This window comes from Mus caroli, unplaced genomic scaffold (assembly GCF_978045245.1).
Source record: "Mus caroli unplaced genomic scaffold, Mus_caroli_1 scaffold_1, whole genome shotgun sequence".
Classification (NCBI taxonomy): Eukaryota; Metazoa; Chordata; class Mammalia; order Rodentia; family Muridae; genus Mus; species Mus caroli.
The window spans coordinates 82390084-82633904 of NW_028227256.1; the positions used below are offsets into that span (position 1 = coordinate 82390084).

The 243821-nt window shown below is 44.9% G+C and overlaps 5 protein-coding genes and 1 non-coding gene across 13 annotated transcripts; 4 read left to right on the forward strand and 2 right to left on the reverse strand.

The window, feature by feature from the left end:
- Positions 1 to 28147: 28147 nt before the first annotated feature.
- Gpr55 (G protein-coupled receptor 55) lies at positions 28148 to 29331 on the reverse strand. The gene has a single exon (XM_021169433.2). It carries the CDS (start codon positions 29299 to 29301, stop codon positions 28318 to 28320), a length of 984 nt encoding a protein of 327 aa, XP_021025092.1. The 5' UTR covers positions 29302 to 29331; the 3' UTR covers positions 28148 to 28317.
- Positions 29332 to 101698: 72367 nt separating this feature from the next.
- Spata3 (spermatogenesis associated 3) lies at positions 101699 to 113590 on the forward strand. Of its 7 annotated transcripts, none has more exons than XM_021162362.3 (4): positions 101699 to 102494; positions 108053 to 108227; positions 110111 to 110254; positions 113189 to 113585. In XM_021162362.3, exons 1-3 carry the CDS (start codon positions 101699 to 101701, stop codon positions 110214 to 110216), a joined length of 1077 nt encoding a protein of 358 aa, XP_021018021.2. In that variant the 3' UTR covers positions 110217 to 110254; positions 113189 to 113585. The 7 variants fall into 7 exon arrangements, with proteins under 7 accessions (XP_021018021.2, XP_021018012.2, XP_021018039.2 ...); XM_021162353.2 differs by lacking the exon at positions 113189 to 113585 and adding an exon at positions 112815 to 112873; XM_021162389.3 differs by lacking the exons at positions 101699 to 102494; positions 113189 to 113585 and adding exons at positions 105636 to 106064; positions 112815 to 112873.
- Positions 113591 to 131453: 17863 nt separating this feature from the next.
- On the forward strand, positions 131454 to 140693 carry CUNH2orf72 (chromosome unknown C2orf72 homolog). Of its 2 annotated transcripts, none has more exons than XM_021159962.2 (3): positions 131454 to 132107; positions 134158 to 134271; positions 138180 to 140693. In XM_021159962.2, the coding sequence occupies exons 1-3, from the start codon at positions 131498 to 131500 to the stop codon at positions 138317 to 138319; spliced, it is 864 nt and encodes a 287-aa protein (XP_021015621.1). In that variant the 5' UTR covers positions 131454 to 131497; the 3' UTR covers positions 138320 to 140693. The 2 variants fall into 2 exon arrangements, with proteins under 2 accessions (XP_021015621.1, XP_021015629.1); XM_021159970.2 differs by having other exon boundaries at positions 131455 to 132107; positions 134161 to 134271.
- Positions 140694 to 150050: 9357 nt separating this feature from the next.
- Psmd1 (proteasome 26S subunit, non-ATPase 1) lies at positions 150051 to 228895 on the forward strand. Its single transcript, XM_021166195.3, has 25 exons — positions 150051 to 150243; positions 156126 to 156169; positions 157156 to 157229; positions 157369 to 157538; positions 168504 to 168709; positions 170085 to 170228; positions 171295 to 171521; positions 175108 to 175168; positions 176202 to 176330; positions 178186 to 178274; positions 179005 to 179083; positions 179547 to 179720; positions 181778 to 181889; positions 182962 to 183158; positions 184477 to 184572; positions 186272 to 186336; positions 205489 to 205603; positions 207446 to 207562; positions 215482 to 215584; positions 217180 to 217349; positions 219699 to 219791; positions 221695 to 221781; positions 222620 to 222766; positions 226373 to 226526; positions 228677 to 228895. The coding sequence occupies exons 1-24, from the start codon at positions 150228 to 150230 to the stop codon at positions 226517 to 226519; spliced, it is 2862 nt and encodes a 953-aa protein (XP_021021854.1). The 5' UTR covers positions 150051 to 150227; the 3' UTR covers positions 226520 to 226526; positions 228677 to 228895.
- On the forward strand, positions 180281 to 180402 carry LOC115032517 (small nucleolar RNA SNORA26). The gene has a single exon (XR_003838173.1). It is a non-coding gene; the product is annotated as a small nucleolar RNA SNORA26 (small nucleolar RNA).
- Htr2b (5-hydroxytryptamine receptor 2B) lies at positions 189898 to 199807 on the reverse strand. Its single transcript, XM_085839068.1, is given in 4 exon segments — positions 189898 to 189973; positions 189975 to 190857; positions 193065 to 193265; positions 199459 to 199807. Coding segments are annotated over 4 exon segments (1509 nt in total).
- Positions 228896 to 243821: the final 14926 nt, after the last annotated feature.

Consider the following 243821-nt stretch of genomic DNA (forward strand, 5'->3'; position numbering starts at 1 on the left):
GACAATCCTTGATATATTTTGCCAAGGCGTTGAGAGCAAAAGAGTTTTTTCATGATGAGTTTAAATTCATCTCCCTAAAGACCAGGAGAGAGTATGGGGTGACTGCTGCATCTCAGATTCCCTTTCCCATAAGACTGCTTGTATTCTTCAGCCTGTCTTATGGGCTGTTTTGCTTTCTCATTAGCTGGTGGGCATTCTTAATATAGTTTGTGCCATTTTATATTCTGTCATCAATGGGCGGCTTAATCTCTTACCCCAGTTTGTGGTTTGTCGCTTGCCTTCCTTGCGGTCTCATCTATGAATAGAAATGATTCACCCTACTGCAGTCAGAGTTATCCATATTCTACTTAAACTTGTTACATCTTATTTCAGAAATCCATTCCCAAATTAACAGACATAATCCTACTGTTTGCTTTTGAGCATTTGAGTTCTGTATTTTATTTTATTTTTCTATGTATACAGGCATTTATGTACTTTATAGGTACATGGAGAGGCCAGAGATTAATGTCAACTGTGTCCCTGAATCACTTTCTGTGTTGTTATTGTGGTGGTGGTGATGGTGATGATGATGTGGGGCTGGCTCCAATTTTCAATGTAGCTGAGGATGACCTTGGATTTTGGCTCCTCCTGCCTTTATCTCTCAAGAGTTGGGATTACAGGTATCCATGCCTGGTTTACATCGTGCTGGGGATTGAACCCTGAGCTTTGCACATGGTGGACAACCACCTGATAAATGAGCTACATCCTCAGCCCTCTACCTTATTATTTTCTATTTATTTATTTATTTGGAGACAGGATTTCTTTTATTTTTAAGATTTATTTATTTATTATATGTAAGTACGCTGTAGCTGTCTTCAGACACTCCAGAAAAGGGCATCAGATCTCGTTACGGGTGGTTGTGAGCCACCATGTGGTTGCTGGGATTTGAACTCAGGACCTTCGGAAGAGCAGTCAGTGCTCTTACGTGCTGAGCCATCTCTCCATTTAAACCCTGAAGCTTGTCAGTTCAGATAGAGTAGCTTGGCCAGTAATCCCCAGAGATACTCCTGTCTTTGCCTCCCTAGCAGTGGAGTTACAGACAGGTACCACCATGCCCAGATTTTAATGTGGATGCAGGGATCGAACTCATGTCCTCACGCTCACTCAGCAATCATTCTACTGACTGTGCCCTCTCGGCAGCTCCACATTTTATAGCTCTTTAACTCTCTGGATGGACTGGAGAGATGGCTCAGCTGTTGGGAGTGCTTGCTGCTCTTTCAGAGGACCTGAGTTCAGATCCCAGCACCCACATCAGGTGGCTCACAACCTTCTGTAACTGTGGTCCAAGGGGGTCTTAAGCTCACCTCTGGCCTCTGCAGGCATCCACACACCTAGCATACTCAGACGCAGAACCCTACATGTAAACAGAAACAAATATTTAAAAGTATATATATATATATATATATATATATATATATATATATATATATGTCCACCCCCTGGAATTTATTCTTTGGTGTGGTACACAGGGATAAGTGTACATTCTGAGTTTTCCTCTGTTTTGTTTCTTTCCCCACAGAGCTACAGTCATGTCTTCATGGGTCAAGTCTCCATATGCATACGATCCATTCTGGAACTTTCTACTCTGGGTCTATCATTTGAGCTATGAGCTGTTCTGAGAACAAGTCTGGCTTTCTGCTGGGGTGAGCTCCCTGTATTGATTTTCTCTAGCACCCCAGTGCCTTTTTGTGACACTTTTATCTTCATATACATTTAAAAATGAAAGATCAATTTCAAGATTTCTCCATTTCTCTAGTGGGCTTGTATTAAATCTATAGCTCTACCAAGGGAGAGTTGAAATTGTGATTTCATTATCAACAGGCCACTTAATTTTTAATTTTTTGGCTTTCTATATTTTTCCAGAATAGTTTCCGGCTTTCCCATGTGGAGTTCTAACAAAGCTTTCATTTAGTAGCTTGATTCCTAAGTTTTTTACATTTATTATTATTAATATATATAAATTATTGTTATGGTTTATAAAATGTAATCTGCATTATAGTATTGACCCAGCAAGCATATGTCTGTCTGTCTGTTTTCCTCTTTCTTTCTTTCTTTCTCTCTCTCTCTCTCTCCCCCTCTCTCCCTCTCTCTCCCCCTCTCCCTCTCTCTCTCTCTCTCTCTTTCTTTCTTTCTTTCTTTCTTTCTTTCCTTCTCTCTCCTTCCTTCCTTCCTTCCTTCCTTCCTTCCTTCCTTCCTTCCTTCCTTCCTTCTTTTTGGTTTTTAGAGATAGGATTTCTCTATATAGGCCTGGCTGTCCTGGCTCTCACTCTGTAGACCAGGCTGGCCTCAGAGATCTTCCTGCCTCTGCCTCCTGAGTGCTGAGATTAAAGGTGTGCCACCACCAGTTGCCTGTGTTTCTTAGTCTAAGAAATATATGCCATTCTCTTGATTATGAATAAATTTTGTTTTCATTTCTCTTTTGGGCAGTTTATTTCACTGTGGAGTTGAAGATCAAATTCTTGTGCTTGCTAGGCAAACACTCTCATGTTAAATCACACCTTCAGCTCTGAGATATATATCTTTCTCCTAAGCCTGACACACCAACAGAGGCTCAGGCACCGTGGTAACAGCCCCAAGAACAAGGCTCTTGACTTTAAAGGTACTTACCTTGGGTCTAATTTTTCAGATGTTAGAAGAATGTTCTTTTTTTCCCAAAGTGTTTTTGGATTTTGTTCTTTTGAAAATCAGTGACTAGCAATGAGTTATTTTTATCAATTTCTTTTCTGTATCAATTTATTGACTTACTCTGTTGACTCCCATATGAATCATTGATTTGGCCATTGTGCGTCTGGATGCTTCTGAACTATTCCATTCCATTTCCGGTGCTTTCTTTAGGAGCTGTGGCTATGAGTGCATTAGTGCCCCTGGTATATAATATTCTCTTCTCATAGAGTCCTTGTTGGGGTTCTGGGTTGAGGTTTGGCAGGTCTCATAGGCTGAGTTGGGGGAATTGGTTTTATGATTCTTTGCCAGGAGGGAAAAACAAACCAACCAACCACTGTCCCCTCACATATGTACAAACCCTTCTTGACCAGCCCTGGCACTAAAGGAACAATCCGACAGCATAAAATTCTCAAATGTGATGCCTTTGTTTGACCCAAAAATTTCACAGCTGGGAAACTTCATTGCATCCTATGGCTGTCACCTGACAAGCATATGCAAACAGACACACAAGAAGAGCATTTACTGTTGCAATGACAAGAGAATGAAAACAGCCCCTCGTTTAGAAATGAGGTTTTCACAAAAGGTATGTTTTGTTCCTATACAAAGAGGTAGACTTAATCTCTGCTGATTTCTCCAGAATTGGTAATTAGGACAAAGTGCTGGCAGGTGTGTGTGCCTGTGTCCGCGTATGTCTCCCATTTGTGAATTTTAAGATGGGCACCTGCTGTTTCTGAATGGGTGCTGAAAGCCTCAGTGACCTCTGGAGAACAGAGCTGACAGCAAGTTGTAGTACTCTCTATCTTTCCACGCCTTGTTATAATTTCATGCTTGTCTCTGTACACCTGCCCCTGGACTGGAGGAAGCCTGCTGGCAGAGATGCCCTCCCTTTCAACCAACTCAAACTTCACTATATTTCCCTCTGGCCCTTGAATTCTGCCACTGTCCCAGAAAGGAAGCCTTGCATTCAGCCCAGGTTTGCCCAAAAGAATAGAGCAGTTGGAAATGTTAAGTTGACATAAATAGGAGGCTGCTGTAACCTCAAGTAAGTGTTACCTTGGAAACCAGAGCCTGGGTGGTCTCCATGGAAACCATTCTCAGCCTTCAGCCTGAAGGAGTTACCACCCACTGGTGCTGGAGTCTTGCTTATCAGAGACCTCAGATCCTTGACAAATTCTTAGGAAATAATGGTAGCATAGTCCCTGCCCACCCTAAGATTGCCTGTTGTAGACACCACCTGTCTTCTGCCTGGGATGAAATAGCCTCCTTTGAGGCCATAATACTCTCACAGAGAAGCATAGCACAAACACAAGAGACCATCCAAGCCAGCGTTTGTGCTGTTCCCTGGGTGAGAAGAGACTCCATATTTGGAAGTCCAGGGTTTACTCTAAATCCCAGGTGTGGTTGAACAGTTAGTTGTATTGGGCTAATACTCCCTCTGAGCTCAATTTGCCCATCTATGAAATGGAGGCTTTAGACTAAGTTATTCTGAAGGTCATTTCCAGCTTTAATAACATTATTTGCACATGCCCTGACCTTCCCAGGAAGGAGAGATCAAACAGCAACTAGAGAAGGCTTCCTGGGGTCCCCCTGAGCTCTAAAGCTTTAGGGGAAGACTGCCCCCAGGAGGCAGGGGTGAGGACTTAGATAGGGATGGGGGAGGAGAGGAGTGAGCCCTCCGGGACCAGACAATAGAGGGCACAGAAACATAGCACGTCCTAGGACCCTCCAATGCAGAAGTCCCCAAGGATGGACTTGGAGACTGAAAGGGAGGTTGAGTCCAGGGCTAAGAGTCAGAAGGGTGAAGCTGGGTGTGGTGGCGCACGCCTTTAATCCCAGCCCTTGGGAGGCAGAGGCAGGTGGATTTCTGAGTTCGAGGCCAGCCTAGTCTACAAAGTGAGTTCCAGGACAGCCAGAGCTACACAGAGAAACCCTGTCTCAAAAAAAAAAAAAAAAAAAAAAAATCCCAAAAAACAAAACAAAAAAAACAATAAACAAAACAAAACTCAGAAGGGTGGACATAGACAATAATACCCTAGGCTCTTCGCTGCCCCTGCTGTCCACGACATCCCTCCATTCCTGGGGCATTAGCCACAGACTCCAGCCACCTGGGAAGGCTGGAGCTAAGGTAAGATTGGCAGCTCCAGTCTCCCATCTGGGAGACAAAGGATCTAGCCTGTCACCAGAAGCTAAACTGTCCCATCTTGATCCTTAGGAGCCAGGGCTCTGAGGAAGAAAGTGGCAATGACATAGGGAGTGGGAAGCTGGGAGCAGGAGAACATCCCTTCAGAGTCTTGGCACGGTGTGTGCTTCTCAACACCCCTGAGTTTCCAGCACTGCTCTTCATACTTCCCCCAGGCGTCATATGAGGAACACACTTTCCTCCCTCCCTTCCTTCCTTTCTTCCATATTTTGGGTATCTCACTCCGTAGCCCTGGCTAACCTGGAACTTGGTGCCATCCTTTTGTCTCAGCTTCCCAAGTGCTGGCATTACAAGTGTGAACCACTGTGCCCAGTAAGTGAGTAAGTGCTGAAGCCCAGCTTCACCACTTCTCTGACATCTGTTGGATAAAGCAGTTTGGGACCCATTCAAGAAGGTAGGACATAAGCTCTGGGGTTTTTTGTTTTTGTTTGTTTGTTTGTTTGTTTTTCAGGGGAGTAACACCATGTGTGTACTGACAGAGGCCAAACATCTAGACCGTCTTTAGATAATTGAACAATTTGTGAGCTCCCTCTAAGTCTCAGTTTCCCTTTGTGTTAACCAGGGATGGTAAAATAGCTATCCATATCTAGGGATTCATATCCATATTCTGGATTCATATCCAGAAATCCCAAATAGTTCCCCCAAAAGCCCAAGTTAAATTTGCCATATATAAAGCCTTCTGCTGAGGGGACATCCCCTGTCCTCAAACTCTCTCCAGCACTGATCTGAGCTTGTTCACTTAAAGTGCTTGCACTCACTTACTGGGCCAAGGTCACCTGATTATGGCCCCGAGGAATTGAATCAGGCCAGGCTGAAGGGGTCACAGCACACCTGAGGCTGTGACAATTTTATTGAGAGCCCATCAGACTTTTTATATCTTCATCAGAGACAGACTATGATGGCAGCTGCCAGGATCAGTACTGTTGTAGTTACTTGGATACAATGATGTCTGCAAGCTATACAGTGTACACAAGATTAATGTCTAAGACCAACTGACCTATCAATATCAAAGCCTCTATGCTTCCTTGACTTCCAAGGAAACATATAGGGAAACACAAAGAGGCCTAGAGCTTCACCGCCTGAGGAAGTGCATTGATCTCTCAGGAACTGGCAGGCACACTGTGCCCCAGGGGCCACAGATTCTTATCAGAAAAACCTATGACACATGACTGTCCCGAGGCAGCCAGGCCAGGCCAACTTTATGGTTTCCTGCAGACTATCTCAGGTTTCCTTTATATATGATAAAGTGAGGACTGTGTAAAACCAGGCTGGGGGCCCTGTCCTAAGCTATTCCATGCTATATACAATAACGTTGCTTGGTTTCTGTTAACTTGATGCAAACCTAGAAACATCTGGAAAGAGGGGATCTTCATCAAACGCTTCCAAAGGACTGACTTGTAGGCAAGTCTGCAGGGCATTTTCTTGATTAAAGATTGATGTGAGGGGTGAGGCAGCTCATTGTGGGCCGTGCCACCCCTGGGCTGGTGGTCCTGGGTTGTATAAGAAAGCAAAGTGAGCAAGCCATAGGGAGCAAACCAATAAACAGTGTTTCTCCGAAGCCTCTGCTTCAGGTGGTACCTTCAGGTTCCTTCCTTGTGGTAGTTTGAATAAGAAAGGCCCCTACTGGCTCTCAGTTTTGAAAACTTAGTCACTGGGGAGTGGCACTATTTGAAAGGATTAGAAGGATTTAGGAGGTGTGGCCATGTTGGAGAAAGTGTGTCACTTGCAGGAGGGGGAGAGCACTTTGAGGTTTCAAAAAGCCCATCCTGAGCCCAGAGTCTCTTTCTTTCTGCTGCCTACAGATCTAGATGTAGAACACCCAGCTCCTTCTCTAGCACTATGCCTGACTGTGTGCTACTTCTCCAGCACTATGCCTGACTGTGTGCTGCTATGAGCCCTGCCATGATAATGGATTAAACCTTTGAAAATATAAGCCAGCCTCAGTTAATGCTTTGCTTTACCAGAGCTGCCATGATCGTGGTGTCTCTTCACAGCAAGAGAACACTGACTAAGACCTGCCTTGAATCCTCCCCGGACTTCCCTTCATGGTGGGCTAGACTATAGCTGTAAGCTGAAATAAGCCCTGCCCCCCAAGTTGTGCTTGGTTGTAGTGTTTATCACAGCAGTAGGAACCCTAACAAAACGGGATTTTCAGACCATGCCTTGTCCATTTTACAGGCAGCAGCATGACATTCTGTTTGGAGATGGAAGACAGCTGATCCTGGTGTGCATGTGAATAGCATCCACTGTCTGGCACCACTCATGCAGCACAAACTGATAAATGACTCATTCCTGGGACTGGAGAAAAGAGGCCCCCTATAAATAACTTGGGGTCTTTATAAATATATTGTGACTTTAGTGGCACATGGGCATATTAAAGCCATATTTTAAAAACCAAATTCAGGAGCTTATGGGGCACAGGAGACAAATGAAAAGCCCCTCATCCAGGCCCCTGCAAAGATTTAGTCACCTGACCTGAGATGATCCCCAGTCACCTGACCACCTGGTGTGTCATCTAACCACCTGGTGTATATATCAATAGATTGTCAGTCAGAGAACTCCTGTCTTTGGGGCTTTGGCTTCAGCTCGGTTTAGTCCCTGCCAGTGACACTATCTACTCAAAGGCCATCTGCCTATCCTCTTCCTCTGTTTGTCCACATGGACCGTGATGTCCACTCATCTCATTCATTTGTCTGGACTCAGGCCTGCCCCTTTGCCTCTGTGCCGGACTCAACTCTCCGGCTGCACTCGGGGGCAGCAAGCACACCGCACACCACCATCTCCATGGGCTTCTGCAGAGACCGCCTGGCTGGTTTATTTCACTCCCACAGACTCTTACATTCCAATCCATTTCTACACTTTTTGTTTGTTTACTTGTTTGTTTGTTTTGTTTTTCGAGACAGGGTTTCTCTGTACAGCCCTGGTTATCCTGGAACTCACTTTGTAGACCAGGCTGGCCTCGAACTCAGAACTCTGCCTGCCTCTGCCTCCCAAGTGCTGGGACTAAAGGCGTGCGCCACCACCACCTGGCTCCTATCTATTTCTAAACTCTGCCTACTCGGGCTTCTTTAAAACTCCACTTCTCTAACCCCTTCTAGCCATTCGGAAGGAAGGAAGGAAGAAAGGAAGGAAGGAAGGAAGAGAGATAATAGATAGATAGATAAATAGATAGATAGATAGATAGATAGATAGATAGATAGATAGATAGATTAGATAGAGGTTACAAGAATGTATGGCAAGTCTCACCCACAGCTAGGAAGAACTCAGTGGTCTGAACACCCCCAGCATTCAGAAGTTAGCAAAAAAAGGTAGCTCACCACCATTCCTTTGAGCATCTGCCTCTGCCATGTCCTCTGTTTGTTCTCCTCCTCATGACTAAAGAACCCCAACATCCCCTAAGCCTGTCTCCTTTTGTGATTCATCCTGGGCACACAAAATCACTCATGGCTCCAGCCTTGGCTTCTCGAGTGGCTTTGGGGGTCACTAGTTCCCCACACTTTCATCACGGCAAGGGACATGGGTGTCTGTACTCTTGCCGCTGGCTCTCACTAGCCATTTATTGTTGTAAATCTATTGCTGACTTCTGGGGTAACTCCAGCGGGCTTTGCCTTTTAGAAAATTCAGCTGGGCAGGAAAGCAGGATAAAGAAGTGTAGCGTCCCAGGCTTTAAGGATAGATGCCATGCTACCCCACCCCCATCGCTGCACCCATCCCAGCCTGGAACCAGCAAACACTGGTTTATTATGCTCTGCAGCGCCTGCGCAGGCCTACCGCCAATTCTGCAAGCTGCCCAGCTCAACTCACAATGCAGTCTCTGCAGGAAGCAGGGGGAAGAACTGACTGGTCCCAAAGGCATCTTCAGGGCTCATAGGAATGAGGCATTCAGTGGTGGCTACAAGCCATCTGGTGGAGCCCTGTGTGGCTTGGGAAAGTGGGCAGCGTCTAACCTATCTGGGACGCAAACATCCTTTCTTTCTATTTCAATAAGAGATGAGAAACGTGATTGTTTATCTGTTCTCAGTGTACAGAGGATGGGGGACAGGACAGGCCATGAAAGGAAGAGGACATCCTGGCTCCTTGCCACCCCATGTTGGCACCCACCACTCAGGTTCATCCAGACCTTTTCTGCCTTAGGTAACCTCTGTCTGTGCAAGCAATACTGCCCATGGAGGCTACCCAGCTGGCTCCAGAGACCTCCCAGTAGGGTAAGAGCTCCTTAGGCCAGTTTACTGTTACCAAGGAAACCATCCCCCAAGGCTCCAGGGCTGAAATGTGCTGGACAGAGACGATGCCTAGGGCACCTTTGGACTGTCTCCAACTTGGTCTTGTAGCTGTTGTTGTTGGTAATAAAACTCACATTTACCCAAATGGGATCAAACACAGGGTGGAAAGAAAAGCATTTCAGTGGCTCCAGCCAAGTCCTGGAACTTCCATGGTCCCATGCTGCAGCGAGAGACTCTGGATCCGATGTCCTGGCTCAGGAGGGCTGTGTTCCACTGGTTCTGCATGTGTGCATGGTAGGCATTTGCAGAGCTGCTCCTGTCCCTTTTTGGAGAATAAGTGCACAGCAGGCAACATGCCCCACGCTATGAACCCTCATGGAAAAGGAGGCAGGGAGCCAAGCAGATGCCCCAATGCCTAACTCTGCATGGAGAGGGCATTGACATGGCTTCTAAGCTGCTTTGAGAAATAAATTCCTTTCCAAGGCATTCTGCTCCTGGGCTGCAGGACTGCAGATCCAGATGGAATGAAACACAGAAAGGAAGGAGAGGAGGCCAGTCAGTGTGGCACTACTGTGGGCTCAGAACAAAATGCACGGCACATCACCTCTGCCCTCTTAGAGCTCATAGACCTGGTGACATGCTGATCGCCTGGACTCTGTGACCTTTTTGTCTGGCAGATTTGGATGGAGATCAAGGTGTAAAACGCAGGTAGACAGCACTGCAGATCACAAGCTCTAACTGTCAGGCAGTGTGTCAGGTGCACTAACGTGATAAATCCAGGGCATAGTGAGAGGAGTCATGTCTGGATGACCTGTGTTAACACAGGGACCTGTGTTAAATGCCACCCCATGCCATCAGGGTCATATTGTCACAGTTTTAAGATACTCTTGTATGATTCATCTTGGGTTCCTTGTTGACCAGACAATGGTCTCATCAGACTACAGAAGAAACACACCCCTATGCAGGTGAATGACAATAGCTCTACAAACTGCCCCCAAGACAGCTGCCTTCTCTCCCAGCCTTGAGGCTATGCATGAACCAGAGCTCCTTGGATTTCAGGACTTCCCAAATGCCGCAGAGAGAGGAAGGCTGGGATCTGCCCAGGACACAAAATGCTGAGCCGGCTGCTCACCTTGCGGCCTTGCGGCCTCTGACCAGACCCTTCCTTTGCAGCCTTCACCTGGGGCTAATGGACCCTGCCTCTTGGGTGTTGCTCTGTGGCCCATCTGCTCATCACCCTCTCCAAAAAATCCAAAGTATGCAGTCCTAGTTGTTTGGAATCCTACTGACCACCACATCCTAGACACTGTTTGAGAATTTCTGTACAGGCCAGAAAACAGGAGACGGCTGGTACCATTTCTGTTCAACTCTATTAAATGTTTTTTGAACAGATCTTACAGATCCTTCCCTAAGTCTGTAGATAAAAACTAAAGGCTTTCTTGAGGAAGGTGCTAGAGCTTGTGTAACTGAGCCACAAACCTTTTGCACCTTACAGACCACTCTAGACCCTCTCACTTATAGAGAGAGGTCACTGCTGAGACTGAAACCAGACTTGCCGCCACACCTAGCACTCCCTGGCATTAGTTCTCAGCTGGGTAGCCCTTACCTCTGGGGCTTTGCTGGATATATGAGAATAGGATGCTGCATTCATCCACGTACCACCACCAAGTCCAGGAAATGGGCAGTCTAATGGGGGAATCAAGGTGGGACAGATGCCACGGTAGATTCTTCTCTATCCTCCCAAAGGACTGGGCTGAGAAATGGTAACCTGTCAGAGGATGATTCTGTGAGCCAGAGCAACCAGAGCTGTCTGTCACCAAGCCAGGACCAGCTCCCTAACAGTCTATAGAAGTGGCTGCACCTCTTCCCCAGCTGGACTCTGTTACTCCTTCTGAGTGGCCTGAGCCATTCCTCCTGACAAAGAGGAACGGTATCCTTGTCTTGACATTCTTTCCAAGGAACTCAAAATGGTCTACTCGGGTTTCCCTCTGGACCTCTTCTCCCTTTCCACAGGATCTTGTTGGCCATAGTCAGCATCCCTTGGTCCCCTCTGAGATAAGCACGTGACTCAGCCTACTCGGTCATGAATGGTCCTCTGGTTACAGATTATGACTCAGGAGTATCATGCAAATAATCTTAGAGCTTCTGGGATTGACCCCCCTTCCCATCTGGACAGGCTCATCCACATCTAGTCAAGAGCAAGCTGGAACCCTGCTTCCCAGTGCTTTTACACATCATCATCTCAATCCAGAGAGACCTTGGCTTCTTTCCTTAGTGGGGAAAGGGAATAGTGATGGTGGAGATAACAGGATCTAGGTTCTCGACCTTCCTAATGCTGCAACCACTTAATACAGGTCCTCATGTTGTGGTGATCCCACCACCACCACCACCACCATAAAATTATTTTCATTACTACTTCATAACTGTTATTTTGGCTACTGTTATGAACTGTAATGTAAATATCTGTGTTTCTTGATGGTCTAGGTGACCCGGGTTTGACTCCCCCCTGAAAGGGGTTGAGAACCACTCTACAATCACCCAGGAGTCAAACTTTGGGCATGGCCAAGAGGGAGTTTCTAGACTGACTAATTAAGGTGGGATGACTTAGCCTGCATGTGGGCAGCACCATTGCAAAGGCTGGGGTTGTGCATTGGATGAAGAGGGTAAGAGAAGGTGAGCCGAAGCATCTATCTCTCTGCTTCCTGACAGCTGCTGCCAAACCTTCTCCTCCTTGGTGAACTAACTCTACCCTCAATCTGGGAGGGAAAATAAACCCTTCATTCCCTCAGTTGCATTTGCCCAATATTTTGTGGTTATTTTGTTTCAGCAGTAAGAGAAGTAACACACTTATCACCAGACTCCCAGCACAGCAGGTCCCCCACCCCCTCCACGCCCTTGCAATTGCCATGTACAGTACCATTCTCTTGTGCAGTGGTTAGAAGTGGTCATTATTGGGTAGCCAGTTACACATATATCTGTTCTGCCTCGTAACCTAGGGTGGATCAATTGACCAAATAGGGCAGACAGATGTTCCTACACAGAGAGAGGCCAGAATCCACCCTGAGGTGACAATGCCATCTGTTCGTTTTTGCCTATGACTTTCCAGGCTCTTAGGTGCTATACTCTGCCTGCTGAGGAACCTCTCTGCTCCAGCCGACAGGGACAATTGGTGTTAATGTTTAAATGTGAAGTATCCCCTGCAGGCTCATGTGGTTTTTGAATATTTGGTTCCCAGCTAGTGGTATCATTATAAGAAGTTATAAAAACCTCTAGAATGTAGGACCCAGCTGGCTGATGAGGCCACAAGGACAGGCTTCGAGGATTATAGCCCTTCTGGATAAAACTCCTTCTTCTTCTTCTTCTTCTTCTTCTTCTTCTTCTTCTTCTTCTTCTTCTTCTTCTTCTTCTTCTTCTTCTTCTTCTTCTTCTTCTTCTTCTCCTTCTTCTTCCTCCCCTTCCTCCCCTTCCTTCCTCCCCTTCCTCCCCTTCCTTCCTCCCCTTCCTTCCTCCCCTTCCTTCCTCCCCTTCCTCCCCTTCCTCCCCTTCCTCCCTTTCCTCCCCTTCCTCTCCTTCTCCTTCTTCCTCCTCTTCCTCTTCCTCCTCCTTCTTTGTCTTTTTCATCTTCTTCTTTGCTTGTATGTAGGCACAGCTGGTCTGTATCTTACTATGTAAACTAGACTTGACCTTGAACTCACAGAGCTGCCTACTTCTGCCTCCCAAGTGCAGGAATTAAATGCATGTGCCACTCAGCTTGATCCATGGAAATATAAAGAAGCTGAATGCTTCATGCTCCCTACCATGTCCTGGCCACAGACAGGAACTGATTCTAACACTATACGGTATGATTACCCCACCATAAAGGACTGTATCTTCTTTGACCACGAGCCACTTCTATCTCAGCAACCAGAAATGCAACTAAGAGATTGGCTGTGTTCAGTGGGCAGAGTTATGAGATAAGTGCTACCATGGACGATCCCCCTTCCAAAGTGAAGGCACAGACTGTATAGATTCCACCAAGGTCCAGCTCCATAGCCAGACAACATGGATTATTTAGCTCCTACTACGTGTCAAGTGTTCTGTGAAGTTCTGAACCTCCAGGGTCTCTGCCTGTAAAAACTTTTCAGTTGGAAGATCCTTTCAAAGAGCCAGAATATAATCATTTGAGATGTTGTGAAGCTCACAGTAGGTTGAAACCCCCTAAATCTATTGTTGTTGCCTCTAAGGCAACCACACACAGCGTGGATAGTTGTGGCCGTGTACCAATATGGCTTTATGGGCAATGGCTTAGAGCAGAGTTGGAAACACACAAACAAGACCTCAGGATACCGGTCAGGTCCCTGCTGAAGCTCAGTAGGTGGCCTTGTGGTATTTTATATGACCCCAGCTTCCCTGATCTGTGGTAGCTGGTCGACCCAACAATTGACATTAGTGGATAAACCGGCAGAGACAACGGCAGCTGACCAGAACAGCGTCTGAAGGGCTGGAAGGGCCTGGAGCACCGGGAGCTTTTCTGGAGCCTTTTAGCCTTTCCATCCCTAGTCCACTTTCCAGGTCCCATGAGGCCCCGCCCAGGGAGGTTTGGCTATGGCCCCAGACAGCCTTACCTTGGAACAGGGTGTCCTGTTTTCTCTCTTCCCATATATAGTTGGCCTTCTGTATTTATAGTTGCCATATCTGAGGAGCCAGTCAATAGGACTGAAAATATCCGGGGAAATGCATTTGTAAAGAACACCTGCAGAAGTTTTTCTTGCCATTGTTCCCAACTGGGCACAAGCTGTTTATTTAACATTTATATGGTATCATGTCATCTTAAGTAACATAAAGATGATTTAAAGTATATGGGGGGGTGAGCTCAGCAGATAATGGTGCTTGCCACACACGCCTGGGGACTTGAGTTTGGTTCTCAGAACCAATGGGAAGGTAGAAGAAGAAAACTGACTCTACAAAGCTGTCTGTCCTGTGACCTCCACACGTATGTGGTGGCATGAACACACATTCACTTCATATATATACAATACTACTACTAATAATAATAATAATACCCTTAGAGTATGTGGCACGTGAAAATAGGTCCTATACAAATACCATGTTAATTCCTGTAAGAGAGTGGAACCTCCATTGTTCTGAGTGATGACCATACATCCTCACAGGAAAAAAAATATTTCCTTTCTTTCTTGTTTAAAACAATCATTTCCAGCAAACTTGTTAAGTTATACGGCTATCACCACCATCAGTCTCTGTCCAAAACCTGCTTTTATCCAAGAAATGTGGGTGAGGGTTTCCTGTCACCAAAACTGCTCAAGCACCCCACTACCCTGTGGGAAGAGTACCAGAAGCACACAGGATGGGCCCCCAGAGAGACCCAGGGATGGTGACATGGGAGAATCCCCTGGGAACTGTGAGAGGAACATCTCCTTCATTTCTTAGCCCTTTAAGTGACAGTGGCCAGGTGCTCACATCTGGGTCAGGAACCCTCTGCAGTAGACATGTATGGATGAAACCTTCCCTCAGTGCTACCCACCAAACCCTTACATGCACACAGCAGCATCCCTGGTCCTTCCCACCCAGCTATGGACCACTGGCCTGCTTTTGATGTCTGTGTCCAGGACCTTCAAATCCTTTTGTATTTCACTGAGTCCCCACCACAGGAAGGGGACAGATCTGTACTTGTCCCCAAGGCAGTCGGTAACATCTCAGAGTTATCAGCCAAGTAGATTCCTATCGCAGGGTTTCTAAGGCATTGAGATGAAATTGTCATGAAGGGCTGATACCTGTCATTCTGGGGTTTTGTGGACGAGGCCTGGCCCTACAGCTGGCCTCTCCTCTGCTCTGTTTCTCTAGTAGGAGAAAACTCTTACCCATGCCCTATGGCCCCAGCTCTTTCCTTTTTTTCCGTAGCCATTCTCACCGTCGAAATGTCATTTCATCTTTAATTAACAGTGGGATTCCTTGTTGCCTGCAAGAGGATCCAGTTGGAGCTAAATCAAGTAACTAGGGGCTCCTCCTGGGGGCTTGGAGCAGCTTGCAGTTGCAAAGCAGTTGCTAGGCAACCAGTACTGCTTGCTGCCTCTGCCTTGGGGTGTTTCCAACAGCCTTAGGCCTCCCTCAGCCTCTTTCTTGGCAGAAAGCATCCAAACGCACAGTGTGGGGTGAGGGTCCCTAGCTTTGGGCCTTTATGTCCTGCACAGACCGGGAGGAGGGACATTATCCTAGATACTGTCTCTGGAAGATGCCATACAATTATGGTTTGAATATAAAATTCCCTACAGGATCTGGGGAGCACTTGGTCCTCATCTGGTAAAGCTGTTTGGAGAAGGCTCTGGAATGTTTAAGAGGTAGGCCCTAGTCAGAGGAACTAGGTCACTGAAGGGAAACACCAAGGTTCTAGTCTCTAGTTACATTTTTACTTCCTGTCTGCCAAGAGGGAAACAGCTTCCTCCACACCTGTCCCAGCCAGTACTGTGATGTACTGCCGCACAGAGTCAAGCCACCATGAAATGAACCTCTAAGTGTTTCTGCTCTGTTGGACGGGCATCCTGGGACTCGGAAGCCCAGGAACCACACAGCTCTGAGGGGAGAATGCATCCCAGTGGAAGGGCATCCTGAGACACAGGAGCTCGGGAACCACACATCTCTGAGAGAGAGAAAGCCTCTTCAGCAGAGGTGTTGCAGCTCCCCCGGGAGAGTATCCCAGCTGAGCTGAGGCCTCAGCCCAGCTCTATCTTTGCTTCTTCTTTTCTCTTCAGAGCTTCTTTTCTTCTTGTCCTCTTCTGATGAGAGAGTCACAGCAGGCAGAAAATCTCATGAACGAGATTTATTGAAAGGTCCAGGGTGTGGAGGGATGAATCCAGGGATGGCTGCCTTCTCTGCTCTCAGAAGTGGGCAGCCGGAAATTGGATAAAGGGCAGGCCTTCTCTAGGATTTCTTAAGGGGCAGAGCTTTTCAGGGCAGAGATTTCCAGACTGAGGATTGGTGGGATTTCAAGCCCCTAGTTTGGGAAACTCAGAGATGGATGGGTTTTCCTGTTTAGGGATTGGTGGAGTTTTGTGCTCAGGGATTGGTGGGTTTTTGTGGGAAGCTCAGGGACTGGTAGGTCTTTCTGCATCAGGCCCATGACTTAGTGTGGGAAGTCCTTCCCGGCTGCAGCTGGTTTTGCTGAGGCACCATCCTCTGTGGGGCTGCTTGAGGGAGGCTGGAGAGGAGGTGCTGCCACTGTGGACAGCTCCTGTGAGAGATGCAGACTGAGGAGATGCAGTGGGTGGTGCCGCCATTTTAGACAGCTCCAGTGAGACATTTTACTGCTGCAGCCATAGGCTTGGGTGGAAGGAGGGGCCTGCAGCTGCTTTGAGGGCTTTTGTGCTGCTCCACATAGGGACCGCAGAGTCCACTAAAACTGTGAGCTGAAGGAAACCCTTCCTACCTCGGGTTTCTCACAGGTATCTGCTCACAGTGGTAAAATCCTGACTAAAATCCATACACACTCTATCATCACATCCATCTCTCATTAGAAGAATATGGATTTGCCTCACCTGCTCAGACCTGAGCTCTTCTAGATACCAGGACAAATACAAGACATGTCCAGCACTAAGTAATGAGGCTGCTCTTACTTGATCATTAGGAAGATGAGTGCTGGCCTAGGGAGACGGCTCAGCAGCTAAGAGCACTTGCTACTCTTGCAGCAGAAGATCCAGGCGTGGTCCCCAGCTCCCACAGGGTGGATAACAACCATCTGTTAGCTCCAGTTCCAGGGAATCTGATGCCTCTTCTGGCCCCCATGGAACACCACACACTCGTGGTGGTACACAGTCATACATGCAGGCAAAACACTCATTCACAAAAACAAAAATACATTTTTTTTTTTTAGAGAAGATGAATACACACAATACTCTTTCCAAATGAGAAGATCTAACTGGACTACACAAATTATTAGGGAAGTGCAGGCAATTGTTTAGATGTCTTGTGGACAAGAGAATGTACTGGCCCTTAAAGAAATATTTTAATTCCAGAGACAGTAACTAATACACAAAGTTGGAAATGTGACTGTCTTCCAGTATCACTTTGTGCTGTTTTGTTTTGAGACAGATTATCAGGCTGGCTTGCAACTTGTAGCGATCCTCTTGTTGCACCTCCAGAGCAACAAGATTACAGGTGAGGACCACCATGCCTGGTTTATTCTCACATTTGTGGAATGCTTTCATTGATTTTTTTTTTTTTTTTTTTTTTTTTTTTTTTTTTTGCGATGGGGTTTCAAGTAAACGAAACTGCCCTGAACTCACTATGTAGCCAAGGATGCCCTTGAACTTCTGACCCTCCTGTCTCTGCCTCACCAGTGCTGGAATTACAGGTATGTGCCACCAAACCTTGTTCATAAAACACTGTTGGGGGGGGGAGGGGTGTTTGTCTATGTATATGGAAGCACATGTGTGTGCAGGTGTACACATATACAATGCACATGTGAATATCAGAGGACAACCTTGTGTATGGGTCCTAAGGTACCTATCACTTTGTGTTTGAAACAGGACCTCATTGGTCCAGAGTTTTGTCAAATATATGAATATGTACACACACACACACACAATCTCAACTTGTCACTAGTAACTTGACATCTGTCTCTTTATTATTCTGAGGCACTGTTTGAGTCAGCAGTGGCTTCCATGGCTTCCCCCTCAGCTCTGGGAGAGAGATGTAGCCCCCCTGCCTTGGGTCCCCATGTAGCAATGGCACTATCAGCCACAGAGCCCTCTCCAATGCTGTTGGGGGGGGGTTAGAGGTGTTATTTTAACCTTAAGAAAACTGTGATCAGCCGGGCGTGGTGGCGCACGCCTTTAATCCCAGCACTCGGGAGGCAGAGGCAGGCGGATTTCTGAGTTCGAGGCCAGCCTGGTCTACAGAGTGAGTTCCAGGACAGCCAGGGCTACACAGAGAAACCCTGTCTCGAAAAACCACAAAAAAAAAAAAAAAAAAAAAAAAAAAAACTGTGATCATCCTGGTAATGGGTGCATATGGGTCTATGTCTACCCACTCCTACTGTGACGGCTGCCCACACACAGAAGTGAGAGATTTGGGACAAGACCCATTCCCTGTTGTCATCTGTAGGTTCTATTGCCAGGATCTGGGAGCTGAGCCTCCCATGCCTTCTGGTTGGAAGTGAGGCCTGGAGCTGTTGCTTGGCAGCCAACCTGTGCCAGGCATGCACAGCTGAGAGGAGCCTGCAAGACCTCGAGAGAGATGATGAGCAGCTACCATTTCTAGCTTGGGAAGCAGGCCTGTTCTGTGCGCTGGCTGCCTTGAGAGGCACGCATCATGGTGCTATTAAGGATTGAGTTTATGACTCCTGGGGTACTCAATGTGCCTTTCAGTTCCCTCGAACCTGAGGCACCCTCTCATGGTGTCCCTTAGAGGTAAATGAAGCATACATACAGAACTTGGCTGAACATTTAATCTTAGACATTACTCTTTTTTTTTTTTTTTTTTTTTTTTGGTTTTTCGAGACAGGGTTTCTCTGTATAGCCCTGGCTGTCCTGGAACTCACTTTGTAGACCAGGCTGGCCTCGAACTCAGAAATCCGCCTGCCTCTGCCTCCCGAGTGCTGGGATTAAAGGCGTGCGCCACCACGCCCGGCTGACATTACTCTTGTATGCACTATCAGGCTTGGGTGCCATCCTTATAGCCTATCATGAGGAGCATGTAAAATGTCTCACTGCTTGAAATAAACTTGTCTCAGTCTTAGCCCTGCTGAGGTCCTTCCAACCGGCCTGAGTCATTTATTCCCACTGCCTATATCAGAAGACACTGGCTCGGTCCACAGGCGCTGGCACTTACGGCTCTGCAGCACAGAAGAGTTAAATAAGGTGAACTAGATGAGAAAAGTATCCAAACCAGGTCCGGGTTAGGTTATGTTGACCTCTGTTGGGGTGCAGAGTAGCTAGCTGGGGTAGCTCAGGGCCTCTGGGGACACCCAAGAGGATCTTGGGTAGAGACACTGGACGAGGGCACAGAGACCTGGTATGCACCTACATTCATTCAGCAATCAACATAGATCATTTAGCTCTCTCTCGCTCTCTCTCTGTGTGTGTGTGTGTGTGTCTGTCTGTCTGTCCTCAGTGGCATCAACTGGGTGCCCTCTGACTCACTACAGCTCTGACACTACTCTGAGGTAACATCAGATACCATAGGCTGAGGACTAGGTCCCCCAAAACTCTTTACCTCCTTCAGCCACCAGCCCTGGCTGTCCCATCTAAGCTTCCAACTCCAGAGTTCTAAACTGGGGTCCTTCCAACTCATTCCTCAAGTTCAAATAATTTGTTAGAGAAGGGCTCAGAAAAAAATAGGAGTTTACAGATTTCACATAAGATACTACAAAAGGTACCACAGAACAGATGAAAAAATTCTCAAGATAAAGTTGGAAGGTAGGAGTGCAGGGCTGCTGTGCCCTTTCTCGGCACCTGGTCCTCAGGGACCAGAAGAGGACAAGGCATGCCCAGGCCCTGCCCTCCAGGGTGGGGGGTGGGGGGCTATGGAGGCTTCCTTACAAAAGCATGATTGATTAACTCATTGATCACTGGTGATTAGCCCGGCCCTCAGCCCTTACTTGCCAGAAGTTTGAGAATGGCTCTGAGAGACCCAGCTCTTCACTTCTGTTCAGGGTTCCTTCTGAGCAGCCCCGCCACAGAAGCCACCTGGATCTGTCCACCATCACTCATCTCATTAGTATGCATGTACAGCTCACCACTATCCTGAGTCCGGGGATTTTAGGAATTACTTGGCAGGAATTGGGCTGGAGAGTGCTGAGATATTTCACAGTATCACTTTGGAAAATGCTGGCGATGTTCAAGTGTCTACGAGCCTCACTGTTCTCCAAGGTCCTGCCTGAGGCATGCCAAGTTTCCAGTCTCAACTCCACCAGCTTTATGGAGTCATCCCTTCATCAGGTCTCTGCACAAAAGACCTTGAGATAACACTCCACGTTCCTCATCCCCACAAGCCCTAAGGGAGAAACTGGCTAATTATGTTTCTCACCCAAAGTCAAAGAAATCTGCCTCCCCTCCCCTGTGTCTGACCCCATGTGGCAAAAGGACATTTTTCCTTCTATCATCTGGACCTTCGCCTGAACAAACTGACAAAGACAAACAAAACCGAAGAAAAAGCATACAGATCTGTGAATGTGCAAACACGGAAAAACCAGAGCACAGAAAGTCACAAGTGCGTGGCCACCTACCAGCTCAGTGGGGTACAAAAAAAGGCACACCCCACTCCTGTTGGGGAGGAGAGAGTGTAGACAATTTTGAGATGACTCATATGTGACTTTTAGGGGGAACCTAATGAGCGTTGAGTGTATACAACAGCCCAGGACAGAGTCTCACGGGCCATAAAGTAGACAGTGGTTTGTAAATGATTCTCTGTGGGACCAGAAGAGGACAAGGCATGTGACAAGTCTATTCTGCCACTTGAATAGATAATAAAAAGCACAAGGTCAGAGGGACTTGAGCTTTGGGAGTGTGGGCGAGTGTAAGACACCCCCCCTCCCCACCAGCCTCTCATAACTTTGGTCTTTGGAGTTCTGTTTCCTGGGCTCTAACACTCCGGATTCTTTCTCACCGGAAGGACAAATAACAAGGCTAAAGCTGGAGAATTTAGTGCAGACAGGATATGGGAAAGGGCTCTAATGAATAACAATGTAACATGCATCCGGGTTGCACTGGTTGCTGAGGACTCTTCCCACCTCCCCCAACCCTAGCCCCACCCCATGCCATCCCTGCAAATCTCCCCGATGCTGTCCTCTGGAGTTTGATTATTTCAGCTGCAGCCTAGCTCGGGAAGAGCACAGTCTCTCACTGGTGCAGCCCGCTTGTTAAACTGCTGAGGGATGGGGGCTTTTTCCACAGTCTTCTGTTCTTGGGTTTTCCTTTGAATGACCTCTTTGCTTCTGGTTTCCATGGAAACAGCCCTAGGAGCAAGGACAGCTGTGAGTCAAGACCCTCATCAGGAGGGACCCTCTCCTAAAAACAGGTTGACAGAGTGCAGGAGGACAAGAACAGAAGGGCTGAGGGAAGGGAACAGTGAAGGAGGAAGGACTGAAGGAGGGAATCTTCTGGAAGGGAGAAACTCTGAATTCACAGCTGGGCCAAAGGCAGAGTCTGCAGGGAGTGGGAGGGCCTTGGAGGGACTCTGGAGGATGACGGTTAGGGCCCCCAGGAGCTTCCATGGCAGGTCAGATAAGGACATCCTTGGAAGGTGGAATTGATGACATCAGCTCCTAGGAGGAGACAAAGACATAAATATCATGAATAACCATGACAAGGTAGGGAGTGTGACCTGTTCACTGGCCTAGATTGTAAAACTCCTCACCTTATTCGTATTGCCAAAATTCATTGCTTGGGCCCTTACATGTTTTTCAGACAGGAAGATAGTCCCCAAATTATTCAAAATCCCCAGGGTCCTCCTAGTCAAAAGAGTCCAATGGAAAAGTCAGCTTTGCTTGCTGACCCCTGAGGAAGGACAAACGACTTCTCTATGCTGTCATCCTCGAGGCTCCAGCCTGGATCTCTTCAGGGGAGAGGGACACTAGACCATAATATACAACAAGAGGGGCTGCTGGCTTCAGACCAGAACCCCACAGTCCCATTGCTCACACTGCAGACCCCAGAACCCCTGTGGATACCTACTGCAGCTAAGTGTTGCTGGCAAGTGAGAGGGGCTCTTTGAAGAAGCACAGGGCAGGCAAGCTGAGACCCACCGGCCACAGCAGCTTCTCCTTCATCTTTTAAAGTACCAGAGCACTGTGTCCTCCTGCTTAAGCTGCTGATGTAATTCTCCTATTAAGTTTAGAAAACACTAGCCTATGGGAAGGTGGCAGGGTACTATTGGAGTCACCTCAAGCAAAGCCAGGATGGTGGGCAGACATGGGCTCCTAATTAGCCTATTCTCTCCTCTTCAGGAACCACTGGTACTTGTAAGCCCTCTCTGTCTTTCTTGTGTGGTATTTGTCCAGGAAGCACAAATGCCTGTTGATTTTGATTGAAGATGCTGGAGCTTCCCCATGTCATCCTGACACCATGCATCTATTATCTTCCCCAGGATCATAATTACAAGAATGGATGCTAAGAAGCGTCTGCTTTGAACATCTCCAGGCTTCACCCTACCTTGAAAGAAAGCCAGGCTTTGGAGCCCCAGGTCTAGATGGAAAAAATGCCACAGGATCTGTGAAGGGAAGGCATGGCAATAGTTCAGGGAAGGTGGCTAGACTCCAGAGCATGATTTTGGTGTGAGCTCTCTGGAAGAGACACCAGAGCTGGTGGGAGGGGCAGCTTGCAGCCGTGAGGGAACTGTAGGACAAAGTCTTGTGTCCATGTAACATGGGAGTCTACATTCATAGGCCTGGTTCTTAGGCACCGAATCTGCAGCCCCCATTCCCCTATTAAGGGAACTCTCTTATTTCTTTATTTCATTTTATTTGTTATATGTGTCTGGGTGCTTTGCATCATGCTCACATAGTTCCTGAAAAGGCCAGAAGAGGGCACTAGATCACCTCGGATTAGACTTCCAGATTGCTGTGACCCACCATGTGGTCACTGGGAATGGAAGCCAGGGCTTCTGGAAGAGCAGCAAGTGCTCTTAACTGCTGAGCCCTCTCTGTAGGTCTTGAGGAGCCTCTCTTGCTAGAATCCATGCAGGATTCCTGGAGCTAGAGGGATGTTTAGGGACAACGGGGTTAGCAAGTCTTTGTAAAATGTCCTGAGCTCAGAGCCGGGTGTATTCAAGTTAAGAAACTAGAGGAAACACGCATGTTCTATTCAAGTTCACAGAGTAAAAGCCTTGTGGACTGGATGCTCCCACTTAAATTCAGGCATTGAAACCCCAACCCTGGGACCTTAGGGGGCCAATTAAAGTAAAATGAAATGCTAACTGTCTGACCCAGATAGTTGACTGTCCCTATCAGAAGGAATCAGATAACTTCGTTTTCTCTCTGCCATGTGCAGACCCAGTCAAAAGCAAGGAAGAGCTCTCAGCAGGAACCAGACACAGAGCCAGGCCAGACCGTGAACATTCAGCCTCCAGGATGGTGAGAAATGTCTTTCTGCCACTGACGCCATATCCCATACCCTCCATCAGCCCCTGGATGTACCTCTGATATCTGACTGTTCCCCAGAGTGACGTCCCAGGGAGGAAATAGCAACAGCTCTAAGCTCTATTAACCACCTACTACATCTGCGTTTGTCAAAAATGGTTTAAACATCCCAGCCTCTGCAGTTAAATTGACTTTAACATTCCAGGGATGCTGGCCTGATGCCACCCTCCATGAATGCCAGAAGTCCATTTGCCTGCTTGGTTCTGAAAGGTTTCTCACCCTCTGGTCCAGCAGGTGCAGGCAACCCTACCAAGCGCTGCTGTGTTGGCACTTGTCCCTGCCTCACTCTATAGCAACTGATTGTGCCTGGTGGCCTCCAGAGAAAGCAAAGCCTCGGCTGCTCCTTCAGGGGCGGCTGGGGGGTGGGGTGGGGGCCTGTTGAATACTATGGCAGGGGCTTCCAGCTGCTGGAGATAGCCCTTCCCAGAGCCTAAGAACATCAGTCTATTGTGCATGCACCACATGCGAGTGGTTTGTGTGTGTGTGTGTGTGACTGTGCTGTACAACACCACTCTCACTCTCTCCCACCTCCTCCTCCCACCCCCACTCCATGCAGATAAGTTTTGGTTGTAGTTTCTCAGGTGACTGCCTCAGAACAAAGGCAGGGTCTGGGGCCTCAAGGTGAGCTGCTGGCTTGCTCCCACAAGCATTCCTTTGAAGTGACACCTTCCAGTCTCCTCTGCAGACTTCAAAGGACAGAAAGCCTCACTTCTGCTGTATCTCACAGTGAAGGTCCCCACCACCACCACCACTACCACCACACTCCCGACACAGAGCACTGTTCACAAAGGAAAGAGGGGACAGGCACTTGCTCTGCTCACCCTTACTGTGTCCCTTCAGTGCCTGTGGTCTCTCTGCCCTGGCCTTACCAAGAAGCACAGCTGAGAAGGTGAGAGGTTCTATAGTAGTAGTTTCAGGGTGTGTACCTCAAAATCAACACCTTTATGCGTCTTTTAGTCCCCTGTCCTCAGAATGGGATTCTCACGGTACCCTTTGTCAGCCACTCTGTTGCCCCCAAAGGATGTTGTCCCCAATGGAGCTGGCCCTCGGAGGAGCATGGAGGATCTTGCAGATAGCATCTCCATATAGGTTCTTAGGGATGTGTCTACCCCTGCTTGGTTGACACTCTTTTCATCCCAGGCTAGAAAGCTCATCTTGTCTTTTCCTCGTTGACATATCAAGCTATCCTTTCACATCCTTTTGAGTCTCTGCAGCTGCTACTGGGCCTACAGTCATTTCAAGCATCTTTGAAATTACTGGTTATTCACAGTAACTTTCTGTAGGGTAGAATTTTTTATGTGGGTGTTCTCAGAAGCCCAGGGCATCTCCACTGTGTTACTGTAATGACTCCAACTTCAAGGGGTCTACAGGGAGGGGACTCGGGGATAACAGAGCTGACTGAATGCAGTTTATGAATAGGTGCTCTCCAGTCAAATCCTCTGGGAGCCAAGGGGATAGGACCCAGCCACCAGTTAGCTGGGGTTAACCGAAAAATGTCTGTTAAGGGACAAGGATGTCCCTGATCAGCCTTCCACATCCAGGTCAGGCCTTGGAACTTAGGAAAAAGGGGTGACTTAGGCCTAAGCCTATAGGGCCATGCCTGTCAAGTGTTCTGGTAGGTGAGGAGGAGTTCCCTGTAAAGAGAGATAGATTTGCACCATAACTAGACCCAGAAGGGAACACCAGCAGAGGATGTGTAGTCAACAGGCCTCTTGAACTGGGCCTCTCATGGACACAGAGCCAGTGTCACGGTGGTACAGATAGAAAAGCAGGCTGAAAGGGACGGAGCCCAAGTGTGTGGGGCCTTTGAGACCCAGTGGCTTCACAGACAACTAAGCACCCACGTGACTGCACATCAAACTGCACAGGGTCTGGATCCTGACCAACTGGGAAAACCAGCTGTGCACCTGATAACTACCTGTGACCTACTTGTTACAGGTAAGACCCCTGTAACATCATACCTGATACCCAGGGGCCACATTGTTCAATCACTTGGCAGGGGCCATTAAATACCAGTTCTTCTCTGGAGCCAGAAACTGAAGACCAAGACAAGGTCACAGTACATTGTATGAATTTATTTGGTCAGTCATGTTAATCGAATTGGTTTTCCAATTAATTTTTGCTAGATCTTGCAGCTGTATGTGTAGCCAGTGTGTCAGGTTTTCCAAGGCTGAGTACGAATAAGGTCACATTATGGCTAAACAATAGCTCCTAGCCCCACTGGCTTTCGTAACAGGAATCTGGGCCTTTTTTACAACTAAGTGCTGGGTTTCCCACACTCGCTGGCTGCATTCTGCTGTACTTCAACGCTAACAGTGAAACCGCCCCCCCCCCCCCATTTCTGGTTCTGCTGAGCCAACTGCCACTTGAGGACCCATTGGACCGGTGACACACACCAGGCAAGTCTCCTTCACTCACTATTTTGGAATGAATCAGTGGGTTCTCAAACCCTATTCCCACCTCCAATCTCCTGGTCCAGGGTCACCAATCTGAGACACAGCTGTACATCTCCAGGAGCCCTGTCCTTACCTTTCCCCAGTTTATGGCTCTAGATTCCCTGCCCTCTTTGGTAATGGTACTCTTGGGACCTAGAGATCTTTCCACCATAGAGCGTTGCTATACACACAGCAGGTTTTAGCTCTGGTCATCCATGGGGAAGGTGGGTATTCAGCCTACTAAAGCCTTTGCTCTGGGTCATCTTGCCTGGTAGACACACTTGCACATGGAGGGGACCACTTGACTCTGTTGGATGGGTGAACAGCTCCTTTTATAGAGAGAACACAGAGGAGGTGGTCCCAAGACCTACCCCACTCATGGGTGAACCTGAAGCAGCTGACTATCCCAGTGTCACAGGTATAATTGAAGGACCCCTGAAGGGAGACCCTCACTCAAGTCTTGGGAATAGCACGCACCCAGCAAGACACTGAGACCAAACTTGCTGTAATCACATGAGGAAGTTTATTAACAGCGAGAAGACGGGACAAGAGCTCAAACCAGCATGCTGGGGCCGAGACTCATACACCACGCAGGAGTAGAGGAGTTCGACCCGGACCCTATTTTTCAGCAGGCTTATAAAGGCAAAAGCCACAAGGGGGAGGATCAGGGAGGAAATAGGGGAAGTCTAGGAGCGGATATTTGTTTTAAGGCACCTGGGATATTGAAACATTCTGCAGTTGTTTTTCTCAAAAGTTCCGGGTAGTTAGGCTATCTGGCAGAGGGCCGGGGCCCATGTTCTCAGGGCCGTCAGTATTTTTCCACTCTTCATTATCACTGTCCAAGACAGCAATGGGACAAAACAGCATCCAAGGCTGGGAACCTCATTTCTCAGGTCTGCATAGCCCTGAATCACCACCAATGGGTTCCTGGAGGCCCAGCCCTGAGATGGGACTCTGGTCCTGGTCCTCACTTCCCTACAGCCACTGCCAAAGTCCTTAACTCTCTCTTCCTTAACTATTCCTTCAGGTGACTCCACACTGAACACTGCCACAGCCACCATGGCCTGGAAGTGCCTACCCTTCAATGGCTTCCAGTAGAGTGGAAGTGCTAGACTCACAGGAGGAAGCTGCTCTCCCTACTTACCTTTCCTATCCCCTCCATACATCAATCCTTCCTGTCTGTCTGCCTTCCTCTTGCTCCTCCTCTTTCCCTCCCTCATTTTTCCCTTCCACCCTTCTCTTCCTCCCCTTCCCATTCCTCTTTTCCCCTACATCTTGCCACACCTCCATCTTCTGCTCTATGGGCAGCTCCCAGATTCTAGCTACAGTTCCATCTTCCTCTCCCCCTCTCCATGTGCTCATCCCACCCCTGGCCTCTTACCCTGGAGATTCTACCTAGTTAGCTTTTCTTCCTAAAGCACATGAAGTCTCCTGAGATTCTTCCCGTCCCACTCCTTCCATCTTGCAAAAACACCCCACAATTTATCCGTCTAATCATTTTACTCTCTCGAACGGCTGAGCCATAGAGAGTGAGGCTTTCAGCTGTCACTGGGAGCTCCTTCTCCTGAGCCAGAGGAGCCGATGAAGGTTCCCACGCTGGTTCAGCTAGCTGCCATTTCCTTCCAGGAACTGGTGAGGCCCTACCACCTTCCTCAAATGCAGACCTTTGTGCTGCTTGGTGAAGATAGCCTTCCCCCAGCCCCCAGTCCCTGGCCAGCTTCCTAGATAGTGTCACCAGGGCCAGCTGCCCAACCAGGCACAATAAGGACAACTTCATTCTGTTACAGTTGAGCTGAAGCAAGTAAAGACCAACTCTTCCTCATCCCCTTCATACTGGTGTAATGCGCTCCTTCCCAGGCTGTCCAAGTCAGAAGGCTGGCCACCTTCAAAAGAGCTCTCTTTTTAGGCTAAATCTTGCTTAGTCCTGGGACAGCATCGCTACCAGATGGCAATAGGAGAGGGGACATCCAGTTCCAAGTCTAGCATGTCTCTTTCCTTCCCGGGGTATACTCTACTCCCTTGCTACTCTGCCCCTTTCCACTGTGTCCCCATTGGCTCTGTCATGTCTCCTGTTTCCACACAACCTGCTTCACACAGCCCCCCTCCCTCCACCTAATCCTTCTCAGCCCTTAAAAAGCCCTCTTTGTCCTCATTTCTGTGAGGTAATTGCCAAGAGAGCTTCAGAAGAGACTGGAAAAATAGTACAAGCTTGCTCCATCTTGAAGACATATTTCTTCCCTACCCTGTATCGCCACAAAACCACTCTAAATTCCCTGCCCTTTCGCTTCCTTTCTAGACTCTCCAACAGAATGGAAAGATGGGAAAGCTGAGATACAGACTTTTTAAGCTACGTTTTGGGTTTTTGTTTGTTTGTTTGTTTGTTTGTTTGTTTGTTTTGTTTTTGGTTCTTCTGCTTCATACATTTTACACTTAGAAATGAAGACTTCACCTGGTTCTTTACCAAACCCAAAACAAGTGTGACATCTGTCACCCGTCCAGGTGATGTGAAAAGGTTGTAGGAGTATAAAGAACAAAGATGGTACTCAGCGAGTGTCAAAAGACAAGCCCAGGAGGGTCTTTATGAGAATTTAGGACTGTGTTTCCTTCCCTTGAGAGAGGTACCTTCTCTTAGCCCCTGGAGACCATGGTATCCTGATTGATCAGCTGGATTGTGGAGGGCCGGTGGGCCTTGATGTTCATGTGAAATTCTTTGATGACAAAGTAGTAGCAGAAAACATCAAGGCAGCAGTTGATGTTGGAGAAACACAGAGACAACTGCAGGAACAAGCTGATGCCCTGCTTCATTCTGCAATCCAAGATAAAGTGGTTCCTCACCAGATACTGCAGGAAGAAGCCCAAGTGCACTGGGAGAAAGGAGACCACAAAGATGACAAGATTGGTAGCAATGGTCCAGATGCAGGCTCTCTTTTGAACCCAGCCCTTAGTGTCTCTCTGTTGGACCCAGTCCTCAGTGCTGTCTGGACGGCGCAGCAGGATGTGAATACTCCTATAGGAACAGAAGCCCATGATGCCCATGGGAAGGAGGAAGCCAAAGATCTCCAGGGGGAAGAAGACACTGGCACTCCAGGTGCCATCCGACATGTTGTGAAAGCACTTGTATCTCTCCACTTCCCTGTGGAAGGTGTAGATGGGGATGCTTCCGATCCAGACCAGCATCCAGATGATGCAGCAGATCCCAAAGGTCTTCCTGGGCGACCGGAGGTGGTTGGCCAGGATCGGGTACTGGATGGCCAGGAACCTGTCCAGGCTGATGAAGCAGATGGTGAAGACACTCCCATACATGCTGATGAAGTAGAGGCACTCCACCAGAGTGCAGAAGGCCGGCGAGGGGGACTCCACTTGTGGCAGGACCATCTTGAATGGGAGGGAGAGCACCAGCAGTAAATCGAAAACAGCTAAGTTGATCATGTAGATAGAAGTGGCGATGTATTCCAGCTTCCTCTTCTTTAGGAAGGCACTGAAGCCTCGGATGGCCAGTAGGTTGAGAACCAGGCCAAGGAGGAAGGTGGGGATATGGACTGCCAGCTGCAAGGTACTGGTCAGCTTATCCACGGAATCGAATGAGCAGTTGTCACGCTCTGGCTGGCTCATGTTCGTGCCTGCAACACCAAGAGTAGATGAGAGAGTTCCTCTCACTCCTCTCACTCAACAAAACAACTTGGCAGGGGATGATGGGCCCTTAGCGACCCATGCTTAATGTACTGCAAGCAGTAGACACAGAGTGAGGGGCTGGGAAGATGGCTTGGGGATGAAGCCATGCAAGTAGGAGCCTGGAGTTTAGACCTCCAGAACGCACGTGAATGTGGATGGGTATAGTGGTCCATTCAATAATACGGCTGCATGGGGGGATGGGGAGACCGAGATCCCTGCAGCAAGCTGAGTAACTAGAGTAGCTAAATTGGTGAGAGAGAGAGAGAGAGAGAGAGAGAGAGAGAGAGAGAGAGAGAGAGAGAGAGAGAGAGAGAGGAGAGAGAGATCCTGCCTCAGGATATAAAGTGAAGGTGATTGAGGGAGACACCTGCCTTCAACCACTGACCATCACATGTACACACACACACACACACACACACACACACCCCTACGAAAACTAGACTCTTCTGTGCACGAGCCTCTCTCCTTTTTTCTAAAATCAGAGCTCTTATCGAAAGGGATAACAACGCAAACTCTGAATCATGCCGGTTTAAGCGAAGAGAGAATTTCACATCATTGAATGCTACCAGACCTGGTGGTGTGCATCTGTGGTGTGAACCTGTCATCCAGAAACTGGCAGCGGCTAGTGCCGAGAGGCAAGAGGATCGCTTTGACAACCTAGAGAGGCCCAGACTCAAACTTTAGAAAGAGTAGGAAGAGGCCAGGGGATACAGTCCAGGGATGGAGCACCCGCCTAGCGCATGCAACACCTCAGGTTGGGTCTCTGGCAACACAAACAGGAGGAGAGGGGCAGGGAGGGAAGGAAGGATAAGAGAGAAGGAGAGAGAAAGTATTGGGGTGCAGCTGGATCAGGGTTCCAGGGACTGTTTACAGGCTCCAGCTTCTCTGTAAGCATGGGACCCTCTGAGCTCCCTCCTTCACTGTTCTTGATGTCTAGGCAGTTGACTCCGCCCCTGACTGCAGAGGTGATCCTGACCAGCACATCACATTTCCCCCTGGACACAGGAACTGATTTGTCCACTGGGTCAAGGGAAGGTGTGCAGCCTGTCCATGGCAGTTAAATCAGATCCACACCTGGGCTCTTTCTGGGTGGCTTAAGATGAAAAGTCTGGAGCAGCTGCAGCTTCTGCTGCCCTTGAGGAGAAATCCAGGCTGAAAATGAGTCTTCGTGGAAGAAGGGACATTGCCAGAGGGAATGACATGGGAGAAGGACAGGAGGTCCAGGGCTGGAGGTGTGCCTTCCCAGAGGCAGGACCTTGGGCAGGCTCTGAGCAGGTCTGGCTTATGAGTCTGTCCACTTTAGGAGGGTAAGACTGTCATTGTGGGGTTCAGTATAAAGGAAGGGGGTACCTGGAACAGACTAAAGAGATAATCAGCCTATGTCCCCAAAGCTATACTTCTAAAGAAATGAATTAGGACCTAATGCCTGCCTTCCTTTCACTAATCCACCTCTGCCCACCTTACCCTTCTCTCTCTCTCTCTCTCTCTCTCTCTCTCTCTCTCTCTCTCTCTCTCTCACACACACACACACACACACACACACATCCTTTCTTCTACTTCCCTCAAGTAGAAGAAAGGACAAGCTGCTAGCCCACCAGGCCCTAGGCATCGGGCAGCCGTGTTCACCAGCACACAGGGCCCCTGCATAGAAAGGTGGTTTCCACCTGGCCTCTTCTTTAACCACCTGGAGAGCAGGCACAACCAAGCCCTGCTCCATCTCTACTTTTGTCCCTCCTTCATCCTCCCCGAGGTCCTGGCTACCAAGAGAGGGACCCGAAGATGCAGAGAAGTGATGTCAACATAGCCTGTCACCAGAGAGGCTGTACCAGTGTTTGGAGTGTTGCTTTTATCTTATGCTATTATACTGAAAGAAAAAAAATTATGCTAAAAAAGCAATTTGGGCATATATTTGAAGAATACAAAAGCACACACTGCCTCTGCACCCTAGGGCCTCAGTTGTATTTTCCAGAGCTAACCATGCATGACAGTGGATTTTCTCCAGGAGTCTTTAGTTACAATCATATTTTTATAAACATATACATAAATATGGCATCTTTGAATTAAAAAAAAACCCACTATACCTACAGTTCTGTCCCTTGCTTTTTCAGTGAACAAAATTTCTTAGCAATTGTTCCTCACGAGTCTACATGACTCAGTTCTCTCTAATAGCCTCCCTGAATTCATTGTGTGGATGGAACATCACTCATTTGACAGAAGCTTAGTAGCAAACATTAAGGCTTCCAACTGTCTTCCTGGGTAACAGGAATTCCGCATACCTCATCCTTGTGGCTTATTTCTTTGCTACATCGCCACTGCAGAGAGAATTCCCATTCCCTGGCTGTTTTTCATTGCTTACAGCTTCCTAGGAAGTATGTGAGGAGAAAAGATTTGGATATTTTGGGGTGGGGAGTGGTGGAGGGTACACATGTGTGGAAGCAGAGGTCGGTCGGCATCAGGGTCCTTCTCTGTCATGCTCTACCATTTTCCCCTTTGTTTGTTTTCTGAGACAGAGTCTCTCATTGAACCTGGAGCCAGAGACCTAAACTCAAGTCCTCATGTTTGTACCCACTTTATCCATTGACCCCCACCCCACCCCAGCCCAGCCCCAAATTTAGGTATTTTAAAGATCCTAAGTGGAATATCATTTCCAAACTCTTTATAACCCCTGTTGAAAAGAAAAAAAAAAACTATACAATAGACATATAAACAGATAGACCCTTTGTTGAGTGTTATCCATTAAACACTTCAGGTACACCGAGCAATCCAGATAGCTTCCTATGAGTCCCTGCTTTCCTATGTGTGAGCTTTTCCTAGGCTCATGTCACAGAGACACACGAAATCACCTCTCCCATGACAAGTACTTTTAGACCAGTGCTGGCTAGTTTCATGCCAGCTTAATACAAACGAAATTCATCTAAGAGGAGGGACCTTTAATTGAGAAAATGCCTCCATAAGATCCAACTGTAGAGCATTTTCTTAGTGATTGATGCAGAAAGGCCCATCCCATTGTGGGTGGTGCCTCCCCTGGCTTGGTGGTCCTGGGTTCTATAAGAAAGTAAGATAAAGCAAGCCATGGGGAGCAAGCAAGTAAGCAGCATCCCTCCATGACTTCTGTATCAACTCCTGCCTCCAGGACCTTATACTTCCATATTGCTGTTTATCATCAAAGGAAGTCAGGACAGGAACTCACTACTTCTGACAATGAATAACACATTATATGGAAGTGTGAGTGAAATAAAACCTTTTTTCCCCAAGTTGTTTTTGGTTATGGCATTTCGTCACAAATAGTGACTTCAATAAGACAAGACCCCAGTGCTGTGGTAAGTGCCTCCTAGGGTTGTGCTGAGGAACCTCTGGCAAGGGTCTCAAACTCAAGTCTCCCATGTAACTCTGCTAAGGGTAGAATGGTAGAAGAGACCAGAAGCAGGAGGCTTAATAGAAGTGCATAAAGACAGGCTGCTTCCTTCTGACACAGAGCACCCCAGGCCAATCTCAGAAATAGCTAGTGTGACTCGGAAGGCACAAGGTAAACTTTGGCGTGTTTGGCTGCCACACAAGCACAATGGCCCGAGTTCAGATCCTCAGAACCCACCAAAAAAGCACAAGATAGGGGTATGTGCCTGTAACCCCAGGTGGATCCCTGAAGCTCATTGGCCAGCCAGTCTGTATCTACAAGCTTCTGTTTCAGTGAGAGATCTTGTCTCAAAACATAAAGGTAGAGAAAGTTTGAGACAAGACACCTAACACTGACCTAGGGCCTACACTTACGTGTATAAGCATGTATGTGTGCAAGCATGCACAAGCTGGATAGGGTAGGATACAGTTGTAATCTCAACACCTGGGAACAGAGGCAGGAGGACCGCCTGAGCTCAAGCGTTCAGGACTGGATTGTATAGCATAGTGAGACGGCTAACAAAAGGAAAAGAAGGTTGAAAGGTGTGGTGGTTTGAATCAGGAAGTGGCACTATTGGAGGAGGTGTGGCCTTGTTGGAGGAGGTGTGGCCTTGTTGGAGGAGGTGTGGCCTTGTTGGAGGAGGTGTGGCCTTGTTGGAGGAGGTGTGGCCTTGTTGGAGGAAGTCTGTCACTGGGGCTGGGCTTTGAGGTTTCAGAAGCACAAGCCAGGCCTAGAGGTTCAATCTCTCTTCCTGTTGCCTGTAGATCAAGATGTAGAACTCTCAGCTCCTTCTCTTGCACCATGTCTGCCTGAATGCCGCCAGCTGGCCTCAGACTCAGGAATCCGCCTGCCTCTGCCTCCCAAGTGCTGGGATAAAAGGTGTGCACCACCACTGCCCAGCTCATTATGAGTATCTTAATATATATAAATGTACCCGTGGTGTGCACACTACAACTCATTTCTCAGAATATCTCCCCATCTTTAAGTGAGGGATAACTCATTATTAAGTGAGAGATAAGAAAGAGATGATATTTTGAGTATACAGAATGACATTATATGTATGTTTTGCATACACAAATAAGAAATCAGGGAGAGGAAAGGAGAAGAGGCCCTACCTTCCCTACCTCCTTTGATACAGTTTTGGCTTCTTGGCTTACTTGGCTCAAGTGATCTCATGTGCTTGGGTCACACACATACACACCATGCTTCCCACCATGATGATAATGGACCAAACCTCTGAACTGTAAGCCAGCCTCAATTAAATGTTTTCCTTCATAAGAGTTATATAGTCATGGTGTCTCTTCACAGCAATAAAACCCTAACTAAGACAGAAAGGAAGGAAGGAGGAAAGGAAGAGATAAACAACAAACAGCAAGAGAAAATTGGTCTGATCAAAAGAGATGATCTAAGCTGCAGGGATAAGTCAGGGGGGGTGGGGGTGGGGGTGGTTCAGCTGTTGGCAATCCCAGCAGAACTAGCTTAAAGGTCCCATTTAAATTTCTGAAAGACATCAAATAGAGCTATCTCAGAAGGTGATCTTTGAAGCCAGAAGATGCACTCTACAGAGAGGCACAAAGCAATCAGAGATTGAAGAAGTTTCTTCCAGCTAATGGCAGAGTTATTAGAGGGTCTGAAATATTAATATTCTCAATTCCCTCTAAGGGTTGAGGGGAATCATCTTTTAACGAATCTTCAAAGGGAGGGAGGGGGGGTGAAGTGATGGCTCAGTGGTTAAGAGCATTTGCTGCTCTTACAGAGGACTGGAGTTCAGGGTTCAGCTGCTCCCACATGGAGATTCACAATGGTCTACAACTCCCCTGGGGATCTGACGCCCTCTTCTGGCTTGTGGTACATAGACACAAGAGGCAAACATTTCATACATACAAAATAAAACAAATAAATCTATTTTTAAAACTCTGAGTCATCACAGGAATAAGGTAAGAAGGCGTAGCTGTACTCCAGGAAAGAGAAGAAACAGACGCCATTAGAAAAGACAAAGCTACTTACAATAGAGACCAGTCCATACTCAACCCAAGGCAGGAACTAGGGCACCTTCTGTTCCGGCCAACCCAGGCCTGCAACAATCTACAGATAACACTGTAGGTAACTCTTGAGTCCCTTCAAGTCAGAAGCAGTTGCTAGGACATAGCTAGACATCCAAGAAGCTGATTGTGTAACAAAGCAGGGAGAGGGTGAACATTCAAATCCTAACATGGCTGCCCTTGAGAAAGGAGAGGGAGGAAGGAAGTAGGTAAGAAGGGCTTTTCATCCACCGTCAGCTTTGAGTATCATGGGCATAGTCATGGGGCTCCTAAACCCAGCTGCCTTGAATGAAAATGGCCTCCATGCCGGGCATGATGACGCACACCTTTGATCCCAGCACTAGGGAGGCAGAGGCAGGCGGATTTCTGAGTTCGAGGCCAGCCTGGTCTACAGAGCAAGTTCCAGGACAGCCAGGGCTATACAGAGAAACCCTGTCTCGAAAAAACAGAACAGAAAAAAAAGAAAGAAAGAAAGAAAATGGCCTCCATAGGCTCAAAGGGAGTGACATTATTGGGAAGTGTGGCCTTGTTAGAGTAGGTGTGGCCTTGTTGGAATAGATGTGGCCTTGATGGAGGAAGTGTGTCACTGAGAACGGGGGCTTTGAGGTTTCAGAAGCCCAAGTCAGGCCCAGTATCACTCTCTCTTCCTGTTGCCTGCCAGTTTGGATGTAGACCCCTCAACTACTTTCCCAGCACCACGTCTGTCCTGCACGACACCACGCTTCCCAGTGGGATGGTAACGGACTAAACATCTGGACTGTAACCAAGCCCAAATTAAATGTTCTTCTTTATAAGAATTGTCATGACCATGGTGTCTCTTCACAGTAATAGAAACCCTAACTAAGATAAATTCTTATAAAAAGAACAGGAATCGTCCGGTGCTGTCATCTCTGTTGGCTGGGAGTAGGTCTGGAAGGACATCACTGTGGACTTCAGGGGCTTCCAGGCTGTGCACCTTGTCACTAGCGCTCTGGGCAGCAGGTTTTCTGGAAGGGCGATCAGATCAGGCAGCAGCACCAGCAGAGTGGTCCTGATGCTGCCTAGATATGAGACATTGCCTAGCATCCCAAGGTTAGCATTGGGACTGTCCCAGCTTCCATCCTGGTAGCAGTACCCAGTGGTGGGCTACTTCAAACTGAGATTGCTGGGCTCCCTTAATTCTAGAAGAATTTGAATGGGGGATAAGTTCAGCCTCCTACCAGGAAGAAGGAAGAATTAAAAGGGGAGAAAGGTCAGGGGCCAAAAAACAGAGCCTGTGTGTAAGAGCTGAGAGGCTGGAGGTGGCTACAGGTCGTTTGCTTCCTGCAACCCTGTGAGCTCTAAGAATTGACATTAACTTAGACAGAAAACAAAAACCACTGAGAAGCTAGAAGCCAGTATCCTTGCAAAACCTATGGACAAAGAGCCATGCCCAGGTGTTCTGCTGACACCTTTATTTTATCTTGTTAATTATTTCTACATTGATCTATTTATATTGCAGATAGCCTTTATTGCCAAAGATATGCATTAATAAATCAACCGTGTTCCTTGCACACCTCTTTGGAAACACTTAACACCAGCAGAGATCTGGGGAAGAACATTTGGGTAGAAGAATCTCCTAACCAGCCAGAGGGTGGCTCGGGAGTGAAGAGCACAGAGGGGTTCTCTCAAGTGTGTCCCCTCCCCTAAATATTGCTTCCAAGTTTCACACTTCTGAGAGTCAACAAGAAAATTTAGAGTGAATATCAGGTGGGGCTCCTTGGAACCAAGCCCAGGCAGCAGAAACTATAGAAGGGGCCTTTGGAATGAACATGGTAGTGACAAGAAATAATGGCAGTATAAGAGATGATCTTACAAAAGGCTGGGGTATTGCTCAGTGATAGAGCACCAGCAGGCAAGAGGCTCTGGGATGGGGGTGTGGGGGAGAGGAGAGGGAGAGGGGGGAGAGGTAGCAAGAGCAGACAATTTGCGTTTGTAAAGTTCAGTTCAGGTCACAGTTATAGTTTCAGGCCTCTCTTCTCTGCTGGACTCTTTACTTCAAGCCCAAGATAAGGGCTGCTGTATAAAGTATGCAAATCAACACGGAAGAAAGAACCAAGTTTAGGTTGTAAGAGCTGTGGACAGTGAGTGACAGACAGTACCTAGGACAAAGCAGGTACTTGCTAATATTCCACAAAGGGGTCAATTCCTCTGTTTTAATCTATTTAACCTCCATCTTTACAAGTTAAATTAAATTTGTGATTAACATGGGATAATTATTCATATTTTTAGGGTGTGGTGTGATGTTTTGGTCACATCAGAGCTGAAAGCATTTCCTCTCTTGCTTTGTTTTTGTTGTTTTCATGTCTGCTGCCTTCAAGCTCCTCTCTTGCAGAGCATCATCAAACATGGGATCAGCCACTGTGGGCCATGACCACCACTGAAATCACTAGAACTTAAACTGTGTTCTTCTTTTTAAATTTTCACTAATTATAGAAATTTAAGTGTGAGATTTTAGTTTTTATTATTACATTTACTCTGTGTGTGTGTGTGTGTGTCCGTGTGTGTACATATGCCACAGCAAGTCTATGGAGGTTGGAGGGCAACTTATACAACTGGGCTCTTTTCTTCCACCGTGTGGGTCCCTGGGACTGCACGCTGTCAGGCTCGCCTGCAAGTGCCTTTACTCCCTGAGCCATCTCACTAGGCCAAATGTAGGGTTTTGTTTTGTTTTGTTTTGTTTTGTTGTTTTGTTTTGTTTTTAAAAGAACCTTAAAGTAACTGGTGACTATTAAAAATGGACATCTGTAAGAGCAGAAGGGGAACTAGTTGAGAAGAGGGAGGGTACAAACAGAATATGTGAGGTAATGGGGAAGAATATGGTCAAAATACACAAATATACACGAGAGTGTCATCATAGTGAAACCCACGATCACGTACGATCGGCTTTTGATAAATTCCGTGGCTGGAACAGAACATCTGTCTTCAAAATCACCGAAGAAGATGAAGAAACAAAGCCATCGAACTATGCAGCACAGAGTAACTATAACCGGAAAATGAACTAAGCATAGAGATGATAGTAGATATGAAATATCCCCAAATTCTCAGTTCAGCTAAAAATTACTATTCAAGCCAGGTAGGTATTGAGTTCAAGGCCAGTCTGGTCTACATAGTTCTAAGCCAGCCAGGACTTCATAGTGAAATCCTATAAAACAAACAAACAGCAACAATAAAAACCAGAAATATTATCGGACTTTGCTCCTACCAAGGGCACACAAGTGACAGTCTCATGACAACAGAGAAAGCAGAAACAGAAGCAAGCTCTGATAGCCAACGGCAGAACCAGCACCAAGCCTCAGGGGTGAGGTGACTCCGAGTTAGAAAGGTTGTCTTCTGAGGGAGCAGTGGCTACGGCAGGGGACTCGGTGGGGGTATAATGGAACTACAAAATACTCTACTCAGGTCTGCCGCTGGTGATAATAAAACTTACGACTTTGCACAACAAATACATGCTAATAAAAATGTAATAAATATAATAACGGAAAGGGGAAAGGGTTATTTTCTACTAATAAAGGGAAAACAGAGGCTGGGAATGCAGCTCAGTGGTAAAGTACTAGCTTGGTATGTACAGATCCTAGGTGCTCCGGCAACACAAAAATGAAGAAGGAAAGGAAGATAAAACCGTGAAGGCCAGCACCAGTCTTGTGCATGGACAGCAATTTAGAGATCTGCTAACCAAGGCAAATGGTGTCAAAGACTTTAACAGACTCAGGCATGCCAAGCAGAAAAACACACATTAGAATAGAATTAAACAAAATATAATTGAGGTTACTCAATAGTTCTTGAGTCTGGTTTTAAGCAAATAAGCAACCTATTTTTATCCTTATACATCAAAGAAACATTTGCCAAAATGAATTATCTATCTAGAAAGAATAAGACACCCATCAAAAACACAAGGTAAGCCTGGCATGCTAGTATATGCCTTTAATCCTGGCATTTAGGAGGTAGAGGCAGGAGGATTTCTAAGGTTGAGGCCAGCGGGTTGACACAGAGTTTCAAGCCAGCCGTACATAGTGTACATATACACACACTGTCTCAAAAAGAAAGAAAGGAAGAAAGGATGAAAGGAAGAAAGAAAGAAAGAAAGAAAGAAAGAAAGAAAGAAAGAAAGAAAGAAAGAAAGAAAGAAGGAAGGAAGGAAGGAAGGAAGGAAGGAAGGAAGGAAGGAAAGAAAGAAAGAAAGAAAGAAAGAAAGAAAGAAAGAAAGAAAGAAAGAAAGAAAGAAAGAAAGAAAGAAAGAAAGAAAGCAAGGAAAGAAAGAAAGAGAAAGAAAGGAAGGAAGGAAGGAAGAAAAGAAAAGAAAAAAGAGAAGAGAAAAGAAAAGAAAAAAGAGAAGAGAAAAGAAAAGAAAAAAGAGAAGAGAAGAGAAGAGAAGAGAAGAGAAGAGAAGAGAAGAGAAGAGAAGAGAAGAGAAGAGAAGACAAACAAACCCTAGGCAGAAATTGTGTTGTCTATATTCTCTGACCACATACAAAAGTATAGAAGAAAACAAAATGCCTAAGATGTAGTCAAGAATGCAAGAAGTTTTTGAGTTGTTTTTTTTTTTTTTAAATCAACTCGCAGGATGTAGTCTAAATCATTTGAAGACAAATCCATAGCCCTGGCTGCCGTAATTTGTGTTTTTATTTTTTTAGGAGAAAAGGGGGAGAAGAAAACTTAATAAGTGAATTAAGTAACCCACTTGAGTGTTTAGAATTGGAGTGGAGAAGAGTCCCAAGGAAATTAGGAGAAAAATAAAGATTAAAACCAGAAAAACCAGAATCCGTAAGTGTACCGGGTGTGGGGCAGGGGCGGGCACTGCACTAGACCAGGCAGGCACGCCATTTTCTAAAGCAACCCTTGGCTGTGGTGAAGAAAGCAAACTGAAATGTTCATCCAGAAGTAGGAGACGTTAATCCCTGAGAGGAAGGAGATAACCTTTGCAAGAGATACCGCCCGCTCTGTGCAGCCACACAAAACCTTCACACAACTGAAGACTCACAACATAAAACACCAGTTACCAAACCTGAACAAGATGGAGAAGCATCCATTAGACTAGTAATCATGAAAGAAACAGTACACCATCAGAAATTGCTCGTGAGTCAAGCAGGCGCCTTTTTCAGGGTTTTAAGCAATCGGTGAGTCCCAGATGCTGCAAACTCTGTCAGAATAGCAGATAATCTTTCATGAGCTTCTGCAGACAAAGCTCACACAAATACCAGACTTGATATGTGTAGCACAAAAGAGAAAAACCAGTGCTCAGGTCAGACATCTGGCCATCCTGACTGAGAGGCTACCAGGTAGAATTCAGTACACTATGATTATAAGCACTGTGGCTACGTCAGATCTGTGGCAGAAACATAAACTCGTTTCAATGGACACATCTACAAACACTGTGGATCACATCATTTTAAGGGAAAATGAGATGCCATCTGCTTGTATAAATAGTTTTTCATGACCGTTATTTAAATGAAGGGATAGAAAGCGCTTTCTCAGAATCATAAGAGGAAACTTTCTGACTCCATGGCAACTTCGTGCTTATTGGTGAAATAATAAAAGCATTCTTATTGAAAGCAGAACACCAACATACAGATATCCCAGATAATGTACAATGTACATCTGACAGAAATAAGATAAAATGAGGTGCCACTCCCACGTCATCTCCCCCCGCCCGCACCTCCCCCCCCCCAGATCAATAATAAAAGCACAGTCAGCAAGTTGAGACTATTAGATTCCATCGGTAAGAACCGACTTAGGCTTCTATCTGATGACAGGCAGCTGAAGATATCACACTCATTAAGAAATTGCAATTGACAAAGATCAAACCAGAGGAAAAAAACAGATGAAAATTTAACACATGACAGCTTGTTTAATAGAGTAATTGAAAAGGAAAAGACAGGCAGAGGCAGGCGGATTTCTGAGTTCAAGGACAGCCTGGTCTACAAAGTGAGTTCCAGGACAGCCAGGGCTATATACAGAGAAACCCTGTCTCAAAAACCAAAAAAAAAAAAAAAAAAAAAAAAAGTTAAGGTAAAATAATATACTGGCTAGAACAAAGTGAAACCAATATTCTAGATAAGCAATATCTTTCTCTTTGAGGAGATGCTCCAGAAGCAGACAAAAGACACAGAGAAGGGTTTACGGAGAGATGTTTATCAGGCTTGGGAAGCTAGCAAGGACTCACCAATACTCAAATGAATATGCAAGCCCGTGCACGGCACACAAGCTGGAAATTTGGTTAATCATAAGCCACAAAACTCATATTAGCTTTCTATTAGTAACTCAGAGACTTTAAGCAAACTATCTAAAAGAAGAAAATTATGTAGAGAAATATGTTCTTTGGGCATTTTTTTCCTGATAATAAAAAATATACACATTAAAACGCTAAGCAATGGTTAAATTCACTACAGTAAATTCACTCAATGGAAAAATTTTTGATGCTATGTTTATGCTGACTAGGTTACATAAAAACCCACAAAGTATGAAATTTTACATTCAGAATGATTGCAAGTGTGATTTTTAAAAACCCACACAGAGAGAAAAAAAAAAAACCCTAGAAAAAAATTTCCATATGCCGGACAGGGTTATACTCTAGCAGTTGGATGGTAGGTGGATTTTTAACTACTGTCTTCTTATTTATTAATTTTTATGCATATTCTTACCACAATAATACAGGAAAGCATGGAAGCAATGTAAGATACTTTAAAAACTATGTCAAGTGCCAGGAACGGAAGGAAAATGCTAAAAATAGCTTTTGAAACAAAGTGTGGTCTGGATGAAGTTGAGGTGTGGCAAGGCAGTGAGGGTCACACAAGATGAAAGAGATGCATTGAGCTACCCTGCGCTCAGCTGAGGGCATCATCTTCCCAGCTCCAACAGAATCGTTTGGTTGGTTGGTTGGTTGGTTGGTTTGATTTTGGGGAGACAGGGGTCTCACTGTGTTACTCTGCTGGCCTGCAGCTCACTGTGTAGATCAAGCTGGCCTCAAACTCACAAAGTTCCACATTTATCCACTATTTTAAACTTTTCTTTTCTCCTTCCTCCTCCTCCTCCTCCTCCTCCCCCTCCCCCTCCCCCTCTTCTTCCTTCTCTCTTCTTCTTCTTCTTCTTCTTCTTCTTCTTCTTCTTCTTCTTCTTCTTCTTCTTCTTCTTCTTCTTCTTCTTCTTCTTCTTCTCCTTCTCCTCCTCCTCCTCCTCCTCCTCCTCCTCCTCCTCCTCCTCCTCCTCCTCCTCCTCCTCCTTCTTCTTCTTTCTTGCCAGGTGGAAGGGTTCATTGCTGTAACTATCAAATCAGAAAAAAAATCTGACATCTGCATTTATGTGTTGGAATCAGGAGGATCTCAATTAGGGCCAACTGGGCTATTTGAGACTCAATCTCAAAATAAATAAATAAAGTAAGTAAGTAAGGAAGGAAGTAATGATATCTAATACATAATTCTCTCAAAGTTTGGTAAGCTATTAAAAGACATAAATGCAGATGTCAGATTTTTTTTCTGATTTGATAGTTACACTAAATGATCTTATCTCATTTGAAAAGACAAAATGAAGAGAAATTTTATGATAGAAACTGAAATTGAAAAAACAATAGTCTCAATATGGGGGAAGGGGTGTAACTCTCCTGAAGTTAATGCAAACACAATAAAGAAGTTTAATATTAATGTTTTCTGTGAAAAAGAGCATCCACTTAAAAATCCAGATATATTTTATGGATAAGAAACAGAGAAAAGGCCGGGTGTGGTGGTGCAAGCCTTTAATCCCAGCACTCAGGAGGCAGAGGCAGGTGGATTTCTGAGTTTGAGGCCAGCCTGGTCTACAGAGTGAGTTCCAGGACAGCCAGGGTTACACAGATAAACCCTGTCTCAAAAAAAAAGAAAAGAAAAGAAAAGAAAAGAAAAGAAAAGAAAAGAAAAGAAAAGAAAAGGGAAAAGGAAAAGGAAAAGGAAAAGGAAAAGAAAAGAAAAGAAAAGAAAAGAAAAGAAAAGAAAAGAAAAGAGAAAAGGAAGAGGCAGGGGGATGCTAAGAGGATGGCTTCAGCTTGATTCATTAGGCTTGTGGTATGCTAAACAGGAAAGAAATGGGAAATGGAAAAATATTTTTTTCCTAGTCAAAAGAATTGCTACAGTAGCAGAGACCCTATCAGGATAATAGCCATGACAAAAAATGAAATCTGAAACACTGAATTTATGTTCCAACGAACCCGGTGAGGAAATACATGCTGGGTATGTGCCAGAAAATGCAAAGCAAAGTCAGAGAAATGGAAAAGCAACCGTAGTTAGTGACCGTGGTGAATGACCCTAAAAATACCACTAATAAAGAAGGCAGAGCTCTGAACAGCCCCATTTGCAGGAGAGCTAGCTGCACCGAGCAGAGAGCAAAGCCTGAAACTAGGGAGTCTCTGTGGACAGGAGGGTCTCATGCAACATCTGTCCCACTCCTGAGCCCAGGACACACTAAAGATCAACTATTCACACTCCTTGAACCATGAACAAGTTATTGGAGGAGCTGAACCTCGCACAGCCACAGTCCCTTAACTGATACGGACACTTTCTCATTCACTTCAAAGACTCTCCAGCATCGTCTCCGAGATAACGCAAAGCAGAGATAAAAATCCGGAAGCTCGTTACTGAAATATTGGAAAGGAACAGAGACACAAAAACACAGATGGAGTTGCAGCAAGTGAGAGTTTCTAGGTATTCTTTCCCACGTATAGGACCATAGGAAACGAGGTGAATCAAGACTACCCCGCCACGAGTTAGAAGAGAAACAGGCTGCAGTAGCTGGTCCTGGCTGGCTGTTCGTGGCTTTCATCATCCTCGGCCCCAAGGCTGCCTGGTTGCAGGGATGAAGGGTTGTAGAACCAGAGAAGAAGCAGATAGGATGGGCTGACCCATAGAGAGGAGAGACCATTCTTCGGGACTCAGGATAAGTTCCACAGTGTGGTGGTGGTGGAGCCCACAGAGGAAGAGTGGCTACCTGGTGCTTCTTTGGGGAGCCAGCCTATTTCCCTGTAAGTACTTCTGAGAGCAAAGAGGTCTCCCTGTGAGTGAGCTCCCTGTCATTACTGGCATGCAAGCAAAAGCAAGAGAATTGCTTACCCAGAATATTGTAGAGAAAATACATACACACACACACACACACACTGGTCTTGTTACAGGATGTCTTTGTTTGTTTGTAGCCTCGAAAAGAAGTCTTCTCTCAACTTAGTGTTGATTTCTAAAGCTTACTAAAGAAAATGAGTACCCGCCACATGAGAAGCACTGGTCCTGGGGCTCTTGTTCACTCCTGGCTCCGTCAGGAGACTTGGCTTTGTCTGTTCTTGCCTATCCATAAAACCTCGTTCAGTCCTGGACCTTTGGAGTCAGCCTCACCATACTCCACCATTCTTCGCACTAGCTCCACCATGCAGCAACAGGAACTCAGATAGCTTTAGCCCCTGTGCCCAGGGTGTCCCCATCTGCCACACTGGGGCAGGCAAAAGGTACATATTCTCAGCTGAGACTGAGAATCCAAGCTATAAGGCTCAACAGCAGCAAGCTCTCCTTTCCCTAGAGTGGCCCACATTTCCCAAACATCATCAGTAAAGGAATAACTCACACACACACACACACATCCATGAACATGTGCATACATACATACACACATACACACTCAAGCTCACACACACAGAGACAGACATCCATGAAAATACACACACACGCGCGCGCGCACACACACACACACACACACACACTCTCTCTCGAGCACTCTGGCCTGTAATCTCAACATTTTTGGGTGGGGGAAGCAGCTGAAGCAGGAGAATTACCATTGAGTCCAAGGCCAGCCTGGGCAACATAGTAACCTCTAGGTCAGTCTGGAGTTTAGAGTAAGCGCTAAAAGTAGAGGGAAAGGCCATCAGGTGGGAGAGAGCAACTGGGACTCACATTGAGCAGCCACATTCCTGGGCATCCCAAAGGAGTTGCCCTCTGAGGTCAAGTGGGGCTGTTAGGAATCATCTCTGTTCAGCAGGGCAGTTGTCCCTGCTATCTAGTAGTGAGGCCATGATGAGAGAACCCTGTCTCCTTTGCCTTTATATCACCAACCCACACACAAACTGGTCCTTGAAAGGGTCTTACTAATGAAGGGCAGGCAGGCATGTAGCCAGGTAGGCAGGCAGGCTGATCTGTTGCAGTGACTAGTGACCCCTTAGGGAAGCAAACTAGAGGTGAGAAGAACCTTCTACGAGGTTTGGGTGGTACTTTGCACACCGCTGCCCCCACCCTATCCCACCTTTAGTAGCGCAAAGCCCAGTCCAGGGCTTTTCTGATTTGACCTCACAGGCAAGGAAGAATATAGAATTTTCAAGGCTCTAAATGCTGGTGTGTTTTTCCCCCCAGACTCTCTAGGAGACGCTTGGCTGGACTTCAAGAACAATCACTGTATAGGATAGCAGTCTAAGCTGACCATTTGCTTGCCAGGAAATAAGCAGGTGCCACCATGTACTGCCCTCCAGAGCCCAGTAAAGAGACTAATACCACTCCACCCTAAGAGAGGTACACTGAGGCAAGCGAATGATGAGGCTGGTAAGCAGCAGGGTTTTGGCTCTCCCGCCCACCCATGGCTTGTCAGGAGCCTCTTGCCTGGGGGTTTGTTGTAGGACTCCTGAGAATATGTAGTCTCTGGTACTTGGTGATTTCCCAGCAAGATTTCAGGGGAGTGGACTGTGGGCCAGAGGAGGTTGGTGGCACGCGAGCCAAGATGGCTGGGGAGGGCTCCTTCTCTGCCTATGGGGAGCTTCCCCCACCCTACAACCTTGACTCAGATCAGGAGGAAGTTGAGGCTTCATAGAAAAATGTCACCCATTATCAGGGACAAACCAGGTCTGCCTGCTGCTGGCTGCTGCTGTCACGGAGAGCACTCATTGCTGGCCTGCTATGTGGGGAAGCCCACTGATTTTGGACAGGTATGGACAGAGCCCAGACCTTCAGGAAAGCAAGGTCAGGTCAGAGGCACTGGGCCTCCATTTCTCTAAATGGCCGAGAGACTGTTACCTGCAGGTAATCCAGAGCAGCTGATTAAGCTTTGGGGTGTCATTTCTCCTTCAGGACTCAGCCACCTGCAAGCTCTAGGCAGAGCCACTTCCCCTCTTTGGGCCTGAACTTCCTTGGGGGTTGGGGGTGGGTGCAGGGGTGGGGCCGAGACTCCTGGGCAGCTCCAAAGTTAATCTGCTTGGTTTAGGGGCTCTTCCTCAGGGGCCCAAAAAGGGGGTGGGCATGGTTCACACCCCTCTGAGCAGAACTAAAATGTTGGGCAAGGACAGCGAATTTCCGCAGAGGGGGGTCCACTCTCTTCCATCCCCTTAGATGTACACTCACCCAGCTCCCAAAATATAAGTCAAGAATGGGGGCAGGGCATGGATGTGAGGGTGGAGTATGAGGAGGGGAGGCTGTCCAGTGTGAGAAGCCTTCTTCTCTCGCAAGAGCATCACTCAAGAACAGAGAGGAGCATCATCAGGGACATTTAGCACATTTGGTTCAGGACAGGGAACCCCTGGCCAGAGAGGACGGTGGTTAATGGAAACCTTCATATTGAAAGCGTGAATATGAGCAAGTCCTCGTGATGCAGTCTGGGCTTATGTCAGACCCACACAGGTGTCTGCAAAGATGATGAGCAGATGTTTTCCTGGGGCTCTTCTTCAAAGGAAAGCTGAGCCAGCCCCTGCAGGATGCTCTGCAAGGAGCCCTCATACGGCCCCAGGCAATTAGGAAAGCCAGGCTGACTGCAGCCCTTGTGCCAGGAGGAGCTAGGGGGCCCCTCTGAGAATCAAGGCAAGGCTATTTTTATAGATCATGCATGCTGTGACTTTCATGTGTCTACAGGAATAGAAACTCCCTAAGGTGGGTCTGAGTGATTCATACTGGTACACGGGTGCTCCCTGAATACATATCGGCTTCTGTGGGAAGCAGGGGTCCTCCAGAGCTCAAGTTCCCAGTGTTCAATGTACAGATGGCAGATCTGTGACAGCCATTTCAAGCCCCCACTGCCTTTCATTCTGATCAACCCCAGGCTGTGGGATAGGTAACACTACGTACATTCTCTGTACCGGGACAGAGAGACTAAGCTGCCCTAGGAGCCAAGACGAGTCCCCGAGCAGAACTTCCTTAAGTGAGGTACCTTCATGTTCCCAGCCACACCCTAGCCAGAGCCTGGCTGTACAGGGCAAAGCAGTGTCTAGACCAGGGCATAAGATCAGGGCAGCTGGAAGCTTGACAGGCAAGAGACACACAGGTGTCCCATACCCACCATGTTACCCAGAGCATGGGTCTGGAAACCCAGCAAGGGGTCTACACCATTCTGCTGCTACTCAAAGGGGGTTCACACACCTTTGGTCTTTGCTACTTTCTTTTTCTTTGTGCACCGGGGACAGGTTGGGGAGCAAGCTCTCACATACCCCAGGTTGCTCTCGGGTTCACCATACAGATGGGACTATGGGTGTGTACCGTCCTGCTTCATATATTCTTTCTCAAGAATATGCCTTGCTGTTGCTTGCTCTTTAAATTCTTAAAATGCTTGGTCACGAGTCAAATACACTCAGGAAAACATTTAGTAAAGCTATGTAAACGATCACTGTCCCACCTCCCCCAAGTGCTCTCTAAAACCTGGAAAGATGGAATATCTATCTCTGTAGCAGCCAGGTAAAGACCTGCCCCTGGTTCAGAGCCCTCTCTCTCTCTAGCTCCCAACATCCCTTGGAAACCCGAAAAAGCATAAATAAAAAAGTTTCTTGGGGGTTTCCTAAGCCTGGGATCACTGCCTTGATCCGTCCTACCCTCTCTTCCTTAAGAGCAAGCTAGAAGCTTTGGCAGCTGGGCTGGGTCCCTGCCTCCTTTCAAAGGGGTTCTAGAGAGATGATACTGGAGCACATACCTCCAACTTCATCAAGTGCACCAGGCATCAAGAGAGCTCCAGGAAGCAGTTCCTTCTTGGGCGCAAAGCAAGCCCTTCTGACTGCTTACCTAAGAGTTTCTCCACTACCACATCCTCCCCTCACACCTTCATTCACCCCTTCAGCCATCAAGGCCCAGCACCTATTCTGAGGGATAGACTTGCCCCGGCAGGGGTTTCACCTAAGGGTTAAGGATTAACCTAAGGGGTATAAGCTTAGAGGCTAACCCTAAGGGGGGGGCAGGCAGGGAGGCAGGGAGCAGAGAGAGGCCAGAGGTACAAAGAACAGCTTAAGAGGTCTTCTCACACACAAGGGTTGCTTGGCATTCAGAAAGACCAAGCATAGGGGTGTCTCTGGGGACAGGCGAGGGGGCCGTCTCTGAGGACAGGGGTGGGTTGCCTCTGTGTAGCTGAGGTCTAAGGATTGCAAGCAACAAGAGCAGAGGCTCAAAGCCAGTCAGCCAGGAGTAGGAGCTGCTCAAAGGTCACCTTGAACAAACACACTGAACAGGAACATCATATTGGAAGCTGACCAATAAAAAGGAAACCTCGGATGTTCCTCTAGCTCGTCTCTAAACCCAGATCAACCCAGTGGATGGGGCAGCGTGGGGGCTGGATACAGGGGCAGAAGGAAGGTCAGAGAAAGAGAAAGAGTCATGCTGAGAAGGAATTGGGACAGGAAGTGGGAATGGGATGACTGAGAGACAGTCATAGGGCCACCAGTGGCACCCTGATTCCTAAGAAAGCCCAGCAAGCAGAGAGAGTGGCCTCACCCCTTTGACAAGTCTCTGTAATTCCTCCTAGTCAACTTCCTCATCGATAACCTGGGGTCAGAAGTTCATTTGACCAATAAGTGCTTGCTGATGCCTTTTCTGCAGCTTGTATCTGCCTGTCCAAGACGGACAGTAGAGACTTTCTCAAAACCAGATGGAGTGAGAGGGCAGATAAGGAACACCCAGCAGCTCAGCCAAAGACTCAGACTCCTGCTCCCCATGGATATACGTAAGTCTGCCATTGTCTCCTTTAGAGATTGTGTCTGAGGGAGGGAAAAGGCTGGGATTGATAACAGCAGCATCCTGAGTAGCAGGGTACCAGCCCTAAGAGGGAGCTCAGCAGCAAAGGGAAGGCAGGATAAACTGAGGAAGGAGAAGCAAGGGGAGAGGATGGGCCAAGGACCCTTTTCATCCACACAGTAGCTACACGTCTCACCTCTGCTCCAAATCCCAGGTTTGGTCACACTTCTGTCCCCAAGCCCAGATGATTCCCATGAGTGGTCAGACAGCTTAGGAGTACCAATGAGTCCCAGCCTTGAATTCTCCAAGAGAAGTCCCCTTTCCTGCCCTCTAGGTGGACCAGATTCTCCACCAATGGAGACTGAAGATGCCTGGCCCCCTTGAGAGCGGTCACATGAGCGGCTTACAGAGAGCAAAGTGTTGGATAGTTCATGTCAAGGCAGGGACAGCAGCCGCTTAGAATGCCCCGCCTCTCCTCTCCCTTCCTGGAAAGTTGACTGAGAGCTCGAAGGAGGAAGTTCTAGACATCTGTGTGAGACCTGCCTGCTCTTGTGTCACGGTGGTGGCCGATTCAGGCTCCTGCATTAACACCGCTGACTTCATCTTCTTCGGTTTCTACTGGAGCTGAGGGAAGTCGGACTTGAGGTGGAAGAGAAGAATCCTGGGCTGAACCAGTGACTCCACCTCTATCTAAATCCAGCACATTTTCTCATCTCTGATGCTATCCCTGATCCCCTTAACATTGCCCAAAGTCACAGCCACCAACTCATTTTTTAAAGGAAATTTAATTGTAGTTTTTCTTTCATCTATCTATCTATCTATCTATCTATCTATCTATCTATCTATCTATCTATCTATCTATTTTTAAGACAGAGTCTCTGTATAGCCCTGGCTGACCTGGAACTGGCTCTTTAGACCAGCCTGACACTGAACTCACAGAGATCTATCTGTCTCAGCTTCCCAAGGGCTGGGATTAAGGGTGTGTGTCACCATGCCCAGCTAGCCTAGTCATTCTTGTTTATTTCTTATGGACATGGAGGATGGGGAGGCTAGTGAGCCCCTTCAAAAGATAGATTTCTCTTTATGTTTCTGGTGCCTAAAGCAGACCAAGTCCTCTCCCCACACGCTCGTCAGAGCCATGCTCCTCCATGCTTCAGTGCTAAGTTTCTTTCTTTTTGTTTGTTTGTTTGTTTGTTTGTTTGTTTCAAGACAGGGTTTCTCTGAGTAGCCTTGGCTGTCCCGGAACTCACTTTGTAGACCAGGCTGGCCTCGAACTCAGAAATCTGGTTGCCTCTGCCTCCCAAGTACTGGGATTAAAGGCATGCGCCACCACGCCCGGCCAGTGCTAAGTTTCTATCTTTGCTCACTGGGAGCCTTCTCTTCTCCCTCCATCCCTTCCTACCCCTCCTCTATGCATGGACATTTTTCCCTTGGCTCTGCTGCATGGTAATCACTGATTCTGCTACAATATCTTATACTTTTGCTCTCACAAAGGTTTTATTTCCAGGGCTTTTTAACCATGAGAATATCTTCAATCTTAGCTTTACTGTAAGCAAATACCAAGAAAAGCATCTTTGGTGAAAAGAAGATTGACTTGGGCTCACTTTCAGACCACCCAGTCCATAAGCACTTGTCTCTATGTTTCTGGACCATGAGACGGAATAAATATCATGACAGTGGGACTGCCTGGTATAAGCTTTTCACCTCACAGTGGACAGAAGGCAGAGAGAGAGAGGAAGGGGCCCAAGCTGCCATACAACTTCAAAGGCACGTCATCACAGGATGCCACTTCCTCTACCTAAGCTCCACATCCAAAAATAGTGCCACCATCTGGGGACCAAGTGTCCCCTCCACACACAATGCTAGCAAACTCTCCAAGGATATAGGAACTCAATTATTCACTTCCTTCTTGGCTTTTTTAAATCTTCAGATGGAGAGCATGAATTCTTCTCCAATACCAAGAGCTGGACGGTCAGGGTTATGGGGAAGGTTCTCTGCCTCTAATGTGGGTTCAGTATGCCAGTATTTGCTTCCTGTCCCAGATGTGCCCACTTCTGCTCTCTCTGATGTCATCAAGAATCTTCCCAATCACACCCTACTCTAACACATTATTTAATCTTCATCTTTAATCTTAGCATTACTAAGTTACCTTGACTGCTTAAGGAGATGTCATTGAGGGTGACATTTCCCCCACCACTTTATATGTCCTAGGGATTAGCCAATAGGCTGTGACTTTGGGGAGTGTGGAAGCCAGCTAATTCTCCACACGATCTAGGACAGGAACACTACGAGTGGCTTCATTTATAGTGAAGGAACCTGAGGCAGAGAGCTCAAGTGACAAGAGCCTTAGATGTGCATCATCCATGCAAGGGATGCAGGGCTGGGGTTTGGATCATCTCAGGTAATGGTGCCTGAGAGTCTAGATCTGTATCTGTCAGCAACAGCCTGTACTGAATCCTTCCCAAGACCCAGGAGGCAGGGCTGATGAGCAGCCCCGCTCTGTAGATGTCACAATTCACACTCTGAGGTTCAGTTGCCTACAATGGCCCCTTAAGAAACCAAGCACTCTGCTAGGTTGTAAGCTGAAGGAAATGAAGTTACTGCAACAAAGAGGTGTGTGTGTGTGTGTGTGTGTGTGTGTGTGTGTGTGTGTGTGTGTGTGAGAGAGAGAGAGAGAGAGAGAGAGAGAGAGAGAGAGAGAGAGAAAGAGCATGTGCTTATATGCATCTGTGTTCAATGCAGCACTAGTCACAGTGTAGACATGGAATCCACCTAAGTGTCCATCAACAGATAAGTAGATAAGAAAAAGTGGCTCAAACAGGAAATGGAAAACTACTGACCCTTAACAAAGGGCAGAACCCTGCCAAGTGTGGTGGTACATGCCTAGAATCCTAGCACTCGGGAGGTAGAAGGAAAAAGAATAAGTGGTCAAAGTCAGCCTTGGCTACTAACAGATTTGAGACCAGCCTGGACTGCATGAGACCCTGCCAGAGAGAAAGGGATCAGGGGAGAGGAAGGGGGAGGGGAGGGGAGGGGAGGGGGGAGGGGAGGCTAGAAAGTTGGCTCATTCAATAAAGTGCTTGTCATATAAGCTAGAGGACATGAGCTAGATGCCCCCCCAAAGCCACATTAAAAAGAAATAGGTATGGCATGCGCACCTGCTCTCAGAGCTCTGGGGAGAAGAGATTAAGACCCTGGAGCTTGCTGCTGGGCTGGTCTAGTAGTCCCCAGTCAGTGAGCTCTTGGATTAGTGAGCGACTCTAAGAGTAGAGAGTGACTAAAGAAGGCACTTGAGATTGAACTATGACCTCCATACAATGTACACACAGGAGCATGCGCACAGAAACATACTGACACGCTGACACAGAATGGAAGAAGAAAGGAAGGAGGGAGAGAACCTTGTGACTTACATCACCACGAGTGGACCGGGAGATTAAAATATATATATATCAAAGTTAGCCGGGCAGTGGTGGCACATGCCTTTAATCCCAGCACTTGGGAGGCAGAAGCAGGCGGATTTCTGAGTTCGAGGCCAGCCTGGTCTACAGAGTTAGTTCCAGGACAGCCAGAGCTACACAGATAAACCCTGACTCGAAAAACCAAACAACAACAACAACAACAAACAAAAATCAAAGGTAAAGGGCATGGAAAGACAAACATCAAGCGATCCTACTCGCAGGTCACAGGTCACTTCCTAGGAGCAGAGAAAAGGACATTGCCAGAGGCTGGGGAGGATGAGGAGTGGGTGGTCAAAGAGTAAAGATTGCCTGTGTTGTGTGTTGTGTTTTGTTTTGTTCTTGAGACAGGGTCTGTGGTGGTTTAAATAGAAATGACCCCATAGACTCATAGGTTGACTGCTTGGTCACCAGGGAATGGCACTACTAGGAGGTGTGATCTTGTTGGAGGAAGTATGTCACTGAGGGGTGGGTTTTGGGGTTTCAAATGCTCAAACCAGGCCCAGTGTCACTCTCTCTTCCTGCTTCCTGCTGGTCCAGATGTAGAACTCTCAGCAATCTCTCCAGCGCCATGTCTGCCTGTATGCGGCCATGCTTCCTGAAACATAATGGGCTAAACCTCTGAACTTTAAGTCAGCCCCAATTAAATGCTTTCCTTTATAAGAGCTGCCATGGTCAAGGTCTCTTCTCAGCAACAGAACAGTGACAAGGGCAGAGTCTCACTATATAGCCTTGGCTGGCCTGGAACTCACTATTATAGGACAGGCTGGCCTTGAATCTTAGAGATCCCACTGCTACCGAGTTTGTCTGCAAGTGCTGTGATTAAAGGTGTGTGCTGCTTTGCCCCAGCCCATCATCATTTTGTGTTTGGTCCTCCCATCCTCATCCCTGATGGGCATGGAAGCCTTGTTATCTTCCGTATGAAGCCCGTTCCCATCACCACACTACATCCTCAACACTACTGTGTACAGGGAAAAGAGATCTCTCAGTGTTTTATCACAAAGAACCAGTGTGTGGGGTGATGGACGAGCCTTGGTCATTATGAACCTATAGGAAAGGTTCACACATCACCCCACACATCTGCACAAGAATGGTGTGCCAACTGCAAACTATGGAAGAAGATGATGAGCCACAGCCCAAACCTCGTTCACTTGTTGTCGAAGCTCTGACTCTAACCCGCTTCTCTAGGTCCACGAAATCTCTGTCCTTCACACACTGGCTTCATGATACCTACTTCCACCTTTGCAGTTTAGTTCCTCACCCTATCCACAGCACAGCGGAGTCTCTCTCTGCCTCGGAAGGCGTCAATGATTGTGAGTGAGGTCCCTGTCCTCCACTACTCGGGTCAGCCTGAGTCTGGGTCAACACCTCAGCCCTCCTCTATTCCACCCACAGACCAGCATGCTCCAGGACGACTGCAGCCTGACAAAATGACAGCCTTGGTTCCAGTACATTTCCGGAGATGAGTTGGGCCGCGTTCCAGCCTAGGCATCTCCTCATCTAACAGACCATCCATAGACACTCTCACCTTGTGGCCTCACCAGGCAAACTTGGTTTCCCAGGTGAGGCTCTGGCCCTTTGTCCTACAGCCTAGCCCATGTCTGCATCAAGCTAGCCCCTGGCCAGAGCACCCGCTGCTTAAAGAAACCCTTCCACCCACCTCGGGTACCTGCTTCTCCAGGAAACAGTTACTGTTCTCAGCATGAGCCAGAGAGAGCAGAGGCACTGTGAGGGATGTCACCAGAGTACAAAGGGCTTCATGGGGAGTATGTTCTCTGTGCTCTAGGACTTAGGGTGACCAGAAGTCTTGACTTCAGGGTTATGTAATTCTTACATTTCAAGAGACATCTACAAAGGAACACCCAATTTTGTTACATAAGGCACAGACCATTATGTGAAGAGAAAGCTATTATGGAAGAGAAAGTTATTCAGTGTTCATTAAAATAATTGAATCTACACTTCTAAATGGAAAGAGCCTGGGTGTGAATATTCATAAGACGTGGAAGCTCAGAAGCCTCTTGACTGAACACCCCCAGAGCGCTGAACTAGAGAGGGGGTGAGGTATGAGGACAGCCTCCACTGCCCCACCCCCATCCCATGCTGAGTCCTGGGGGGTTGAATGTCTTGTCCTTAGCCAGCTGCCTGCTGCCTCTGCACTAGGCCTGCCTCTCCCCATTCCCGAGCCCATCACTTCCTGGCCTTCTGCAACAATCCCACACCCAAGCACTAGCCCAAGGACTCCCTGCTTCCCTAGGGCCTCAGTTTCCACCCTTGTACAGTGGACACAGCTGTACACTACAGGCAAGTCTCTGTCTCTCCGTTCCTATCCACTGCCTCCTTATGAAATCCTAAAAGAACTGAGCCTAGGGCAGATTCAGATTCCAGTGCCTCAGGTCCCCACTTGCACTCTGACTCCCCCAATCTCTGCTTATGTGCCCCCTCTTCTTGACTGCCTACCTCATTCAGCTAGGGTCCGAACTCCCACCAGCCAGCCCCTCCCTCATTGGAGCCCATAGGCTCTTCCGTGTCCTCCTTCCTGACTCCTCTCTGCTCCCACCTCTCCCGGCCCTCCTCTGGCCTCTTGTCCCCTGAGCTAGACTGTTCCTCTTTCTCCTGACCACTTGTCTCCTCCTGCTCCCTCCCCAGGGTTTCCTGCCAACAGGCCCAGGGGCCCATAACAGTGGGCGATTGAGCCTCTGGAAGCTGAAGGAGTCAAAGGTCTGCTGGGCACAGGGAAGGACATACAGTGGGCAGCTTCTGTGTGGCCTGCTGAGGTCATGAAAGCTTTAGGAAACCCCCAGCTCACAGTAAGTTCACCCCTAGGTGTTGAGGGACTGATCCTAGTCACTTCACCTTCAGGACAAAGAAAATAGAAAAAAAATCTCTCTTTTTGTCTCCTTTCTTGGGCTCCTCATCTCTAGGTGACCATGAGAAGCCAAGCTATGATTCACTCTGGGTCTCAGTCTCTGTCCTTGCAGTACCTTCTTGTGGTGGTTTGACTATGCTTGGCCCATGGGAAATGGCACTATTGGGAGGTGTGGCCTTGTTGGAGTAGGTGTGGCCTTGTTGGAGTAGGTGTGGCCTTGTTGGAGTAGGTGTGGCCTTGTTGGAGTTGGTATGGCCTTGTTGGAGGAAGCGCATCACTGTGGGGGTGGGCTTTGAGGGCTCCTAGTGCTCAAGCTCTGTCTGCCTCAGGAGACAGTCTGCTTTTGGCTGCCTTTGGATCAAAACATAGAACTCTCAGCTCCTCCAGCCCCTTGTGCTTGCATGCTGCCATGCTTCCCGCCATGATGATAATGGACTAAACTTCGGAAAAAGTCAGTCCCAATTGAATGTTATCCTTTATAAGAGTTGCTTTGGTCTTGATGTCTCTTCACAGCAATGAAACCCCAACTAAGACACCTCCCCTGGAACACTCCTCCACTGTTGGTAGGAGTGAAAACTTGTACAACCACTTTGGAAATCAATTTGGCAGTTTCTCAGAAAACTGGGAATAGTTCTACCTCAAGACCCAGCTATACCACTCCTGGGCATATGCTCAAAAGATGCTCTAGCATCCCACAAAGACACTTGCTCAACAATGTTCATAGCAGCTTTATTCATAATAACCAGAAACTGGAAACAACCTATATGTCCATCCAGTGAAGAATGGATACAGAAAATGTGGTACATCTACACAATGGAATGCTATTCAGCTATGAAAAAACAAAGACATCAAGAATTTTGCAAGCAATTTGAGAATATCATCCTGAGTGAGGTAACCCAGTCCCAAAAGGACATGCATAGCATGTATTCACTTATAAGTGGATATTAGCCATAAAATACAGGATGTCCATACTACACTCCACAGACCCAAGGAGGCTGGACAGGAAGGAGGGCACAAGCCAGGATGCTTGAGTCTCACTTGGAAGGGGGAATGGAATGGGAGTGGAAGGCAGATGGAGGGAGGGAACTGGGAGGAAGAGGGGATCAGGAGGTGTGTGTGTGTGTGTGTGTGTGTGTGTGTGTGTGTGTAGGGGGGTCAGGGTCCGATATGAGGAGGGGCAGAAAGGATGGCTGGATGGCAATGAGAATGAATGGAAATCTGCAACCAATGGGCAGTAGATGAGGTAGGGGGCATCTCTAGGAAGAGACAGCAACCAGAGATAGGGGAGGCGCCCAGGAATCAATGGGGGTGTCCTTAGCTGTGACTCACAGCATTGGGGACATGGAGTCTGGGAAGTCTGCCTCCTGTGGCTAGGCAGGAACCCTGGTGGAGCAATAGGGACACCAACCCACCCATAAAACTTTCAACTTAAAATTCTGTCTACAAGAAATGCAGGGAGGGGAGACAGAGCAGAGGCTGAGGGAATGGCCAAGCAATAGCCGCCCCAAGGAGAGACCCATTCCATGGGCAAGCACCATCCCTGACACTATTAATGATACTCTGTTATGCTTGCAGACAGGACTCTAGAAAGGCTGTCCTCTGAGAGGCTTCACTCAGCAGCTGACTCAGACTGATGTAGACATCCACATCCAAACACTGGATGGGGCTTGGGGACTTTATTGGAAGAACTTGGGGAAGTAATGAAGGCCCTGAAGGGAATAGGAACTCTCCAGGAAGACTAACAGAGTCACTAATCTGGACCCTTGGGCCTCTCAGAGACTGAAAAACCAACCAACCAAAAAGTGTACATGGCTGGGCCAAACCTCCTTCAACATACTAGCAAATATGTGGCTTGGTCTTCATGTGGGTTCTGAACAACTGAAGCAGGCTATCCCAAAAGCTGTTGCCTGTCCATGTTCTAGCTGGGATGCTTTGTCTGGCCTCAGTGAGAGAGGAAGCCCAAGCTTTGCAGGGACTTGAAGTGCCAGGGTTGGGGGGATAAGCAAGGGGGCCCCACCCACTCAGAGGATAAGAGAAGGGAGATGGGGGAAGAATTATGGGAAGGGGGACTGGGAGCAGGATGTAAAGTGAATACATAGAGAAAAATGATGTTATCACAGGTCATTGAGGGAGCTTGAGGACAGGTCCCTCTCTTTAGTCTGATAATTTCTCACCCTGACCCTAATCCTGAGATTCTCAGCTTCTACCTAAGATTGTGGCTCCAAAATGTCTGAACCCAGATGGTCTTAGCTCCCAGAAAGCACAGGGACCCCACTTCTCATCACCCTGGCAGAAAGCATACTCAGACACCGTGGCGGTTTGCATATGCTTGGCCCAGGGAGTGACACTGTTAGTAGGTATGGCCTTGTTGGAGGAAGGGTGTCATGTGGGGGTGGGCTTTGAGGCTCTTTTGTTCAGGCTCCTCCCAGTGTGGGAGAGACCTTCTTCTTGTTTACCCTCTGAAGCCAGTCTCCTGCTGGCTTGCCTTCCATCCAAGTTATAGAACTCTCAGCCCCTTTCCCAGCATTGTTATCTGCCTGGATGTTGGTGTACTTCCCGCTGTGTTAATAATGGGCTGAACCTCTGAGCCTATAAGCCAGCCCCAACTAAATGTTGTCTCTTCTGAGAGTTGCTTTGGTCATGGTGTCTCTTCTCAGCGATGGAAACATTATCTAAGACAGACACCTTTGGGTCAAATACTAGAAGTCTCTGGAATCTGCGGCAGGGGATCATTTTCTTCTCTTCCTGAGACAACTGGCTGGTACCCAATTTCTGCACCACCATGACCACCCAAGAAAAGGCTCCAGGTTGCCATGCTTAGACAAAGAGTCTCTGTGTGAATTCAGCCTGGGCTTGTTGCCAGTACACAGACATGTCTGGAATACATCAGAGAAGGGGCCTCATATTACACAGAGTTAGTCCCACTCAGGAAACCAGAGTGTGGAGTCCAGAGCCTAGAGGCCACCCCATTGCAACATAGATCCAGACCCAGAGAGATTCCTGAATCCACAATGGGAGGGCACACTCTATCAACTGGATTCCAGGGGGTCTCCACTGGGTCACCTGTTTTGATCACTAAAATAATTTACCTAGATTGTTCCATCTGGCATCCAGAATAGCTGTGCTGTGCATTGCAGTTATCTTTTAACCTTCACAGGACCATAGCCAGAATCACATACGTGCTCAGATATGCACACACAGAGACACACAGTCATATACATGTAACCATATACAAAAACATACCTAGGAACATATCCTAGCCCAAAAACACACTTTTAGAATCAAACATACCCAAACACAGACACACACATACACACACCTAAAAATACATACATGCTCATGTACATATATATATATATATATATATATATATATATACACAAAAAAACACATACAAAAGGCACATGAACTCCTACACAGACATGCTCATGTTCCCTCAGGCCCAAGGATGCAGGCATGCGGAACCTGCACAACAGCAGTCATCAGGGAGACAGAAAGCCAGAAAGTTACACATGCCCTCAGTATTAAGGCACACTCCTGAACCCACTCACCCACTTGTGAACCCCGTGCAGCTAATCAGCACCTATCCTATTGCTGAGCTCCTGGCCCTTCCCAACATGGCACCTCCCAAGCCCTTCTCCCCAAGACACTTCATAGGAGAAAAGGAGCCCATTGCTCAAGAGACACCCAGAGGGGTCAGAGTCAGAGTCCTGCCATCTTGGCCTGAGCCAGTGGCAAGGACCAGCAAATGGTCTTGCTACCATGTGACACAATGACACTCACAGCAGCCAATGCTATGGTGTGACCCCAGACCTGGGGACTATTTCACGATACAGCTGGATAAGCTAGAAGCTGTTCTGCCTGAGGGTACTTGGAAAGTCTTTAGCTTCTAAGGTTTCCAAAGATCCACAGACTCCATAAAAGCAGCTAAGAAAGGAACCCTATAAGCTATAGTCTACAAGAAGCGAAAACCCCACTTGGGTTAATTTGGATGGGTCTTTTGTATAACGTTAATAGGATTTTGGCCATAAATAATAATGTAAAATGAAATATACTTAAGTAGAAATTTTATTATGATTGAACCGTGCAAATAAATAAGCACTTGCTAGATTATAAGTATTTGACAGACTAATGGAAAATCCATAAGGGGAAATGCTAGTGCTGAGAAGAACAAATTAGGGTAATATTCAACATTTTCCCCCTATTTCTATAAAGCAGGCAAATAGCATGATGCAATAGAAATCTACTGAGATGCAGAGGATAAAGTTACTGCCTCTTGCTGAATGTCTTCATAGAAGAAGAATGGAATTTGGTAGAAGCAAAAGGAGCCTGGCTGACTGAATTTGTCACTGAGGACATTACCAAAGCCAACATTCAGCCTTAGGTTTTAGTTCTGATTAAAAAACAAAAAACAAAAAACAAAAAACCAATAGTAGGCCTGAGGCATGTTTGGCACAGTAGTATTTTGAGTGCTTAACACACGCAAGGCCTCAGGTTCTGTTCCTAGTAAAAACTGAAAATAACTAATAATCAACACATTTATCAAGGTCCTACTCTGTGCCCAGCATCTGGGACTCAAAGGAAACAGTCTTCATACTGAGTCTTTTTAGAAAGATGTCACCTGAACTCAGTGTGCAGAAGGAAGTGTGGGTTCCAGGAGTGATTCAAAGAATCCAGGGCCAAGGAACCAACCTAGGCGTGGCAGGACCAAGACTGCTGTGATATTCTAAGTTCTGATGCAAGGACTAGGTGGGCTGTGTGGGAAATCAGGAGAAGGGGCCCGGGGCCCAGGACTGGGCTGGGAAGAGAGTAGCTCCAAGGAGTTAAAGTTCCTAAAGAAGATGCTCCATCCACCCAGTGAAACCATGGGATGCAGAAAGGCTTAGAAGTTACCACTGTAAGGAGAGGAGAAAAAGCTCGTGAAATGTGTGTGAAAGGTGACCATGAAGTAAACTCTGGGGCAGGGAAATGGCTTCGTGGGTAAAGGTGCTTGCTGCCCAGCCTGAGCTACATCACCAGAGCCCACATTGATCCACAGGTTAGCCTCTCACCTCCATAATACCACTGTGCTGTGACATACATGGTAAGTAAATAAATGCTTTTGGGAGGGGATCAGGGTTTCTCTATGTATCCCTGGATATCCCCAAATTCATGAAGTAGACCAGGCTAGCTTCTGCCTCCCGAGAGCTAGGATTAAAAGCATGTACCACCACTACCCAGTAACCTTAAATTTTTAAGTAGCAAAAATCTGGGTGCTGAGACTGTGGCTCAGTGGTGAAGTGTTTGACTAACAGGCATTAGACCCTGAGTTCCATTGGTGGTGAAGAAGAAGGAGAGGGTGGATAACAAACTCTGGGAAAGAGCAACATTAAAGAGATTGACAGAGATGTTAGAGCCATCAAGATGGAAAGGCATGGGTCACAGGAGAACTACAATTCACCAAGGCTTCAGAAAGTGTCTTAGTCAGGGTCTCTAGCCCTGCGATGAAACACCATGAACAAAAAAAGCAAGATGGGGAGGCAAGGGTTTATTGGCTTACATTTCCAGACCATAGCCCATCATTGGAGGAAGTCAGGACAGGGACTCAAGCAGAGCTGGAACCTGGAGGCAGGAGCTGATTCAGAGGCCGTGACTGGATGCTACTTACTGGCTCGTTTTTTCTCACTGCTGTTTTGTCAAAGCTAACTCTCACCTTGAGGTTTCAGTTCTAATAAAGACCAATAAAGGCCTGAAGTGTGTTTAGCTCAGAGGTATTTTGAGTGCTTAACACACTCAATGCTTCAGGTTCCATTTCTAGCTAAAGATAACAAACCAACATGCATTGATTATTGCTTCCCATGGCTTACTCAGCCTCCTTTCTTATAGAACTCAGGATACCAGCCTAGGGATGGCACCACCCTCTATGGGCTGGGCCCTCCCACATTGATCACTAATTGAGAAAATGCCTTACAGCTGGATCTCATGGAGGCATTTCCTCAACAGAGGCTCCTTCCTCTCTGAAGACTCTAACCTGACCCACAAAATCATCAGCCCAGGGAAATTCCTGATGAGGAGGTTGGCAGGTGTGAGAGGGAGCCAGAACCATCTAATTTGAGGAACAAACTCACAGGTAAGCCAGTGGACACGGTGCACCTGGGAGGGGAATGGAGAGACATCATATTGATGGCTGCACCCTACACACAGGTTCAGGATTCAGGACAGCCTCAAAGACCAGAGAGAACAGCAACAATATGGATGTCAGACCACAAAACTTCAAGAGTGCTGAAGGCCAGGCTGCTCCCTAGGTATGTTTGTGAAGTTACTGATCAGAACTGAGTCGCTGGAATTCCATTTGGTCATCCTCATGCCTTCCAAGGCTGCTAAGATGCTGGACTGGATGCCAGGTGGGAAGTGGGCAATCCTTAGAATGTTGCTGCTGCTGCTTATGTATGAACAAAACTGGCCTGATTCACTCTAAACTGAACCAGATTTCCAAAGCCAAGTACTGTTTGTCCAGCTGTCCTTGTCCCTTAGCCTTCTGAGGAGTATGTCAATACACTTGAAAATACAACCAGCTTCTTCAAATAAAATGATCCCATATTTAAGTCGGGTCTTATGAATGGAAATATGAAAGTGTATCCCATAATAAGTTAGGATGGCAGTGTTTTATTTGGCACCGGGTAAGCATGTGAGCCATTGAACAAGTCCCATTTCAGGCATTCAGAGCAACATCACGCAGCAAAGACTGCACCTCCTCTAAGAAGAACAGTAATATGCATTTCTTGAATTGTGTCAACTATGAAAATGGGTTTCACCAAAACCACCAAAGAAAAGGGGAAATTTGACTTAATAAGATGATAGAAATACTTCCTTTAAAATTTGGTTAGACTCACTCTTGTACTAATAGTTGGGGGCTGTGTAAAACATCACACACACACACACAAAGCTGGTCTTTTTGCTGCCATGGAACGAGTTTTCTTTAAAAGACTATATAGTGAGGGTGCTCAGCTGCTAAGACCATTGACTTCTGTTGCAGAAGACCTGGTTTCAGTTCCCAGCCCCAACATGTGGCTCACAATCATGTATTACCTCCAATTCCAGAGACTTCAATATCCACTCTGACCTCTGATGGCCCTGCACATACATGGAGTACACACATACACTCAGGCACACACACACATAAACTGTTTATATAATATAATGTACTAAGATTATGTGGGGACAGTGATGAGGTTTTGATGGCAGAATGCTTGCCTACAATATCTGAAACCACAGGTTCAATCCCCAGCAACCCATAAACTAGGCACAGAGCTCCACACTCACAATTCCAGTACTCAGGAGGTAGAAGCAAGAGGCCAAGGGTTCAAACTCAGCTACAGAGTTAGCTTGAGGTCAGCCTGACACACATGAGACTCCATCTGGAAGAAAAAAAAAAAAACAACAAACCAACAACAACAAAAAAACCAATCAAGACAATCTAATGTCTTCTGCCCCTTCTCAAATATGTGAGATGACCAAAATAACAAGGCTGGGCTCTTGCCCTATTCTCATATTGCTTAGAGAGCTGTTGTTATCTCCCCATGGCTATTCACTTGAAGGAGTGGCAGGGCACTGAGGCCTCTGTATTCAGTGAATGACGGTTCCAGGTGCTCATTTGAAGGGTCTAGAAAACAGGTGGTTCTCTCCAGAGCTCCTAGGAGGCTCACGGAGTCAGGAGCTTCCCACCCAGCCACCGCTGTACCCTGGGCACCCATGGGCTGTCTGGCATTGTGTGGCACTCTCTCCTGTTATCTTTGGACTTTGGAAGGATGCCACTTGAGAATGAAAGAAAACAAAGCTCTCAGTTTCATGACTTGTTTCCAGAAGCCTGATTCACAAGAGCCAGATCGCTCTAGGGTCTTGTAGAAAATGGCAGGGGATCCATGACTTCTTCCAGTTCTTTAAACATTGTTTCTGGATTGGGGAGATTGTTCAGTCAGTGAAATGCATTTTATGTAGTGCCTACATAAAAACCAGGCACAGTAGTGTATGTGTGTGTGTGTAATCCCAGCATGAAGAGTGAAGGATGAGGCAGGAGGATTTCTGGAGCTCACTGAATATCCAGGCTAACCACATTCATAACCCCTTGCCTTTATGTGCACATACCTCCAGTTCCAGAGACTTCAATATCCACTCTGACCTGTGATGGCCCTGCACACACATGGAGTATACACATACACTCAGGCACACACACACACACACAGTGCCTAAGTTCCCTTTGAGAAGACAGACATTAAGTGTTATCCCTGCCTTCCTACCAGTGAGCTCCATTCAGATGCCAAGGTTTTGAGATGGAGAACAACAAGGAAGACTTGGTGACTGTGAGCAGTCTCCACCCCTAACACACACTTCTCTTTTATCCCTACAGCAGCCTTTGGATCTCCCCAAGGCTTACCTTTGTCCCCAGGCCAGGAGTGAGGGTGGGGAACCTGGGCAATGAGTGGCAGGGTATCTTTGATGTCTGTGGGCATGACTGTAAGGGAGTTTCCAGCCTGTGTAAATGAAGTGGGAAGATGTAGTCAAACTGTGGACGCACTTTTCATAGACTGGAGTTCTAGACAAAATAAAAGTCGGAAAGTGAACTGAGTAGCAACATTCATTCCATTATGACCAGAGGGAAGGGGAGGGGAGGAGAGGAGAGGGGAGGGGAGGGGGGGAGGGGAGGGGAGAGGAAGAGAGAAGGGGAGGGGAGGGGAGAGGAAGAGAGAAGGGGAGGGGAGGGGAAGGGGAGGGAAGAGGAGGGGAAAGGGAGGGGAGGGAAGAGGAGGGGAAAGGGAGGGGAGGGGGCTGGAAAGATGGCTCAGTCAATAAAGTGTTTGCCATATAAGCCAGAGGGCATGAGTTAGATACCCCAAAAACCACAGAGCTCTCTGGCAGGGGCTCATGTAGCCCCAGACTAGTCTCAAATCTGTTAGTAGCCAAGGCTGACTTTGACCACTTAATCTTTTCCCCTCTACCTCCCTCCCGAGTGCTAGGATTCCAGGCTTGTACCACCACACTTGACAGGATTCTGCCCTTTGTTAAGGGTCAGTAGTTTTCCATTTCATGTTTGAACCACATTTTCTTATCTACTCATCTGTTGATGGACACTTAGGTGGATTCCATGTCTACACTGTGACTAGTGCTGCATTGAACACAGATGCACGTGACCACGTGCTCTCTCTCTCTCACACACACACACACACACACACACACACACACACGCCATTCCCAGCTACCATTCCCTGCCACCATGCATCACACCTTCAAACTGTGAGCCAAAACCAACCCTTCCATCCTTCAGTTGATTCAGTCAAGTGTTTTCTCACAGCGATGAGAAAAGCAACCAATACAGACCCGCAAACAAAGAAGTCTAAGTCTGTCCCTTTACCTGAGAGAAAAGAGAAAAACCAGGGGTGCAGACAAAGGGCACAAGGAAGGGCACAGGTGAGGCCAGGTGAGCTAACCATGGCAAACAAAAACATGGTAGGCACCCCAGCCCATCTCACTGAAGACATGGGGAGACACCATGAGGAGGTCCTCACTATGAGAGGACACACTCTGACACCTTCACATTCTGCACCCAGCAGCTCATCTACTCAAATGATACCCCACCCTTGGATCAGGTAGAAATGGGTGAGGAGGGGCTGTTACTTATCAATGTAACCAGGAGACCCAGAGCCAAAGTATCTTTGCAGATGCCAGAGAGAGCCAGTTCTCTTGAGCTGATCCCCACTTAAATCTTGTGATGTCATCTTGTGAAACAAGGTGGGAGTGAACAGCCTGGAGCAAACACAGCCTCCCAGGGACTTTCTCCTTGGCCTTTGCCTAGACAAGGGCCCTGCAGCCAGATGGAAATAAAGAGAAAAAACAGTCTAACTACCTAACCAAGGTCGTGTTGGCAGTAGGGAGCGGCTCCTACACTCTGCACACCTCTGTTTTGCTTCTATGCTTGACATTAATTAAGACTCCAAATTTGGGGCTAGGCATATGACTCGGTCAGTTCAAAGCTTGTCATGCTAGCCTGAGGATCTGAGTTCAGATTTCCAGCACCCATGTAAAATGTCACAGGTGGGAACTTGCATCTGTAATCCTAGCACTGGGAAGGCAGAGGCGTGTGGCTGGCAGACAGAAGAGCAAAAATGTGGTCCTCTGGCCAGCTGTCCTCCTCTGCTTCTGTCCTACTTTCTTAGTTACCACCCTGCTCTGGCACAGACAGCAGAAGCAGTGTCTGCCTATGTGTGATCAGCTGAATCTCATGCTGTCTTCTTCCTTGGTCTGCAGGAGTCTGTGGCAGTGTAAGGGTGGGGACATCTAGTCAGCACATGCTGACTGACACTGAGGCTTGTGGCACACAGGGATGCAGAGGTTTATTGGTCCAGTGTTCAGTGACACTTTCTCTGTGGAGGTGGTAGGCAGGGAGAAGAGACACATAATAAATAAATAAATAAATAAATAGACTTAGAACTTTCTCCTGAAACGTCCTGAGGGGAGCCTGCAGCTACTCCAAGGAAGCAGAAGCCCCACCCAGAGCTGGCTGGATGCTATAGCCAGCCATTGTTGTCATCTGTGTGCCCGGAAGCCCCAAGTGAGCAAGATTCCTCTTGCCAGGCTGATCAAAGTCCTGTCCACTCCCCAGGCTCCAGACACCCACCCTGGACTCTCCTGTGCCCCCAGGTGTTTCCAGGGCCCTCTGCCACTGCACGCTGTGTACTCATTGCTTCCTACTCTTCCCTTCTCTCTGGGAGCACCAGGGCCCTTGCCCCTCATGAATTTCCCCTATGTGTAAGTATTTCACTAAGAGGAACTGGACTGTGATCAGGGAAACCTCAAGCACAGATGATGTTGCAGTCCCCCGCCCACTCTGAGTCATGCATCTGTCCCTCCCCTGTCCTGCAGATCTCAGGTTGAATATCTCTCCCCAGAAGGCCTCCCCTCCCCCCTCCCCAGGCCCAAGTCAGGCAGTCCCTGCCATCACTTCATAGTTCACCTTCAGCTTCAGACAAAATGTCAAGGACTTGATTAATCTGATTTGTGTCTCTATGCTGTGGAGACACACTCCAATGGATCTCATCTTTCTTGCTTAATAAATATGGAAATGAGCTTAGAGCATACTGAGTTGACCATAAAAAGATGGCCTTTGGTCTACAGCCTAGGGGGGAAAGTCTGGCATTTTAGGGGTGGTAAGTCCCCAGCCTTTACCCCAATACCCTATATGAGGACATTGCCCATGAAGTCTAAGATCTGAAAAGGGAGGCCTCAGGAGGCTAGTTTTGGGGAATAGAGAATGCATAGATACACGGTTTACTGCCTTTTCTAGGAAGTAGGGGACTGCAGAAAGGTGGACCTAATAGATTTCCTGGGAACCTAATGATAGCCCCCAAAAGAAGTTACTCAATTTTTCTCAGTCTATGGATAAGACTCAAAAAGAGTGACCAGGCTAGACCCCCAGATGTAGAAAACTCACTGTGGGGAAGGGGCTGCCTAGAGTTCCCAGCTATCTATGTGGCAGTAACCCATCATGTGCCAGCCCCAGTGCCCAGCAGGCACATCGCTCCCACAGCATCTAGAAACCCAAGTGTCCACTGGTGGTGCATACCCAGATTCCCAGAGAGGGAGATGGTGGGAGGAAGTGGGTAGACAGTTGAACCAGAAAAGTGTCCAAGGGAAGGAAAGGGCAAAGGAAGATTGCAGAGCAGAGGGCTAAGAAGGAAGGGCGGAGCTCCAGACAGGGCACCTGATCCTGGTTCTGTTCCCTTAAGACTTTATGAGGAGGGGGTTAGGCATTGAAGAGGGAAAAGAGGAAGGTGGTGGGGAGAGGGGGAAAATTCTGGGGAAGGAAACAAGGGAAAGGTAAAGAGAGAAGAGAGAGAGAATGAGAGGGAGATAGAGGAAAGGGAAAAGACAGAGAGAGAGGAGGGGAGGAGAAGAGAGGAAAGGAAAGGAGAGAAAAGAAAATAAAAGTCAAAAACTCTTTCTGTAGTACAACTGTACCCATTATAGAGATGGGAACACTAAAACTCCTGCTGAAGTCTGGCATGGTCTACAACCAGGCCCCTGTACAACCTGAGTCAGACGATGTCAGGCCCTGTCTTAGCCCATGAGACTTTATAGATGGATCACTTTTTAGACTCCCCTGGGAGCTTGGTTGACTGCTGCCTTCTGGAGTGGGTGAGGGACAACCTCACCTCTCCCACAGCTTATCCACAGGTTGAGTGTTTGGGAGATGCCTGAACTCAGGAAGTTCCTGCAAGGGTCTGTCCCAGGAAGTATAAGCCAGGAACGGGGATTTCCCAGTGTCCACCATTCCTGTCCTCTTTGGCCTGAGAATGATGTCATGACTGAGCATGCTCAGTGAAGACACCTTTGGTTACTACTTGTCACAGCTGCACCCAAGGCTACTGGGTCCTAGGAATAAGCTAGAAAAGATGATGGTGAATCACTCGGGGCCACATATGGGACAGGCAAGGCTGTGGCGTGAGGAGGGCCAAATCCTCACCTGCCTACACGTGACCCCATGCAGGTTTTTGGGACTTCAGTGACACGGAATCCACAAAACAGCTCTGTCCCTCACGTGGAGTCTGTGAGCTGACATACACCGGCCTATGGGCGGGCACACACACACACACACACACACACACACACACACAACCCTCCAAAAAGGGAGAGAGCCTGCAGAGGGGACCCGGAGAGACTTTGATTCCTGTAACCATCAAAGATTAGTGCAGGGGACACTCTCAGCAGAGATGACTGTGACTTGTCACAGAAGAAGATTGTCAGGGTGAAGCTAGACAGTACGTATGCAGAGCAGAGGCTCACTAGCTCTCCTGTCATGAGGCTTCATCTGGGAATTATAAAATCTGAGGGTTTCTGAAAGCTTTGTCAGAGATGGAGAGTAAACTTCATCACAACTCCCTGGGCCCAGGCCACTGTGCCAAAGATCCCAGAGAAGGGGCTCACACCTTCCCTCATGATGACCAAAAGTCCTTCATGATACACACAGGGGACAGGACAGATGCTGCACTGGACCTTGCAGAAGAGACAATGAGCCAAGAATCAGCTCCATGAGATGTATAGTGAAGAACCTGAGTGTCCATAGCCTCCCGTGACAGGAACAAGCTGCCTGCCTGTGTTTCTTTCCTGCCTGGCTCTGGGGCTCAGGCCTTTTTGATGTCCCTTTAAGATAACAGGAGGACAGGACTTGCAGTATGCTAATGAGAACAGAGGCTGGGTGATTGAGCTCAAGTGTGTATGGGGGCAGGTGGGAGTGCCAAGTTCATGGGATAGAGGAGCCACAAGCAGTGCTGTTTGAGATAAAGACAATGGAGGGAGTTTAGGAAGGTGCTGAGGGAAAGAGGATTTAGAGGCAAGCACCAGACAGCATCTTGGCTATTTCCTGTGCATTAAGAATGGGCTCACTGGGTGTGGTGGTGCACGCCTTTAATCCCAGCACTTGGGAGGCAGAGGCAACCGGATTTCTGAGTTCGAGGCCAACCTGGTCTACAAAGTGAGTTCCAGGACAGCCAGGGCTATACAGAGAAACCCTGTCTTGAAAAAAGAAAAAACATAAAAACAAACAAGAATGGGCTCCCCAGGGCTGGAGAGATGGCTCAGCAGTTAAGAACACTCACTGCTCTTCCAAAGGTCCTGAGTTCAAATCCCAGCAACCACATGGTGGCTCACAACCATCCATTATGAGTTCTGACGCCCTTATCTGGTGTGTCTGAAGACAGCTATAAGGTACTTACATATAATAATAAATAAATATTTGGGCTGGAGCAATCAGAGATCCTGAGTTCAATTCCCAACAACTACATGTTGGCTCACAACAATCTGTAATCTTGTTTTAAAGGGGGGGGGATGGGCTCCCTAGACAGGCCGGTGGCATGGAACTATAACCTTAAGTACTTGGTAGACTGAGTCAGAAAGGAACCAAGATTTTCAGGTCAGCCTGTGCTACATAGCAAGCCCTTGTCTCAAGTGAAAAAAAAAAAGTAACAGTAACAAACAAACACCAAAATGCAGACAGAAATGACTTAGTTTCTTTTAAAAAATAAATAAAAGAGACCAATGCAATGAAAAGAAAAGGAATGTGGGAGGAGGGCGGAGGGCTGGGGCCATGATGTTCAAAATGGAAAAAGGCTCACATCAGAATAGAAAGTTAGAGATCTATTTGAACTGATGAACAGTGAAAGCCATTAAAGGTAAGTCTGTGGATCTGACAAGTGTCCGGAGCAGCTCTCAAAAGTCTTCAGTGGGGAAAAATAAGCACGTGAGTTGACAGGAGTGTTGATTGGCTTCCTTTGATCATCTCATGGTGGGCATATACATGGATCACCGCTGTGGTGCACTGTAAACATGCACAACATTTGCCTCAAGGTGGACAAGACCAGCCTGCATGTGAGTCTGGGACGCCTGGAGGGACGTGTGAGTGGGTGTGTGGCAAAGACTAATGAAACAAGGCTCTCAAAAGTTGATGGTCAAGGAGGCTGAGCCAAGTGTGTGTGTGTGGGGGGGGGGGAAGGGTCCAGTTCCCATTGCAGGCAAGTTCCCATTGCAGCCCCCACATAGAGCAGCCCACGTTGGGAGGAAACCTGCACCCAGAAAGACTAGTCTACCAAACCCTAGGGCCCTTAGGGACTACAGGACAGAACCAGCACCATAGACTGATCGCTGGGACTCCACTGGGGGTCTTTGAGATGTTCTTCCAAAGCAAGAGGAAAAAAATTTTTTTTTGTTTTTTTAAAGATTGATTTATTTATTTTATGTATATGAGTACACCATTGCTTTCTTCAGACACACCAGAAGAGGGCATCAGATCTCATTACAGATGGTTGTGAGCCACCATGTGGTTGCTGGGAATTGAACTCAGGACCTCTGGTAGAGAAGTCTGTGCTCTTAACCGCTGAGCCATCTCTCCAGCCACCCCCCCCCCTTTTTTTTTTTCAAAATAGGGTTTCTCTGTGTAGCCCTGGCTGTCCTGGAACTCACTCTGTAGACCAGGCTGACCTTGAACTCAGAAATCTACCTGCCTCTGCCTCCCTACAATATCCTGTTAGTGAACCCCCAAAGTAGATAAGAACGTTCACAGGTTTGTGCTAAACCCGGATCTACCTGACCCAGCTTCCCCCTGTCCTTACTCACCCATCGCCAGAGACCTGTCAGCTGTCATTACCACCTCTTCAACTGCTCTCAAGTAGAACACCTACCTGGCTCAGTTTTCTAGCCACTTCCTCTTGGCCTGAACCACGGTTATTTTGTGGTGCGGCTCTATTTTATTGAGGTAAGGTCTCTGTTGTTTTAGGTATATGATTAGGAAACGGGGTTTGCACAGGGTGTAATTACTGATATCAGTGACAACAGTTAACCTTGGCGGAGGCCAGACAAAGGCAGAACACCATTAGATGTGCTGAGACAGCAAACCTCCGGCCCTGTCAGCTGCTCTTGAACTGCAGCCAGCCAACTGGGAGCTCCCAAGCAAAAGGCAAGAATGTAACTAAAGAGGACACTGGTAATCCAGAAGATTGTATCCAAGTTGCAAGTGTAATAAGGGATTGGATTGTCTTTTTAGCTGGAGGGGGAATAAAACCCATTTCATATGCCCTGTCCCTTTGCCCAATAAAACTGCGTCTCATGTTCAGAGTATTGCTGTGGTCAGCTTTAACTCGTCATTCCCAAGCCCTCTCTAAAGAAGTGTGAACAAGCTACAAGCCAAGCTTGTAGAAACGGGAACCTAGTCCTGAGCTGGCCTAGGCAAGAATTCTCTACACTTCACCTGATAGGCACAGGTGACATGGCATGGACACCCCAGACTCCCTCTGTGACATGTGCTCTTTCCTGTGCAACCACCTTAGCAGTGTAGGTGTGACCTTCTTCAAGGGTTCTCTGGTTGCCCTCACTAGCTTCTGCTCCCCTCCAGCAGACGACTTCTGTCGTCTCCCTGCCAGCCTTGATGTCTGCCGGTCATCAACTGATGCACCTATCACCAGGGAACACAAGGAACCACCAAATGATCTGGACATCAACCTGCCTAACTAACCTGCCTAACTAACCTGCCTAACTAACCTGCCTAACTAACCTGCCTAACTAACCTGCCTAACCAACCTTTTTACATTGCCCCGCCAATGTAACACACCCAACACACCCAGGCCTCGAGGTAACTCTGCTCCATCACCACACTGCCCAGGAGAAGCAAGACAGATTGGAGGGCCTTTAATATTGCTTTTAATTATTGCAAAATAATTTCTTAAAATTGATTATCAGGTGCAATGATACAAGTCTGTAATTCAAGCACTTGGGAAACAGAGGCAGGGGGATCGGTAGTTTCAAGGCCAGCCTGAGGCTGCATTTAACTGTTTCAAAACACCAAGGAAGAGAAAGGGGAGGGGGGCAAAAAGCATTGACAATGAGCCACAAAGGGAAGGAAACACAATCCCCTATCATTTCAGACCCCCACATATCAAATAAGGCAAATATCACCTTTGGGTTCATCTTTAAGCATTCAGAGATGTTAGCAGGCACATGAAGAGCCAGCCTTACACCTGCCTCTTTTCACTTGAGGCTGCATACATATTCATTATGCCGGATATACAGGTCTGTATTAACCATTAACCAGTTAGAAATCATTTTGCTTCCCTCTGGGATTATTGTTTTGAATGTATTCCTTGAAAGGGAATCCTTGTGTTAACGGACACTAAGTTATTCCAGTTTTTACATCCCATAAGAGTTCCTTCTTTGGAGGAAGGAAAAAAATCTTCCCTAGTTCCCTCTGCCTCTATCACTGTTTCTCAAAGTCTGACCCAGGTCCCTATGAGGCATTCCTGGAACACTTTTAGGAGATCCACAAGGTTAAAATCATGTCTATAATAGTACTAAGATAACATTGGCCTTTTCCACCCTCTCCATCTTACGAGTGGGATTTTCCAAAGGCCACATGACTTGTGACATCAAATGCATGTCCTTTTTTTTTCTTTTTTTGCTTTGGAATTTTTTTCAGTAAACAAACAAACTGTCATCTGGAGGCTGGAGAAATGGCTGAACACGTATTGCTCTTGCAGAGGACCCAGGTTCAGTTCCCGGCGCTCTGTGATGGCTCAGGAACATCTACGACTCCGGTTCTGGGGGATCTGAATCCCTCTTCTGACTTCCTTGGGCACCAGACGCACAGGTGGTCCACATACGTACATACAAGCAAAAAACATTCATACACATAAAATTAAATAAAATAAACAAATCTCTTTTTTAATTAAAAACTATCATTTAGGGCTGGTGAGATGGCTCAGTGGGTAAGAGCACCCGACTGCTCTTCCGAAGGTCCAGAGTTCAAATCCCAGCAACCACATGGTGGCTCACAACCATCCGCAACGAGATCTGGCGCCCTCTTCTGGAGTGTCTGAAGACAGCTACAGTGTACTTACATATAATAAAATAAAATCTTTAAAAAAAAAACAAACAAACTATCATTTAGGTAAATATTCATAGTCTTCTGGTTTTATTTCTAATATAGAAACACTGATGGCTAGACTCTGCATAAGGAGAGATGTTAGGCATCCTTGAGCCTTTCCCATACTTTAAGGGGCCCGGAGATCACACAGTTTGAGAACCACTGGCTTGGGGGTCCTGTGATGGAATGTGTGAAGGAGGGATCACCTGGAAGTGCATGAGTGGGGTTTCCTGAAGGCCATATGACGTGTAACATCAAGAGTTTCAGACAAGATGCACAACCACTCTGCACTGTTGCTCTCTGGTCCTAGCTTGTGTTTTTCTCCCACCTCACCCCGCACCCCTTTCCCAGCTCCTCGCTTGTTGTTCTTTCTTTTGTCTTTTTTTCCCCCTCCCTTTGGTCTTTCAACTCTCATAACAAAAGCCATGCAGATAACAAAACATTCCCTTCTTCCTTTGAACTGAATTGCTTTCTCACAACTAAACAGAAAGGCATGGCATTTGAAATCATTTTCGTGATTACTAAACCCATTCAAAGTAAGTAATATGTGTATTGTTTTAAAAACACATCTCACACGTAATCATAGAACTGAAAAGGAAAGATTTCTTTTCCATATCAAGTTGGCAGAGATTTAACAAGTGGGCGCCTGGCAGCACTAAGCTCTGTGTGGTTTCTAGAAAGCAATGTGATAACCTGTAAGGAGAGTCTTGATACAGAGGCGAGTGCTTGCTCAGGACCAGTTAGAACTTAAGAGTTGACTTGGGCCCCTGAGAGCTGAGAATAAAATAACTCCCCTCCCTTTCATCAGGCTCACAGAAGACTGTGTTAGAGCACAGACAGGGTTCAAAGACCTCAGGCAGAGGAACCCCCACAGAGACCCAGGGATGAAGACAGAAGGCTGTGGCCCATAAGGAAAGAAAATCCTGTACTGGGACCAGCTATGGTGCCCAGAGCTGCTTTCTTGGTAACCATGTCTTTTCCACGCCTTCAGTAATAACATACGGATCCTTAAAGGTATAGCCTAAGGAGAGGCGAGATGGCTCATCCTATAAAGTCTTTGGGCAAAGATGAGGGTGTGAGTTCAGGTCCCTAGGACCTTGTAAGAGAAAAGTATGCCAGGGCAGGATCTATATTCCCAGTACTCCTGTCAGAGACAGGATTCCTGGAGTTTGCTGGCCAGCACACTGAGCTGTAAAATTAGTGAGCTCTGGGTTTAGAGAGAGTTAGTCTCAAAAAATCAAAACAAAACCCCAAACAAATCAAACAAACTAGAAAAGGTGTTGAGCAATTGAGAAAGACAACCAACAATTTCTGGCTTCCACATGCAGGCACATGTGTGTGCGCGCGCAAGTTTTTAATGGTCCACAGAGAACTGTTGCATGGCCCAGGAATGGTTACAGCCATCCCAATCTTTCTGCGTGACCGCCCCATGACCCCCTTTGAGTGAAGCCCTCTACTTTTCCCGTGGCTCTTCTACCCCTCCTTGCCCTCTCAGAGTCCCATCAAATCTACAGTCCACTGGCAGCTACAAATGTCATGGGCATTCCTGAAGTTTGGAAGCCACAGAGACAGAGAGTTCACATGGCAGAAGCACAAGCTTTGGGTTATCAGGCAGTCATCTCCACTGCCAAAATGGCCCATGGCCTCCATAACCCCTGCCCTTTTACCTCCTTCTGGGCAGTGGAAGGCTCTGAGTTGTGGCCCCCACCCCACCTTGTCCAGCCTTTGGATTGAAAATGTAGTGATTTGTTACAGCCAGAAGGAAAGCCAGACAGCTCGCCATTCACCATCAGAAGAGAACCTAGGCTTCAGAAGAGTGTAATGAAAACATTAAGAGGCAGGGGTAGCTGTAAGCAAAGTCCAGCAGGAGCTTGGCTAAAGACCTTGAGCTTGAGTCTGCAAAAAAAAAAAAAAAAAAAAAAACCAGGAAGAGGTTTCTGAAACTTCCTGCCCTAGGGGAATCCCAAGGAGAGTTGTCAGACTTGGGGGCCCAGAGGCAATGATACAGCAGCTTGGATGAGCAAGTCGTGTCATCTGAGCTCATTCTGAGAACCTCAGCTTCCAAAGCTGCCAACCCACTGACTTCTTATCAACAGGGCTTTGTCACACACAAGCCAAGGTGCCCAGGAAGCCAAATCATAACCACAGGCTGAGGAGCAAGTTCTGTGACTCAAGAGTTTCACAGGCTCTGCTATGCAGCCCCAAGCCTGAAGTGCCCCAGAAACCCTCCTGTTTGAACAGCACTTTAGGCAAGTCAAAAAGCCACCCCCATCCCCCCTTGCTGGAATAGGCAACCTGCAAGCATCTTTGGACCAGATCCCATAGTCTTATCCTTACCAGAGTGTGGCCTACATAGAAGGTGCACTGCTCAGGACAGTCTTTCACAGACTTCTGCAATGGCAGGTTTTATGTCAACTTGACACAAGTTAAGAATCATCAGAGAGGAGGGAGCCTCAACAGAGGAAATGCCTCCATAAGATGGGGTTGTGGATAACCCTGTAAGGCATTTTCTTAGTTAGTGATTGATGGGGAGGGGGCAGCCCATTCGTGGATGGTGCTACTCTGGGCTGGTGGTCCTGGGTCCTTTAAGAAAGTAGGCTAAGCAAGCCATGTGAGCAAGCCGGTAAGCAGCATCCCTCCATGGCCTCTGCATCAGTTGTGTCCTCCTCCAGGTTCCTACCCTGCCTGAGTTCCTGCCCTCACTGCTTTTTGATGATGAACCGTTATGTGTAACCATCAGTGAAATAAACCCTTTCCTCCCCAACTTACCTTCGGTCATGGTGTTTCATCGCAGCAATAGCACCCTGACTAGGACACATGGCATCTAAGTCTTTGTTCCAACTCTGGAGTCGCTGACCATCTGAAGGATGACACTCTCAGGATCTGCTTCCTGTTGTGTTGTGTTTAGCTTTTAGACCATAGCCTAGTTCCCTCTTTTCCAAATCATTGGCAAAAGCTTCAAAGGAGTTTCTGTTTTGTTTTTTGTTTTTTGAGACAGGGTTTCTCTGGTATAGCCCTGGCTGTCCTGGAACTCACTCTGTAGACCAGGCTGGCCTCGAACTCAGAAATCCGCCTGCCTCTGCCTCCCGAGTGCTGGGATTAAAGGCGTGCGCCACCACTGCCCGGCAAGAAGCAGACTTTTTCAGAAGGCTGTAAATACCCACTTCGTGTGTGTGTGTGTGTGTGTGTGTGTGTGTGTGAGAGAGAGAGAGAGAGAGAGAGAGAGAGAGATCACTTCTGTCATAGAAGGGCAGCTGGTAACAGGTGCCCAAGACCAAAACAAAACAAAACAAAACAAAAAACAAAAAAAAAAAAAAAACGAGGAAAGAGGTCTGAGAGCAACAAAGTACAATAGCCAGACCCAACCAGATGCTGAAGGCAAGCATGCAGAAAGTAACTTCCCTTCCTTTTTTAGAACACGGAGAGGCCAGTAGCAGCCTTTGCATCATAGAGCTGCTGTGAGGAGCCAGTGAGTCAATATATAAAAGGCACGCAGAGAGCTGCCTAGGCTGTGGAAGCACTTACTAAAGATTTGCTGCTGGGTTTCAATGTCAGCTTGCCACAGAGAAGAATTACCCGGAGAACAATCCTGATTGCTTCAATTGATGTGGGAAGACCCTCCCCCCTCCCCCCCCCCCCCCCCCGGGTCATTTGCCTCTGTTCCTTGGCCTTCCCCCTTGCCTCTCTTGAGTCAGAACCAGCATTTCTAAGCTTCTGTCCTGGACCCAAGACCAGCAACTCTCCAGGACCCCTCCATGTTGTTGATGACAAGTTGGGACTGCTGAGATACCCAGCCTCAAGGACCTAGCAATTCCAGGTTTGTCAGCCTATCAGGTGTGGGGCAGTTGTTGTTGCTATTTCAATATCAGCTGACATAATAAACTTTCAATATAGACATTTATATTCACATACATTTCATATTCATATATATTCATATTTAACTTATAAATATTTAATTTATGCATAATAAATTTGTGGGTATTTAAATATCCATATTAATTCATACATACACATTTATATTCAATTAGTTCTGTTCCTCTGGGGAACCCCGACAAATGGATATACTTTGGCAGGGTTTTTTGTTTTTGTTTTTGTTGGGTTTTGTTTTTTTTCCGAGACAGGGTTTCTCTGTGTAGCCCTGGCTGTCCTGGAACTCACTCTATAGACTAGGCTGGCCTTGAACTCAGAAATCCGCCTGCCTCTGTCTCCTAAATGCTGGGATTAAAGGCGTGCGCCACCACGCCCGGCTTGTTTTTGTTTTTTTAAGCTTTAGTATTTTTCAAGTTTCCCAAATACTTTGTGAACTTCAGAGTTGGAAAATACTGTATATGTAGCACACTACTCTTACAAACAAACAAACAAGACAAGATCTGTTGTTCAGTCCTGCACTCTTCTCCCTGAATCTGGAAAGCCCAGTGAAACCTTCTTATTCTTTCCATAATCTCCATTAAACGATTTGAACTGGCAAGTGAGAAGAAACATGGGCTTTTGTTTCTTTTGGTCTCTTTTTGTTTGTTTTGTTTTTTAAGACAGAGTCTTATTATACATCCCAAGCTGTCCTGGAACTCACTTATGTAGTCAGTCTAACCTTGAACTTGTGATCCCTCCAGCTTCAGCCTGCTAAGTGCCATATGTCACTCCCTATGCCTGGTCAGAGGCCTCTTGCTGTTGCAGCTGCCATTGGATGCGTCTTTAGATTTCTCCTACCATCTGTGTCCCTTTATTATGTGACAGCCATTTCTCCTTTCATGAAGAGCTGATAATTTACCTAACGTCTCCTTTCCCTAAAATGACCATCTCTGTGTACTTTGAGTGGCAAGGATTAATTTCCAGCACACCACTGGGATTATAGAAAATAATATAAACAGCGCTATACTCCCAGTGATTTTGTGTTGTTTTCAGTGACGGCCCAGTAGATAGGTCTTAACTTCCTGCTTTTTGTGGTTCCTTAATGTGACAGCCACTCTGCAGCCTCATTGGGCTGAGTACAGAGGTCAGAGAACAACCTGGAGAGTCTCGTCATGAGTAGGTGCAACAGTTAGTCAGATGTTCTTACCAAAAAACAAAAAAAAAGGTTTTCACACAAACTCCTGGTTCTGTATCTATGTGAAATCCCCACAACCTAAACATGGGCTCTTTCTTGATACACATTCTCTTCAGTCACTGTCAATATTTGGGAATCTATTAATCCCTAGCTCAATGGGCTGTCCTTCCAACTACCGAGCAAAACCAAGTGTAGTTCAAGTATTTAGACCATTACCCTGGCTGTGGTAAATTAGATGTCCAAAAAAGGAGTTCCCTCCTATAGGAAGCATGAGCAGAAAAGGTTACAGTGGCATCTTTAAACCAGAGGTTTCCTGATTCTCCAAAAGGAAGCCTAAGGACAAAGCCAAGGTCAACTCTTTTTCTAGAATTCATCTGAAAGTAAGGTTTCACTTCCCATTTTCTTACTCTTTTAAAATTACTTTTCATAGCCGGGCGTGGTGGCGCATGCCTTTAATCCCAGCACTCGGGAGGCAGAGGCAGGCGGATTTCTGAGTTCGAGGCCAGCCTGGTCTACAAAGTGAGTGCCAGGACAGCCAGGGCTACACAGAGAAACCCTGTCTCGAAGAAACCAAAAAAAAAAAAAAAAAGACTTTTCATTTGGTGTGTGTGTGTGTGTGTGTGTGTGTGTGTGTGTGTGTGTGTGTGTGTTAGCGCTCATTTGTGCACATGTGTGTGGGTGTGTACCAGAGAGAGAAAGATGGTACATATGCCATGGGCAGAGTACAGAGGTCAGAGAACAACCTGGGGAGTCGATTCCCTCCTGTCACCATGTGGGCTCTGGGACAGGAAGTACGCTTAGCCTCTGAGCCATTTCCCAACTTTGTTTTGTTTGTTTTGGTTTTTAGGGTGTTTTGTTTTGTTTTGTCTTGTTTTTCAAGACAGGATCTCTCTATTAGGTAGCCCTGGCTGTCCCGGAATTTGCTATGTAGACCAGGCTGACCTTGAACTCACAGAGATTTGCCTACCTCTGGGACTAAAGGCATCGTCTACCACAGAAAAGATGAGAAACAAATGAGTGTTTATTTACCTTTTTGCCAATTGCACATGTGCATGTATGTATATAACATAATAATTACATATATAATAACCTCAACACTAACACTCAGCATGGCCCAGGAATTTGCCATGGACATAACATTGGTGATTTTTCATTTTTAGCCAGTGTCTGACTGTGTAGATCAAGCTGGCCTCAGTCTCTTCCAAGGCATTGTCTCCCACCCTGACTATTGAATGGTACTCCTAGCACTTCGTTAAAGAGCTCCATGTTCATCAGCTCATTTAGTTACTCCCAACTATCCTGAGGTAGATACTGTCATTGTCAACTTAAGAGTGAGAAGACTGGGGAGGGTATGGGGGACTTGAAATGTAAATGAAGAAAATACCTAATTTAAAAAAAAAAAAAAAAAAGAGTGTTAACTCTACTGGGGAAAAAAAAAAAAAACAAACCACTCTCCTTCAAGAAAGCTCTTGTTACCAATGTCACAACATCCATGGGGTTAAAAACATAATAATCAATTAATTATATTACAAATTAATAATGTACATGATCCAAAAACCCCCTAAAAACCAAAAACAAACAAAACAAAGTTGGGAAATGGCTCAGAGGCTAAGTGTACTTCCTGTCCCAGAGCCCACATGGTGACAGGAGGGAACCGACTCCCCAGGTTGTTCTCTGACCTCTGTACTCAGCCCATGGCATATGTACCATCTTTCTCTCTCTGGTACACACGCACACACATGTGGATGCACACTTGCGTCAAACAAATGTTTGTGATTAAAAAAAAAAAAGTGAGAAGACTGAAACACAAAGAAAGGCAGCTTGTCCAAGGTCACTCAGATCCTCTTGACCCAAAAGGCCATGCTCCTAAACAGCCAGACCCCTAAACCACTGAAGTATTGTTCTCATACGGATAGTGACCACAGCAATCTTGATCAATAGCTAGTGAACTCTTTGTCCTTCCCCCTGAGTTTTAGCAACACACAATTTAAAAAACCCAGCGAGTGTGTAACAAGGCAGTGACCGGAGGCTGGGGATCCATTTATCCTCTCCTACTGGTCTCCTGATGAAGGTCTACACGATGCTTATTCAGAGAGCAAAGGGGGACTGGGAAAAGTCTTAGATGTGAGATTCGGGAGGCGCCTTTCCATGGGAGTTATCACAGAATTACCTATCACTGTGAGAGCCAAGGTCACAGGGTAACCCAGCTCAGGGGCTAGCAAGCTCAGCTGAGCCGTGCCAATGGGATGCTAATGGGATGCCAATGGGATGGCAACGGGAGGGGAAAGGATCCAGTTCACAGATGGCCCATGTTTCCCCAGCGCTGGGTCGCCTCGGGCTCTGGGCAACCATCAAGGTCATGGTCTGAGCTCTGAATTATCAGATTGTTTACAAAGTCAGAACAAGACAGGGAAACACGCAGGAAGCAAGGGTTGAGGATGAGATAAAAATATGCAGGGTGGAAGATAAGGAGCGGTAGCCACCAGCTAGGATGGTCTGATGCAGCACAGGATGCTGGGAATTCGAGAAATATCCATGGGAGGACGAGGCAGGAGGGTCGTTAGTTTGAGGCTAGCATATTGAGACCCTAATTACAAAATAACAAGAACAAAAACAAGAAGAAAAAGAAAACAAAAATGCTAGGAGGAAAGTCAAAATTACAGACCAGACAATCACTCCTCTACAGACCGTATAAAATTCTGGCCCTTTGAAATTTTTTAGTATTCCTTACTTTTCTACTGCATGCCTGTATCCATATAACTTGTGCCAGACAGAAGCAAAAAAAAAAAAAAAAAAAAAGTCTCTGAAAACCGGAACAGCAGGGAGACAGTCTCCTTAAGAAACCATGTAGAATTCTTACTGACAAAAACAAAAACAAACAAAACCCAGCAAAAAGCCAAAAAGCCTTTGGTTTCTTCTGTCTTCAGTAAGAAATAAAGTCAATTGAAAACCAAACATTTCCCTGGGATTCCCTCAGAGAACTAAAGGAGAAGATCTGCCGATGGGAGACTGGAATACAAATGCTTACAACTTACCAAGAGGAGAGGCGCTGGAGCCAAGAACCGGTGTAGCTCTCACCTGGAAGGTGGGCAGTCACTGGAGGCTGAGTTTGGGCTGGTTTGAGAACTAAGGCTACGGGTATCCTTCTCGGCATTTACTCCCGAAGCCAAATCAGACTGGCTCTGAAGACAGAAGTGAAGATCCACGAGCTTCAAGAAAGGGGAGGGGAAAAGTAACCATTTCGCAATAAGCACGGGAAAAGTAACCATTTTCAAAATCCAATAAATTCTTTGCTCCCAGCAGAGGCCGCTATACTTGACAAGGGCTTTATCTTCCAAAGGAGGTCAGGGCAAAACCACAGTTCCAACCTCTTGGGCTTCCCAGACTCACCTCGGAGCATAAAAGGAAAGGCTAAGAGCTGCATCCTCACGAGGGTCACATCCCAAGGGTCCAAGCCCCCTGAGAGTTATCAGAAGGTTCCAGAACATTGACAAAGTGTTGGCTCCCTTTGGGCCACCGTTGTAATGTCCGAAAACTGGTAGCTTCAAAGAGATGTATTCTCATAGCACTGGAGCCTGGGAGTTCAAAACCAGGGCATTGTAAGGGTCCCATTCTCCGAAGATCCCTAGTAGGAAGGCTTTGGGAACATCCTGACCATCTGCACTAATCCTTGGCTTTTACCAAAGAACAGACACAATTTTACCTCTACCCTTGTGATAGATAGCTAATGCTTGTCGCCAACCTGACAGAGTCTGGATTTATCCAGGAGACAAGCCTCCAGGCATGCCTGTGAGGGATTGATTAGCCTCTGGGCTGGCCACTGAGGGATTGTCTTGATTGGAGTCACTGAGATGAGGAGAGTCAAGCTGAAAGTCTGCCATATCTTTCCCAGGTGTGTGCGCACTGGGCTGTGCACAAAGGAGAGGGCTGAACACCAGCATCCTCACCCTCTCTTCCCTGACCACAGCCCATGGCTGACCTGACCTTCATCCCTCTGCTGCCTTCACTTTCCTGCCAAACTGTGACCCAAAAGAAGTTCCTCCTTCCTCCACTGGCTTTTGTTCAGGATAGCTTATCACAGCAACAGAAAAGTAACCGCTACAGCTCAGGATTCTCAGCTGATCCCGAGATTTAAACTAACATGAATAGATCAACAAGAAAACAACCTACATAAGCCAGGTTGTGTTGGTATACAATTTTAATCCCAGCACTTGGGAGGCAGGGTAACACAGAGAGACCCTGTCTCAAAAAAACAAAACAACAACAACAAAACCCAAATAAAACAAGAGTCCTTAGAAGGAAATTGCCTGGATCCAATTTGTTTGCTGATAACAATTAAATACCACACAGTGGTTAATTGTTAGAGCATCAAAATTTATTTCTTATACTTCTGGAGGCTAGGAAGTCCAAGATCAAAGTGTTGATTGGTTTGTAGTTAGCTGAGGGGCCATCCTGCATCCAATTCAAGGCTCCTTCATAACAGTAGTAGCAAAAGAAGCCCCTCCTGCAAATTTCTTTTTTTGTTGTTGTTTTTTGTTTGTTTGTTTGGGTTTAGGGGGGTTGGTTTTTTTTTTTTTTTTTTTTTTTTTCGAGACAGGGTTTCTCTGTATAGCCCTGGCAGTCCTGGAACTCATTCTGTAGACCAGACTGGCCTCAAACTCAGAAATCTGCCTGCCTCTGCCTCCCAAGTGCTGGGATCAAAGGTGTGAGCCACCATGCCCGGCCCAAACCAAATCTCTTCTACATTAGCATTAATCAGTTCATGAGAGTGCAGCCCTCAGGACCCAAGCATGACCCACTAGACCCCACCTCGTAACACTGGGCTGCACTGGACATGCAGATCCCAACACATGAATCTGGGGGACATATTCAAACCACAAAGAGAACTAAAGACCCAAAGAAGCAGTTAGACATAAGTGGTTATGTAGTGACTTGGGCCAAGGATAGATAGAAAATTGCCCAAATATGATGATGCTGAATGCAAATGAGTGCATGACTGCTCCTAGGTATTGTTGAGGCTTTTATTACAGATATGAGGAAGAGTGTGGCCAGAGGCACCAGGAAGAGTCCAGACTGAACAAGGCCATGAGAGGAGTGAGTGAGCAAGAGAGAAAAAAAAGCTAGCCAAGAAAGGAGCTGCAGTCCAAGAGGCCAAGAGATCCAAGAGATCAAGAGAGACATGGCCAAAATGTCTGGGTTACATAGAAAAGAAACAAGAAACTGGAGGGAGGGAGGTGAAGCCCAGTCCCTAGGCAGGAAAGGTTTAGGGAAAGGGAGCAGGGTGAGAAGCAATGGGAGGAGACACAGCGTCTGCTTTGATATGTTAATAGGTATCTCTGCCATTCTAATGGGGTTTCTTAAAGACCTAACCTAGGCAAAGGGACTTGAGCTAGAAGGTCTGTGCCAGGTCCTCAGCAAATATGTTTTGGATGTTAGCTTGGTGTTTTTGTAGGACTCCTCACAGTGGGAGGAGGGGTGTCTCTGACTCTCTTACCTGCTCTTAGAACCCTTTTCCTCCTACTGGGTTGCCTCCCCTAGTCCTGATATGAGGGTTTGTGCCCAGTATTACTGTCAGTCAATACACCTTGTTCAGGTGATGGCCCTGGGGAGCCTACTCTTTGCTGAAGGAAAACAGAAGAGGAGTGAATCTGGGGGAGAGGGGAGGTGGGGAGGGCTAGGAGGAGTGGAGAGAGGAGAAATTGGTGAGGATGTATTGGATGAGAGAAGAATAAATAAAATAAAACAGGGAAAAAGGAGTTACTTGAATGGGAACTCGAGGAGACCGATATGGTTAGTTGAAAAAGCTTTGTCCAGGATTCTCTCAGCTTTGGCTTTTTATCCTCGATATAAGAATGTCACTTTTCTCCTGACATGGGGAGAACACTGTCCATGCAGGGGAGGCAGCTTTTACTTCTTGTCTTCAGAAGACAGACTGGGAATTCTGGGTCGTCTTTCATATTCCTGCCATTCTTCCCAAGGGCCTTTAATTAATAGAATCTTTATGTCAACGTAGTAGCATATACTGGGGTACCAAGCGCTAAGTTCCTTCATCTCTGTATCTTGGTCCCTGTATACTTTCTTATAAAGATACGCCACTGGGAATGGAGATGTGGCTCCATTGACAGAATACTTATCTATTACACATAAAGCTCTGGGTCCTGCTCTATCAGAACACAAACTTCGACACAGTGGCGCATGTCTGTGATCCTAGTGCTTAAGAGATGGAGGCAGAAAGCTCAGAAATTCAGGGTCATCCTAAGCTACATAGTGAATTTAAAGCTAGCCTGGGCTATATGAAATCCTGTCCTAATGTGTGTGTGTGTGTGTGTGTACATACATACATTCACATCTGGAGAGTTGGGTTTTCACCCAGGCCAAAGGTTCCATTCTCTTGGCTAAGAGGAAGTGGTTTTCCCTGACTGGGCCTTTAACGAAGCTGCTGCAGTTCCAGCTTCACTGATTATACATGCAAAGACCCAGTTCCCTAAAAATCTCCCCATCTGAGGTTCCAGGTAAGATGTCTTCTAGTTGTGTTCCAATAAGATAAAAGTAGAATGTCTGCCTCTGGGTGGAGGAGACACACTATCTCCTCCCTTAAGAGCTCATCCAGTTATATCTGTCAGTCACTGGGCCACGAGCCACCCTTTAGGAAGGTGACCCATGCTAAAGGGGTAGGAGAAATAATTAATCCTCGGATGAGGTCGTGTATTTTCGCTTCCCAGAATTCCCATGCCCTAGCACAATCTCTATAGCTGCTATGAAGAACTTTTGGGTCTGTCCATCTTTCTAAGTCCTGACCCAGAAAAACAAAGCTCCCTTTTCTTCTCCCCTTTCTCTCTCTCTCTCTCTCTCTCTCTCTCTCTCTCTCTCTCTCCTTCCCTCCCTCTCTTTCTTTCTTTCTTTCTTTCTTTCTTTCTTTCTTTCTTTCTTTCTTTCTTTCTTTCTTTCTTCTTCCTTTCAGATGCTGGCCAAAGCCTCAGCATGCTTTGTCTGATGATTCCCCTCTCTGTTCTATGGCTACTTGTCCACCATGTGGCTGAGATCCATGCTGGCTTAATTCAAGTGGTATAGCTTTATTTCTCTTGTGTGCCTCTTGCTTTCTGTTTGTGGTTGTTTGAGTAAGAATGGCCTCCCAATGGAGAATCATATGTTTGAATGCTTAGTCATAAAGGAGTGGCACTACTTGAGAGGGATTAGGAGGTGTGGCCTTATTGGAGTGGGTGTGGCCTTGTTGGGGTAGGTGTGGCCTTGTTGAAGGGAGTGTGTCACTGGGGGAGATGGGTTTTGAGGTTTCTAAAAGCCCAAGCCAGGCTCAGTATCTCTTTCTTCCTGCTGCCTGCAGAACAGGATGTAGAACTCTCAGCTACTCTCCAGCACCATGTCTGCCTGCATGCCACCATGTTCTCTGCCATGCCGACAATGAACTGAACCTCTGAAACTGTGAGTCATTCCCAATGAAATGTTTTCCATTATAAGAGTTGCCGTGGTCTCAGGGCATGGTGGTGCACGCCTTTAATCCCAGCACTTGGGAGGCAGAGGCAGGTGGATTTCTGAATTCGAGGCTAGCCTGGTCTACAGAGTGAGTTCCAGGACAGCCAGGGCTACACAGAGAAACCCTGTCTCGAAAAACAAAAACAAAAAAAAAAAAAAAAAAGAGTTGCCGTGGTCTCAGGGCATGGTGGTGCACGCCTTTAATCCCAGCATTTGGGAGGCAGAGGCAGGAGGATTTCTGAGTTCGAGGCCAGCCTGGTCTAAAAAATGAGTTCCAGGACAGCCAGGGCTATACAGAGAAATGCTGTCTCGAAAAACAAAACAAAACAAAAAAAAGAGTTGCCGTGGTCATGGTGTCTTTTCACAGCAATTTAACACTAAGACACTATTTAAACCTAAATCTTTTTTTAAGATTTATTTATTTATTTTATGTATATGAGTACACCATTACTCTCTTCTGACACACCAGAAGAGGGCATCAGATCCCCTTATAGATGGTTGTGAGCCACCATGTGGTTGCTGGGATTTGAACTCAGGACCTCTGGAAGAGCAGTCAGTGCTCTTAACCACTGAGCCATCGCTCCAGCCCTAAACCTAAATCTTGTATCAGCACCTCAAGTGTGGACTGGTGTGGCCAGTAGACATCTTTGTTCCTCTACCCTAATGTAGCCACCTTGAGTGAATCTTTCTCCTCTTTTTATTTTTTACTTCACTTTTTTAATTGGCTTGTTGAGGAGCAGTGTCAAAGCCTGGTTTGTACCAGTACTGGGAGGTAGTAGAAACATCAGGAGGTAGCATAGAAGAATGTTATATAGTCAAGGGTGTGCCCCTGAAGGAGATATAGGGCTAAGCAAGATGGTTCAGCAGGTGAGGGCACTTGCTGCCAAGCCTGAAGTCCCGAGTTCAATTCCTGGGACACACACAATGGAAGCAAAGACCCGACTTGAGTACTCTGTCTTCTGACTTCCACACATGTGCCATGGGACCTGCAGCACCTCATCTGCCACCACACATACAAAATAAAGAGGTAAAATGTCTTCTCTCATTTTTAAAGTGGAAGGATATTGGGATCCTGTCTCTTTCCTCCCTTTCCACTTACCTTTTTCTTTAGCACCTGAGGTGGACAACTTCCTCTGCTACATGTTCCCACCACAGTTCAGAAGTGACTGGGCCAACCACAGAACAGCCTTAGAAACAGTGAGCCAAAATGAGTGTTCTCTCCTTAGAGCAAGTTATTTTGTCACAGCAAAGAAAAGCTGGCTAACACAATCAGGTCCTTAACCCTGAACAATTTTAACTCCAGTTAAAATTGCCCCAGCCGTGCAGGAAATCACCTTGCACACATTTCTCCTCCCACTCTCAACCCCATTCCCAACCCCACTCCCATCCCTATTCTCTATCCCTCCATTTCATCCTCTACTGCCATCCCCATCCCTCCTCCCCACTCCCATCTTCATCCCTATCCCTCCTCCCCACTCTGATCTCATCCCTATCCCTCCATCTCATTTCCTACTCCCCATCAGTACCCCTCTCCCTCTCCATGCCTATCCCTCCTCCCCACTCCCACCTCCATCCCTATCCCTTCATCTTATTCCCTACTCCCATCCCCAGTCTCACTCCCAACCCACCCCCATTTCCACTCCATCCCCACCCCCTACCTCATCCCTAACTCCAACCCCATCCCCATTCCTCACCCCACCCCAGCCCTCCACTACTTACATTATTCCCCACCCCCCACTGTCTTAGGGTTTCTATTCCTGAACAAACATCATGACCAAGAAGCAAGTTGGGGAGGAAAGGGTTTATTCGGCTTACACTTCCACACTGCTGTTCATCACCAAAGGAAGTCAGGACTGGAACTCAAGCAGGTCAGGAAGCAGGAGCTGATGCAGAGGCCATGAGGGGATGTTACTTACTGGCTTGCTTCCCCTGGCTTGCTCAGCTTGCTTTCTTATAGAACCCAAGACTACCAGCCCAGGGATGGCACTACCCACAATGGGCCCTCCCACCCTTGATCACTAATTGAGAAAATGCTTTACAGCTGGATCTCATGGAGGCCCTTCCTCAAGGGAGGCTCCTTTCTCTGTGATAACTCCAGTTTGTATCAAGTTGACACACAAAAGCAGCCAGTACACCTACTTATCCCATTCCATACTCCATCCTCCACCCCCAATCCACGTAAATTCTTGGGAAGTGCCTTAGATTTTGTCTGTGGCAGGCCTGAGGGTGAGACATGAAGAGTCTGGTTTGGCTTTTGACCATAGTGGGAACCAAGACTCATGTGACTTTTTACAGGAAGTGGTAATTCTTACCTTGGGGGACCTCAAGGCTTGAGCTCACCAGCACTGGAAGCCCAAATAGTGCTATAGAATGGTTCACTAAAAAAGTCCCCTGAGGGTCTTGTGGTCTGAAGGCTGCTCTCCTCACTCATGTGGCTTCTGTCAAGATGTCTGAAGTCGCAGGCTTGGGCCAGGTTAGGTCGATTACATTAAGTGTTTTTAAAAGAGCCTTAAAGGTCACCTGTCCCTATAACTACTTCACACCTTTCATTTCAGTCAACAATGTCCTCCCCCCTCTATGAGGGGAGCAGAGCTTTGAAGTCTTGAGACTCTACAGTCAGCCGAAACCACACTTATCTTCTAACAGGATTCCAGTCTGTACTTATGAGTCCCTTTAGCCACCAAGTTAGTAGACCACTAACAGGAGACCAATCTCCTTTATAGGCGATTGGAACTTCCATTGCAGCCTCAGAAGCCAAAAGTGGGGACATCTCTAGCCTGTACCGAAAGAAGAAGTTTTGGTCAGCCCATTACAAATAGAACAGCTGCAATCAAAGGAAGGGAGGGAGGAAGGAAAGAGGGAGGAAGGAAGGGGGAAGGAAGAAGAAAGGAAGGAAGGCAGGTAGGCCAGCACCAGAGAGGCAGACCTAGAAGTATTCCAAGTTCCAGGAAAGCCTCTCCTACACTGAGAGACCTCATCTCAAAATGTTAAAGAGCAGATAGAGAGCCTGCAGTGCTGGTGGTGTAAAATGATGTGGCTGATTAGGAAACAGTTCAGCTACGAAAACATACACTAGAGCACATGCTTACCGTGTGCAAAGTCCAAGGTCTGCTCTCCAGTGTTCTCAAAAAAAAAAAAAAAGGTGTAAACAGTTTATGTGTAAACATAAAATTTTGTCACCCACTCTTAGGGATGCCCTCAAAGAGTGAGGAATGGACACTCAGACAGAGATCTGCATATGAGCAGCAGCAGCACTGGTCACAAGACTAGAAGATGGACAAACAGGCTGCAGACAACCCATAGGATGGATATTTAATCCTAAAAAGTCAGTCGGCACTGAGCAGTGCTGTGAATGCATGAATCTTGAAGAAAAGGCTCTGTGTTGTACAATTCTATATTCAGGAAGCATCCAGAAAGGGCCGATCCACAGACACAAACCATCTCCACGACTGCCAGGGCTACGGAAGGGAAATGCGAAGGGATCAATCACCAGGAATGAAGTTTCTTCACTGGTAATGCATGCATAGCCTAGTGAATGTTCCAAAAGTTACTGAATGCACACTTTAAAGTGCATTGCATATTGCATGAATTTTGCCTCAATTTTAAAGAGCATAACTCTCTCTTCTTACAATGTATATCAAATATTTGTTTATATATTTTATGTGTATGGATGTTTTGCCTGCCTGTATGTCTGTGAACCACATGTGTGCCTGGTTCCCTTGGAGATCAGAAGAGGGTGTGGATCCTCTGGAATTTGTGTTACAGAGGGATGTGAGCCACCATGTAGGTTCTGGGAACAGAACTCACTGCAAAAGCTGTGAGTGCTCTCAAACCCTGAGCCATCACTCCAGCCTCCAGCTCCATCACTCCAGCCTCCAGCTCCATCATTCTAGCTTCCATCTCCACGCACCCCACTGTTATCTTTGAGATACTCTCTCATTGCATATCCATAGATGGCTCTGAGTGCTGATCCTCCTACCTCAGCCTTCCAAGTTCTGGGGTTGTGTGTGAGTAGCCACACACAGTCTAAAAGCATCTACTGTAACTGAAGCAGGTGACACAGACATCAGCTCTCTGCTTGCCGCATTTCATAATCTGCCAAAGACAAACTCCTTCACCCAAAGCCCCGGTTTCCCTAAAAGGCAGGCAGGCAGGAGGGGCCCGCCGCGAGATAGCCTCACTCCACTCTGGACTGTGTCCTTGTACTTTCTCTGAACCTTCAGAATCTTGGAGGATGTGCAGGATCCAGAAGGAGCTCTGCATTCCCCGTGGCCCAGCAACAAGTCGTGTCACGTGGTCTTCCCAGGTACCCAGCATCGGCAGATTCCACAGAAATCAACCATAGAAGGGTTCCACGTGACGGAAGGATGCTCTAGCAACAGAAGGAAAGAAAGTGGGTAGTAGGTGGCTGTCAGTAGATAATAAAGTTTAGGGTAAGAAGCAAAGGGAGAAATATTGAACAGAGAAAAATCAGAGTGTGTGGGTGTGTCGGTTACATGAAGAGAAGTACAGAGATACAAAAGAGAAACCGTGGGAGGGGGAGGCAGGCGGTGGGGCTTGTGTATTGTATCTCAATTTCACTTCACAGCTATACACGCACTCACGCGTGCCCACCCTCACACACACACACACACACACACACAAGCACGCCCACACACACGTTATCAACATAAATGTGTGTTTAGCATATTCAAAAGCAAAAACTGAAATTTGAAAGGGCAGAGTAATGCAAGCAGACACAAACCAGTCTGGTATTGTGTTGAACTGAAAACCCACACAGAGCCAGGAATCAATTGAAGCACTCTGATTGCACACAACCAGTTTGTTCTGAGAATATCTGGTATTTAGTAGATTTACTGATACTGCTCTTATTCTGAAACTCTTCTCTGCACGACATCATAGAAAACAAACACACACATACGTCCTTTACTGGGAAGGGATGAAGGGCACTAGCAATAAGTAAAAGTTAAAGAGAAATCCTACCATGTTACCTTTGAGATGGAGAGACCAGTTTGGTATTCGTACTTAAAAACAGAAGAATTCCCTAGTTCTGTCCACTGAAGGACACAGAAGCCCTGACCAGCCAGTAACCGTGGGCACAGGTACCACCGAATCCTCTACAGCACACTGGTTCAGAAGCAAGAGCTCCTTGAAGCAGTGACTGATTCTAGGTCTGGGGCTAAGAATGTGTCACAAGCCTAGACTAGCATGTCTGATCAGAAAGCGAGACAGGACTCAATGATGATTGTTCTGGCAACAAACCCCAGGTCCTGTGCAAGAGCAAGTGCTCTTAGCTGCCCACCCACCTCCCCTGCTCTCTAGTTATTTTTTATTTGGGGTTCTTGCAGAAACCAATAACCAAGTAGTAGATATAAGGGAAGTAAAAACTTTAAAATACCAGTTTCTGCAGTGCCAGGATTTTCTCCAGGCAAGATCCATCAGTTCCTGGGTGAACCTGGAGGCCCCCCAGTGAAGCTCTTGCCATGCAAGGATTCCACAAATTACTGATTACAAACAAAACTGGAGAGAGGCTTGGTGATCAAGTTCCCATCAGCAGGCCACCTGTCATTATCCAATCTCAATTACATGCAGTGAGTGGATCACAGATGTGGGATCCATGCCCCAAAGTCTGCACTGATAATCATGTTAGTAATGACACATCTACAGCCAGAGCAAACACTTCCAGAAAGGTCATGCCACAAAAACAAACAAGAAGCAATGATAAAAAGGCAAGAAAAGATCTATTTTAGATTAGAGACGTACTGACTAAACAGCCATTTAGTCATGAATCTTTTTTTTTTTTTTTTTTTTTTTGGTTTCTTTCGAGATAGGGTTTCTCTGTGTAGCCCTGACTGTCCTGGAACTCACTTTGTAGACCAGGCTGGCCTCGAACTCAGAAATCCGCCCGCCTCTGCCTCCCAAGTGCTGGGACTAAAGGCGTGTGCCACCACCGCCCAGCTAGTCATGAATCTTGATTGCATCTTGGGTAGGGGAAAAAATGTTCCCCCTATAAAAGACATCTGGGGGATATCTGCAGAGCCCAAAATGCAGGTAGCGTGCTGTGTGCTGCTACAGCTTCAATCACAGCGTTGTGGTTTCGTGGCAGAGTGACCTTATTAGGAGATGTTGGTCTATTTGGAAGTGAGGTCTCTCAAGATGTCACCAGTTTGCCTGCAAATAGAAGTATTTGGAATATGTTACCAATTGCAGGATCAGTACGTCCTTGTCCTCTTCCTTCAGGTCCACAGGTTTAGATTTCCCAAACCAGAAGTGCTGTGAGGAAGTGGCAAGGCTCCCAGAGAATGCTGTAACAGATCCAAGGCTCCTGACACCATGGAGGTCAGACTGGCTCTCGGAATCACAGCAGGCTGGTCCCCTTTATGAAGTTGACTTGAAGAGCAGAAAGTCTTCCCTTCAGTTTCCTTGAACCTCTTCCCACACCTACCTTCAATTCAGCACGGGGTAAAATCCCTACCTCATGTGGACACCCAAGGGCACTGTACATGTTTAGGAACACCCATGGCAGATGGTATAGACGGAGAGATTCCCATGCCCAGAGCTCTAGTGGGGAATCTCTGAAGCCCCTGGCAGGTTTCAGCCCAGTGCTCTTGTCTAGGATACCTGCTCCTATGTGGCCCCTGGGCTCTGCAAAAGAAGCCTACACTTCACAACACCACTGTGGCTCCCAATAGCATCCAGGACTGGTGAGGTGCTAAGTCGTTAGAGGTACACACTACGTGAGCCTGATTATGTGAGTTCAATCTTGAAACTCACGTAAAAGAAGAAACCCGACTCCACAAAGCTGTCCTCTGGCCTCCATGTGTGCATTGTGGGACAGATGCATGTACACAGGCACTATATTTAAAAAATTTAAAGTATATTCATTCATTCATCTATTTATTCAATTATCTGACCAGTATTCCTGCAGCACCAACAATGCCTAGGCAGTCTGGAACCATGGGAAATGACAGAGAGCAAGAGACTGTGGCCTTTGCTCTCACAGAAAACTTGACAAGAGAGGGAAAGGAAGGGCCCCTCAGAGATGGTGGTGGGAGGGGCTGTCTGAACTGACATTTGAGCGACCAGCAGTGCAGTGTTCCTGTTCCATTGTGATTTTTCTGTGTGGCCTCTAAAGGTTGATGTGTTGGAAGCTTGGTCTTCAATGTGGCAGTCCTGGGAGGGGATGCAACCTTTAACAAGCAGAGCCTCGTGGAAGATGGTTAATCATGGGAGAGTCAGACATAGGAGAACTTCATGTAGTTCTTGAGGGGTCCTGGTTAAGTCCTGCAAGACTCAATTTTTTGGTTTGGAGGGTAGGGATGATGTTGTTTGTTTGTTTGTTTTCAGAGACAGGGTTTCTCTGTGTACCCTTGAATGTCTTGGAACTCACTCTGCCAACCAGGCTGGCTTCAAACTCAGAAATCCACCTGCCTCTGCCTCCCACGTGCTGGGATTAAAGGCGTGCGCCACTGCCTGGCATGCACCAGTTAATTGTTATCAGAGAGCATGGCTTCTGAGTTTCTCTAACTCAACATGTGGCTGCTTCCTCTTGCACGGGAGTCCAGCATGATGCTGTCAGCCATACTGTGATATAGCCAGAGGGTCTTCAACAGAGCCGAGAACATGCTGGTGCCACACTCTTGAATCTACAGAAATATGAAATAAAACTTAGATGTTTTTGTAATAGCAAAGTGTGATGGTTTATATATATGTTTGGTCCAGGGAGTGGCACTAATAGAAGGTGTGGTCCTGTTGTGGTAGGTGTGTCACTGTGGGTGTGGGCTTTAAGACCCTCATCCCAGCTGCCTGGGAGCTAGTATCCTGCTAGCAGCCTTCAGATGAAGATGTAGAACTCTCAGCTCAGCCTGCACCATGCCTGCCTGGATGCTGCTATGCTCTTGCCTTGACAATAATCGACTGAACCTCTGAACCTGTAAGCCAGCCCCAATTAATTGTTGTCTTTATAAAGAGTTGCCTTGGTCATGGTGTCTGTTCACAGCAGTAAAACCCTAACTAAGATACAAGGGAAAACCGAACAAAAACAAACAGGAAAGTAATCTCCAACGGTTGTTTTTGTTCGTGTGTTTGTGTGTGTGTGTGTGTGTGTGTATAAATGGGGTAGATTTGGGAATGATAAAGTACTGAGGAATAATTTCAGGGACCTAGCTTATAAAACTGACCAAATAATGATAGCTTTCTTTAGGAAGTTCTAGAGGAGACACATAGGAGAGCAGGCAGAAGGATGTCCATGCAGGCCAATGAACACATACTGGAGTAGCTCACACTATTGCTATGGGTATGTGAACTGTTCATGAACTAGTGACCATAAAAGCTATGTATGGCAGGATCTTGTCTTTTTTTTTTTTTTACATTTATTTATGTATGTATATGGGTATTTTGTCTGCATGTATGCCTGTACATTAGGAAAAGGCAACAGAATTCATCGGTCTGCAATTATAGACAGCTGAGAGTTGCATGCTGGGAATTGAACTCAGGACCTCCAGAAGAACAGCCAGTGCTCTTAACCACTGAGGAACTGTCTTATTCCTCTTCTAGAAATGACCACTCTTCTCAGGAAGTTATGCTCAGATTCATCTCAATTCCCCGTTCTTCCTTGTTGAAGGGCAATTCTGGCAGGAGGCTGTTGTTGACCAGGCTCTGCAGTCTCTCTGCTGACAGCATGGTGTGTGTGGAGGGGACATGAACGAGAAGCCTGGGAACACACAGGCCTGTGTGTGCGCAGACTCACCCAAGCACAAGTCTTTGGGGATTTGCTAGTGCAAACGTATCTGATCAGCCCTGCAAAGGTTCAAAGTGGTTCATGTCATTCATATTTGATCAAGGGAAAGATATCTCAGGGATCATGCTGGGGAATGGAACCTTCCCTCCAAACGCCAATCTCCAACACTAAGAAATTCTCGATGCAAGAAATGTGTTGTGTGGGAAATGTAGCAATGGGATGAAATCTCCCTTCCAGGCTGATGCCGCAGAGGAGGGGCAAAACAGGCCATATATGGAAGAAAGGAGGGGGAAGGATACAGCGAACACCTCAGGAATCAGACAACGTGCGTGGGTGGTGTGTTCACCGCTTGGGGCTTCTGCAACACAAGACCACAAACTCGGTAACTTAAAACAAAAACTTTCATCTCTGTAGAATAGAACCTCAAACTGAAGGAAGGTGTCGGCAAGGCCACATTCCCTCAACAGCCAGGTCTTGTCTCTTCCAGCCAAGAGCTTCCAGTGACCTTGGCTTGTAACTGTAACGTTCTAATCTCTGCCTTTGCCTACATCTCTTCCTTTGTGTCCCTCCCTCCTCCGAACCTCTTTGAGAAGGACACATCTCTTTGGGTTGGGGGGTTCATCCAGATGGTGGTCCTACCAATCATTTCCTCTCGAGGCTTTTTTTTGATATTTGCACAGACCCTGTTTCCAAATAAGGTCACCTTCCCAATAATTATAATGTGGACATGAGACTGTGTTATCAAACCACTGAGCATGGGAGGCGCGGTGGTTAAGCTTGCTGGCTTTCTGACTTGGTGATGGCGTCTTGTGGCAAGGACCATTCATTCTGGGACTACACTGAGAAACCCAGCCCTGCCACAAGTTCTCACCACTGAAGAAAACACAAAGCATTCTGGGAAATGCTGGTGGACTCCATCTATGCAAATGGTCCTCTCTTCGATGGCTGTTCCCACGTCTTCTGCACTAAAGTACTTTGCTCATTAACCCAGAACTCAAATGGCCCGCTTTTCGTGGAACTTACAGCTTCGGGCATTGGTTTTGCTTGTCCAACCTGCTTGAGTTTTATGCAAATGATCCTTTCGTAATGATTCCTGAGCGGGCCACATGATGACTTTTGTATACCAGATTTGGGCCTGTTCTGTCCATGATGCCTAGGAGTCGGGGAGTGAAAACCACAAAAATCAGTACCAGAAGCTAACATGCCTGTGGTCGAAGTCATCCTGTAAGGTTTAAAGTGTAAAGCAAAGGGAGCTGGCACCTCCATGGTTCAGAGAAAAACCAGCTAACGATCACACACTGCAAGCGGGGCTCCTGCACCTTGGGCGGGTCTAGTTTGAGGTATGGATGGGAAATAGCAAGGAAGAAACATGCTAAAGAGATCTTTCTCTCTTTCTCCTCCACGCCCAAGATTTTGTATCTTCCCTACACTGTGGAGAGGAATTCACAGCATGCCATGTTTGTGGATGAGCCCTTTACAACTCTTTGGGCCACAGAGCAGGGCAGGTGCTGGGTTCAAGTCACCAGGTGAAGAAAAGGGACAGGAGATGAAGTCCACACCTGTGGTCTTACTACTCCAAGGGATTCATTCAGAGACCACTCGATCCCTTTCCACAAAAGGGATTATGGTGAAAAATTAACACCAAGCTATATCACCTCTTTGTCCTCTCTGTTTTCTGGTCTTCCAGGCTGAGACTCTTCCCTGACTGATTAAAATGTCCCCAAAACACAGCTCTTCCTTCCTGGGCAATTGTTCTCCCATCCATAGACTCTTTCATTCTGAGGATTCCTGGATCTATATCATAATTCCACCACCACCACCCCCATCCTCCCAGCTCCTCAGGCACCTCCAACTGCATCTCCCCAAACCCTCACAACCCCTCCCCCAAAGCAGTCCAGGGTTGTAGTCTGTGCCTGGAGGTAGGGATGGATCTCCATGCCAGCACCTGGCCTCTCCCTTCTGCAGGCATCACTGCCCCAAGAAAGATGGATAATAGCTGTGAACTGGGTACCTTGCCTTCCTTTCTTCTAGAATTCAGCAGCTTTGGACATCACAACATTGGTCTGCTTTTTAAACTGCACCCCCCTGCTAAGCCCCAGGTGAAGCCGCAACTCACTAGGGGCCTCCAAGTGTGGGATGAATTAAATTATTCGCTGAACAGCTCTTACTCAGGACACACAGGCCAAAGGTAAGGGCGCAAACTCAAGTGTTATAGGAAAGTAACAATGACTTCACACCTATTCTGCGCTCTCTCCCTTCTATCTTGCCTACCTCCTATCTTGTCTCCCTCCTCTCTTCCCTGAGGGCAAGAATCGCCATTCCTTTCGGATCTTTGGAGTCAGCTGAGAGTTGAGGCTTCCAAGACTGGAACTGGGTCCCCAGGAGGAATGAAAAGGAAAGGAATGAAACCCCAAGGCAATGGGCTGACCCCTCTCTTCCAACCCCACGCACTCCTCTAGCAAAAAAAACAAAAAAACAAAAAAAAAAACAAAAAAACAAACAAACAAACAAACAAACAAAACAAAACAAAAAGAAACAAAAAACAAAAAAAAACAAAAAACAAAAAAGGTCCTGAGGCTTTGAAGACAAAAGCAGAGGACAAACTTTGAAGAGCGTTCCAAGTTTGCACACAGCAGTCCCGCCCCTAGGGACTCCCCAGGGCAAACCTAGATCAAAGAACTGCTGACAGTGCCTCTGGTCTTCTAACCTGCAGCCATGCAGTGCCCCCTAGTGGTAGCGGTCTCTCTTGGTTTCCCTAACTCGGCAGAGGACATCCCATTCCTCCTTAGATAGACTTGAGGTCCTTTCTCTTTTCCCTTTTCAAAAGAAATGTGCTTCATGTGAGTCGAGAAATATGTACAATTTCTGTATTACGTATATTACAAATTCTAAAAATTAAAATACCATACACATTTTTTTTCAAAACACAAAGAAAATCTCATATCAATTTTGTCCAATAAAAATTAAGGGCATACAGTTAAATTCAGATTTAAGAGCCATAAAAGCAAATTGCACGGAGCCATTATTTTATAAATGATGTAAAATTCAAGTTTAAGTGCCTTTTTGTGTGTTCATTTGCTAAGTCTGGCCACTCCATACCTTTAACATAGTTTCCCCTTTCCTGGTGGAGGTTTTTACTAAATCAAGGGGTGGTACTTACTCGTAAGGCAAACTGTTCAGCATCTTAATTTCCATACTTACGGCCTGCCATAAACATTTCTCCTTGTACCAAGTGTTTTTTTTAATGACCTGAACTTTTAGATATCTGGAGATGACTGTAGTCTTTCAAGTTCTTTTATTCCCAACCCAAGAGTCCTTTCTGTTCCTTCCCTGGCTGTGACCCTTCTGAGGACACAATTGTTGTAACACAAATAAGGACAGGTGGGACTTTCTTCCAGCCATCAGTTCTGTTGTCTTGTATGGTGCCTGGAACTGCTCAGTCAAGCTTTGATTGTGACACAGGGTAATAGTAACCATGGAGATCATTGTGGGGTCCAGTCTATCTTCTCCCACTAGATGACAACCTCCACATGATCAGAAAACTTCTCATGCCCATTAGCATCTCTGTCCCATTTTTATAGGATATGTTCAAATTGCTTGTACAGGACAAACATTCAAAAACTTCATGATAAAAACTATAACCCAGGGGCTGGAGAGAGGGCTCAGCCGTTAAGAGCACTGACTGCTCTTCCAGAGGTCCTGAGTTCAATTCCCAGCAACCACATGGTGGCTCACAATCATCTGTAATTGGGGATCTGATGCCCTCTTTTGGTGTGTCTGAAAACAATGACAGTGTACTCACATATATTAAATAAATAAATAAAATCTTAAAAAAAAGACAAAACAAAAAAAACCTATACCCCAGGAAAGTAAGAGTCTACCATGAGCCAGGCGTGGTGGCGCATGCCTTTAATCCCAGCACTCGGGAGGCAGAGGCAGGGATTTCTGAGTTTGAGGCCAGCCTGGTCTACAGAGTGAGTTCCAGGACAGCCAGGGCTACACAGAGAAACCCTGTCTCTTTTTTTTTTTTTTTTTTTTTTCCAGAGCTGAGGACCGAACCCAGGGCCTTGCACTTGCTAGGCAAGCGCTCTACCACTGAGCTAAATCCCCAACCCCCCCTGTCTCTAAAAACCAAAAAAAAAAAAAAAAAAAAAAAAAAAAAAGTCTACCATGGCTGAGGTTCAGGGATAGAGTCAGGGAGAAAAGTAAGGGTTTGGGGTCTCTGTAGAGAGAAAGATGGCTTTGGGTCAGACATACTGAACTTGGATCCTTGCTCTGCCATTTTCTGGTTATATGATTTGATCATCTCATCTTATTATACATCACAACCTCACTGACTTAAACCGGTACATCCTTGCCCCTTTCCAGTTCTGGTGGTGGACTTTAACTCTGAGCTGCAGTCCCTTTTAGAGGTGGAGAGAGTCCGTTTCTTCACCTCTCCAACCTCTAAGACCTGACCTTCAAAGGCTCCATTTGACCTTCCAAGCCAACGTTCTGACTTTATTTCCTCTACCTCTCTTTTGAGGATCTTTGGGGCTAGAATAGACCCACCTGGGGAAATTCAGATAACTTGTTTTAAAACCATGTGTAACCTTTCATCCCCTTCCTTGCCTTGGGTAACCTAATATGTTCATCATCGGTTAGACGGGAGCATCTGCGAGGGGGCCGGCAGGCTGCCTACCACGGGACTAGGGCAATGACGGAACCTCTGGCAGGCTGGATGTTTATAAAATGGAGTTCCTTCAGAAAGTGTAGATTAGGAATAGACAATAACTGTATTATTTATTACTAAGAATTTACCTCAGAACTTAATGGGCTAAACCGATGCCATCTCAGCCAGCACGTGGGGGAATCCAACTAGCGTGCAGCTCAGGTGTGTGGCTCTAGTTGATGTCTTTCCCAAAGTTGCAGACAAGATATATATGAAGTCATCTAAGTTTTTCTAAGGCTGGACACTTCCAAGATGGTGCCTTTAACAGGTGCTGGTAGGTAAGGCTTCACTCTTGCCTCTCCTGGGACTGCAAGTGTCCTCACCATACGATCAGGTGACATCCCCCGGGGTTACTGATCCCAGCAAACAAAACATAAACCACAATGTCCTTTGTCTTCTATTTTTGTTATTTGGAATAATTCAGAAATAATAAAAATTAACTGTAATATTACCCAAAAGATTCAGACTACTATCAAGAAGATCTTTTTCGGGGCCAGAGAGACGGTTCAGCAGTTCCGGGTGGTAGCTGCTCTTGCAGAGGACCCAGGTTCAATTTCCAACTCACACTCAGTAGCTCGCAACCACCTATAACCCTAGTTCCAGGAGATCCAGTGCCCTCTTCTAGATTCCACAGGCGCTGCATGCACCGTGCACATACACATAGATATAAATGCTTTTAGTTAAAGACAATTCTTTCTCAAGTTAAATGTCATATGGGATGCCAATAAGTTGTCTCAAATGATAATCAAGGCCTCTTACTCCTCTGCTTATGAATTGTCTTAATTCAACTTTTTTTTTTTTTTTTTTTTTTGGTTTTTTGAGACAGGGTTTCTCTGTATAGCCCTGGCTGTCCTGGAACTCACTTTGTAGACCAGGCTGGCCTCGAACTCAGAAATCCGCCTGCCTCTGCCTCCCTAGTGCTGGGATTAAAGACGTGTGCCACCACGCCCGGCTTTAATTCAACTTTTTAATCAAAGCAGGACTTCATTGACTTTCTAAAACCTAGAAAGCATTAGTTTTATAAAACTTAATGCAGTGAAAAAGCTTTTCCCTTCTTTTGTGTGTGTGTGTGTGTGTGTTAATGACCCTTTACTATGTCCTCAGAAATGTGAGGCCCAAGAGGCTTTGCCACCCAAAGACCCCTTCTCCTGCCAGTGCCCTCGACCTTCATCAGTATTGACCTCCAGAAACCTGTGTAACATTGGGTCAACCCCATTTCTGTCTCAAGGAGCCATGGTACTGTTGCTTAGAAGGCCTTTTCAGCTAGTCCTGCCTGCACCCAAATCCCAGACCTACGGCTCAGCGAGTGGAGACTATGTAACCTCCCCGCGCCTTCTGTTCCTGCTGCTGTAACTTGAAAAGGTGATGATCTCTGCAGCTGTGCCCTGCAAAGATGGAAAACCTTCTAACGCCCAGCACACAGGAAGACCCCACATTACTAGGGCAACTTTTAGAGTCAGAAGAGCTTGTCAAATGTCCTTGGATTTTTGCTCACTCCTCCCAGGAGGTGAGAAAACCCACCAAGGATGGAATTGGTGTCTAACCAGCCAGGAGGAGGCTATTTCCCAGCCTGGATTGCCCAGGCAAAATGAATGGAAATGATTCGTCCACTTTCCAAGATGTGAGCCAAAAAGACTGCTTTCTTCTCCCTTCTTTCTCATCTTCCTGCTAGCCAAGAACTAGGGAGCCCTGGACCAGCAGCCCCTGGAGGCAGGAAAGAAGACTCCCTGTTGAAGACAGCAAAGAGCCCCAATCACCGACAGAGGAAACAAAGCACTATCTTTCTAGGCCAAGCCACGTGTCTTTGGATCTCTCCGCTACATCAACTTAAAAGCAACAAGGAGTTTAAAGGGTCCAGCCATTCAGCCCAATATTCATTATTTAACACCAGCTGACACATGCCTTCCATGTTGCTTCTTGCAAGTCTCCCTCTCCCCTTAAAAGGATAGGTAGGGCCTGAGAACCCTATGGACCAGTTGACTGTTTTCTGATGACCCATCCACCTCACAAAGGTCTCGAAGAGTCTGGGAGGCCTGCCACCTCTCTGCCTCTCTTGTCATACTGTGCTTCAGTGTGCCAAGGGCTGACGAAGAAGAGAGTGCCCATGACCGGCCTTTTACAGTTCCTGTACAAGTCCCTTGACAGCTCCAATTGGAGTTGACATGATGAGCAGCTGTGGAGGTGACAGAGGTCACATCTGGAGCGTCTGAGACCTCTGTTCCTTTCTCCTCCCCAATTTAGGACATTTTCATACAAGTTGGACTAGAAAGCAAAAGTAAAGACCTAAGCAAGGCTTTCTGCTTTCTGCCCATGGTAAGCCCTCTCTCCCTTCTCCCTCAGGACTGGATGGAGGTAGCTGAGTTTCTGGACAAAGGCTGAAAACCAGGATTGAACAGACATAATCACTGTCCAATCTGGTTCGCCAGGACTTCCCTTGGCTTTGAACATTTTAATGGGAGTTCAGCTCAGGGTTTTCTGGTTTACAGCTTGCCTTCATGTTATTTTTATATTTAAAAAAAAAAAACTTAGACATTTTCAAGGCTCTTGTTTGTTTGTTTCTGTTTGTTTTGTTTTTTGAGTCAGGGGTTCTCTTTGCAGCCTTGGCTGTCCTGGAACTCATTCTGTAGACCAGGCTGTCCTCAAACTACAGAGATCTGTCTGCCTCTGCCTTCTGAGTGTTGAGATTATGGGCTACAAAACTCATTTTAAAAAGCAAATTAGCAAAAGTAGCAAATTATCCAACTCTTAGAATCCCAGTGTCCAGATCACATCTGGTCTACTGTTTTTAAAATGCCTTTTTTTTTTCCTTCGAGGCTTTAATATAAGAGGTCCATGTATAGTCTAGAAGATATGCCTTTTAAGAGGGGGCGGGGGTCAGGCAGTGGTGGTGCACACCTTTAATCCCAGCACTTGGGAGGCAGAGGCAGGAGGATTTCTGAGTTTGAGGCCAGCCTGAGTCCCAGGACAGTCAGGGATACACAGGGTAAGCCTGTGTTGAAAAAATAAATAAATAAATAAATAAATAAATAAATAAATAAATTTAAAAGTGGGGGAGGGGAGGGGAGGGGAGGGAGGGAGAGGAGAGGAGAGAGAGAGGGAAGGACCATATGTTATTCCAGCATTCAATATCAATTTCCTGTGTTGGAAGATTCCTGAGGAATAGTAAAGTGGAGGCCCTTGGCTGCTTGAGGCAGAAGGCTGTAAGGCCGAGGGGTATTGTGACATGCTCCAGGGAAAGGCAGTCTTTCCTTTGGCTAACTGGGGTCCCAGGCCATTGGGACAAGGGAGCCGGACGGACATGGAACAGAGGCCTGGGGAGCAGCCCTCAAGAGTCCCAAAGAAGGAAAAGATCGAGGAGCAGCCGGAGACCCCAAGTCAGTCCGTCTCAGGCCGCGGTCGGGTGCTGTTAATAAGAGAGTTCTTCAAGCAGGATGAAAGCTACACGACCTTGCCCAACACCCAAGCAACAGACTGCCAAAATAGTTGCCGCAGTGCCAGGCAGCGACTCAAGCGCACCAGAGACAGCTTGGCGGACAACCCCGAAGCCCCGGCCGCCAAGCGAGCAAAGATGCCGCAGCTCTCGCGTCTCAAGAAGGAGGACTTGCTTGATTGCGAGAAGCCTTGGGCTCCACAAGGGAACCCCGGCTCAGAAGCCGCTGAGATCGCCGAGCTAAGCTCAGAGCCCGGCAAGCAGCTGCTCCTGGTGCTGTGCCACGCGTCGGCGCTGGACACGCAGCTGCCGCGACTTCAGCTGCTCCTGCAGCAGGTACGGGTCCAGAAGCGTCGCCCGCCAGCCGCGCTCGTCGGGATCCTGGTGCAGCCGCGGCCGGATGAGGAGGACGAGTCGCGCCGCCGTCTGGGGGACCTGCTATACAGCATCTTCTCTTCAGAAAACCCGGGGGTCGAGGTGCACACAGCAGTGTTCTGTCCCAGCCGCCCCCAGGGTGTCCTGGACGTCCAGCGCGCTGATAACCAAGGGCACATGGTCCACCTAGTGGATCGCCAGACCCAAACGGATGGTGAGGGGCCCGAGGGTGGAGACTGGGACTGTTGTTCCCCCTGAGAAGTGAGCAAATCCCTGACCTTAGAGCCCCTGTGTTGGCGCCCTCCAGACGTTTGGGGTATGATCTGAATGGTAATGAACCAGCGTCCTTTCCCCAAGATGTGTGGGCTGGGACAATCTGAAAGTGTTCCGAGTTAAACCAGAGGGTTACCTCTCCGGACTATCTGCGCCCCCCCCCCCCACACACACACACAGTGTAGGAGAGAAATCATGTTTTTATAACGTCCTGAGGGATGTTGTAGGACCTGTAATAGCCCATCCTCCTCCTCTCCAAATGCACTAACGCCATTCCCAGGTTCCTCAGCGGACTCCCTAGTCTGTTACTTCTCCAGGGGATAGAATGACGATAAAAGCAGCCTATTGTGAGCCAGTCATTGTGCGAGGGGCTCTTTACCTCCAGTTTTCACAGCACCTCTCTAAGGTTGGGACTTCAAGAGAGTCAACTAGCTTTTACCACTGTGTTTTTTACTCAAAGCCCCTAGTAAACTTGTGACCCCAGAGGGTTAATTTGTAGCCTAGAGTCACTGAGCAGTACGCTCTTAACTTGGGCTTCAGGCACTTTCTGTTTCCAGAAGCCCCTTCCTGGGACAGCATAGGAACCAGAAAAGTGTTCTGAGCACAGGCGCCTCGATGTTCCATTACAGAGGCTCTGCCGTCCTCTCAGCGAGTGGCCACAGCAAGCTCTCTCTCTAGTTAGACCCAATCCCCTACCACATGACATGCAAGGATGAAGGACTGCTTGATGCTAGACCACACTCAGCACGTGGAGGCTAACTTTGGGATGGATGGTGACACGCTCACTCTAGTGTGCAGAACACCCTGAAAGGCCAGAACCTTAGGGACTGTTGTTGATGGGGCATGGTATTATCACACTCAAAGTCTTATCCTTGCAACCTAATCTCCAACCTTTTAAACTCACTACCACATGACAAGGCTCCTGGTTTAAAAAGTCCCCACTGATGGGCCCATTCCAACTGGGACTCTCCTCGGGGACTACAAAAATCCTAGCCTGTCTTTGGCAACAACCTCTTAGTAAGAAAATTTCTGCCTAGAGTCTTCTGAAGGGCCCCATCCTTCCCCTTTCACTCTTTATCGCTTCTAGAACTTGCTGGCTCTCCTTGCCCAGATCTAGGGCAAGGGGAATGAAAGCTAAGACAAAGCTAGACATAAGCCTAAACTAAGTGCACTGTGACTGTGATGTAGAGGAGCCAGTTCTTGGCAGAAAACTCTCATGAGGATTTCTCCTTGCTTCTGAACCATTTCTCCTTAATGGTACAAACATTCCTCAACCTGTATTCTGTCCTCTATCTCCCGGAACACAAGCTTGTGTGTCCCTTTAAGGAGAAATGGACTGACTAGCTATTTCATGGCTATTTGGAAATTCTACCCAAATATGTTCCTGCCCCATCAGACTCGTTTAAACCAGTTGTTTTCAACCAGGAACAATGTTAACACCTTCTCCAAGCTCTGGGCATATTTAGCCACATCTGGAGATGTTCTTTTCCTTACACTGACGGGGTGCTGGCCAGTCAAGGCCAGAGAGGCTGCAGAGCTTCCAATAACCCACAGAACAGCCTCCTCCAAAAGATATTATCTAGCCCCTAGTGTCAATTAGGACTGAGACTGAGAAACTGATTTCAGTCAGGTTATGCTCATCAAAGTCTAGCAGACACTGAAAAGGTTCCAGCCTGATTCTGAATGGCATCCCTTCAAATGGTTCATAGATCTTTGACCTCAGGAAACTGCCAGCTTCTTGTGGATTCACCTACCCACTGAACCGCCTTGCTCCAAACCAACCAGACACAGCCTGAGCCATACTGATCTGAGCTGCACTCCCAATCCATATCTTTCTCCAATCTTCTCATGCAAGAAACTTAAATTTTTCCAATTCCTTAATTTCAAAGTCTGTATAATCTGATTCCCCATTGCCTACTGGGCTCATAAAGAAAAACAACCCTTAATTAGAACTTAATCTTGAGTGTGTCACCAATCAACTAGAGGTGGGGGTTTAGTTTGGGAGGTACTAATATAACTGAATTTCTCTGAACATCAATATCCTTTTGGGGATAATAATAATAGTGATGACAATAATGTAATAATAATAATAATAATAATTAATAATAATAATAATAATAATAATAATAATAATAATAATAATTGTTGGCAAAGTCTTTGCTGGCTCTAGAAGCCTGAAAATAGATTCTCTCACTTCACTGTTGACATCTGGTCTAGCCTTTGTGAGTAGCTGGTCTAGGACCTTTCTGGCTCACTCGCTCTCCCTCCACCCTCCTTACTGCATCCTCACCCCTCCCCCAGCTTCTGGTGTCTGAGTAGGGCAGGTGTACTTTACCCACACAGCTTACCTACTTCATGGAGGAAGTTCTCTTTCTGGGAACGCACTTTTCTATTGTGATATGTGACAGTTAGGCTATCTTTTCAAAGCACTTTTCACTCTTCCACCCTAAAATGGAAGTTAAATTGTTAAGAGATTCATGGTCTGTTTGACCTAAACCAGTGTTTTCAGAGGTCATTCCAATGGAATGAACTTGAGAAATTTTTCGTTTTCTGAGAACTGGCTTAAGGTAGAATTGGCTAAATTCAAGGATTCTTATAAAAATTTAGACATACACACACACTCATACAAGCAAGCACTCGTGTTCACATATATTCAGAGGTGACAGAAGGCAGTGGGTTGTGGGAGGTAAAATGCTAAAAAAAAAAAAAAAAAAAAAAAAAAAAAAGAAGTCAAATCTTCAGGAAAGTTCCCTAAATGTTAACCATAATGTTTGTATTTGGGGATAGACACGTAGAAACCAGCAACGGAGCTGAGAATCCTATTCAGGATTTCTTCTAATAAAAGGTAGCTCTCACGGACCCTAGAACGTGCAGCCGAAAGGTGCCTGAGGCTCAGGTCACATAATCATGGATCCAGTTCTCATAGGCCCAGAGACTGTCTTAATCAGACCATGGAGGAACCAGGCAGCTGCTGCCCCCTGCCGGTTCAAGCAGGAAGCCCTGGGAGAGGAAAACGGTGCCAGAGCCCTAGCCACAGGGGCCAGCCTGGCTTTTGTGACCTCACAGGAGGTATGGGTGACTCTTGTCTGTGGGACCTTGCTGTGGTCAAAGATCAGAGACATACCCACAAGGGAGACTACCTCCCTAGGGAGGGAGCCAGGAAATTCACAGCTCCATGTAGCTCCACGGTGTTACTCTAGAAGGATCACCATGAAGAAGGTCAAAAAGAAAAAGTCTGATTCCAGGCGCCGCAGGAATTCCATTTCACCGCAGACTAGCTCCGACTCCTCACAGCAGCCCAGCTCAGAAACCCCGCCGTCATGTCCAGAGCCCGCCTCGCCACCATCTAAGCCACAGCCTTGCCAGGAGTCCACCCCACCACACCAAGTTAACCCTGAGCCTAAACCGCAACAGCATACACCACAGCCTCTCCCGCCTCCAGAGAAACGTGCCTCATCTCCGTGCCTGGTACCCATGGAACCTAAACCAATTCTTCCATGCAGGAAAGCAGGTGGGCGGACTTCCTGCTTTAAGGCAGTTCTAGCCTTCTTGCTGATAGAGTCCCAGAGCCACCAGAGACAGGTTCCTGTCCGGTGGTGGTGTATAGTCAGCATGCTGCCTGGGGCCAAGTTTATGAGCTGTGGAGGGGATGATTTTTTTTTTAATTTTTTTTTTAGTTTTTTCGAGACAGGGTTTCTCTGTATAGCCCTGGCTGTCCTGGAATTCACGTTGTAGACCAGGCTGGCCTCGAACTCAGAAATTCGCCTGCCTCTGCCTCCTAAGTGCTGGGATTAAAGGCGTAAACCACCACGCCCGGCGAAGAGGATGATTTTTATGAGAGAGTAGAATCCCTAGGCTTTGTCCTTCTGTAGCATCTCAAGTCTCACTGCAAACAGCCATGGATACATACTAACATTTACGGCTCCATGGGGGAGACCCTCTCATTAGGAGTCAGTTAGCATCCATTCAGAAATTAAAAGCAAATATAGACTAAAAGAAAGGAAGCAGTGATAGGCCTTCTGGCTACTTTTTACCGGTTATTCTCACGAGAGGCCGGACCACTCCAAAGAAGATAGTACAGGGTGATGGAGGTATATGACTGTGGTATAGCCTTTGAGAGAATTGGGAGTTTCTGTTTGTCAGATGGAAGATAGGAGTTTTGTTTTGTTTTGTTTTTCCATGTTACCCCAAGAGATCTGACCTTGGACTACAGAGAGAATGGCTAGATCAAAATATAGGACTCCTGACTAACTCCTAACTTCAGATAAGCCACAAATAATGTTATAATCCTTAGTATCTGTTCCAAATAGGCATCCTATATTTCTGTTTGTCATTCCTTCCCACAGAAGATACTAGAAAAGGGTCTGCGCAATGTATAAAACAAACCAAAAATATAAAAAAAAAAAGTATTTTGTAGCCATCATTTTAATTTAGTTTAGCTCTGTCTAATATTAAATGGCTGGCCAGCTGTCAAAAAGTAGTCTCCATCTTCTTGGATAGCCAATGAGAGACAAAACTTTGGACAGTATCAAGGGGACTCAAGTGGAGTTGGAAAGCTGGGATGCTCCAGACCGCTGAGGATAATGAAGATAGCCAAGTGACCACTGACCGTTCCTTCCATACCTAGTACTTCATTCATCCATTTCCGTCCATCTTATCTGACGATACTGTAGGGAGGAAATATCCCTTTGTTCTCTGGAGCAGCCCTTGGTATGGTTGAAAGGGGAACTTGGGCCTATTCTGATTCCAGATTCCCTACCCTTGACCTTCCAATGTCAAGAGGCCAGCTAGTCCTCCAGAGAGGAGGAGGAGGAGGAGGAGGAGGAGATCTCTTTCTGACCTTTCCTTGAACCATGACCAAAGTATTCTATGTTCTTAAGCAACTCACACTCTGGGCCACAGCAGTCCTAAGACAGTCTGAGCAGAGAACGAACACGAGCCATGAGAGAACCAGAGCTCTCAAGCCAAGGAATTGCCAGGACAACGGGGACTCTGTGACTGGTGTCTGTGTGCAACGTGAGCTTCAACCATGTAGACATTTCTGGGTGATAGCCTCAGAGCTGGTGTCAGTAGAAAGCAAAACCTTCCTGTACCACATCCTTAAACCTTTAAAACGATAGGGTATTGAAGAGGCAAAGGAGGGACTGTCCATGGCCTACTGAATTTGTTAACTTTCTCATCACTGTGACCCAGTTATCTGAGAAATTACTGAAACGATGACTTATTCACGTTGGCTCACGGTTTTAAGAGTGTCCACGTATCACAGCAAGGTGTAGCTCACAGTGAGTCTGCTAGGAAGTGAAGAGAGGGATTACAATGAAGGGCCCAAGGCAAGATAAAACCTGCAAAGATGTCCCACTGATGCCCTACAACACCTGCTAGGATCCACCTCTTAGCCTTTACCAACTCCCAATAACATGACTTCTAGAACTGTCCTAGAGACTGTGTCTCACTCCCAAGAACCAGGTGCAGTCCTCATCTCTCTCCTTCTCTGTCCAGCAGTGCCTCTGACCTATGTGGCCCCACGCTCCTGCTCCTGTGCAGCCTGCCCGGGCAGCTCCGCTTGCTGGCGTCGTCTGGGGCTTTGCCATACCCGAATCTTTGATGTCCTTCTACCTCGGGACTGGTCATCCATGCCAGGGAGAGGAATCCCAAACCTTCTCACCTTCTACAGGTTCCCGCATGAATGGGAGGGCTAAAAAGCCTTGGGTGTAGAGTTCCCAGGGCCAGGCTCTGTCCTCAGATCTTGTTGGCAACTGTGTGTAACTTCCTGCAAACATCATAGGCTTTTCAAAAGCAAAGCCTTCCTTCTAAATAACAATGTCTCTGGTTTGGTGGGCCGGCTCTTTGTCGTTCCTTTTTCTCTGAAACCGTCATCTCTGCTGACAGCACCCTCCCACCTAGCACACTGTAAACTCCAGAGCTGTATGATTACACATTAGTTAGCCATTCACTTTTTTTTTTTTTTGGACCCATACCATCACAGGGAGTGTCTATTTATTAAACAGCATGTTAATTATCCCTGGAACTCAATGATAAACCTGATCGAGTAACTTATAGGTCCCTTCTGCCAATAATAGCAAAATCTGTCCCACACAGAATATGCCATGCTTTTACCAGGAACACTCACAGGGGCCATGTTTTCTAGACCAGTCTATTAGCGGCAGCTCCTTCCTTTATCATGACATCACCCAGTCTCGGTCCTATTACTCCTCTTCCACAATGCCTCCAAGAAATGTCATATGTCATCTGCCCACTGGCACCCATGAAAAGGGTTCTGTCCATGTTAAGAACAGACTGAAAATGTCCTCACTCTTGCAGGACCTTCTGGGTCATGTGTTGGGGCCAGGAGAGGGGCCTCTACCCAAATGAGCCACCCTGCTTATAATCAGGATTTCACAAAAACCCCTTGGGGATCTCATATCAGGAGCACAGCCCACCATCCCATCCTCCTCTCTTACCCTTTCCAGCTCCTTCTCTTGAATAATAATAATAATAATAATAATACCCACACAGATACAGAGCTGATTTGGGGAACAGAGCATACCTAGAGTCAGAGATACCATCTATTGAGTCCCAGCCAGGAAGAGTCTGCCCACCACTCACCCACACAGTCTGTCTGTCCATTCATCTGCTGCCAGATGGTGCTGTGTGTTCCCCTGGGTGAAAAAAATCAAATCCTACTCTGAGAAGATGCTAGGTGGTCTGAGGGACACCTAAACAAGATCTTCACCTTCCAATGTGTTCAGCCTGTGAAGCTAGCTAAGACCCGTGCATTTGGAAGCCTGTGCACAAAGCAGGTAGTGTGTGGGACAGGAGGGCTTCTGGGAGTTTCAGAGTAAGTACCGTATCAGGGTCCACAGCATTGTGTGCCCAGTGTGTGAGCCAACTCCAAAAATATCCTTGGATCCCTCTCTGGCTTAGGATGGAAAGAAGGGCTGTTCTAGGCTGTAGGAAAAGCCAAAACACAGCTCAGAGTTAGGAATGCAAGAGAAAGAGGCATAGAACCCCATAGCCAGGGCAAGAGTTTATTTTCCCACGTGAGCCCCTGCTTCTGCAGTCTTTACCTTCTCAGAGGACTTCTACTAAGCATCCATGGAGACAAGAATCCCTCCTGTAGTTGCCTTTTTATCAGACTAGATACCACATTTTCTGAATGGCTTCCTGACTTATACTGATTCACTCATTTGCTGTCCCAGTCTCTGTAGAGGCTGTAATTAATATGCTATTTCCTGATATCTGAAAATCTCTAAAATGCCTCAGAGGGTTGCTGTGAAGCTTAAAGAGGAGGTGAGTGAGAGGTGTCTGGTACAAGACCTGGCACATCGTGGTCTGGACCACCCTCGTACCCTGTTGCCTCTCTGGGCATCAGTCGCAGGCTACCGACCCTCGTACCCCAGGGGTCTTGTAGGAAGTTTTGTGGAGAGAGGTGAGAGCAATGTGTCCCTTTGGGAGAATGACCAGGAGGAGACTCTTAAGTTCCACTGTCTCATTGCAGTACACAGACACTGAAGCCTTTCTCCCCAACCCCCACTCCCTTTCTGCTTTGCTTTATAGAAAACCATCAAGGAAGTACTGCGCTCCCCGTAACTCTCGTGCTTCAAGCTCTTGGAACTGTTGCTGTGGCTCTGGGGGCCTTGGGAGTTGCCTACTTCATGGCTGAATCCTTGTGAATCAGACCCCAGGCCCACTGTCCGGCAGGTAGGAGGATCACCTTGTCCCTTTTCTCTAGCTAGAGAAGAATATCTCAAGGTGGACGAGGCCTTTAGGCCTTCAGCCTGTCAGGGAAGGTTCATGATCATTCCTGCTGCCTCAGGACTCTTTCAAGCCTCTCTGGAGACCTTTGATTAGAACCATCAGGACAAAGGCCCTTCATACAGCCCTGTCCCCTGACCTGCTATGGCTTCCCTAGTCCTAGATGGGAAGAAGGAGGGGAGGGGAAAGGGTAGAGATTATCTCGGATAAGCCCCACTGCTGGATCCCCAATTTCCACTCACACCAGTGTTCAAGCTCATGCTGTGCATGCTTCTTTGGAATGTGTGTGATCTCTGCCCCACTGCTCATTTATATTACACCATCTCTGCATACGAAGATGTCTTCAGTCACCACTCCTGTCTCACCTGAACCCAGAAGCAGAGACCCAATCAAGGACTGGGTGCGCCAGATACCTGGAGGAAGTGCTCTCAGGACAAAGCAGGGCTGGGTGGGAGGCAAGAACAAGAGCGAAAGGAAGAAGGGAAGGCTCCAGCCCTGTGGAGTCCTAGAATGTTATCTGTACAACAGATACTCTTCCTCAAGAGACACGAGGCTTCCCTTTCATTTCCCTGTGTCAGTTGGTCAGTATGTGACTATGTGGGTGTAGGGAGGAAATTTGAGTTCTTTGGGTAAAAAGCAATTCTCCTCGAGCTGAGGGCAAGTCCCTGGAGGAGGAGGGAGCTGTTGGTCACCCACAGCCAAAAGTCATCATTCAAAGAGCCAATGGCTCAATCAAGAAGGGGACTGGGAAGAGGTGGTCACCAAGAGCACTCACTCACAAGGCATCCCAACAGCTAGGTCTTCTTCAAATGGTCTTGAATGCTTAAAAAGTGATGGTTGAGGTAGGGAATGAGAGCCAAGGGAGACATTTCAGCCCGTCCCTTCTGTCCTCCCATCCCATGCATGGGAATGGACAGGGGTTGGTTGTAGTCAAGCATGGGTCTGGGAATTGATGCTTGAAATACATAAACATCCAAACCCTGTGAGAGCATCGCCCCTAGAGCGCCTGATGACTATTCAAGGATCATCTGAGGAATAATATTAAGTATTAAACCACCCTGACCTCCAGGAGACAGCATAGCACTTAAGAGCCTTTTCTTCCCTCTTCCTGGACTTTCTAGGAGTGGTGGAATATTTGTTATTATGTTGTCATGCTATCATGTCAGCATGGTGGCAGAGAAGATGCTGGCTCTGGATTTAAACTGACAATCTCTAGTCTAGACAGTGCCACTTGGAATCTCAGTGTTAGGGGCATGACTGTCAATGTCACGTCTAGTGGAGAGAAAGCTCTCTCAGAAGATGACGGTCATGAGGATCCAAAGAGAGATATTAAGAGTTGAAGTCCCAGAGACAGAATGGAATGAGGAGTTCATTGTGTCTATTGAACCGATGATGCATGTACCAAATGGTCCAATGGCAGGCTGGCGGGTGCTGCTGTACCCCAGTGGTAGCAGGCCTTCCTTTTATAGGAGCCTATTGAGAACGTTGCATTATTTGTGGTCTGGTATATTTAATATGTTCAAAGGCCTGTTTTTTCCCATCTGACATAGCATCCAAACCAGAAGAGGATCCCACTGGCCAGGAAGAAGTGAGGCAGAGGTCAAGTGGTGTGGGGCAGTCCAAAGTTCCCACTGCCGTGGGCAAAATGTTTCTAGAAGTTTCAATGGTAGTATAAGTTCATAGATACACCTTGTAGGTATAAAACCTAGAGAACTACCACTCTAAAACATATACGATAGAGAAGGGCTTTATGGGTACAGTGACCTTTGAGGCTCCTTAGTCCCTATGAAAGGAAAAAAGGTAGCTAGGTATCTCTCTGTCAAAAATGAACCTCCATCAGAAAAGCAAAGCTGCCTCCTCTTAGAGAAAGATGCTTCCAGAATTTTCTTTCCCAAATCTTGGAGAACCAGCCTTTCCCATAGCATTCTTCCCCAGCTGACAATGAATCAACAAAAGCAAAAGATTCCTTTGGGACATTGAATATGATCAAACTCTACACCATAGCCAACGTCTGGGGGAAGGAGGTTCCATCTCAGCTGCTCAGGTCTCTAAGGAATGGGGAGTTAACATGAAAGGTGCTGACATTGGCTGAGCCCAGGAGATGTTCTAGGACTTCACAAATAGTGCCATAGCCTTGAGTTGAAGCACTGACTTTGAAGAAGCAAACAAGAAAAAGGGAAGAGATAAGTGAAGAAGGAAGAGGATCAGGAGGAGAAGGAAAAAGAAAAGGAGGAGGAGAAAGGAAGGAAGGAAGGAAGGAAGGAAGGAAGGAAGGAAGGAAGGAAGGAAGAAAGAAAGAAAGAAGAAAGAAAAGAAAGGAGAGAGTAAGAAGCCAAATAGAAGGAAATTGAATTCTAAAATAATTTACCTTTTTGCAAAAAGTGTTTAGCCATTGAACCCTTCCTTACAGGTAAGACTATAGAGTGGAAAGCTGTTGAGATAGGTCACAGGAATTGATTAATGAAGCTAATGATGCTGTCAATTATCATTTATTTTTTCCTTACAGATCCAGTTTCCATCAAAGGATCTTACTTGTCACCAAAATAGATAGAGAGAAACTATCTTGTCTCTTTTCTTCTTCTTTTTTATTATTTTTTTATTTTTTTTTTTGAGACAAGGATTTGTTATGTAGCCCAGGCTAGCCTTAAACTCACAATCCTCCTACCAGAGCCTTCAGAATGCTAGGGTTACAGGTGTGTGCCACCACACCCAGCTAGAAATCTGTCTTCAGTGTGTTTTACTCAGAAACATAAAAGTTGGATCTAGCACAGAATCGGGAAGGTAAGGTTGGGCTAAGGACCTGCTGTTTCTTTACAAATGGTCAAGGGGGGATTCCAGAAGGAAAAAAATCAGTTCCTGACGAGGGTCGTTTTTACTTAGGGGTTCATGGCATGGCACCCCAACTATGCCACTCTGCGTAAGGATTATTCTAAGAAGAAAGTCATTGAGAAACTGAAGCTCGTCTCTGCCCTCTCTGATCTACCTGAGAACAGCATAATCTCTGCTATTACAATGAGGTGACGCCATCCCGGGAAGGGTGAACAGTCTTGTCCCTGAAGACAGCACACAGGAAAACCATCCCACACAAAGTCTGCCTTGTCTCCATATCGGTGCCCTTCCACAGTCGGCCACCATTCACATTCAAACCTTTTATAGCTTCCCTACAAAATTCTTGCTGTTTATGGGGATGTCTGTACATCTTTTGTGTCATTTGCTCTGTGCATAGGCACTGCCTCATTAATAACTTGTTTTTCTCTTGCTAACCTGCCCTTTGTCCATCTAATTTGGAGGACACAGCCAACAAACCTAACATGGGTAAATGAAAAAGTATTTCTCCCTCCATATTAGATAGGAAATTTTCCAATCCCCCCCCCCAAATCTGTATGTTAAAACCTTAGCCAGTGCCCAATATGTCAGTATCAGAAGGTGGAGCCTTTGGAACATGATTAGGTCATGAGGTAGTACCCTCATGGAATGATTTTAGTTCCCATATTAAACAAAAAATAAAAGACCTCAAAGGGCCTGGATGTAGCTCAGTAGGTAGAGTATTTGCTGAGCATGTACAAAGCCCCAGGTTTAACCATCAGCACCACATAGACCAAATGTTTTGGCACACACCTGTAAACCCAGTACTCTCTAGGTAGAGGCAGGAGGATTACAAATTCAAGATCAGCCTCCACTACATAGCAAATCCAAGAGCAGCCTGAGCTCCATGAAACCCTGTCTCAAGCCCAGTTGTATCTCTAAAGAGTTTCTCCTCTGCTCTCCTCCTCACAGCACTCAAGACTTCTGTGACCTCATGAGGAGGGGAGACTTCTCCCCCACAGAAAGTATAACACTGCTGCTGTGGTTGACTCCACTGGGTCTCTCCAATCCAGTTCTAACACGACCTGCCTGGAGACAGATCCTATTGAGAGTTCAGGTGGCAAGACTGCTTCCATTCCGCAGGTTCTAGACCCAGATCCTGTGCCTCTGACCCACTAGTATAAATCATGGTCTCTCCCAGCCCTCCTCAAAGTTGGGTTTACTAAGATGGCTCTAGGAACCCAGGGAAACATCTTTATTAGCTTATAAAGATCTACAGAGGGGGTGGGACAAGGAACCTCCTTGTCCTCTCCCAGGGCACCATCCTCGGTGAACTGTCACTTGGTCAGCTACCTAGGACCGCCCCATCCTTGTCTTGGATTTTTATGGAGATTTCATTGCCTAGGCATGGTGGAAGCACAGACAGCTGTGCAGAGATGTGATTGGACAAAAGGGGTTTGATCCAGTGCTGAATGGATCAGGGCTGAGGAGGATAGACATAGCAGGGCCTCTTTGGATTTTTCTCAGACTCTGGATAGTATATCACCCTCCAGGCAGTTAGTTCCCTCTGGAATGGGGAGGCTCCCGAGACCTCATGTAGATCACAGGCATCTTTATGGCCAGCTGCAAGATGGGTAGGAGAGAGTTTCTATAGCCTACCTTAGGGAAAAGAAATTCTAACATTATGGCCTGCCCTGGGAGGGAAGACTCAAAGTGACGAGTATAAATTTAAAACACAGCACACCTGCTAGCAGTATTTTTGAGTAGCAGCGCAAATGGACTAAGATAATACCCCACACTGTTTTTGTGTATTCTCAAATCTTTCTATCACAGTTCACTGATGAGAAATCCCCACTCTTCACTGGGCTGTGAAGGTGGCACCCTCGAAAACTGGCATTATAGAAAAGTAAGAAGGCTGGGGAGACGGCTCAGCAGGTGCAGACCTGTGCGGCGTTGCTTTGGGGAGCCGAAATAAGACAAACCATTAGAACCAATTCCCAACATTGCTCAGCCTGCTTTCTTACAGAACTCCGGACCACTAGCTCAGGGATGGCACCACCCACAATGGGCTGGGTCCTCCCCATCAATCACTAAGAAAATGCCCTACAGCTGGATCTTATTGAAGGCATTTTGCTCAATCGAGGTTCCCTCCTTTCAGATAACTCTAGTTTGTGTGTCAATAAGATATAAGACTAGCCAACACCCATGCCGATGACTTTGAAATGCATTCTGGGGGGTGGGGGGGGGAGGCAGCGGTGTCAAAGATGGCACATGTGGATTCCTCAGTCCTGTGACCCAAAATGCACACGGTGTACCTGCAGTAAGGCCTAGGACAGCAGTATTGGGGAACCCTCGGATGCTTGGCTTAGTCCTTCCTAGGGATCACTTCAACAGGCTGACCACAAACTACAGAAGGAGGACCTGTGTCCTGAGGAGTCATAAATAAGGAGAGACACAAGCTAAGGCCCTCTGCTTTCTCACAGTGGTCTCCAAGAGGTGCTGAGTGTGGTGGGTCAAGGACCTACCATGGGTTCTTGTACTGGGGCCAAACCACTGGTGAACACTTGAAGGTAAGGTCTTCCTTCTTCAGGCTGTCTCTTGAGAGCAAAGATGAGCTGGGGAATCTGTTCAAGGCAGCATTTATAAATTCCACAGGTAACTCTTAAGGCAAAAGGGATGTAGATGAAAGCCTTACAGAGAAGGTGAATCCTATTCAAACGGGAGCAGCCAGGGCCCACACACCAAGGCTCTCAGCCCTCTCTACAATGCTGCAAGCTCCTTGAGTAAGAGGAGGCTCAAAGCTTGGAAAAGGGGCCTTCTTGGGCCTTGGCTGCAAGTTTACTTTTCAAAGCTCTGCTCCCTGGAAACCTCCAGGGAGAAGTGACTCACACACATATCCCAGCATCCACTGCTCTTGGCAAAGGCAGCTTCTTGCCTCCCCAGCTTGGAGCTGCTGGGGATGCAAGCACGGATGCTTTCTTTCCTCTTTCTTTCCTCGTCCCTGGACTGCTCACACAGACCTCATTCACAAGCCAGCTATTGAATGCTTGCTGGAAATGCAAATTGCTCAGCAGCGAGTCTTCTTTTCACACACTAAAGTTGCATACTCCTGAGAGCTGCTAAGCAGGACAGGCAGGCATCCCAGAGCAGGAGGCTCCCGAAGAACTAATGTTTGTGGTTAAAGGAAGCAGAACTTGGAGCTGGCAGCCAAGCAGGACATGCACCCCACTGAGGGTTCTGCAGGTGTCTGGCCTCTTGCCCCGCCGTGACCCCGGGCTTGCCTCTTTTGTTCCTTCATTTGAGTGCCACATTAATCATGGGTGACTAAGGAAGGACTCAACCCAACAGAGTTGTTGCCCATCCACAGTTCAAGTCCAAAGAGCTGGATAAGCTGCTGAGTGAGCCACTAGCTCCCCTCCACCCCAAGAACCTGCAGGCTCTGGGTACAGTCTCCCACCCAGACTCTGAGGATAACTCAGTGAGCACGAGGCTGGCTGACTATGCTCCCTACCACAAGTGCTCCTGACCCAGCCCTCACCCAGTATCTTGGGGTCCCTTCCTTCCCCAAGGCTCTCTCTGAAGTCGAGGTGTTCTTTCTTCTCATGCACCAGGTAGGAGTCACTGGGCCTGAGATAACTGAAGAGAACAGGCTCTTCTCTCCTCTCCAAGCTTCCCATTCTCCACCAAACAAAATACAATAAAACCAAACAACAAAAAACCCACTTGGAACCGGGCATGGTGGCGCATGCCTTTAATCCCAGCACTTGGGAGGCAGAGGCAGGTGGATTTCTGAGTTCGAGGCCAGCCTGGTCTACAGAGTGAGTTCCAGGACAGCCAAGGCTACAGAGAAACCCTGTCTCGGAAAAAAAAAAAAACAAAAAACAAAAAACAAAAAAACCCACTTGGTTAAAATGGGTGTTTACCCTCTGAATTCTGTAGACTTTCATACCAAAGATTTGTAGCCTGTTTCCACTTTCCAAGAGAATCGTTTCACATAATCTGCTTGGTAGTGGGATGTTTTGTTTTGTTTGTTTTGTTTTGTGTTTTGACAGGATCTCACCATGTACCCTTGGCTAGCCTGAAACACATTGTGCAGAGCAAGAAGGACTCAAACCCACAGTGATCATCTTGCCTCTGCCTCCTGAGTTTTGGATGTGTATTAACATGCCCAGCTTTCTTTAAGATAGGGTCTTACTATGTAGCCCAGGCTGGCCTAGAACTCATGATCCTCTGGTCTCAGCACTTCCAGTAGTGCTGGGGTAACATGTATGCCACCATACCCAGACAATTTCTCATGGTTGCATGATGTTCCCGCATATACCTGGTTTATAATGGATCAAGTATAAGTCATCCAGACTTAATTAGCATCTGGTCACCATATCACTGAATTTTGTCTATGGTGTCAGTTATAGTCACTCATGAAGGAGAGGAAACCAGGTCTATCTGCCTTGGACAACAAGGGGAATCTGACGGTTTATGTAACGGTATAATCCACAAGAAGCAGGCTTTGGGGTAGGTTTTATTCAAAACCTTTTCTTCTCCGCTCCCCATTTTGCCTTCTGTGGAATTAGTTTCACCCGGTGGCTATAATGGTTGTGTTAGGGGCAGAAAGATGCACTTCCCTCCTCACCCATCATAAGGGGCCTGTCCTACAAAGGCAGGTTAACAAAAGCATCCTGCCTTTACTGAATCTGTTTCATTTAACACTCAAGCCCTTTGGTACTGAAAAGCCTTGGTCTGATGAAGCATAGCTTTAATCCCACCATTAGGGAGGCAGAGGAGGCTAGTCTGATTCACATAAAAGAGTTCCAGGCCAGTCAAGGCTACACAGTGAGACCCTGTCTCAAAAACAGTAAATAAATAGCCAAGCCCCAGAGAAGGCTATTTCCAGACTTAGGTTTGATGAAGCATAGACAGCCACATCGACATGTCACTGGACAGCATAAAACTCCCAGCCTGAAAACAAAACCCAGCAGGACCTGTCTTCTCGGATTCTTATTGATCTCAGGGTAGCATTTTTCCCTCCTGACGTGTCAGTCCTCAGTATTGGTTTTTTGGTTTTTTGGTTTTTCCAATTGAAAGATTCTTTTTCGAGGGAACTACAGGCTTCTTCAGTGCTTCCCTTTTGTAAATACCATAACGGGCGTCCTCCATCCAGATGGGCCAGAACCATCTGGAATGATAGCCCTCGAGGGAGATTTACTTTTAGATTTTTATGACTTAGGGAAAGGTTCTTGGGGAAGACAAATTCAGGTTTCTATGACTCTTCAGGAGGGAGGGAGAGGTAAACGGGAGACCAAAATGGCAGAAAGTCAGAGCTACTTTGCTTCTAAGACCTTCCGGCCTGCTTTTATTTAGTTCAAAGGAGTATGCCAATGCATCATACTTTGGAGTATTGTCTTCTGAGCCCCAGCAGCTGCCAACAGTACCTAACGCTACAATAGATCTTTGTCCCCATCCAGATAGAGTGCCCATGAGCCTGTCAATCCCTGAGCATCCCAAGCAGAAGTCCTGTGCTTCAGTCTTCTTGGATCGGCATGTTACAGGAACACCAATAGCTGGGAGCAGGGAACTGGGGAGACTCAATTGACTTACACCACTCAGGGCCTGCCGTGGGTTAGGTTGGAATTATCTTTCCTTGGAGTAAGTAGGCTGCACGAGAGAAGGCAGAATCAGAATAAAAACCCAGGTATTTGAAAGAAAGCCATGAAATACTGAGGGTTTTAACATGTGTCAGTCCTCAGTATTGGTTTTTTGGTTTTTTGTTTTTTCCAATTGAAAGATTCTTTTTCGAGGGAACTACAGGCTTCTTCAGTGCTTCCCTTTTGTAAATACCATAACGGGCGTCCTCCATAGACATGTTGGCAAAAGCCCCTTCTCAATGCTGTTGCCCTCTGAGTTCTAGGCCTTTCCCCTGTTTGTTCCAACTCTTCAAGGTTGCCTTACCCCTTCTCCATACATTCTAGGTCTCTCTCTCTCTCTCTCTCTCTCTCTCTCTCACACACACACACACACACACACACACACACACACACACACAAAATCAGGCTATCTCACACCTTCACAATTATTATCTACCCAGACTGGTCCAGATGGCTTTATGAGGTTAGAAAATTCGAAACTTTCTTCTCATCCCAGGACGGTCAACTGTGATGAAGATCACTCACATTAATCTAACCAGAAATCCTAATCAGAATGACCCACCCGCCTTGTGTTTTAAATCTAATTCTTTAATCACTTTAAGCCAAGCACATTCTTGATAGAAATTTGTCTAGCAATCAAGTATATTGACCTTCCGGTATTCATGCAATGGAAAAGCCCAGAAGTCTGTAGAAATATGACTTGGATGGATACTGTAGTGTGCTGCCCATGGATGAGCTGGCTCTCCAGGATGCTGGTATAGTCACTGCTAGCCACTTACATCTATACCTCTGTCTGTGCATTGTCTTAACTAAAGAAAGCTGCCTCACCCAAGATCATACCACTTCCCAAAAGGCAAGGTAGGTTGAAGAACAAGAAGCACATGTACGGCTAAAAACAAAACAAAACAAAACAAAGCAAAGCAAAGCAAAGCAAAGCAAAGCAAAGCAAAGCAAAGCAAAGCAAAACAAAACCAAACCCTGGATCCTCAGTTGAGAATAATCCTGGAAGACCATCCCAAATGAATGAAAAAAGATGAGGACATGACAGCCCCTAAGTATAGTTGAGGAAGAGTATATTTGTAGATATGAAGGAGTGCATAAGCCAGAGACATCTGGAAGGGTCCAGACTGAACCAGGCCATAAGTGATGGGTAGGGAGGTGGATCATGCTCAATGTGAGAGTCCCAAATAACCATCCAACCAACCAACCAACCAATAAAAAGTCACCCCCAGCCGGGCGTGGTGGCGCATGCCTTTAATCCCAGCACTTGGGAGGCAGAGGCAGGCGGATTTCTGAGTTCGAGGCCAGCCTGGTCTACAGAGTGAGTTCCAGGACAGCCAGGACTACACAGAGAAACCCTGTCTCGAAAAACCAAAAAAAAAAAAAAAAAAAAAAAAAAAAAAAAAAAAAAAGTCACCCCCAAGGCTAGCAACTTAAAGCAACAATGTGTTATTTCCCACAAGAACCCAGGGTTGTCTCTCAGCCTTGTGGCTTCTCTCCACAGTGACCAGTGCCTCTTTACACACAGCAGCTGAATTCCAAGAGTGTTTCAACTGTACACACCACAGTATACATCCATGTTTCAAGCTGGCTTGCCCTTTTCGGCTAATGTCCTGTTAGCCATGCCCCGAGTCCCATAGGGAACTCCACAGGAATGTTCTTCCTCAGGGGGCCACCAGCCCAATAACCTATCACAATCTACCTTCTGACTCTCTCTTGGTGATCTATAACTACTTGAAAAATGAGTCACCCCCTAGAGCAAAACTGGACTTCCAGGGAATCAGGTTTGAAGTCCAAAGAGTCACTATTAAAAGGTGCTTCAGGTGAGGTATTTCAAGGGCTATTCCTGGTTAAAGAGCTACAAAGGCGGATTGTCTCCCCAGCACACAGAGGAAAAACAGCAGGAGGAACAGAGATGGCAAAATACTTCAGGAGTCTCTCATCCAAACAGCTGAGTGAGGATAAGAGGGTTCATTATAACCACTAGTCCATAGCCAATTTAAAAAAAAAAAAATCTAAAGATCTTTTACTTAGTTGGTGGTTCAGTCAGGGGAATGATCTAGGCCCTCTGCACATAGGTTACAGTTGTGTAGCTTGGTCTTCTTGTGGGACTCCCCACAGTGGGAGCAGGGGCTGTCTCTGACTCTGTTGCCTGCCTTTTTAGGGCCCTTTCCTCCTACTGGGGTGCTTCCTCCAGGCTTCATAGGAGAGGAGGTGCCCGGCCGCAATGCAACTTGATATGCCCTTGCTGGTTGATATCCATGTAATACCTGTCTTTTTCTGAAGGAAAACAGAGGAGGAGTGGATTCGGGGTCAGACACAGGGGTAGGAGGTGGGGGAGGGAGGTCGTGGGAGGAGCCAGGGAGAAGGGGAAGGAGAGTAAACTTACTTGGTTGTTATTGTTGGCTGTTTTCAGACAGGGTTTCTCTATATAGTCCTGGCTTTCCTGGAACTGGCTCTGTAGACCAGGCTGACCTTGAATTCACAGAGATCAGCTTGTCTCTGCCTCTGCCTCTCAAGTACTGGGATTTAAGGGTTGTGCCACTACCTCCAGGCCTCTGTTTGCTTTTTAACTAAGCCTCTTGGTGATAATCCCAGTATTTTTTCTAGGATCCAGGATAGGCACCTTTCATTTATCCATGCTCTTGAACTCCAGTTTGCCTGGCCAGCCCACCTCCCCCAACCCCCATTTCCTCCTATCTGGAGGATATTTGGTGTGCTAGTGCTCCGTTCACCAATCACACACACACACACACACACACACACACACACACACACACACACACACACACTTGAGCAGCTACAGAATGTAAGAGGAAGTTCTGCTTGTTTGAGCAATCTTCCTCTCAACCTTAGGGCAGTGGCCCAGGAGACCTCCGTCCTGACTTCTCCCCTGTTCAGTAAACACAGACCCTCATAAAGCCCTTAGCCTAATCTGGCCTTTCCTCTGGGTAGACTGAGCTGTCTCCACAGAGAATGGGCAGCTCCCAGAACTTCTAGCCTCAGACAACCCAGTAGCATCTGGAAGGAAAGAAAATTCCAGAGAGTAGCTGAGGGCAGGGGCTGAAGCAAATGGAGACTGTGGAAGGCAAGGGTCTGTGTGTGAGGAGCTGCAGTTACAGCGGAGCTGCAAACACCAGTGACTGAAGAGCTCTAGAAAGCTGCTGAGTCACCCAGAGGAGCTAGGAGCCAAGGGCCAAGCAGGCCAAGCTCAGAGCTGTGACACTCGGTGTGGACACTGGCTTCCTAGCACTCAGTGCCTTTGGAAGCCTACAGTGTACATCACTGGCCTGTGTCTGGCCAAACCAATTGGCTTTGGAATCACTATGATACTAATTAACAAGCCATCTGTACCTCTTTAAGGAGTCAGATCCTGACAGATTCCCATGCAGTCTACTTGGGACTGCGGGGGAGGGGGTGGCGGGTGCAGGCAACTTCAGGGTGGCAGGTGCTGCTGACACACTCTCTGTCATTGAATGCTGAGTGTCTCTGTATAGGATTGTTCCCTCTAGCTCTCACAGGTGGTGCAGGCACCCATCTGCCCTTCTTCCTGATACTATTCCCAGGCCCAGCAAGAACACAGTAGGGGCTTCCTTGAGCCAGGGATCTGTCTTATAACACTTTATGTTTTGTTTTGTTTTGTTTTATTGATTTTTTTTAATGTTTCAAGATTTTGTTTTGTGTGTGTGTGTGTGTGTGTGTGTGTGTGTGTGTGTGTGTGTGTGTGTTGCCTGCATGTATGTCTGTATACTATATGCATGTCTGGGACCTGCAGACTCCAGAAGGGAGCATCAGATCCCCCTAGAACTAGAGTTATAGATAGTTACGAGCTGCCACGTGAGACCTGGGAATGAAACCCATGTCCCTGGAAGAGGATTGCTCTTCAGAGCTGTGCTATCTCTCCAATCTCTCCCCAAGGCTTCTTTACACAGCTTCATCAAGTAAGGCTGAGAGGATTGCCTCTGTATGAATGGGAGCTGGCATGGAAATATGTTTTCCTGGTACCAGATTGAAGCCAGCCAAGTAGATGAAGAAACAAACACTTCCAATACTAGTGCCCAGTCTGGCCATGCAGCGGCCGGAACACAGCCCGGGGCTAGCCACTGAGTGCTTACGGTCCGGTCAGGATGTTTCAGTCTGTACTTTCTTCCCACTCACCTTATTCTTCTAGGAATGAGGTCCTGTGGCTTCTCTGATTTCTACTCAGGGAGCTCCCAGTTCTCACCTGTCACTACATGGCCCATAACACAAGAGACAGCTCGGAGGAAGAGAGGCAGGAAGCAAAGGAAGAAAGAATGGTAGAAGCCATTGGTTAGCACATGCCTTTAATCCCTGCACTCAGGAGGCAAAGGCAAGTGGATCTCTGTGAGTTCGAGGCCAGCCTGGTCTACAAAGTGAGTCCAAGTCGGCCACGAGAAATCCTGTTCCTACCTCCAACCCCCAAAAGTGAAAACAGGCAGAAAGAGGTGAAGCAATGAAGAAGAAAGAGGCACCAAACAAAGGGGTCAGAACTGCATCCTTTGTTTTCCAAACTAGCCCTTTCTTTCTTTCTTTCTTTCTTTCTTTCTTTCTTTCTTTCTTTCTTTCTTTCTTTCTTTCTTTCTTTCTTTCTTTCTTTCTTTCTTTCTTTTTCTCTCTCTCTCTCTCTCTCTCTCTCTCTCTCTCTCTCTCTTTCTTTCTTTCTTTAACTAGCCCTTTCTTGATACCCTTGATCCCCACTTAAATTTGGCTTAAGTAGGCAGGAAGGGCAAATGGTTTCAGAAATCCCAGTCTCCGATTACAGCCACTGAACAACAGAAGGAAGAGCTACCTTGGTTTTATGTGGCTTCCTGGGGTGTGGATGACCAGGAAGAAGAAAGATCCTTGGCAGTCTGCCTGTTTTTCTGTTTTTTTTTTTTTTAAAGGTCTTTGTAATTTCCTGTTAATTTCATACCAGAACCTTTGCTGTGTAAATAACACAGGTAAAGATAAACGTGCTGGCCCTGGACTCCAACCTTGGTTCAACATTCTCTCCTTTATCTGTTCTGCCTCAAATCCCATCCCACCTTTGCAAAGTTTGGAATTTGTTACCTGGAGATTGAGGGGTTGGGGGAGGGAGGACAGGGCGAGACAGACAGACAGGGAGAGAGCATTCACCAAGCCCAGCCTTATCAGGAAAAGAACCAGCAGTCTCCTTAAGGGAGTGGGATCAGTTCCGTTCCTGTTCACCTGACTTGCCCTGGCACTACCATCCTCTTAGCTTGTGCCCACTTTCAAGGTGGTAATGTCCTACAGAGGAAGAGGGAAATTGGTTAGTAAGGATGCTAAGAAGCTAAAGTAAAAACAGGAGAAGCAGCCAGGCAGTGGTGGCACATGCCTTTAATCCCAGCACTTGGGAGGCAGAGGCAGGCAGATTTCTGAGTTCGAGGCCAGCCTGATTTACAGACTGAGTTTCAGGACAGACAGGGATACACAGAGAAACCCTGTCTTGACCGCCCCCCAAAACAAACAAACAAACAAACAAAACAGGAGAAGCACCCACATGGCCTCCACTTCAAGGCAAGAAAAAGGAAACTAGGAACCAGGGCCAAGTTAACACCTCAGGCAGTGCTCTGGTGTCTGGTAGGAACCATTTATACACATGTAGCCCTGCCCCTATGCCTGGTACTTGTAGGCAAAACAGGGTGCTAGCCAGAGAAACACAAGAAGACTGGCACTCCCTTCTCTTCCTTGCAGGGGTTAAAGATTGTAGCTCCTGAAAAAAAACAGAGGCCAGGAGAGAGAGCCAAGGGGCTGGGCACTTGCTGGCTGGGCAGTGCAAGCTTTTGACAAAAGGTTGTATCCCTTGTGCTAATGTCCTGGTTAGATTTCTATCGCAGTAATAAATACCATGGCCCAAAGCAACTTTCAGAGAAAAGAATTTATTTCACCTCACAGAGGTTTCAAAGCTTGCCCAAGGGGAAGTCAGGGGAGGAACTCAAGGCAGAAATCTGGAGGCAAATATCGAAGCAGAGGCGGTGGAGAAGTGCTGACTACTGGCTTGCTCCTTGTAGATTGCTCATCCTTCTTCCTTCTACCACCCATGACCATCCGCCCAGGAGTGGCACCACCCTCAGTGAGCCGGACCCTCCCAGGAACATGAGGTCACATTGTCGACATACTTCAAAAGCAGAACATGGAAAATTCAGTATGAAGCTCTACGGCTTCAGAATGGCCTTTCAAACTGCGTAGAAGTCCATTAAGATGTGTAGGCTTTGGGTTTTATTCATTCTGTTATGTGTTTTTTGGTTTTTGGGTTTTTTAGTTGCAAGGTTTTTTTTTTATAATAAAGTTTACAAATAAATATTTTTTTGAAGCAGAGAGAGGTAGCTGGCAGTACTCAATTCATTCTTTGTTTTTCCTTTTTTTTATTCTGTGTAGAACTTCAGCCACTAAGTTGGTGCCACTCACATTCAGGATGAGTCTTTTGTCTTAAATCTCTCTAGAAATATTCTCATAGACATGCCTAGACGTGTCTCCTAGGCAATCATTAAGGTAAATTAATCATTACAAGCCCATGCATTGCCAATTTTATATCTAAACACATTATTTTAAATGCTATTTCATTTATTTTGTGTGTGTGTCCATGTAGGTGCAAGCATGTGTATGCATCTGCATACACACCACTCCTTGCATGTGGAGGTCAGAGTTGTCTCCTAAGTAAATACCTTGTGTCTGTATGTCAATAATAAAACTGATGGTCTATAGGAAATAGGAGATGCAACATCCTATAAGCAGAAAGGATTATGGGACAGTGCCAGGTGAGGGAGAGTCACCCAGGAAGATGTGATGAGACAGACACCTCATATCTGAGCACAGGTAACCAACCTGTTACAACATTCAACGTGGCAGAATGTAGATTAGAATCAATGGTTATTTTAAGTTATGATCTAGTTATAAAAGAGCCAAGGTATTTGTAAAGATATTTTTGAGTCTGAATCTTATTTCTGGGAGCATGGGGCTGGGAGGAAAAACCAGGAATGATTTCAACAACCTAATGGGATCTAAAGATCAAACTCATGTCATCAAGCCTGCAGGTAAAGCCTCTACCCACTGAACCACCTTTCCACCCCAAACATATTATCTTAAAGTCATAGCATCCCATCCCCACAGGCTTTGTAGACACATGACTATCTCATAACAAAAAGCCCATTCATCCCCATTTCAAAAGTTCCTGTAGTCTTGACAGTTTCAAATTATTTGAAAGTGTAAGTGTGCCAGGCAGTGGTGGTGCATGCCTTTAATCCCAGCACTTGGGAGGAAGAGGCAGGCAGATTTCTGAGTTCCAGGACAGCCTGGTCTACAGAGTGAGTTCCAGGACTGCCAGGGCTACATAATGAAACCCTGTTTCAAAAAATCAAAAAAGAGAGAGAGAGAGAGAGAGAGAGAGAGAGAGAGAGAGAGAGAGAGAGAGAGAGAGAGAGAGAGAAAGAAAGGAAGAAAGGAAGAAAGGAAGAAAGTGTAAGTGCAGGGTCTCTTCCAAGATTCACATAATCTCTTAACTGTGAAGCCCTGTAAAAAAAAATACAAATTATATATTTCCAATACACGATGACACAAAATAAACATTTTACTCCAAAAAGAGAGAAATGTGGGCACAGCAAAGAGAAATCAGGCTAAGCTTAAAGAAAACCCACTAGGGAAAACACCAAGTTCTTCAACTCCATGCCCTGAATGTAGGGTCCTTTATACAGCATCTAGGCTCCTACAGGCATAGGTAGCCCAGTCTCTCTGGTTTTACTGACTGTGGCACGCACAGCCTCTCCACTGTTCCACTCTCTGCTTGCAGCTTTTCTTAGTGGATAACCCACAGTCCTGGCATCTCCAAAATGAGTTCCCCCTTGCAACTAAAGCTTCGCCTTCACGGTGTTATGAAATAACCTCTCAGGGGTCTCCTTGCAGGGAATATGGCCCTGCCACACACTGCCTGGCCTTGTGTATTTTTGTAACGTTGGTGGAAGCCTCCATTATTTAGCCCTTGCACTTTCCAGGCCTGTAAAACCTGCATCACATGGATGGCTGTGCCAAGGTCTGCTGCCACGATGAGAGGTAGTCTACCACAGCTGTAGTGCCCTCTGGGCACCTTGGCAGCCAAGCCTGGTAGCCAGTCATAGGGGGGTATCTCCCAGCACAGCATCCTCTTAGTTGCATTTCAAGTTGGGCCTCCCTCCTTTCAAATGAATTTGCACTTTCACAAGTTAGAATCCTTTTTTTTTAAAGCATTGATTTACATAGTTGGTTGTTTTGGCTACATGTGTATCTGCAGCCAGAAGAGGGCATAAAATCTCATGGGGCTACAGTTAGGTAATGAGTTGCATGTGCATGCTAGGAATTGATCTCATGACCTCTGAAAGAAAAGCCAGTGCTCTTAACTGCTGAGTTATCTCTCCAGCCCATAGTTAGAATCGTTGATAGATGGAGTCAAGGTATCTTTCCTATTATCTTAGCATGAAGACAAGGTTTCTTCTTAGTCTTGCTAAACTCTCCCACAATCGCAGCTACTTTCTCTGCACCCTTCTCTTCTAACTCATTCACACTCCTCTCCTAACCAAATGGTTCGGTTTTTCTTATCTTGCTCCACACTTGCTGCTCCTTCTCTCTGTAAACCTGGATAAGAGCAATCAATGATCAGTAACTATGGCACAGCCTGAACGCCATATTGTCTTAAAATGCCCTCTGTCAAACAAACCAGTCCATTACTTTTGAATTCAGCCTTGCACAAGTTCTCAGGGCATGTGCAGAAGACAGTCATAGTCTTTCACAGAATCACACATGAATAGCCCCTCCTCCAGCTCCTGGCAGAGTTCCTGTTCCCCTCTGGGACCTCTCGAGTACAATCTTTACTGTTTTCCTTTATAGAGTTCTGGTCTTCTGCTCACCCACCAGAATGGCTCACTAAGCTTGTTTAGAACATTCTGGGGCTTCTTTAGTCCTAGATTCTTCCACATCCCTTTCAAAAATCATCTCCAACGATCTCCAAACTTCATGGTCAGGTTTATCACAGGAACAGCCCTTCTGAGTAGCAATGTCCATATTAGTTGTTTTTCTAGTCACTGTGGCAAACTACCTAACAAAATCAACATAAGGAAGAACATGTTTATTCCGGATCACAGTTTGGGGTGTAGTCCCCCCCAGCCTGGAAGATACAACAGCAAGAGCACCTCTGCTCTAGAGGCAGGAGCCTGAAGCAGCTGCTCAAAGTGCTTCCAGGGAGGAGACAAAGGGATGGTTTTCGGTGCTCAGCTCCATTTCTCCTTTCCCCTTTTTGTTCATTCTAGGACTCAGCCTCTGTGTGTGTGTGTGTGTGTGTGTGTGTGTGTGTGTGTGTGTGTGTGTGTGTGTGTGCGTGTGCGTGCATGTGTCCGCCCTTGTTCAGGATTGGCCTTTATGCTCTTAAACCTCTCTGGACACACCCTCACAGACATGCCCAGAGGTATGTCTCCTAGATGATTTGAAATCTAGTTGACAATGAAAACTAACCAAAACCAGAACATGCTGCCACTGCGGTATTACAATCAAATTCTTCAGAGGGAGATCTGATGACTGACTGGAGCTTCAGCTGCCATTTTGGTGGTATGATGAGAGAATAGTCATTGTTCTAAAAACTGAGTCCCCGAAGATCTAGGAAAAGAGATCTTCTCTAGATCTCCACTTACCTACAAGACAAAACAACAACTATACTCTCATGTGTGTATGTAGGATGAAATTTACTTTTTATGCCTTATAGGTCTACTCTATACTTTAGCCTTTTTAGAGAGCTAATTCTTGTTTCCAGTAAGTATAAACTTACTTACTTACTTAGCTGCCAAGCTAGCAACTGTTGCACCTAGAAGAGACTAAAGCCCACATCACCTTGTATCACTTTGAGGAGCCTAAGGAACAAAGGCTCAGCTACTATGGCATTATGTGGTCCTGGCCACACCCCATGTGCCACCCTCCTGTATCTAGAGAAGTTCATTTCAGCCAATCCTGAGCCTTCTCCCTGGCCACTGTTCTTCAGTTGAGCAGTGTGCAGTGGGAGGAGAGGATACAAAGTGTCATTGTCATGTGTTTCTAATCCCTTTCCTGGATGGTACAGCTCTGTCCTGTCTCCAGGTATTATGATAGAGGTAGGGATTAGAATGGGGTCAGGTGGACAAGTGTGAGGTATTCACTTAACCTAACCCCTTTTATTGTCCTGGGTAGAGGATATGTGGGGGCTTCCATTGCTTTTACATTAATGTTTCATGGCTCACATTTCCTCGCCCCTTGCAGAAATGGGGTATGGTCAGAGCTGTGCACACAGAACACCCAGGGCTGCAAATTCATCTTAGCTAAACATTATTTTTCCCACAACACAGACCACCATCTGAAGCTGTCTGTTATGTGTTTACTTGTTTATTGTCTCTGCCCCCACCCAACCCTCACTAGCTGTCATCTCTATGGAGGTGAGCTTGCCCACTGTTCCCAAGCACTGGGCTCATTGGAAGCTGGAGATGCCCAGTCTGCACAGGTAAAGTGACTACATCACTGGCCTGGTGGTACAACCCCATCCCTCATCCATCTCTAAACAGAAGACTTTTCCCACCCAGGTCCCTCTGCTTTCAGCATCCTAGCACTCTTCCAGGGAATTCAAGAATCAGTCTGCAAAGACAGAAGCCCCATTACTGAGAACCAGACAAACCATATGGTGCCTTCCTCCAAGTACTTGTCAGACAACTAGACAAAGAGACTTAGGGAAGGGCAGCTTCTTGACCATCTTTGACTGCTTCATGCATACAGTAGGGACCCAAGAAAGATTCGTTTTATGGATGTGCAAAACCCTCCAGGATGCTGGAGCATAATTATAAAGGGTTGGGGACAAGGTATTTTAAAAGAGGGGATTGGGGTTTTATGGTGAGGCCAGGGCTGGGCAGTAAAATGTCTTGACAACAACACCCTTTGGGCCAATTACTATGTAGTGGATGGATGGAGAAATAAAGAGAAGATACAAGCCCCAGAGGCTATTTGAATTTTACTTCATGTTAAATAGCATGTAAAAATCATTTGTATCAACTCCAGTGCACAGTAATGGCCACATGTGCCTTAGGGCAACTGCATTTGAACAGGGCAGGAAAACAGTTCGCAGAATGTTCTTTTGGGCAAAACTGGTAGGACATATGTCCCTGCTTCTGACCTGGATTTTAGACAAACAGTCATAGATGCATATACACGTACACACCTTACACCCATAGACCAACACCAGAGCACGCCAGCATCCCATGTCCACCTCTAGATCAGTGGCTCTCAACCTTCCTAACGCTGCAAGCCTTTAATACAGGGTCTCAAGTTGTGATGACTCCCAACCAAAGAGTTAGTTTCATTGCTACTCCATAGCTATCACTCTGCTAGTATTGTGCATCATGATGTAACTGGGTTTTCTGAAGGGGTCACAAGGGACAGGTTGCTCTAGACTTCTGTTCTAGCTTCTGGTCCAGGGGAACAACAGCCCCACATGACATCAGGCGGTACCCCAAATACAACAAGTGTTTGTGGAAAGGATGGCCTTTATCCATTTGGAGGAAGTATTGGAGGCTGAAGAGGAGAAGTGGTAGAGGAGGTCCCCTGGGTGATGGTTAATTCTAATTGTCAAGGAGACACAACCCAGAATCACCTGGGAAGAGAGTCTCAAAAAGGGACTGTCTAGGTCAGCTTGCCCCATGAGCAGATCTGGGGATGGCCAGGATTATCTTGTTCACCTTAACTGATGAGGGAAGACCCAGTCTGAAGGATGATGTGTGACACCCTTCATTGGTGTGATTGTACAAAAATATTCATATCTCTTCACTCATGGGTGTGGGTGTGTTGTGGCCAGCTGTCTGGAAGGAAGCTCCTGCCTCTGTGACTTTCCTGCAGTGATGGCTACAACTTGGAACTGTGAGCTAAAATAAGCCCTTTCTTCTCTTCCCTAAATTGTTTGGTGTTAAGGTATTTTTATCACAGCGACAGAGTTGAAGCTAGGATGTTATGCTTCCTATCTCTCTCCCGTTCTCACTCACTCTTCTGCTCCAACTGGGCTCCAAAGCTTACACCACTGGAAAAGCAGGCCCTGACGCCAAACCCTGTAGGACTACTCCGAAATAGCTCCAGAAGTAAGGAATGGTGGTACAGACTGTAATCCTAAAGGGTCTCCAGATTCTAGGCTAGGATGGTGAGATCGTGTCTCGGGAGAAAGAAAGAAAAAAAAAATCTGAGAGATGGTTTACCGATTAAGAGCAGTTACTGCTTTTGCAGAGGACCTGGATTGGGTTCCCAGTACCCATGTAGTTGATTATAAACATCCACAACTCCAGTTCCAGGAGATCAGACGCTGGTACTAGTGCAGATGCATTTAAGCAAAATATCCATACACATAAAACAAATAAAACGCACAAACAAACAAACAAACAAACAAATCTGCTCCGGGATTCAAAACCATCTTACCCTAAGAGGGTGCGTTAGTCAGGTTAATAACGTCCACTCATCCTCAGTCCCCCGCAAGAGCCTGTACTTTCTAGATGTCCTAAATGCTTAGTAGTCCTAAACTACTGAGTGTGTTACTGGGTGTCTAAATGAACGAATGAGTGAATGATAAATTCAGTGCGGCGGGACAGGAGCGCGCAGGGCGCTCTTGACGGGCAGGGGGTCCGGGCGGCTCGGCCCTCGGGGGCGTGTCGGCCGAGGCGGCGGCGGAGCTCCCAGCTCGGCGCAGGAGGCGGCGGCCAGCATGGAGAGCGAGCTGGAGGCGCTGGCCCCGCGGCCCGCGAGCCCAGCGGAGCCACCCTTCCAGGCGTTGGTGGAGGCGGCGGGTGGCCGCGGGCAGGTGCTGCTGGTGGGCGAGCTGTGGGAGCGCGAGCAGAGCCGCGCGCTGCTGCGGGACTTCGCCGGTGCCGTGTTCCCACCGGAGTCCGCGCCGGGCAAGCCGGGCTGCGCAGAGGCCGAGAGCGCGGGCACCGCGGCGGCCACCGAGCCGCACGGGGCTCCGGGGGCGAAGGCGGAGCGAGCCATCCGTTCGCCGCTCGTTTTCGTGCTGTGCCGCGTCGGATCGCTGACCTCCCGGGAGTCGCGGCGCAGCCTGCGGGAAATGCTGCGGGACGTGCGCGACCGGAGGCGTGAGGGCGCCGCGCTGGTCGGAGTGCTGGTGGCCGACACGGGTGCGGATGACGCGGGGGCGCCCGAACTGCAGCTGCTGGAGACGCTGCTGCGCACGGTGTTCGGCCGCCAGGTCGGGGGCCCGGTGCAAGCAGCAGTCTTCCGTCCCGGCTGTCCGGCCTCCAGCCTGGCGGTCCAGGAGGCGGCCTGCAGAGCCCTGCAAGCTGCGGGGCCGGGACGACCAGGTGAGGCTGCGTGGGGTCAGGCTGGGCACTGGGGAAGGCGTCCCTTTAGACCGGTTGAACCCCTTTAGGCCACCCAACTTTGTTGAGGTAAACTGAGGCCCGGTGCTGGGAGGTCCCCAGCACAAGGCTTCTCAGCCTAAGGTGGACATGCTCTGGACATGGAATTGAGTCTGTCTGGCCTGATCCTGACTGCACATGAGATCGGGGGTGGGGTGGGGGTGGGGTATCTGAGGGTACAACTGGTGGGAAGTGAGTAAGAAGTAGGGTTGAACTGCACTAAACAACAACAATGTAGGAGTTGGAGACTTCCCAGTCATAGAAGATGCAAACATTTGGGTGGTGTGCGTGGGAAGAACTGAGACTGGGGGGCGGGGTGACTGTAGCTTTAGGACAAGTTTGTCCTGGTAGGATTGTCCTCAGGAGCTTTAGGAGAGGGGGAGCTATACAGGAGGCTCGGTGTGGAAGGGAGGAAGGCAATCGAAGTTCCTGGCAAAGACACAGAATAGGTGCCAGGGATGTGTCCGGAAGGGTGTGAGGAACCGAGACCGTGACGACCTCAGTTATTCCTGGTAGCCACTGATCGCTGGCTGCTTCCGCCAGGTTTTCCTTCCACGCTCTATCCTAAAGTGTAGAGATGGTGTGAGCGCTTCTCCTAGTCGGAGACTGCTCCATCATGAGATCAGACGTCCCAAGGCAGCGTGTTTTGCCGGAACTCTGCAAAGTACTGGGATTAAAAAGAGGGCCCTAAGTGAAGCCCTGTCAGACGCTAGGAGAGCTTTCCACTGCTCAACTCACTTCCGTTTGACCTTTGACCGTAGTAAGCTTTTGAGCTAAAGAGTGGCTGTGTGAGGTGTTCTGGCTGTGTGAGGTGTTCTGGGGCATTAGCCCGCCACTGGGAGATGTCAGACCTTTCACACCAGGAGACATTGTCTGATATTATAAATGTCACACTTGCACCTGCTGGCTAGGCCACAGTAGTTCTCTGGTGGTTCCCTCCCCTCCTGCCTTCCTTTGGTGGAGGCTGACCAACCTCCAGGATCCTGAAAGATTAGGCAGATAAATACCCCACGTGCATTCCTGTTCTGAGAATCATTCGTTGGCTTCCTTACCTGGCCTTGAGGGAAAGAAAGAAGGTAATTCACACAAATTCTCCCCAGACTAATGAGCTAGTGCCTAGAAAATTCTTTAAGCCTTCCTTCTCTTGAGAGGCCCTCACACCCTGGCACCCAAGATGGATGACCAAATCCTTGGTTTGAAATAACCCCTACCACTCTGGAAAATGGGACCTTTGCAGACGCATCATCCTCTATTATATTAAATGCTTGCTTACTCTTATAAAGCACTCTCTGAGAAAAACAAAACCTTTTACTAATGAATTTTACTAATTCAAGTTCATGAATTAACTATAACTTCTTGTTGCAGCTTTGGCTGAAAGGAAACAAAAGTGACCCATGCCTTTAATCCCAGTAGTCAGTACACAGAGGCCAGCCTGATCTTCATAGTGAGTTCGAGGCCAGCCAGGGCTACACAATGAGACCCTGTCTCTAAAACAAAACAACCCTCCCCCCCCCAAAAAAAGCATCTAATTTCTTGGTGTTCAGAAATAGTCTGAAGCAAGGTGTGACAATTTGCATCTGTAATCCCCAGTATTCAGGAGGTTGAGATAGGAGGATGGAAAGTTCAAGGCCATCCTAAGGTACATAGTGAGATCCTGTTTCAAAAGCAAATGAACAGATGGATGAATAAAGAAATGAAGAGGTGAGGAAGGAAGCAAGGAGGGAGTGTGAACTAAAAACGGAATGATATCACTGCCCTGTGAGAGTTTCCTCTAGTGGTATGCAATTGTAGTTGATTTGATGTCATTCTGTTGCTATGGTTTCCCTAGCATGCGCACATAACAGAAATCTTCAAGGCTGACCTGAGATAAGCAGACAGATGAAACCAGGGCAGTAGAAAGCTGAGGTTCGTGGGTTGCTGAGGGAAGTCTTTTGGCTTAGGAAGCAGGCACTAACTGACCTCTGCCTTGCGGATTTGTTCTCTTTCTTTCTAGCAGAAGGTGCCTGGGAAAGACCTGGCCGCACTGGCCTACTGACTTGCTTCTCCTGGGGTCCTCGGAGACAGAGGAAGAACCGAGGTGTCACCTCCTCTCGAGGCCCAGCTCAAGGTAAGCACCTTGGCTGCCTGGATCCTGAGTGAATTCAGGGACCTTAATGACATCAGATGAACATCCTTGGAGCACTGTCTCCAAACTGAGACTAGCATGAGCCTTCAGGGCGTCAAGCAGGGCTCAAGCTGAGTCATGCCGAGTGCCTGCCCTAGTAGTTCTCCAAACTGGTGAAAACATGAAGAGACCTGTAGTACAGGAATTTCACATGCATGGGGGGAACAGGCAGGCCAGTGTCCTCCGAGGAGCCATGGAATGTTAAGGAGCTAGAGGCATTTGAACTGGGATACAAGGGTTCCCATAGGCAGACACAGGGGCTCAGAAAGTATCCTGAGTGAAGGTTTCCAGCAGATACCATTCTCAGAAAAGGAAGAGCCCTCAAGGATGCTCAGAGCTGAGGTGCAGATGGAAAGGGAAGGCCTTGGGGTAGGGAGCTGGGCTACATGGGGAACAGAATGCCCTTCAAAGGGGCAGGGTCTAAGACACAAGCAGAAAGATGAAGGCAGCCTGTGGAGACAGAGCGATAAAAGGCAGATCTGGCTAGAGGGAACCACAGCAGCCTCTGGAAGAATGTAGGACCCACAAAGGCAGAGAGACAAGAAAGAGTGGCTTCCAAGATGGAGCCATCGTGCTGGTAAATAAAGGCGAGGCAAGGGAGGGGGAAAAATGAGGAGCAGAGGTGTAAAATAAGCTTTTATTGGGTCCCTTATTTAAAACTGACCATTCACTGATCTAGGAGCCTTCTTTCACTGACTAATAAATTGATACAAACAATGGCTTAAAAGAACTTACAGGGGCTGGTGAGATGGCTCAGCGGGTAAGAGCAGTGACTGCTCTTCCAGAGGTCCTGAGTTCAAATCCCAGCAACCACATGGTGGCTCACAACCACCCATAATGAGATCTGATGCCCTCTTCTGGTGTGTCTGAAGTCAGCTACAGTGTATTTACATGTAATAATAAATAAATCTTTAAAAAAAAAAAGAACATACAGTAGGCTGGTAGGATGGCACAGTGGGTAAAGGTGCTTGCCACCAAGATGGAAGACCTGAAATCGATTCCCAGAATCCGTATTGTGAAAGGAGAAGACTAACACCCACAAGTCATTCTTTGATCTACACACACTCTCTCTCTCTCTCTCTCTCTCTCACACACACACACACACACACACACACACACACACACACACACAGACCCACACACTCACACACATATACAAACACACACATATGCACTGGCACCCATACAAGTGCGCCCAAATACATGCAAAGACATACACACATGCACATACCACACAAGAAAACCCCACAGTATGTATAACCTATGCACATCCTCCTGGACATTTAGTCATCTCTGAATTATTTACAACCCCAAACACAATGTAAACACCATGAGACCACTTGTTTGTTATAACGTATTTCAATTTTTATAGATATATTTATTTTTTAATTGTTTAATTTTTATTTTTTGTGCATTGGTATTTTGCCTGCATGTGTGAGGGTGTCGGATTCCCTGGAACTGGAGTTGCAGACAGTTGTGAGCTGCCATCCTGGTGCAAGGAATTGAACCCAGGTCCTCTGGAAGAGCAGCCAGTGCTCTTAACTACTGAGCCATCTCTCCAGCCCCAAGAATATTTATTTTTATATTTATGAGTATAAGTGTTTGCCTCCAGGTATGTATGTACACCATGTGTGAGAAGTGCCCATGGAGGCCAGAAGAGGGCATCAGATCTCCTGGAACTCTAGTTATTGATGGTTGTGACCCAGCCACCACATGGGTACTGGGAACTGAACCCAAGCCTCTGCAAAGGTAGCAAATACTTTTAACTGTTGGGCCACCTCTCCAGACTCCCTTCTACTGTATTATTGGAGAATGACGACAAGGTAAATAGCTCTCTTGTTCAGTACAAACATTTTTTCTTCAAATATGTTTAATCCAAGCTTCATTGAATCTGGATTAAGAACTCATGCATACAAAGAGGTGACTGTGCATACATTTGTAACATACATGATAAATATGAGATGTACTCCTGTATATACATATATGTTATTTTGAAATATTTTCTTCAGCAATAGCAGATCATGACTATTTTCCTAAAGAAATCATTGATTGTATCATTGTATTTTAAAAGATAACTGTAAGCAGGGCGTTGGTGGCACACACCTTTAATCCCAGCACTCGGGAGGCAGAGGCAGGTGGATTTCTGAATTCGAGGCCAGCCTGGTCTACAGAGTGAGTTCCAGGACAGCCAGAGCTACACAGAGAAGCCCTGTCTCAGAAAAAAAAAAAAAAAAAAAGTAACTGTAGATGAATGTGTAATTTAAAGCAGTGTAGTGAGATCAGTGTATACTTTGCCCAACTTCCCCCAATGAATATATCTCAAAAAATACTACAGTAAAAATCAAAACTATGGTGCAAGATCACAACCAGGGTACACATGTTACTGCAAGATACAAACTGTATACTGGGTTCCCTAATTTTACCTGTGTGTGTGTGTGTGTGTGTGTGTGTGATTCTGGGAGATGGACCTACAACATCATTCTGAGCTATAAGCACAACAACATTTTATTGGGTTTTGGTTTTAAGATTTTCTTTTACCTATTCCTTGACAATTTTATAAATGTTTTGTTATTGAGATAGGGTTTCATATATTCTAGGTTGGCCTCGAACTCACAAAGTTTCCAAGTATGACCATGCTCTTCTTGCCTTCGTCTCCCAAGGACTGGGATTACAGGCCAGGCACCATTATACCTAGTTTATGTGGGAACAGAACTTAGGACTTAACGCATGCTAGTCAACGCTCTACCAACTTAGCTACATCCCCAACCCCAGTCTTGTTTTGTTTTGTATTTCATGACAGAGGTTCTCTGTGTGGCCTTGGCTGTCCTAAAACTAACTAACTCTCTCTCTCTCTCTCTCTCTCTCTCTCTCTCTCTCTCTCTCTCTCTCTCTCTCTCTCTCTCAGAGATCTGCTTGCCTCTGTCTCCCAAGCACTGGGATTAAAGGCATATACCACCACTGCGCAGCCCTAAACCCATTCTCTCTCTCTCTCTCTCTCTCTCTCTCTCTCTCTCTCTCTCTCTCTTTGGTTTTTTGAGACAGGGTTTCTCTGTGTAGCCCTGGCTGTCCTGGAACTCACTCTTTAGACCAGGCTAGCCTCGAACTCAGAAATCCGCCTGCCTCTGCCTCCTGAGTGCTGGGATTAAAGGCGTGTGCTACCACGCCTGGCTCCTAAACCCATTTTTAATGCAGAGCCCCCACATATATAAAAACCATAAATTGTTTGCCTTGTGCCTTCTCTGAATGCTGCCTGAGGATCAGTTGTAACTCCTTCAGCTGTAGGCGAGGAAGCCAAGACTCCGCAGCTCACTATAAGCTGTAAGGAAACTCATTAGCTCCCATAAAAATAGCAGAGTTGACTTTAGAGTTGGTCAGCATCCTCTCAGGAGCTCGCAGACTCCCTGGAGGACCTGGAACTTTTCCTTCTCTCCGCTGGCCCATCTTGAGTTGGTTTCCTCCTTAGACTGGTAATGAGCTCACTCCTAAGTATGTCTTTGCAAAGACATCTAAAAGTGGGCTTGCTGGGTCAAAGGCCACATATATATGATTTAAAACACACATATATATGATTTTAAATCTGTATTTTGCTTGGCTTTTTGAATCTCTGATGTGTTCACACCATAGTGTACACATGAAGATCAGAGGACAACTTGAGGGAGTTGGTTCTCTGCTTCCACCATGTGGGTCCTGGGAACCAAACTCATGGTGTCTTGGCAGAAAGACCCTTTACCTGCTAAGCCATCCAACTGGCCCTGTTTTGGCTTTCGAAGTAGATCTTGGGCCACCTTCCTCCCTTTAAATGCTTGGATATTGACTCATAGACATGATCTTTTCATCCTTGAATGTTCTAGAACACCTCCAGTTCTCGGAAGAGGAGCTTGCACTGACACCTGTATTTCCCAATGGAGACTGTGAAGACCGTGGAAATGGATCTAGAGCCCAGGATGGAGTTCTCCACATGCCACCTGACCCCCCAGAGGACACAAGATGAAGGCTAGGCTCCTGGACTGGCCCTTACCTGCACACTGGACTCTGGCCCTTCTCAGTGAGTCTCCACGTCACAGTGTTACCTCAGCAGATGGTGACTGACTGACTCTCAAGACCCCCCTTGCTTGGGGGCTGCCACTTCACTGTTGCCAGCTCGATGACAAGGCCTGTGGGACCTGCTCTACACTCAGTGTTCCTTTACTCTGTGGTCATGGTGGCTCAATCTTGTCTCTCTGTGCCTTCACTTCTCTGAGCCAAGGAGCCACTGTAACGGCTTTGCAGACATGTCACTCAGTCTCTGGGCTTGTTTCCCAAATGACCGAAGGGCTGCCAACCCAGTGGCTTTCTGCCAGGAGCCACGCTGCACCTCCAGGCAACACTGGAAACTTGTGTGAAAGCAATTAGTGGTCATCTCACAAGTGTGGAGGGTGGACCAGCACAAATAATTAGTTTACTCAGAATGCTGATTGTGACAGTTTTGAAAAATAGAAGGGCCAATGTCTTCTCCCTGTCATACTGGGAAGATATCCCCGTAGGTTTCCTGGGGTCTTGGCTCCCAGAACAAGCCAAAATAAAGACCTGACTGTTGCGGTGAGGGAGCCTGTCAGGCCAGAGCCAAGATGGCTTGTGTGTTACAGGGCCAGGACCAAAAGCGCCTTGCATGCTATGAGAAAAAGGGGCCTCTGTCTCTTCTCATGTTGACACTGATTACTGTGCCAAACCCTCTGTGGAAAAGTTTGCTGGGAGCTGCCTATAGCACCAAGGAGAGGGAAAGCCAGGGTGTTGGGATTCTCAGCCCCCGGACTTGTGCTAGATCTCAGGTCCTGACCCAAGTATCCTGGAGGTTCTGGAATCTTCCCTCTGAGTCTGTGAGTCACATAGGGTGGGTGAATATCTCCCACAGAGCCTACCAGGGTATCTACTCATGCAGAAGCAACTGGGGACTACCTCTGTTGCCCCTGCCTGCCCCTGGAGAAATCCATCTCTGGAAGGACAAAAGCCCTTATTGTTTTTTCCCTGATATGGGGAGAGCACTGTCAGAGGGAAGTAGACACATCTGCGAGCTGCTCTGCAGGTACCCAGTTGTGCTGTGCTTTGTATAGCTCCCTGTGAGGAGGAGCTGCATACCTTTGAGTCACGATTCAGCTCTTTCTGTGATGATACGGAGGGAGAGGACCCTCCCTGCTCGCGCCTCAATTTCTTCTTGGTGATCCACAGCCTAATCCTATTCCCTCTCAGTCTCAAGTAGAAGCTGTGAAGTAGAAAGAGACAGTGTCTTCCTGGAATGAGGTGGGAGCAGACATCATTTTAATAATGCAAGGTTGTACCGTAGGAAATGGCCCCAACTAGCATCCTTTATTCAAGAATGAACTCCAGGCCAGGATGTAGTTCAGTTAGTAGAAGGCTAGCCTAGAATGCTAGTTTGATCCCCATCATTGTATAAACTGGATGAAGTGCATATGCCTATAACCCCAGTTCTTTGGAAGTAGAGATAGGAGGATCAGAAGTTCAAATCCACCCTCAGCTACAATGTGAATTGGAGGTTAGCCTGGGCTATATGAGACTCTGTCTCAAAAAAAAAAAAACCCAACAACTTTGAATTATTAATTTGACTTGATTTTGTTTTTAAGCGGGAAGAGTGGTATATTTCAAGCTGCTATATTTTTGTTACAATATTGACCTATGCAATCCTGTGTAATCATTCAGTTAGAGTTTTTTTATTTGATCAAAGAAAGGGGCTAGAAATTTAGGTTGGGGATTTGTCTAAGACAGACGTTACAAGGGTTAAAAATCTTTTGTTACCCTTGTTGAAACTTAGGAAACTGAACATTTAAATTGTTGTTTCCTGCAGTCTGTGGCGATTCCTCTCCAGCCCTCACTTGGAGCTCCATCTCCTCTGTACTTTCCTCACAGGGACATTTGAGTTTGTAGTCTCTGGTCTAAAGTGTGATTTACAGACTGTTCACATTGGTGGTTGTGGTTTTAATTGCCAACTGCAGGTCTCGAGACTGGTTGAAAAGGTCTTTGTACTGAGTCTGGCTTCTGCTTCCCAGCTGGTAAAACAGGTGCAGCAAACAGTGGCCTGTGGTTCCCAGCAGACAGAAAGACCTGGGTTTCACCAAGGGTGGTCTTGTGGGGCCCTTCCAGGGGTCTTCAGAAAGATGGAGGTTGGAGTGGCCTGAGGAAAGGCTGGAGACCTGGAGGATGCCAGGGGTCCCTGGGAGCCCAGTGTGAGGAACTGCCCAGGCAGGCCCCACTCTGGGTCCTGGGGTTCTAACCTGTAATGTGATGGAGGTTCCCCCTGCTTTGGACCTGAATGCTGGTTCCTTACCTCTAATAAACCAGACAGTGCCTCACTGTATCTGATAGAAGCAGAATGGGTCTCTCTTTTCTTCTCTGACACCATCCTCACGGGACCCCGGCGAGGAGGGAGTCTGAACAAATGAAGTGGCCCAAAAAGTCCTGCAGGCTCAGGTGACTTCTCCACAGCCATGTGACTGGGGCTGGAAAATGCATAACTTGGGAAGCAGAAGCAGCTATTAAGTCCATTTGTTTATCTATTTGCTGTTATGTTTTACTTAAAGGAGGGGTGTAAATGCCATAGCACACACATAAAAGTCAAGGTCAGGACAGCTTGTGGGACCCTATTTTTCATTCCACCATTCGGTCCAAGGGAAACAAACTTAGGTCATCTGGTTTGGTAGCAAATACCTTTACCCACTGAGCCATTACCATTCCAGAAGTAAATATTTAAAAGGAGATTTTTTTTTCTTTAAATTTAAAGATAGCATGGGATTTGGTACACAATAAAAGGTGTGGACATGTATGCCTATGTGTGCATTTAACCAGAGAGAAGCCAGGCCTTCACTGACTCTCAGACAAACCTTTGTAAAATTTGTGTTACAGTTTCTCTCCTGTTCAAGTGTTTGCCTCCAAAGAGTTCCTGGCTTTGGGAAGAGCCTTTTGTAAAACAAAAACAACAAACAAACAAACAAAACCCACAAATGTGGATGTCCTTGACTGGCAATGTCAATGAGCTCCTCTTTTTCTGCTAGAAGCAAGGACCAAATTGGAGCAAGAGGATAATGACCACTGACCACTGGGGATGTGAAGGCAGTCTGTGCTTTAAGATGCCAGTGACAGCCGGGCACTGGTGGCTCACACATTTAATCCCAGCACTAGGGAGACAGAGACAGGCTGATCTCTGAGTTCCAGGACAGCCTGGTCTACAGAGAGAAATCCTCTTTCAGGGGGTGGGGGTGGTGGGAGCAGTGACAAGGTAGAGGGCTTGCTTCCTAGGGACAGGTAGCCCGGACTTTGTCCCATTGTTCTGTTTGCATGGTAAACACTGAGTGGAGGAGGCTGGCTTTATTGAAGGCTGTACAAGCACTCTGACCTGTTTTTGTGAGCTGGTGGATGAAGCATTGGGACAGAGGTGGAATTTGGCCAGAGCAGCCTACCATTTGCATAACCTTGGTGTTGGGGTTGAGGGAGGGTGGTGGTTCTGGACCACCAGGAAACGTACACACATCCTTATCGGCCTTCAACCTTGGGCCCAAGTCTTCGACTAGTCTTACACTCAGGGCTGCCAACTGGGAGAACATGGCTGCCTGTGAGGCTATGTTGTGGCTCAGAGTCACAGGAAGTGCACAGGGGTGAGAGTGGGAAGGGAGAACAGGGTGTTGGGAGGGCATACCCTAGGAGAGCTATGTGGCTGTGGTAAAGGTGAAACCTCATCTACCTTCCTTCTGGGCTCTGTAGCCATGTCTCTGGCCCAAGAGTTCAGCTGGTCTTAGAGCACCCTGCTTACTCCTTGTAACCAAGTCCTCATTTTGGGTTCTAGTTTCAGAAACTGGGTCTGTCTCTTAGTCCCAAGCTCTTTCCCTTCGTTGACAATTAAGGAGGTTTTCAAGTTGCTGGTGGCTTCATCATTGTCCTTGCAGACTAACTTCAGTCTGGCCTACAGTCTCTGTGGACTGCCTACTCCAGGACTCCTAGCTGTGGGGACGGCCACGCTCAGCTCCTTGCCCCCTGACAAGAGGGTATCTCCTCCTCAACCCACCTAGAGTCAGGCCAAATGGACAGCTCCAGAGAGTAGGCAAGACCCTGAAGGGGCCACACATGAGTCAGAGTGGCTAAAAGAAATCTATGGCAAAGCATATGTGAAACCCTCCATTTTCTAGTAGCCACCTTGGAAAAAAGGGGGTTAAAGAAATAGATAAGATTCATTTTAATCATATGAGGTTTTTTGTTTTTGTTTGTTGAGATAGGGTCTCACCATGTAGCACTTTCTGGCCTAGAATTCACTATATAAACCGGGCTGGCCTCAAATTCCCAGAGATCCATCCAACTATCTCTGCCTCCCGATTGCTGCAATAAGGGTATGAGTCAACACACCCAGCTTAACATACTTTCAAAGAACATTTATTTAATTGTGTGTGTGTGCCTGGGTAGATATAAATACACCACGTGCAAGCAGGAGCCCACAGAGGTCAGAAGAGGTATTGGATCCCATCCCTAGGAACTGGAGTTATTGATGGTTGTAAGCTGCCAAATGGGTTCTGGGAATTGAACCCGGGTCCTCTGCAAGAGAATATGTGCTCTTAACTACTGAACTATCTTTCCAGCCTGCTCCTCCTCCTTCCAGCTCCCTAGTGTCTTTCCTTGTCATTTTCCATCTCCTTCCCTTGCATCAGGGTCTCTCATTGAGCCTGGAACTCACCAGCTTTCACTTAGGCTGGTGGCCAGCAAGCCTAAATGATTCTCTTATCTCCTTCCCCGATATGTGGGTGCTAGAGATCTGAACTCAGGTCACCAGGCTTGGACAGCAAGCTCTCTTACACACTGAACCATCTCCCTAGCCCCACACCTGATTTTAGGCAGTGCTGGGGATCAAACCTAGGGTTTTGTACAAACTAGGCAAGCAGGCGACCAACATAACTACACCCACGTCTCATATATACTCTAAGACCGAAATTGTGTTTCAGTTGGAAATTGCTAATAAAGCATTTTACATTTTTATAGTCGAGGTCTTACTATTTAGCCCAAGCTAACCTTGAACTTGGCTATGTAGCTCAGGCTGACCTTGAATTCATAATGCTCCTGCCTCGGCCTTCCAAGTACTGGCATTATAAGTGTGAGCCCCCACATTGTCTCCACTTCGTTTTCCATTCTGTTGTGTCAAATCACTGACTCCTGTGAGAAATTTACAGCTTATTTCAGGGCCGTGGAGATGGCTCAGCAGGTAAAAGTGACCCTGCCAAGCCTTCGTGTCTGAGGTGGATCTGTAGGACCTGCATGGTAGTGAGAGAGAACCTAGGGCTAGAGAGATGGCTGAGCAGTTAAGACCCCAGCTCAGTTCCCAGTGCCCACATGATGGTTCACAACTACTTATAACTCCAGGTCTAGAGAATCTGGTGTCCTCTTCTGACCTCTTCCATCAACAAGCATGTATGTAGTACACATACATATATGCATTCAGACAAAGCACTCTACATATGAAATAAATAAATATTTAACATGTATTTATTTTCAGAAAGAGATAAGCGGCTCCTGCGAGTTATCCTCTGACTTCACGTGCTCGCTGTGGCATGGAAAACACTTGATTTGTATGTAGAGTCCATTAAATCTAGTCTTAAGAATATTCGCATCCTCAAATTGTTCCACATATGAAGCTTTTCAGTAACTGAATTGGAAAGAAATTCAATGAACCAAAATTAATTTGACATACCAGTCGAGTACATTAATTCCAAAATTTTCTACTTCAATATAAAAATGTAATGTCAACTGATTCAAGTTAAGTACAACTTGCAGTTTAGTTCCTTCCTGGCATTCGCTGCCTTGGAGTGGTCAACTTGATGTATAAGTAGCTCCGTGGAAGAGCACCTGCCTAACATGCACAAAAATACAATGTAACTGCTTTTGTAAACAGCGATGAGCACCAGGAAAATACTAGTGACTAAAGGAGTTCAGAGTGATTTTTTTTTTAAGATTTATTTATTTATTATTATATGTAAGTACACTGTAGCTGTCTTCAGACACACCAGAAGAGGGCGTCAGATCTCATTACGGATGGTTGTGAGCCACCATGTGGTCGCTGGGATTTGAACTCTGGACCTTCGGAAGAGCAGTCGGGTGCTCTTACCCACTGAGCCATCTCACCAGCCCCTCAGAGTGATTTTTAACCCCCACTTGCTGAAGGGTGGCTGGCCATCCCAGAGAGAGAGGACCAGGGAATGGCAAAACAGAAAGTGCGTAGCTGTACCACTTGGACATCCCTCTGCCAAAATCCTGTGCCCCTCCAGCCCCTCTCCCCTGCCTTCAGTGATCTTTTTGGTGCCCTCAGTCTACACACGCCAACTTCAGTCACGGAGAGGCGATTGGCCTTTGATCAAGCAACCACATGAAGAGATTCATGCCTTTGACTGCTGGTCACGGTTCTGCTCCTAAAAAAAAAAAAAAAAAAAAAAAACTATCTCTAAAACCACTTGGCGCTGGTCGTCAATGGAGCAACCCTAGCAGGGTAGCTGAGTTGCTGGTTGAGATCCGTGGTGGCTACGGGTTACCTCCATTCGGCAGTAGAGACCAGGAGCTCCGGGGCTAAGGTGACGACAGCCATTGAGCGGCTCTACCACAAAACAGGCTTGCTGGGTTTGCTAGGTCTTTGGTTCCTGTCTAACACTGCAGCACTGACAATTGGCTGGGAAATCTAGGCGGAGCTTCCACTCGAGTCCTCCACCAGCGGGGTCCTTGAAACCACCAGAGGGCGCTGTAAAACCAGCCAAATCTGCCTTCCTGCTGACCAGGCCTGCCACCCAGCCCCTAATGCAGGTGAGGCCATAGCGAACCTGGAGTAGGCTCGAGATGTTTGTTTTATGATCCTCCTAAATTTTGATCGCTCCTTAAGAACAGAGTGCACCCTGTAGGAATCCTTTCTGTCATTCCACTATATCCTCAGAAGTAGAGCTCATTTGAATCCTGGAAAGGGCAGGATAGCTGCATAAAGCTCAGATAACTTTGTGGCAATGACAAGCACACCATCTAAACTGTAGACACAATGCTTCTCCCATATGGGACAGAAGTTGCAAACTAGTCACCTTCTGTTTTCAGTGTGTGTGTGTGTGTGTGTGTGTGTCAAACCCAGAGCCTCACCCATGTTAGGCAGGTGCACGACTACTGAGCTACACACTAAACTTCAAAAGGATTTTTAATCAGTTGTCAGCACACCAAATTCCAGAGCTGGGGCTATGATGTTCACATAGTTGTCATTATCCACATTTACTGTGCAAGGGGCCGTGGATTCCCTGCAAAAACAAATAACTAACTGTATGTAAAGTACAGAGATAGGGCTGCTCTAGGGTCTGGTGGGGGGGGGGGGGGAGGTTATAAGGAAGAGTATAGCCAGAGGCATCAGAGGAGTCCAGAGCAAGGAGAGAAAGTAGTAGACAGAAGATGGCCATGGTGCTGGGGGAAGCCGGGCAGGGAGTGGGGTCAGGACAAAAGAGAGAGAGGCAAGTGAGAGGGGACCAAGAGAGCACATGGCCAAAATGGCAGAGTTATATAAGAATGAGAAGCGGGGGGGGGGGGGGGGGGGGGGAGCTGGGAGTTTAGGGTAGGGGCAGGGTGCAAGGAGCTGGTACACACAGGTACAGAGTCACCCTGGAGGCCGGCATTCACTTTGGTATGCTAATAGGCACCAAGCCTATTAACTCTTTGTTTCTTTTGGACTTGACAGTCAATAAAATTTAATAACTAAAAAATGTCCTGATAACATATGAAATTCTTATTTCTGGCTTTTCCTGGAGAAAGCATTGGCTTCACAATGCAAGCCTGCATTCTTGCGCAGCATCCATATAAGCCCCATACTGGCTGCTGACCTGAATTGATCCATTTGCACTTTATTTGTCAGGGGTCCCTCTACTCCCTGTTACTGCCTTGGATAATGTCATTGTCTATCACCAACCTAACAACGGATTCTCACCCTCCCCCCACCTTATCTTTTGTGGTGCTGGGGATCTAACAGGGCCTTGAGCATGCTAAACAAGCACATCCTCACTGAGCTGCACTCCCAACACCTGAGCTCTGATTTTCTCTGAAGTATTAGGTAGGGACTTGGGCTAGGACCTCACACATGTGACACAAGGGCTCTACCACTGAACTGGATCGCAGGCCTTTGAGCTGGTTGTTTGTTTTTCATAGAGCTTTTGTTAATCCAGGGGATGGGAGGAGAAAAACCACCGACCCAAATTGTCATGACCAAATTAACTAAAGCAAGAAATTAATTAAAGTAAGCATTTTGTATCTGTGTCCACAGGCTTCCTCCCCCTGAGGCAGGGTTTGAGAGGTCAGCATTGGATGTGGGGAAGACAAGGCTTTCTACAGCACAGGGGTAGGGGATTTGGTGGCCAAAATAGAAGGAGGTCATAGAAATAGATCATAAGTATAACAAGTTAGTCCTGATGACCTCCTCAAACAAAGACATGGTTGCAAAGGTGGGCAGAGCAAGGTAGTCATAGCAACAGCTAGTCATAACAAGGTACTCATGCGTGGTCATATAACGTTTTGAAACACAGGAAGGGTTGCAAGATGGTTGAAACAAAGACATGATTGCCTGTCGAGGGCCATACAGGAGGAACGTGGCACAGAACCATTTGTAGTTAAGGTTACAAGTGAGGCAAAGCCTTGAGAAACAGGTTTAATCATAAACAGGAGTGAACCTAGTTTATCTTTACTATAAGATGGCTTTTAAGCCTAAGATGGAGGCAGGCTGGTTCTTCACTTCACTCCTGTATGACTTTGTGGTATTCACTTGTGACGTCTCTAGGGGTCTTTATGTGAAGGTCTCTCTGTAGAAGTGTACCCCAGACACTCAATCTGCTTATCTTTTATGCATTCTTCTTTGGTCAGTGCCTTTCAACTTGACTCATTGGCTCAACTCCTTTAAAGGAGTTTGCCTTTTGCAAGTATGACTTCAAAGTACTAAATTATTAAAAAGTACACACACTCAAGTATGTCACCAATCACTTTTAATATGCTGGCAACTGCAAAACACTGCTTTGTTTCACTATGTTAGATTTTTGAGAGGGCCATAGAAATAGGTTTCAGTCACTGCTATCCAAACAGTAGCTTGGTGGTGAGAAGCTAATGGCTCAACAGAACTGTTGGCCAGGGCTAAGACTAGATGTTAAAGTGATTACGGACCATGACCCTGGGTTCGATTCCCGGTAACTCCCCATCATACACAAATCACTGTTTACCACTAACTGTCAAAATTTCCTCTGCATTGACTAGTGAAGTGAATCTGCTGATGAAACTGCTTTTTGAGAGTGACTAAAGAGACGGCTCCGTGGATAAGAGCACCGGCTGCTCTCCAAAGGACTAAGGTTTGGTTCCCAGCACCCACATGGTGGCTTACAACCATCAGTAATGCCAACTCCAAGGGACCTGATGCTCACTTTTGGTTTCCACAGGCAGTAGGCATGCATGTGGTACAGGGACATGGACACACGGACACACAGACACACGGACACACACATCATCCATACATCATCCATATATATAATTTTTTAGTTAAAGAAGAGAGTAAGTAAAAGTCACAACTGTCATTTCAAAATCCTGAAGATATCTTAGGAACTTTTTGCTAGGAGGAGAACAGAATACACAGCATTATTTCTTCCTTTGACATATTTTTTTTCCTATATATTATCACATACTTCTGTTTTTTTTTTAATATTTCTGTGTTTTTAATTTATGTATTTGTTTTGATGTATGAATGTTCTGTCTACATGTACACCTGCATGCCAGAAGAGGGCATCAGATCCCTTTATAGACGGTTGTAAGCCACCATGTGTGGTTGCTGGAAATTAAACTCAAGACTTCCAGAAGAGCAGCTGAGCCATCTCACCAGCCCGTTGTTTTGTTTTTTTGAGACAGGGTCTCTCTACATAGCACTGGCTGTCCTGGAATTCACTATAGGTCAGACTGACTTTGAATTTACAGAGCTCCCTTACCTCTGCCTTCTGAATGATCGACCACACCCAGCCAGACTTCTGCCTTTTGAAACGTAAAATGTACAGTATTAGCAGTTCCAGATGTAAAGTTTGAAGTCGTATTGGGGTTCTGGATGTAGTTCAGTAGGTAAAGGGTTGCTTACCTAGCATGCATGAGGCCCTGGTTCAGTTGTCAGCGCTGCAAAAACCAGATATTGTGGTGCACACCTGTAATCCCCCGCATTCCCCAATCAGACCTTGATCAGAAGTTCTAGGACCTCCTCAGCTACAAAGAAAGCTTGCAGACAGCCTGGGCTATTGTATAAGATCCCCCACCCCATTCTTATTGTTTATTTATGATAGACTAGTTAATTCATTATCATAATAAAGTACTGTAAAGTTTTTGTATTTTAGAGACAGGCTTTCTATTTTTAAAGATGTATTTGTTATTTATTTGTGTGTGTCTATGTGCCCATGAGTATAGGTACCTGTGGAGGCCAGAAGAGAGCATCAACCCCCCTGGAGTTGTGAGATGCTCGATGTGGGTGCTCGGAATTGTACTTGGGTTCTCTGGAAACTTAACCACTAAAGGAAACTCTCCGAACTGCCACCAACCCAGCCTTTTTAAGACAGGGTCTCACTATTGACTCCTCCTTCGATAGAATTCACTATGGAGATAAGGCTGGCCTGGAACTCACAGAGATCTGCCTACCATTGCCTCCCAAGGGGTCTATCACCATGTTTGACACCTGGACAGTCTATTTTTGTGTGTATGTTCATATTTGGGGGGAGGGGGGGACCTTCGCTGGATGAGGCTGTACAAAAGACACAGGCATGGAGGCAAGTTTGTGTCAAACATATACACATGTATATGTATATACACATATACGCAAGTAGGCTGGGGGTTGACATTGGGTGTCTTCCTCAATTGCTCTCCCACCCTTCCCTACTCCCACACCCCTCAAGGTCTTACTTTGTAGCTCTGGCTGTCCTGGAACCCACTTGTAGGCCAGGCTGGCCTTAAATCCACAGAGATCTTCCTGCCTTTGCCTCTGCTTCTTGAATGCTGTGATTAAGGTGTGAACCACAACAACCAGCCACTTTATTTTTTGGAAACAGAGTCTCTTACTAGACTGGGAGCTCACCAACCAGCTACACAGGCCGGCCAGCAAGCCCCCGATATCCACCTGCCTTCACCTCCCCCAGCACTGGGTTTACACCGGCCACTGGGAATCCAAACTCAACCTCAGGTCTTCATGCTTTTATGGCAACCACTTAAGCGACCAAGTCGTCTTTCCAGCATTATCCCACCACCACCTTCCCCCACTTTGATAGCAGATCTTTTATAGCCCAGGCTGGCCTCGAATTAAAGATCCTTCTGCCTCAGTCGCTTTTCTAAGAAAATACTTCCCTGTTTAGTCTTGGGTTGGTGGGCATTATTGCAGTGAGACCTCCATAGCATTAGGTGGCGCGGCGAGCAATGCTTATACCTCCCCTAACACTCATTCTCTTAGCAATGGCGGGTGATGAGTGGGCCTCTCTTTGCAAGGGTGTCTATTTTGAAGCCTGATTGCAAGTAGAAATGAATGTCCGCTCGCAGCCGGCCAGATCTCTGACTTCGCGGAGAGTTATAAAAAAACAATGACATGTTTTTTACCTTGTTGCATGATCTCGAGAGGCGGAAGCTGCATAAAAGACACAGGCGTGGAGGTGAATTTGAGCCAAGCCTCAGGCGGAGATGCGGGCAGCCCTAGGGCGGGCGGGGTCCTCGGCTAGAAGCGAGCCGGCGGCCTGTGGAGGGGACTGACTGAGCAGCGCACCCGGGACCCTGGAGGTGCGGTAGAGCAAGCGGGCCCTGAGCTGACAGATCCAGGGCTTGGCCAGGACTGTGGACGAGCGGATCGGCGAGTGCAGGGCGCAGCCATGATCACTTCAGCCGGTGAGTGCGGCCGGGAGCAGGCGCCCCAGTGAGGAGCCGCCGCTGCGCCGGCGTTTAGCTGAGTCAGGGCGGGTGACTGGGCACCTCCGGGTCGAGCGCCGGCCTGCGAGGCCCCTCTACCCGAGGCCCACTTCGGGGATCGAGGGCTGGGAAACTGGCCAGGCCACTGCAGGCCCCTGGGGTTTGTAGGAATAGGACCAGGTAGCCACTCGGCCGTCCCTCTCCAGCCACACCCCCGTTCCAGGACCAGACCGGGCTCCTAGGCGGTCGCTGGACCTTTATTCTCTGTCCGCATCTTGGTCGATTGACCCCCCAATCCTTCCCCGCAGGTGTTTCGGTTTGGGATGGGCCCCCTTGTCATCGTAAGCATCTTATAGCAGCTCCTGGCCTTGCAGCCTAACTGCTACACTAAGTGCTACACTTAGTGGCTTGGGCATGAGATATCTTCTCCTGGAAGTCCGAAATTAGGTTTGAGGTGGCTGGGTTTCTGGGGCTACCGTATTCACCTAAGAACCTCGTTCAGTGAAGGCAGCATTGACTGGAGAGCCACCTTACTGTGTGTTTAGATCCTCAGGACTGCAAAGCAGGTTTCGCTCACTTGTATGGTAGATACTTGTAATGGCTGTTGAAATGGGAAGGTGTGGAGGGAGATGAACTTCTAAATGGAGATTTTTCAAGCCCACTACAGACTTGAACTGCATATAGCTGTTCCCAGTCTCGATGCTTTCTCAGCCCTGGCTACTTGCGTACCCTTGCTTGGTTGTTATTCCTATTTTGTACTTGATCTACAAGCATTTGATTTTGAACAAACGGGTTCTCAGTAGACAGTACGCTGTACGGTGGGGAGGGTCTCACTGTGTAGCTTTAGCTGTCCTCGAACTCACTATGTAGACCAGGCTGACCTCAAACTCACAGAGATCTCCTGCCCCTGCTTCCTAAGTACTAGGATTAAAAATGTGTAGTGTACCACTACACCCTGTGCTGGTTATTTTTAAACACGTGTAGAAGTGTTTGTACTTGAAGTTAGACTTTTGTCCTGATAGAGACAGATGATTGCAATGAATTTTAGTTTCCATCAAAAGAAGCATTTTCATTTCTTTTTTCCAATTAGCTCTGGAGGAAAATACTAGATTTTTTGCCACTTGTAAGTATAGGCTTAGGCCCTGCCGTTACCACTGGTCTTCAAAGTGTTGGCTTCACTGATCATAGTTGTGTGGGTGCTTAATAGAATACTGTTAGGGTGGACGCAGAAATAGCCACCTCATTTGGAATGTGGTCCAGGCCACCTTTGTCTCTTGCCTAGGCTATTAGATTAGCCTCAAGACTTTTCTTTTTTTCCACCAATACTTTGTCTAGGCTCATTCCTTTAGTTCCAAATTTGCTTTGGGAACTTTGCGTAGCGTTTCTCATTCCCATTACATCGTAAACACGCTAGACTTTTTGTTCAGTCTCTCTCCTACTTAAGAGTTCTTGTACATTCTTTCCCCACTCTAGCCTTTTCTTTCAAGAGGTGTTGTAGATCTTCAGTGTTCATCTCAACTTTATCCCTCTATTAGAAACACTAACTAGCATCACAGTTCTGTAATGAACATGTTAACTTGTCTTAATCTGTTACACTGAACTCCAGAGTAGAATTTTGGGCAGGAGACCGGTTTCCATAATTCTAAGGACACTGCCGAGTGTGTGGCAGATGTTAAACAGTGTGCCTTGAATGAAGACATCAGTCCCCTGAGTTTTTAGAGCAGACTGAAAGAGGACTTGGTGGGAATAGACAGAAAAATCAACCCTCCTTGGGGTGTCAGGACTGCAAGCTTTGAGGTCCTGCCCTGAAACACTTGAGAAGATAACATAGTATACATTTATAGGTATCCTTTATGTTTATGGAGCACGTTAGCTTCTGCTGCTTTTGACACTTTGTTTCCAGTCAGCTCTAGTTAGCTAGTTTAGGACCTGGACTTAGGATCTCTCCCCAGCACTACAAAGGCCAGAGTCCTGGGTCTAGTCTTCATTCATTCACTCACTGGGCACATGTGTTTGTTAAAAGCAATGGTGACTAAGAGGTCAGTGTATACCATTTTGTTTTGGTTTGGTTTTTCAAGAGATTTGACTGTGAAAGGGAATGGGGACAAAGACATTAGTACTTATTTACAGAAGGAAGCATGAATTTGAGTGGATTAGATTTAGCAAATAGAGGAAGTAACGCAGACAAGCTTTAAAACAATAGTTTTCTACCATCTATCCTCCTCTGACCTCCTGAATTGACCATTTTCAACTTCTAAGTAATATTTCCAGGACATACCTCTATATTGATAAAAAATATGAAAATATTGCTATTAATTGAGCCAACAATTTAAGACAGTATCTACTAAGTTTCTATAATGACATAAGCTTTTATTTTTATTCATATTTATTTTATGTGTGTGAGTGTTTTTTACCTTTGTGTATATATGTGTACTACCTATGTGGCTTGGTACCTGTGGAGGTCAAAAGAGGGCATTGGATCCCCCAGAACTGGAGTTATAAGTGGTTGTGAGCAGTCATAGGATGCTGGGATCTGAGCCCTGGTCCTCTGTAAGAGCAACCAGTGCTCTTAACCACTGAGCATCTCTCCAGCTTCACCTTCATGCAAGTTTTTAAAAAGCACTTAGGTTAGGAGTGACTAGAGATGGCTCAGTAGTTAAGAGGACTTGTTGCTTTTGCAGAGGACCTGGGTTTGATTCCCAGCACCCACGTGGTGGCTCACAGTTATCTGGAACCCTAGTTCTTGGGGATCAGATGCCCACTTCTGGCTTCTGTGTGAGCACTGAGCACACACAGTACACATACATACATGATGACAGAACATTCGCATGTAGAATAAAATAACGTTTAAAAAAAACGCACTTAGGTCTTCACCTATCCAAAGTTGAATTCTGTTTTGTCTTTATATACGAAAATTAGTGTAGATGTACATAGCATATTTGATTTAGCCATGCTCATCATTGAAGGCTGATGGCTGTGCCAGGAAACCATGTAAGAAACCAGTCACAGTTGAAACCACACAGGAAAGTCCAAAGATCCATCTCCTCTGTTTTTGTTTTTGTTTTTTTAAAAAGCCATTCCAGTGCAACATTGCCTGTGATAGGTAACAAGTGTCTTTAGGATTAAGTTCTGTGTTACTTAAGATCATTCCACATGTCAACTGTTCTGGTCTGCCACCCGGACCACATCCCCCTCCTACACACACTAGTTACTAAGTGTTTCAATAGTCAATTAAGGCATTTAGTGGTTAAAATGATTTAATTTTACATTTATCTTTCCTCCTCTTTTTCTGAATGTGTCATAACAACCCACCATACCAAGGTTTCCACTTTTTTTCTTTTTTAAAAACTTGGTTTTTTGAGACAGGGTTTCTCTGTATAGCCCCGGCTGTCCTGGAACTCACTCTGTAGACTAGGCTGGCCTTGAACTCAGAAATCCCCCTGCCTCTGCCTCCCAAGTGCTGGGATTAAAGGCGTGCACCACCACTGCCCAGTGGTTTCCACTTTTAGAACAGTAAGTTGCCTTCATTTTACTGCTAAACCTTGTACTTTTTCCTTTGTGGCTTCCCCCAAACTGCTAGAGCTGTTTGCAAAACTTTATTTAGCAGGTGGAAGCAAGCTGTTACACCTTTGAACTAAAATGACAGGGACACGTTTTAATTAACCAGTTTCAGTGTTCCAGATGATTTTATAACCAATACAGAAAACATATTTGAGAAAATTTGGTTTTATTTATGGCACAAGGACAGATTTCCCATTTATCGTTTTCCTAGTAATCTCGGTGTTGTTCTGGAGAAGACAGCTTTCTTTTAGTCCCATTACTGCTGGCCCTCTGAGGCTGAGGTGAGGTGGCGGGCGCTGTGCTTGCTGAGATTGCTTATCACTTGGTAACCTCTGTCCTTTGTGGGCCAGCACCATGGTTGAGTGGGTAAGAGCTTTTGCCTCCAAGCTTGGTACCTGAATTCAGTTTCTGGAACCCAGCTGGCAGGAGAGTACTGATTCACACACGTTATAAAAGTTGTACACACTGTGATGTGTGCTCACACACAATAAACAGATAAATATAAAGATAAATATTTACAGTCTGTTATTTATGATAGGCAGAGGGTACTTTAACATGGGCACACTGAAATAATTGAAATGTTACTGTTTTTCTAAGTTATATTACTTTAGTTTTTGAGTTAAGGTCAGCCTCAAACTTGAGATTCTCTTGCCTTCACCTCCACAGTGCTAAGATTACAGTATGGACCACCATAGTAAGCAATTATTGGTTAATTTTGTGTAAATACATTTTATTCTAACGTTGTATAAAATTTTTCCCAGCTTGGTCTTACATAGGTAAGAGTAGTTATTGGACTGTGGTAAACACAAGAACTACAGGGAAACTTTATTCCTGGGTCTTCACCCCATATTGTTTGATAAAGAAGTTCTGGGACAAAACCAAGAATTTACACTTGTACAAAGTTCCCAAGTAATTGTAATGCTGTTGGACCAAACACCATACTTAAAACAGTTGGGCTAGGCAAAAGATGGTACATCAGAGGTTGGTGAGATGTTCAGTATTAGTACAGATAAGTCTAAAAGCTCCAAAATATATACTTTTATAGTTGTGTTTAAATAGGTTTTTTTTTGGGGGGGGGGCAGCATTCGAGATAGGGTTTCTCTGTATAGCCTTGGCTGTCCTGGAACTCAACTTTGTAGACCAGGCTGGCCTTGAACTCAGAAATCCGCCTGCCTCTGCCTCCTAAGTGCTGGGATTAAAGGTGTGCGCCACCACATGGACCAGTGAGATGGCTCAGTGGGAAAAGGCACTTGGCCCAAGCTTAATGACTTGAGTTTGGCACCCAAGACCCACGTGGTGAAAGGTCAAACCAACTTCCATCAGTTGTCCTCTGACCTCCCTGTGTTCTATGGCGTATACCTGTTCCCCCACATTAAAAGGCTGTTGTGTGAGAGAATACGAGAACGTGTATGTGGTATATGCACAGGTGTGTGTGCTCCTGCACACATTCGGAGGCAAGAGGAGTACACTGGGTATCCTGCTCCCTGTGCTGTCTTTCTCTGTTTCTCTGTCTGCCTCCCTCGTTCCCCTGAGATAGGGTCTCTCACTGAACCTGGATCTAGGCTTCAGGCCAGCAAGCCACAGTGATCCTCTTTCTCTGCCCAACTCCATCAGAGCTGGGATAAGTGGTATATGTGGCCATGTGGAGATTTGAACTCTGGTCTTCATGCTTGCTCAGCAAGCACTCTTACCTGCTTGGCCATTTCCCTAACCCCACTAACGTCTACAGTTTTAAAGAAAAATAATTGTTTCCCTAATGAAGTTATCACTAAAAAAAACTTTTTTCCTTGTCTTCTGTTTTGTGTGAGTATATAGTGCATTCGTGTGTGTGCCAGTGAATGTAGAAGGCAAAGGTTACTCATGTCGGATGTCTTCCTCTGTCACTCTGCACATTGCTTTTTGAGGCAGGGTCTCACTGAGCTCACCAGTGGGATAGACTAGCTGGCCAGTGAGCTCTGGCTTTCTGCCTGTGCTTCTGTGCTGGGATTATGCCTAGCTTTTAAGTAGGTGCTGGGGATAAAACTCAGGAGGGGTTGATAGCAGACATCTTCTATCACTGTCCATCTTTTTTGAGACAGGGCCTCTGCTTGTCTCTGCCTCTCTCCCTTGGAAGCAGTAGGATGGAGCCTTCTTTTTACATGGGTGCTGGGGTCCACTTCTGGTCCCCATGCCTGTGCCTGGTGCACTTTACCAGCTGAGCCATCTCGCCAGCCCCATTGTTAGTTAGGTTTGACCAAGGATTAGTACCTATCTGCATGTATGTGTGTCTTAACTGTGGCCTTGTGTCTTTTGTCTTACAGCTGGGATTATTTCTCTGCTGGATGAAGAGGAGCCACAGCTTAAGGTATGAATTGGGGAAAGTTACTTGGCTTACTGTGAATTCTGGGAAACAACTTTGGTTTTATGATATCTTTACATTTCCCATCTTTTAAAGTAGCCCTTCTATAGCCTGTAGCCAGTCATTGATATCTAGATAGAGAGGACAGTATTTTGATACTAGAAATTAATGTAGGGTAAAAGCTCATAAAAGGGCACAGGAGTAAGTAACTCTCCAGTTTCGTTATCAGCAGTGAACACAGAACATTGCTTTTTCTGTGTCACATATGTATTTTCACTTGACAAAAATGTAGAATACTGAGCAGGAAAGATCTCTCAGAAGGAAAAGGTCCTTGCTTCCTAGCTTGACAACCGGAGTTTGATCCCCATAACCCATACGGTTATGGAGGAACTGACCCCCACAAATTGTCTTTTGACCTCCACAAGCACACTGTGGCACATGGACACATACATACACATGTGCACACATCCAAATAAATGTAATAGGATGATTATTCTTAAAGTTGGAAACAATTAGAATGTTCTGCAAGTGGCTCTAGATACCTGTAGTGATGTAATGTAAACTATCAGCCTGAAGTCTTACAGATGCAAAGAAGAAATGTTCACTATAAGAAACAATAGTACGTGCATAGTTTGCTATTTTGTGTTTGAAAACAACAAAAAAGAAATGGCTAAATCTAAGAAAAAGTACATTAGCTCCTAAATTATATATTTGTCAGACATGAAATTTTAAAATAAATATTACTGAGAATTTGGCCATAAGCTTGTGGAGACTTGTTTTGTTTTGTTTTTTGAGACAGGGTCCTTCTACATAGCTTTGGCTGTCCTGGAACTGTATGAGACCAGGCTGGCCTTGAACTCAGAGATTGGCCTGCATCTGCCTCAGCAGTGCTGGCATTACAGGTGTGCACTCCCACACCTGCCTGATTGGTGGGCACTTATAGGATACATGGTGTGAAGTATTTTTAAATCCAGTTCTGTTTTGTTTTACAGGAATTTGCACTACACAAATTGAATGCAGTCGTGAATGACTTCTGGGCAGAAATTTCTGAGTCTGTAGATAAAATGTAAGAAAATACTTTCTTTTGGTAAATTTGGATAACTCATTTAGGACTCTACTGCTGATTTGTGGCTTGAGTATTTAAATTGTGAGTTTTTAAGGACGATCATAGCTTAAAGGAGACCTACCTTTCCTTATTTTTTCAGAGAAGTTTTATATGAAGATGAAGGTTTCCGGAGTCGGCAGTTTGCAGCCCTGGTGGCCTCGAAAGTGTTTTATCACCTGGGGGCTTTTGAGGAGTCTCTGAATTATGCCCTTGGAGCAGGTGACCTCTTCAACGTCAATGATAACTCTGAATATGTGGAGACTATTATAGGTAATTATCTTCCATCTGACAAAGTTTATATCTGCAGATGCCTTTCTTGCTCTAGTGGATATAGCCTTTTTATTCACTTTAATATCACGTTGCCAGATCTTAGTTTAATTGAAGTTCTAATCATCATCTCATAGTGTTAAACAGGCTCTGTTTTTATGCCAGCTTCTGGCTGAGTGCTGCTTAGCTCCGCAGTGACAGCCGTCTCCAGTCCAGTGCGTGGTTTGGTGAAATGTTGATGTAAGATTGCTAATTTTGCTCTTCCGGCCGGACCAGCACCAGGGTAGCGAGAGCGCAGGGTCGGCTGACACCCGTCAGCTACCCAGGACCCCCGCCACAGGATCTTGAGACTGCTGGTGAGTGGAACACAGCTTCTGCTCCAGTCCAATCACGCGGGACCTGAGACTGCTTTGGTTGGGGAGGCAGAAATCCGCCCTCAGTAGGGCCACAAGCCTCTCCGGTCAGAAAAGCGCCGGGGTAGCTAGGGCGTAGGGTCGGCTGACACTTGCCAGCTACCCACAACACCCGCCACAGGATCTTAAGACTTCTGGTGAGTGGAACACAGCTTCTGCTCCAATCCAATTGCGCGCGGGACCTGAGACTGCATTAGTTAGGGAAGCAGAAAACCCGGCCTGAGCAGGACAACAGGCCTCTTCCGGCCGGACCAGCACCAGGGTAGCTAGAGCGCAGGGTCGGCTGACACCCGCCAGCTACCCAGGACCCCAGCCACAGGATTTTGAGACTGCTGGTGAGTGGAACACAGCTTCTGCTCCAATCTTTAAACAGTGACAATGACAACAACTAACCCCAGAGATTACCAGATGGCGAAAGGTAAACGTAATAATCTTACTAACAGAAACCAAGACCACTCACCATCATCAGAACCCAGCACTCCCACTTCGCCCAGTCCAGGGCACCCCAACACACCAGAAAATCTAGACACGGATCTAAAAGCATATCTCCTGATGATGGTAGGAGACTTCAAGAAGGACTTTAAGGGCTGGTGAGATGGCTCAGTGGGTAAGAGCACCCGACTGCTCTTCCAAAGGTCCAGAGTTCAAATCCCAGCAACCACATGGTGGCTCACAACCATCTGTAACGAGATCTGGCGCCCTCTTCTGGAGTGTCTGAAGACAGCTACAGTGTACTTACATATAATAAATAAATAAATCTTTTAAAAAAAAAAAAAAAAAAAAAAAGAAGGACTTTAATAACACACTTAAAGAAATACAAAGGGGCCGGGCGTGGTGGCGCACGCCTTTAATCCCAGCACTCGGGAGGCAGAGGCAGGCGGATTTCTGAGTTCAAGGCCAGCCTGGTCTACAAAGTGAGTTCCAGGACAGCCAGGGCTATACAGAGAAACCCTGTCTCGAAAAACCAAAAAAAAAAAAAAAAAGAAATACAAAGGAACACTGGTAAACAGGTAGAAGACAGTAAAGAGGAAGCACAAAAATCCCTTAAAGAATTGCAGGAGAACACTGCTAAAGAGTTACAAATCCTTAAAGAAAAACAGGATAACATAATCAAACAGGTAGAAGTCCTTACAGAAAAACAGGAAAACACATCCAAACAGATGATGGAAGTGAACAAAACCATACTAGACCTAAAAAGGGAAGTAGACACAATAAAGAAAACCCAAAATGAGGCAACACTGGAGATAGAAACCCTAGGAAAGAAATCTGGAACCATAGATACGAGCATCAGCAACAGAATACAAGAGATGGAAGAGAGAATCTCAGGTGCAGAAGACTCCATAGAGAACATCGGCACAACAATCAAGGAAAATGTAAAATGCAAAAAGATCCTAACTCAAAACATCCAAGAAATACAGGACACAATGAGAAGAGCAAACCTACGGATAATAGGAGTGGATGAGAATGAAGATTTTCAACTCAAAGGACCAGCAAACATCTTCAACAAAATTATAGAAGAAAACTTCCCAAATCTAAAGAAAGAGATGCCCATGAACATACAAGAAGCCTACAGAACTCCAAATAGACTGGACCAGAAAAGAAATACCTCCCGACACATAATAATCAGAACAACAAATGCTCTAAATAAAGACAGAATACTAAAAGCAGTAAGAGAAAAAGGCGAAGTAACATATAAAGGCAAGCCTATCAGAATGACACCAGATTTCTCACCAGAGACTATGAAAGCCAGAAGATCCTGGACGGATGTTATACAGACACTAAAAGAACACAAACTCCAGCCCAGGCTACTATACCCAGCCAAACTCTCAATTAACATAGATGGAGAAACCAAAGTATTCCACGACAAAACCAAATTCACACATTATCTCTCCACGAATCCAGCCCTTCAAAGGATAATAACAGAAAAAAACCAATACAAGGACAGGAACCACGCCCTAGAAACAACAAGAAGGTGATCCCTCAACAAACCTAAAAGAAGACAGCCACAAGAACAGAATGCCAACTTTAACAACAAAAATAACAGGAAACAACAATTACTTTTCCTTAATATCTCTTAATATCAATGGACTCAACTCCCCGATAAAAAGACATAGACTAACAAACTGGCTACACAAACAAGACCCAACATTTTGCTGCTTACAGGAAACTCATCTCAGAGAAAAAGATAGACACTACCTCAGAATGAAAGGCTGGAAAACAATTTTCCAAGCAAATGGTATAAAGAAACAAGCTGGAGTAGCCACTCTAATATCTGATAAGATTGACTTCCAACCCAAAGTCATTAAAAAAGACAGGGAGGGACACTTCATACTCATCAAAGGTAAAATCCTCCAAGAGGAACTATCAATCCTGAATATCTATGCTCCAAATACAAAGGCAGCCACATTCATTAAAGAAACTTTAGTAAATCTCAAAGCACACATTGCATCTCATACAATAATAGTGGGAGACTTCAGCACACCACTTTCACCAATGGACAGATCGTGGAAACAGAAACTAAACAGGGACACAGTGAAACTAACAGAAATTATGAATCAAATGGATCTGGCAGATATCTACAGAACATTCTATCCTAAAACAAAAGGATATACCTTCTTTTCAGCACCTCATGGTACCTTCTCCAAAATTGACCACATAATTGGTCACAAAACAGGCCTCAACAGATACAAAAATATTGAAATTGTCCAATGCATCCTATCAGATCACCATGGACTAAGGCTGATCTTCAATAACAAAATAAATAATAGAAAGCCAACCTTCACGTGGAAACTGAACAACACTCTTCTCAATGATACCTTGGTCAAGGAAGGAATAAAGAAAGAAATTAAGGACTTTTTAGAGTTCAATGAAAATGAAGCCACAACATACCCAAACTTATGGGACGCAATGAAAGCATTTCTAAGAGGAAAACTCATAGCTCTGAGTGCCTCCAAAAGGAAACTAGAGAGAGCACACATTAGCAGCTTGACAACATACCTAAAAGCACTAGAACAAAAGGAAGCAAATTCACCCAAGAGGAGTAGAAGGCAGGAAATAATCAAACTCAGGGGCGAAATCAACCAAGTGGAAACAAGAAGAACTATTCAAAGAATCAACCAATCAAGGAGCTAGTTCTTTGAGAAAATCAACAAGATAGATAAACCCTTAGCCAGACTCACTAGAGGGCACAGGGAAAGCATCCTAATTAACAAAATCAGAAATGAAAAAGGAGACATAACAACAGATCCTGAAGACATCCAAAACACCATCAGATCCTTCTACCAAAGGCTATACTCAACAAAAGTGGAGAACCTGGATGAAATGGAGAAGTTCCTGGACAGATACCAGGTACCAAAGTTGAATCAAGATCAGGTTAATGATCTAAACAGCCCTATATCCCCCAAAGAAATAGAAGCAGTCATTAATAGTCTCCCAACTAAAAAAAGCCCAGGACCAGATGGGTTTAGTGCAGAGTTCTATCAGACCTTCAAAGAAGATCTAATCCCAGTTCTTCACAAACTATTCCACAAAATAGAAACAGAAGGTACTCTACCCAACTCATTCTATGAAGCCACAATTACTCTGATACCTAAACCACAAAAAGACCCAACAAAGATAGAAAACTTCAGACCAATATCCCTTATGAATATTGATGCAAAAATCCTCAATAAAGTTCTTGCTAACCGAATCCAAGAACACATCAAAACAATCATCCATCCTGACCAAGTAGGTTTCATCCCAGGGATGCAGGGATGGTTCAATATACGGAAATCCATCAACGTAATCCAGTATATAAACAAACTCAAAGACAAAAACCACATGGTCATCTCGTTAGATGCGGAAAAAGCATTTGACAAGATCCAACACCCATTCATGATAAAAGTCTTGGAAAGATCAGGAATTCAAGGCCCATACCTAAACATGATAAAAGCAATCTACAACAAACCAGTAGCCAACATCAAAGTAAACGGTGAGAAGCTTGAAGCAATCCCTCTAAAATCAGGGACTAGACAAGGCTGTCCACTTTCTCCATACCTATTCAACATAGTACTTGAAGTCCTAGCCAGAGCAATTGGACAACAAAAGGAGATCAAAGGGATACAAATTGGAAAAGATGAAGTCAAAATATCACTTTTTGCAGATGATATGATAGTATATATAAGTGACCCTAAAAATTCCACCAGAGGACTCCTAAGCCTGATAAACAGCTTCGGTGAAGTAGCTGGATATAAAATTAACTCAAACAAATCAATGGCCTTTCTCTACACAAAGAATAAACAGGCTGAGAAAGAAATTAGGGAAACAACACCCTTCTCAATAGTCACAAATAATATAAAATATCTTGGCGTGACTCTAACTAAGAAAGTGAAAGATCTGTATAATAAAAACTTCAAGTCTCTGAAGAAAGAAATTATAGAAGATCTCAGAAGATGGAAAGATCTCCCATGCTCATGGATTGGCAGGATCAACATTGTAAAAATGGCTATCTTGCCAAAAGCAATCTATAGATTCAATGCAATCCCCATCAAAATTCCAAATCAATTCTTCAACGAATTAGAAAGTGCAATCTGCAAATTCATCTGGAATAACAAAAAACCTAGGATAGCAAAAACTCTTCTCAAGGATAAAAGAACCTCTGGTGGAATCACCATGCCGGACCTAAAGCTCTACTACAGAGCAATTGTGATAAAAACTGCATGGTACTGGTATAGTGACAGACAAATAGACCAATGGAATACAATTGAAGACCCAGAAATGAACCCACACACCTACGGTCACTTGATCTTCGACAAGGGAGCTAAAAACATCCAGTGGAAGAAAGACAGCATTTTCAACAAATGGTGCTGGCACAACTGGTTGTTAACATGTAGAAGAATGCGAATCGATCCATTCCTATCTCCTTGTACTAAGGTCAAGTCTAAGTGGATCAAGGAACTTCACATAAAACCAGAGACACTGAAACTTATAGAGGAGAAAGTGGGGAAAAGCCTTGAAGATATGGGCACAGGGGAAAAATTCTTGAATAGAACAGTAATGGCCTGTGCTGTAAGATCGAGAATTGACAAGTGGGACCTCATGAAACTGCAAAGCTTCTGCAAGGCTAAAGACACCATCAATAAGACAAACCACCAACAGATTGGGAAAGGATCTTCACCTATCCTAAATCAGATAAGGGACTAATATCCAATATATATAAAGAACTCAAGAAGGTGGACACCAGAAAGTCAAATAACCCCATTAAAAAATGGGGCTCAGAACTGAACAAAGAATTCTCACCTGAGGAATACCGAATGGCAGAGAAGCACCTGAAAAAATGTTCAACATCCTTAATCATCAGGGAAATGCAACTCAAAACAACCCTGAGATTCCACCTCACACCAGTCAGAATGGCTAAGATCAAAAATTCAGGTGACAGCAGATACTGGCGAGGATGTGGAGAAAGAGGAACACTCCTCCATTGTTGGTGGGATTGCAAGCTTGTACAACCACTCTGGAAATCAGTCTGGCGGTTCCTCAGAAAATTGGACATAGTACTACCGGAGGATCCAGCAATACCTCTCCTGGGCATATATCCAGAAGATGTTCCAACCGGTAAAAAGGACACATGCTCCACTATGTTCATAGCAGCCCTATTTATAATAGCCAGAAGCTGGAAAGAACCCAGATGTCCCTCAACAGAGGAATGGATACAGAAATTATGGTACATTTACACAATGGAGTACTACTCAGCTATTAAAAAGAATGAATTTATGAAATTCCTAGCCAAATGGATGGACCTGGAGGGCATCATCTTGAGTGAGGTAACACAATCACAAAAGAACTCACACAATATGTATTCACTGATAAGTGGATATTAGCCCAAAACTTAGGATACCCAAAATATAAGATACAATTTACTAAACGCATGAAACTCAAGAAGAATGAAGACCAAAGTGTGGACACTGTACCCCTTCTTAGAATTGGGAACAAAACACCCAGGGAAGGAGTTACAGAGACAAAGTTCGTAGCTGTGATGAAAGGATGGACCATTTAGAGACTGCCGTATCCAGGGATCCTTCCCATAAGCAGCTTCTAAACGCTGACACCATTGCATACACTAGCAAGATTTTGCTGAAAGGACCCAAATAAATATAGCTGTCTCTTGTGAGACGATGCCGGGGCCTAGCAAACACAGGAGTGGATGTTCACAGTCAGCTATTGGATGGATCACAGGGCTCCCAATGGAGAAGCTAGAGAAAGTACCCAAGGAGCTAAAGGGATCTGCAACCCTATTGTCGGAACAACATGATGTACTAACCAGAACCCCGGAGCTCTTGTCTCTAGCTGCATATGTATCGAAAGATGGCCTAGTCGGCCATCATTGGATAGAGAGGCCCATTGGACTTGCAAACTTTATATGCCCCAATATAGGGGAATGCCAGGGCCAAAAGAATGGGAATGGGTGGGTAGGGAAGTGGGGGGCGCTATGGGGGACTTTTGGGATAGCATTGGAAATGTAACTGAGGAAAATATGTAATAAAAATATTAAAAATTAAAAAAAAAAGATTGCTAATTTTTTTTTTTTTTTTTTGGTTTTTCAAGACAGGGTTTCTCTGTATAGCCCTGGCTGTCCTGGAGCTCACTTTGTAGACCAGGCTGTCTTCGAACTCAGAAATCCGCCTGCCTCTGCCTCCCGAGTGCTGGGATTAAAGGCGTGCGCCACCACGCCCGGCTTAGATTGCTAATTTTTATAGTTGCCTGTCGAAGGTTGATCCTGGACCTAGAATTCTTTTGCCTGTGGCTCCTAAGTGCTGAGATTACTATAGGCATCTACCACAATCATCTTCCATAGTTGCTGCTAGCATTGGAAGTGTTTGTTCTTCATGCCATGCAGTCATTCTTCATAGTCTAGATTTGTTCCACAACTCACCTGTGAGGATCGCTAGCCTTGTTGCACAAATGAGAAAACGAAGGTTTTAAGATGAAAAGATGCACGACTATTAAATAAAACAGTAAGGAATTAAAGCCTAGATTGACTCTAAAACTCTTATTGTTATTTTTTGTTTGTTTATTAAGATGGATTTTGCTATTTATGTAGCCCAGTACAGCCTAGAATATTATATTTCTCTATAGCCCAGGCTGTTAAACTTTTGATCCTCCTGCCTCCACCTCTCCAGTACTGGGATTGTAGTATGTCACCATGTCTGGCTCATTTGTTGATTTTAGAAATATTGGTGTGGTAGTCTGTTACTGTAACAAAGGCTTGAGATTATCCACCTATAATGAAATGGTTTTTTGAGACAGGGTTTCTCTGTGTCTCCCTGGCTGTCTTAGAAGTGCAGATATCTGCATTGCTAATTAAGGGGCTAGTTGCGTTATTTGCCTAGACCTTTAAAAGGATAAAGTTTGTTATTTTCCTTCAGAGATCTTTAGTCTGATCAACATTTTCTACAAGCACAGTGCTCAATGGCTGTTTTGGGATTACTACTTTATTCTCATCAACTGACCTAAACTTTCATGGTTCTACCTAGGTGAGCACTAGACATGGTGTACTCAGTTTATAAAAGTCCATTGCTAGTCCCCCATGCAGAGACTCTTAGCATGGGTCATCTAGTGGGCTAACAATTCTTTGTAGTTCTTTCTGTTTGCCAAGGTTTGCAGCTAATTAATCTTGACCTTACTTCTTTTTGAGCTGACAAACCTATGAAAAGAGGGGATTACTAGTGTGGGTTGTCACCCTTCAGGGACGTATAAGGCAGCTTGAGGAAATATCGTTTTTGCCTTTATCTAGAATGCTTAAGACATGATTACAAAAAATATAACTGACTTGTACACGTGTTTCTCATCCAGTGTATTATTGGTACCCTTCAGTATGTCTCTGCCGTCTCCATCCACACTAGCCATGAAATGCGGAAGTCCAGTTGAGCATCTTTGCTCCTGCATGAACTTTCAGGCAGTCCAGGGGGATATAGGTTCCATATCATGTGTCTTAGACAGGGTTTCTATTCCTGCACAAACATCATGACCTAAAAGCAAGTTGGGGAGGAAAGGGTTTATTCAGCTTATACTTCCTGCTGTTCATCACCAAAGGAAGTCAGGACTGGGACTCAAGCAGGTCAGGAAGCAGGAGCTGATGCAGAGGCCATGGAGGAATGTTCTTTTTTTTTTTTTTTAAAGATTTATTTATTTATTACATGTAAGTACACTGTAGCTGTCTTCAGACACTCCAGAAGAGGGCGCCAGATCTCGTTACGGATGGTTGTGAGCCACCATGTGGTTGCTGGGATTAGAACTCTGGACCTTCGGAAGAGCAGTCGGGTGCTCTTACCCACTGAGCCATCTCACCAGCCCCCAGAGGAATGTTCTTTACTGGCTTGCTTCCCCTGGCTTGCTCAGCCTGTTCTCTTATAGAACCCAAGACTACCAGCCCAGAGATGGTCCCAACCACAAGGGGCCTTTCCCCCTTGATCACTAATTGAGAAAATGCTTTACAGTTGGATCTCATGGAGGCATTTCCTCAACTGAAGCTCCTTTCTCTGTGATAACTCCAGCTGTGTCAAGTTGACACAAAACTAGCCAGTACAATTGATCCCTTGTCAACGTGACACACAAATACATCACTAGTAAGCCTCAACCCTTAGTTCTTATTCATCCCCAAGATCTTAAATAACTTTAAAAGTCCCACAGTCTTTACATATTAAAAGTTCAATCCTTTTAAAGTATCCAGCATCTTTTAAAATTCAAAGTCTGTTAACTGCCAGCTTCACTAAAAAACTTCCTTCAAGAGGGAAAAATATCAGGGCACAGTCACAATCAAAACCCAAAATCAATCTCTAACCGTCCGGTATCTGGGATCCAACTCACAATCTTCTGGGCTCCTCCAAGGGCTTGGGTCACTTCTTCAGCCATGCCCTTTGTAGTATACACGTTTTCTTTTAGGCAGCTGCCTATACTCCACTGCTGCTGCTGTTCTTGGTGGTCATCTCATGGTACTGGCATCTCCAAAATGCTGCTATCTTCCAATGTAACTTGGCTTCAACAAAAGCCTCTCATATGCTTTCTTCATGGTGCCAAGCCTCAACTCCTTTGCATGACCCCTTCAGTCCTGGGCCATCAATTGCAACTGAGGCTGCACCTTCACCAATGGCCTTCCATGCCCTCTCACAGTGCCAAACCTCAACTACTTTGCATGATCCCTTCATGCCTTCAAAACCAGTACCACCTGGGTGACCCTTATACATTACCAAGTCCTGCTGCAGCAGGAGTACAACCTTGGCTATCTCTGGAACACAGCCTCTTTGTGTTTTCAGAAAACACTTCCCAGAAGATGTCACCTCAACGATGCTGGTCTCTTCTTAATCACCGCTAATTTCTTAGCTCCAGCTAACCAGCATCAATAGTCCCAGTAATGCAAAGGTTTTGCTTTGGTGGTTCTGGTATCTTGTTAATCACAACTGATTCTTCAGCCCCAGCTAACCAGAACCACAGAATAATCCAACTCCAAAATAGCAATGGCCCTGAAAAGAGACTTTAATTTTCCCTCTGAAATTTCACAAGCCAGGCCTCCAACTTCTGCACTGTTCTCAACATTATCGTCCAAGCTCCTACATAACATCTGACAGAGCTCTTAACACCGAATGGGTCTTCTAGCCCAAAGTTCCAAAGTCCTTCACAGTCCTCTCCAAAACATGGTCAGGTTGTCACAGGAATACCCCACTGCTGGTACCAACTTCTGTCTTAGGGTTTTACTGCCGTGAACAGACACCATGACCAAGGCAAGTCTTAAAAAAAACCCAACATTTAATTGGGGCTGGCTTACAGGTTCAGAGGTTCAGTCCATTATCATCAAGGTGGGAGCATGGTAGCATCCAGGCTGTCATGGTGCAGGCAGAGCTGAGAGTTCTACAACTTCATCCAGAGGCTGCTAGTGGAAGACTGGCTTCCAGGCAACTGGGGTGAGAGTCTTAAGCCCACACCCACAGTGACACACCTACTCCAACCAGGTCACACCTCCAAATGGTGCCACTCCCTGGTCCAAGAATATACAAACCATCACATCATGCTAAGATTTCCCCTGATTTGCTGCTGTTGCTTAAAAAGTATTTGCATTCTCTGGAGTTTCTTTCTGAGCCTGTGGCTCCATTATTCCCAAAGATGATTTACTAACAGCTCTTCATCTCACAATACCTGATTTCAGATGTGAAGTATATTACATTCTTTGTGGTAGTTGCTGTTACAGGCTTTTTAAAATATTCTGTTTAATATTTTAAAGTATGTATTTTTTTTAAAGTGACAGCAACTATTTGTAGCCAACTCTTTTGAATTAATCAAATTGATTAATATAATTTTGATCAAAATAATTAGTCATGTTTGGAATAATATCAGCATTGTTGGTGTTGATGTGTACTCCTTTGTTGTAACTGCCATAAAAATTACTTAATTGAACGTTCTAGCATTTTAATGTGTACTTACTACTTTGTACTTATTTCTAGTGTTCAGGATCATAAATGTAGACTTTGTCCTTTTCTAGTAGTTTAGACCAATTTACAAAATAATTATTGTATTTTCTCCATAGCAAAATGCATTGATCATTATACCAAACAGTGTGTGGAAAATGCAGATTTGCCTGAAGGAGAAAAAAAGCCAATTGACCAGAGATTGGAAGGCATCGTGAATAAAATGTTCCAGCGATGTCTCGATGATCACAAGTATAAGCAAGCGATTGGCATTGCTCTGGAGACCAGGAGACTCGATGTCTTTGAGAAGACTATACTGGAATCTGTAAGTAGATTATGTCATTTCACAGGTTGGGATTGATGGGGAAATCAACGGAACAGAGTGTTCAAGAGCAAACTCTTGGTTTTGGTTTTTTGGTTTTTTGGTTTGAGACAGGGTTCCTCTGCGTGGCCCTGGCTGTGCTGGAACTCCCTCTATAGACCAGACTGGCCTCGAGAGATCCACTTGTCTGTACCTCCTGAATGCTGGGATTAAAGGCTCATGCCACCGTCACTCAGATTTTTTTAGAATACTTTTAATTGATTCTCTGACACTCTCATACACGGATTCAGTGTCTCTAGATCATTTCCACTTCCACATCCCTCTTCACACTGCTAGACATTCCCATCGTGGCCCACCTCGTGACCTCTTTTTTTCTTTCATTGCCCTTTATTTGTGTGTAGAGGGAGCACACATGTGCCACAGTGCACGCATAGGAATCAGAAGACAATTGGAGCGGGTTCTTTCCTTCCTCCACGTGAATCTTGAGGATGAACTTTGGTCAGTCTTAGTAATGCGTCCCTCCACCAGCCTGTCTTTCTTTATAACTTACGGAATCTAATTAGTGCTTCCTGAATGTGCATGGGTCTAGGGTTCTCCCACTGAGCATGGCAGTCCACCAGTGGCCATACCCCCACAGAAAAATGGCTTCCCTTCGTCAGCATCCATCAGTTGCTAATAGCTCCTCAGCTAGAGCTCCAGTCTGTTGAGCCTCTCCCTCATCCATGTTGGAACGGTGACTGGTTTGAGCCTGTGCAGATCTTGTACAGGTGACCAAAACTGCTATGAATTCATGAATACATATGAGATGCTCCAAGAAAGCGGAAGGCTAGAACGGAGGCTCAGAGGCAGAACACCTTGCATGTCACCTTGCATCACAAAACTAACCTCTAAACAGGGTTACCTTTTTTTTTTTTTTTTTTTTTTTAAGTTTTTTAGTTTTTTAGTTTTTTGTTTTGTTTTGTTTTGTTTGTTTTAAGTTTAAATCATAGCCAGGTAGTGATGGCACATACCTTTAATCCCAGTACTTGGGAAGCAAAGGCAGGCAAATTTCTGGGTTCAGGGCAGCCTGAACTACACTGAGAAACCCTGTCTGGAAAAAACTTAAAAAACAAAGGGGGCTGAGCATGGTGGCACATGCCTTTAATCCCAGCACTCAGGAGGCAGAGGCAGGCGGATTTCTGAGTTTGAGGCCAGCCTGGTCTACAAAGTGAGTTCCAGGACAGCCAGAGCTACACAGAGAAACCCTGTCTCGAAAAACCAAAACCAGACAAACAAAGGGGGAAGGAGAATTAAAACAATTTGATACATAACTACATATGTAACTAGATAACTACATATGTAACTAGATAACGATATGTCTTTAAATTGTGTCTTTCAGAATGATGTCCCAGGAATGCTAGCTTACAGCCTCAAACTCTGCATGTCTTTAATGCAGAATAAACAGTTTCGGAATAAAGTATTGAGAGTCTTGGTTAAAATCTACATGAACTTGGAAAAGCCTGATTTCATCAATGTTTGTCAGGTACTCACTCTGATTTCCTCACTCTGTCACACCACTGCATGCTACAGCATAAGCTGAGTTGCTGTGGGCGCTTTGCGCAGGTAAACTCAGCTGCTCTCTCCACATCCTGTGAGGATAGCATACGTGGAGCATGTTCCTTCTACTGATAAATGGAATCTCACAACACTTAAAAATAATTGTGTTTGTTCTTAATTCAGTTTGATATAATCTATGGGTTCATTACTTAAAATGTAACTGAACACTGGGTACATTTTATCTCTTTTGATTTTGATACCACTTAAAATTTTCAAGTAGCATAGAAAATGTATGAAAGCCTGATTTTTTTTTTTTCCCCTTTCTGTAGTCCTTTCCCTAAAATATTGGTAGATGTTTTTCCCAGTTTATTGCACATTTTGATCTACTACACTCTTCTCAGTGTCTGTAGCTTCCACTGCCTGGAGCTATGCATGATTTACTTTTACACAATTAATATACTATATATGCTTTTGTATACTGCTTAAGAGCATAGCGTTTTTCATATTCATTGTAATGTGTAAATGTGTAATGTGTCTTTTAAAAAGGCAGGTGGATCTCACAGTTCAGGCTGGCCTGGTCTACAGAGCAAGTTCCAGGACAGCCAGGGCTACACAGAGAAACCCTGTCTCAAAAAACCAAAAAAAAAAAAAAAAAAAAAAGGAAGAAGAAGTCACACTTGCTGGGTGTGCTAGTGCCCACCTTTACTCTCAGCATTCAGGAGGCTGAGCCGGGAAGATATCTGTTTGAGTTTGAGGCCAGCCTGGTCTACATACCTAGCAAGTTCCAGGCCAGTTAGCTAGTCAAGGATACACGATGAGATCCTGTCTCAATAAAAAGAAGTGAAAATTGATTCAGCAGCTAATATTGCTAGCCAGCAGGCACAGTATTAGGACTGTAAATGTGATTTTTTAGGAAAAATTTACTTAGTGTTGGTTCTGAATAGAATGCTAGGCTAGAGACACTTTTTGCTGGGGACTATTTGTCATGCTCTAAGTACCTTTGCAGATGAAGTTTTCAGTTACTATGTGCTTGTTCTTTATTTCCATTTCAGTGCTTAATTTTCTTAGATGATCCTCAGGCTGTGAGTGATATTTTAGAAAAACTGGTAAAGGAGGACAACCTGCTGATGGCCTATCAGATTTGTTTTGATTTGTACGAAAGTGCTAGCCAGCAGTTTTTGTCATCTGTCATCCAGAATCTTCGAACTGTTGGTACCCCTATTGCTTCTGTGCCTGGATCTACCAATACAGGGACTGTGCCAGGATCAGAGAAAGACAGGTATCAGTATCTTCTTCTGCATCAGAGCTAACTGCACATCTGTATTCTTCTGGGGAATCAGTAGGATATTCATGGAGAGTAGATTTTAAGAATAAACAAGTTAACTATTAGCTTCTACAGGTTATAAGGTCTTGTGTTATTGCCCAGTCTTATACTACGATATGCAAAGTAAGGACAACCAAAGTGAATCCTTCTAGAAAGAAATAGAAAGGATTGGGTGGTAAGGAAAGCGTGTCAGATAGCATGGGGCTACTAATCAGTTATAATAAAATATGTGGGATAGGTGGTCCAAGATATTTGTCTCATATTCATCTGGGCTAAATATTTAGAAAGAAATGTTCTGAGCTTTGCACTTGTGGTAAAACCAATAATATCTTAGACCCACAAAACATGCAGTTTCCCCTTCGTATCGATATATGTTTAGACCAGCAGAGTAATTTGTTTGTATCTTGACTGTTCAAGCATTTTTTTTTCTTCCAAAACTGTCTGTTTAGCAATAAGAGTTTTGAAACCTATTAAGATCTCTCTTCCCTTTCAACTGTTAATGCCTTCCTCATAAATTTCAAACAAAATTCTAGGTCTTGAAAGTATTCTTCAAGGCTCCATAGCTATATTTACAGGCATGCTGACCAATTAGACTGACTGACGGGGAGGGTTAGTCCTTAGACAAAACAGTATAAGCCCTATTTACATAGTGTGCTGATGAGGGTCTGTGCCAGTTTGACACAGCAGACAGTTTGACATAGTCATCTGAGAAGAAGGGATCTTGGTTAAGAAGTTCCTTCCATCAGATTGCCTATAGGCAGGTCTGTAGGGCAATTACTTGATTAATGATGCGGGGTGGGGGGGCAGTCTACTGTGGGCATTGCTACCCTGTGCCAGTGGTTGTATAAAAGAGCAAACTGAGCAACTGTAGGACCAGGCAGTGACAGTGTTCCCCCGTGGCCTCGGCTTTAGTTCTGCCTCCAGATTCCTGCCACGAGTTCCTTTTCTGACTCCCTCATGATGGACTGAGAGTGGGACATTTAGGCCAAGTAATACCCCGCTCCCACCTTTGTTGTTGTTGTTGTTGTTGTGTTGTGCTGCTGCTGGTGGTGTTGATCAGAGCAATAGGAAGCGAATTCCCTGAAGAGAAGATTGGTACCAGAATAGTATAGTGTTGCTGTGACGTGCCTGACCATGTTGTTTTGGGAGGACTATGAAGTATTTAGTTTTTTGGGGAAGGAGCCATTGAATGCTTAAGTCTAAAGGACTGTTCTGTAGGCACTTGTAAGATCTTTTCTCCCCACTTTGCTTTCCTGTTGACCTATTTGTCTTTTTTTATGAGTACTACCTTTTTTATTTCTAAGACTTATGGTGTCTTACACTCAGATAATATGAGATGTTTTTGTCCCATTGCTGGGATCCTTGTAAATTCTGTACAGACACTCTACCACTGTGATACATCTCAAACCCCTAGATCCACTTTGATTCTTTTTTTTTTTTTTTTTTTTTGTGGCTATTATAGATCTGTTGCATTTCTGTGAGCCTGTGGGCATTTTGACTGGGATTATGTTGAATCTCTTCACTGAAACCTCACAATACTGAACCTGTAACCCTGGCAATATTCAGCCCATAATCTATGAACATGGTACTTATTTACTTTTTAGCTTTAGAAAAATTTAAAAACAGATCAACCTTTCTATAAAACTTTGTCTATAGGAGTCATACAAACATCTGCCAATAGATCACGTCTCCCTTTCTCTCTGTACCTCCTCTTTCCCCTTCTTTCTGCACTGGCTGGGATTCCCATTGTATTGTAGAATAGAATGAAAGTGACTCTCCTTTGTTCCTGATGTGAGGGAATAACATTTAGTTTCCTGCTCTCCCCCTATATTTACCCTTGTTTATTTATAGAATTTTTTTTGTTGAATTTTGTTCTTTGTTCGTAAATTCTTTTTAAAGTCATTCTATGTTTCTCTGCTGTCATTTCATTGTGAATTAATCTTTTCTGAAATGATTGGACTTTTTTTTTCCTCATCTGAAAATTCCTCATCTGAAAATTTTAATTTCTGAGTTTCTCTAATTCTGATTTGTTTTGTTTTGAGACAGGAGCTTTCCCCAGGCTGGCAGAGTGCTGGGATAAGCGCATTGGCTACTGTGCAGTTCTCTGTAGTGATAAGGGTTGAACCCAGTGCTTCATGCATGCTGTGCAAACACTATCGAATGACCTACGTTCTCACCCAGACTGATATTCTCTCTGTCTCTGTCTCTCTCTTTTTAAGATAGATTTATTTTATTTATGAGTACACTGTAGCTGTCTTCAGATACACCAGAAAGGGCATCAGATCACATTACAGATGGTTGTGAGCCTCCATGTGGCTGCTGGGAATTGAACTCAGGACCTCTGTAAGAGCAATCAGTGCTCTTAACCGCTGAGCCATCTCTCCAGCCCTGATTCTCTTTTTTTGATTTTAAATACTCCCCCCACTTCCCCCTCCCCCACCCCCTTTTGGAAAGAATCTTGCTCTATAATCCTGGCTAGCCTGCAATTCATTGTGTAGACCAGACTGGCCTCAAACTCAGAGCTCCACCTGTCTCTGCCTCCTTAATGCTAGTATTAAACGCATGTGCCACCATGCCTGAAATGTCTACTACTTAAAATAAAATTTCTCATATATTGTATATTATTATTATAATTTTCTTTGATTTATTTTACTAAAATTAGCTTTCCTAAACTTTTACAGAGGTAGCGTGTTTAAGCTTATTTTTCTATTTTCAATGTTCTCTAAAACTTTCTTTCTCTTGTGTTGTGTTTGTGAGGTAGCAAACAAAACAACAGTGTGTGTTTTCTCTCCAGCATTGTCTCTGACCTCGGAGCAAGTGTCAGTTGTCTGGCTTTAGATTTGAGGGACCCCAGGGTTTACTGAACACTGTGTTCTTAGCTTTAGATTTGAGGGATCCCAGGGTTTACTGAACACTGTGTTCTTAGCTTTAGATTTGAGGGGTCCCAGGGTTCACTGAACACTGTGTTCTTAGCTTTAGATTTGAGGGGTCCCAGGGTTCACTGAACACTGTGTTCTTAGCTTTAGATTTGAGGGGTCCCAGGGTTTACTGAACACTGTGTTCTTAGCTTTAGATTTGAGGGATCCCAGGGTTCACTGAACACTGTGTTCTTAGCTTTAGATTTGAGGGACCCCAGGGTTCACTGAACACTGTGTTCTTAGCTTTAGATTTGAGGGACCCCAGGGTTTACTGAACACTGTGTTCTTAGCTGCTGGTGGTCCAGCTCTACCTGACTGAGGAATGCACAAGAATTTGTTTTCCCCTGTTTTAGTTTCCCCTGTTCAAGAATTTTGCTAACTAGATTTATTTTTGTTTATTTTTGTTTTTTTAAAGAGTTTATTAGGGGAAAATTTAGTAACTGCTTCCTCCATCTTAGAGATGCTAGAGTCTTATTTCTTATTGAATAATACCCACAAAATAAATTTATTTTCTTGTAGAATAATTTGGACATAGTTCAGATCTACGCTATAACTAAATTGCCTGTAACTTCTATTTAGAAGAGATTTATCGAAGTGTTGACGGTTGGCTTTCCTCATTTCAGTGACCCCATGGAGACGGAGGAGAAGACAGCCAGTGCAGTGGCCGGGAAGACACCAGATGCGGTGAGTGTGCCTAGAGTGTGCTCAAGGACTCTCATGGGGCTTTTTATTCTTCTTCCTCTTCCTTCTTTCTCCTCCTCCTCCTCCTCCTCTTCTGCTTCTTTTTCTTCATTATTTTGAGGTAGGGTGGGGAGACAGGGGGAGCTGTCATTCTGCAGCACTGGCTGGAATTCAGTACGGTTAGATCAGACTTGAATTCTGCCTGACAAGTGTTGGGACCATGACCAGCACAGTGTTTTACATACATAATATATATACTTTAGTTTTTTTTAAAGTTTTGGGTTTTTTTTGTTTTGTGATGTCAGAGTCATTTTATAAAAACAGATTTTCTATGAAAATTCATCCAGAAGACCCAGATTTAGTTCTAGCACCTACATTGTGGTTCACAGCTATCTGTAACTCCAGTTCCAGGGCATCTTATTCCTCCTTCTGGCTTCTGGGAACCAGGCATGGAAATGGTACACAGCCAATCCATAAAGGCAAGCACCCACACAGATAAAGTAAATATGAGTTACCAGGGGGTCCTGAGAGGTAGCTCGGCAGTTAAAACTGTTGCTTTCAGGAGACCTTAGATGGTTTCCTGTCACCCATGTTAGAAGGCTCCCATCCATCGGTAACTCATCTTTGGGAAACCTGATGCTTTCTTCTGATACCTGCACACACATGGCATACATTCTCACAGACATATATAAATTAAAAAAATAAAATAAAATAAAATAAATTTTGGCTTAAAAAGCTTCCTTGATATAAATTGTTTTCTTCTCTTGAACTTGTAGTCTATTTCAGTGAACTGTAATAAAGGATATTGTGTTTTATCCAAACAATGATAGTTGAATTTTTTAGGTCCTGTCATTGAAGTATGAGAAAGGGAGGGTGTGTAAGTATGAGAGAGTGTATGTTGTATGTTGTGTGTTGTGAGTGTGCAAGTGTGTGTGCGTGTGACTGTGATTGCTTTCATTGGTTTAAGACTGATGAAATAAAACTGGCATAGTGATCTTTATTAATATTAATATTTTTATTCCTTTTGTTTTGCTAGAGTCCAGAGCCCAAGGACCAGACATTGAAAATGATTAAGATTTTAAGTGGTGAAATGGCTATTGAATTACACCTGCAGTTCCTAATACGAAATAATAACACAGACCTCATGATTCTAAAAAACACAAAGGTAGGAAGTGTTCTGTCATGGAGCATTCTCTTAGACCTCCTGAGGCTCTGTTTTATGCCTATAATCAAGAAGATGTTAAGGTTTTGTAGCTGGGCGTGGTGGCGCATGCCTTTAATCCCAGCAGAATTCTGCTTGGGAAGCAGAGGCAGGCGAATTTCTGAGTTCCAGGACAGCCAGGACTACACAGAGAAACCCTGTCTCGAAAAACCAAAAAAAAACCCAACCAACCAACCAAACAAACAAACAAACAAAAAAAAGGTTTTGTAAAAATAACAATGAGTGCGGCTGACCTCCGTGTAAGAACATCTGCTCAGCATGTGTGAGTTGTCTCTGCATTGACTTTCCAGCATGAGAAAGGTCCTACTTTAGTAGGAAGGAAGTAGCAAGGATTGAGTTCCTGTTGTCCTAGTCACTTGTTCAGGAGTGTGGCAAATTTTTTGTTTTCATTTTAAATATATTTTTATCTTAACAGTTGAACATGATAGTACAGTCAAGATATTAATATAGTTTATATGACTGTATTTCCCACTCTACCATCAGTCTTGAGCAGACTCAGACTTTGTTGTTATGTTTATTGAGATATTGATCCAAACAAATTTTAATTTTTGAGCAGGTGTGATTGCATCTTTAGTTCTAAAGGGCCAGAACAATAGCTCAGCTGGTGAAGTGCTTGTTTTGCAAACACAAAGACATGAGTTCAGTCCCCAGAATCCACAAAATAATTGGTGGATGTCATGATGTATGTTTGTAATACTGGTATTGGGGAGTCAGGCGAATCCCTGGAGCTCACCAGCTAACCATCATGGCCTGTTTGTTGAACACCAGGCCAGTGAGAGACCCTGTCTCAAAAAGCAAGGTGGTCAGCTCCTGGGGTGACACATGCTCCCATGTGAACACTCACACACACAACAAGGTATTTTCAAGGTATAGTTCATTATTGTTGCTAGCCCACTGATCTCTTTGTAGTGCACTAAATAAACTTTTTCTTAGGAGTAAAATGTTTTCATATGAAAAAGATAAATAGCATTTGAAAAATCTTTCTTCTTTCTTACTCAGTATGCCTTCCTGGAGACATTTGCTCTTTTCTTATAGCCATATCCTATTCAGTGACTAAACAGTGTTTGATTTGTGCACATACATGCAGTGCCTTCTGAAACCTTAAGTACATGATTACAAATAGCAGAAAGATACAGATTCAAAAATTCATAAGTATATTAGGGCTCCAGAGGTAGTTCAGGAGTAGAGAGCTTGCCTGGAATGTAAAAGGCCTTGGGTTATATCCCCAGTACTGTTAATACATTCCTACATTGATGCGTATATAATTTGGTAACTGTCAGAGGTGCAGGTGGGAAAAATTATAGCATTGCTACTTAAGTTACTCCAACACCTTGGAGACATCAGGCAAGATGCTGAGGAGAAATAGAAATGTCTGAGTAGTTAACTGAATAGTTAGACTCTTTAGAAAGAGGGGAGTAAGGAGATGTGAATTCACACTTCAGATCTGTAACTGAGCTGGGTTGTGATACTCCTAGACTCCACAGGCTGGAGCTGACGTCAGAGTGTCGGGAGCTCAAGCAAGTTCAGGCCTGTTTGGGTGACATGAAACCTGTGCCATAAAACAAACATAAGTCTGACCATGATCTTAAGTTAATACTGCAAATAAAACTCTTTGTCTTACTTTTACAGACTAGCTATTTTATCTTTACATAAAGAGATGGCCCAAGATTCATATTTTAAATCTCATTTCAATAGTTTTCTGATTTTGCTGCAGAATAGAGCTTCTGAATGTATGTGAGCACATGTATGTATAAATACTTTGCCAGTGATAAAGAGGTCTCTGCATTTGTTTTTGTAGGATGCAGTACGAAATTCTGTATGTCATACAGCAACTGTAATAGCAAACTCATTCATGCACTGTGGTACTACCAGTGACCAGTTTCTTAGGTAAATATGCTTGGAAAATTCTACCTTGGTGCAATTTTTAAAAATGTCTATATTCCTGTATATCTGGGGTAGGGTATGTATGGTTGCATTTGGAGGCCAGAAGAGGAGCTGAATTTCCAGGACTTTGTGAACCCTTGACTTGGGTGCTGGAAACTGAGCTTCGGTTCTCTGTGAGAGCAGTACCTACCCTTAACCACTGGGCTCTCGTCATTCAGCACCACTCTCTAAATGGCTTTAAAGCCAAGATTGCACTGAGAGTATTTCTTATTGTACTTTCAGCTAGTCTTGAATTTTATGTATGTTTTGCTTATTAAATATATATTGTTTTTATGTTTACTTATAATAACTTTTATTAGTTCTTTAGGTAACTTGAAGGAAAAAGATACATACTTTTCCTTTTATTGAAAGTAGAATTATATATCTTGCATTTTAAGACTCTGAAGAGCCAGGTGGTGGTTGTGGGCACTTGGGAGGCAGAGGCAGTCAGATTTGAGTTCAGTGCTAACTTGGTCTACAGATTGAATTCCAGGGCAGCCTGTGCTACACAGAAAAACCCTGTCTTTAAAAAAAAAAAAAAAAAAAAACTCCAGTGCTTGGGAGGCTAAGGCAGGAGGCTCACTGTTGAAGACCAGTCTGGGCTAGAGTACTAGATTCTTTCTCCGAAAAGGGAACAGCTTACCTAGGAGGAAGTTGGGATTAATAATGCTCAGGTTGCTTTTCTTTTTTACAGAGATAACTTGGAATGGTTGGCCAGAGCCACCAACTGGGCCAAATTTACTGCAACTGCCAGCTTGGGTGTAATCCATAAGGTAATAGATTGTATTCATTATGACTGGTCATTGCAGAGGAATCCATTCTGGAGGGGCAAAGAAGCATTAGTTATTGTAATTAATCAACACGTATATGTTGTGAGATCAGGTCAGTCCTGGGACAGGGAAGAGTGAAGTAAAAAGGCACTAAATAAGTGTCTGTTTCTTTTTAGTAAAAGGTAGAATTCCTCTTCCTGTGAGAACTAAGCCATTTTCTAACAGTTTATTAAAATGCTGTGTAGTCTAAGTTAATTTGGGGAAACATTTGTAAAGCAAAGTAAAAAATGGATCTAGTTAGAATATTTTCTAACCAGGCCTCACTGGGTCTCTACAGTCTCCTGTGTGAGTGGTGGAGCTGGTGGATGAGATCGTTTTGTTCCCAGCCATCAAGTGGGCTCTGGAGAAGTCGCTGCAGCTGCTTTCCTCTATGTTTTTCTTACCTCTTTGTGACTCAAATTCGCAGGGCCATGAGAAGGAAGCACTACAGTTAATGGCAACATACCTTCCTAAGGACACTTCTCCAGGATCAGCCTATCAGGAAGGGGGCGGTCTCTATGCATTGGGTCTCATTCATGCCAATCATGGTGGTGACATAATTGACTATCTCCTTAATCAGCTCAAGAATGCCAGCAATGATGTAAGTATTAGGGTGAAAAACCAAATCTCCATTGTTTGAGAATCTAGGACAGTGGTTCTTAACCTGTGAGTCTCGACCCCTTTGGGAGTCAAATGACTCTTTCGCAGGAGTTGTATATCAGATATCCTGTATATCTGATATTTACATTATAATTCATAACAGCTAAATTTATATAGTTATGAGGTATAAAACTATGAAAATAGTTTTATAGTTGGAGGTCACCCCAACATGAGGATCTGTATTAGTGGCTGCAGGATTGGGGAGGTTGAGAACCACTGATCAAGGAAATTATGCATTTGCTCAGTATTTCAGTGAATAGATTTTTTAGGATTTGGGAAACCAAAAACAGTCCTTTCAATAGTCATTTTGGGGTTTGTGTTGATGCTGCTTTTGTTTGAGTTTTGGTTTTCTTGAAATAGTGTCTTGCTATTTAGCTCAAGCTGCCTTCCAGCTCAGACATTCTCCACCTCAGCCTCCTGAGTGCTGGAATCACAGCACTGAGTCATCAGACTTACTAGTCATTTCCCCTCTCTTAAAATTGTGCTTCTTCACCCTTTCCTGTGCCCTTTTAAGGTTGATACTGTACTTTAAGAGGCTAACACAGAAGGGTAAAGGAACTCTCCATCAAACCCAGAGAAGAGGCTCCACACTTCCTCTCTGGATCCTGTCTGGAGTCACAGCTAAAAAAAAAAATGTGCTTCTTAGTCCTTTAAGATCAGCTGAAACAAGGCAGTTTTAAGTGTCTGAAACACAACGGTCTCAGCTGTGTGGTGGTGATGGCGAATACCTTTAACCCCAGCACCTATGAGGCAGAGGCTGGGGGATCTCTGAGTTCCAGGCCAGAGTACTGGACTGTAGAGTGAGTTCCAGGATATCCAGGGCTACTCAGAGAAACCCTGTCGTGAATGAATGAATGAATGAATGAATGAGTAAATTAAAAAAAAAAAAACAAAAAAAAAACCCATGCAGTGTCCTTACTTAAATATCATGGAATGTTATCACTGTATTGATCTTACTTTACACCTGGTTAACTATACCATTTTAAAGGAAATTCAGGGCATCCAGAGTAGCATAAACCATTACTGGATGGTTTATGGATGGCCACACACAAAGCAAACAACAAAAGACTAGTAATAGAAGCCTCTTCTCACTGGAGCAAGGAGTTCATCAAAAGTATCTTATATAATTAATGAAGATGTTAATGACCAGCTTTTTACTCAAAGCTGGGCAATTCTGAGTGATGCATTAAATATAAACAGAAGCTAATGTGGGTTAGCTCTCCCAGGACCTGTTGTCAGGATGAACAAACTTGAAATATTTTTGTCGTTTTGATTTCTCTAGTTGAAGACATTACAATTCTAGAGGTGGGGCACCCTACTGCGCTGGCTTTAGTAGCACCCACACTTCAGTTAGGGCAAGGTGGGAACTTCTTAAATGACAGTTCCACCAAGGTCAGCCAGTGGAAAAAGAACTCCCAGAGCAATCTGGAGTGTCGCCATCAATAAGAATGAACTGTACATTCAAAATGGACAACTTCCAAAGCCTCCTTCACATGAAGGCCAACCTTGTGTTCTCACCCCATTCTCTCTTCACAACCACGTTAGGTGCTTTCTCCTTTTCATTCTGGCTTCTTCGTCTGTACTGCCTCTTCCTCCTCCTAAGCCCACAGACATCTGCAGATGTCACCTACCTGGCTTCCTAATCCTACTGGCATTTGCCTGTTAGTACTGTTTAGTCTTTCTCATGTAAAGTAACGGAGGTATACTCCGACCATCGTCTTTTCTCTCACATACTTTTCAAGTCACTGTTTATGCCAACAGATACCATAAATAAAATTGCCTAGTTACCACAGGGCTCCTGATTATCTGGGACACCCTCTGAAGTAGAGGTAGGATCAAACAGTTCAAGATCACCCTTAGCTACACAGTGAGTGTAAACCAGCCTAGGTGAGGTGGGAGTTGTGGGGTGGATGTGCATACACATGTGTTCTTTAGAATTAAAGTTTGGATTTTAAGTCCTGTGTTGTGGATTTTTAGAGCCAATGCTTTTTGCCCTAGATTGTTCGACATGGAGGCAGCCTGGGCCTTGGTTTGGCTGCAATGGGAACTGCACGTCAGGATGTGTATGATTTGCTGAAAACAAACCTGTATCAGGATGATGCTGTGACAGGTGAGCCCTTGTTCCTGCGAACAGGAAACCTTGTGATTAATATACTTGTCATGTTTTTACATGCCTTTTTATAGTCTCCTTTAAAGGAGTTTTCTAAAAACTCAAGATGAGAAAATTCTTGCCTAGTCTTGCAGTTGGCATTACACGATAGAAAAGCTAGCTAGTTGTTGTCCTTAAAATCAAAGTTTTCTCTTGTTAAAGAGGGAGCAGAATTTGCTCCATTTAGCGAGTTTATCTTGGTTTTTTTGCTTTGTTTTGTTTAATGTAGGCTTTCTAAAGGAGTGTACACAGAGTGCTCTGACAGAAGTTACTTGTGCAAATAGGAAGTTATTAAACAGGACTATATGTGTCCTGAGGATATTCTATGGTGCTTAGTGATAATTTTATTTTTTTAATTAGCCTAGTGTCTCTTGACTTTATTACAAGATTGATGGTGAATACTGTCAAGATTTAAAAGAAAAATTGTATATGGATGAGACACATACACTGTCTCTCTTTTTAAAAATTGTTGGGGAGAGATGGCTCAGCAGTTAAAAGCCCATGTTCTTATACCTGACTTCAACTCCCAGCATGTACATTAGGCAGCTCAAAACTGCCTGTAATGCCAGCTCCAGGGTATCCAGCTCCCTCTGACCTTCTTAGACATGCACGTGTACAGACACACACACATACATACATACATTAAATAAATAAATAATAGTAAAAAGTACTTTTATTAAGGGTGGCAAGGGCTGTGGACATAGTTCAGTAGTTAAACACTCTTGTTGCTCTTACAGAAGACCTGGGTTTGGTTCCCAACGCCCACGTGGTGTGGCTTACGACTACTCATAATTCTAGTTGTAAGGAATTTACCATCCTCTTTTGGCTTTGCTAGTACCAGGCATATCTGTGATTACACATACACACATGTAGGCAAAGCACTTACACATGAAATAAATCTTAAAAAAAAAATGTTAGTTCCTCTCAGAAGGCTAATAGTTATTTTGATAACTGATGCAAATAGGTGCCACTTTCAATTGGATATCTTTACTCTACACATTGCTGTTGTTCATTATTTTACTCTTTACTACAGGGGAGGCAGCTGGCCTAGCCTTAGGTTTGGTTATGTTAGGTTCTAAAAATGCCCAAGCGATTGAGGATATGGTTGGCTATGCACAAGAGACTCAGCACGAGAAGATTCTGCGCGGTCTGGCAGTTGGCATTGCATTAGTGATGTACGGGAGGATGGAGGAGGCTGATGCTCTCATTGAGTCTCTCTGTCGTGACAAGGTGAGATTCTACTTGTCTCCCCCCCGCCCCCCGCATCCTACATTTTATAATATATTTTATAATATTTTTGAATGCTTAAATAGTTGTCTGCTTCACCCTGCACTCCCCAAGTTAGGGTTGGTTGGTTGTTTTCCAGATTTTGAGACAAGTTTTCTCTGTAACAGACCTGGCTGTCCTGGTACTTGCTATGTAGACCAGGCTGGCCTCCACCTCACAGATCCACCTGTCTCTGCCTCCCAGTTGCTAGGATTAAAGGCATGCCTTAAGCATGAGTCAGGGTTTCTCTGTGTATCCTTGGCTTCTGGGAACTTGCTCTGTAGACTAGGCTAGTCTCAAACTCACAGAGATCTGATTGCCTCTAACTCCCGAGTGCTGGGAATAAAGGTATGTACTACCACTGCCTGGCTTAATACTCCTTTAATAAGGTATAATGTTTGTCTTACTGTTTTTTTTTTTTCTTTTTTCTCATAAAACATTGGCATTCTCTGTACTTACTTGAGTAAAGGTTTTCTGATACTTTTTATTTTTGTGATGGTGTTGCATGCAGCGGGTAGCCAGAGTCACTCTCTTCTTTGTAATGTGATTAATACATTATAGTTCATTGGCTGGATTACTAATTATTTCATTCAGCCATCAGACTCCGAATTTCTTCCGCTCATTGTTCCATATTCAAGAATTAGATAAGGAAAACGGGAATTAGAATATGACCATGGTTCATACCTTTAATTCCAGCATTTTGGAGGCAGAGGCAGAGGGATCTCTGTGAAGCCTAGTTTACAGAGTCAGTTCTTGGACAGCCAGGGTTATACAGAGAAACCCTGTCTTGAAAAACCAAAAATAAGAAAAAGAAAAGAATATGGAAATATTACCTGTCTTCTTTGTTTTTTGTTTCCAAAGTGGGAGTCGATTTCATATAGCTGGTTCTATTGATAGTAACTTGACTTGACTTCCCAGAAAATATAAGGCAGGATAGAAATAATTGCAGAGACTGTTAGGAATTAAGAACAATTGCTTCTTTATTGAGGGTTCGTTTTTCCCATTCACTTTGAGCATTATCAGTAACAAATGACTTATTTTAAGGTTTATGGTTTCTCCATTAAAGGAGCCTGTCTATTGTTCAGTAAGTTACTGTTTTGGTTTGTTGCTCTTTGGGGTGGGCTGGAGTGAGATGATTGTGCTCAGAGTGGGGTTTACTCTATTTCCCAGGCTATTCTGTAACAACTGGACTCAGGCCTCCAGGAAGTTAGGACTACAGGCTTGCTTCACAGTGCCCAGCAGCAGTCACTTTTGAGGAATAATGGGAATTATTCTTTCTTAGGACCCAATTCTTAGAAGATCTGGAATGTATACTGTAGCCATGGCTTATTGTGGCTCTGGTAACAACAAAGCCATTCGGCGCCTGCTGCATGTTGCTGTAAGTACTCTAATCTTTTTCAGGAGGGAAGGGGAAGTTTGCAGGTGTCGGACAGTAGAGATGTCTTAGTTAGGGTTTCATTGCGTGAAGGGTTACCATGACCACAGCAGCTCTTACAAAAGACAACATTTAATTGGGGCTGGCTTACAGTTTTGGAGGTTTAGTCCATTGTCTTTATGGTGGGAAGCTTGGCAGCATACAGGCCAGCATGGTGCTAGAGACAGAGCTCAGAATTAGAGTTCTACATCTTAATCTGCAGGCAGCAAGGAGAGACTGTACTACTCTGGCATAGCTTGAGCATCAGAGAACCCCAAGCCCACTTCCCACAGTGGCACACTTCCTCCAACAAGGCCACACTTCCTAAGAATGCTACCTGCTCTGGGCCAAGCATTCAAACACACGAGTCTGTGGGAGCATACCTATTCAAACCACCACAAAGAGGTATAGGTTATGTACATTGTATATATGACCATCATATATACATATATATGTATGACCATCGTCAGTGGTCTCAAGTTCAGATTCTTATTCATTGGACACAGAAGTCCATAATTCAGCAGTCAGTTTTTAGAATGAAATAGAACAGAACTATGTCAGCATGCATAGTCTTCAAAACCAGTCAAGTGTAATTTCTGAAACTACCCCAAGGGGCATTCTTGTTTGTAAGAGACAAGATCAGGTGAGAGTATTTGATCATCCTAAGATAGGCATATCAAGAAACCACGTTTTCTAGCCAGTGAAATTAACTTTAGTACCACTGACAGGAACATGGTCTATTTCAAGAGATCTTCTGCACAGAAAGCCTGATGCCCATGCTTTCCAGCAGGCTTTTTCACAGTCTTTTTGATTTCATAGTTTACTGAGAATGTTGCCAGTTCAAGTAGTTTTCATTCCACATATAACTTAGAGAATTCCTATCACAGTGGGAAAAGGAAAAATGACATCACTTCCAGTGTAGAAAGGTTTGAAATCGATGCTTACCTCTTCTTTCAAGAGACACACTTGTCTCACATTGATTAGACTTTGTACATGGTCATTGTCTTAGTTAGGGTTCTATTGCTATGAAGAGACATCATGGCAATAGCAACTCTTATAAAGGAAAGCATTTAATTGGGGCTGGCTTACAGTTTCAGAGGGCTAGTCCATTATCATCATGGCAGGGAGCATGGCGGCATGCAGGCAGATAAGGTGCTGGAAAGGGAGCTGAGAGTTCTCTTTTGCAGGCAGCATTGAGAAAGAGTGACACTGTACCTGACGGTGTGCCAGGAAAACTTTTTTTTTTTAATTTATTATATATATACACACATACATACATACACACACACACACACACACACACACACTGTAGCTATCTTCAGACACACCAGAAGAGGGCATCAGATCTCATTACAGATGGTTGTGAGCCACCATGTGGTTAATGGGATTTGAACTCAGGACCTCTGGAAGAGCAGTCAGTGCTCCCAAACGCTGAGCCATCTCTCCAGCCCCCAGGAAAGACTCTTAAAAACCTACATGTATCACTACTTCTTAAGTTTATTTACTGTATATACTTAAGTTATATAGTATATTTTGATATACATTGTAAGGAAAAAGACTTAATGAAGAAATACTATTAAAGCTTAATTTATATTTAATGATGGGGAGTTTGTATCAGCTTATTAATGAAATGTGTGTTCTAATCACCCGAAATTTCCCCTAGGTAAGTGATGTCAACGATGATGTCAGAAGAGCAGCAGTGGAGTCACTTGGCTTCATTTTGTTCAGGTAGTAATTTCTAACTGTGGATTCTGTTCGTCTTCGGATTCTTAAATAGAAACTAAAATACTTGACCATGTCGAAGTTCAGAGCAAGGACAATAGGGTTAGTTCTGTGTGTCTGAGCGATGTTGTGGGTTGAGAAGTAAAATACGTTTTTCTGTTCAGTTTTCCTTGGCTTGTTTTAACTTTTTGCCCCTGTATTTCCTGTGGCTCCTACATGTGCTAAATCTCCGGTTTCAGCAGTAGGTGTCACCTGTGAGCCATCTTTTGTTAATAAACTTCTCATAGCGTGACCTTGCGATGGTGCGAGTGAGTCAGATGAGTTCTGTGCTGGCTGCAGTGTTAGCCAGGCTGGTCCTGTGCTCAAGTGGTTGTCCTGCCTCAGCTTCCTAAGTAGCCGAGGTTGCGTGTATGTACCCTGCATGGGACAAGTGATCCTGTTGCCAAGTCTGTGTGATGAGGAGAGTTAAATGTGCTCAGTTACTAGAGTGGCTAGACGTAAAGAAGTTCTCAAAGTTGTATTTTTAAAGGTGAAAGGAACTTAGAAACCAGTAAGTGTTCTTTTTCAATGTTTTGTTACACACGTTTGTTTGTGTGTGTGTGTGTATGTATGTATGTGGACATATATGTACCACATCACACATGCGGATGCAAGAGAAAAACTTGTAGGAGTCAATTCTCTTGTAGGTTCCCAGAGATCAAGTCGTCAGGCTTGGCCTTAAAGTGCCTTTACCTACTGAGCCATGTCTATATTGTGTATATATTTTTAAGCTAAGGTTATCAAGTTTCACAGCACTTAGCAAAGTTCCCATTGCTGTGGATCTAAATGATGAGCCTTAGATTCCTGACAGTCTGAGATAGATAAATCCAGGTTTCTCTGCCATGCGCTTCTCAGAGCTGTCGTCCTTGAATACTGTTACTCTCAAACTTCCTTGTTGCCCTTAACACTTGAGAAGTATGTGTCCTCTTATCTAAAGTCCTATGTGTTTTCCTGTATGACATTTATTTTCAAGTATATGATTTGGTTTTTCTTTTTCTTTTCTTTTTTTTTTTTTGGTTTTTCGAGACAGGGTTTCTCTGTGTAGCCCTGGCTGTCCTGGAACTCACTTTGTAGACCAGGCTGGCCTCGAACTCAGAAATCCGCCTGCCTCTGCCTCCCAAGTGCTGGGATTAAAGGCGTGTGCCACCACCTCCCAGCTCCCTTTTCTTAAGTAGTTGATATTAATGTTATATTTCAATCAGTAAACTATTCTAGAAATGCTAAAATGATCTCATTAGCTATAGGCAAGGTTGAGGATTCTGTTTAAGTAATAGTGATGCTAGTTTATGGGTTCTGTAATTATTTTTGTAGGCATGCCTATATTTTTGAGTGGTAATAGAAATCTGTGAACAGTATCAAGCATGTTGGGTATTTGGAAGTATTACTGATAACTATATGATTAGAACTAATGAGACAGTTGTATGTCCATGTTTCCTGGTGCATAAAGTACAGTATAGAGTTTTGAATATTATCAGTGTGATGTCTGACAAGTCTCCTTAGGGATGGGACTTAGGGAGGGGCTCAGTTATAGGACACCCTTCTTGGCATTCATGAAGCCCTGGGTTTGATCTGAAGCATCAGAAAGGAGAAAAATATGTTTGCCATGACAAGAATATAAATCTTAACATACAACAGACTCATCAGATTACAACCTCTAACCAAAGAAGAATAATTTTTTTCTGTGTCTGGCTTTTGTTTCTTTTATTCTTTTGGGGGGATGGGATAGTATAAATAATTTTATTTTTTTAACTAAACTAACACATCCTTTTGCTATTGGAAGCATCAAGACCACTAGGACGAAATGCCTAGTGTTTTAATGATAAATGGATTAAATGAGATATACTTTGGCTGGCAGATGATACAGAGCCAATGCATATATGTACCATGTTGGGTCTGTGCATTACATCCATGCTTTAGGAAAAGATTCTACCACTAGAGGAATATGCCTGGTTTACTTGTAACAAGATTTTCCATCGCTCGTACATTTCATAAGATAATCATCTTAAACTCAGTCGCCTAGAAGGGCTCGGGGACAGAGCAGGAGAACCAAGTATAAATTCATGGCAGCTTGCAATGGCAAAGCTAAGGTATGGGCTTGTCCTTATTACCACTTCCCCCTAAGTTTGCTTACCATTTGTGTAAACAGCATTGAATGGATACATCAACAGCCAATAGAATTGACTACTATTTACTGATCCCTGTTAAGAATGGCACAAAAGGGCTGGTGAGATGGCTTAGCGAGAAAGAGCACTGATTGCTCTTCTGAAGGTCCTGAGTTCAAATCCCAGCAACCACATCCAAATTGATATCTGATGCCCCCTTCTGGTGCGTCTGAAGACAGCTACAGTGTATTTACACTGTAAACAAACAAACAAACAAATAAATAAATGGCACAAAATGTAGGTGCAAAGATTGAGGTGAGGTTAAACTGAATATCATTTCTAAATTTAGTCAGCTGTCCAGTACAGGTTGACTCATTTCCACCTGTATCAATGCAAGATGAAATAACAAACAATAAAAATGAAAATTGTGTTCCAGAAGGCCAACCACATTGTTGGGTAAATACAGGCAGAGGTGGCCTGGGTTTGTGAGACCTCATACTGCTCAGGCCTCTGAATTGAGGTTCCATAGTTCCCATTTCAGCATGCTGATTCATGCCTTTAAGGAATATAACTCGGTTCAAATACCCAAGGACAATTTTGCTTTCTCCTCCACCTCTTCCGGGGACCTGCCTCTGCTCATCAAATGCCTATTAACAGTTGTGCTTCTAAGCTCTGTTATATTGCCTGAATCTAACTACTGTCCTCCCCATCGCTTCTGTCAACATAGCTTCCTGACTGAGGAAAGTCATGACTACGTTAATTATATCACCATTAAAGCCATTCTTCTCTTACAGATAAATATGATCGATGGGTTTTTTTGTTGTTTGATTTAGTTTTAGGGTTTTACGTGTGTATTTGTGGGGAGAGGAAGACTCAGTATGCGGCAGGTTTTTCTGAGTTTGTATTGTGGGGTGGGTGTCTCACTGAATCTGGAGCTCACTGGATCAGCAAGATGAGCTGACCACCAAGCTCAGGGATTCTCCTGTCTCTGCCTCCCAGCAGTAGATCGCAGGCAGGCAACAGTACATCAGCTCTGTATGTGGGTGCAGGGACCACACCAGCTCCTTATTCCTGCGTGCTAAGCACTGAACCATCCCCTGGCCTAGATCCTGCAGTCTTTGCTTTTGTCTCTTGGTCCTGTCATTGTTCTTTGTGCTCTTAAAAACGTAGAGAGTTAATATTTTTTGTTTCATTTTATTTCTTTCTTAACACAACTTTACATATAATTAGAAACTTAAAAATTTGTTGACATTCATTTTTTTTTTAAAGACTGAAATTTATCAACTTATTTAGTTGTATTTGAAAACCAGAGTAGAGATTGCTCTTGTTTGAAGCCATCAGATCTACTTTAGCCATGCTTGAGTTAGTTTAGATAAGGAAGCTGGACAGCCTTGGTGCTTCACTCAGGAGACGGTGGGGTTTTCATTCACTCTGTGCCTTTCCATGGTGCACGTGCGTCCTGCTCATCACCTCTCAGAAGAGGGCAGACCGTTCTGCTATGTGTAGCTGACTTGCTCTCCCTCTCTGTCGCCGTCGTTTTCAGTGAGAAGGGTATCGAGGAGGATGATTGGTGAGGACTGAATGGTTGAACTCCGGAGCCTCATTGGGCTCTGGTACATGGCAGGGTTGATCCCATTTCGAATTCCATGTCTTGTGAAAAATTTAGAGTTTTCTACCATTGAATTCCCAAAACAAAGTGTACTGGAACACTTCCTAAGTGCTTTTACTGACTTTGTGGCTCGGTAATTGCAGGTGATGTACCTGCCAAATGCTTCCCGAAATGTCTTATTGAAGAGTGTATAGATCAGAGGATTCACCCCTGAGGAAACGTAGCCTATCCACACAAATATCTCCAGGAGCGTTTTGAGAGTGGTCTGATTGCAGGAATCACACAGAGCTAAAGTTAGATTTGTAATAAAAAAGGGGCACCACATAAGCAGAAAGAGGAAAAACACAACTCCAAGGGCCTTCAAGGCTCTCTGCTCATTAGAAATGGTTTGGGCTGATTTTTTTCCAACTGAGGACATTCTTCGCATAAGTGTCTCATCACTTGAGTTAGGTAGAATTTTATCCTTGTGAGACCCATCCAGCATTGCCACCTTTTCTGGTGATGAAAAGGATGAGTCTTCCCTTAGGAAAACTGTGGGCACAGTCCACCGTGTTAGGCGTTGAGGTGGCTTAGTTTTGACCAAGTAAGTTTTCTTCTGTAAAGTGTGAATGGTGAGAAAGTAAGTGACTACCATGATGGCGAGAGGTGCAAAGAAAGCAGCCAGCGACCCAAAGACCATAAAACTGCCAAAGCGGTCCTTTGTCAGCTCACAGGTGATGTTGTGTGCATTAATCACATCAGTCTCTATTCCTTTAATAGGGACTGGGATGGCGATGCCTAAGGAAGACCAAGTTAGATAAATTAAGTCATTCATGATCTGTTCTTAGGTCAGTTGTTTTGAGGTTTATCATAATAACATCTTGCTAATGAGTGCTTTATAATTCCTGAGACCTGTAGTTCCTTCAAATCTGTTCAGGATTTATCAACAGATCCTTTGACTAATGGAATCTAACTGAGCATCTGCTAGTCTTCATATTGGAAAAGAATTCAGAAGATAAGGTTAATATCCAGGGTAATTAATTTAGAGAGAATTTGGAGATTTGGTGTCTTAATTTTCAGGCAGTATCTATCTTATTATCTTTGAGGTTGTACAGGCACACCTAAGAATTTTATCTTTCGGTGTTATGAGTATCGTGTAATCCTAACTTTTTAGAGAAAACAAAATCTTCTTCCTTAGAAAGCTGCTGCCTGAGCCAGGTGTGGTGGTACACGCCTTTCTTTAACTCTTACAGCACATTAAGTCTGAGCCGTCTATGGTACTTACAAAGCACATAGCTGCTAAGCCGTCTGTTAGAGCTTTGTCTTTTTTTTTCCCCCCCATGTAACTTTTTTTTTCTTTTTGTGCTTTTGGCTTTTTCAAGACAGGATTTTTCTATGTAGCCCTGGCTAGCCTGGAATTCACTCTGTAGACAAGGCTGGCCTCAGACTCAGAGATTCGCCTCCCTCTGCCTCCCAAGTGCCGGGATTAAAGATGTGTGCCGCCGCCACCCGGCTTTTGTCCATATATATATTCCTAGAAGCTTGCACATTATAGATTAGCAAAAATTTGATGTTTATGAAGTCAGGTTATCCAGCCTCTGTTTCGATAAGTTCTGACAAACTGTCACCATATTCCTGCTCTTTATAGAAAGACTGCTGATCCCTGACCTACCTTGTTATGTCTGCTGTTCTTTCCCGCTCTGATCATCTACTGTGTGACATAAAGTCTCTGTGTTCTCTAAAGATGTCCCCTTGACCCTTCTTCCTCCCAGGCTTCTCAAACATGTTTAGGCTCTAGAGCCAATGTTTCAGCAATGTGGGGATAATTTCAGTATCTTTCTTGCTTTATTAAACACATTCTGACACTGATTAGAAACAAGCAATGGCTGTTTTCTCCTCTTTTAGCACTTCAGGTCTCGTCAGTATTTTCCTTTTCAAAAAATGTTCTTTCAGCTGGGCAGTGGTGGAACAAGCCTTTAATCCCAGCACTCGGGAGGCAGAGGCAGGCGAATTTCTGAGTTCGAGGCCAGCCTGGTCTACAGAGTGAGTTCCAGGACAGCCAGCGCTACAGAGAAACCCTGTCTCAAAAAAAAAAAAAAAAAAAAAAATGTTCTTTCTACTGGGAAGCAGTAAATCCCTGGTCAGTTTATGTGTTACAAATCTGCGAGCCTTTTTCTGCTACTAACTCAGGAGAGCTTCGAATGAGTGCCACACTCTCTTGAGGTACCCTAGCAGCAGCTATCTCTGAGTGTTGATGATGACAGCAGACTGGAAAAGTAACTCACAACCTGCTGAAACTCCAGTGCCCTCCTCTGCTCTCCTTGGACATGAGGCACACACACGACGCACATACAACATATGTGCAGGCAAAGCGCCATACACAGAATAAATTCTAATCCTTAAAAAACAAAACAATGAGCTCAGAAACGTAATGGATTAAAGGAAATTGATTTCTTTCTAAAAATCATTTCTAAGCATTGGCTTAACATCTTTTTGAGAGTTAAATCACTAAAGTATATATTTAACTCTGCCTTTAATCTGTACACACGGGAACTCCGACTTACTCGGCCAGTTTATGGTCTTGGGTGCCTGCATACAAAATTTGTCAAGGTTGGCTTTTTCCTCCTCTTTTGTTTATTCTGATAGACATGATTTACGATGTATTTAATTTTTTGCTGATTTACTTTGAGGGCTAGATTCCTCAAGCTAGTTAGACTTTAACTACTTGTTGGCAAATACCAATACTTTGGAGCTTAAACTTCCTGAATATCAAAATCAAAGTGGAATGGTAGCTCAGTAAACACTGGTTTATTCTGAAGACATGGACTTGCTGCTGACTTAGATTTTACTGATGGCATGGCTCAGGAGCTGCCCACTGAATGTGATCTACAAGTATCTGGGTTTCAGTGGATTGCCTCGACCTCTGAGGTTTCCTAGTTACCAGACCTGGCATTCTGGCCATATGGAAATAGAGGCTGCCCGTACCTTTGGCATTCCCCACGTACCTATTGAAATTAACCATACCACTGTGATCTTGATGAATGTAGTAGCCCGGGAGTTGCACTGATTGGCCTGAATTGGCTTTTTGATGGCTATATAGCGGTCCAGGGAAATGGCACAGAGATGCATGATGGAGGCAGTCGAAAAGAGAACATCGAGGAATAACCAGGCAGGACACAAGGCCAGTGGGAGGGGCCATATAGCCTCTGAAAGAAAAAACATTTGCTCAGAGAATGGCAACTTTCAATTTAATCTTTTTTTCTTAATCCAGTACATATTTTTAAATCTCTTAACATGACCCTTGAGATGTCTTTGATATTGCAAATGAATCAATTCAAATGTAGTTAAATCTTTGAGTATGTTTTTGGAGGAGTGCGTTTGTCAAAATTGAAATATTAATTGAAAACGTTCTATAGAGCATTGTGTACTCTGATCAATGGGGAGGATATCACCTGGGGCACTGATGGAGAAAGCAGGCTCTTAGGTTCTGTCTGATAATATATACAGGCATTGTATGAAAATGCAGTGAACCACATCCCTACATGATCGTATGGAAATAGGGTTAAACATCTATTCTATGGGGAGACTTTGTAGAAAAGACTATCTTAGACTTAAAAAGTATCCCTGGGTTTACCGGTATGTGCTAGACACTCAGAATGTCTCAGAAAGGAACATTTAGGAGCTGGGGAGGCTTGATTGGTAAAGTGCTTCTGTGCAAGCATGGATGCCTGAGGTCAGATCCCCAAACTCAAATAAAAAGCTCGCTGTGACAGTCTGCACTTGTAATTTCAGTACTGGAGTAACCCCCTGCCCACCAGTGGTAGAAAGACAAGAGTCCCTGGGATCTGCTGATCAGCCTAGTCAAATCACTGAGCTCTGGGCTCAGTAAAGAGGTCCTTTCTCAAAAGATCAGACGGAAAGAGAATGGGGAAGACATCATTCTGACATCAACCTCTGACCTCTACACAGACAGACACGCACACACTCACACATATACACACAGAACTTGTAAGAGACCTTTCAATAGAGAAAACCTAAATAATTGAAGTTTCTTGGCTGTAGCATGCAGTTTTCTGTCAGCAGTGGAAAATGACCTTAGTCAGAACTGACAATGCGTTCTCTAGCCACCTAACATTAAAGGCAAATAGTGGAAGAATGAAAGGACTCACTGAGAGCTTCACAGTGGAAATCACGGGGAAGCCAGACCTACATCCTGGGCTCTGTGCAGGGAAACAGGAAAATGCTCAAGTCTGGACTGTAGGATGAAGTAGTCCTTGGAGACCCAGCTACTGTGGAGGCTGACATGGAAGGGTCACTTAACCCCAGACCCAAATCTAACCTGGGCAATATAGAAGACACTGCATCGAAAATGAAAACACTCAAGAGCATGTTTGTTGCTAGAGATGGAAGCTAGGGCCTGAAGTATGCTGGGCAGGTTTTCTACCACTAAAAATACTGCTTGAAATTCTGTTGTTGTTGTTGTTGTTGTTGAAGAGGAAGAAGAGGGGGTTTCTTGGGTTGTTTGTTTGAGATAGCACCATAGCCTCAAGCTGGCCTAAAGTATGTGGCCCTCTGCCTCGTCTGGCTATGGTGTTTTATCCTCAGATCCACACGGTCTTTCTAGAACTTTTAAAATAAAATACTTTCCTACTAATTTAGACTATCCTGTTTAGCTGGTCTTAATTATGTATTCTACATTTGAAAATTAAAAGTCTGGAAAATTCTAGCCATAAATCTTGTAGCTGTGAGCAGGAAGCCACAGAGAAAACATATAAAAAGTACACGTCTTTGGAATTTGACTCTTTGACCCATGATATTCCTTGTTATAGGCTAAAAACAAAAGCTTTGCAGACTGATTTAATTAGGTCTTTGAAGCCTTGTTAGACATATTTTCCAACAGAGTTAATATATTTATGAACACTAATTTTGGAGCAGAAGTGGGAATTAGTGAAAATCATATTTTAATCAGAAATATCTAACAGTGATACAGAATTTTAAGAACAAGAGTATATGAGATAAGAGATGGATCTTTAAGGTTCTACCTTATGAAATACCAATGGATAGACTTTTATGAAAGCAATATAATGACACTAGATTACTAGAAATCTTTTTTTTTTTGAAGATTTATTTATTTATTATATGTAAGTACACTGTAGCTGTCTTCAGACACTCCAGAAGAGGGAGTCAGATCTCGTTACGGATGGTTGTGAGCCACCATGTGGTTGCTGGGATTTGAACTCCGGACCTTCAGAAGAGCAGTCGGGTGCTCTTACCCACTGAGCCATCTCACCAGCCCTAGAAATCTTTTATTAAAAGCAAGGAAGGGAGCTGGAGAGATGGTTCAGTGGTTAAGAGCCTAGCTGCTCTTCCAGAGGACTTGAGTTTGATTCCCAGCACTCATACAGCAGTTCACAACTGTCTGTAACCATCGTTATGGGGACCTGACACCTTTTTCTAGCCTCCAAAAGCACCAGGCACATCCACAGTGCATAGACATGCATGTAGGCAAAATACGCATAAAATTAAATTTAAAAAAAAAAAACAAGGGCTGGTGAGATGGCTCAGTGGGTAAGAGCACCCGACTGCTCTTCCAAAGGTCCAGAGTTCAAATCCCAGCAACCACATGGTGGCTCACAACCATCCGTAACGAGATCTGGCGCCCTCTTCTGGAGTGTCTGAAGACAGCTACAGTGTACTTACATATAATAAATAAATAAATCTTTAAAAAAAAACAAAACAAAACAAAACAAAATAAAATCTAGGGCTGGAGAGATGGCTCTTCCAGAGGTCATGAGTTCAATTCCAGCAACCACGTGGTGGCTCACGTGGTGGAGATCTGATGCTCTCTTCTGAGAGAGCGACAGAGTACTTACATACATAGAATAAATAAATAAATCTTTAAAAAAATAATAGTAATAAAATCTAAATTGCTGGTTGAGAGCAGGAAGGGAAGCACAGGCATGGTGGCAGTGTTTGTGATCCACATAATAAGTGAAAGTCAGCCTTGACAACACATCAACCAATACCTGGTCTCCAAATAAAAGTCAGCAACTTAGAAAAGCACAGGAGGGACTAGGAATGTCAGCTGGAGTGTGGCGCCATGGAGCACACAGGAGGCATCGGGCTTGATTTAGGATTACAATTTATTGTTGGAATGCGTTATGTTCCACCTGTTTTCAGCAGAACTTGGATTAAATATTAGTGAAATTTATAGTAATCAAGTGAAACAGCAAATATTTAAGCTTAAAAAGAAAAAGATGTAAGAGGAGTTAATCAGGCACATAGACTGACTGCTTCTATAAAAACAATCCCCGCCACCCTGTACTTAGCTACCTGCCAGCATCACCCTAACCTGAACCAGAGCCCCAAGACTAAGCAAGCTGTACTTTAACCTACACAAACCACAGTTTCAACTTCATTCCTTTACTGTCTTTGAACTAAAACTAGAGAAAGTAATATTGGAATAATTGGAATTATGGGAACCCAAATAATTGTAGGTTAAATAAATGTCATGGCCTAATATTTCAGGAGCAAACCAGGTTTTAGTTTGTAGACAGTTTATTCAACTGCTAGTAGGACAATACTTTGTTCAGTGTGAAACTGCATACTGTAAAGACCATGATGTGAGGGGAGTCACTCAACTGCCTCTGTTTGCCTCCCTTGGTTATATAATCATAAAAGATTAATTATATCTTTTGAGATAATGTATTTGATAAGGAAAAATCGAAGTTATTCTGTTTCCTATTCAAATGTTCTTATCTTTTTCCCTGTCTCCCCGCCTTCATCCCTCCTCATCTTCCTATTTGGTTTTCCTTTCAAGTTGTCACTTTATTTAGTTTTGTTAAATTTCTCAAAAGATTTATTTATTTATTTATTTATTTATTTATTTATTTTATGTATGTGAGTACACTGTAGCTGTCTTCAGACTCACCAGAAGAGGGCATTGGATCCCACTACAGATGGTTGTGAGCCACCATGTGGTTGCTGGGAATTGAACTCAGGGCCTCTGGAAGAGCAGTCAGTGCTCTTAACCGTAGTTCATTATTCTTAACTTGTTTGTTTGTTTGTTTTTAAGTTTGAATACTTAACTGTTATAAAGGTTTTTAGTTAATTTCATTGAATTTCCTGGTAATAGCTAAGATTGTTTATAATGATAATTAATCTTTTATGATTATATAACCAAGAACACTTTTGTTTGTAAACTTTAGAAGTTCTGATGATTTTCCATGCAATTAGAGAAAATCATGTGTTGCTACTTTTAAAAAATTATCAGAAGTTCATGCAAATGTGTTCATTTAGAAAATCTTATTGTCTATCTTCTGGGAAAGGCTATGCAGAGATCTTACTATTTGAAGTCAGGTCTCCCATATACTGTACCCAGCTTCATTCATTTGATGTTTCCCAAGGGTGCATGAATCCACATGCACTGTCTCACAGACTATGTCTCAAATAATGAATTCATACTGTGACATTTTCAGTGATGAATATGTTCTGGGTTGCTTCCCCCTGGCCCCCAATCTAAGAACTCCTTTTGTACAGCATTATTACCGGTAGCAAAGCTTTATTTTATTTGCTTTAAGTATTTGCAGATTGAGATGCTGTTAAAATGGGTTATAATTTAAGACCTAAGTGTGCAGGTGATAGATATATTTTATGTTAGAATGTTTGGTTTTCTGCTTATTATTGTTAATATCTTAAGCAACAATTTTTATATATAAGCATTTTTTCTCACTTCATGGGAAGCCTACTATTTGGAACCTTGTGAGTGTTTGTCAGCTAACTTGAACACTTTAAAACTTTCCTGTTAAGATTCCTTAACCTAAGCCAGTTATTTACATACCTAGCTCAGAATTTTGCATTAAGCAGATGTTTGGTGTTTACGAACTGAACTTTCAAATTAAAGTTCACTTCTGTAAAATTTATTCTGTTCTTTATTCAATATTTTTAATCCTGTGTTAGCAAAACAAAGATAAAGCATTTTAGCATTTTCTGTATGCCCACAAAGCATCAGAGCGTGGCTTTATGTTTTAAGCTGTAGTTACGGCCCTGGAGTTGAGAGTTGGAATCTTACTCCCATGAAGTCTTTCTGTGTCACCCTACATCATCCTTACTTTGCTCCTGCTAGCTTCAGGCTGTTTTTAGAGTCTCATTTCTTACTCTTTATGGCACACATGTACTATTAGGCTATTCAGAAGGTTACAGAATTACCGAAGGCGAGGGAGAGAAAAACAATGCCACTGACTAAAGAGTCCACTAAGGCAGTGGAAGCTTATGTGTTGGTTGCTTATCCTGTCTTAGTTTGCTTTAAAGCTGGGTGAGCCAGCGTTGCTTGCAATAAAGCTTTAACTCCTCACCATATTACTATATATGAAGACACAGTGCTTCATTTCAGATAGCTCTGTGTTGTTTCTTATAAAAATAATTGGAATAGCAGTTTTCCTTCACTTTTAAATTTAATAAGCTAGTGTGTTCTAGATTGGTGCACTTTATTTCTATAACCTGTATGTTTATTCTTAATATAGGTGCAGTTCTTAGAAGCCTGATCATCTATAGTTTTAAATTATTTATTAGTGGCATACCAGTTTATACCAAGCATTGACTAATGAAATGTTCTTATAATGCTGACTTAGAAGCAGGAGCCGTCATAGTTTCTCAACAGACTCATTTGTGTTCTTTACATAGCTGGTGATAATGTAACAGCAGAAACTCTATGCCTACTTTAATATCTTTTTTTATTATAACAAAAATCTGAAAGTCAAACTATATTTTTATTATCATAGTAACTCAGGGTCTGTTCCACTTATTTTATTAACTTACAAGTTTTTTGGGAACACAGATGGTCAGATACCATAAAAAATTTAAACAAATGGAACCTCTCTTGAGATACTTTGAGGAAGACCATTTCCTTTTGTAACTAAACATCTTCTCCTAGCATGTGTAGACACCATGTCTTAGCTTAGTACTCAGGTTAGAAAGAGCTAGGAGAGGAATTTTTTGAACAATGCCTAACTTTAATTGGGACTGGCTGATTAAATGATTCTATTATTAAAGTCCCACAATTGTCCTAGTTAGCGATCACTTTGTTAAAGGGAAAATATGAATAATTTTTGAAAAATGTACTTTTTTTACTTACTAAAATTTTTAGGTAACAAATGCAGAATCTACAAATATTGCCAACTTAATGACTTTATAAAGATGGCTGAGGAAGGGTAAACATGATCCTAAGAAATTATTTTTATGTCCTTTCACATTTACTACAAATCATGAAAAATGAAGGAATGTTCCCTTCTGTGTTTTTAATCCAGGTCCTTCTTTTATTTCAAACAAAATAAAGGTCAGTGAGTGTCCATGTCACTACGTTAGTAGTGTTCAGTGGCAGGAACAAGGGGAAATACTTACCAAACATGATTGTCAAGAGGGCAATCGGCATCACAAACAATCCAACCAGCAAATCTGCTACCGCCAAGGACATTAAAAAGTAGTTGGTAGCGTACTGCAGCCTTTTCTCCAGTGCAACAGCCAGAATCACAAGGATGTTCCCGCCAATGGTGGGTATTATCACCGCGAGTATCAGGAGAGCTGCCCAGTGCACTGTATGCCCCTGTTCCTCCACAGTCTGCTTCATTTCCTCTGCTACTGATTCTGTCTCTAGTCCAGAACGGTTAGTCAGGATCAAGTGATCACATGTCTTCTGTAAAATGTGCTCCGAAGTTGTGCTTTGTTCAGACATTTTATAAGATGAAGCCATTTGCCTCTTTGTGACTCAGTCCAGTTCCAGACAGTGGTCAGCATGGTCAGTAGCTAAGCAAGTCATCTGCTTTAGCAAAGCATTTAGCAAACCCACCAGACACTCACAGCAAGGTGACTTCTTCCTTCTAAAAAGATTCAGGTTCTCCAAGATGGGACTGTGTACACCTCTGTCCCTGTTGCAGGTAAGACATCCACATTTTAGGTTTTCCAGAGGCTTAGAGTCCAGAAGACTTGATGAAAGACACCAATAGATGTGGATGAAAAAAAGTTAGTTTATCATATCTTTTTTTCTATAATTTTAAGACATGAATTTATCAGAGTTTCCCTCTAGATACAGAGGTTCTTATTTCTAAAGAGCAGTAAAAAACACTAGAGCTTCCCCCTCCCGTTTTGATAGGATGGTATGTATTATGACAGTGCAGCCAGTGCCCCCAGAGTTGATAATAGAGATGATAGCGTACTACGTGGTATCTGACCCTTGGATTCCTTGTCCCTTAACTTTAGAAAGCATTCAGAATAGTGGCCCACCAGTAAGAGGCAAGCCCACTATGAGTAAAGAATTTACCAGCTAAGAACCTGAATGAGTGTTGATTTCAAAGCTTCTTTGTAACTCATTTTATAATTTCTTAAGTTGGAGAGAAAGTAGTGCAAAGTATCTCTAGCCAAATACTTGCTTTTAGTAGTAATCGCTTCTTTCTACAAGATTTTAAATGCAATCAAAGCAGTCTGCCAACTTTGAACCAGTTCTTTTTAAGTTCTTAAGTCTTCTTTACTTTCCCAGTTCCCTTCAGACGCACTTTAAGAGGAAGATTGTTATTTGTTCGTTACACTGACAACTCCCATATTAAATTTGCCTTCATATTTATAATTTTTAAACCACTGAATAGATACAAAGGAACGTGGAAGCAGAGCTCCTGAAGGTTAATATGGGAACAACAAAAACCTGCTAGTTCCATATGAATTTGCTAAATACTCACCGCTTGTCTGCTGTGGCTTTCCTAAGCATGCCGTCCTGTGTCTGTTCAGTTGGACTCCCTCTCCTGACAGATCCTCCCCCCACTGTCTTGCTCTGAGCCTTAGCGGCTGGTGCTCGTAAGCAGTGAAACAAATGTGTTGTGCAGCTATCTGCCTGCCAGAGAGGTTGTTTCCTCTTTGATACTGTCATTATTAGAATATAGCTATAGTCATTGTAATTCATAAAACTGCTCGTTAATCGTGTTCCAACCAGTTCATGACCCTGATTCAAGTTACATTCTTGTGCGTCCTCTTTGCTATTTAGAGGGTAAACTCGTACTTGAGCATAAGGTGACTTTATTTGGAATGAGGCCTAGGCCGTTTTTCCCTTTTGAGAAAAGAAGATAAAGTGGAGAGTCTCCTCCATTAGCTGTATAGCAGTTCGCACACTTGGGGTTTTTACCTGTGAGACAATATTTTCATCCAGCTAATTAATGCCTTTGCTGTGGAGTGCAATAAATTTACTCACGTCACAGCCTTATATAGAAAAGCACAGAAAGAGCTGCATGCTGCTTGTATACGTAGATTTTGGCAGAAACGTTGTCACTGTTCATTTTTAAACAGCATCTGAATTTGGAAGCTGGTTCATTGGCAACTTCTTTTCCAGTGATTTTTAATTGGGAAAAGTGTATAATGTGAAGTAAAAATCTATTTCTGCCCTATTTCTGAAAAATAATGTATAAATCTTACCAATTATGCTCTTGAGATTTTTCTCTAAACTATAAACCTGGCTTAACATTAAAGCTACAGCAGGGCAGTGGTGTCACAGCACTTAGGAGGCAGAGGCAGGCAGATCTATCTGAGTTCAAGGCCACCCTGTTCTACAGAACCAGTCCCAACACAGCCAGCACTACACAGTGAAACAAAACAAGACAAAAAAAAAAAAAAAACAACCTCTAGTATTCTCAGTGTTTCCTTTTTTAAAGGGTCTTCACAGGTCTCTCAGAGTTTAATTGCTTCTTTACGTAACTGATGGGATTTGTGTGTTTCTTATTAAGCATATTCATACATATGCATAAGGCATTCTATCATGTTTCACATCCTCTTGACCTCCCTTGTCCTCCTCCTCGTCCCTGCTAGCCCTCTTCTACTTTCCTGGGTTGAATCTTTGCATCCGTGTCCCAGCAGGTTGTTTCATTAGGTTATTTACAGACCATGGACACAGTAGCAGTGAGGGTACCCCTGAAGAAAATGGCTTTCTCTTCTCCATCAACCATTAGCTCAGGATACTCCTCAAGATCTATTTATTTTCTTTCTTCTTTTTCTTCCTTCTTTTGGGTCATCATTCCTGTTTGATTTCTCATAGTACTTTTGTTGATTGCATTTCCTAAAATTCTTAAATTTTTGTTACCATCTTATTTGGTTTTTGCATGCATGATGTGGGGAGGGGTGTGCATGGCTCAGCACACTGTGTGGTCAGAAGACAGTTTGCATGTGTGTCCCAATGATTAAACTCAGAAAGTCAGGCTTGGCAACAGGTTTCTTACCTGCTAAGTCATCTCACCAACCCTATTTCCGATTCCTGATTAATTGTTCTACAAGTTTCATAATACTCAGATTCAGTTTCTTTCTACTCATTTATTTTCTATTTCCTATTGAGAGCTAAGGCTGGTGGTTTGCATAAGGTCTGATTGATTTCAAGATGTTGATTGATAATCATGTTGAGATCTCTTGATTCTTTGTAAATTGTAAAACGGTTATACAATTTTTTAAAAGATTTATTCATTATTTTATGTATGTGAGTGTACTGTAGCTGTCTTCAGACATCAGAAGAGAGCATTGGATCCCATTACAGATGGTTGTGAGCCACCATATTGTTGTCAGGAATTGAACTCAGGACCTTTAGAAGAGCAGTCAGTGCTCTTGACCGCTGAACCATCTCTCCAGCCCCATGGTTATATAATTTTATCATGACTTTATTTACTATTACTTTAAATCATTACATGCACATATGTGTGAGCAAAGATTACTGTTAGGAGTTTTGCTTTCAGTGTGTTTTTGCATTGCAGTCTCTGCTTAGATGCTTGTTGGTCCATCTAGAGCTGTCTGCTGAAACACTGACAAACCTACAAAGAGCTTATGGCTTTATTATTCTCCTCAAAAGAGATTAAATGCCTAAACTAGTTTATTATAGGCTGTCTTTCCTTGTCCAAACACTTGTGTTTTCTAAAGGATGTGTCAGAGCTGGAATGTTACTCAAACTAAAACTTACAGGATTTTGTTTTTTTAAGGCTTTTGCATTTCCAGCCCTCACTACCAGTTTCTGCTTAACTGCAGTCAACTGTAAGCCTTGTAACAGAGTTTGTGTTCCAAGCAAAATTGTTTTTTCTAAGTCTCATAAAATAATGCCATTTGAGAAACAAAACACTAAGTCGAGTCATGTCCTCTTTTGGGTGGTTTTCTGCAAACGGTGATGGGGAGGATCAGCATGGCTAAGGTGCAGTGCGCACGTGCATGAAGACAGTGGAAGCAAGGCTCTGTACAATGGCTGTATACTAATAGGAAGGAAGCCCAAGGTTTGGGGGTGTGGGGGGAGGGGTGGCTCAGGAAAAGTATCAGGATAGCTTACTTACTCCTACTGCTTTCAAGTGCCAATTATGAAGCAGGTGAAGTTTTAAGATAGATTTTAGGTAAATTCTTTTCTACGAGTCAGTTTTCCCAGCAGTAGCTCACCCTTGCTGCATCCAAATGACAAGTTATAAAATTCTATGGGCCACTAGTTCCCTAAAAAGTTCCTGAGAAGCCGGGCAGTGGTGGCGCACACCTTTAATCCCAGCACTTGGGAGGCAGAGGCAGGCAGATTTCTGAGTTCGAGGCCAGCCTGGTCTACAGAATGAGTTCCAGGACAGCCAGGGCTACACAGAGAAACCCTGTCTCAAAAAAAAGTTTCTGAGAAAATCTGAAAGTGAGAATCTTAAGTCCAGCTTGTTTAATAACTGTTTTTGAAAGAACCTTTTGGACTGTTACACTGTCTTTTAAAATAGAGATCCAGCTATCGCAAGTTAGCACACAACTTCCCGATTCAGATCCAAAGCCAATCTCTGATTTTCCATACAGATTTCAGTGGTGTCAACATACTGACACATCAGCTCTCTCTAGCACGCACAAAAGGGAATAGGTAATATTTTGTGGGTAAAACAATTAAGGCCCAGTACGATTCAGAGCTTGTTTCCTTGATGATAAATAAACACCCTTGAATAGGAACCCAGATCTTTCTGACTCTGAGCCTATGTCCCCTCTACCTCAATGAACTAAACACAAATAAAATAAAGGTAAGTTGTCAGAAACTAGTGAGAAGTGCTCAGGGCCTGAAACAAGGCCATGAAAACAGAAATAGGAATTAAATAAGGTTTCCCTTGATTTACCAACAGATGAGCTGTGGAATCTGAAGGGATGGAGAGAGTAAAATAATGTAGATGAATGGTCACCATGAGAGAAATTGCAGAAGAGAGGGAGTCCTCGTCTGTATGTCAGCTCAGGTGTCAGTGATGTCTTTGGTTAAAGGCATCCAGCTGGCCTTCAGGTTCTATTCCAGATGGCGCGTGGATTGTCAGGGGTATAGGGACCTTTCAGGAGCTAGTATTCCTGTGCATTGTGCTAAGCCTCTGATTTGGCACTTACCTAGTAATAATTATAAACTTGTAATTTTACCAGAGAAATATCACAAGATTTATATCTTGAAATTTTCTTTTGTGATGATGACCCTGCCAAGAACTGTTTGTGCCTGGGTACATGTATTACGAGTTTTTCGTAAGGGGAAAGACTCCATATTCTGAAAGCCTCTTGATCTATTAATATGTTGTAATATATAGTAGTTGTAGAAAATACTCAGTAAAGACATAGAAGCCAGAATGTTGAGACAAGGAAGTTGATATGTACAATTTATGGTTAGATGATGCCAGTGATTTGTATGCATGCCCTTGCTGAGTTCTTGCTCTCTGGAAGGTTTGTACAAATACTAACATTGGCAAGATGACTGTCGGCTGGAAACAAAGAACTTCTTATTAAATAAATAATCTGAATGTGTCACTTATTTCGGTGTATAATCCTCATCCCCAGTTCTTCATGTAGCTCTGGCTAGCCTGAAACTTGACATTTAGACCAGGCTGGCCTCAAACTCACAGGTGTCCTCTGCACCAGAGTGCTGGAATTCATTTTTTGTGCTGTCCTAGAAACATCTAAAAGACTCTGTAAATGCCTCGTCTTCTGTAACAAAATACATAGTGCCCAGAAAGTAGGGCAGTGCGTCCAGAGGAATGTGCCCCATGTGACTGCTCAGTCTCCACTTTGAGGGCGCTAGGAAATGACCAGCATGCAGTAAGCTTGCTTGAGGAGCCCGCTACGGTCCGCTTTCTCTGCGTTTTCTAAATGTCTACTATCAATAGAATTCTGTGGAAGATCACCACTTGTGTCTTCCAGTGGCTTTGACTTTCCTGTGTAGTACTGTGCTAAAGTGATGACCACCCTGCATCTGTTTCACTAGAGCTTGGGGTTAGAGGTCTGTGCTAATGCATCTCTCGGTGGGAGATTTTTAGTTCTAGGACTTATTTGCTAAGTATTATGTTGTTTCCTATCTCAGCAATAAAAACTTGTTTAAAATTCCTCCATTTTGGTTTATAACATGTTACTCATAACAGTCCCTTCTGTTTCTTTACTTCCTCTCAGGACGCCTGAACAGTGTCCAAGTGTGGTTTCTTTGTTGTCAGAGAGTTATAACCCTCACGTGCGCTATGGAGCTGCAATGGCCCTGGGAATCTGCTGTGCTGGTACAGGAAACAAGGTACAGCCCAACCAGTGGAGCCTTCTTTCCTGACACTAGGCTTTTCTGTTGCAGAAAAGTGTGTGAAACAACTGAAAATACGGGTGCAGTGTGATCCCTAAGACCGCGGTGCACGGGGCTTCACAGTGCTCCCCCACTTCCCTGTGCTGCAGTGTCTGAGGACTCCTAAGAACAACCTGATATACACGGCTAACCATTGTGAACTGCTCTGTCATTACATGGTTATTCTTGCTGTTTAATTAGTACCATAGACATGAAGATCGCTGTCTAAAACCACCCAAAATCAATAATTTTTAAAATAATTTTTAGTTATATGTATATGTGTATGCCTGTTTGTGGATATGTTTGCCTGTGGAAGCCATAGGTGTCAGATCTCTCAGAAGCTATGATTATAGATGGTTGTGTACATGCCCTTAACCACTGAGCTCTCTAGCCCCTAAAAATGTTCTAGCAGTGTGTGCGTGTGCATGTGCATGTCTATGTGTGTGTGCAATTAGTTCTCTCCCTCCATTAACAGGTTGTGGGAATCAAACTCAGGTCATCAGGCAACAAATACTTTTACCTGCTGGGCCCGGCTGTAACATAACCCTGCTTCCCAGCATGCGTACAATCACTGGACCTTGCCTTGAACAGCACACAAATGCATACGTCTTGGGCACCTTGGATGGACCTTTCTTTTAACTCAACGAATGTGTATGTTTTTGTGCTAGAAGAAGACATTGTTCCCCTTCTAGAGTTTTATGTTTTACTATTCAGAAAGGGATCAAACAACTTTGAAAGGATTTTTTTATTTTATATTTTGCCTGTGTGTAAGTCTGTATACCACCCACATGCAGTGCTTGCAGAAGCCAAAAGGGGCATTGAGTTTCTTGGGTCTGAAATTACAGTTCAATTGTTAACTGTGTGGGGGTGCTGGAATTGAGCCTGCCTGCCTCTGCCTCCAAGCGCTGGGATTGAAGGCATGTGCCACGCCCACCCGGCAACAACAAACCGTCTTTTAACTCTGGCTCCAGGAGATCCTATATCTTCCTCTGGCCTTCAAGGGTACCTGAATCCATGTGCACATATCCACCCCACCTTTACACACACATATGGTTAGAGAGATCAAGTATATCTAGAGTTTCCTTTGTTGTAGGTGGGGTGGAATGCATGCATGCCACAATGTCAGAGTCAGAAGATAGCTTGAAGGAGTCAGTTTTCTCTGTGTGACTTAGCAGCAAGCTCCTTACCTGCTGAGCTATCTTACCAGCTGCCTTTTTTTTTTCTAGTTTACATTAGTTCTGTAAACAAAGGAAGGATAGGGTTGGATATTTTGCTAAGTAATTTTCCTCTTAGGCTTTTAATTTACATTTATGTCAGTTCTCATAAGTTAAATACAAATTGGATCTTTCTCTTTCCATATTATCCTAAACTTAATATGATATCTAGAGGCAGATGTTCTTTGAAGCAAAGCATCTGACAAGTTAATACAATGAAAGATTTTTATTACTTATACTAAATAAGTCTGCTTTATTTCTGAGTAATTTGTATAACCCAGGTATCTGTACATAGCTGAAAGAGAGTATTTAAGAACTATAACTGAGCAGTGGTAGCCCATGCCTTTAATCCCAGCACTCAGTAGTAGGCAGAGACCAGCCTGGTCTACAGAGAACTACAGAGAAAGTTCCAGGACAGCCAAGGCCACACAGAGAAACTCTGTCTTGGGGAGAAAAAAAAAAAAAAAACAAAGTAGACATTGCCCTCGTCTAAAATATACCTTATACCTTTGACAGCGAGTGATTTGAAGGTGCAGCCATCTCAACCTCAGTTAAAGTTTTGTCTTTTTGTTTGTTGTGCTTTCAGGAAGCAATTAATTTACTAGAGCCAATGACCAACGACCCTGTGAACTACGTGAGGCAAGGGGCTCTGATAGCTTCAGCTCTCATCATGATCCAACAGACTGAGATCACGTGTCCAAAGGTGAGCAAAGAAGCTCGAGGAGAGAGCTGGGTTTGCTTTTTTCTGTAATAATTTACCTTTGCGCGTAAAAGGAAAAAAAGCACATCTGAGGGCATCAGACTAGGACTGATGTAATTCTGTCATCTTTCTTCCCTGGTGGGTGTTTTATAAATTTAAGGTAATTTTGTTATATTTAAGAAAGTATAACTCAAAAGCCAGGTATAGCATCGCATGTCTTTCATCCCAGCACTCAGGAGACAGAGGTGGGCAGATCTCTGAGGGTTCAAGGCCAGCTTGGTCTACAGATCAAGTTCTAGGCAGCCAGAGCTACAAAGAGAAGGCCTGCCTCTTTCTTTCTTTCTTTCTTTCTTTCTTTCTTTCTTTCTTTCTTTCTTTCTTTTTCTTTCTTTCTTCCTTCCTTCCTTCCTTCCTTCCTTCCTTCCTTCCTTTCTTTCTTTCTTTCTTTCTTTCTTTCTTTCTTTCTTCCTTTCTTCCTTCCTTTCTTTCTTTCTTTCTTTCTTTCTTTCTTTCTTTCTTTCTTTCTTTCTTTTTTTGAGAAATTATAACTTGTAATAATAAGGTGAAATAGTAAAATTAGCTCTTGTTTGTTTTGGTGTTTGTGTTGCCTCCCTGCGTGCTTTTAAATAGATGCAGCAGGCCTGATTTACTGCTCTGTTAGAGACTGAAAATTCAAACAGTCTGACTTTCTGCCTTCTGAGACACTGAAACCTTATGTGTACATCCAACCTTGGTCCTTTAACAATTGTATCTACATTCTTACCCTCCTAGGCAGTCCTGGACAGGTGTCAGTAGCTCAGAAAGTCCTGTTAATGACTAATTGCTGTTCGTTTTAGATGTCAGATTCCCTACACACTAAGCAGTCCCTCTGAATCCTCTCTCTGGATCTATATGCTAAGGGAGAAAGATGGGGCCCAGCTTTCCTCAAGGAGTCTCGTTCATATGCCTTCTAGGGACGGCACCTCCTCTGGATTAACTGTATCAGAGTTTGAGGCACTTTTTAAAAACTTCTCTCATGACATTGTCTTCCACCTCATACTAGTCTTCACTGTGCAGTGCAAGTGGGCACAGCCAGACATCTTGTTGTGTTGAGAACAAAATACCTGTGTTTTATGTGTTATGCTCTGAGGTTATTATGCTTGATGGGTTCAGCAGATATGTGAACCACTGTGGGTGTACAAGTGGTGTCCACTGATCTCAGCTTTTCAGAGGGCTCTCAAGTTCCAGCTCTGCCTTGGTGACAGGAGGTTTCAAGGACAACCATCTGAAAAAGACCCATCTCAGTATTAAGATTAATGAGGCTAGGAGGTGTGGTTCATTGGTTTAATCTTCAGGACTGAAAAAAGAAAGAAAAATACTTAGCCTGTGCTCATGCCATTGTACTTAGATTTTTAGAGTGTTTAGCAGCCTTGAATTAGTTATGTTTATATCTGAGAAGCATTTAAAAACAAAATATTACTAGCAGAAAAAAAAGTTCATGTCAGCAAATGCATAGAGTCCCAGCACCCAAAAGATTAAGGCAAGAGGGTCACACGTTCAAGGCCAGTGTGAGACTTTGTCCTTTAAAGAAAAATAGAAGGAAAGGAAAGGACAAGGCCATTGGCCTCTCTTCTGCCTCTGCAACAGACACAAAGCACCTTTATTTAAACAGAGGAGACATTGGTCTGCCTCAGCATTGTCAGACAAACCTCACTTTCTGAGCAGTCGCTGTCAATTTGTCTCATTGCCCAGAGCTTCTCTCTCAAAATCATTTTTCAGGGTTTCTAAAAGTTGTATTATTGCACATACAGTCTGACTTCTCATCCTGTTTTCCCCAAGAATTGCTTAATATACTATGTCTCCTAGAACATAAACATCTTTGCAAACACAGACCACATTTCTTCATGCTTTTAAATATAGCAGCTATCATATGCTTAGCTTTTATTTCTGCTTTTGATGTTGCACTGAGCCTTTGGAAGTTACCCAGCTAAGCAGTGTCATTAAAGAATGAACCTCCTCAAATAACCATATAAATATTTATTCACTTGGACCTCACATATAACTTTCACATTGCTTCTATTGTCAACTTGACAAACATTTGGCCACCCTCATATCCTGGCTATAGAATTCCAGTGATTAAACCAGGGGTTGGGGTGATAGATAGCTCATCAGGTAGAGCGTTTATTGCGTAATAATGGAGGCCTGAGTATGGACCCCAACACCCGTGTGAAAGTGACAGACACATGGTCACAAATGCACTTGTAACTCCAGCACTGTGAGGAACAGACACAGGAGGATCTCTAGGGATTACAGCTGCCAGCCTAGATCCAGGTTCAGTGAGAGACCCTGACTGAAGGGAACAAGGCAGAGAGTGATATAGTGGGACTCTGGCACTCTCCTCAGGCCATGCACACAATATATATACCATACACATACAATAAAGTACTTATTAAAATGAAACTGCTATGGTGGTGCCTGCTTTAAATCCCAGGAGTTCAAGACCAGCCTACATCAGTAAGTCTAAGGCTATCCTGGGTTACTTGAGACCCTATATAAACAAAGAAAGAAAGAAAAATTTTCAGAACTGAGCATGGTGGCATACACGCCTTTAATCTTAGCACTTGGGAGGCAGAAGTAGGCACATCTCTGAGTTTGAGGCCAGCCTGGACCACAGAACAAGTTCTAGGAGAGCCGGGATTACACAGAGAAACCCTATCTCAAAAAAAAAAAACAAAAAAAAACAAGAAGTAGTAATTTCAGGGTCTTTTAGTAGTCATAACCTCAAACTAACAGTGGCAGAATCTTTTTGAAGTGGAATAGACTAAACTATAGTCTTTGTTTTTTGTTTTTGCTGTTGTTTGTTTATTTACTTTTAAGAAATGTCACATTTAGAAAGACACGGTACAGCAATTTAAATAATTGGGTTTTTTTAAATAATTGCAAGTTATGATCTTGAATGGAGTCTTAACTGAACAAATAAAGTACTCTCCTACCTTCAGGTTGTATCATAATAATGACTGCTAATTAAGAATGTTAAAATAGCACTGGCAAGATGGCTCTGTGGGGGAAGACATCTGCCAGCAGCCTGGTCATCAGCGTTCCTACGTGATGGGGAGACATGGACTCCTACAAGTTGCTCTGTGACTTCCACATGTACATTGTAGCATTCATGCACCCACAAACATACAGATGCATAAAACAAATACTATGTGGTAAAGATACATTTTAAAAATAAAATAAAAATTTTTTAATTGAAATGCAATTAATATAAGTTGGCTGTGAAATGTAAATGTTTCTATGCCGACTACAAAAGCAGAACTATGTTGATAATGTCAGATTTTAAAGAGAACAAAATAAATCCTCAGACTTCTACTTTTTCAAGTCAATACTTGAAATTAGTGTAAACAGCTTAAAAGCAAGCGTCAGGGCATTAAGAATTATCCCCTGGAGCTGGAGAGGTGGCTCAGAGGTCAGAGCACTGCTGCTCTTCCAGAGGACCCACGTGGCAGCTCACAACCACTCCAGTCCCAGGGAATCTAGCATCCTCTTCAGGCTTCCTTGAGCACCAGGCACACACATGCATGGTTCAGAGATTTATACATAAAAATAATTAAAAGAATTATAGCCCTTCCTCAAAGGAATGCAAAAGAAAATGACCTTGGATATTTTGTAAGATTCATAATGGAAATCAGAATGTTTGTGTAGTATTATGCCCTAACACTTAGCCTACACATTGTGCCCTTGGCTTAAATAATACCAGTATGTTTTTGCCTTGTTTCTATCGGTTTCTCACTTGTCCACCCTCACAAACATAAACCTCAGATCAGAGACACATTTCTGTATTAGTAACACACAGTTTAGGAAGGCTGAGTGTCACACTTAACCTTTTATTGGGTTCTTGGAGCTGTTTTCTCTCAAAAACAAGACTCTTCTCTTCATGAATCATCTATTTTTGTCTTGTTAAATGAGATCCACTGTAAGAAGTTTATTTGAACATTTATATACTAAATACAGTACATAAACATCAGATGAAAAGTTACACTATAAAAATAAGTTCTTAGGGCTGGAGAGGTGACGGCTTTCCCATTAAAAGTCCTTGCTGCTCTAGTAGAGGATCAAATTTGATTCCTAGCAAGCACATCAGGCAGCTCACCACCCTCTAACTCCAGCATGCCCAGCATATATATACAAAGTAAAAGCTAAAGTGCATTCAGAACTAATGATAATGAAATCCACGCTCATGATCGTCAGAAATGAATCCAAAGAACTGTAATCCTTTCCCTTGACCAAATGGCACCTTCCAGAAGTATAAGATTTGCATTCAGAACATGATAAATATTTTAAATGCATAACTTTATGCCAGAGAGATAGCTTAGCAGGTATAGGCAGTTGTCATCAAGCCTGGTGACCTAAATTTGATCCTTCAAACCCTCACTCCCAAAAGACATCTACAGACACACACACACACACACACACACACACACACACATACACACACAGAGTGTTCTGTTCTGTTCCTCTCTCTTTCTTTCTTTCTTTCTTTCTTTCTTTCTTTCTTTCTTTTTTTCTTTCTTTTTGTTTTGTTTGTTTGTTTGTTTTTGAGACAGGGTTTTTCTGTATATCCCTGGCTGTCCTGGAACTCACTCTGTAGACCAGGCTGGTCTCGAACTCAGAACTCTACCTGCCTCTGCTTCCCAAATCCTGGGATTAAAGACATGTGCCACCACTACACAGCTATAGTGTTCTTTTCAAAGGCTAGAACTGTTTTTTTTTTTTTCTGTTTTTAATGTGAATTTAAGGAAGATAGAGTTTAGATTCTTTTTTCTTGTTTTTTTAAGAGTTAATTTATTTATTATATGTAAACATGCTGTGGCTGTCTTCAGACATACCAGAAGAGGGCGACTGATCTTGTTACTGGTGGTTGTGAGCCACCATATGGTTGCTGGGATTTGAACTCATGACCTTTGGAAGAGCAGTCGGTGCTTTTACCCATTGAGCCATCTCACAAGCCCTAGATTCTTATTTCTATAGGAAAAAAAAAGTTTATAACCTGAAATTCTAAGCATGAAGTCTTATAAGATACTTAAGATATAAGACACTATCATACCAGCGGTGATTTTGTGTGTGTATGCCTTTAGTCCCAGCACTCTGGAGTCAGAGGTCTATAGAGCAAGTTTCAGGACAGCCAGGGCTACACAAAGAAAAACTCTGTCTTAAAGAGCAACATGGGGGTGGGAGGGTGGGTAACAAGTTACATGAGTCATTTCTACATGGCTTGAACAAAGCAGCTCATGGAAACCATCTGGGTTCATGGTTCTGAGGGATTTTAATTCATTTTAGCAAGAAGACATGACAGAGTGGCTCTTTCTATGACAGCAAGAATATCTTGGGAGAGGGTGTGTCTGTTTGCATAGCAGTGGACCAAGAAGTAGACAGTAAGATCAGAACCAGGGGTGTGGCTATTAACCTGTGGGTCAGGACATGCTATGTATCAGATATTTACATTACCATTCATAACAGTAGCAAAATTACACTCAGGAAGTACCTACAAAATAATTTTATGTTTGGGGGTCACCACAACATGAAGAACTGTATTAAAGTGTTTCAGCATTAGGAAGGTAGAGAATCATTGCTATAACCTTCAAAGCCTACTTCCTAGTGTCCTTTTTAACCAGCTAGGACCCACGTCTAAAGTTCCACAGCCACCCAAAGCATCACCACATGTGACCAAACATGAGCAGGGAAGACATTTCAGGCTTAAACCATCACAGTGAGATCATGGGATTTTCAGCAAGAGTACCGTGAAAGAAAAATAAGGGTGTTTTTTATTTTGGAGATGTGGAATTTGAAGTAATAGCGAGTCATTTGGAAAGAAAAATAGGAGTATATGGGGCAAAGTCAGCTGAACAGAGATGTATAAGAACTAGACATAAAACAATTAAATCAGCAGCCCTTTATAGTTACACAATCCAGGAAGGTCTGAAAATTTACAGGTTTGCTTTTTTTAAGGACCTAGCTGACTAAAATCTGACCTAGTAATGAGTCACTTACTATGAATATCCATGTGTTTGCTACTTCAGAGTTACTAATTTGATTATGGAGTACTACTATTCCATACACCACCAGAAATACAAAGAGTGTATGTCATGTCAGCTTTTAAAAATACATGTGTGGAGCCGGGCGGTGGTGGCGCACGCTTGTAATCCCAGCACTTGGGAGGCAGAGGCAGGTGGATTTCTGAGTTTGAGGCCAGCCTGGTCTACAGAGTGAGTTCCAGGACAGCCAGGGCTACACAGAGAAACCCTGTCTCGAAAACCAAAACAAAACATGTGTGGGTGTTTTGCCTATATATGTGTGTGTACCGCACAGGTGCCTGATACCTGCAGAGGCCAGGAAAGGGTCAAATCTCCCAGAGCTGGAGTTTCAGACAGTTGTGAGCTACCCTGTGGGTGCTGGGAATCAAACCCAGGTCCTCTGGAAAAGCCACCACTACTCTTCACCCTAAGCCATCCTTCCAGCCCCATGTTAGTTTATAAATCTGGATTCCACTGGCATCATATTCCCCCACTGTAGTTTGTTGTTGCCTGGGAATAAAACTGAGAACCATTTTTAAGAACTATTTTTTATTAGCAGTATATAAATGGCGGAGCTAATAGTTTAGAAGGTAGTAAAATTTTGCCCCTATGTGACATCTGTGCCTACTGAAGTACACCAGGCCCCATTTGTGACCATGATTACTTCAGGTTGTCTTTAGAACATGGATGAGGTAAATGCTATAATCCTCAAAGAAAGGGGAAAGAAACTAAAGCTCAGAAAAGCTAGTAGGTGGCCAGATGTGATGATACGTACCTGTGGTCCCTGCTGCTTCAGAGGCTTCAGCTCTCAGGAGTTTGAGACCTGGGCCACCTTACAAGAAGGCCCATCTAAAAAGAAAAGGGCCATAGGATGGACGGACAGACAGACAGACAGACAGACAGACCGACAGACTAGTAATTTACCCAAATACCTTCTAAGAACAGAGATAGTCATATGCCCGGGCTGTCTGGTTCTGTTATTCTGGCACAGAATCACACTGTCCCCTTCAGACCAATACAGAGAAGAGATTCTGAAAGAATGTGTGCTAATCTCATTATATCAGGAAACTCAAATCTGGTGTTTTCTGCTTTTGGCAGATTTGGGAAGCTCCATGATCATGTGCTTCTTGACCAAGCAGACTTCTTCCTGAGTGCCTACCATTTGAAAGCACTGTCGGGAAAACAAGGAAGTGTAAGCCATGGAAGAAGCATAAGCTAGGGCCCAACTCCACCCAACAGTTAAAGAAACCACTTTATTCATTACAAATATTCCAGAAGCATTTTTATGTGAAAATTGTATAGATCGTAATTTCAGGAAAACTCCAAAGCATACAGAATTACTGATAATCTCACCCTAAATCAAATCATAATTGAGTCTGGGCAAGTCTTCAGAAACGGATGTGCATTTAGAATGCCCGTCTTTAATGTTTGTGAATACACTCACACAGGCTGGGTGAAGGGTAGTTTACTTAAGGTAGAACTGAAGGGCCATGCCTGTTAGGAAATCTGCTCAGTTGACAGTAAGCAGAATAGCTGTAATTCAAAGTGCTGCAAAAGCCATAGTGGTTGCTGGGACTGGTTGGGCCTGCTGACTGGCTGGTGCAGAATGAAATCTTATTCACCATTCCCATGAGTCTGAATCACCCACTGTGGAGTGAGGACTTAGAACAGCTAGTGCTCCCACATCAGGAAGTCAGAACACTGATTTCAAGCACAGAACTGTTCTGCCTTCACATCTGGTCTGTCACCTTCTTCTAAATGCTTTGAAATTGAGAACGGGGTCTCGACACCATTAGTGCAGTCCATTGGGTGTTCTTTAATGGCATGACAAATGCACGGAGACTATAATTATTCTTCTTGCTTCCTCAGGTGAATCAGTTCCGGCAGCTGTATTCCAAAGTCATCAATGACAAACATGATGATGTCATGGCCAAATTTGGCGCTATTCTGGCCCAAGGCATACTGGATGCAGGTGAATGTTCTTAGGCCTTCCAGATGCATTATGTAAATCTAATGAAAAGCTAATCCAATACTCTGTGTGACATAATGGAAATTGAGTCTGAAGCAAATTGTTCCAGAGTAAAATTTGAGGAGAGTGTGGTTTACAGAGATAGTTTTCCATTATTCAAGCACAGATGTATATATTCGAATGCTACTCCTTCCCTGCACTCAGACACACCCTGTCCCCTCGTGTCTCCCTGCTGAAGACTGAGCAGGACATCACCTGTGGAGTGTAATTGTCATTATATGGCTGAGTAACTACACAGCCCCTGGGTTTTTGTTGTCCTGTGTTTGTTTTTTGACACAGTGTTTCTTCTTGTAGCCCTGGCTGTCCTGGAACTAGCTCTGTAGACCAGGCTGGCCTCGGACTCACAGAGATCTTCCTGCCTCTGCTTCTGGAGTGCTGAGATTAATGGTGTGGACCACCAGTGCCCAGCAGCATCACCCCTTTATAAACATGTCCTATAAGTTTTCCCGGTTGGCCCTTAACTTACTGTCCCATTGTCTCAACCTTTACAAGGAGCTGAGACAAGTGTACACCACCATGCTCAGCAGATCCTAATCTCTTTATATTAACAGTCCTATAAGCTCAAGTTCTTTTCTCTCTTTGTTCCTCTAATGTCTGCCTGATAGTGTTGTAAGGATTAGATATATTGGAGAGAAATTAGGGTAGTTCTATTTACTTAGCAATGGGCTCAGTGACTTTCAGCTGGATTTTTTTTTTTTTTTTTTTTTGAAGTGGGGGTTCACTATATAGTTCAGGCTAGCCTCCAATTCACACCAATTCTTCTATCTCAGCCTCCAAGCACTGGGATCATAGGTAATCACATACCATTGTGTTTGGCTAAAATTCGACTCTTTAGTTGCTAACTTGGATCTTCACTCAAACTTGGTGGCTTTCAAGCTGGATTTCTCTCTACTTCCCAGAGGGATGGATAGTCTAGAGACTGTGGCAAGAGGCTGAACAAGCTGGGTTTTAAGCCATTCACCCTCTCACAGTACAAACTTTTAATCAGAATCAGCTGGTTTCACTGTTTGTCATATTCTTCCTCAGAAAGCGTGTTGGAGTAAAAATTAAATTGTTTGAGTTTCCTTTTGTGAGGCTGAAGAGATGCCTCAGTGGTTAAGAGCACTTTCTGCTCTTTCAGAAGACCCAGGTACAGCTCCCCCTACCCACATCAAGTGGGTCAAAACCACTGTAGTTTGTGTTTCAAGGATTCAACATCCTCTTCTCCCTTTGTGGGCATCAGGCACTCACACGGTATATATACATACATTTGGCCAAACATTCACACACATAAAAATAAATCCCTGGGTACCTCGGTACATGTCTTTAACCCCAGCACTCTTGAGACAGAGGCAGTCAGATCTCTGAGGGTTCAAGGTCAGCCTGGTCTACAAAGTGAATTATAGGACAGCCAGAGCTGATTAGTGAGACCCTAATCAAAAAAAAAAAAAAAAAATCATTAAATAAATAAACCACCAGCTACTTCCCTAGTACAATACCTAGAAATGTTTATTGACATCTTAACGGATGGCTCTGCTCATGGTTGTCTCTTTCTGCAGGTGGTCATAATGTCACAATCTCCTTACAGTCCAGGACTGGGCACACTCATATGCCATCTGTGGTTGGCGTCCTTGTCTTCACCCAGTTCTGGTTCTGGTTTCCCCTCTCACACTTCCTGTCATTGGCTTATACTCCTACCTGTGTCATTGGCCTTAACAAGGATTTAAAGGTATGTCTGTAAGTCCTGAGCGTTGTAGGATATTCTTATCATAGATGACAATATTTTCCCTTCAACTCAAGTTAGTCCTTAGCCCTTACAGAATAGAGTATGTCTGTGGACGTTTTATAAATAGTCTTTTCTTACTAGCTGTGTAATACTGGACACATCTTTTGAGAGGAAATGATGGGATAAGGGTTTTTAGTACAAGAATATGAGGCCGGGCAGTGGTGGCACACGCCTTTAATCCCAGCACAAGAGATTTTAAAAGCCATTCTATGTATTTGGAGAGGTTGGTTTGGTTTTCATTTTGTAACAGGGTCTTACTATATAGTCCTGACTAGCCTAGAATTCACTATTGTAGACCAGGCTGGCCTTGAACTCAACAGAGACCTGCCTGCCTTTGCCTCCAGAATACTTGGATTAAAGGCATGTGCTACCATGCCAGGCTAGTGTTTTTGGTTTGGGGGCAGATAGTCATACTTAGTGACCTCTGAACTCATGATCTGTCTACCTTAACATCCAGAGTGATGGAATTCCAGGCTTGTGCCACCATGCTAGGCCACTTTAATCCAAGGGCCATAAGAGCTGGTGAAAGCTTTTAAGCTTTTAAGGGGGTAATGACAGTTTTTCCTAACAAGGATCATCCTGATGTCAACAGTTATGTGGACAAGAGAGAATGAGGACACAGACTAACTAATTAGTGAGGGCTAAAGTGTGAGACAGTACACACCTCAGTCATGTACTGCAGGGTTCTCTACAGCCACCACACCAGCAGGGTTATGATCCATGGGGGAAGAAAGAACGCAATTTGGTTCAACACACTTCAGTAGCCAGTACTGGTTCAAACATGGAGTGTCCGACCCCAAGCTGTTTGTGTTAGGCATATTTAAGCATAGCATAGTTTGTTGAAATTTTTCCTGGTGATAATTAACTCATTTCCATGTGTACAACAAAGCTTAAGACACTAACTGCATTATAAACTCTTTGTGAAGTACATGTTTTCCATAAATATATATATTGACTGAGAAAAATAAGCTCATGCATGCTATAGGTCTGGAGGAGGATCTATTATAGTCTCCAGCTACACAGAGAGCACAGGGGTCGGTGACCAGGCAGAAGACAGATTATACACCTCTCTTTCTCCCTTTGAAGAAACAACTCTGTGTATTTAACATTCCTGTTTCCCCTAGTGTTTACCTGTGAGCACGGGGACCTCCATGCCTACTTAACAGAGAATTGTTAGCATAAGGAACAGTACCACAGGAAGTACTTTACTAGTGACAGGTACCAAGACCACCAGTGAGGGGTCAGGGAGTCTGACGGAACAAACCCATCATAGAGGTTAGAAGTTTGAGCTGCTCTGCTCCGTCCCCTGACATCCCAGCCTTTAATCATACTTGTAACGGGGTTGTAGTTAGGGTGTCCTCAGTCCTGTGACCTGATGAGTCATCTTGTTCTCCTTTTCAACCTTTAGATACCTCTTACATTTGGTCATCACTGTTGTTAAGACGTTTTGTTAAGTTTTCAGAATGGAAAAATTTTAAGCTCAAATTTGTCTTGAGTAATCTCTTACATTAATATTTTTATTATAGCTATACAACTTGTTACTTTTGATTAAGTATTTCAATATTAAAACTGCTCAGTTGCAAATATTTAGCATCTTTATTTCTCAAAACAATAGTTTGTTTTCCTAATCCCTAATATTTAACATTATCATTAAACCTCCTATGAAATCTTTAGAGGCTTACAGTCCGCCAAACAATTTTATAATGTTTCGTTCTTCACAGTGAAGATGAGGTAGAGAAGATAAGTTCCTATCTTAGCAAATATTGTGCTTATTACCATTTTTTACCAATGCAAATGAGGTAAGTAAAGAAAGATTCAGGCTAGACCGCAGGTTTGTTCTAAGTAGTACGAAGGTAGTCTTGCATTAGGTCTGTGCTAGAAAGATTGATTATGTGGTATGGAAAGTGTATACAGACTAATAAGTTGTTGGTGTGGTACAAGGAATGGTCATGGGGGTTCAGAAAGGATATATAACTCTTTACACAGGGCTAACAGTTGTCCCCGTGTTTACAGCGTGAGTAGGACTTAACCCACTGACGCGGTGGTCTGTGAGGAAGCAAAGAGAAAATGATGCCTGTTCAGTGCAGAGCTTTAGAGTCTGTAGGGAACTGAATACCAGAATTAACCATACTGCCTTTCGTAGAGTGCTAACATGGAACAGTTCTATTGTTGAACATTTAGCTTGCATGGAAACACTCCATCTCTCTTTGTGCCTGTATGCTTGTTATAAACAGAATACATAAATCATGATATTATTTCCATGTAAAGAACAAGAGTGTTTTATTTCTTCAGATGCCGAAAGTTCAATATAAATCAAATTGTAAACCATCCACATTCGCATATCCTGCCCCTCTGGAAGTACCAAAAGAAAAAGAAAAGGAAAAGGTATGTTCTTTGGGTCTTTAACAGTTGTTCTTCTTGGAAAAGCTACTGACCGTCTAGGGGGTACAGTTTTCAAATGTGGTTGGTTGGTTGGTTGGAGTGGGGGCTCATTGTAGAGTCCTGCCTAACCTAGTACTAGGTAGTATGTCAAACTGACCTCAAACTCACAGGGTCCACCTAACTCTGCCTCCAGGTACAAAGATTAATTATGTAAATGTTGGGCTATTCGTGTGAGTGTGGGCTGTAGGGGCTAGAGACATTCTTGGAGCTGGAGGTAGAAGCAGTTGTGAGCTGCCTGGCATGGGGCCTGGGAACCAGACTCAGGTTCTGTGGAAGAATAGTATATACTTTTAACCATTGAGTTATCTGTTCAGTCCTGTTCTGCCTTATTGATCTATGTATCTGTGTCTGTGTCTGTCTGTCTGTCTGTCTGTCTGTCTGTCTGTCTGTGTATGTTCCAGAAGAAGGCATCTGTTTAAACCAACACTTGTGGTGACAGCTAACATTAGACTTTGATAGAAAGTAAAGGGCCTCTTTTCCTGTCTTGGTATCCCAGCCCTATGGCCCAAGAGTGCCAGTGTGAGTTCTGAAAGTTTGCTCTGCTCTGTCAGAACCTCTTACTTTACAACTGCTGCTGTTTTCTACATGCCAATCTCAATGTATAACTTCTCCCCAAATAATATAGAAAGCCATATCTGTATACTATTTATTTTATCTGGTGTACATTTAAGGACATTTTTATTTAATATACTACCAGTGAGGCTACAATAAAAATGTTTATGTACACCGGGCATGGTGGCACGCTCCTTTAATCCCAGTACTCAGGAGGCAGAGGCAGGTAGATTTCTGAGTTCAAGGCCAGCCTGGTCTACAAAGTGAGTTCCAGGACAGCCAGGGCTATACAGAGAAACCCTGTCTTGAAAAAAAAAAAAAAGAAAGAAAGAAAGAAAGAAAGGAAGGAAGGAAGAAAGAAAAGAAAAGAAAAGAAAAGAAAAAGAAAAGGAAAGAAAGAAAGAAAGAAAGAAAGAAAGAAAGAAAGAAAGAAAGAAAGAAAGAAAGAAAAATGTTTATGTACACACCTGTGTTCTTTTACAGGTGTGTCTATCACTTAGAATAGGAGGTGTGGAATTATGTGCAATTCATGTTATTTATTTTCAGATATATTTCCTAGTTTACCTTTTTAAAATGGATAAAACTAACTTCACCAACAGTTTTTTACCACATTCACTACTACATAATAAAGAGTAATGAATGCATTTACATAGCTGTACTGGCTATGGTGTTCTACTCAATTAAAAAACCAACCCTTTCACGATGTTTATTTGAAGGAAATTGTTCTTTATTTTAGGATGTTTCATCTTAACTATTCGTTGATTGTGTTTTGTGTATAAGTAGAGTTAATTTTACAACTAAATAAATTCAGGGTAGCAGCTGATGAATATCTTTCACAGCATCTTAATTTTACCGCATTTTCAGCATCTTGTTTCACCTTTAATTTCAAGTGAGACCCACCTAGCTAACGTCACTCACTGTGTATTACCATTACATGACATCCATCCAGCTGTGAGAACATCTCTATGACTCAGAATTTCCCAGTGCTTTTCCCATAAAGCCAAAAAGAGCATAGCACTCAAGTCTGGGTCTCAGAAGTAGGTGATAGCAAATTCACATCCAGGGCAGATATAAAAGATTGGTTGTTTTGGAAACAGCCCCAGTAGCTAAGCATGACAGTGGCAGCTAGTGAGGTGCCTTGACGTCCTGCTTGCTTTCTCTCTACTTCTCAGGGGATTTGTTGTATAGTCACTGACAGGAGTCAGGGACATGCTGTGGGACTGTTCTCTTGGGCTCCTCTCTAGTATGTAGGTAAGAGATTATAACAGTCTGACACCATTTTGACTGTCTCCAGGTTTCCACCGCTGTGTTGTCTATTACTGCCAAAGCTAAAAAAAAAGAAAAAGAAAAAGAAAAAAAGGAGGAGGAGAAGATGGAAGTGGTAGGTATACCTCTGGTCATGTGGGTTAATGCCTGTTGTCGTCCAGATTCCTTAAACACTATTGTACTTTGCTCTTAGCCTTTTCAATGAGTTATTCTATTTCCCCCATATAGAATCATATCATTATATTGGAAAGAGACTCTAGAAAACCATGTCTGTATTAGTTTTTCTTGTTGCTCTGACAGAATACCTATTGGAAGCATCTTTAGAGAGAAGAGAATTTGGGCTCATGGTTTTAAAGGATGCAGTCCATCATAGCAAGAAAGTTATGGTGTCTGGAGCTGCGTCTTTGACAGTGGGAGCTTGCAGGGTGGCTTGCTCCTACCTTGATCAGGAAGCAGAGAAACTGGCCACACAGCTACTCTCCATCCCTTGGGCCATCCCTTCAACCATTTAGGCCCTATCCAGAAGGTTCCCAGATGGTCACATACATGAGCTTACAGAAGGTATTTCACATTCAGACCATAACAATGTCCATTTGTGAGAAGGTAGGGTACAGAACAGGAATGAGTTCATAGAGAAAGTTACAGCTAAAGTAGGCTTTGAAAACAGGTCTGAGTTGACAGTGACTTGATGAAGAAAGGCGTTCGGGAAGATGAATGATGGTCCAGCCATTTAAACAGACTCTTCTGATCCTTGCTGGTAGAAAACCCTTTCGTTCTTTAAACTGATTCATACTGTTCTCATCCCTAAGTAGAGTTGGTCTCAATTTAGTTGTACTTTTACTGTATCTGTCACTACCCTTTGCACCTGACAGTGTTCTAGAAACTTAGCAGACAGACGCCAAGTAATGTGGGACAGGAGTGATCCCTCATTGATTGCATTTCTCTTATCCTAGGATGAAGCAGAGAAGAAGGAAGAGAAAGAGAAGAAAAAAGAACCTGAACCAAACTTCCAGCTGTTGGATAATCCAGCACGAGTTATGCCTGCCCAGCTGAAGGTCTTAAGTATGACAGAGACCTGCAGATACCAGCCTTTTAAACCAGTAAGTTATCCATCTTAGCTGTATTTGCCGTTGGGGTATTAATCTGTGAGACTAGGTAAGACTGGCAGAAGATGATAAATCCCCAAAGTATGTTAGAGCAAAGTCACTAGTACTTTAAATAAAAAAGCACTGTGAGCAAAAACAAGAGTGATCGCCATCTCCTTGGCTTCATAAAGATCATTGGAGAGCTTCTCTTTTCTCTAATTCTTTTTTGGTCTTGGTTTTTTTATTTGTTTGTTTGTTTGAATTTTTTTTTTTTTTTTTCAAGACTGGGTTTCTCTGTGTAGCCCTGGCTGTCCTGGAACCTTTGTAGACCAGGCTGGCCTCAAACTCAGAAATCCACCTGCCTCTGTCTCCCAAGTGCTGGGATTAAAGGCGTACACCACCACGCCCGGCTCGTAAGTTTATTTTTCAATCAACTAAATGATGAATTAAAAACAACTCTTGTTTCACTTGTGAGCCATGGCGTTCCTAACTAGATTATCAGCTTTCAGAAGCAAAGGCAAGAAATGGACATTGCTGGGGGGCGGGGGGGGGGGGGTCCTCAAGCTGAGGGTGGGCATACCTGGGTTTATATCTCAGCTCTTTTGTTTAGTAGTGTGACTAAGTAATTCCCTTGCGTTCCATTTGTGTAACCTATACACTGAGTACAGGAAGTCCCTCTGCTGTAGAGATACTGTGATGGAGGACGCTTCCAGTCAGTTCTGCTTGGTTTCATGTTGTAGGTGCAGGATTTCTTTAGGTTGATTACAAGTTTAGCAGAGGTAACTGCACACCTCTTACTTAATACATTGTGAATTATTAACTTTTATACATTAAGGAGTGCATTTTATATTATGTGAATTCTTTCTCTTCATGAAAGAACTCTCCTTTGTATGTACATTGAAGAGAGATATTGCCCATTCACCCACCTATACTCTTGATGGCCGTGTTCCTCAGGAAGAAGCACTGAAGCATGGTGCCCTGTTGCTCTAATCCCAGCACTTGGCATACTGAGGCAGGTGGATTTCTGTGAGTTGAGTCTAAACTACAGGCCAACCAAGGATACATGCCTTGTCACAGTGTTCCCCTCAAGAAAAGAAGCACTAGGATAATGTCCCCACTCTGCTTTAGCAAGAAGTCACCATCTTAAGTGTTTAATAGCCTTTAGACAGCAGATGTCTTCTCCTTGGCAGATGAAGTTTTTCACAGCATGGGAAGCATTAATCAACCTAGGATGTGGCATAGCTACAAAGAGCCCTGTGAGTCTGTGGACTGTGTTGCATACGGGAATGAGATCACTTCATTTCTGATGAGCATGTAGTAAAAGTTGGAGCGCATGCCACAGGTTTCCAGGCACTTGGAATTTGTCTTCTGAGTGTGGACATTTTACTCTGCGTGGAAGCTCTTCTTCGTTGCTCCACTAGAAGGAAGGTCCACATAAGCACCCAGGCTGTGGAGGACAGGGACAGTGGCCATATTCTCTGTTGTTCTTTCTTTTTTTTTTTTTTTTTTAAGATTTATTTATTTATATGTAAGTACACTGTAGCTGTCTTCAGACACTCCAGAAGAGGGAGTCAGATCTCATTACGGATGGTTGTGAGCCACCATGTGGTTGCTGGGATTTGAACTCTGGACCTTCGGAAGAGCAGTCGGGTGCTCTTACCCACTGAGCCATCTCTCCAGCCCCCTCTCTGTTGTTCTTGGGCTGTTGGTAGTCATGGCAGAGACATTCCATAGAGAATGCATTCTTTTCAAGAAACCTTTACGGAAGAGAGTTGTAGATTCTTTGGTGTAAATGTATGTGTTAGAAGGGGAGCTGGTCTAGAAATGCTTGACGACACAGCCGTTTTATAGCATGCCAGGGCAGAATCTTGATGAGTAAAATCAGATTAGGTTCAGCTGCAGAGATACTTAACCCATGTGAGTCATGTCACTAATGACCTGTGCTTCTTTCCATCCCACTAATATGCTTTGTAGTAGTATGCTTTTTCCAGATGTGCCTGCCACTGTTGGCTGATTTAATTACAGAGAGCAACTCTCCATTTCCATTGACACGGGCATGCAAATAGAATAAGATTAGCATGCCAGAGATAGCTGAGTAGTTTGGTGTTTGAATTTATCATCAGCTAATAGGCTGAGAGAAGCCTTAATAGAATTGCTGCTACAGTCCACTTTCCTTTGGCTCTCCATCTGGTTTTTTCATTCCTTACATTATAGTGCTTTCTAGATTATAGTGAGAACACTCAGATGTCTGTCGTATTTATTATTTTCTCTGACATTCTGGAATTGTTAAGAGAGGAAAAAATGACCTTTAATTTATAGATTTTCTTGAATGTCACAAATACAGAATAGGGTACTGCAAAAACTAATGCAGGGCTGGAAAGTTGGTTCAGCCATTAAAGGCTAGGAGCACAACAAAAACTATAATATACACTCATCAAAGGTCTAGGCATATTTGTTGCTCTTACAGAGGACTCAGGTCCTGTTCCCCAAACCCACATAGTGGCTCACAACTGTCTGTAACTCTAGTTCCAGAGGATCCAGTGCCCTCTTCTAGTCTCCCCAGGCATTACACACACACACACACACACACACACACACACACACACCGTACACAGGCATAGACAAAATACCTGTACACATAAAATAAAAATAAATAAAAATCTTTTAGGGGGTGGGGCATGTCTCCAGGTTAGAAGTAGCTTTTCCACATTTTAAACAAGCTCCGGGTTGGAGATGAAGTTGCTGATCCAAGATCACTGTCTTGGGTAGTGGCTTAGTTAGGGTTTTACTGCTATGAACAGACTCTATGACCAAGGCAAGTCTTTTTTTTTTTTTAAAGATTTATTTATTTATTATTATATGTAAGTACATTGTAGCTGTCTTCAGATGCACCAGAAGAGGGCATCAGATCTCATCACGGGTGGTTGTGAGCCACCATGTGGTTGCTGGGAATTGAACTCAGGACCTTCGGAAGAGCAGTCAGTGCTCTTACCCGCTGAGCCACCTCTCCAGCCCCCAAGGCAAGTCTTATAAAAAACAACATTTAATTGGGGCTGGCTTACAGGTTCAGAGGTTCAGTCCATTATCATTAAAATGGGAACATGGCAGTATCCAGGCAGGCATGGCACAGTCAGAGCTGAGAGTTCTATGTCTTCATCCAAAGGCTGCTAGTGGAAGACTGACTTCCAGGCAACTGGGATGAGAGTCTTAAGTCCACACCCACAGTGACACACCTACTCCAACCAGGTCACACCTATTCCATCAAGGCCACTCCTCCAGATGGTGCCACTCCCTGATCAAGAATATACAAACCATCACAGGTAGTATAGGAAGGCAGTAGAATGCTGTCTTGGGACAGTAAGCATTCTTCCCATAGTCAGAGTTTCTTTGGCTGGCAGACACGTCTTCAATTGGGATGCAGCAGCTCACATGGCCCACCATGCACTGGTTAAGCTGGCAGTTGCTCACTAGAGAGGAGTTATTTTCTGCTAATGTAGTTAATTCTCCCACAGCCTTTTCCTTGCACATCAAGTGTTGAGGGCTCACTTAACAAGCACCTGCTCTAGAGAGCAGAGCATCGTGAAATGTGACTGGAGCTAATTCTGTTTCCTCTCTGTGCAGCTCTCCATTGGGGGCATCATAATTCTGAAAGACACCAGCGAAGACATTGAAGAACTCGTGGAACCCGTGGCAGCACACGGCCCAAAAATTGAAGAGGAAGAGCAAGAGCCAGAGCCCCCAGAGCCGTTCGAGTATATCGATGACTAAGGCCAGGGTAAGTGCTCACCAGTCGCTTCTGCAGGAAGCATCTCTGTCAGTGCTTACAGGTGTGTATGTCAGCAGCAGTGTGCTTCACCTCTCCTACTTGTATTTGTTCCAGTCTACCCAAACAGCACTAAATCTCCACCTTTCTCATATGCACTTCTTTTCTGAGCGACTGGTCTGCAGACCGTTTCATAAGTTTATAAGAGGGAACATTCTGGTGATTTTTCACAAGAAAGTCATATTTTTTTAAAAGATTTATTTATGTTTATGTGCATTGGTGTCCTGCCTATATGTCTGTACAAAGGTGCCAGATCCTCTGAAACTGGAATTACAGACAGTTGTGGGCTTGCTGCCATTTGGGTGCTAGGAATTAAAATCAGGTCCTGGAAAAGCAGCCAGTGCTCTTAACCACTGAGCTATCTCTCCAGCTCCAAGAAAGTCTTCTTTAAAATAGCTAAACAAGTGCATGAAATGAAGCTCGAGAACTCATAAAACTGTTACTGGGGTAGGAGAAGGGGAAATAACTAAGGAAAGCCAGGCATGGTGGTATATACTTAGAACCCAGCAACTGAGACACAGGAAATTCAGGAGTCTCAAGGCCAGCCTTGGCTCCATAACAAGGTCATCTTTTGTTTTCCTCTTTTTGTTGTTGTTTATTTGTTTGTTTTTTGAGACTGGATTTCTCTGTGTAGCCCTGACTGGCCTAGAACTCACTATGTAGATCATGCTAGCCTCAATCTCAGAGATCCATCTGTCTCTGCCTCCCTCCCGAGTGCTGGGATTTAAAGGCCTCTGTAGATACAGGCTTTCCCCTGACTCCCTTCTCTTCTCATCCTCTTGGCAGTAATTCTAGCAATGGAGCTTTAATGCTCATGTATTTAGTAGAGTTATTTATTAAACATGTAATGTCCTTAAGACACATGACATCTGAAGACCTTGGAGTGAGTCACTCTTATCACAAACACTTCTCTGGCTGATAAAAGATGTTTACTCCAGTCATATAAAACTAAGGCAAAGGGCTGGAGATTGGCTCAGCAGTTAAGACCCCTGACTGCTCAGATCCGCCTTACACAGACACAGATGCAGGCAAAACACCAGACCACAGAAAATAAAAATAAATTATTTTTAAACAAGAAAAAAAGGTGGGTTCCTTAGTTTCTAAAACTTAATCTTATTGTGTGAAACTGGCAATCTTTCAATTCCCTAAATTTCTTTTAAATCACATATTTGAAAACACATATGAAAAATACATAGTGATTTCACTAACTTAATAGGCATTCTAGAAAAATATGAATTTGTTTTACTCTTTAAAGAATGTAGGAGGCCAGAGAGATGCTCAGGCAAAGGTGCTTGCCACCAAGCCTGGCAGCCTGAGTTTGATCCCTGAAAAGCATAAGGTGAGCGGAGAACACTGACTTCTGCATGTAATTCTCTGACCCCCAGAGCGTGTTGTAGCACACAGACACAACGGAGTATAGACCCTCAAAGAATCAATAACTTTTGTTAAAAAAAAAAAAAAGAACATAGGAATTCTATCATTCACCACAGTTGTATTAAAAACGAACTTAGGGCTGGTGATGTAGCAGTGTAGGGTATTTATTGGCCCTGCTCAAGTTACTGAGTTCAGTCCCAGCCACATACACACAGAGAAAACATACAAGTTGCAAATCTAGCATACATTGATTAGCAGTTAAAGACCAGCCCTGCCATTGATTACATGATGTAATCCTTCCTCGGAGAGTGGATCTGGAGAGTGGAAGGTGTGTCTGAGTGCTCTGCCTTGTACAGCCGTGATCTCTCAGCCTCAGCTTTGCCTGCAGCAGGCTTGTGCTGAAGTCTCTCATCTGTACATTATCTCTGACTCACGGTAGCTCTTCCAGCCTCGCCTACTGCCTCACTGCGACCAACCTGGTCATGTAGTTCAAGAAAGAGTGACTGCAATGTGCACAGCTAAAGCTGGATTCTTGGAAGTTTTTTAAAGGATGAGATTGAAATACTTGATTTGTTAGGAAATCAGAGATCAACAATAGTAACAAATTGGCATAACAGGCCTGCAGATGCCAAGCAGGAACTGGGTTTAGATTTTGTGTAGTAATTTAAATTAAAAAAAAGTTTGTGAGTAAAGGACAATGCCAGCTTCTGCCACTTTCGCTTTCCCAGGATCCCGCCTGCCCAGCTGTAGATGACTGTCCTGGCGCACACTGAAATGTCGTGAGGGAACCCATGCTGAGACCTGCTCAATGCACACGGCATTGCCTACGCTGACATAAAGAACCTGTGTCCCAAGTCTTTGGTTAAGAAGATATACGACTGTTCAGTGTTCTCTTTCACAAAATTTGGTTTTCAAATAAATATATTAAAATCTCCACATTGACCAGACTTTAGTTGATTTGTTTTTCTTGTTGTTGTTGTTTTTTGGTTCGTTTTTTTTATGGATATGACACTACCACCATAAGCTAATAGGCCTAACATCACCTTCCTATATCCCCAGCACGTAGGAATCTGAAGCAGGAGAGCTTTGCTTCTTTGACTTAAATTTAGATCGCTTTAGAGGAATTCTTTGTGGCAGTGCTGAAGGTTGAATCCAGGGTTTTCTGCATGCTGGGCAAGTGTTGTACCACTGAGCTATGGGCCCAAAAGACAGCCTCAAAATCTGGAGGGAAGTGAATAAATAAACAATTCTAGAGAGATCAGCCCTAATGCACTCATCTTGTCCAGTCTAAAGATTACTGATTCCCTAGGATGGTTCCACACAGCTAATTTCATTGTATACCCTCCTTTGTAAACTCCTGTTTCCTCAATATCAGATGATTCTATAAAAGAAATGATCTAATTTCTAGCCTCTCATTAGCTATGCCCTTCCTGGTTAAGCTCTTAATGTTGCTTGCATTTCAGACAGTTATACATTTCCCTTTATATCTGAAATGATCAAAAACCAGAAGTGTAGCCAGACAGTGGTGGTGCATGCCTTTAATCCTAGCACTTGGGAGGCAGGAGGCAGGTAGATTTCTGAGCTCGAGGCCAGCCTGGTCTACAGAGTGAGTTCCAGGACAGCCAGAGCTACACAGAGAAACCCTGTCTAAACACACACACACACACAAAAGAAGTGTTTTGGATGCCATCATCCAAAACTGTAGTCTGGGAAGAGGTAGTAGTATTTTCACCAGCCTGACAAAACAGCCAACTTAAGGGAAGAAAGGATTCTCGTTAGGCAGTGCCCTTGAGTATTGAACAGATGGTAGCTTTAATGTGCAGGTTACAGTGTAAAATGGTCATTTGGATCAAGAGACTTTCTTGCTGGGTTTTGTATTTTTCCCATAGATTTCGTGGGGAGTGTATAGTGCTGAGAGCCGACAGAGGACTAAAGTCACATGTGAACAGGGTAGGAGTTAGAAGAAGGGGGCTCCATACAAGAAATGGAAGAGGGAAGGCAGAAGTTCTGCCCAGATGTTATTGGGTCACATCTTTCCAGGGTGAAGGGCCGGTTGGGCTATATAACCAGAGGTGGAAGTAGATGATTTGGTTTCAGAAATAACCAAATATAACCCAGTCCCTCTACAAGTCTGTAGATAAAGGATTCCTGCCTTTTAAAACTCCTCTTCAGTAGCCAGGCCCTTTCATCCCAGTGGGAGACTGAGGCTGGAAGCTAGAAACTTCAAGACTACCTTCCACTACATTGCAAGAACCTGTCTGGAAAGCAGAAATCCTCCCTGTCACTCCTGTGGGATGCTCCAATTTTTCCCCTGGCTTAAATCCCCTTCATTTCATAGGTTAGACAAGAGTTGGTCTTAATTTGGACAACTTGTACAGGGACTTGTTGGCACTTGGGCAGGCAGCTCTGACCACTATAACTGCTAGCCCTCAGTGTTGTTCTTTGATCCTCTTAATCTGCTTTGTCTAAGCAACATTCCTATCCCACACTATCTTTATGCTGATGAAAGAGATTGACACGCACCTTCTGCGACAGGGCATCCTCGTGTGGGCTGTCTCATGAGCATAGACAGCATATCTGAGCACAGTTTATACCCAGCCTTCTCTCCCGCTTTGAGCTGATGTCCACCCTTCCACCTTGCTGCTCACACCAAAGGCCCAGCTTTCACCCTTGACTCAGCTCTGAGCCTCCACAGTGACTACCACTCCACTCTCCTTCACCACTGCTCCACCAAGTGAGTCTGCCTCCAGACTCAGCACACTAATCCTTTCTCCATATAAATCATGTGGGTCTCCTGCTTAAAAGCTTGCTGAATAAGCTCTGAGTCGACTGTTATATGAGCATCTGTCCAAGGCCCTCTGCTGCTCCATATCTGCAGCCTCTCATTTGCTCTAGTGCCTTCCCAGTTTCTGTCACTTGACCTTTCCCTATACCATTGCTTCTACCTTAATGCACAACTCTTTGGACTTCATTATTTTTAAAGACTTTTGAGACAGAGACAGACAGACAGACCCATGGAGGCTAGAAGCATCCAATTCCCCAGGAACTAGATAGAGTTGCAGGCACCTGTGAGCTGCCAGACTTGTGTCCTCTGCAAGAGCAATACGTACTCTTTTTTTATTTTATTTTTTAATTTTTTAAAAATATTTATTTCGGGCTGGTGAGATGGCTCAGTAGGTAAGAGCACCCGATTGCTCTTCCGAAGGTCCGAAGTTCAAATCCCAGCAACCACATGGTGGCTCACAACCACCCGTAATGAGATCTGATGCCCTCTTCTGGTGCATCTGAAGACAGCTACAGTGTACTTACATATAATAAATAAATAAATAAATAAATAAATAAATAAATAAATCTTTTAAAAATATATATTTATTTCATGTATGAGTACACTGTAGCTGGTTTCTTTCAGGCACACCAGAAGAGGGCATCCCATTACAGATAGTTGTGAGCCACCATGTGGTTGCTTGGAATTGAACTCAGGACCTCTGGAAGAGCAGTCAGTGCTCTTAACCACTGAGCCATCTCTCTAGGCCCTCTCCAACCCAACTCTATTGTTTTACCTCTAGATCCAACAGATATGCAGATGGTTCTTGATTGACTCACAGTGGTTTGTATCTGATAAATTGAATATATGTTTTATACATCTACTGTACATTGTAGGTTAGCAACACAAGACCACCCAGGAGAACCAGTTGTCTGCCTTTGTGACTGCATGGCTTCCAGGGAGCTGTGGCTCGCTGCTACCACCCAGCATTTCCAGAGGGTTGAACTACGCATCACTAGCTCAGGAAAAACCCACAGTAGGGACTCTTGGTAGGTCAGCACACGCAGTGGGGTACCCAGGCAGCTCTCTGGCCTGTTCTCCCAGTGGACCTGGTCTCTGCAAAGTGCTCAGCCTTTACCCTATAAGGCCATGTAAGGACTGAGCAGTCAGAGAAAACGATTAGCCTCCCTTCTTTAGCAGAGCTGACAGCTTCCTGAAACATTGTGGGTGGGGAGGGCTGGGACTGAGATAACCCCTTTCCAGAGCCTCGACTCTGTTGTACTACATTTTGAGGCACTACCAGCTGGAGGCAGGCTCTGGGTTTGCTCTGGACAAGGCAGACTCAAATGCAAGTAAGGAAAATCGTTCACAATGAGTTTGTTACTTGCCTCCAGATGGGTGCATACATTCCCATGGACAGATGGTCCTAGAGAATGTGAGTCAGGACATTAGAGCACTGGGAACCCTTAGGACCAGAATGAGGGTTAGAGAGGGTCCCTTATCTTTGCCTCTTTTTCCCACACCTGGGTTCTGGGTTTGGCAAGGGCTGGTGTCAATGGTGAAAGGCCTGTGCCAAAGACAACTATTCAAATGTCTAGATAGCTTAAATAAACTTTCTGGCCCAGATGGAGACTGATGCTAAGAGGCCAGGTTATATCACCTACCATTCTTCTCAAGGCCCTTGGATGCAGCTGTGGGTATGTTAGTGCCCTCATCTCCCCAGAATGCTGACGTCATTTCCTTACCCTAACTCAGCATCAGCCTTCCAGGTTCTTCAGTGAAAGCCTTGGAAGAAACTGACCTCCTCTTCCTCCTCCATTTGCTGTTCTTGGAGCTCCAAATGTTTATTTCCTAACCTTTTGATAGTTCACTCAGGGAGGGACCATCGTGACGGAAGGGAAATGGAGGCACAGGACAGGGTGGTGACTCATCCGGGTCATCCTGTGTCACACACATGCTGCTTTGGGTAGAAACCTGGGTCGGGCTGTGTCAAAACAGAAAAGGGTCCCAGCTATCAGCTGAGCCACATTTTTTTTTTTTTTTTGTCCTCTAGTGCCTCATCCACCCACCAGGGAGGATATTGACCTGAGCCAGGCCCTGTAGCTAGCGGAAGAAACAGGATCTGTGGGTCTCTGCTGGACTGCCTTGATCTAGGAGGGTCTGAGCAAGCTGTCCAGATCCAGTTTTTAAATAAAGCGACCAAGGAGAGCATCTTTGTAGAAACAGGGACCTTAACCACCCAGAGCACTGGGATTTTAGGAAGTCAAGGGCAAGATCCTCAGCCACCATGGAGGCCTTGGAAGGTTCCAGTGGATCCTTTTGTTCCCTGGCACTCATGGGTTACACAAAGAGGACTGCTCCTCAGTCTTAATCCACTGAGAGAAACAGACGGGAGGACAGTAGGCCCGTTCTCACCCTTCCCGAGCAGGTTCTGCCCCTTGCAGTTTAAGTCTGAAATGTTCTGGGCCTACCCAAAGACACCTGGATCTCCCAAGCCTGTCTGTCCTTCTATGAGCTGAGAATGGGAAGGAAGGTGGTGACCTGGCAGGCTGAAGAGGCCCTGTCACAGGTATGGTGGATGGACTTGGCCACAGGGTGGAGGCACCCGAATCGTCAAAGCTGGCAGAGGTCGGAATGGGCGGAAAACATAAGCCATGGCTGCCAGCTTGATTTTCTGGGAACGCCTCTGCCTCCAGACAGCCAGACTAGTGAGCTGAGCCCGGGTTCCTGGAAATGAGCACTGGGGAAAGGTGGTGGGGTGGGATAGGATGGCTGTTTCCGAAGATCCCACCAAGAGCCTTGCTGGCCCCATCCTTCCTAGGCCCAAGGTTATGGCAGCAACAGCCCAGATGTCAGGCCACAGGGCAAATCTGCCTCTAGCTGGGTAGAGGCAGAGGCGCTGGGCTGGGAGTTTTTTAATCCCAAAGGGCAGCGGATGCTCCTAGCACCACCTGCCGGTCTGTCTGCAACCCCACCTCATCTCCGCGTCACCAAGACCACAGCCCCAACACAGGAGCCCTCCTCACCCCAGTGACAGAAGATCTGCATGACCAGCTAGCAAGTTCTAAGTTCTCTCCAAGGCTAGCTACACGTGAAGAGCCAGTCCAGGGTCGGTTCTTTTGATTTCTTTGCTCACCAGGTCCATCATTTTGTATTCTGGATTCAGGCTGGCCTCAAACTCAGAGATCTGTCTGCCTCTGCCTCCCGAGTGCTGGGATTAAAGTTGTGTGTCACCACTATGACCTGAAATTTGCCAGATTTCAAGGTGTGCTGGCTGCCAGGAAATCACTGTAACATGAACCCTTTAGCATCCACCCCTCCATTTAGTGTGGCTCCTTCTAGACTCTGAACACACAGCCTGCAATGCCCTCAGACCCTCACACACACATTTCTTCCATTCTTTTCCTTTCTTCTCCCTCTTCCTTTTCCCCCTCTTATTTTTTTTTAAAGTCTTCAACTTGCTTACAAGTGAGTAATAAGCCACTGATATTGTGTCTGTGACTATCAACTTCACCAAAAAGTGGAGCATGCTTGCTTTGAAGTCATCATGGAAGCCATGTTTGCCTTTCTACAGATCTCTTTCAAGCCCTGAGGCTTTGTGCTAACCTCATCCAGGTCACCATAGTATTAGTGTTGTGATGTGTTTCAACCCCAGAGATTCAGCAAAGACATTGCATCAGAGTCCGGGGGGCTCCCCCACTGTTCTTATGTGTAGATGCACCTTCCCTGTCTGCTTCCAAGACAGCTCTTGGGGTAGCTATATACCCAGCTGGCTTCCCTTCACCTTCACCGTTTCGGCTGTGAGGAAAAATGAAGTAGCCCTTGGAACAGTGGCTCTCTCAACAGTCTTAATACTGCTACCCTTTAACACTGTTCCTCACATAATGACCCCTACCATAAAATGTTTCCCCATTACTTTATAAGTGTAATCTTGCTACTGTTGTGAATAGTAATGTATGTATCTGTGCTTCCCAATGGTCTTAGGTGACCCTTGTGAAGGGGTCATTTGATCCACACAGGGTCAGGACCCACAGGTTGAAAAATCACTGCCTCAGAAGCTAGTGAGACCCAAATGGGTCTGAATCCCTGACAAACACTCAAGATGTTTTGTTGGGCAAGAGGGAGAGGTTATTTTTGTGTGTTGGGGAAGAGGAGGTAAATTGAGACAGTGTCTCTCTCGGTAGCCCAGGCTGGCCTCAAATTCATGTTCCGTCTGCCTCAGAGTACTTGGAGTTATAGTCACACATGCACGTGCCCAACCATGTCACGGTTGAATTTCTGCACTGTGACTTGGATCCAAATTTCCTGGAAGGATCCAGCTTAACCTAAGCAGTGTCTTACTGTAACTCATCTCTAGATTTCCACCTGGGATTTCAGGGGGTTCTTCTCCACCCACAGATTGGATTCAGGCCCAGAGCTTGCTCAGACGTGTTCTTTTGTAGGCCTTGCCTACGGGAGCTCACAGACAGCCCAGACCACAGCTAGTTAGGCTTCCTGTGCTCAATCTAGGTGGCTTTAGCCTTTCATCCAATTCGAAGGAGTGACAATTACCAGTCCTCTCTCTGCTTGTGATCTGGGCTCATTGCCCTCTAACAGAGCCTGGCAATCACTTGCTACAGCTGCAAAGACAAATTTATGGGGCTGATGAGATGACTCAGTGGATAAAGGCTTCTGTCTCCAGGCCTAACGACTTAAGTTTAATCCTGGGGATCAACATGGTGGAAAGATCTGACTCCCTCAAACACCATGCATACTTTACACATATATACATAGTAGACAATTAAGCTGTAATATATCTTTGAAAAGGATTGGTTCTAGGGCTGGAGAGAGGACTCAGAGGTTAAGATGACTATCTGCTATTTCAGACATCCCCAGCATCCACATGGCAGCTTATAGCTGTCCACAACTCCAGTCCCAGGGGATCTCAGTGGGCCTCTTCTGAGAGCCTCCAAGGGCACCAGGCATGCATGGAGCACACAAACATGCAAGCCAAATACTCATATACATAAAATAATAAATACATGAATCTTAAGAAAAAGAGAGAAAATATGTTTTTGAGAGAGAGAGAGAGAGAGAGAGAGAGAGAGAGAGAGAGAGAGAACGCATGAAAGCAAGTGCTCTGGTCTCCCAGGAGCTCAGAGTTCAGTTCCCAGCCCCCTTGTTAATGGTTCTGCCTATAATTGCAGCCCCAGGAGATCAGGTGCCCTTTTCTGGCCTTTACACACATGTGGCATACACTTACACAGACACATAAATAAAAATAAATTTTTTAAAAAAGAGATGACACTATTCTTAAATTATGGAGCATGCCAAGAGGACCATTCCCCAGCCTCTCCTTCCCTTCCCCCCACATGCCCCACTAAAGAGCTCAAGGCTGGGATCACAGAAGACAAAGGACTGATGGGTTTCCAACCCCTGTATGCAGAGCTCAGCCAGAGCCTTTGATGTCCAGAGGGTAGCTGAAGATGTTGGCTGAAGTATTCTGCATATTGAAGGATTTTCTCTAAGGTCAAGTTTTTCCCAGCAGCAATGTCTTGATAATCCTAGAACCTGAGAAATGAGTTTATAGGGATTCATTAAAGCAGTCATTTCTTCTACATATATTTGAAGGTTTCATAATTAATATTTTGAGCCGTTTTCTTGGACCCACTGTTAGGATTTGTCCTGCTCTGAGAAAGCTAGAAAGGTCAGGCAAAAACCCGTAAAGCAAATGAGTGCTTTGGCAAGTTCTCAGAGCCCAGAGGGTGAGCCATTTGGCTTGGTAGACCGCATTGAACCCACGGGACAGTGAGGACAGAGACACTCCAGCACGGAGCACAGGAAGCTGCAAATCTGAGTGGTTAGGGGGCTGGAGAAATGGCTCAAGGGTTATGAGCACTTACTGCTCTTTCAGAGGACCTATGCTCTGTTCCTAGCACCCACATCCGGCAACTCATAATCACCTGCTATCACTCCCGTTCAGGGGACCCAACACCCTATTCTAGCCTCTCCTGGCTTCTGTATGTATATGGTGCACATACACTCACACATACATATGGAGTAATAAACAGGACCAACAAGATGGCTCTGCTGATAAAGATGCTGGCTACCCAGCCTTTCTAGCTTCACAACCTGGGTTTGATCTTTGCAGTCCACATGTGGAAGGAAAGAACTAATTCCTCCAAGTTCTCTCTCTCTCTCTCTCTCTCTCTCTCTCTCTCTCTCTCTCTCTCTCTCTCTCGTGTGTGTGTGTGTGTGTGTGTGTGTGTGTGTGTCTCACACACACTTAAATGTTTTTTTGTTTTTGTTTTTTTTTGTTTTTCAAGACAGGGTTTCTCTGTGTATCCCTGGCTGTCCTGGAACTCACTTTGTAGACCAGGCTGGCCTCGAACTCAGAAATCCGCCTGCCTCTGCCTCCCGAGTGCTGGGATTAAAGGCGTGCGCCACCACGCCCGGCTTCCCTACTAATTATTTTTAATTTATTACATTTAAGTAAGCCGGGCGTGGTGGCGCACGCCTTTAATCCCAGCACTCGGGAGGCAGAGGCAGGCGGATTTCTGAGTTCGAGGCCAGCCTGGTCTACAAAGTGAGTGCCAGGACAGCCAGGGCTACACAGAGAAACCCTGTCTCGAAAAACCAAAAAAAAAAAAATTAGTAGGGCTGGTGAGATGGCTCAGTGGGTAAGAGCACCCGACTGCTCTTCCGAAGGTCCAGAGTTCAAATCCCAGCAACCACATGGTGGCTCACAACCATCTGTAACGAGATCTGGCGCCCTCTTCTGGAGTGTCTGAAGTAATAAATAAATAAATAAATCTTTTAAATGCTTTAAAAAAAATAATTAGTAAATAATCTTCACGTTTCATATTAAACATCACATGGATGTCCTAAGATTCAAAAGAAGTCCTAAGAGGAAACAGCTGAGGAAGCATGACAATTTAAGCATGTTAATTGTACCAGATGGTATGGACTTGTCCCAGGACTGATCTCTTAGCTACTTCTGAGTCACGGTGACCAAAGCACTTTAGGGAGGAAGGCTCCGTTTTGTCGTCTCATAGTTTCAGAGGGTCTCCGTCCAGCATGGAGCCTGGCATTCATTCAACAGAAGCTTTTAGTGGCGAATGATCATGTCACGTCGGGCTGGGAAACACAGAGTCCCAGACCAGAAACAGGAGTTGGTAAGACCTTCAGAGGTCCAGCATCAATGACCTACCTCCACCAGCCAGACCACACCTCCTAACCCTTTCAAAAGTCCACCCAAAACTGTGCCTCTGGTGAGGGAACCAGCATCCGAAACAGGAGACTGCGCATGCGTGGTGTGAGGGGCGGGACCGGGAGAGTTCAAACTCAAACCTTAACACCCACATTCACAAAAAGTGTATGTTTCCAAAGCTGACCCAGATCCTTGAGAAATTAAGCTGCTGCCAAAAAGCCTCTTCTGGACAGAGACTGGGAAGATGGTTCAAAGCTTAACAGTGCTTGCCACTGTTCCAGAAGACCTGGGTTTGGGTCCCAGCATCCAAGTCACGTGCCTCACTACCACGTGTAACTCCAGTCTAGGAAATCAACCAACCTCATCTGGACTCTATGACACCTGAACACACATGATATATATTCACACAGACATACCAGAAACACATACCTGAACACACATGATATATATTCACACAGACATACCAGAAAGTAGGAACACAGAGAAATCTTAAAAATAAAAATTGAACCATCCCTTGCAGAAGTCACTTTGAATTTGTTCACACAACATGGTAACTAATAAAGATTTTGGTCTCGAACATATACCCTTCCCTCCTTCCTGACACAGATCTCCTAGTCTCTTGAACTTTCCTAGGTGATAGGAGTGTCTACACTCCAATGAAGAAACCCTTTGCAGGTTCCTGGCTAGAGACTGGCCACCAGAAAGAGAACACCATAATTAGAGACTGGGAGCTACCCACAATTAATAGTAAGGCAGCCTCCATAAAAAGTCCTGAATTCCCAGCAGGGTGGGGGTGGTGGCACACACCTTTAATCCCAGTACCTGGGAAGCAGAGGCAGGCAAATCTCTGTGTTCCAGGCCACCCTGGTCTACACAGAAAAACCCTGTCTAGAAAAACTGAGGAAAAAATTCCCAAATTTCTACTTTTGACTTCTGAACCATGCAGGAACTCACAAGGGACCCCCATCTTTTCCTTGCCCGTGTTCCTACGGATAACTTCCTATTTATCTACATTGTTATCAGTGTTTTTTATAATGGACCATTAAACATGTTTCCCTGAATTTAATGAGCCATCCTAGAAGCTGCATAGAACCCAAGGAGTGGATCCAGAGAACCTTGATTTAGAGTCCTTTGGTGAGAGCACAGGAGATAGCCTATTGCGTGTGATTGGCGTCTGAACTGTGAGGCATTCCTGTAGACTGAGCCCTTGCCTGATGGATCTGACTGCAGATCCAGGATGCTATCAGACCTGAATTAGTGCACACCCAGCTTGTGTCTGCCTGAGATTACTTGATATACAGGGGGAAAGCCTCCGCAAGTCTAGTGTCAGAAGTGAAGTATGGGTTACATGTATGTAAACGAAACTAGACTCTTTTGCCATTTGAAAGACATAGGGCTGGAGAGATGACCCAATGATTAAGAGCACCGACTGCTCTTCCAACGGTCCTGAGTTCAATTCCTAGCAACCACATGGTGGCTCACAACCATCTGTAATGGGGTCTGATGCCCTCTTCTGGTGTGTCTGAAAACAGCTACAGTGAACTCACATAAATATAATAAATCTTTTAAAAAAGAAAAAACAAAGACATATGCAGAAATGATGCTTTTACTAGCCAGGCCTCTTTGGTTGCCATAGAAACCCAGCGTGAACCAGTTTATGGAGAAAGTGACAGTGGATCAGATTGTTGGAGATGGTGTGGCTCACAGAACGGATGGAGGAGCTGCAAGAATGTGGGCAGATCCAGGACCCCAGGTCCTGGGTCCAGGGGCCTGCCAATCCCAAAATGGGAGAGAGCGCAGACCCCAAACATCATGGCCACATTAATTAAAGCAAACAATTAATTAAAGCAAGCCTTTTTGTGTCCACAGGCTACCTCCCCCTAAGGCAGGGTTTGAGAGGTCAGCATTGGATGTGGGGAAGACAAGGCTTTCTACAGCACAGGGGTAGGGGATTTGGTGGGCAAAATAGGAGGGGGTCACAGGAACAGAACATTATAATAAGTTAGTCCTGATGACCTCCTCAAACAAAGACATGGTTGCAAAAGTGGGCAGAGCAAGGTAGTCATAGCAACAGCTAGTCATAACAAGGTACTCATAGGTAGTCATATAACCTTTTGAAACAAGGACAGGGCTGCAAGATGGTTATAAACAACTTTTTGAAACAAAGACATAATTGCCATTCCTGGAACATTCGATACAGAACCATTTGTAGTTAAGGTTACAGGTGGGGCATAGCCCACTCCTTGAGAAAAAGAGGTTTAATTATAAACAGGAATGAACCTAGTTTGTCTTTACTGTAAGATGGCTTTTAAACCTAAGATGGAAGCAGGCTTGTTCGTTGGATTCCAACCTGGGGATGGTTTAATTTTCTCAGGCTTTGCCACGTGGTGAAGAACATGACTGTAGACTTCCCTGGGTGCCATCTTACAATGGCATTCATGATCACACTTCAGTAGAAAAATCCCTAGGAGGAATGTCAGGTCACATGCTCATTTTCAACCAATTACTGTGGCTAAAGGGATGGAGTGAATTTAACCCCAGTGAGCACTGAGTCTGCTCATCTCTGTGGTCAGGAAGGGGGATGAGTTGGGTGTGTTACTGTTCTGAAACAAGTCAGTCCCAGAGATTGATAGCTGGTGCACGGTACCCTGTGACAGAATGCGGCAGAGCAATCCAGTGGTACAGAGTTCAGCTTACTGGAGATTTGCTGAAAGAAGGAATTGCAGTAAGCCCAGGCAGAGCCCTACAATCTAGGTCAACTGATGGTGCTTCATACAGCAGTCAGGACCAAAGTGACCTCATTCGAGCAGGAATGTACCTGGTTTAGCTCAAGCCAGTATCAAAGAGCCAGACATATTCCTGGCACCAGGGTCCAGTCCTCCAGGTCTACATACCACTCTCGTGGATTTGACTATTTATGGCATGCTGAGAAACCATTTGTGGGAAACCAACCAGGAATACTCAAGGGTAATCACGACAGCTATGACTCAAACTGGTTGCTGTCAGATTATACGGAATCTATGGTTGCCAACCTGGAGAGGGATGCTTCACACAGTGAGCAGATCCCAGCAGTCAAGCAGACACATCTAGAAGTGATGAACTCTGGAGGGTTCCATGTGGTTTTGCTTCTGTGTGTGTGTGTGTCTATGTGTATATGTGTGTGTGCGGTCTATGTGTGTGTGTGTGTGTGTGTACATGTACTTTCAGATGAATGTGGAGGCCAAAGGCAGACATAAAAACAGCTTTGATCATTTTTTGTTTGTTTGTTTGTTTGTTTGAGGCAAGGTCTTTCGGTGAACTTGGAATTGATCAATTTGGTTAGGCTGGCTGGCCAAAGAGCTTGTCTTAGTTTGGGTTTTACTGCTGTGAACAGACTCCATGACCAAGGCAACTCTTATAAAGGATATTTAATTGGAAATTGGGGCTGGCTGACAGGTTCACAGGTTCAGTGCATTATCATCAAGGTGGGAACATGGAAGCATCCAGGCAAGCATGATGCAGGAGGAGCTGAGAGTTCTACATCTTCATCTTAAGACTGCTAGCAGAAGACTGATTTCCAGGCAGCTAGGGTGAGGGTGAGGGTCTTATAGCCCACACCCACAGTGACACACCTACTCCAACAAGGCCACACCTTCTAATTGTGCCACTCCCTGGGCCAAGCATATACAAACCATCACAGAGCTCTAGAGCCATTTCTACTCTGCCTCCTTCCCCCAGTGCTAGAGTCACTGGGGATACAGAGGCACACTAGCAGACCTGGATTCTCTGTGAGTGATGGAGAACTGAACTCAGAGCCTCACTCTTATACAGCGGCCAGTTTGTCAGCTGAGCCATCTTTCTGGTCCTTGGAAGTGTTTTTGCTGGCCAGAGCTCAGAGGCACAAAGGCTTGGGTTAGGCTTGCTCTCCCCAGCTCTGTGAGTTCTGAGGACCCTCCCCTCTTTTTAGACATTTTAAAATTATTATTAAACATTTATTTGTTGCCAGGCAGTGGTGGCACACACCTTTAATCCCAGCACTTGGGAGGCAGAGGCAGGCGGATTTCTGAGTTCGAGGCCAGCCTGGTCTAGAGAGTGAGTTTCACAAGACTCAGGGCTACACAGAGAACCCCTGTCTCAACCAACCAACCAACAAAATATTTACATTCATTTATCTTTGTGTGTCCTTGTCTGTGTACCATGCTTGTGCAGTGCTTGTGGTGCCCAGAAGAGGGCATCAGCTTCCCAGAAACTAAAGTGACAGTGAGCCATCAGATGGGTTATGAGAATAGAATCTGGGTCCTCCGGAAGCTTTTAACAACTGAGTCATCTCTCTATCCCAAATTTTATTTTATTTATTTACTAGTATGTTCATTTAGCTTGCATGTGTGTTTTCATACCTGGTGCATGCAGTACCTTTGGAGGCCTGAAGAAGGTATCAGATATCCTGAAAGTTTAAGTGCAGATGGTTGTAAGCTGAGATGTAGGTGCTGGAAATCAAAGCCTTGTCCTCCCAAAGTGCTCTTAACAAGCTATCTCTTTAGCCCCAGAGGGCTCTATGTCATGTAGTCCATTCTGTCAAAGACACAACCTGGACAGTTAAGAAGATCACACCCTCCCGCCCCCACCCCAAGTGATTGCCATAGTGAGAGTCGTGACTCCATCTAAGACGTGCTTAGAGGAAGGGTGGGATGATTTTTTGGTTGGGATGGTTTAACCTCAAGTAGAAGACCCAGAAATGTTTATTCCTGACTGGTTTCGGGGAGTGAGTACGGTTTCTAGATTTTACTAATCAACTAGGAGACACAGAATGAGTGTTGCCATGGGTAAACAAGAGGACCAGCTGCTAGCTGGGAACTGAGTTGCATGGGATTCATGAGGAAGAGTGGACAGTTTTATGGGTCCTTCCCAGAACACAAAGGATGAGGTATTTGGGGAAACAAGAGGGTAGGGGTGTTGACTGCGGCGGTTTTGCAGGTGCACAGAATTCTGGAAAAGCACAACAGTGTTCGCCTATAAAACACAGAGCCCGCCCGTTATCCATCCTGGAGACACAGGAATCAATCAGAGCACCTATGTGACTCACTTAGAATGATGCTGGGCACAAATATGGGATATTCAGCAAATAAAAAACATGTTCCCATATATGCACAATAGAATATTGCAATACTGCTGATATACTCAAGACAAAGTTATCCGAAATGTAAATAAAATTGGCTGTTCTATATTTCATCTGATAACACTTGGCAGACAGTTAACTGAGAATACTTCTAGGGGAAATTATTTTCAAGCTATAATACCTGGACAGGACATAGGACATAGTACTCTCTTCCTAAATATAGCCTTAGTTAGAAGACATCCTAACTCAAAAAGCATTGACAGAGCAGAGACCTCAGGAGACAGGGCCTCTGCCCATCCTAGAGCAGCTGCTTCTGCTGCTTCTTCTTTCTTCCTCCTCCTCCTCCTTCTTCTCCTTCCTCCTCCTTCTTCTTCAAAAGCGAGGGCACTTCCCTTCTCCACGTCCTCTGGACAGCCTTGGGAGGCTCCCACCTTCACTTTGTAGACCAGGCTGGCCTCGAATTCAGAAATCCGCCTGCCTCTGCCTCCCAAGTGCTGGGAATAAAGGTGTACGCCACCACGCCCGGCGCGGCTCCCACGTTTTGAAGGCCTGGAAAGTGGTAATATAGAGACTTCTACCACAAAGCCTCAGCACTCCGAGGGGAAGTGAAAGGTTTTTCTCTGGCCTTAAACACTGACTTTGGACCAAAGAGCAGTAGCTCTGAATACACGCAGGGCAGTGGACTGGCCAGAACTCTGAGTAGTATTTAATGCACGCTCCTTTACTAAATGAATAGGCCCTGGAATCAAACTCCCTTCGTCCGGCTTGGAGGAAAGCGCCTTTAGCTCTAAACCATCTCGCCGGCCTCCGAATTTGTTTTGTTTT

Coding starts and splice junctions, on each gene's coding strand:
- Gpr55 (XM_021169433.2), bottom strand. CDS start 29,301: ATGAGCCAGCCAGAGCGTGACAACTGCTCATTCGATTCCGTGGATAAG.
- Spata3 (XM_021162362.3), top strand. CDS start 101,699: ATGCTCCAGGGAAAGGCAGTCTTTCCTTTGGCTAACTGGGGTCCCAGG. Junction 102,495..108,052: donor TCGCCAGACCCAAACGGATG/GTGAGGGGCCCG, acceptor TTCTCTGTCCAG/CAGTGCCTCTGACCTATGTG. Junction 108,228..110,110: donor AACCTTCTCACCTTCTACAG/GTTCCCGCATGA, acceptor TTTGCTTTATAG/AAAACCATCAAGGAAGTACT.
- CUNH2orf72 (XM_021159962.2), top strand. CDS start 131,498: ATGGAGAGCGAGCTGGAGGCGCTGGCCCCGCGGCCCGCGAGCCCAGCG. Junction 132,108..134,157: donor TGCGGGGCCGGGACGACCAG/GTGAGGCTGCGT, acceptor CTTTCTTTCTAG/CAGAAGGTGCCTGGGAAAGA. Junction 134,272..138,179: donor CTCTCGAGGCCCAGCTCAAG/GTAAGCACCTTG, acceptor TGAATGTTCTAG/AACACCTCCAGTTCTCGGAA.
- Psmd1 (XM_021166195.3), top strand. Junction 156,170..157,155: donor AAGAGGAGCCACAGCTTAAG/GTATGAATTGGG, acceptor TTTGTTTTACAG/GAATTTGCACTACACAAATT. Junction 171,522..175,107: donor CCAGGATCAGAGAAAGACAG/GTATCAGTATCT, acceptor TCCTCATTTCAG/TGACCCCATGGAGACGGAGG.